Source organism: Canis lupus, chromosome 1, assembly GCF_011100685.1.
Source record: "Canis lupus familiaris isolate Mischka breed German Shepherd chromosome 1, alternate assembly UU_Cfam_GSD_1.0, whole genome shotgun sequence".
NCBI classification, from domain to species: domain Eukaryota; kingdom Metazoa; phylum Chordata; class Mammalia; order Carnivora; family Canidae; genus Canis; species Canis lupus.
The window spans coordinates 25,500,147-25,764,493 of NC_049222.1; the positions used below are offsets into that span (position 1 = coordinate 25,500,147).

Sequence of the window (264,347 nt, forward strand, 5' to 3'; positions counted from 1 at the left end):
TGTCTCTGACTAACATCAAAACAGAAAGCTGGACTCCTCATACAACAATGTGCTGATGAGCCACATTTAAGAATGTGACCTTTAAGAATCAATTACTGAAAATGGGCACTGGAGCAGTAGGCTAGCCATTTCTCTCCTACATAAGCTGGCTGGTGAAGTGGAGACACAAAATGACAAGGAGTACAATTTTCTTTTTCAAACTGCCTGCCCAAACCTTTCAGTATTTTCCATAGCTTTACTGCAAAAAAAATAACACTAGCCTTAAGCTTAACAGGTGGTGAGACTCCCTCCATGTTTCAAGACAATTCCCCTCCTATGCCGCTGCTCAGCCCCCTGGCCTGTCCATACTCACCCAGTGTGATCTGCATAAGTTGTTTTAACAGACAGATACCAAGAGCAAATATTGGCTTTTCTTCTTCCTCTGTCCCCAAGTTTTCTCTTTCTCCAAATGCACCTGGCATCCCGCCAAAGTCAGAAGGTCCTATTTATTAGCTCAGTGTGGAAAAACAGTTCATTAGCAGCCCCTCACCAGCACTGTCTTCCTTCCTTGCTTCCTTCCTTCCTTCCTTCATGCCATTTGCAAGCATAAGGACATAAGATCCAGCTGCCCACCTGAAGCTGCCCGTCGATGGTTCTTTTTAGCAGACCAGGTAGCATGAAGTATCAGACAGCAAGTGCAATCCCTGCTCTGACCTGTAAAAACAGCCTCTAGAATAATATTACTCATTTGGCATTCCTCAAGGTACCTGCTCACAAGCTTACACACGGTTTGCTACTGAATAATTCAAAGAATTTGACAGTTCCTGTTATTTTTCTAATGAAGACACACAGGCACACAGGCAAACTTTTATTTCTTTCTCTTTGTTTTTGAAATGGAAGGAGGAAGTGTTTTTTAGCATACGGTATACCTTATTTAAGATAAAAGTCTTTTTTTAAAAAAATTCTATTTATTTATTCATGAGAAACAGAGAGACAGAGAGGCAGAGACACAGGCAGAGGGAGAAGCAGTCTCCATGCAGGGAGCCTGACGTGGGACTCCGATCCCAGGGCTCCAGGATCATGCCCTGGGACGAAGGCGGTGCTAAACCGCTGAGCTACCCAGGCTGCCCGAGATGAAAAAGTCTTTCAAAAAAAATCTCAAAAATCATACTATATTTGAACTTTGAATATAGGTCACTTTTTTCCTAAAAGATAAGTTTCTAGTACAAGCAGAGGATGTCAGTCAGAAATAAAGTTAAACAACTCTCTAAAGCAATGCTATATTAGATAATTCAGATTTGGGGACACCTGGGTGGCTCAGCGGTTGAGCGTCTGCCTTCAGCTCAGGGCATGATCCTGGGGTCCTGAGATGGAGTCCCATATCCGGCTCCCCACAGGGAGCCTGCTTCTCCGCCTATGTCTCTGCCTCTCTCTCTTGTCTCTCATGTATAAATAAATAAAATCTTAAAAAAAAAAAAAAGAATAATCCAACTTTGGCTGTAACACTTTGTCACCAGCTGATTAGAAGCAACTGCCTCACTAAAGAAGTTTATATATTGTTCAGAAGTAAATCTACTATTGTAGATGAAACACTACTGAAAAAAATATTTTTTTCATTTTGAATAAGTCTGCAAACTGTAACACACATAACGGTCACTGTATATCTAGCTTTGAAAAACATGTGAGGATATAAATTTTGAATAGAATTTATACTATTTTACCATCTAAAACATTTCATTATCTTGTCTTTTCTTATTCATGTATCGTATGGGAACGAATTTCAAAACCTCTTCATCTTTGTCCTCTCCTGTTCATATTTCTTCTTAGAAATTTTCTGTGAATGTGTCTTCAGGGCTGCTTGAGTTCTTCGAGTCCCTTCCTATGATCTTAAAGTCTATGTAAACGGTGGGAAAGAAGCCTGGTGTAAAATAGGTTTGTTATATAGCACAATTGACATGCTCCATGGTTCCAACACGCATATTAGACATCGTTAATTAAGGAAGCTACTTTCTCCTGCAGAGAACAGATTAGACTCACCCTTGCCAAATATGGAGATCCAGGCCACTAAGGAAACCTTATCTCTTGTATTGCTTATGGAACTAAAGGAAGTTAGTTGGCTTCTCTCAAGTCCCTCTATGTCTTCTAATTGCAATCTTTTATAGATCATGATCACTCTGGGAGTTCTGTCAAGGCCAATTGGAGAATCATGGTCAGGATATAATTAGCTACTGCTTTTCAACAGTTCTGAATTAGAATGAAGTTTTTGACCTCTCCAGTTTTAGGAGTCAGAGAACTTTCCAGAATACTAACAGTACTAGACAAACCCTGATCCTGGAGCAGCTGGTGCCACGACGGTAGAGTTCTACAATTGTAGAAGCAGCACATTCTATTCTTTTTCTTGATCAGCCCGCCAGAATAAATAAGAGTAGGGCTCCCTTCATCTCTGGGGGCGCATTCCAGTGCGGACTAGAGAGGTGCCCCCAACATACGGTGTTTCCTACTGGGAAATGTGCTAAAATTAACCAGCAGTTCCTCAAGTCCTGGCCTGGGAGGTATCACACAGTCAGCATAGCTCATTTTTCCTCCTTCAGCAAACTATTTTTTGTTGTGCCCAAGATCGGGAATCTGAGAAACCACCAAGGAGCCGACACCGATGCAAACACACGAGGGTTTATTTACAAGCTCGAGCTTGGGTCCAAGTGTACCCCACACAGGGGAGCAGAGACTTGGACCCCGAGACCTAGAGGCGTAGCAGCTTTATAGGGGCCAGTGGCCAATGGGATACGCAGAAAGTTGCACAGTCATGTAGGTCCCCACGCAGGTGGCCAATTGAATTACACCTTCCCCTATAGTATCCACTTGAGCGGGCCTATTACTCTGGTCAGAATCGGGGCGCAGTTTTGGCGGGCACAAGGCGGGGTGACATTGTTATGAGCCCATTTCCGATTAGGGTGTGCCCAGCGGCTGGACTGGGGTGGGGCAGCGCCTTAAGCAATAAGCAAGTCATGTGGGGGTCACACAGGAGGTGGCGGGTGCAGCACAAAATGGAGTTAGTCCTGCTCTGCTTGTCCAGGGGCAGGGGATTTTTGTTAAATTTCCTGGGTCCCACATTTTTCTTGCTATCTCTGGGGCAAGTTCTCTTAGGCCTTCTGGAGAATTTATCATTGCTGTGTCTTAACCTTGTAACTCCCTAGTCATGCTCAAATAGTGGCCATTTCAGTGACCAGAGCATTTTACTATACTAATTCCAGGAATGAGCTACCTCCAGAACGAGTCTGAGTGTGGCTCTTTCTCCCACAGGCCCAGCCTGGCTTCCACCGCCGGAGGCTGAGGACACCCCACACCCCAACGCAGAACGAAGCCCCCGGAGATTCCATCTGCCATCTCTCAGGCCACCTGTCTCACGCTGCCTCTCTGGGACAGCGAGTCACTCGGGGAAGGCTGGGCGCGGGCTCACCTCCAGCGAGCTACCCGCTGCGGGGGCACCCAGCGCCCCGGGGTCCCCTCCCCGAGGTCTCCAGGGCCGCAAGGAGGCATTCCTTTCCCCTACCCCAGGCTGACTCCAAGCGCCAGCGCAAGCATTTGACTTTGGGTCCGCTCACCGGCCCGACCTCCAGCGCGGCCCCACCTGAGCCCACTTCCCACCCTCGTTCAGCACCCCTGGCCCCCTCCCTCAGCCAGCCTCTGCCTCTCCCCCGTGTCCCACGCTGACCTGCAGCCCTGTCTTCCTGCTGACCAATGTACCTGGGCCTTCCTGGGGTCCTTTCCCCCTTGCATCTCTACTGTCTCTCTGAAACCCTTCCGATCCAGCAGGACGTGGGGCCAGAGTACAAAACAGCGGCTGCAGGTGGGTCGGGAGAGGGCTGGAAGTCCAAGTCCAAGTCCCTGCTCTGCTGTGTCGGGTATACTTGGACCCAAGCTCGAGCTTGTTAATAAACCCTCACGTACTTGCATCGGTGTCAGCTCCTCAGTGGTTTCTCGGATTTGCAATCTTGGGCACAACATTTGGGGGCTCGTCCTGGGATCCGAGAGACCCCCAGGACCCCATCCGGAGGGTTTCACATGTGGTGAGTGCACTCAACTTTTTCCACCTTTTGTGCACATATTCTCTGAGAGCTCTATACTGTATTTTTACCTGTAGGAATTCCAATCTGTATTAGGTCGACATTGGCTTAGGTGGATGCACCGGCAGGCCATCAACTGGGGGTCTTGAGGAGACATCCCTTGCCCCCGCCAGGAGGATGGAGTCCTCATCTGTAAGGAGGACGGGAGTCCTTGTCTGTAAGGAGGCCTGACTGCCAGCCCTTCGGTTTACTTTCTGTTTTGTTTCTGTGGCTGCATTGGAATGTTTGTCTGTGTTATTGGGTCCTTGTTAATCATCTTTACTGTCTGTGTCTTGGTATGGATTGGGGACATAATGGGGTAGACACAAACCACTCCCCTGTCTCTTATGCTCTCCCACTTCTCCGATGTTAGGGAAAGAGCTCATAATCTGAGCACAGACATACGGAGAGAGAGAGATTTCAAATTTATTGCACATCAGAATGGCCAACCTTTGATGCAGGATGGCCCCAAGAAGGAACTTTCCACCTACCTATTATCTTACAGGTTAAGGCCGTGATCTTCAGGGACAAACCGGACGGCCACTCTGACCAGGTGCCCTACATCCTGGTCTGGCAGGACATGATCGAGAATCCCCCGTCCTTGGCTAAAACCATTTTTACCCCCCAAAGCAGGACCTACCAAGATTCTAGCCCTGCGGAAAGCTGAGGAGACCGACTCTACTCCCCAAGTGCCCCTATATCCGGTCTTGCAGGATTCCTCCCCAGAGGACCTGATTCTCCCGCCACCCAACCGGGCACCCCCTCCCCCTTCCACCCCTCCATTGGAGTCACCAGGGGCTGCAGAAGGGGTGCCACCCCTCCCTGACGAGGGAGTCCCTGTGCGCGGGCCAGCAGCGGGGACACTGCAGATGGACCCACCGGGTGGCCCCACCTCCAAATGCAGGGCCGGTGACTCCACCGCCCTTCCCCTCAGGTGCCATGGGACCCCCCGACGAGACTGGCGAAGAGCTAATGTTATATTGGTCATTCCCCACCAATGATTTATATAATTGGAAAACCCAAAATGCAAAGTTCTCTGATAATCTGAGAGATCTAATCGGGCTTTTAGATACTGTTCTCTTTACCCACCGGTCTACTTGGGATGACTGCCAACATCTCTTGCAGGTTGTCTTCACCACCGAAGAGAGAGAACGAATTCAGGTAGAAGCCTGGAAGTTTGTCCTGGGAGAGGACAGACAGCTGACTCAAAACCCAGACCTCATAAATGCTGCCTTCCCCTTATCCCACCCTACCTGGGACGACAACTTGGCTGAAGGTAAGGAGAGGCTCTGGGTCCACCTGCCAGACTCTAATGGCAGGTCTCAAGGCTGCCGTGCACAAGCCTACCAATCTGGCCAAGGTATCCTTACAGGGTAAGGATGAGAGTCCAGCAGCCTTCTTAGAATCATAGAGGCTTTTAGGCAGTACTCCCCTATGAACCCAGAAGCCCCAGAAACAAAGGCCGCAATTATCATGGACCTTTGTTAACCAGGCCGCTCTGGACATTAAAAAGAAATTGCGAAGAGTAGAGAGACTAGGAGAGAAGAGCTTGCAGGACTTAGTAATAGTAGCAGAAATAGTCTATAGTAAGAGAGAAAGTCCGGAAGAGCAACAAGCCAAACTAAGTGACCGGCAGACCTGAAACCTGGCCAAGATTCTGCTGGCCACAACCATGGATGACCCACAGGAAATATGGAGGCACCTCAAGAAGCTGGCTTCAGGGACTGCCTGCCTTTAGCACCCAAGAGCCAAGACGTTTTTGTCTTTGAATGGACAGACCCTGAGAAAGGCATCAATGGCCAGCTCACCTGGACTCGACTACCGCAAGGATTCAAAAATTCACCAACCATCTTCAATGAGGCCTTACATGAAGACTTGGGTGAGTTCCATTCCAAGCACCCTCATTTGACCTTATTGCAATATGTAGAGGATATCCTGTTGGTGGCGGAGGACCAGGGCACATGCCTGCGAGGCACCAGCAACTTGCTCCAGACAATAGCAGCTCTAGGATACCGGGCCTCAGCTAAAAAAGCCCAGATCTTCAAAGCAGAGGTGAGCTACCTTGGGTACAAATTAAAGGATGGACAAAGATGGTTGACGGATGCACGGAAGGAAACCATCCTAAGGATCCCATGGCCGCAAACCGTCCACCAGGTACATGAATTCCTGGGGTCAGCAGGGTTCTGTCGATTATGGATTCCGGGTTTTGCCGAGATAGCCAGACCCCTCTATGAGGCCACCAGGCACCAGCAAAATTTTGAATGGACAGAGGCCATTAACAGAGCCTTCAATGACCTTGCTGTCTGCCCCGGCTCTCAGATTGCCCGACCCAGCCAATCCCTTCTACCTGTATATGGACGAGAAAGACGGGGTGGCAAAAGGGGTCATTGTCTAGTACATAGGTCCCTGGAAGAGACCCATAGCCTATCTCTCCAAAAAGCTGGACATGGTGGCCGTTGGGCGGCCCCTATGCTTAAAAATTATTGCTTCAGTGGCCACTATGATCAAGGATGCAGACAAGCTGGCCATGGGGTAAGAACATACTATTGAAGGGGTACTCAGCCCCCAGACCGCTGGATCAACAATGCCCATCTGACTCATTATCAGAGTCAACTGCTAAACCCTACCAGAATGTTATTTAAGCCACCAACAACCCTGAATCCAGTAACGCTACTCCCTAACCCAGACTGGGACTCCCCTCTGCATGACTGTCAAGAAATTTTGGCACTGGTACACGGAATTAGAGCTGATCTCCAGGACAAGCCACTCCTAAATGCAGACGCTACCTGGCACAGCGACTGCAGCAGTTTTGTCCGAGAAGGAATCAGATATGTGGGGGCAGCCATAACCACGGAAAGGGAGACCAGCTGGGCAGAGCCATTGGCAGCTGGAACTTCGGCTGGATGGTCAGAACTGACCGCACTGGCCAAGGCGCTGACCATGGGAGAAGGTAAACGAGTAAACATCTACACCGACACCAGGTACGCCTTCGCCACTGCTCATATCCACTGAGCCTTTTACAGAGAGAGAGGGCTTCTGACAGCAGAAGGAGAGACTGTTAAAAACAAAACAGACATCCTTGAACTCCTGAGGGCCTTCTGGCTGCCCAAGGCACCAGCTATCATCCATTGTCCAGGACACCAAAAGGCAGACACACCAGTAGCCAGGGGAAACCGGCTAGCTGATTTGAAAGCAAAGGAGGTGGCCCTTTCGGTGACCCAGGTCTTAACAACCATGCTACCCAATCCAGGGGCACCAACTCTTCCAGACACCCCCAACTATACTGATGCTGACTTACACTGGATCAAACGCTTGCCTATGACCCAATGCTTGCATGGCTGGTGGAGGGCTGCCAGAGGAACTAGGATGACAAGTCCTATCCAAAATGCATCAGAGTCTCATATGGGAACAAGGAAGATGGAAGACCTCATACGATATGCAAAGATCACTATTAAAGACTCGAGCAAAGATCGAGCAGATCGTGGCAAGCTGCCATGCATGCCAATTAACTAATGCCACTGCCCATGGATCTAACCCGGGTACCCGGCTCTGGGGGGACCGCCAGGAACCTACTGGGAAGTGGACTTCACTGAGGTAAAACCTGGAAAATACAGATCCAGGTATTTACTAGTGTTTGTAGATACTTTTTCAGGATGGACAGAGGCATTTCCAATCAAACATGAAACAGACCGTGACCAAGAAACTGCTGGAAGACATCTTACCGAGGTATGGTTTTCCTGTTAAGATTGTGTCAGACAACAGCCCAGGATTCATCTCTAAGGTAACACAGGGAAGGGGCACTAGTACTTGGGGCAGATTGGAAATTACATTGTGCATATAGGCCCCAGAGCTCAGGACAGGTAGAGAGGATGAACAGAACATTAAAGGAGACCTTAACTAAATTAGCCCTGGAGACTGGCGGGGAACTGGGTGACTCTCCTCCCCTTCGCCCTATATAGGGTATGAAATTCCCCACATAAGATGGGACTGACCCCCCTACAAGATCATGTTCGGTATTCCTCCACCTATTATCCCCAATTTAAAACCTGAGGTGCTTGCTGAGTTTGATGATCACCAACTCCCTTTCTCCCTCCAAATGTTACAATGAACCTATGAACAGGTGTGGCCTAAGCTGAAGGCCCTCTACCAGACCGTGACACCCCCAGACCCCCATCAATATTGGCCGTGACTGGGTGTACATCTGAGATACCAACACCAGACACTTCAACCACACCGGAAGGGACCCTACATCGTGATCCTGACCAAACCCACCGCTCTCAAGGTCAACGGGATTACTCCCTGGGTCCAGCTGATCCACACGCCATTCTCAAGGACTTTGTTCCAGAATGGAAAAGCCAACCAGACAAGGACAATCCCCTAAAGCTAAGACTGTGTCATTCTCACTTATTTCCCACCTCCAAGACTCCCTAGTCTGAAGTTGTCCTTCAAAATAGAAGGGGATTAGACTTAGTCTTCTTACAACAAGGTGGGGGGGTTATGTGCTGCCTTAAACGTAGGATGTTGCTTCTTCACTGGGACGTAAACGGGAACGAGAATAGCAACAAGGTTGGTTCGAATCCTGGTTTAATCATTCCCCTTGGCTCACTCTGAGAGCAAACTGGACCCATGATTGGGTCCCTTCCTTAGGTTCCTCTGAGAGGGGGAAATGTGGAGGCCAAGAAAATTAAGGCCAGTGTTAGCACAAGCACAGCCATCTCAGGCCCCTGTGAATAAGAGCTGAACTTTACCTTACTTCAGTTGGGGGTGGGGGGGGGGAATGCAGGGAAACAGCCTAGGGCCCTAGAAAGCCCCATATTAGAATGAGAACAGAACTTAATGCCCTTGAAAGCTCCTTATCAGAATGTAAACAGAACTTGAGAAATTCCTCCACCACTTCTGGAGGTCCCCTAGACCAGCCCATAAAACTAAGCTGGAACCCACCTTGGGGTCCAAGTCCCTGCTCCACTGTGTCGGGTGCACTTGGACCCAAGCTCGAGCTTGTTAATAAACCCTCGTGTACTTGCATCGGTGTCGGCTCCTCGGTGGTTTTTCAGATTCCCAGTCTTGAACACAACACTTAGCATACTCTTTGAAAGTGAGAACTTATCTTTTCTCTCTATTCACCTTGCATATAGTTAGCTCCTGATATTTTGAGGCACTATGAACACTCTTAATACAATAATTTATCTCCAGGTAGAAATATTAATATTAAATATTAAAATTTCTGTTTTAAAATATAAAAGTTCCCAGATTTCAAGTTCCCAAAACAGATCCCACCAGTTCATCTGTTTAATGAGAAGAATCATACCTCAATTCTTACAGACAGGTAAATGAAATGTGAAGCTTTCTGTTCATTTAAAAAAACATATCAATGAAATCAATACATTTTTATTATGCCAGACACCTGCTAAACATTCAGATTCTTGAGATAATTCTAAATTTCCAGCACTTCTCACAAATGGACATTGGCAATAGATTTGCTTGTTTCTTTCAATTTGAAGTGACTAGGAACAGCTGGATGTGTCATTGTTTTTGATAGATTTCACTAATGTGTGCAAGACAAGAGACTGGGAAGCAAGGGGTTCAAAACTAAGACTGAACTTTATAATGTATGTCTTTAAAAGTCTATATTAAGATTAACTTTCTTATCCTTCTTATGTAATAATAGAAAATATTAAGTATATTAGGATTGCATTCAAGATTTCTAAATCTATTAGGATTTCAGATCCTCAAATGCCCACCTAACCTTTGAACAATATCCAAATCCTTCTTAAATTCTTTTTTGGATTCCTTCCAGAGAATTTGCCACTCTCTTTGCAAAGGTGACAAATCTACCACAAGAGGGCACTGTGCTCCTAATTGGCTCTAAAAGAAACTAAAATCCAAAACGCCCTCTGTAGTGGCCTATCCCGGAAGGTTCCAGTTGTTACAAAAGGAACGTTTGCGTGTGTCTGTTGTATTTGGCGATAAAACAGATGCCCTTATGAACTCCATGGTTCCAAAACAAGAAGTCAAGTATGTGATGAGAGCAGTTGGCTTGCTTGCATGTCAGATCATTCCTCATTTGTACCACAAGATGGCACCTGCTGCCCGCTCCTAACCACATGGCCCACAGGGACCCGCGACCATTCCTTTTGTTGAACTGGGTTGACAATCAGCACTGTCATGTTGAAAAAAAAGAGTATGTCTTATATAGGAGTTTTATTTAAGAAACTCTGTAACTGTTACTTTAGTTTTTTAATTGTTTTCATCTACTTATGAAAATGTGTTCTTTTTAGAATCTGTATTCCTGTTAAAGACGAACAAATGTCTGAATGATAAAATGGAGAGCTATTTACTATGTCTGAGGGATTTTCGCCAGTCCCTTGATGTAGGCAAGGCTGCATTTCACGTGTCTTTCATTTCTAGTACATTTGACTTCTAGCTCAAGTCTGTCAACAAAACTGACAGAAATCCTTCTTTTAAGCATTCAGTAACAATTCTTCCATGAGAACCATGAGGAAGATAAATTATTTTTTGAGGAAAATGATTTCATTTCTTGGTGTTGCAATTAGGTTTTTGGCTCTGAGTTTCTGGATAGTTTTCTAGCTCATAAAACTTGCCCTTATTTTTCCTTTTGACTTGCATGGTCCACTGTTAAAGTTCTGAAGCTTGAGGCATTTCTGGGCTATCTTGCAGCATCTTGAACTATGGTTTCTCTTTGTAGTGAGATGATGAGGTACTGTCTTCTCTGGGAAGTGAAAGGAAGAGAGCAGCCCAAGTGTGAATAGGTTTATTGGAAATACAGAGTGATGTGATATAATAAGAATATTGATGTGGGGTGTTTTTTTGTTTGTTTGTTGTTTTTTAGAGAAAGGAAGAGAGAGGGGGAATGGGCAGAGGGAGAGGGAGAGAGGGAATCTTAGGTAGGCTCCACACCCCGCATGGAGCCTGATGTGGTCCTCAAAGAATTTCACAACCCTGCAATCATGACCTGAGCCAAAATCAAGAGTCGAACTCCTGACAGACTAAGCCACTCAGGTGTCACCTCCTGAGTATTTTTGAGAAGCTAGTGCATTGCTAGAATTAACCAATTGTGAGTGTTCCAAGCCCGTCCCCTGAGATTATGGTTCAGTAGTTATGACCTGGGGACTGGGAATGGGAAGCTTGCATGAAATGTTCAATGTGATTCTGACACACATCCAGATATTAGAATCACTGACAAGGTAACTATGATGAAAGATCAAATGAAAGATAATAATTTTTTTTTTTTTATGATAGTCACATAGAGGAGAGAGAGAGAGATTGAGAGAGGCAGAGGGAGAAGCAGAGGGAGAAGCAGGCTCCATGCACCGGGAGCCTGACGTGGGATTCGATCCCGGGTCTCCAGGATCACGCCCTGGGCCAAAGGCCGGCGCCAAACCACTGCGCCACCCAGGGATCCCGAAAGATAATAATTTGAATTGAATTGAAGATAGAGATAGTATACAAGGATCTACAAGACATAGGGGATTGACGATCTCATATGAGGATTGAAGAAGTGGGTAACATCTATGATAAACTTAAATTCCAGTTTAGGTAAGTGAGAAGCCTATGGAGCTAGTTCACAAAAAAGGAAATAGATAAAGGGTTCCTGGGTGGCTCATCAATTAAGCAGCTGCCTTCAGCTCAGGTCATGATCCCAGGGTCCTGGTATTGAGCCCTCACATAGGGCTCCCTATTCAGCAGGGAATCTCTGCTCCCATCCCCCTTCCTTCCCTCCCCCTGCTCTTGCTCTCTCTCTCTCCCTCTCTCTCAAATAAATAAACAAAATCTTCTAAAAAAAATGGATAGATAAGAACATGGACTTTTTGGAGCAAGTTGAGTTCTATTAGGGTTACAACAAATACATATATATATGCCATATATATTCTTATATAATATATACCATAGATTACATATAATCATATAAGTTACAAAATATATAATACATATATATAAATTATATAATTTTATATATATTATCTATGTATGTATATATATATACATATATATATGTGTGTATACATATGTATGTTGGTGTATGTAGTCCAATATGTTTGAGGCCAGAAATTATCATGATACAAACAACAGTGAACCCCAAGAAAGACAGAACCCTGATGAACACCAACATTTAATACTGGAAATTGCTAAATCACATAAGTATGTTTTGTAGGGCTTACTCAGCATTTAAAATTTTTATTTAATTTTAAAAATTGAAACTTTTAGTTGAGGTTTATGTTCTTTGAATTAGCCACAGACCTCTTCATTCCAAATTTTCTTGTAATTGACAAATATAATGCTTATTTCTATTATCGGGTTGGCCACCACAGATACCACAGATACCGAGTTTGCCACCTTAAATTCAAAGAGTGGATAAGATTTAGGAAAAGATGAAACTCCGGGAAATAATAAGAGAGAAATATGAAGAAAAAAGGATCATGGCATTAAATGCAACAAGGAAGTTAGAGGAGATTGGTCTTCAAAGCAACCTGAATTTTCATCTAATAATTTATAAAAGAATACATTTATTCAACAAATATTTATTGGACACTTACTGTATGTGGTAGTATATTACAAGCGAGACATCAGTAAACAAGACAATTATAATTCTTGTCTTTGTGGAATTTACAGGCCAGAGGACATACAAAAATATACAGGGAATATATAATAATAAATCCTCTGAAAAAGGGAGCACATGGTGCTCTTGGGTAATAGATGAGGAGTTGCTAATTCAGATGTAAGGGATGGGAAGAGTCAAGAAAGAGTCCTGGAGGAATGAACACCTACAACTGGCCCCTTGGGTTTGGATGTCTGGCTTCCTGTGGCTTGCACCACTCTGACTTGAACTTTGGCTTTCCGATCCTCTTAGCTCTGCACTCCATTCTGGTCTTAGTGTTCCTTTTAAATCTGGGCCCCATGCACCTGGGTGGCTCAGTCAGTAAAATGTCTGTCTTCGGCTCAGGTCCTGATTCCAGGGCCCCAGGATCCAGCCCCACATCAGGCTTCCTGGTCAGGGGAGAGCCTGCTTCTCCCTCTCCTTCTGCCCCTCCCCCCAGCTCATTCTCGCTCTTTCCATCTCTCAAATAAATAATATCTTAAAAAAGAATGAAAATGAATAAACTGGGCCCCATAAAATGGATAGAAACTTCCCATTCCTGTCCCATGCCCAAGGAATCTCACTGATGAGGTACACAAGCTTTTCTCCTCCTTTGTGGGACAAATGAAAAGTCAGATGGAAACCAGGTCATTTCAAATATCATGCATAATGAGATTTGATGACTGATAAGCTGATCAATTTTATGAGTATCTATCTAGACTGTTATCAAAGGAATCCAGTAGTGTCCCTGAGTTGAGGAGACAGAACTGGACTTACAAGAAAGCCAAGGATGCTGGAATTCACAGGAAGGGTATGAGACAAGAAAGAAATGCAGAGAGAAAACCCCAGAAATCTTCAGGGGCTCCCAGTAAGTATTCAGGTGACTACTAATCAGCTCATGCTGAACTGACTGGAAGGAATAGTGCCTGGAGGTGACCCAATACTGGAAGTAATGCGAGTGTCTGCTTCCATGAGCCAGAGTGAAAAACTCCTAATTAATGGGGCACTGATTAAAATGCTAGGACAAATCTTGCTTTAGTAGTGAGGAAAAAATTAACCCTGGACCAAATATTTCCACTGACAAAGCTTAAAAGATCTGGAGATTACACTGTTTCCAGGTAACTTTCCTGAACAAAATTCAAGACTACATATAGTAATATAAAAATATCCAGCAACCATTACTAAACTTCAAAATGTCCACCTTTAATCAAAAAGAACTAAAAAAAAAAAAAAAAGTCCTGTAAAGAAGCAGGAAGATCCAATCTATAGTTGGAGGGGAAGGTAAATGGGTTAGAACTGATCTAGAGTTGTTCAAGTGATGGATCAGTAGCCAAGGCTGTTACAACAGTTATAACTCTGTTCTACATATTCAAGAAACTATAGGAAAGATTGAACATGTTAAAAAGAGAAAGGATAGATATAAAAAATTCAATTCAAATTTCTAGAAATGAAAGCTATGATTTCTTTGATGAAGAATACACAGGGTAGTAGCAAAATACATTACTGGAAAGACATTATTGAAAAGACATAGCAATAAGAAATATGAACATGAAGCATAGTGAGAGAAAAGACTTCTCTGGAAAAATAAGACAGAAAGAAAGAAAGGAAAAAAAGAAAGAAAGAAAGAAAGAAAGAAAGAAAGAAAGAAAGAAAGAAAGAAAGAAAGGAAGGAAGAAGAAAACACCAAATACTGTGGGACAACTTCAAGAAGCCTAATATAGAAATCACTGGAGTCCCTAAAGGAGAATGGGAGACAGAAAAAAAAAAAAGTTAAAGAAATGATAGCCAACCCTTCTCTAAATAGGATGAAAAGTATAAATCCCAGATCCAAGAATCCCTATAAACTCCAAGCACAAGAACGATGGAGAAAATTACATCAAGACATATCATCAAATTGCTTAAAACTGTAGTGACATATAGAAAGCCGTCAGAGAAAAAGACCCACTATGCAAAAAGAATAAAGATGATGACTGTACATTCTCTTCAGAAATCATGGAAAAGGGCCACTATGTCTAAAGCACTGAAAAGAAAACTGACAACCTGGAATTCCCAGCAAAAATGTCTTTCAAAAAGATGGTGAAATAAAGACTTTTGCAGAATACAAAGGTGGAATGAATTCCTTGCTAGCAGCCCTGCAGTGCAGGAAATGTTAAGGGAAATCTGACAAGCAAAAGGCAAAGGATACCAGATGGAAAGCTGCATCTACACAGAGAAAGGAAGGTCACTGGAATGCAGATCACATGGGTCAAATGTTTCTTATTATCAAAATTTCCTGAAGGGTCATACACTGTTGAAACAAAAATAATGCCACATATCCTGGGGTTTATAACACATGCAGAAGTAAAGTATATGACAATAACAGCAAAAAGTTCCGAAGAGGAAAAATGGGAATATACTGTTAAGGGTTCTTACACTCTATGCAAAGTAATGATAAATCTCTTGAAGGCAAGATGGGCAAAGTTAAAAATATACACTCTAAACCCTCTGGCTACCATTAACATGACATAACTTAATAGTCATAGGTAGTCAGCAAGAAAACAAATTGGAGTTGTACATAATACTCAATTAACCCAAAATAAGGTATAAAAAGAGAGAAAACTGAACAAAAAAGAAACAGAACAAAAGGAAATAGTAAGATAAATAGATTTGAACCCAACCATAATAATAATTATATTGAATATAATGGTCTAAAGGCTTCAATTAAAATACAGAAATGAGCAGGGGCACTTGAATGGCTCAGTCAGTTATGCATCCAACACTTGGTTTGGGCTCAGGTCATGATCTCACAGTTGAAAGATAAAGCCTCCCTTTTCTACCTACCCCATACCCACCCCCTCCATTCTGGGAGTGGAACCTACTTATGGTTATCCCTCTGTCCCTCCCCCCTTTAAAAAAATAACTGAAACTCAGAAATGACCAGATGAGATAAAATAGCAAGACCCAGCTATACACTGCCCAAAAGAAACTCACTTTAAATATAAAGGTACAAATCCATTAAAAGTTAAAAAGATGGAACAATAAGTACCATGCTAATACTAATGTCTACTAAGTATGTGAAAATTAGAGGATGGCAGAAGAGTAGGGGCCTCAACTCACCCAGCCCCACCAACTCACCTAAGTGACTTTTAGAACATCCTGAACACCTACAAATTCGACCTGAGATTTTTTTTTTAAATATTTCATTTATTTATTCAAGAAAGACACAGAGAGGCAGAAACCTAGGAAGAGGGAGAAGCAGGCTCTATGCAGGGAGCCTGATGTGGGACTTGATCCCTGGACTCCAGGATCACTCCATGGGCTGAAGGCAGGCACTAAACTGCTGAGCCACCCAGGCGTCCCTTGACCTGTGATTTAAAGAGAGGACAGCCAGAACACCACAGAGAGAAGGGAGAAGGGTTTTCACTTCTAACAAGGTAGGAAGGTAGAATAAGATAATAAATAAAACAGAATCAAGTCAGGGAGGGGCCCTCAAGGAGCAGGGCTAATGCAGGGCAGCAGGAGCCTCGGGACGGGAAAGCCCCACACAGGAGAAACGGGAACTCTAAAAATCTGTGCCTGAGTTGTCCTGGACAGAATAGTGCTCAGCAGAGAAATCGGTCAGAACCACAGGAGGGGCAGGGAAGCCTCCAGATCCCCGGGGTCACTATTTGAGGAGGAGTGGCTTGGGGGAAAGCGCACCGCAAACCATTAGCTGATCTTGGTAAAGGGCTGGAGTGTGCAGCCCCTCGGGCATCGGGGAGAAGCCAGAGAGTCAGGCTGGGGCTCCGGATGGAGATGGCTGAGCCCCGGATCGCCGTTGGAGAGGTGGCCCTGGGAGCAGGGGTCCAGCAGCACAGGGCCCAGATCCCAGGGCACCAAGCAGATATAGCTGGGGATCCTGCATTACTCCCTAGGGCAGGTGGAATCAGGGAGGGCACAGGACAGTAAGGACTCTCCTGCTGTGGGTGTCCCCCACAGCATGCTCCTCAATGTGGGAGCATCGAGGCCAGTGTGGACTGGGAGCTGCAGATGGTTACTGAGGGAGCTGACTCCAGAGCTGGAGAGCTGGCCGCCGCGGTATTATTGTGCCTCCTTGTGTCACCTCATGCCTAGGAGGGGCAGGGCCACCAAGGGACAGAGGCCTCATGGGGTAAACAGCTCCCATTGAGCCCAGTACCTGGTAGGGGACGGGGCATCTCCCCCAGGTACACACACAGAGTCAGCACAGCAGCCCCTCCCCCAGAAGACCAGCTGGCAGGACAGGGGAAGAGCAAGTTCTTGACCCAGCAGCACTGGAAAGCTCCAGGACTGAGGGAAACTTGAGGGAATTTTTTTCTTTTTCCATTATGACTTGTTTTTATATCAGACTAAAAATGCCCAATCTTTTTCTCTTTTCCCACTTTAATATTTTACCTGCTCTTCATTTTTAAGTTTTTTCCTTTTTGACTTTCATATTTCTACAATTACATGTCTTAGATATATTTTTCACTTCTGGACTCCCTTCAATGTATTCAGTTTAATTTTGGGAGATATACAAGATATGGGTTGTTCTTTTGGGGTTTTGTTGTTGTTGTTATGTTTTCTCTGCTTCATTTTGTTTTACAATGGTAGAAGTTAGTACTGCCTAAAACATAACCAGCATACACCCAGAACCAAGTAGAACATGTGTTGGTTCACCCTGTGAGAAGGCTTTTCCCATTCTTCCCCCTCTTTTATCTTGTTTATGTTTTGGTGGTCAATGTTGGGGCTTCCAATAAGTATTTCTGGTTTATATAAATTTGGGATTGAGCATCTTCTAAAACACGGAACAAAATACACTCAGAGCCAAGAGGATCACCCTCTAGGACCCCTCAGGTAGACTACATTCTCCCTCCACTACAACTTCTTCACCACCATCCCCCAGCAGCCCCTCTTCTTTTTTCTCTTTTTCCTCATTTTTTCACTTTCCTTTTTTCTTCTTATTTTTTCTTCTTCTTGTGGTTTTCGGCTTTTTATTTTTAATACTTTGTTTTAAAATTTGCTTTTCACTTTACTGGTTCTTTTGTTTTATTTTGTTCTGATCTCCTTTTTCATTATCTGTTCTCTGACCTCTTTGGAATCATCTAGGGAGTATTTACTTAGGTCATGGTGGATATATTTAACTCAGCCCGCTCATATAGTCACTCTGCACTGGACAAAATGACAAGAAGGAAGAATTCATCAAAAAAGAAAAAAACAGAAACAGAGCTCTCTGCCACACAGTTACAGAATATGGATTTCAATACGATGTCAGAAAGTCAGTTCAGTGGCACAATTATAAAGCTACTGGTGGCTCTGGAAAAAGGTATAAAGGACTCTAGAGTCTTTGTTACTGCAGAATTGAGATCTAATCAAGCCAAAATTTAAAATAGATTAAATGAGATGCAATCCAAACTGGATGCTCTAACTCCACTAGTTCAGAGTTTAAATGAATCAATCCACCATTCTTGTCTTTTATATGATGAGTTTTGTATATGAATAGCTTTAAGGTCTGCTTTCTTTTTTATTGCTTTGTGAGCCTTTTTTCTCCCATATTTGATTACAGTAACTTCACTTCACCTTGAGAAATTATTCCATAACTTGTATTCTCTCATTAGTATATGTCTGGAAAAACAGGCTTTTCCAAATAATCCTAACTAAATATAATGATATTCTGGTAAGCAAAAATAAGGAAAGATATGGACAATGAAATAGAGTGGGGTGGGAGTGGGATCTGTACTCCAAAGGAAGTCTTTCTCCTTACTAACCACTGGAGAGCATGCTGTGTACCTGGCTGCAGATCTTGTGAGCCTCAGAACCTGAGTGTGAACCTTTCACACTCACCCAATCTACTTCCTTCCCTATTATGTTTATTGGTGCTGACTCCAAATTCAGTTACCTGAAGTTTAAACTTTCTGAGGGTTTAGCTCAGAGATCAATCTCAGGTCTCTTAACCTTTTACAGAGATGATTCTAAGCCTCTTTTTATTTATTTTTTAAAAGGTTTTTTACTTATTTATTTGCAAGACAGAGACAGAGAGACAGAGACAGAGAGAGCACAAGTAGGGAGAGAAACAGAGGCAGAGGGAGAAGCCAACTCCCTCCTGAGTTGGGAGCCTGATGCAGGGCTCTATCCCAGAACCCCAAGACTGTGAGCCAAAGGAGACACTAACCATCTAAGCCACCAGGTGCCCCCTAAGCTTCTTTTTAAAATTTCCAATTTAGGGGTGCCTGGGAAGCTCATCCTATTTATCCTTGATTCTTGGTTTCAGCTCAGTCTCATTAAGCTGACACCAAGATGTGAGTTCAGTGCAGTCTGCTTGAGATTCTCTCCCTCTCCCTTCACCTCTACACCTCCCTCATTCACTTTCTCTCTGTCTCTAAAATAAATGAATAAAATCTTTAAAAATAAAATAAAATTTCCAATTTGTTGTTTCACTGTGACTTGCATCTCATACTTCACCTTCCATTTTGAAATTGTTTAGGTCTTTAACTTTCTGTTCTCTTATTTCTCATTTTTTTCGTTTTGTTATCTAATGTAATTTCCCCCTTTTAATTCTGATCTTGCCATCTTCATCATTACTTCCAGTCTCTATTATTTAATCTATTCATTCTTTATGTTAAAAAAATATATACTTCTGTACTCTACTAACAGCTTGACACTCGCCAGCAGAATCATGAGCATGGGTGAGAACATACTTTGTAAACAGGAAACAGTGGAGGAATTTTCCCCCAAACTCTTGGCATCTGCTTCACTAGCTCCCTGTAGAGGATTTCCCCGGACAGTTGAGGAAATTCTCCAATGCTTGAACTCATTTGTTAATCTCGCTAGAGTCAGAGATCCCATCACTCAGATGGTGCAGTGGATTTGCAAGAATGGTGTTGCTTTCCACAGACTCTTCAGTCCTGATACTTTGTTCTTTAAAACTCCATAGTCCCCAAATTTTAAAACCACAGTGTCTAGAGTAAATTTTGACAGTTTCATCCCCTAGCCAGAAACCATACATATATGGGCATGGCACTTGGAAAACTGGGTAAATGTGGTATACTTAGCTTACTTCTTAGGCTGTCAGTTTTCTTCTGTCACTTTTGTGATTTCTAATTAGAGAAATTTTCTCTTTCCTTCTTTTAAAATCTACTATTTTTATGGCTAACAGAGATTTCCTGTAGTCTGTCCTTTTCTTAATTGAGATGTAGTTGTACATATGGGCTCTGCAGGAAGTCTGTATGTATCCTTTAAACAATTTTAACTTTTCATCAGCCACTCACCTTGAGTCACACACTTTGCTACAGGCTTGAAATTCACTCATCAAAAAGAAAGCTGAAGCTCAAATATAGTGGGAAAAACAGGTCCTAGATATGATTTTTTAAAATCTCTTATTTTTGAGTCCTCTTTACATAGCTAATATATCATCAGTTCTGATGGCCATAAGACATAGTTTCTTTTCACTTCTTGTGTGCAAAATTACTTGTAATATTTGACATGCATGTTGTACATAGCTAAGTGTTGTATTTACCCTAAGTGTTAGTGGTATTTTTAGAACTTTTAACTTATTTTCGGTTATTACTTATAGATGAATTTATTTAAATTAAGATCTTTAAGTAAGATATGCCTGTGTCTCCAATAAAAATATTATTTTTATGTGATTTAGTCTCATTCAACTCTAATTTATAAATTATACTCTTGAACACTATCTACCAGGATGAAAGGGGAACTGAGAGGTAGAAGTAAGCAAAGAGCCTGCAGAGGAGGAGAGCTTTGACTGTGGTCAATATTACCTATATACAAAAAAACATGTTCTTTACACATGCTTAGATTCCAACTCATAGTAGTTTTAAGTACCTACTTTGACATGAAGAACTGACTTTAAATCTTTGCCTTACTTCATTATGATGAACAAAGGATTGACTTAAAGTTGACCCAAGTACAGCAAAAAAGCTATAATAAAATATTGAACTTTTAAAAATCCTCTTAAGATATTTAAAAATCCCTGTCCACTGGATTGTCTAATGTGATTTAACTGAAAAGTTTCCATCATTTCCTTTAGTAACCCCTATAGAGTTTAGCATGGTGAATTGCCTGTTGTTGTTTCATTATAAATATCAGTTGAATAATTCTGAAATATGTGGTTTTAGAATATCTCCAATGATGCTTGAAAATTTTTTAAAGTAGGTTGCCAAATCCCAAGAAGCTAAATATATTTATTATTTAAAATTCTAAAAAAATTCTGAATCTTGGATGTTTTGTACCAAATGTGATACAGTGCATGTAACATCAGACTAAATAAATCAAGCATTTTCATATAAAGTTCTTTCACAGGAGAAGTTTATTTTTATAAAAACGTAGCAAACAGAACCAGTATAAGGCCATGTCTTATAGGTAGGGTTCACTTTGTAAATAGGCAAAATGAATAACCATCCGTGTTATCCAGCTTCCTGAGTTCAGAGGCTTATGGGATGGACGGAAACACTCTGCTTCACTGGCTGTTGCCTAAAATTCCCAAAAAAGAACAGTAGTATTTGGTAATGGGAAAGATAATAGAGTAAATCTTATCATTCCTTCAGAAGAGAGAAGGAATTCAGTATGTAGTGGTGGGGAAGGATTTGAGGCGATGAGCAGGGTGGAGTATTCAAGTGAACGAAGGAACAGGAGTTCCTACAAGAGGAAACGATCACTAGAAAAGAATCTAAAACAACCTTCTCTCCCATTTTCTTAGTGGGCACAAGGAATGTGTGTAAGCCACACCCACAATTTGTCAAAATAATTTGCCTTTACTGCATTCTCTCCTGTCACCCACAAAAACAGCATCAGTATAAAACAGGAAGGAAAACTAGAGGCTTCCCAAGAGGAAAAGTCTGGCTCAAAGTTGAATACAGCCCCCTGCATGCAGCAGATGCGTTTTCTTTCAGTCTGCTCTAAGTAGAAATGGGCCTCATCTAGAACAAAGTACTGAGTCGGAGGTCAAGGGAAAAGAGGTGCTCCTTCTCCCCTCTTGCCTTAGGTGTGATCTTAGCAAAAAATGGAAGGGGTGACATATCGTTGAAGCCCTCATTTGTTTTTAAGGAACAGCTGTCCAGGCAATAGCAGAAATATTCTCATGATTGGACAATCCTGTAGTCTGGTGTCACAGACAACATAGTAGCCTGGACTTTGAGCCAACACTGTGTCTCCACAGATTCTTCATTCTTTTCCCTTGTTCTCCCTCCATCTCCTGCCTTCTGCCTTCTACCTTCCACCTTCAGATTCACCCTTACTTTCTTGGCTCTTGCATCCTCTCAGCTAGACAACACATGTTTAGTGAGTGCCAACTCGGTCAGGCCATAAACAAGACAAATTTCCAAACTCTAGAACTGACCACCTAATGGGAGAGAAACACAATGAACAGCAATCAGACAAATACCACTATGCATATGTCAGAGTGGCTAAAATAAAAAAAATAATAAGAAGAAATGCCAATGAGGAAATGAAGCAAAAATGTATCTATTTTTCACACATCACTGGTAGGAATTTACAGACATGTTAATAAAAAGTTTGCAATTTCTTATAAAATGAAACATTCATTTAACATATAACTCAGCCTTCACACTACTGGGTATTTATACTAGATACAGGAAGCCTGTGTTCACAGAAAACTTCCATGAATGTTCATAGCAGGTTTATTTATATAACTAAAACTCGAAAACACCCCAAATGTTCTTAAATGGATGAATGCAAAAACAGACATGCAACCACTGAAAAACCACTCAGCAGTAAAAAGGAATGAGCTATTGACATGAATGTTTGTGGTTCCCAATGTTATTATGTGGACTGAACAAGACAATCTAGAAAGGTCACACAATGCGCAATTCCACTTTCATAGTACTATTCAAATGACACCACCATAGTGGTGGAGAAGGGACTCAGAATTAAGGTTGGGTATAGGATTTGACTATTAAGGGGTAAAATGAGGAGGTTTCTCTGTGGTGATGGGATAGCTCTGTTTTCTGATTGTGATAGTTACACAAATGTATACTTGTATGTGACAAGATTTCCTAGTCTAGGTACCCTTCTCCTCCAAAAAAAAAAGGTACCTGAAAACCCTGACAGAATGACAATGCTGTCTGTAGTTTAGTTGGTGATATTGTACCAGCAACTTGCTGCTTCAGACAATGCACCGTGGTTATATCAGATGTTCTCATTTGGGAAAGCTGGATGACTGGCAAACGACTCTGTGCAATAAAGTCTTAAGCTATTCAAAAGTAAGCACAAATCAAAAATTTTAAATAACAAAAATAATTCACTAGGTATTTTTTGGAAAACTCACACAAATAAATAATATTAGGATGGTGATCTGTCCTCAGTGGGAGAATACAGGGTGTCAGGAGAATGTTTAATATCAGGAATGGGAGTTGAGAAAGAGCATCTGGAATGCTTGCTTTGCTCCAGCCTGGGGCTAGCTGCAGCTACACCCTCGACAGGAGTTACAGTGCCCTTTGATTCACTTGAGGTCATTTGTGCTGCCTCCTTTGCTTGGTGACTCATCTCAGCTGGAGCTGGGAGTGCCCCTGCTGTGTCTGAGAATGTTCCATGGTCTCAGCTTCACTGCCAGGGTTGATGTAACTTCTAATGAAAATCTTTCCCCGAAAAGCCAGACTTTAACTTCTGTGGAATAGCCTTTTGTATTCAAAGGCCACTGCCAAGTTCATTCTGTCAGTGTGCACTGGGGCAAAATAACAATGTTTTTGTCCAAGGATGTCTGGATAGCAACAATACATATCCTGCTGCTGAGGTCCATTCTTCTATGGAACATGCAGTTGCTTTAGTAGATGGTCTAAAATGTCACAACACCCTAAAAAAAGAAAGTTTTCATGACGTCTATGAAACATAATCTGGATGATGTTGAAGGGAAACTTAACAGGGTCCTTGGCAGAAGATACTTAAACAGTTCTAGATATTGGTCTTTTCTTTAAAAAAAAAAAAAAAAAAAAAAGCTTTTTTTTTTTTTTTTTAGAGTAGTTGAAGGTTTAGAACAAAATAGAGACAAAGGTATAGAAATTTCTCACATATTCCATGGGCTGCACACTAGATACCGTTTTTCACATAAATAAATTTAAGTCAGGACACTGACCCTATCCATAGCCAAATAATTTTCACACATTTTGTTTTATTATTTATTTATTATTTGTTTTTATTGAAGTTCGATTTGCCAACACGTAGTATAACACCCAGTGCTCATTCCACCAAGTGTCCTCCTCAGTGCCCATCACCGATTTACCCCAACCCTCCCTCCCACCTCACCTATCCCAGAGTTAGGAATGTTTGCTATAAACATTGGGGTGCAGGTGTCCTGCTGTTTCACTGCATCTGTATCTTTGGGGTAAAGCCTCAGTAGTGCAATTACTGGGTCATAGGGTAGCTCTATTTTTAACTCTTTGAGGAACCTTCACACAGTTTTCCAGAATGGCTGCACCAGTTCACATTCCCACCAACAGTGCAAGAGGGTTCCCCTTTCTCCACATCCTCTCCAACATTTATTGTTTCCTGTCTTGTTAATTTTCACCATTCTCACTGGTGTGAGGTGGTATCTCATTGTGGTTTCGATTTATTTGTATCTCCCTGATGGCAAGTGATGAGAAGCATTTTCTCATGTGCTCGTTGGCCATGTGTATGTCTTCTTTGGTGAAATTTCTGTTCATGTCTTTTGCTCATTTCATGATTGGATTGTTTGTTTCTTTGCTGTTGAGTTTAATAAGTTATTTATAAACCTTTGATACTAGCCCTTTATCTGATATGTCATTTGCAAATATCTTCTCCCATTCTGTAGGTTGTCTTTGAGTTTTGTTGACTGTTTCTTTTTTTTTTTTTCTTTTTGTTGACTGTTTCTTTTGCTGTGCAGAAGCTTTTGATCTTGATGAAGTCCCAATAGTTCAGTTTTGCTATTGTTTCCCTTGCCTTCATAGCTGTATCTTGCAAGAAGTTGCTGTGGCCTAAGTTCAAGAAGGGTGTTGCCTGTGTTCTTCTCTAGGATTTTGATGGTATCTTGTCTCACGTTTCGATCTTTCATCCATTTTGAGTTTATCTTTGTGTCTGGTGTAAGAGAGTGGTCTAGTTTCATTCTTCTGTATGTGGATGTCCAATTTTCCCAGCACCATTTTTTGAAGAGACTGTCTTTTCCCCAGGGGATAGTCTTTACTGCTTTGTCAAATATTAATTGACCATAGAGTTGAGGGCTGATTTCTGGGTTCTCTCTTCTGTTCCATTGATCGATGGGTCTGTTTTTGTGCCAGCACCACATTGTCTTGATGATCACAGCTTTGTAGTACAACTTGAAATCCGGCATTGTGATTCCCCCAGTTCTGATCTTCTTTTTCAGTATTCTGCTGGCTATTCAGGCTCTGTGATTACACAGAAATCAGCTTAAGATAATTTGTTCCAACTCTCTGAAGAATGTCCATGGTATTTTGATAGGGATTGCATTGAATGTGTACATTGCCCTGGGTAGCATTGCCATTTTCACAATATTAATTCTTCCAATCCATGAGCATGGAATATTTTTCCATCTCTTTGTGTCTTCCTCAATTTCTTTCAGAAGTGTTCTGTAGTTTTTAGGGCATAGGTCCTTTACCTCTTTGGTTAGGTTTATTCCTAGGTATCTTATGCTTTTCGGTGCAAATATAAATGGGATTGACTCCTTAATTTCTCTTTCTTCAGTCTCATTGTTAGTGTATAGATATGCCACTGATTTCTGGGATTGATTTTGTATCCTGCCACACTGCTGAATTGCTGTATGAGTTCCAGCCATCTTGGGTTGGAGTCTTTTGGGTTTTCTATGTATAGTATCAGGTCATCTGCAAAGAGGGAGAGTTTGACTTCTTATTTGCCAATTTGAATGCCTTTTATTTCTTTTTTTCACCTGATTGCTGAGGCTAGGACTTCTAGTACTATGTTGAATAGCAGTGGTGAGAGTGGACATTCCTGTCATGTCCTGATCTTATGTGAATGGCTCTCAGTGTTTCTGCATTGAGAATGATATTTGCTGTGGGCTTTTTCTAGATGGCTTTTAAGATGCTGAGGAATGTTCCCTCTATCCCTACACTCTGAAGAGTTTTGATCAGGAATGGATGCTGTATTTTGTCAAATCCTTTCTCTGTATTGAGAGGATCATATGGTTCTTGTTTATTCTCTTGTTCATATGATCTATTACGTTAATTGTTTTACGAGTGTTGAACCAGCCTTGCATCTGGAGGATGAATCCCACTTGGTCATGGTGAATAATCTTCTTAATGTACTGTTGGATCTTATTGGCTAGGATCTTGTTGAGAATTTTTGCATCTGTGTTCATCAAGGATACTGATCTATAATTCTCTTTTTTGGTGAGGTCTTTGGTTTTGGAATTAAGGTGATACTGGCCTCATAAAACGAGTTTGGAAGTATTCTATCCCTTTCTATCTTTTGGAACAGCTTTAGTAGAATAGATATTGTTTCTTCTTTAAAAGTTTGATGGCCCTGGACTTTGGTGTCTTGGGAGGTTTTTGATGACTGCTTCAATTTCCTCCCTGGTTATTGGCCTGTTCAGGTTTTCTATTTCTTCTTGTTCCAGTTTTGGTAGTTTGTGGTTTTCCAGAAATGCATCCATTTCTTCTAGATTGCCTAATTTGTTGGTGTATACCTACTCATAATATGTTTTTAAAGTTGTTTGTATTTCCTTGGAATTGGTTGTGATTTCTCCTTTTTCATTCATGGTTTTATTAGAGTCTTTTCTCTTTTATTTTTAATAAGGCTGGCTAATGGTTTATCTATTTTATTCATTCTCTCAAAGAATGGTTTTTTTTATCTGTTCTACAGTTCTTCTGGTCTCTATTTCATTTAGTTCTGCCCAAATCTTTATTCTCTTTTCTTCTGCTTGGTGTAGGTTTTATTTGCTGTTCTTCCTCCAGTTCCTTTAGGTGTGAGGTTAGCTTGTGCATTTGAGGTTTTTTTCAGTTTTTTGAGGGAGGCTAGTATAGTGATGTATTATCCTCTTAGGGCCATTTTGCTGTATCCCAAAGATTTTGACCAGTTGTATCTTCATTTTCATTAGTTTCCATGAATTTTTTCAATTCTTCTCTAATTTCCTGGTTGACCTATTCATCTTTTAGTAGGATGCTCTTTAACCTCCACGTGTTTGAGTTTCCTTCAAATCTCTTTTTTTGATTGAGTTCAGGTTTCCAAGCATTGTGGTCTGAAAATATGGGGGACAATCTCAATCTTTGGTATCAGCTGAGACCTGATTTGTGACCCAGTATGTGGTCTATTCTGGAGAAAGTTCCATGTGCACTTGAGAAGAATGTGTATTCAGTTGTGTTCAGATGGAAAGTTCTGTATATATCTGTGAAATCCATCTGATTCAGATGGATTTCATTTTTTAAGGTGTATCATTTAAGGTCCTTGTTTCTTTGGTGCTGTTGTGCTTAGCCAATCTGTCATTTGCAGAAAGTGCTGCATTGAAGTCTCCTACTAGTAGTGTATTATTATCTAAGTATGTCTTTACTTTGGTTATTAATTGATTGATATACTTGGCAGCTCCCACATTAGGGACATAAATATTCATGGTTCTTAGGTCTTCTTGTTGATCGATAGACCCTTTAAGTATGATATAGTGTCCCACTTCATCTCTTACTACAGTCTTTGGGATAAACTTTATCAGATTTGAGGATTGCTACCCCAGCTTTCTTTTGAGGGCCATTTGAATGGTAAATGGTTCTTCACCCTTTCATTTTCAGGCTGTAGGTGTCCTCAGATCTCAAATGAGTCTCTTGTAGACAGCAAATAGATGGGTCTTGTTTTTTTATCCAGTTTGATACCTTGTGTCTCTTGATTCAGCCCATTCACGTTCAGAGTAACTATTGAAAGACATGAATTTAGTGTCATCATATTACCTATATAGGCCTTGTTTTTTCAGATTTTCACTATTAAATGTCAAGGTGTTGACAGTTTTTATTGATTTTTTGGGGGTGGGTCCTCTCTATCTCCTGGATCTGAATGCCTGCTTCCCTTCCCAAATTAGGGAAGTTCTCAGCTATGATCTGTTCAAATATACTTTGTTGGCCTCTCTCCCTCTTGGTCTCTTCTGGAACCCCAATAAGACATAAATTCTTCCTTCTCAGGCAATCATTTATTTCCCTAAGCCTTTCCTCATAGGATCTTAATTGTTTTTCTCTTTTTTCCTCAGCTTCCTTCCTTACCATCAACTTGTCTTCTATGTCACTCACTCTCTCTTCTACCTCATTAACCCTACGCATTCATGTCTGTGAGAACTCATTATTTCCAAGAGGGGGGAAAAAAGCAAAATACGATGTTTTTCTTCTTCAGAAACATAAGAGGTAATAGGTAATCAGTCGTTAGAGAATCTTTTTAAGGGAGTGATTGTCAAATTCACCAAGATCTAATATTCATTTGATTAAATATCATTCGCCTAGCAAAAGTGTTTGGTTAAAGTCAAATTTTAGTTGAGTGTGTCTGAAAGGTAGGCAAAAAAATCTGCATTTATTGTCAGGTAGCCGCACACTCCAATGCCAGATCTTTTGGAGAGGGCAAAAACCAACATTGACCAGCATAGTGTGGCCAGTGCCATTTCTTCATCACCACTTTTGGTCCACAAGCCACTTTATAAGATCAGAAAATACTGTCACCACTTTACCGGTGGGAAAACGGAAGCTTATCAAGTCCAAGTAATTTGGATCTTGTTCATTCACATGCAGTTTGTAAAGTGATTGAAACACGTCTTCCATGATTACTGAGGCATAAAAAGCTATCTCCTTAGCTTTTCTGAACATAATTATTCTAAGAGCAATTTTAAGCATTAAATGAAAAATATTGTGAAAACGCTTGGCAAATTCCAAAGCATTAGGTAAAATGTATGGCATCATTTTGCTTGTGTATTCACAAGTTTGAAAGTTTTTTTTTTTTTTCACTATGAAAATGCTTTAATGGTGGCATCTGTACAGCATGTGACGTCCAGACAGGAAAAAGAGCGAGTGCACACAGAGACACGGCTATCAGAGAACAGGTTGTGAGCGAATAAAGAGTTCACACAGCTTCCACCCGCTTTACCAGGTATCAGCTCTAGGCCACCTCCTCCTCGAACTCCCCCTCCTCCTCGGCCGTGGCATCCTGGTACTGCTGGTACTCAGACACCAGGTCATTCATGTTGCTCTCAGCCTCTGTGAACTCCATCTCGTCCACGCCCTCACCCGTGTACCAGTGTAGGAAGGCCTTGCGCCGGAACATGGCCGTGACCTGCTCTGAGATGCGCTTGAACAGCTCCTGGATGGCTGTGCTGTTGCCGATGAAGGTGGCGACATCTTTAGCCCCCGGGGTGGGATGTCACAGACAGCTGTTTTCACGTTGTTGGGGATCCACTCGACGAAGTAGCTGCTGTTCTTGTTTTGGACGTTCAGCATCTGCTCGTCCACCTCCTTCATGGACATGCGGCCCCTGAATACTGCGGCCACAGTCAGGTAGCGGCCATGGCGGGGGTCACAGGCAGCCATCATGTTCTTAGCATCAAACATCTGCTGGGTGAGCTCGGGCACCGTCAGGGTCCGGGACTGCTGGCTACCTCGGCTGGTCAGTGGGGCGAAGCCGGGCATGAAGAAGTGCAGGCGGGGGAAGGGGACCATATTGACAGCCCGCTTGCACAGGTCAGCACTGAGCATTTTTTTAATGGATTTTATTTTATTTTATTAATTGCATCCACTCACAAATCGACCTAAGGTCACCAGATGTGTAGACACAATGAGATTTTTGTTGTCGTGTATCGTCTTTAATTGAAATGATGAAAAAAGAAATAGCTCTATTTAAAGACAAAACCAGATAGCTACTTAGGTCTAGATTAAGAGGTGGCACCCGGGGTGGGGTTCACTTTCTGAGTGGCCACCTGTGGTGCAACTTCGATGATCCGGGGCTTGTCTATGATTCTGGCGGTGCGGTTGCCTTTCTCCACGATCCCAATAATCCATGCCTGGTGGCCCTCCCCATATTTGGGAGACTTGATCTCTGCACAGAACCGGGAGGCTTGCTCTCACGGTAAACAGATGAGGAGGCCTCCTGATGTCTCTGGGCAGGTCCCATGCATGAGGCCAAACATGTTTCCACAGGCCTTGCTCACAACAGCCATCTTGGCCAGGACAGGGAGGTTGTGAATCATGAAGGACACCTCGTTCCTCTGCTGCTTGGCTAGGTTCTGCGCGTGCCCCAAAATCCCAAAGCCCGTGATGTCAGTGGCGGTGTGGGCATTGAACGTGTGCATGAGTCCCGCAGCTGTTCTGTTGAGCCTGGCCATGTTCATCATCGGCTCCTGGTACGCCAACTCTACATCTTCTTGGGTGACCACTAGCTTGATCTTATTCCATTTTTCAGGAATGTCCAGCCACTGGTGCACAGCCACAGCCACCTGCATCCCCAGGGGCTTCGTCATCACCAGCACATCCCCCGGGATTGTGTTATCTGGCATGATGAATTCATTGGGCTGGCAGATAGTAGTAGCCACTCCTCCTAGAACAATCCAGGGGTTTAACACCGTTTGGCCACCAGTCACAGACGTTCCCACCTCCTCTGCTGCATCTTTAAAACCCTGTATAATTAGGGGCATCACTTTATCCCTTCTCCCTGTCAGTCATTTTATTACTGATCCCAAGGAGCATCAGCATATTGTCACATTCCGTGACCCCCATGGCGTAGAGGTCACTGAGGACGTTGGCACATGCTATCCTGCCCATCATGTAAGGGTCATCAACAATGGGGTAAATGTAATCCGTGGTTTGAACCAAAGAAAGACCACCCCAGGAGTGGAACCAGGAGACATTGTTCTTTTGCTACAAGAGAAGAAACATGAGGTGTTCCAGAGAGATGGGAATGATTTGCCCATGACATATAAGATAGGACTTGTTGAAGCTCTATGTGGATTTCAGTTCACATTTAAGCACCTTGATGGACGTCAGATTGTGGTGAAATACCCCACCCCCCCAGAAAAGTAATTGAAGCAGGATATGTTCGTGTAGTTCGAGGTGAAGGAATGCCACAGTATCGTAATCCCTTTGAAAAAGGTGATCTTTACATAAAGTTTGATGTGCAGTTTCCTGAAAACAACTGGATCAACCCAGACAAGCTTTCTGAACTAGAAGATCTTCTGCCATCTAGACCAGAAGTTCCAAACATAATTGGAGACACAGAAGAGGTAGAGCTTCAAGAATTTGATAGCACTCGGGGCTTGGGAGTTGGTCAGAAGCGTGAAGCCTATAATGATAGCTCTGATGAAGAAAGCAGCAGCCATCATGGACCAGGAGTGCAATGTGCCCATCAGTAAACTCTGCAAACAAATTGCACAGGTGGATTTTCTTTTCCACATTTGCCCGGTTTGCTTTCAGCGATCCAGCTGGAGTGTCTGGTCAATCCAGAAGAACTGATGGACATTTGTTGGTCTATGTGTAACTTTTAAAATTGGTATAGTATCTACAGAGTGTGTAATTTAAACTAACCACAAAGCTTTACATCTTCATTTTGACTGTTCTGTAGCAGAATAAAGCACTTGAAAGGAAACAAGACTCCCTTTCACACATGGGTTTCAGTCCTGGTATCTGTGCTTGATTTTTATCTGTTTTGTGTAGATTTTATGTTTCATATTTTAAATCCAAATCCCACATTGTAAAGTTTGTGTACAATTTGTCCTGAAGCTTTGTGTTTGGCTGCACCTGCGTAAGCTGCTACAAATAGAATAAAGAATTTCATAGCCTGTATCTATCATTTAGATGCATGGAAAAATGGGCTTTGCACACAATGGGTTTGGAGCTGACTGGGAACAATGGAAAAAAAATATAACATTAGCTGTGGTTGTAAAGTCCCCCCCCCCCCCACTTTTTTTTACCATCTTGTGAAAGGTTTCTGAAACTCGATAATAAAAAGCAGTTGGTATAAATTATTCTTTGTGTCACATTTTTAGAAGGAAGAACATACTTTGAACTATAAAATGTATCCTTAAACTGGAGAATGTATCCTTCATTCTGGTTCTTAAGCAGCCCTTAAAAACCCATTGGCCTGAAGCTTATGCCTCAGGTATGTGCCCATTTTATAGTCTTAAAAGGCATAAAGAAAGTTTGATATGTTGGTAGAAGCAGGCTTTATTGGCTTTAATTGATGCTTGTACAGTCAAGGACATCTGAGCATCTGAGTCCTGTAACTCATAAGTTATGACCCTGAGCGTTGGGGCCAGGTTAACCTAGCCTCTGTATCTCCCCACCGCTACCCCCTTTTAAAAATAAAGTAACAGCAAATCAATATTAGAACCATGTTTGCATAGAACCTGTTAAAATGCTCTGTTTTCATTAAATGTTAAAGATAAAAAAAAACTGGAGCTACTTAAAAATATTAAGAAGGAAATTGGTACAATGCTGGCCTCTGTCCTACATTTTTAGATTATTCCCATAGTTTCCAAATTTATTTTTGTATTACATCAATTTCACACAATTCGTCTATGCCTATAGGTCATAAACTTTCCAAAGACATACAGCCTTATTTGTCAACATTTCTCAAATACCTCATTCATGCCATGTAATTCATTTTAGTATATATATTTTAATATTCCCATATTCCTTTTTAAAATTCTCTCTGTATATTGTACTACCTCCAGATTAATTAAAAAAAAATAGTTTCTGTTTGTTGGCAAAATAGAACAGGAAGGCAGAGACCAGCGAACACAGGTGGAAGGCCTATGTCTGTTGGGCTGTTTTATAGTTGCCCAGAAAGTTTGGAATCTTCCAAAAACTTGTTACAGAAACCTGGCCATGCTCTGCAAGATAAATAGATGTCCCAAAGCTTGTTTCTTGCGGTATGCTGCTCCACCACAAAATGGTACATTGGGAAATGTTTCATAGGACATAACTTCTTTTGGACTTTCAAATGCATATTTATATTTTAAAGACTCTGAGAAGTTCTGTAGTAAGCCTGCTTAACTCTTGAAACAATTTTCTATGACTTTTTATATTTTCCATGGAACACAGTTCTGGCCAGGGGAGTATGGGGTGTTGCCATCAATTTATTAAATTATCTGTTTCCTGCTTATGAAGTATCCGTTTGACTATGCTGGATTTGGATACAGCTGTCAATCAAGATTTTGCAAGCCTAAGATGATCAAAGATACAAACTAGATTCAGGCCCAAGTTTATGGAAAAGTGAATGAATAAGTTTTTCACAAAGTTCAATTTATTCAATTTGAAGGATTGACATTTATTCTGAATCCTTCTACTTTTTTAAGTGAGATGTTGGCAATAGATTTTAGTTGACTCAACTATGAGCTTCATCATCACAAGGCTAAATCTCCATCATGGCAGAGATAATACCTGCTTTTGTTCACAATTCTAAGGCCAACACTCCAAGGAAACTTTCAATAAAATTTGGGAAATAAATAGTATTCTGATTAGTGCTCTATTTGACAAAATGTATGGTTGGCCCTACATTGGTTTGATTGTTTCTAACTCAAAAATCTTGGAATCACTGAACTAGATAAAAGTCAGTTTTGCAAAAATGTATACATTGCAGCAGAAATAACTCTTCTATAGTGTTGTAAGGGGAGGCAACTACCCAATTAAGCATTATACTTCTAGCCCCTTTTGCATTCAGTGAGGCCATGTGGCTAATTTTAATTGACAGTGAATCTAGAAGTGACATATATCACTTCTAGATCAGGCTTCTCTCTATCAACAAGATGAATGCACAGGATCTAGGGATGATGGAATCACAGGATCTTGGGTACCTGAAACACTTTAAGAAGGATAGTCAGTTACCAAATGAATCACACATATTGAACTATTAAATAAACATGAAATAAACCTTTTTGTATTAAGAAGTAATATTTTTGGTATTTGTTGCAGAAGCTAGTATGATTATTCTTCAGATGCCCCAGGAGATTATTCCTCAATTTGCCACTTCTGACTAAAGATTGGCATATGCCCAATTTGGAGGTCCAGAACAAATAAAGGACTTGAAGAATCCAAGGAGTGAAGAAGGATCCCAAAAACAAAATCAAAAGAGGTCTTGGAGTTAGGAATAATTCAATTATATATATTTATTTTTTAATATAACTTACATATTATTTGTGTTTTTCCCTTGATTATAAACCTAATGTGTAGTAATGCCTATTTACTGAAGTAAATCTAAAAAATATGGCAACTTTGAAAAAACAAATAGCAAAACCCATTAATGGATGGAATAATTACAACCCAACTTCTCTTTTTGCCTCTCCAAAATGGTGGGCTACTCCCTAGAGGAGAAAGACCACTTGGATCATTGTACTGCAGGTAGATCCTTCATTATTTCATTCACATTTGTAACTTGCTATCCTGAAATAATTTCAAACTTAAAAAGAATAGATTTGGAAGTTCAAAAGTCTTAATAGGTTTGCTTCTGTGGATTGCATCTCTCTTTTCACTACTAGGACTCTCTTGATGCTGCCTGAGACTCCTTCAGAGAAAGTGATCATCCAAGATACCCTCACCTTCATCTGGCTTTGATGAAAATTGGCTTCATCACATATGTTTTTCCCACCCTTCTTGCATTAAGAATCAAAGCAGGGGCCATCTGACATGGCGACTCTGTCCTCCTTTGGGTCTCAGGCAATCCTGCTAGCCTCGGAAACAAGTCATACAATGTAACCAAGGGCAATAGTAAAAAGCCTGGGCTATTCAGGAAGATCTGCTCACTGTAAGAGAAACTAACTTATAAAATAATCAGAATCTTACCGAATTATCAACAGATAACCTATCCTAATTTCAAATAAAGAGTCAACGCCCCAAAATTATACATTCATGAGAATTCTTAAGAGAAAAATGTCAGCTTTACTCTTACTAACATCAACTGAAAATGTAGATTTCCCCCATCCACCAATGCAAGCTTCCAAAACCTGTGTATCCCTTTCTAGTCTGTATATTCACCTTCCTTACTAAGAACAATGAAAACAAATATATTATGACATAATTTCCAAAGGAAATAACTTTACTTTGACATCTCAAATCCAAACATTCTAAAGTAAAAATAAACACAAAATTTCAAATAGGGAGTGTTTGGGATTATTGTGTTGCTTATACAAATATCTGAATGGAAAACACAGAATTCGATATAGCACTTATGAAATAAAAACAAGTAAAGTTAACTATGAAATATGCTGCATAAATATTACAAACATTTCATTAAGGGGATAAATTCTAAGAACCAACCAGGAAACACTCCAAAATACAGTATTTATTTAAAAGATGATATAGTTTGTGTTGAAGACATTATTTGCGGGCTTCAAAATGGAATACAAAAATGCAACATTCTCAATCCATTTGACTGGACACATCAGTACGGAATTCCTTGCTTCTCTCAAGGAGTATACAAGATATCACACAAATATTTAATTTTATTTAGTTTATTAATATGATCCAAACAGACTTAGCTTAAGAAATGAGGACAGGACACACAATGATATTTGGCTGAGCTACAGAAAGGGAACCTAAGAAGTGACAAGATTTTCCATCGGTGACAATTTTACTAAGGAAAATTAGTTTATTAACTAATATAAAAATAAATCTACAATAGCAACTGACTCAAATTGAGCCAGGATGCGGCACATGTGACACCTAGTGGGGTCAGTGAAGTACTGCAGAGACCTCACACCCTCCCAGCCTGGCTCATACTCTGGGGCCTGTGACCTGGAACCTTGCAAAGGACCCCCCCCCCCCCCCCCCCCCCCCGCACAGCCCGGGTTTGCAGCCAGCTACATTTTCCCCTCAGCCTACAATCCATTATGTCCCATTTCTGGGTTTCCTTTAGTTCCTTTCCTTTTAGAGAGTGACAGAGCTCAAGAAAAACTCACCTGGTCAGCGCTGAGCAGGGAAGGAAAAGGAAAATGCTCTGAGATAGATAGGTCTGGGGTTGTTTGGGAGTATCATTAGGCTCAGAGGGACCAAGAAGCTAGAATGGGCATCACTGAAAAGTACTGAGGTAAGGGGCTCATCAGTTTTTCGCAGACAAGGGCAGAGCTGGATTACCGCTGAAGGACATAAGGACTATTGTCACACTTGGGAAGTCACACTCAAAGAACAATAAAGAAGAAGAAATGTGGAACAGAGAGTGTTTCTTGTACATTTTTCAGATGAAAGCATTTTAAGAAGCTAGAAGCCAAATCACAAACTAAAAAGTGAAATAACAATGAGTCTTTAAATAAAATGAAATATGGAAAGAAATAAAGAACTCTCGCCTCCACTTAACTTAGTCCAAATTTTAAAAAGAGGTTGTGTTAAGTCAGTCCAGCTTTGCATTATTGGCAATGGAAACATTTGATCAGACATATCTGAGCAAAAGAAGAGAACCCAATCAACATTTCTCAGGTAGACGGGGAAGGATGGACATCTCTCAGGTAGTGGGGAGGAAGGGAGTATGTGACAGGAAAGGTCTCCATGCTCCTCACGCTCACTCTTCATGCTCAAAGTGTCTGGCACTGGACACGTTTGGATCACAGGAAACATCGTCCCCAAGCACAGAATCATGACCATAAGCCTGTGCTGTGCAGCATGCTGCCCAACACCACGAAGCCCACGGGTAGCTCAAGAGCGCGATTTCTGTGTAGAGAAGAGGAAGAAGAGGCTCCACACACCAAAGGCTCTGTTTTATATGGTCTTTCCACATGTGGAGGTAATGCTGTCATCCCCTGAATCTGAAAACAAAAGGTTAAACAATGCCAGTGATTGAAGAACAGTCAGCCAGCCAGGGATTGGTGGGTGGGAGCCTTAGAGATTCAGAGGGAGGTGGAGGAGAGAACCACAGGCATCTTTGGGAACAAGAGATACAAACTTGGGTCTGTTGCTCTTTGAAGTTCCAACCCCACCATATCCCTGCTTCATTCTGGCCTCAGTTGGGCAGTCCATCTCCCTCTTCGTAGGGGGTGGAATCAGGAGTTTACATTCAACCCAAGCAGTATTGAACAACTAAATTACCAGACATATCAAAGACAACCGAAACACTAGATTTATGGATGTGTGTTTGTTCCTTAGATTTTACCCATTAGGGATTGGGCAAAATGTGACATCTGGTTTCTCCAAAGATTAAAACAAAATAGGGCTTACCGACCACTCTGCATTGTCTGTCTTGGAACATCTCACGTTCACAGGCAAGCTAAGGACGAGCTTGTTGAAGGAAAGACCTTCCTTTTTAGCCCATTTAAACTTGTTCATTGCATCCATGAAAGAAAGGTTTTTATACTGCTTGGGGCTCTTGATAATGAAGGGCCAGGTCCTGAATTTAGAATAACTACAATCAGTCATATTCAGAACAAAAGCATGACATGCTTCCACTACTTTTCAACATTCTAAAATAGACCTCATATTTGTCCATTTTTACACACATAGAAAAGCCAATGCAAAGGACTGATCGACTCATCAGCAAATGCCAGAAGAAATACATATACCAAATAAGGTGCCTTTGGAGAAAAAAAAGGAAATTCCTTATTTTAGTAGCAGATGGGTACTACTCTAGACATTTAATTTTGACTCAGAAAGCTTGCTCCAGCTTCATGATTCCTTGTTTGTTTGTTTGTTTGTTTGTTTTGGCTCTTGTTAACAATGGAGCTGGCACGCATTCAGTTCTGCAGAATGTAATGCTAATGGTGTATTAAAGAAATGTGTAGGTTTTTAAAAGCAGGGTAAGACATGGAAATTTCAGTTCCATAGAGTTGAAAACCCTGACCCCTGCTGGCTGCCCTGTTTTGACTTGCCTAAGGTGATAATAAATTTTAAAAATCTGAAACTGAACCAGTATTTTTCAAATTTTACTGAGAAAAAAAATACTCCGCAAAAGGTATACTCTTGCTTCCACTTGCTGCTCTAAAAAACACATTAATGTCCAAGAAAGAAAGAAAGTAGAAATCATAGAAGAATGACACAATCTGCTTGAAAAGATACTCTGGGTGATGTGTCATTAAACATAAGTTTTATGTTATTGATTGCTGAAAAAAAAAGGAAAAGTGTAAGTAAGTGTTGGCACACCACAAAGATTTACTTGAACTAATCCATGGTGTCTTGGAGATTATCATGGGTAACCAGCAGGCATTTGGCTCCTATAACATCCCAAGATGTTCCAGTGGTTTCAGTAATGAGCAACTAATTAATCTCCAGTTTAAGAATTTATACTTTTAATATTTGATCTTCACAATTTCTTTTTAAAAAATATTATTCAGGGAGGGGCAGGATGGCGAAAGAGTAGGGTCCCCAAGTCACCTGTCCCCACCAAATTACCTAGATAACCTTCAAATTATCCTGAAAATCTACGAATTCGGCCTGAGATTTAAAGAGAGAACAGCTGGAATGCTACAGTGAGGAGGGTTTGCCGCTTCTATCAAGGTAGGAAGACTGGAGGGGGGGGGGAGGAGAATTAAACTAACAAAAGGCCTCCAAGGGGGAGGGGCCCAGCGAGGAGCTGGGCTAAGGCCGGGGCGAGTGTCCCCAGGACAGGAGAGCCCCGTCCCGGAGAAGCAGGAGCTGCACCGACCTTCCCGGGCGGAAAGGGGCTCGCAGGGAGTTGAGGGCGGGGGTGCCCTCAGGCTCCCTGGAACACTAACAGACACCTGCGCCCCGGGAGAGTGCGCCGAGCTCCCTAAGGGCTACAGGCGTGCACGGCTGGACCGGGGAGCAGCTCGGAGGGGCTCAGGCGGCGGCTCCGCCGAGGGGGCTGCACTGCCGGGAGCATGAATCCAACAGCGCAGACCGGGAGTACAGGGCGCGGGGGACACAGCCCGGGATCCGGCCTACCCCCGGGACAGGCAGAGGCCGGGAGGGCCCAGGACAGCAAGGACGCTCCTGCCCCGAGCTGAGCAGATCAGCGGCCCCACCCCGGAGCCTCCAGGGCCTGCAAACCGAGAGCTCCGGAGTTACTGCGGGGGCTGACTCCAGGGCTCCAGAGCTGGCCCCGCCGCTGGGGTTGTTCTTCCTGGAGCCTCACGGGGTAAACAACCCCCACTGAGCCCTGCACCAGGCAGGGGGAGAGCAGCTCCCCCAAGTGCTAACACCTGAAAATCAGCACAACAGGCCCCTCCCCCAGAAGACCAACTAGACGGACAAGTTCCAGGGAAGTCAAGGAAGTCAAGGGACTTAAAGTATAAAGAATCAGAAGATACTCCCCCGTGGGTGGTTTGTTTTTTTTTGGTTTTTTTTTTTTTTTTTTTTTTTGCTTTTTGATTTGTTTGCTTCCCCCACCCTTTTTTCTTTCTTTCTTCTCTTTTTTCTTTTTTTTTTCTTTTTCTCTTTTCTTTCCTTCTTTCTCTCCTCTCTTTTTCTCCTTTTCCCAATACAACTTGTTTTTGGCCACTCTGCACTGAGCAAAATGACTAGAAGGAAAACCTCACCTCAAAAGAAAGAATCAGAAACAGTCCTCTCTCCCACAAAGTTACAAAATCTGGATTACAATTCAATGTCAGAAAGCCAATTCAGAAGCACTATTATACAGCTACTGGTGGCTCTAGAAAAAAGCATGAAGGACTCAAGAGACTTCATGACTGCAGAATTTAGATCCAATCAGGCAGAAATTAAAAATCAATTGAATGAGATGCAATCCAAACTAGAAGTCCTAAAGACAAGGGTTAACGAGGTGGAAGAACGAGTGAGTGACATAGAAGACAAGTTGATGGCAAAGAGGGAAACTGAGGAAAAAGACAAACAATTAAAAGACCATGAAGATAGATTAAGGGAAATAAACGACAGCCTGAGGAAGAAAAACCTACGTTTAATTGGGGTTCCCAAGTGTGCTGAAAGGGACAGAGGGCCAGAATATGTATTTGAACAAATCATAGCTGAAAACTTTCCTAATCTGGGAAAGGAAACAGGCATTCAAATCCAGGAAATAGAGAGATTCCCCCCCCCCCAAAATCAATAAAAACTGTTCAACACCTCGACATTTAATAGTTAAGCTAGCAAATTCCAAAGATAAAGAGAAAATCCTTAAAGCAGCAAGAGACAAGAAATCCCTGATCTTTATGGGGAGGAGTATTAGGGTAACAGCAGACCTCTCCACAGAGACCTGGCAGAGCTGGCAGGATATATTCAGGGTCCTAAATGAGAAAAACATACAACCAAGAATACTTTATCCAGCAAGGCTCTCATTCAAAATGGAAGGAGAGATAAAGAGCTTCCAAGACAGGCAGGAACTGAAAGAATATGTGACCTCCAAACCAGCTCTGCAAGAAATTTTAAGGGCGACTCTTAAAATTCCCCTTTAAGAAGAAGTCCAATGGAACAATCCACAAAAACAGAGACTGAATAGATATCATGATGACACTAAACTCATATCTTTCAATAGTAACTCTGAATGTGAACGGGCTTAATGACCCCATCAAAAGGCGCAGGGTTTCAGACTGGATAAAAAAGCAGGACCCATCTATTTGCTGTCTACAAGAGACTCATTTTAGACAGGAGGACACCTACAGCCTGAAAATTAAAGGTTGGAGAACCATTTACCATTCAAATGGTCCTCAAAAGAAAGCAGGGGTAGCCATCCTTATATCAGATAAACTAAAATTTACCCCGAAGACTGTAGTGAGAGATGAAGAGGGACACTATATCATACTTAAAGGATCTATCCAACAAGAGGACTTAACAATCCTCAATATATATGCCCCGAATATGGGAGCTGCCAGATATATCAATCATTTAATAATCAAAGTTAAGACATACTTAGATAATAATACACTTATACTTGGTGACTTCAATCTAGTGCTTTCTACACTCGATAGGTCTTCTAAGCACAACATCTCCAAAGAAACGAGCGCTTTAAATGATACACTGGACCAGATGGATTTCACAGATATCTACAGAACTTTACATCCAAACTCAACTGAATACACATTCTTCTCAAGTGCACATGGAACTTTCTCCAGAATAGACCACATACTGGGTCACAAATCGGGTCTGAATCGATACCAAAAGATTGGGATCGTCCCCTGCATATTCTCAGACCATAATGCCTTGAAATGAGAACTACATCACAACAAGAAGTTTGGAAGGACCTCAAACACATGGAGGTTAAGGACCATCCTGCTAAAAGATGAAAGGGTCAACTAGGAAATTAAGGAAGAATTAAAAAAGATTCATGGAAACTAATGAGAATGAAGATACAACCGTTCAGAATCTTTGGGATGCAGCAAAAGCAGTCCTGAGGGGGAAATACATCGCAATACAAGCATCCATTCAAAAACTGGAAAGAACTCAAATACAAAAGCTAACCTTACACATAAAGGAGCTAGAGAAAAAACAGCAAATAGATCCTACACCCAGCGGAAGAAGAGAGTTAATAAAGATTCGATCAGAACTCAACGAAATCGAGACCAGAACTGTGGAAGAGATCAACAAAACCAGGAGTTGGTTCTTCGAAAGAATTAATAAGATAGATAAACCATTAGCCACCCTTATTAAAAGAAGAGAGAGATGACTCAAATTAATAAAATCATGAATGAGAAAGGAGAGATCACTACGAACACCAAGGAAATACAAATGATTTTAAAAACATTATGAGCAGCTATACACCAATAAATTAGGCAATCTAGAAGATATGGACACATTTCTGGAAAGCCACAAACTACCAAAACTGGAACAGGAAGAAATAGAAAACCTGAACAGGCCAATAACCAGGGAAGAAATTGAAGCAGTCATCAAAAACCTCCCAAGACACAAAAGTCCAGGGCCAGATGGCTTCCCAGGGGAATTCTATCAAAAATTTAAACAAGAAACCATACCTATTCTCCTAAAGCTGTTTGGAAAGATAGAAAGAGATGGAGTACTTCCAAACTTGTTCTATGAGGCCAGCATCACCTTAATTCCAAAACCAGACAAAGACCCCACCAAAAAGGAGAATTATAGACCCATATCCCTGATGAACATGGATGCAAAAATTCTCAAGATACTAGCCAATAGGATCCAATAGTACATTAAGAAAATTATTTACCATGATCAAGTAGGATTTATTCATGGGACACAAGGCTGGTTCAATACTCATAAAACAATAAATGTGATTCACCATATCAGCAAGAGAAAAACCAAGAACCACATGATCCTCTCATTAGATGCAGAGAAAGCATTTGACAAAATACAGCATCCATTCCTGATCAAAACTCTTCAGAGTGTAGGGATAGAGGGAACATTCCTCAACATCTTAAAAGCCATCTATGAAAAGCCCACAGCAAATATCATTCTCAATGGGGAAGCACTGGGAGCCTTTCCCCTAAGATCAGGAACAAGACAGGGATGTCCACTCTCACCACTGCTACTCAGCATAGTACTGGAAGTCCTAGCCTCAGCAATCAGACAACAAAAAGAAATAAAAAGCATTCAAATTAGAAAACAAGATGTCAAACTCTCCCTCTTTGCCGATGACATGATACTCTACATAGAAAACCCAAAAGCCTCCACCCCAAGAGTGCTAGAACTCATACAGCAATTCAGCAGTGTGGCAGGATACAAAATCAATCCCAGAAATCAGTGGCATTTCTATACACTAACAATGAGACTGGAAAAAAAGAGAAATTAAGGAGTCAATCCCATTTATAATTGCACCCAAAAGCATAAGATAACTAGGAATAAATCTAACCAAAGAGGTAAACGATCTATACCCTAAAAACTATAGAACACTTCTGAGAGAAATTGAGGAAGACACAAAGAGATGGAAAAATATTCCATGCTCATGGATTGGCAGAATTAATATTGTGAAAATGTCAATGTTACCCAGGACAATTTACACGTTTAATGCAATCCCTATCAAAATACCATGGACTTTCTTCAGAGAGTTAGAACAAATTATTTTAAAATTTGTGTGGAATCAGAAAAGACCTCGAATAGCCAAGGGAATTTTAAAAAAAGAAAACCATATCTGGGGGCATCACAATGCCAGATTTCAGGTTGTACTACAAAGCTGTGGTCATCAAGACAGCTGGTACTGGCACAAAAACAGACACATAGATCAATGGAACAGAATAGAGAACCCAGAAGTGGACCCTGAACTTTATGGTCAACTAATATTCGATAAAGGAGGAAAGACTATCCATTGGAAGAAAGACAGTCTCTTCAATAAATGGTGCTGGGAAAATTGGACATCCACATGCAGAAGAATGAAACTAGACCACTCTCTTTCACCATACACAAAGATAAACTCAAAATGGATGAAAGATCTAAATGTGAGACAAGATTCCATCAAAATCCTAGAGGAGAACACAGGCAACACCCTTTTTGAACTTGGCCACAGTAACTTCTTGCAAGATACATCCTCGAAGGCAAAAGAAACAAAAGCAAAAATGAACTATTGGGATTTCATCAAGATAAGAAGTTTTTGCACAGCAAAGGACACAGTCAACAAAACTAAAAGACAACCTACAGAATGGGAGAAGATATTTGCAAATGACGAGTCAGATAAAGGGCTAGTTTCCAAGATCTATAAAGAACTTATTAAACTCAACAGCAAAGAAACAAACAATCCAATCATGAAATGGGCAAAAGACATGAAGAGAAATCTCACAGAGGAAGACATAGACATGGCCAACATGCACATGAGAAAATGCTCTGCATCACTTGCCATCAGGGAAATACAAATCAAAACCACAATGAGATACCACCTCACACCAGTGAGAATGGGGAAATTTAACAAGGCAGGAAACCACAAATATTGGAGAGGATGTGGAGAAAAGGGAACCCTCCTACACTGTTGGTGGGAATGTGAACTGGTGCAGCCACTCTGGAAAACTGTGTGGAGGTTCCTCAAAGAGTTAAAAATAGATCTGCCCTACAACCCAGCAATTGCACTGTTGGGGATTTACCCCAAAGATACAGATACAATGAAACGCCAGGACACCTGCACCCCAATGTTTATAGCAGCAATGGCCACGATAGCCAAACTGTGGAAGGAGCCTCGGTGTCCATCGAAAGATGAATGGATAAAGAAGATGTGGTTTATGTACACAAGGGAATATTACTCAGCCCTAAGAAACGAAAAATACCCACCATTTGCTCCGATGTGGATGGAACTGGAGGGTATTATGCTGAGTGAAGTAAGTCAATCGGAGAAGGACAAACATTATATGTTCTCATTTATTTGGGGAATATAAATAATAGTGAAAGGAATAGAAGGGAAGGGAGAAGAAATGGGTAGGAAATATCAGAAAGGGAGACAGAACATAAAGACTCCTAACTCTGGGAAAAGAACTAGGGGTGGGTGGAAGGGGAGGAGGGCGGGGGTTGGGGGTGAATGGGTGACGGGCACTGAGGGGGGCACTTGACGGGATGAGCACTGGATGTTATTCTGTATGTTGGCAAATTGAACACCAATAAAAATAAATTTTTTATTAAAAAAAAGAAAAAATATTTATTCATTTATTTGAGGAAGAGAGAAAGTGTGTGCACAAGTGGGGGTAGTGGCAGAAAAGTGGAGGCAGAGGAAGATGCAGACTCCTCACTGAGCAGAGACCCAAACACAGGGCATGATCCCACGACCCTGAGATCATGACCTGAGTCAAAACCAAGAGTCGGATGCTCAACCAATTTAGCCACAGAGGCACCCCCACAAGTTCTTCATTTATTTATGCCTTTAATTGCTCTCTTACACACACAAGCTAGTTAGGCACATTGAATATTAGCTTTTAAAGTAAATTAGCCCTTCTTCATTGATCTTTTAGGATTATGAAAATAAATTTTTAATGCATAAACTAAAATTATTGCCCCCTTACTCCAATAAGTGAAACGATGAGTACAACAATGGATAATATACGAGGATCTCTAGATTCCTCATTTCTAACTTCCCTTTTCCTTGAATTAAAGACAACATACCTTTGTTGCATTTTAAATGCATTATTTTGCACAAAGATCGTAAAGTTAAAAGTTCTAAAGAAAGAGCAGTCAGCATCATACAACCCTAAACATATCTAGCAATGACCTAAAAATCTATAAAATTCTAAAATTAAACATTCTGAGCTGTGTGAGTGGCTCAGTCAGTTGGGCAACTGCCTTTGGCTCAGGTCATGATCCCGGGGTCCTGGGATCCAACCTCACAACCGGCTCCCTGCTCAGTGGGGGACCTGCTTCTCCCCTTGCCCCTCACACCCCACTCGTGTTTCTCTCTCTCTTTAATAAATAAATAACATCTTTTTAAAAAAATTTAAATAAAATTAAACATTCAATGAAACCTTGTAGAGATGCAATCCAGAATTAGTATAAAATAAAAACTTGATAGGAGCCTAATACATTTACACATAGTGTCTATTTATCCATTTATTTGTGAGAGGTGGGGTGGGGAGGAAGAGAGAGAGAGAGAATCTGAACCAGACTCCACAATGAGTGCAGAGCCCAAAGGTGTCGGGTGGGGGTGGGGGTGGGGTCAATCCCACAACAGTGAGTCTGTGACCTGGGCCAAAACCAAGAGTCCACAGGCTCAACTGACTGAGCCACCCAAGCACCCCTACTATGTCCTTTTAAATACACGGAAGGCAAAAGCTAGATTTTATTAAAAATAAAATCTTTTAAAATCACATATTAAAAATAAAATTTGCTTTTTAATGAGATAAGGTGTCCTTCTTGATAAGAAGAAAATCCATTTCCTAACCAGTGAGAAATGCTGGAACAAAATCATAACCTGTAATCCCCGTAACACCACCAGGTGGCACTGGAATCCCTATTAAAGAGCCAAGGGGGGAGTGGGGGAAGAGCCAAGGGACCTCATGGCTGCGTTTTCCAAGCCTTGCTGGTGAGAGTGAACAGTGGTACATACATGAAATCTTTAAAAGTTTTGCTGCTAGAATAAATCAGTAAACTAGTAAATTTTTTTGAGATTTCACAGCATAAAGTAACATAAATGGTAGAAAAACACTTATTAATTTACTATAAATATAGGTAAAAGGATGTAAAGAAACTTCACATGTCCAGTGACCGCATGACCCAGGCTGATGACCTGGGGATGTGGTCCCGAGCCCCTCTGAGATGGCAGCTTGATTTGTATTTATTATCTCCTCTGCATTCCTGGTGACTTTGTTCAGGCCTCTATCTATAATGACGTCACACCAACAAACCTACTCCTTCCAGCCTATCCTATACCACACTTCTCGATTACCCCAGGAGAGAAAGAAATGAAGAGATGGAAAGAGGAGAAATCTTGAAAAAAATAAATCTTTATCCTAAGTATTTTTCCTTAAAAGACTAAGCTTTAGACCAGAAACATGTGACCTTGAGGTAGCAAGCTCTGCTCTCACTGGAACTGAGAGTTGGTTAGGAATATTGGGAATGGTTTAGAAATTAAAAGAGTTTCATTTTTGTACATCTGAGCAGGGTGTAAATGTCTATCCAGATGCATATATAAATAAGAGGGTATTATTTATGTATCACTGTAGTTGATAAAAACAAATTACATTATGATTTAATATTGGTGAGCAATTTTCCTTTGCAAATTTAATCAAATTACAAGTTGATTTAAAAATATATATATACACATGAAATGAACTTAAGACTACCCAAAGTAACTCTGGAAAGAGAAACAAATGACAAAGTTTGGTGACATATATGTTCTTATTTAAGACTTACTATAAAACTATGATAACAGAGTCTAATATTAGAGTTAGGCTAAACATGAACACCAGTGAAACAAAATTCACAGCCAAGATATAGTCAATGTATGATCCAATGATTTTCAACAAACATTTGAGGATAATTCACTAGGAAAAAGGTGGGTTTTTTTTTTTTCATCAAATGGCCCTTGAATAACTTGATAGCCATATGAAAAATGGTGAACCACAGTATTTGCCTCATAACACACACATAAATTTACTTAACGTGGGTCATCAGTATAAACACAAAAGCTGAAAAATGTAAACTTTATAGAGGGGTGGGATCAGGAAAAAATCTTCATAACCTTGGGTAGGCAAATATTTCCTACACAGGATATCCAAAGCACAAAATAAACAAAAAATGATAAAATGGCTTCAAAAAAATACCGTTAAAGGGGATCCCTGGGTGGCTCAGCGGTTAGCGCCTGCCTTTGGCCCAGGTCCTGGGATCGAGTCCCGCGTCAGGCTCCCAGCATGGAGCCTGCTTCACCCCACCCCCATGAATGAATAAATAAAATCTTTTTAAAAAATACCATTAAAAATGAAAATCTTCACAGACTAGCTTCTCCTAGTGGTAAAAATATATCTGACCAAGAGCTTATATCTTACGTGTAAAGAACACTTTAAAAATATAAAGAACTCTTACAACTCTATAATAAGAAAACAAGTACCCAATGAAACAAAACAATGGACAAAAATTTGAATTAAAAAGGAACATATAGATAACCAATAAGCACGTGAAAAGAGGCTCAATATTGTTAGTCATAAGAGCAATGGAAAATAAAACCACTATAAGATACCACTACATACGCTTTAAAATGAATGCAATTTAGGAGCTCTTATACATTATTGACAAGTAATTTTGGAGAGTATTTTGAGAGTCTTATGAGATAAACAAACTTGGTATACAATCCAATGATTCCACAAACACATGCTAGCCCAGAAAATGGAAAATATATGTCCATACAGAGACTAATACAATACTGTTCATGGCATCTTTCTTCATAGCAGCCAGAGACTGGGCACAATCCAAATGTCTTTGCACTGGTTAATCAATAGACGAATGTTGGTGTATCCACACAAGGGAATTCCACCCAACAATAAAAAGGAGTGGAGTGCTGATATATACAAGAGCATAGATGAATCTCAGAAACATTCTGAATCAAAGAAGCCAGGCACAAAAGAGTACATACTATAGGATTCCATTTTTATAAAACCTAGAAAAGATCAAACTAATGTGATGATGTAGAGCAGATTTGCAGTTTCCTGGGGCTCAGTGTGGGAGGTGGGTTTGTCTCTAAATTGCAGAAGGGAACTTTTGGGGGTGAGGAGAATGTTCCATACCTTGTCTGTGATGGGGTTAAATAGGTATACACATCTGAGAACAGGTGCAATTTGTCACGTGTAATTCTACCTCAAGCAATTTGACTTGAAAAGCCAATAGTAAAACAGAAATAAAAACATACCAACAAGCCAATGAAAAAGAAGATAAACATCACGTCATACACTTTATAATCTAATTGTTAAAGAAGAAAGTCAGGCAATCTGACCTAACCAAGTATAACTCCTGATCCTTTTGACACTCTCAGAGTAAAGGAATGTTGGGAAGCCCACAGTAAAGTTGTCTCCCAGGTGGAAGAGAAGCTTCAGGGCCACAGAAGATTTGACTGCATGATGTAAAGGCCTCGGACATTCTTCTATGGAAAGGGATTACATCCCAATCAGTTAGGAAACTTCCTCAGGAGGGTGCCTGGCTGGCTCAGTCGGTGGAGCATGTGATTCCTGACCTCTGGGTTGTGAATTTGAGGCCCATGTTGCGTGCAGAGATTATTTAAAAATAAAACCTTTAAAGGGGCACCTGTGTGGCACAGTCAGCTGAGTGCCTGACTCGTTTTTGGCTCAGGTCATGATCTCAGGGTCATGAAACTGAGCCCCACATAGGGCTCTGGGCCCAGTGAGGAGTTGTTTGCTTAAGACCCTCTCTCCCTCTCTCACGCCCCTCCTTGCCTCTTTAAAACAAATCCTTAAAAAAAAAAAAAAAGAAATAAAGAAAGAATACTTTTCGGGAGATTTTCTTAAGAACATCTGAGGAAGGAATAACCTATGCACAGAACCCAGAGCATACCAGTCCCATTTCTGTACCTCTATCCTCACAGCCCTTTACCCTCAAACTATGGAAAAGTGTGTACATAAAATATGTCAACCAAACCTCAAACTGTGGTGTGCAGAGAAAGAGAGCTACTGTCAGATTTGCTTATTAGAAGGCAGACAAGAATTCATCCACATTTTATCAAAGCAAAGAGACATTTTCAGACAGAATTAGCTTGGTGTAAGCAAGAAATGACACAACAATCCTGCAAACATAGGGTAAAGAAGAAATTATATCACATTTCATGAAAAGAGACAGAAAAAGTTGACTCTAGAAGAAAATATAAACCAATTATACCAGAGAGAATTCCCACAAGTGTTTCATGTAGTAAGTTTATTTAATAAGAGCATGAATTTAATTAAGCAAGAGCTCACCTACAAGAATTTAAAACAACAGAATGAGATGAAAAGGAAGATAGCAGACCAATGGAAATAAATTTAGGATGAAACAAATTTAGCACCAAATAAATTAGAAAAAGCAAGAAGCAGAAAACCCTATCAAAAAATTACAAGAGAAAGCATTTGTGAAAAACCCCAAATAGATTAGAAAAAACTTTGTAGATATAAGAAAATTTCCCTGAAATGAAGAAAAAATAAGTGAATAAATGTAATGAAAGAACACACTATGTTTCAGGAAAATTTAATGCAGATATTCAACACCGAACTATGTTCAGTTTAACTTATGATTTCTACAGGTAGACGAAGAATATTACCATTCATCCAAAGAGACCTCCCAAGAGGAAAAAAAAAGATATGGCCCTAAAATGTTATATCCAGCCAAATAGTGTCCAGATATAAATGCATAAATTCTCAAATATTAAAAAAAACCCACAGGGCATAAAGCATCTAGAAACACTTCTTGATTAACCAGCTTGCAAATAACATTCTGATGAATCAAATGAAAGACCTCAGAAATGTAGAAATCCTATAAGATTAAAAGCTGCATTAAATATTGTGGGGATTTGGTTTGAGGAATACATGGGAAAATGTACAATCTGGAAAATACCAAAATTATAACCTCAGTAATAAATATTTGGAAATACAGAAAAGGGACATGAGAGAAACTGAAAGTATAAATGTTCTCATCTTTTATGATCTAGAGTTGAAACATGTAGTGAAAAAGGAGTGTGCAACATTTTAATGTCTTTTACAATTTATGTTCTTAAACATTGGAGACCCTTTTATGAAACATTACTTCTCCTGGCTAAAAAGAACAGCAGCACCACATTTATCTATAGTTCAACAACTGTTCAGTTTCAGCTTAGTGTTTTTATATAAATTAAGCAAAATTAAGATGTCTTGTGTTATTTGAAATACTGCACAAATCGTCTTTCTTAACAGCAATCTACCCATATTTATAGCAACACCTCCACAAAAAGACATCTATCTATAATAGCATTCAATTAATGTTAGCATCATTTATTTCTAACAGAATTTGAGCTGATTGTGCCTTCTTTTTGAAATCTTTTTTTTCCTGCATTCCTTAAAGCCCTCATAAACAAGCATGGGGGACTCTTACACACTGTAAACATTAAGTGATTTTTCTAACAAAGAAAAATACAAACACATCCCTTGATTCTTTTTCAGAAATTGAACAAATTACATCAAACTTTCCATCACACAAGACTCACTGGACCTACACAGATGGTGTCGATGTATGGAACAGCAGAAAATAAAGCATTTATCTAAACGTGAGATCTATTCTGTTATCTGAGCTTTATGAGCCTTTTGTTTTTCCTTAAACTCCAAGCTCTGTAGGAGGCAGAGGAAAATTGCAACCCCTCCAACAGACAGGACGTAGTTGTCTCTACTTTTCTACAAGCTCCTCTTATCCTAGGATTGTTACAGAATGTTTAAAATAAGACGGTGCACCTAACTAACCATTCTATGTAAAGCATAGAATAGAAGATTAGGGCTTATATGTTACATGATATTCCTCTTTAGTATTGTATCCTGAAACCAAATTCGCAATATTCTTTTAAGTAAAACAGAAAAAAATCACCCAAACCATTTCTCTTTCTGATCTTTTAGCCCATACCTTGTTGGTTTGGCTTTCAATAACATTTACGTCGGGGTGATGACCTAACTCAAAGGTCTGATTTAAAGCCTAAACATGAATTTTACAACAGATGCTCCTTTTCACTCGTATTTTTGAAGAATAAATAAATTTAATCATGTAGTTAAGTGGTTTTACATGGGCAATGACATTACAAAACTGGCCTTGTTCTGCGAAACAATTCTCCCTGTCTTTTTAAGTCATAAAAAAACCCAACTTTAAATTTTCCTGAGAGAGACCAAAGGTGTGGACTCTAACAGAGCTCATTGGAACTTGGGAGTGGAGTGTTCAAAGGAAGATTTACACAGGTTGAGCACAAAAGAAAATAATTAGGCCATAGAATACATTTTGAATCATCACCTTATAAAACAAACAGCTTTCAATGTCCATTTGTTTTCAACATTCTTTCATATTAACTCTTGAATGGGAAAAAAATTTCTAGTCAGTATGTAAAAAAAATATTCTAAAGGGAAAAAAAAGCTATGAAGTCTGAGGAACAATATTGATATTTAAAAAACAAGACCATAGGGGCACTTGGGTGGCTCAGTGGGTTAAAGCAACTGCCTTCAGCTCACTCAGGTCATGATCCCAGGACCCCCGCATAGGCTCCCCACATCAGGCTTCCTGCTCAGCAAGGAGTCTGCTTCTCCTTCTCCCTCTGCCCCTCCTCCCTGCTGCTGCTCTCTGTCTCCTTCTTTCTCAAATAAATAAATGAAATATTTTAATAAAAAATAAAAACAAGACTATACCCTAGTGTTTTTGGAATGACATTTAATATACTGTTTTGATATTCATTACCATTTTATTTTTTGCATATGTAATTATTTATTTCAAATAAAAAGGCAAATATCTACCTATTTCTATCAGAGACACAACAAACATTAGGCCCTCCTTTGATTATGCATGATCTGATGTGGAATAGTCTCTGAATCCCTCAGTTTCCATTTCCTCTTCTACAAAATTGGGATTGCAAGTCCTTCAATACCTATCAGAATTGTGTGAAAACAAATTAATCGAAATTATACATATGGAAACACTTTATGAACCACAAATGAATTTACACAAGTGTTTGTTATTTGTATTTTAGTAGATACAGGCTTCTGTTCTGGTGGTCATTGGGTTGTCTGGGTAGGAACCCACTAGTAAGTATAACTGAAAAAGAAGAGAGCTCTTAGTTCATAATTTACAATTTACAATAAAAAGTAAATCATAATTATATACAACTTCAGTGAATGCATTTGACCACATTCTCATCACCTGTTTTTTAATCCTCTCCTTAAACATATCATCTCAAAAATCTATGTGTATCTTTTACCTAATTATATCAGTCTTTCATATTGAAAAGCCTTAATCATTGGAAAATTCTTCCTTATAGTAAAACCAAATCTATGCTCCAAAATTTCCACCAGCCACCCTAATTCTTTGTCGTGTGGCTAAGAATGAATAAAATTCTTTTTTTCTATGTCAACTAATATATCCAAAGCAGAACTTTCCATTTCTGCCTCAAATACATCTCCCTACAGTACTCTCTTTTTCTCTCATCACCTCCCTGAGATACCATCAACCAACAGGTCCGGTGTGTGCTACCGTGAGAAGGTAACCTGCTTGCTACCATTTCTCATCAGCTCTATGGCCACCATGTTGGTCCCAGACACATTCATCTCAACTGGGTGATCACAACAGTCTCCTGAGTGGTATTATTTTTCCCAGTCTGTTCCTCCTAGACTCCTTTCTCAATTCAGTAGCCAAATCAACATGGTTTCTATCCTACAATGGCTTCTCTTTGCACTCCAAACCTGGTGTCTTTATGTCACTCTAAGGTCCCACTTTTGCTCACTTCCTCTCTAACATATTTCACTCCGTTCCAGCCAAATTCGCCTTCTTGCTGTTCTTCAAACATGCTACTTTCATACCCACCATAAGGTCATGACATTGGCTCTTCTCTCTGCAAAGAGTATTCTTTATATCTTTCCATGGCTGGCTCCTCATCACTAAGGTCTCTACTCAAACATCACCTCTGGCCATGGATTGAATGTTTGTGTTCCCCTCCAAATTCATATGTTGAAATCTTAAGGTATCAGAAGCTGGGGTCTTAGGAAAGTGATTAGCTCATGAAGGCAAAACCCTCATGGGATTAGTGACCTCATAAAAGCAGCTTGAGAAAGGTCCCTGCCACCCTCTGCCACGTGAGGTTACAGTGAGAAGATGACCATCTAGGAAGAAGTGAATCCTCACCAGACACTGGATCTGCTGGCACTTTGATCTTGGACTTCCCAGCCTCCAGAACTGTGAGCAACAAATTTCTGTTGTTCATAAGCTACTCGGTCTATGGTACTACATTATGGCAGCCTGGACAGACTAAGACACCATCCCAGAGAGGCTTTTACCATCCTACTGACTACAGCTACACACTCTTCCTTCACTGTCTCAATTACTTTCCTAACATTTACTGACATCCGAAATTTTATATTTATAATGTTTATTACCTCTCCCCCATCCTAGAATATAGCCCCAAGAGGACAGAAATAATATATATCTTGTCTATTATTTTATCTTAAATAATTTCTATGTTGTACAATTGTGCAGAGAGAGTGAACATAGCATCCTGAGACTTTCATCCTTGGAAATGCCTGTGTGGAAGGCTGGCCTTTGGCTGGCATCAGCTAACCTAAGTAGTAAACAATTTCCTATCCTGATATAAAACTTTCCCCAAATGAAGAGTGACTCATTGTGCCTCAACTATTTGTACAAACAATGCAAATTAGGTGTTTTTTTTCAAATATTTACTGTTTTATATTGGGACAGTACATTTCACATTTCAACCAAAAGACAAAAATGCAGTTTAACTTAAACACAGAAAATGATGGCATCTCTCAGATGCCTTATTTCTAAATTGAATGAATACACACATTCTGTTTCCTTCTGTCCCCCAATGCAAGGCCACAAGCTTTGCCCAAAGTCTTGAGTTTTTGATGCCATAGGGCATCCGGCATCTTGGACTTGTGAGCCACTTGAATGTAGCAATTAAAACACTTGAGAGGTCTAGCAAATGGCATTCTAAAGGGACCTCAAAGTGCAGATACATCTTTTCAAACATGTTACAGGCTGAGCTGGCTCTTTGAACACTATCACTCTGCCTTCCTTCTGGAAGTCTCAATTTGAGTACTTACTAGACAGAGGACACCTATGTAACCAGTTCTCAATAAAAAACCCTGGTATGGAGTGCCTGGGTGCCTCAGTCAGTTAAGCATCTGCCTTCCTCTCAGGTCATGATCCCAGGGTCCTGGGGTTAAGCCCCTCTGAGCAGGGAGCCTGCTTCTCCCTCTCTCTCTACCCCTCCCCACAACTTGTGTGCATGCACGTATGCTTTCTCTTTCTCTCTCTCTCTCTCTCAAAAAAAAAATAAAATAAAATCTTAAAAATCTTTTAAAAAGCTTAAAAGAAAACCTCTGGGCACTGAATCTTTAATGGGTATCTCTAGTTGACAACATCTCATGCATGTTGTCGTACTTTGATGCTAGTGGAATTAAGTACATTCTGTGTGATTCCACTTTAGAGGCTTCTTGGACCCTTGTCCTGGGTTTTTTCTGGATTTGGCCCATGTGCCATTTCCTTTTGTTAAGTTTGTTTTGTACTCTTCCTCTGTAAAAAATATTAGCCATGGATACAATAATAGGCTGAATTCTTCAGGTCCTCCTAGAAAATCTCTGAACCTGGTAGGAGTCTTGGGGACCTTGGACATATCAAACAAGAAGCTCATTTTGTCATCACAGCTAAAAATAAGTAAACAGACCAAGACTTAAAAGAATTCCATAATATGGTGATAAATCCAATATGCAAATAAATCCCATTCTTCTGTGAAGTACACTACCCCACTATGAAATCCATTTACTACTTACGTGACTGGCCTATATATCTCCTTCACACCAATGAACTGAAGTTGCTCCATAATGTCTGGAATACTTGCACATCGAGTAAGGTTAATTCTTGGATAATAAAGAAGGTATGAGAGACACATTTCATTCCTGGTGCTCAATCCTCCCTGAAAATGGAGATCTTTTGTTTAGAAAAGTATGTGTTCCACCAATGCTGACACTTAGAGCACACAAGCCGCCTGTGTTCTACAATCTCTTGCAGCATTGACATGTAAGACATACTAAAGCTGAAAAATAATAATCTGAGTGACAATTTAGTCACATTGAAAAATTAATATAATTATTTCCATCTATTTAAAAGTTGCCTTTCTTAAACAATCTGACAATCTCTTTCAAATTCCGTTCATATGATGTAAACTTCTCAGCACTGAGAACATTTCAGAGGATTATAGGGATGCTTGGTCAACATGATACCAGTCAGTTTGATGGAATCTTTGCCTGACTGCACTGAATTTTCTATATTCTTATTGTTATGTGTATAAACATAAGCAGATGCATCCCACAGAGAAAACAGATCTCACCTTTTGAATATAGGTAATAACGTATTTACTGAAATTAAAAAGATGAAAGTTCTCAGGAGAACAGAATCTAGAACTGCTGCAACATATTATTGACAGTGTTAAAATTTCAAGGAAAAGTTATCAAACCTAAAAAGAAATTGGAAACTACAGTCTGCGTCCAGAAAATGAAAAAGTTACCAGCAGAAACTGATTGTGAGAAGCTACAGATGCTGGATTTAGCAAAAACTTATAGATATAAATATGTTTTAAAAGTTAAGGAAAGATGTTCAAGAAATTAAAGACAAATATGTCAAAAATGAGTAAACAAATAGAGAATGACACCAGAGAAAGGAAAACATAAAAAAGAACAAAATAGAAATTCTAGAGGTAAAAGTTACCATCATTGAATAAAAAATGCTCAGGATGAGCTTAATAGCAGATCCGAGGTAGCAGAAGAATCAGTGACCTCAAATATAGGTCAATAGAAGTTTTCCAATCCGAAGAACAGAGAAAGAAAAAAAAAAAAAACCTAAAGAAAGTGAAAATATCCCAGAAAATACCTCAAACTACATTAAGTATTACAACATACATGCAATTAGAGTTCCAGAGTGAGAAGGAAGATAATAAAAGGTAGGAAAATATTTTTAAAAATAATGGCTGTAATCTTCCTGAATTTAGTGAAAAACATTAACTTACAGACCCAAGAAGCTCAACAAATGCCAAAGATAAGTATGAAGAGAGCCATAGCTAAACACATCATAGTCAAATAGCTGAAATCCAAAGACAAAGAGGAAACCTCAAAAGCAGCAAGAGAGAAATGGCACATCACACACAGGGGAGCAATGATACAAATGACAGCTGGCATTTCATCATAAGTGATGGAAGTAACAAAAAGATATTGGGATTACGTATTCAAGGGCTGTAGGGAAAAATAAATTAGCCAAGAATTTTTTAACCAGAAAATCATCTATTACTAAAAAATGAAGGTGAAAAAGTTGGCAGTATTATTCATAGTTATAAACTAATGCAGTGCCTAAAGTGCAAAGATTTTACAAATTGCAAAATGCAATGTTTTGTACTTGATGAACAAAGCAGGATTGGGCAAAGGGAGAAGCTGATCTACAAATGAGTTTGCAAGTGATGCCTCAGTAAATATCATATTTAATTTATCATTCAGCTGGGGTGGCTCTTTGGAGAGGTACTAAACTGTAGGAAGGGAGCTGGGCATTTGTATCCTCCCATGAACCAGTCATGGGCCACGGCTGCCCCACTGCAGAGAGCATAACTTCAAGTGGGGCATTTCCTGACACCAAGGGCGACGCCCAGTGAATGACACAGCTGTTGGTTATCATCTGATATTTTCAGGGTCTGAGGCTTTGCTGTGTTGGCCCAGAAGATGGGTAGTATCCAGGTAGATCACCAAAATAGACACTAAAATAATAACTCATTATGTCTCAGTACAATATTTCATGCAAACAAAATCATATCTAAGGTATGAGATAAATAAAGCCAACACTGGTGGAGTAACCTCACCCTCTGTGCTCATTTTTAATTTTCCTCTTCCCCATCCTAACTGAAGATGACAATTATCTATTTGATTTAACATTCTAAAGCTTTTCAAACCCTTACATTCAGTTTATTGATGTATGGATGCATCCCTAAACAACATTTTAATTTTGTATGTTCTACAACTTTAGATACATGACATCATAACACCTATGGTCTGCTGCAAACTTGCCCTTTTCAATCAAGATTTTGTTTCTCAGACACATTCTCAGTTAATATATGTGGCTTTCATTCACAGATACATACTATTAATATATTATATGGACATATTACATTAAATTTATTCTTTTTTGTAAATAATTGAGCTGTTCCCAGCTTTTTGTTCCTGTGTTGCTACATGTTACTATGAATATTCTACATATTTCTCTCCTAGAACACTTTCGGCAAAAGGAACTTTAAAGATTTAAGATTAAATCCACATAGGAATGGAACTGGATAGAGCATATATGAATCTCCAACTTTATTAGATGGTATCATGCTTTTCCCCAAAGTGGTTTTATGAATTTACATTTAGCTGTGTGTGAAGACTCCAGTTTCCAATTGCATTGGAATTGCAATTTTAAATATTGCCAAACTGATGGGTATAACATATCTCACTCTGGTTTATATCTGCATCATCTTAATTTCAAATGAAATCAGGCATCTTTCATATGTTTATTATCTATTTGGGCTTTTATTTCTGTGAAATGTTTGTGTCTATTGCTCTTTTTCTACGGTCTGTTTGTCTTACATTACTGACTTATGAAATTTCTTTTATATGCTGGATACTAATGCTTTATTAATCTACGTATATTGCTTTTTTTTTTCAGTTAAAACTTGTCTTTTCACTTACTTAATAGTGTTTTTTGTTAACCAAAAGATTTCAGGTATTCATCAATCTTTTATAGTCCGTGCTTTTTTATGTTTTAAGTTCTTACTACCCAACATCATAAAAATATATTCATATATTTTCCCCCAAATAGTTTTAAGACTTTGCTTTTCACGTTTAAATACTTAATCTATCTAGAATTGACTTTCTTGTGTATTGTATGAGATAAAGACATAATTTTATTTTTGTCATGTCCATACCCAGTTGTGCTAGTATTCTTTAAAGAAAAATCCATTCTTTCCCACTTAAATGGATACCATGTCTATTTTAAACCAAGTTTCTTAATAGGGGGCTGTATATCAGTTTCCAGGATTCCTAATATGTACCACTATTCTTACTCTGGACCCAAACACACTATCGATCACTGTATCTTTAAAATAAGCCTTCACACCCAGTAGCTTATCTCTATCTTTTATTTTTTAATAGTGTCTTGTCAATTGTTAATGCTTTGCTCTTCTATGTAAACTTCAGAATCCATTTGCTCCATGTAAAAGCTAAAACTGTATAACTTTTAGAAATATGAAAAAAATAAGAGAAAATCTTTGCACCTATGGTTAGGTGAAAATTTCTTAGTTGGGATACCAGAATCTCAAATCATAAAATCTCTCTGAATTTTTTCTACTAAATCAATATCAAATTTATAGGGCAATTTGAATAGAAGGATTATCTTTATTTTATGGAAACTTTCTATGAACACAGGATCTCTTCATTTCTTTGGGCATACTGTAATGTTTTGCAAATAAAGATTTATAATTATTTTCCATGGAGATCAAATACATCTAATGTTAGATTTTATTGCTATAAAACTTAGAGTTTTAAAATGCACTTTCTTGAGATAGTTTCTTATATACTAAAACACAAATAGTTTTAGATATCAATTTTGAAGAGGTTTTTGATGTAGAAAATTATAATATCTGTGAATAATGTTTTGCTTCTTTGCTTCTTCCTTTATGATCCACTTATCTCATTTTTTTCCTTTTCCAGTACAATGTTGAATGGAAATGGTGATAATAAATATCTTTTTCCTTCTCCTGATATTAAAGCAATACTTCTAATATTTCAAGTAGTTTGATATTTGCTACAGATTTTTCATAGCTAGGATTTATCTCTCCTATTCCTGGTTTGTGAAACGTTCTTTTTATGATTGATTTAAATCTTATGAAGGCTTTTTTCTGCCCCTGTTGAGGTGAGCATGTCTTTTTCCTTTAATCTCTTCCTGGAGGATGCTATTAATATATTTTCTATTTTAAACCAATTTTACATCCTTTAGCTAAGCCCAAATTGATCCTAACATTACATTTTTATATAATGCAGAATTTGATTTGCCAATACTTCATCAAAGAGATTTCCATCAGGTTCATGTTGTTGACCTCTCTCATACTGTCATTATCAGGTTTCAGTATTAAGATTATGCTAACTTTATAAAATGAGTTGGTGAGAAGTGTTCCTTGGAATAGACTGTATAAGGCATGAATGGTCTATTTCTTGAATGTTGGTCAGGACTCCCCACTAATCTGTTGGAACAAAATTTCTCTTTGGCTCAAAAACCCTAAGGTCATACAAATCATTCTTCCTTTTGAAGTCTTGATTCATGTAACTCCAGAGTCAAGCAGATGGTCATTTGTAACCACAGGTCTTTAATTAATATGATTTGGTGAGGAAAAACTAAAGGACTAAGGATAGCTTTTCATGAAAGGGTCAATAAATTATACTGCAAATATTGCTATAGTATCATTAGTTAATCTGGTAAGATGCTAAAATAGCTCTGATTTCACTTTTATGATGTTTCATGCTCAGGACATGCAGGAATTTTGCCTTCAAATGGAAATGCTTTTTACTTTTTATCCTCTAAAATAAAAGTTTATTCCTCCTTCTCCAACAATCAATTTTAATAGTAATAAAAATTTTCTTACCCAAGTCATCCGGGCTCTATCTTTTGTGTTGTAACGACACTCAGTAATTAGATTATCTCCCTAAAACAAAAATAAAAGCTTTCAGATTGGGGTTTTAGGCTGTTTTATTTATCTAATACATTTGTAGGCCAATAGTTTTACTTGCTATGTGAGTAGATTCATTAAGGAATTTGATCCAAGGGAACTCTGATCTACTAAGTTCTAAGAATGCTAATATAATAAATAAGCAAACAAACAAATAGGGCCCCCTCAGGCCAAACTCCACTATGTTCAAAATGTATGACCCTAAGTAAGGAAAAGAACTATCTGGGCACAGTTTATTTATTTAAAACATAATTATATAAAATAGCTGTTATTTTGCACAGCTTTGTGAGGAGATTAAATGACATAACATGCAATTAGTTCTTAGTGCAGAGTAAACACTTCATAAATGTTAGCCATAGCTACTAGTTATTGTGATTACCTCTTCATTTATATTATTGTCTTTAAAAGTCTTTAGTCACATCTTTATTTCCTTACAACAGAATCATGAAGCGAAGTGATGGTTATTTATTGTTCCAGTGTTTTCTAACCTTTTGAACAATTCATTACACATAGAGAATCATTTTTTTATTGCTCACCACTCAGGTAAATGGACAGACTATTCATGGACCAGAGGCAGCTTGTGCTGGGTGCTGGTCCCCAGATTTGGTCTTCCTGGCCCACTACTCGGAAGGCTCAGGGATTAGTATCTTAACACACTGTCCTTCCACCATAACCTCAAGTATTGTTGCAAGTTGGATAATTAACTCTGTTTGAAACCTTTGTCAAATGAAGTAATTATCCTTATCTTCATTTTTACTGAAATGAAACTTCCCAAACGTCTCCTATGGTATAAAGAAGTATCTCTGATTTTTCCATTACAAGAATTGTAACCCAAAGGTTTACTGAAAAGTCAAGTAAGTAAAGAGTAATGTTTGGTACTCAGAACCCGAGGTTTTTTCTTTTTAAATCAACAGCTTGATTGCCCCCTGGGAATGGTAAGAAAAATGAGTTTTGAATTTGGAAATCAGATCAAACACATTCCATCTGAGTTGTGCAACACCCACAGTGGGTGGCTTCAAGAATGTGAATACGATGAGCAATTCTCTTTACTGGTAGAAACCTTGCTAAATCGCAATAGATAGATGCCTTGACTCTAAGATTCAGTAAAAGAAAACAAAACATTCATACTGGTAAGATTGTTTGTTCTTCCTTTAGATACTGAAACTCCTGGAAATTGAAGTCAAAATCATCATCATAAGCCAGTAATCTCATTTCCTCCCCCTTTCGAAAATGACGGAGCCTGATGCCCCTGCCAGCCAGGTGAGCATGGAGAAGAACAGCAAACACATGGATTCCACTTGGCTTTTCAGCTTCCAGAGCCTACAGGCAGGGCACACAGAGGAAGACACAATTAGCCCAAACAAGCACATGTTCAGACAGTTCACCATAAAAGAGCCTTGGATCGACAACTGAGAAGACAATCTAAAGCAATTTAAGTGAATGCTTGAGCCGCCACACATTTTGAATTTGGATCTTTCATGACTTATTCCTAGTAGTGTTATCTTTGTGAAATAACATTTTGTGGGCAGAAAAGAAGGGGAACTAATGCTTACTGAGAACCTACTGGACCACTCCTAAATGTTATCTTTCTTTTAGGAGGTAAAGAGGCAATCAAAGCTCCTGGCAAAAATGATTCCAGTTATGTTAGTAACCTGTAAATAGAAACTCTTCAAAGGGGAAATTATTCTCACTTTCTGAGATAAGAAAACCAAGTAGAAGAGGTGGTCAGGAAGTAAAACATCCTGGGAGTTATTATTGTCCAGAATTCTACTCCTACAGCCTTCAGGATTTAAAAAAAGCAATCAAAGGTCTTGCCACAATGATAAGTAATGACTTTACATCATGATAATGAGAAAAAGATTAATAACAAGTATGAGATTTTCCAAACATAGTTTTCTAAGAGCACTGATTAATCTATAAATAGCAGCTCACAGACTCAGAAGCTCCACATACCTCTTCTAGGCATTCCAGAGTGCAGTGACCCTCAGACCGGAATTCAGGCATCCCTGGAGGGATGGTATGGAAGAGGCTTACCCAGAGGCCAGCCTCAATCACTCCAGCATCATACTTCCTTATATCTGTCGTATGAAATAACCTCAGCCCAGAATTATCTATTAAACCTGGAATAAGAACATATAATTAAAAGTGAGTTTGAGTTCTTAAAAAAAAAAAAGTTCTCTACATTCAGGTGAAATAGATTTACAAATTTTCTTTACAATCTCACAAAGGAAAGAATTACAAATAAAAACTAGTGGAAGACAACAATCAGGGCACCCCGGGTGGCTCAGCGGTTTAGCGCCGCCTTCAGCCTGGGGCCGGATCCTGGAGACCTGGGATCAAGTCCCACATCAGGCTGTCTGCATGGAGCCTGCTTCTCCCTCTGCCTGTATCTCAGCCTCTCTCTCTCCCTGTGTGTCTCTCATGAATAAATAAATAAAACCTTAAAAAAAAAAAGACAACAATCAGTTTCACAAACAGTAATTAAAAGATAAGATATCATATTGTCTGCAACCATTTTTTACTTATACAGTATACCATGGGAGAAATGTTTGTGTTGTCTGGCTGATATATTTCACAATTACCTAACATAAAGACAGAAGAAAGAAAATTCTAAAGTCATTCATTAAACTATAGAATAACTCAACAAAAGTTTAATACCGTTTTCAGGTAAAGTTCAGTAATATTCCCATAGAGGTAGAAACCCCTTAGTCTAGAAACCATCTGCTGACAGAATAAACTACTGATGATTAATTTTCTTTATAGTTTGCCACCATTCTTTTAATCACTCAAAGAACAGTCAGTTATTCAATCAACAAAAATATTAAGAATCTATTATGTGAATAGAAAGCCCGACAATAGGCATGTGGAGATGAGAGATGAGTAAGACACATTCCTTGCTGTAATAGTTATCATAAGAAGGGAGAGAATGAGTCCCAAGCCCTTCATAAATTTGTTTCACTGACTTTGAAACTAATTGGCTCCTTTCTGCAGGGCTGACTTACCTGTGATTATCAAATTGATGCTTTGGAACCATTGGTATATGAATAATTTTATATTAATTGGTATGATTATTTTATTGTTTCTCTTTTTCACTACACTATAATTTCCATGACGGTGGCTTGGTGTCTGGTTTTCACTCATGTTATATCATTAAGCACAGACTACAGACACAGTCAATGCTCAGTATTTGCTGAATAATTGCACAAATCAATGTAAAATAACTTTGAGCTGCCTCTGTTGATAACTTCATATTGAATCTTTCAACCTTTTGGCTTCGGAATATTACATAAGTAGATATGGAAAAGTAGACTTAGAAATCAAATGTGGTTACACAACCCTCTTCAGTTCAATATCATATTACACCATGTCACTGTATAAATACTTCTCCAACATATTTATGATTTTCCCACCACACAATAAAATATTAATATTTGCTAGTATGATGGATGGTAATTCTTCATATGCACAGTTAGAAAATGTTTCACAAGTACTATGTATTGGGAACTAATTTACATCATGAAGAGAAAAATCTATCATCCTACTTCCTGGAAAGTAGCATGCAAAGTTGTTTTTTTAAAATCAGTGACCACATGTGTCCATTTTGCATGGATCAGTGCTGGTTAATCAATGTTGTCCCAGAGTAATTTTTAATAGTACCTTTCTTTTGCTCTTAAAAGGTTAATGTATAGGTTGATGGCAAATGTATAGGTTAATTCTAACATTGGATGCTAGTTTGTTCCAATCCTGTTAAGATAGGAGTTATAAAACTTCTAAAAATCATAGATAAAATATATGAAGAACAGACTCACCCTCCTTATATGTTGGATTGTCATAATGGACTTCCAGGAGCACATAACGAGGATCTAATGGAGTACCAAGGGATAATCCGACATGAGGTGGATAGGAAAAGCCCTAAATAAGGGAAACTCCATGAGATGAGCCCTATGAAAGTTTCTAAAAGTTCTATAACCAATCATTCTCAAAGATATTTCAACATTCTGGAACTCCGTAATCTAGAGAGTATTCAACAAAATGGCTTACAGAAAAAATCACTTTCAATGGGAAGAAAAATAAGCCACCCTCATATCAGAAATAATATACAGAGTTTTACTAGAACTGTATTTATTAGAACTGTAGGGGGAAAAAAAAAACATGACCCACGAATAAATAGTAATTATTTGTCCCACCTCTCCACCAATGGCCCAGGCAAAAATAACGGTCTCGCAGGTGAGGAACGCATCGGGCATGTTAGGGTGGTAGCACTCGTGGCCATAGTCCAGAATGCTGTCGTTAAAGCTGCTGCTGCACTGATAGAGCAGGATGTGGTGGACCAGACTCTCGTGGCCTCTCTGTATCACTGGCTCCACCTGAACAAGCACAAATGACAGGGAGAGTCCAGTGAATCAAACCAGCCTATAATCCCTGCGGTAAGCATGAAACTAGCATCAAGGATGGTCAGATTAAAAAAAAAAAAAAAAAAAAAAAAGGATGGTCAGATTGTCAAAGGAATCATGTTCTCAACTATGTAAAAGTTATGATGTGATTCAGATGTAATTTGCTCTGGTAAAGATAACAATGATGATGATAGCAATGATGGCAAGAGTGAAGAGGAGACAATCCATAAGGTGTGGATTCAGTGGGCTGCATGTCCAGCTCCAGGTCACGTTGGGCTCCACGCTGAGCAGAGGTTCTTTGCCTCTGACCCTTCCCTAACTCATTCTCTCTCTCCTCTCTCTCTTTCTCAAATAAATAAGCAAATCTTTAATAATGAAAAAAAAAAAACACAGGATAATGCTTTCCTCCAGGAATCATAGGATTTACTAATCTGTTTGGGTTTTGAACTCATTTTTGTTTTCCTTAACATTCTGTATGGCAGGTGTTTCAAAACCTGATTTCTTCCAGGCTCCTTTGCCGTTGGTCCCCTTCCCTCTTTTATCTTTTCTTTTCTTTTCTTTTTTTCCCCAAGCAGGAAAAAAAAAAATCAGGGCTATAGTAGACATAAGCTCTCTCAGTGTCCCTCTCTTCCACTTCAAAATATCATCTTTATTCATCTTTACTGAAAGTGATAGATGATGACTCATTCGTCTATCATCTCTCTATCATCTATTTGTCCATCTGGTGCTAAGCATAGTGCTGGACACAAAGTACGGCTCAGTAATGGCTATTTTTATTTTAGTGATTAAAACTGAATTCTAAGAATCTTCCTGTTAGAATTTGGGTGAGGAAACAACACTATAGCGATGCACTCATATGACACCGCTCAAATCAGAAGAGGGAAAACAAAAACCAGTGAACAGAGAATAGGGGTTCAAGATGGTTCAAATCCTGACAACACAATGCATGTGAGCATGTTCTATCCACTGCCCCTCCTGTAAGTTCCCTTCATAACTCCTGTCCACCTTTGCCCGGAACTGAGACTGAGCTAAGTCATCCAAGGGTCCCCTTCCCTGCACAGAAGAGCAGGAGCCCTGTACCTGTACAGGTATTGTCGTCAGTCAGCTACAGGGTACTTCGAACCCTCCATACATCTGCTAAAGAAGCCCTGGTGTATCCATAAATTTCCAGGACTTTACCTGCTTTAGCGTTCAACACATCTGCTTTTAGGCCTAATTACTAGAATGCAAACAAATGCATTTTGAAACCTTTGCTTGTTCTCTGCTTTAGACAAGCATATAAAGATAAAGTGTTTTTAGCTATTCTCTCCTAAAGCTTCCCATTTTGATTTTCTACATAGTTTTTCTTTCTTTTTTTAATCAGAAACCGAGGCAGCCAAACAGGGAAACGGTATGTAGTAGGCAGAGGTCTGAATAGTCAGCCAGGGCTTCCGATTTTTAAATCCAGCTTGCCTTTGTGTTGCATGTAAGTCGTGCCGTGGCTGACCCACACGTACATTTCTGACATCACATTCACAGAAACGACATGGCACGTGGCTTTGTTTGCACTTGCCTCATCTCTAAAGGACTGCGCACCCTGAAGGCAGAACCTATTTTCTCTTTTGCTTGATCATGGCTGTTATTGTTCAAGCATGGTTGCGTGATACATCACACAGAAAGGTAAGCTAGACTTTCTGTTAGACTGTAGCTTCCACATCTAGTTTGAGCTTTCTTGTGAGACTTAGGTGGGCCCCTCAGCACTCCGAGGGAGGCAGGGCACTGCTAGCATGCCCACAGGAAGAGAGGGACATGGACATTTTTTGCTAAGTACCTTACCAGTTAGGGCAGAACCTGTACGTCCTGCTGAGCTCCACAAGGTAGGTCCCAGGAAGGAGTCATAAGGGCAAAGGAGAGTCGGCTGCTGCGGGGGCAGCTGCAGAAACAAGTGGCCCCCATCGAGGTGCCATGCAAGGTCAATGCTGAAACCAACACCAAGCTTCCAAGCTACCAGTGCATTTTAGAAATAATAAGAGTAACAGACGCATTTTATTTAGTACTATCTGCCAGCCACTGGGTTCATCATTTGCTATATTTCATTTAATATTTACAACAAATCTAGCAGGTTACTGTTATTGATTCCACTTTACAGATGAGAAAACTGAGACTCAAAGGATGAGGAAATAAGCCCCAAGTACCACAGGCAGGAAACAGTGGAAGGGGATTTGAGAATTGGCCGGTCTGACCCCAAAATCAGTACTCTCCTAGCCGCAACACGCCGTTGCGGAAGATGTGTCAGGCCCTGGAAACTGCTGCCAGTGAGAGAGAGGGTGAGGATGGGAAGCCTCATGTCCTGAGGAGGGGGGTCCTGCCCTCCTAACCACCCCAGTCCAAGTGTCCCTTCGCCCTTAGGGAGATGAGACAGAGGACAGCCTTTTGACACGTTCTTTCCTAAGGAGAGAAGATAACAAGGCCTCCCCTCGAAACATGGTGAGGTCTTCAAAGAGAACCAAACTGTAATCTGACCCCCAGACTACAAACCGAGGGGATTTTCCCAAGAAAGAAGTTTTTCCCAAGGAAAAAAATACATGCGTGAAATAACAAGGAAACATTCTGCATGCAAACCTGAACGCTGATCAGAGGAGGGAATATGAAGGCTCGGAAGAAGCAGAGCTCTTGGCAGAATGGAAAGGACCTGAGAGATGAAAGCCCAGAGAGAGAGAGAAGCGCTTGAGAAGGTCGTGTGAGGGCAGCCCCTGGACAGAGGCGCGCTGATACCAGAGAGAACACAGCTTTCAAACTCCTGAAGGACAGAGAACTTCTGGGGAAGGAATCTGAAGGCAACCACGCGAGGCACCTGAGACCCTAGGACACTCCTGTGGCACCGAGGTGGAACTCAGTCCCAGGGAACGCAGCACCCCTGCCATGAGGAGCCTGGATCTCGGGGACCCCCCGCACGACCCCCAGGGATACCAGGGCCCGGTACCAAACCCAAAACACTGTGTCTCGTCGTCCTTACCCAGGGCTACTCTGAAGAGGTTGCAAGACCTGCTGTGACATTCCTTCCTTAGCCTAAATAAGGCGGAGGCAGAGACGCGGGCCCACGTGAGGGCGCAGGGAGGTGCCCCGACACCACCTCCCGCAGGGGGCACAAGCATCGAACACCAGCCGCTCCTGTGCGTGCAGGAACCGTGCACTGGGGAAAGACTCCTCCTTCACTGCATCGTTTGAAATAATGGTGGACTGATACACTTTTATATTAAAAATATTTCTGAAACAAATAAGGCTGTGATGAATCTCTGCTATAAGGGGCAGCATTTAAACAGAAAGACTTATTTCGGTTACTTCAGGGATGTCACATCGTGATCACAATCAAAATGGGAATGCCAAAAAAATAAAAAATTAAGCTTATAGAAAGTGTCAAAGAAGGTCACGGCAACATAAGTATACAAATGTGGATAAATTGTAATTTCTGAGACGGGAACAAACATTTAATTTCAGTTTTCTTTTAGGCTGGCTAGATGACTACAGAAGAAATAAATAAAAAGGAAGTAGTGCATATTGAAGTGGGTCGAAATGATACCGATACCCGATGATACTAAACTGTGTTATTGATGCCTGTGTTCTTGCACACAGGTGGCATTTGCAGACCAGAACAGGTGACAGTTCTGTACACCCGCTTTCATATGCAACAGAGGCCAGGCAAGGACGGCTGGCACCTGTGGGTTATCTGTTAGCCCCAGTGCATAGCAAAGGGACAGCCTAGAAGAGAAATCACAGATGGAATGGGGATAAGGGAGAAGCCTTCAACGTGAAGGAATTTTAAGAGTAAAACAGTCTCCAGTTCGTTCAAGTAGCTGAAACTTTGAGGGTACTCTTGAGAGAATTAGGCAGTAAAAAGGAAAACCAGAGAAAAAGAGAGCTGCTAGGCATAACCAAGACCAAGGTGGAAATTAACATTGACTACAAAACCAAATCTGGGAATTGAAAAGCCCTGAATATTGCACTGTTCTCATGATCCCATCATCTGCTCTTACCTCTTCCTCCAGGTCAATGTCTTGCATAATCCCTGCAACACAGAGACTGCTTAATAACTACTTATTGAATGGAAATGAAGCCTGCATCCCACATCAGCAGCCCAATCTCAGTGTCCCACCCTGCACTTATAACCACCCAGGACTGTGCTCCTTCTGAAACTCTCTGTCCCTCTTTCCTGCTCGGTTGGTTCTTTCATCCCTCTCCAGTCCCTCAACCTACCACTTTTCCCCACGAGGCTACTGAAATTACGTGTGCACTGGCCACTCACAATTGACCCAGACACTGACAAATGTGGATCAATCCTGTAATCTTCCCTTTCTGATCCTCCACTTAGGATACCAAAGATATTTTCACAATCATTCATATAAGAACTCAAAAGTCATGATTCAAGTTTGTACTTCCATGCATCAATCTTTCTTTATTTTGCTCTGTGTTCTGTTCCTTGGCTATGGACGAGCATAACCTGTTCAGGGCAGGGTACAAATTTCAGAAAATGAAAGCAATTTGCTCTCATTGCAAACCTTTTTAAAATCTATGTATACCTCCTAATCAGCTCTCAGTAAATGACTCAATTATTTCAGTAAGAGAGGAAAGAATTTCTATTCATTCTGTAGCACATGAGAGCAGAGTTGGACACAATATGACTGGGAAAAATTTTTCTAATTATATCAAATAATGAAATGATCCAAAGCATCTTACTTGATGTGAACTTGTTCTACAGAATAGAATGAGATAAGGATAAGACAAAAAGCTTCTAAGTGTGTCAGAACTCCTGATAACTTAGAACCAAAGCGTTATATCAGAGTAGGAGGTAAGAAACTCTTAGTGGAAATGCATATTATCTGTCTGTCATTCGAGGTTTGAGGTCCTTGACAAAGCCATGCTTGCCCGATGGTCTTTCACCAACACCTACTGGGAAACAGTTTCTGTTTCAAAAAGACTTCTCCAAAAAGCCACTGAAGTTACAATGGCTTAGGAGGGTCCTAAACCCAATGACTAGTGTCTTTATAAAAGAGATAGGAGAAGGGGATTCAGATTCAGACACACACAGAAAGAAGACCTTGTGAAGATGGACACAGAGATTAGACTCAAGCTGCCACAAGTCAGGGAAAACCAGAGACCATCAGAAGCTAGAACAGCCAAGGAACGATTATCCCCCAGAGCCTTTGGCTGGAGCACAGATGGCCCTGCTGATGCCTTGATTTTTCCAGATGCCTCTGGAGCTGTGAGAAAATCAATTTCTGCTATTTCAAGATACTTGGCTTGTGGTCACTTATCATAGCATTCCTAGGAAACTAATACATCCTCCACTCCACTAACAAATCATGGATCCGTACATTTATACCTAGGTCATGATTGTCCCTGCATTTATTTGGGACATAAACTTATTATAAACATACATTGTTTCCCCTCCTTACATGCTTGTTGCTAAATGATTCCATATAGTTACTTAGTCTTAAGCCTATTTTACTTGACGAATATGCAAGTGTTCTTGAGAGAGTTAAATAAATTTCATTACCTATAGATAAACATATATGTATACACATATATATATCTTCCTTTTGTTTTTAATTTTGGAGCATAAAAAAGGGAGAGAGTGCCCTTCTGGACTTGTTCAAGTATACTGAGCTCAATGTGAAAAAAACAGGAGGTTATTAGAGCTCTTATGAGCAATTTTCCAATACTAAGGCTACCCATTTAAGACATTGCTTGTTGAAACATGAGTAGAACATAGCTCTATAAAAGCAACTTGCAATTCAACAAATTAAAAATTAAAACAAAAGAAGACAGGTGATGGGTGGAATGTGTAATGAGCTGGAAATCTGATAAATCTCTATCACTTTTCTTCCTGCCCATTCTTGTTCCTGGCACCCTCTTTTACATACCTACCCCAGGCACAGGCAGCAGATGGTGATGTCCATGTAAAAGCCAGTAAACCATCTCTGACACAGGTTATCCAAAGGGCATCTGACTCATAATGCAATGCTGCCTATGAAAACATTTCAGCCAGAACTAGCAGTGTAGACAAATGGTTATAAAATTATGCCGATATGCTCATGGGACTATGATAAGATACTAGGTAGTATCTACCCATCTCATCCCCCTCATCCTCATCTTAAATGGGGAGATCTCTTTTAGCATAACAATATTTTCAACTTATAAGAGACAACCAAATTGAGCAAGAAAATGGTATCAGTATATCACAAGTAATCCACTCTGAGAAAGGTCAGTGTTCAAAGCACAACCTGACTTGCTGAAGTGGTGTCAAGGGGCCACAGCTTGAATGGACTTGGCAGCTATAGCTCAGGAAGTGATAGTTCAGTGGAACAGAGATGAAGAGAAGGAATGAAGGAAGGAACCGAGGGACAGGAGATCTCTGGGAAATAATTTACCCACTACTGCAATTCTGAATTCTTACGGAAACTACCATGTTCATGTGTGGCCAAGCTCTGTCCACCATAATTGACCAGTTCAGGAATGAATGTCCAACTAATCAATCTTTTCTTGAGATTTTAAAACTATGAAAAAGCACCTGTCACCTTTTGGAAGCTGGGCATTGTGAAAGAAGTCCTGTGTAGTGAGATCCAATAAAGCTGATGCACAGAAAAGTTCCAAAGACGAGGTAGCCTCAGCAGAGTTTGTATACTTCTGTTGTTACTAAAATCAACTGCATCTCTGTCATTCTGTGGCTTACTTGTTCAATCTTTCCTCTTATTTCATTGGTCAATTCCTTTCTATTTCAAAAATTAGTTCAAGTTGGGTTTTTGTTATTTGCAATCAAAAGTCCTAATTAATAATCAAACACAAGTAAATATATATCATCAATTCATCAGTTCTGTGTGTGCTCTATACACATGGTATCTGAAATTGTCTTTTTTTTCCCCCCAGGAACTTTGCCACATAAAACTATTTTGTCTGTTTTCATTTTACTCTTTCGTTTTATTTATAATTCTTAATTGGATCTGGGTCCATTAATAACAAAATTACTTCCATAAATGCCACTGAAAAGCAATATGGAAACATAATCACCCCTCTAAGACACACAAAAGTCTCTCTCGCTTGCTTACTGATTCCTGATATAGTCCACCTAGGTATTTAGTATTACGGCTGGCTTATTTTGAGGGGCTTTTTAAAAGACTTATGTGTGACTAGGAACCTAGTGAAGGGGAATATTAATTCCCTAAGTCATAGCTCCAGTTTTAATGTTTTTTTTTAATATTCTTTCATGGAATATCACCTCTGTGACTTCCAGCCATATAGATGAGTATGCTACCAGCACAGTGAAGCAGTCTACAACTCTGTTTTCATCAGTCTTCAAGACTAGGACAGTCACCATTCTGATACCCATTGAAACATCTAAAATAACCACACCAGGGTCTCAACAAAAAGAACTTCCATGACTTCAGTTTCACAAAACATACCCCAGATGCCACTGACGATGACCACAACCCACAATAGTTCAGTGAATCTGCTTCTTCATCAGTAACAAACATGTATCAAAACTGACCCATTGGGATGCCTGGGTGGCTCAGAGGTTGAGCATCTGCCTTCTGCTCAGGGCGTGATCCTGGGTCCAGGGATCGAGTCCCATATTGGGCTCCCCATGGAGAGCCTGCTTCTCCCTCTGCCTGTCTCTACCTTCTCTTTGTGTTTCTCATGAATAAATAAATAAAACCTTAAAAAAAAAACTGACCCATGTTTTTATGCTGAAAATAGTTGTGAAATGTAGACAATGATATCATGTTAAATAAATTAGTGGTATGGGGGCAGCCTGGTTGGCTCAGTGGTTTAGCGGCTGCCTTCCTCCCAGGGCATGATCCTGGAGACCGGGGATCAAGTCCCACATTAGGTTCCCTGAACGGAGCCTCCTTCTTCTGCCTGTGTTTCTGCCTCTCTTTCTGTGTCTCTCATGAATAAATAAATAAAATCTTTAAAAAATTAGTGGTATGAATCTTAGTATCCTTGTTCCTGTAGAATATGAGTTTCCAACTTAATTAGGCTGAATAATGACTGTGAATAAGTGAAGTGTCCCACCAGGGAATTGTACTTTAACATGGTTTGAAGATGTGTCATTCCTTCAACTCCTGATCCCTCATTAGAGAATAGAATTAGGCAGCATCAGTCTACATGATTTTTAAGCCAAATGGTTAACTTTGGTTTTCATTCATTTGTGCAATAAGGTGTTTTCAAATGGTATGATATACAATCACATGTGTGGTCTCAGAGTGTCATTGCTTTTCATTTATTTGCATTTGTTTAAAATATAATGGCCGTGAAACCATGAATTCAGAACCTTAACATTTTCTTTTTAACTTATTCAAAGTGCAATTCAACATAAAAGCTAGTGACTACATTTATCAGAACAGCAGATTTTAAGGTTTCTACTGCATAGTTTTATTACCATAATGTATGTTCTGAAATCAACTGTAATGTCTCAAAGGCTCTTGATGCTCTAAAAACAAAGTAGTTTCGATTCCCAATTTATTTGAAAGGAGAAATTTCAGTGAGAACCATTTATTCAGATTGGATCTGGTTGCAAGATTACAGCTGTATTGCCCAGAACTATTGTTACAGTATGAATTCTCAAGAGGACTGATAAGAAAAAAAAAAATTTCCCTAAATTGTGCTGCCTCTGAAGTTGTGGTAGACAATCCAAGTCCAGCATTCCAAACACTTTTAAATGCTGGGCTTGTGCCCCAGAGCAAAGGGGGAGGATAGTAGAGAAAGTGTTGGATCAACTGACAGAAGCTAGAGCCCAAGAGTCACTAGACACAAAGCAGGCTGGGCAGCAACTTTCTATGCTTAGACTCCCTCTTCCTCTATTCAGCATTCTTACGTACACATTCGGAGTTTTGGCTTATTATACATTTTTTTTTAAATTTTTAAATTTAAATTCAATTTGCCGACATAACACCCAGTGCTCATCCCATCAAGTGCCCTCTTCAGTGCCCATTACCCAGCTATCCTGTCCCCTCACCCACCTCCCCTTCCACAACACTTTGTTTCCCAGAGTTAGGAGTCTCTCATGGTTTGTCTCCCTCTCTAATTTTTCCCACTCATTTTCTCTCCTGTCCCTTATAATCCCTTTCACTATTTCTTATATTCCCCATATGAGTGAAACCATATGATGATTGTCCTTTTCCGATTGACTTACTTCACTCAGCAGGATACCCTCCAGTTCCATCCACATCGAAGCAGATGGTGGGAATTTGTTTTTTCTGATAGCTGAGTAATATTCCATTGTATGGAGAGGTCACATCTTCTTTATTATAATGTTTTTTAAAAGCACTAAAGCATTTTTTTTCATCTAGTCACAGCAACTATTAATTCTAAAGAAAATGCAGTATCAAAATTTGATGTTGGTATTGTATCAACACTGGGAGTTTTGTCAATTCTTGATCTTGGAGACAAAATGTATTGTTCAAGAAGAGGCATTCAGTATAGGGCCATGTGAGTTTTGATTGGCCAGGACATTATTATTTTTGTATTTCTTTAAATGTCATGACAAAATACCGGAATGGGGCCATAGATTTATGAATTACATTCCTACTAATCTCTATGCTCAAAGTAAATTGTTGAAAAGTATGGAATGTTTCACAAATTTGTGTGCCATCGCCAATCTTCTCTGTATTGTTCCAATTTTAGTATATGTGCTGCCGAAGCAAGCATTATTAAGGCTATTTTACTCAATGGATATGCAACTACCCTTGAGAAACTTAAAATATTATTAGTCATTTATTTATGAATGTGAATTAATTAGGTTCTGTTGCCAAACAACTCAAGAATATAAAAACAAACAAGGCAGAAAATTATGTTTAAGAAAGTTTGTAACAGCATTCTCAGTGTGTCTACTGTTCTTTGAATTTTTAATAAATTATTCATGAGCTCTAAAGTAGCTTTTAGACCTATATTAACAAATATTAACGTTCAGTTAACTGAGATATTCAATAAACTAGAGGTCACCTAGTTCCTCTGAGAAATGTTACATTAATACCTAAATGGCCAGCAAGGAGTAGTGAAAGACCTGGAGGTCCGGAGACTGAGTTCTCTTGGCTGTGCCATTAAACAGCTGTGTGACATGACTGTGAGCAAGTCACAGCACACTAGTTTCCTTTCAATCAGACTCTCATGCTCTAGACTATATATAGACTAGATGAATACAGTAACAACCTCATGAGCTCAGGTAACTGAATTAGCATACATTTTATGAATGTAGAAAATAACATACATGTAAGTTAAGAAACCTGCCCAAGTGTCAGAGCCCAGATTTGACTACTAGATCAGGAATTGGTACTCCTAACTACCACACTATATATTCGTATCTTTAATAGTAGGGGAGTAGATGAGACAGTGTCAGTGCTCTACCAAGGTCACTTCAGGTTCCCTTAACCTTTTCTGTGTACCTATCACCCAGGTTCTGGGGCCTTATTTCTAATCACTCGCATCTGTGACTTTCCTCAAAGGCCTGATCTTGGGCTCACTTTGCAGGGAGCAAGAAATGCCAGGAAATATACATTACTCTGAGGAAAATGAGAGGAAGGCAGTATGAATGTCCAGCACCTTTGGGCCAGATGGGACAAACTCTAAACAAAATATATGCTTTCTGTGGGTGCTATGGGCTGAATATCTGTATCCCCCTCAAGTCCATATACAGATATTCTAGCCCCCAAGGTGATGGTATTGGAAGGTGGGGCCTTTGGGGGACAATGAAGTCATGAGAGCAGATCTCTCATGAATGCAATCAATGTCCTTATAAAAGAGACCCTGTAGAGTTCCTTTGCCCCCCTTGCCACATAAGGACCCAGTGACAAGATGGTCATCTATGTGGAACTGGAACTCACAGACACCAAATCTGTGGGCACTTTGATCTTGGACTCCAAAGCTGTGAGAAATAAATTTCTGTTATTTGTAAGCCACCCAGTGTACAGTATTCTTTTAGAGCACTCATGTGGACTAAGACAATGGGATTAGGTTAAAGCTGGAAATACAATGCAATATCACCCTTGGCTTTTCCCTTTCCTCGCCTTACTCCTCCACCTCGTGTTCTCTTCTGGCACTTCCTTAATCAGTCATTTGCACATAAATCCTTGTCTCAAGAGACTGCATCTGAGAACCCAATGTAATACACAGAGCATAATGGAAGAACATTTTTTGGACCACATTTCTGGGGGTTTGAATCCAATCCTGGGGGTTTAAATCTTGTTCCATTACCTTCTTATTTATTTATTTATTTATTTATTTATTTATTTATTTATTTAGAAGTATATTTGACATATAACAATGTGTAAATTCCAGGTGTACAACAATGGATTTGACACATTTTTATATTGCAATACGATTTATATATCGTAATACCATCATTATGAACATGCTAAAAGACCAAGTATTACTTATTCCCACCTTAAAAAAGAATCAACTTCTCTCAGACTCAGTTTCCTTATAAGTATGTCAATGTTAATCTGGTTTACTTATAAGATTACTTGAGAATCAAATAGCTGGCACATCTGAAGCAAAAGACACCTAACAGATGCACAGAGAAGGATGTATTGTTTTGTAAGCTGGATTCTGGGTTTTAAATACATTTTTAACTTGGCACTCAAATAGATAACAAATCTATACAGGTAGCCCATTCACAAACTCCAGTTTTTTGAAATCTAATTTTAAGATTGTGTGTTACAAATACTCAGGCAAAAAAAAATATTGCCATGGTCACATTTTGTTGCAAAATAATGTAATCATATGAAATACATATTTATGTGTGCCATGTCAATTTATTTAGGACTTGATTTTCAGATTTGTACATGTATGACAGTATTTTCTCTACAGAGATCTTTTTCTGAAATGTGATCTCCCTCCTTTCTCCAAAAGAAACAACTACATTGACGTTTCTTATGTATATTTATGCACAGTTTTGAATATAAATTTTCCTTTCCTGAAAATCTGTCTCTCGAAAAGATGGCTTCCATCCATCCATTTCATTCATTCACTCAACTAATTAACTGAAGATAAAAAGTACCCCATGTATTTGGCTCTTTGTCAGATACCAAGAAGTAAACAAAGATGCATTGCATCACACGTGAATCTGACAGTCCTAGTTTATATTCTAGAAAGGTAAAGAAGTTAAGGGCAAAGAATTATAACTTTTGGTTGCACTCCAGCATCAATTCCTGCAGAAGACTTTTTAGCAGGGTCCTGAAATTTTTAGCCACACCATTTGGCTAAGAATGATTCCCACTTCCCTTGAGTAGCCTAAACCCATCTATGTGATCCCATCCTTGAAATGAATTTATATTGGTCAAATCACAGGGACTTTTAGATGGTGACTGACAGAAGAGCTGTCCTCCCAAAACACAAAAGAGAATGTGCTATTTCAATAGTTGGAGCTGCTATTTTTCTACCACAAGGGAAAATAGCCTAACAGTGAGGACCACACAATGTTAAGGGCAAAGTTCAAAATGAAGCTGTAGCTCATGAAACATCATAAATCTCTAGACTAAGGAATCTATTTGAAATAAATGCAAGCAACATTCAGTTGAAATAAGAGTTCTATGCTGATAGTTATTATCAAGGACAATTGTTTTCTTCAGTCACCTTTCTTTAGACCATGAAAACTGAGATGACTACCCAAATCTGGATTAAGTCAGAAGCTATGTTAATTCAGACTCTGAAAAAAACACAAAAGGAAGTTCCCAAAATAACTAGTTGAGTTCTATAATGTGTTTGAAAATTACACTTTTTCACATGAGAACACTGAATATTTAGGACATGCCAAAGCAGTATGAATCATCCTAATTTATATTTCCCATCTTCAAAATGTTTTTTAAGTTATTCTCTAGGCACAGCATCCATTCTAGTCCACAGTTCCAGATATCCCACCTGAATTACACAAGTAGCCAGCCACCTACTTGTCTTCTTAGATGCTTAGGAGTTGCTTTCTGGACAACACTCCCCATCCCAACCAATCTTCCCAAATCACTTTTCATCTCGTTAATCTAACTAATATTCAATGGCTTCACACCACCCATCCTATAGCCAATCAAGTCTACATTTCTTTTCCTGACATTCAAGATCTTATGTGGTTTGCTGCATGTGACCTACACAGTCCCATATGCATGAATGCCCAGATACCGGAATCTCTTCCTACTACATATGCACCATATTTTTCTTGCCTCTATACTTTTGTTCAGTGTTTATTCCATCCAATATGTCCTCCTAGTCACTCTTGAAAGTCCTGGTTTTGTTTCTCCTGGATGCCTTCTCTGATTATTTTGGCACATATTTGCCTTGTTTCTCTAAGCTTCTTTCAGGAGGCAGTGCTATGTGGTAGCATAAGCCAAAGACTTGGTTTGGAATTCAACATCTGGTACTTACTAGCTGTGTGACCGGGTACAGATTGTTTACCTTTACTGAAACTCAGTTTTCTTATTTATGAAATGAATATACAAATCATTTTTTTAATTCATTGTAAAACGTAAAGGAGAAAATGTGCTTAACACATTATAATTGTATCAAGCAGTTGAAAACTATATTCAGTTCTGTACAACCCAGAATATATATCTTTTTTATTGAATGTAATTATTACATATGGGTTTTTCTCCTTCGTTGGAATAGCAACTCACTGTTTTGCCACTTGTTAACAATTCATTATGTGGAGGAGACTTCTTCAAGGCCTTTATTATTTGTTGTAATTATCTGTTGTAATTAAAAGATAACATCAAGACTAAATCTTGCTAGTTATTTTTTAGTATGCTATTGCTTACATGTATGAGCTATTTTTAAATAATAAGTTGAATTCTTTTTCAGGTTAATTTGCATTTCAAACCATGGCAATTCATGGGATTCAATGTTCATATAAAGTAGATAGGATTTTACTGTTTCATACTGCAGAAAATGGTTCAGAGAACTTTCCCCACAGTTTTATTAGTCAATACATGCATTTCAATGCAGCAAAAAAAGTGTGAGTGTATATGGATTTCTGCCAATCCAAATGTAGAGTGGAGAAACACACAGGGATCAACATGTTTTGTGGAGAATAAGAATGCAGGAAGGGGGAACTCCTCATAGGAACATAGTTTGACATCCCAGAACAACAGGGGGGACAGACTTATGCAATAAAATGCATAGACACTACAACTTTATTTTATGTGACCCATCTCTTATCCTGGAGAAGTAAATTAAAGGTTAATAGAGGAAAGAATCGGAAGCAGCCCTCACCTGAGCAAAGATAAGTAAACATTAAATTACCAAAACAATAAAGAAAATCATTGCAACATTTAGGTCAAGTAAGGTCTAGATCCTTTAATGTAGTGATAAGGCAGCCATGACTACTGAGTCAAGAGATAAGACGTCAGAATAAAACATACCTTCCTGGCACATTGATCCTAGACTTCTCACCTCCAGAACTATGAGATACAAACTTTGGTGGTTTAAGCCACCTAGTCTATGGTATTTTGTTATGGCCACCTAAGTAGACTAATACGGAAAGTTCGTAAATGATATAAAGCTGAAAAAATTTAATGTTGCTCTTTATTAAATTATATTACATCTAGACAATGGACCATACCACACAATCACAAAAGAATTAAATGGTTCTATACGTTGTGTAATAGAGCATTTCCAGGACATACCATTAAATGTAAAAAAGCAAGTGTCAAAAAAATAAGGTAATCCCATTGATATTTAAAAATAAAAGCAAAATAAATTACTTTATATATATATATGTACTTTATATATATATAAAGAGAGAGTGATGAGAATATACACAGAAGTAGACCTAAAAGGATATGATTGCATACGTATAGAAAATTTCAGAAAAATACAAGAAAATATTAATTTGGCTTATAGGAAGTAGAACTTGAATGGTAGAAGTTAGAGCTTTTTGCTTTTGATTTCATATCCCTTGGTATTTGAATTTTTACAGTGAACAAATATTAATTTTATAATATTTTTTTTTATTCTGGTTCTATCACTTACTAGCTGAATGTCCCTGAGAAGCTAATTAATATGTGAGTCTCTATCTCCTACCTCACAAGGAGATCATAAGAATTACAGAAGACATTGGAAAACTCCTCATAGGTCATGGTATCTGCAAAGCATTCATCAAATGTTAGTTTTAGTATTTCCCATGCATAATCTATCTGCAATATTATATATGTATTATATATATGCTATGCTATTATACTTAATCATATAATACAGTCTCCAAAAACCTTCAAAATTGTTTATTTCCCTACACAGGGCAAAATAATCTGTTTCCTCTCATAATGTTTTAAATGAAAATTTGTTATTTAGAGAAATAATTGACCAGGATGTATTTGGAGCTCGATTTCTAGGACGACATGTTGATCCTCTGAACCCAATTGAATCTTCTGAGTCTTTAGGTTCTTAGAAAAACTGAAAGAATTTTCTACCCCAAACCTGTTGTCAACTTCAAGCCCAATGGCAGATGTCAGCATATGTGGTTCACTGCAAAGACCTTGTGACCTTCCTTGGTTCTGCATCAAAACTTTTCTATTTCTCGGGGTTGTTTGGGGGGTTTCTGTTTTTTTGGTTTGTTTGGTTTTGTTGGTCTCTTTTGAAGTAATAGTTGCTAGTCTGCTTTTTGTTTTTGTTGTTTGTTGTTGTGCATGGTTATTTTTTTCTTTTATAGTTTAAAGGCCTAATAATTTCATCCATGTAAGGACAAAATTCAATTACTAACAGATGATCCTAATGATAAAATGCCACAACCCCAAATTAGAGGAAAGAGAAACCACTCAACTTCTCTTTCCTCAAATACAACTTACAAACCAAAATAACCAATTTAATTGTGTGTATTTTAAAACTAATTTTTAAAAACTTATTTTCACATCCTGAAATTTCTAGTACTTGTGTTTAAATATGATTTATCACAATAATTTAAGCAGCTTTAAATAAAGTATATCATTTTAGCATTTATTTATTACAATTTAAGGATTATATTTCCTGAAGAAATTTAATAAATGAACTACCTTTTTTTTCTTCTAAGACTAGGAAAATAATCATTGAATGTTATTTTTTATTTTATCAGGCATAGTTTAAAGATTAGATCTAACTATAGGCAATACAAATTAATAACATTGCCCTTTGTAAAGTTCTATGTTGGCTTTTATTGAGAGGTCTAGAATTCATTGCTCTTTAACTTTAAATTAAATGTAAATGTAAGTATATTCTGTTTTATCTTATAAGAAAGGAGAAACTGATGCTGTTATTCTCTAAGATATAAAATAATGTTGCTTTAGAACTGATACAAATGTAGGTCTTCAAATCATTATTTTACTGAGTTTTGGCTCTATGAAGTGTCCAGAAGTAGCACAGCAAAACTGTTCAGTTAGGCTCTGAAGTTAGATACATAATCCACAGTATCACACATTCAAAGTTCATTTGTCTAGGGGATAAGACAGATTTTCTGAACATTGTTTGCAACTCACCATCATTGACTTAAATCTAGATGCAAGTCATTAATTCAACAAATGCTCACTACGTACCACTACCAGGAACTGTGCCTAGGGCTGAAAATCCAAGGATAAGCATGGCACAGCTGTGAGGGGGCTAATGCTTTATGGTCAGGCAAAAAGATGAGTCCCATAGAAAATATGTAAGCTCTATGGCATCAACAATAGCTACCACTTGTGAATATTTATAGGTACCAGGCACATTACACATATTATCACATTTCACTTCATTCAGTCTTTACCCAACCTGGAGATAGGTGCTACTGTCTTCGTTTTACAGGCAAGGATATTGAGGTACAGTAAAGTAAAATGAACAAACTTAAATAGCTGCTATGTAGCAGGCTTGGACTGGCACCAGGGCTGACCATCCCCTTTCTTTTCTGAACAGGCTGCAATGGGGTGTGAAAGGGAAGTTAGGGTTAGAAAAGGAATTGAAGGGGACCCCTGGGTGGCTCAGCAGTTTAACGCCTGCCTTTGGCCCAGGGCATGATCCTGGAATCCCAGGATCGAGCCCCGTGTTGGGCTCCTGGCATGGAGCCTGCTTCTCCCTCTGCCTGTGTCTCTGCCTCTCTCTCTCTATGTCTATTATAAATAAATAAATTAAAAATCTAAAAAAAAAGAAAGAAAGAAAGAAAGAAAGAAAGAAAGAAAGAAAGAAAGAAAGAAAGAAAGAAAGAAAGAAAAGGAATTGAAATAGGCTCAAAATAATTTTGTACTTTAATGTTACGGTATGTTTCAAAGAGCCATTTGATTGTTTTTTAACAATTTACTTACTTATTTTAGAAAGAGCACATGGGTTAGGGGGTGGTACAGAGAGAGAGGGAAAGAGAATCCTCAAGCAGAAGCAGACTCCCCACTGAGCACAGAGGCACAGAGCCCAAGGAGGGGAGCTGGATCCCAGGACCCTGAGATCATGACCCTCACTGAAATCAAGAGTTGGGTGCTTAACTGAGGCACCCAAATAGCCATTTGATCTTTGAAATGAAGTTTTGCCCTCTGGTTATGAAAAGGGATGATTTAAAAAGTGAAAAAGATCATCTGTGGAGACCCAGGATTGAGTCCCACGTTGGGCTCCCTGCATGGAGCCTGCTTCTCCCTCTGCCTCTCTCTCTCTCATGAATAAATAAATAAAATCGTTAAATATATATATATATATATACACATATATATACATATACATATATATGTATAATCTTTTATACTTCAAGAAATTTAAGCAAAAAAATGAATACCAGTGGATGGCTTTTGTAATTCTGGCTCCTTTCTCATTTTTTATGTGTTTTAACATGAGGCCTCCATAAAAAGGAGTGCTCATTTTTAGGGCAATTCCATGAAAAAAAGACAGCAAACTGAAGTGTGAGTTGTCAGACTGTGAGTTGAGTTAAACTGGACTTCTGTGGGTGAATCCCCACCGTAGGTGGATAACCCCTATTCCACGAAGCCTTCGCTTAGCTTAGTAAACAGGTTCACACTGAATTCACCTTTTCAAAGCCCTTAAGTGTCCCGCTGCCTTCCAGCTATTTAAATAAATATGTCTCTTCTAGATGCAGGTTTCTGGAAAGCAAAGCAGATGTTTTATTCATCTTTGAGGTTATTTGCTTGCTTGCTTACCTTTGAAAAGTTTAAATATAGGGAAAATAGTATAATATTATTTGTATAAAAACCATCCAGAATTAGTTCACATCTTGTCATTTCAACTTTGCTATTCATCTTTGCCCTACTTGAACCAGCACATATCTCTGTTCTCACCAGATGCTCATGGTGACCTGAATCGCCAAACCAACCATTAAGGTGGGTGTCAAGTACAAACTCAGGTTGTTAGCCTTAACAGGTCTGATCTACCTTTTTTCCTAAATATGCTGGTCAGCTTCTTTAAATCAAACCCAAAATACCTCTTGCAATTAATACTTTTTAGCAGAGTTTAAATATTCTCAGGTCAGGTCTGTAGTTCTAGAATTACATTAAAAAATGGATCTATTAAAAAAATGGATCTATTAAGGTAACATAAAAAGTATGGTTGATTTATTCCACATTTTTCTCAATCAGATAAAAGCTACACTCAATTTAAATGTCATAATTTACAACCAGCGCAGATATTCAAAGAGAATTTTGCAGTTTCAGAAATGTGGCCAACCTCCTTTCTTGGCAGTTAAAAGAAGAAACTGAAAAAGGAACTGATAAATCAAGTTATAATAATAGTTTCAAAAGAGAATTCTTCATTTTTCCTTCTCCATGAACCATCACTTCTTTCAGATTTGTTTAAAAGTCTTAATCCCCAACATCAAGTGAGTTGGGAGGGTTACAATTTCTCCCTCAACAACCCTTGTGAGCATTTCCTTATATTCAAGGCCACTTTCCCAACTGAGGCTGCTTTTCCCTCTCACATACATTGTCCCAACATGTCCAGGCTAAACTCCTGGCTCTCATCCTCTGTATTCTAAAATCTCTACAACAAATAATATCATTTCTCCAATCAAAACCCAATAGTCCCTCTGTGCCTCAAGAGAGACTCTCTTCTTGACTTGTAATTCATGCTCTCTGTGGTCCTATCATGAGATCCCCAAACATTACCAGGAATACCTGTTCTCTGTCCCTTTGGTCATGGCATTCCAGCATTCTCATCCTGAATCTGGCAAAACTGAATTGTATCCTTTGGAACTTAAACTTCTAGTAGAACTAAATGTTCAGAACATCTCTCAGTTGAAAGACATCTGGATTCTCAAGACTTAAAACAAATGTGTCTTGAAATGTATTGATAAGCTCAGTGAGAAGTTAAGGAAGATTTCCCAAAGGTAAAAGAAAAAGAATATAAAGTTGAAATCAGAGTGATAAACAAAAACAGAAACTAAGGCTCCTGTGGGAATATATGTCATACTATGATCCTAGAGTCTCCAGGAATAATGGCCGCAGAACAGGATAGTCAATGATGCAGGACTGAACATGACATACCTCTCCCTCAACTTCAGTTAAACATAGAACCTGAACCCTCCAAGCTCATACTAATCCAGTAAAATGGTGGACTAGAAAAAGAAAATCTAACCTTTAACAAAGGCAGCAGATGAAAAAACCTGTCTGTCTCTGCCATAGTTCTGGGTTATTATGAATCAAATGCCTTTGTCTTCCCTTTCTCAAATGTATATGTTGAAGCCCTAACTTTGAATGAGATGGTATTTGAAGATGAGTTCTTTGGGAGGTAGTTAGGGTTGGATGAGGTCATGACGGTAGAGTCCTCATGATGGGATTAATGCCCTCATAAGAGTCACCAGAGAAATTGCTGTCCTCCCCCTCCTCACCCCGTCCTTACACAAAGAAGAGGTCATACGGGCACAGAGTGAAATGGCAGCTGCCTACATGCCAAGAGAAGAGATTTGCAAATGAAACCCACCGGCCAGCACCTTGATCTTGGCCTTCACAGCTGTGAGAATTAAGCTTCTGTTGTTACCTGTCTATGGTACTTTGTTATGGAAGCCTGAACTGACTAAGACATGGGTAGAAGAAAATAATAACATATTCTCCTCTGGAGATGTGTAAACAGAGGTCCACCCTCATGGGACAGCAGGATGCAAATTTATAGTCCTGCATGGTTGGGGAATTTCCAAGCCAAGAAAAGAAAGGATACTTCATGAGTTGCCATCCCCTGGCATCTGGCAAAACCAAATACAAATATAATACTTCCTGGAAGGAGCATCCTCTCGTCCAGTACCTTGTGATTTCCATGGATTACATTAACTTGGAAAAACTTAACAGACACTTGGGGAAACAAGAAACTATCCACAACATATTTAGATTTCCAAGGACTTGAGTCATTGGAATTATTAAACATAAAATAGAAAATAACTATTTATATTTCATTTTTTAAAATGTTATTTAGTATATTTAAATGTTTTAAAGAAATAAAAGATGGGCTTGGAAAGAAGAGCAAGGGGGGGCAGGGAAAGATGGCGGAGGAGTAGGGGTCCTCAATTCACCTGGCCCCACCAATTTACCTAGATAACTTTCAAACCATCCTGAAAACCTATGAATGAGACCTGAGATTTAAAGAGAGAACAGCTGGAATGCTACAGAGAGAAGGGTTTTCACTTCTAACAAGGTAGGAAGGCGGGAGGAAAAAAAAAAAAAAGAATCCAGTGGGGGAGGGGCCCCGTGAGGAGCTGGGCTAAGTGGGGGCGGCGGGAGCCTCCAGGACAGGAGAGCCCGGCCTGGGAGAAGCAGGAACTTTAAAAAATCTGCACCAGATTATTCCCTGAAGGAAAAGCGCTCAGCAGGGAACTCAGGCAGAACTGCAGGAGGGGCAATGGGGCCTCCAGTCTCCTCACTAACAAAGGGGGGCCCCGGGGGAGAGCGCCCCACACCACGGGCTGAGCTCGGTAAAGGGCTGGAGCGTCCGGCGGGCCTCGGGGAGAAGCCGGGGGTCGGGGGGGGCTCCACGCAGAGGGGGCTGCACCTGCTGCCTTCAGGAGCCCTGCCTAGGAGCGTGATTCCGGCACCACAGACCCTGGATCCCAGGGTGCCGGGGGACACAGCCCAGGATCCCGAGTTCCCCCTGGACAGGCGGAGGCGGGGAGGGCACAGAACGGCCAGGATGCTCCTGCTGCCGGGACCCCCCAGGCTGAGCAGATCAGGGCCTCCCTCCAGCCCCTGGAACATCCAGGCCAGTGCCGTCCTGGAGATTGCGGTAGTTACTGCGGGAGCAGACTCCAGGGCTGGAGAGCTGGCCCCCGCCAGTGTTGTTGTTCCTCCTGGTGTCACTGTGCCTGGGGAGGGGGGGGGGGAGAGGCAGGGAACAGGGGCCTCACGAGGTAACCAGCTCCCACTGAGCCCGGCAACTGGCAGAGGACGGGGCAGCTCCCCCAGGTGCACACACCTGAGAGTCAGCACAGCAGCCCCTCCCCCAGAAGACCAGCTGGAAGGACAGGGGAAGAGCAAGTTATGAACCAAGCAGCGCTGGAAGCTCCAGGGGAAGTCTAAGGATTTACAGTATATAGAACCAGAGGGTACCCATCCTATTTTTTTTCTTCCTTTTTCCAGTACAACTCGTTTTTATATCAGACTGTAAATTTCCAATTTATTTTCTCTTTTCCCACCTTAACTACAATATTTTACCACCTCTTCATTTTTATTATTCTTCCTTTTTGACTTTCATACTTCTACAATTACAGATCCTAGATATATTTTCCACTTCTAGATTCCCTTCTACCTACTCAACTTAATTTTGGGAGATACACAAAATACTTTTTTTTTATTTGTGTATTTTGTTTTCTCTGCCTCATTTTGTTCTAAAATAGCGGAAGTTAATACCTTCTGAAACATGACCAGCATGCACCCAGAACCAAGTGGTATACCATACTAATTCATTCTGTGAGATTCCTCATTCCCATTCTGCCCCCCTCTTTTATCTCATTTATGTTTTGGTGGTCAATGGTGGGGCTCTCTACAAGTATTTCTGGTTTATATCAATATGGGACTGAGCATCTTCTAACATACAAAACTTAATATACTCAGATCAAGAGGACCACCCTCTAGGACCCCTTAGGTACACTACATTCTCCCTCCACTACAACTTCATCACCACCACCATCGCCCAGAACCACCCTCTTTTCTCTTCTCCTATTTTTTTTCTTTTTTTTTTTTTCTCCTCTTCTTTGGGGTTCTTGGCCTTTTATTTTTTACTACTTTATTTTAAAATTTGTTTATAGATTTAGTGATCCTTTTATTTTATTTCGTTCTGATCTTTGTTTTCAATTTCTGGTCTCTGACCTCGGCAGAATCATCTAAGGTGAAATTTACTTAGGTTGTGTTTGATATTCTTGACTCAGCCCATTCATACAGCCACTCTGCACTGAGCAAAATGACTAGAAAGAAGAACTCACCACAAAGAAAGAATCAGAAACAGTACTCTCTGCCAGAGTTACAGAATTTGGATTATAATTCTATGCAGAAAGCCAATTCAGAAACACAATTATAAAGCTACTGGTGGCTCTAGAAAACAGCACAAAGGATTCATGAGACTTCATGACTGCAGAATTTAGATCTAATCAGGCCAAAATTAAAAATCAATTAAATGAGATGCAATCCAAACTGGAGGTCCTAATGGCAAGGGTTAATGAGGTAGAAGAAAGAGTGAATGACATAGAAGACAAGTTGATGGCAAGGAAGGAAGCTGAGGAAAAAAGAGAAAGACAATTAAAAGACCATGAGGAAAGGTTAAGAGAAATAAATGATAGCCTCAGAAGGAAAAATCTACATATAACTGGGGTTCCAGAGAACACCGAGAGGGACAGAGGGTCTGAAAGCATATTGGAGCAAATCATAGCTAAGAACTTCCTTAATTTGGGGAGGGAAAGAGGCATTGAAATCCAGGATAGAGAGGTCCCCCCCAAATCAATAAAAACTGTTCAACACCTTGACATTTAATAGTGAAACTTGCAAATTCCAAAGATAAAACAAAATCCTTAAACCAGCAAGAGACAAGAGATCCTTAACTTATATGGGGAGAAATATTAGATTAACAGCAGACCTCTCCACAGAGACCTGGCAGGCCAGAAAGGCCTGGCAGGATATATTCAGGGTCCTAAATGAGAAGAACATGCAGCCAAGAATACTCTATCCAGCAAGGCTTTCATTCAGAATAGAAGGAGAGATAAAGAGCTTCCAACGTAGGCAGAAAAGTTAAGAATATGTGACCACCAAACCAGCTCTGCAAGAAATATTAAGGGGGACCCTGTAAAAGAAGAGAAAGCCCAAAGAAATAATCCACAAAAACAGGGACTGAATAGGTATTAGGATGACACTAAATTCATATATTTCAATAGTAACTCTGAACATGAATGGGCTAAATGATCCCATAAAAGACGCAGAGTTTCAAACTGGATACAAAAGCAAGACCCATCTATTTGCTGTCTACAAGAGATCATTTTAGACCTAAGGACACCTCTAGCCTGAAAATGAAAGGGTGAAGAACCATTTACCATTCAAATGGTCCTCAAAAGAAAGCTGGGGTGGCAATCCTCATATCAGATAAATTAAAGTTTATCCCAAAGACTGTAGTAAGAGGTGAAGAGGGACACTATATCATACTTACAGAGTCTACCAACAAGAAGACCTAAGAACCATGAATATTTATGCCCCTATGTGGGAGCTGCCAAGTATATCAATCAATTAATAACCAAAGTGAAGAGATACTTAGATAATAATACTCTAATAGTAGGAGACTTCAACACAGCACTTTCAGCAAATGGCAGATCTGCTAAGCACAACATCACCAAAGAAACAAGAGCTTGAGGGCAGCCCGGGTCGCTCAGCAGTTTAGCGCCACCTTAACCCCAGGATGTGATCCTGGAGACCTGGTATCGAGTTCCGCATTGGGCTCCCTGCATGGAGCCTGCTTCTTCCACTGCCTGTGTCTCTGCCACTCTCTCTCTCTGTGTGTCTCTCATTATAAATAAATAATTTTAAAAAAAGCTTTAAATGATACACTGGACCAGATGGATTTCACGGATATTTACAGAACTTTACATCCGAACACAACTGAATACACATTCTTCTCAAGTGCACATGGAACTTTCTCCAGAATAGACCACATACTGGGTCACAAATCAGGTCTCAATCGATACCAAAAGAATGGGATTGTCCTCTGCACAGTTTCAGACCTCAATGCTTTGAAACTAGAACTTAAGCACAAGAAGAAATTTGGAAGAAACTCAAACACATGGAGGTTAAAGAGCATCATGCTAAAAGATGAATGGGTCAACCAGGTAATTAGAGACAAATTGAAAAGATTCATGGAAAATAATGAAAAGGAAGATACAATCATTCAAAATCTTTGGGGTACAGCAAAAACAGTCCTAAGAGGGAAATACATCACAAGCATCCCTAAAAAAATTGGAAAAAACCTCAAATACACAAGGCTAACTTCACATCTAAAGGAACTGGAGAAAGAACAGCAAATAAAACCTACACCAAACAGAAGAAGAGAGTTAATAAAGATTCGAGCAGAATTTAATGAAATAGAGACCAGAAGAAAGTGGAACAGATCAACAAAACCAGGAGTTGGTTCTTTAAAAGAATTCATGAGATAGATAAACCATTAGCCAGCCTTATTAAAAAGAAAAAAGACTCAAATTAATAAAATTATGAATGAAAGAGGAGAGATCACAACCAATGCCAATGAAATACAAACGATTTTAAAAATATATTATAAGCAGCTATACACTAATAAATTAGGCAATCTAGAAGCAATGGATGCACTTCTGGAAACCCACAAACTACCAAAACTGGAACAGGAAGAAATAGAAAACCTGAAAAGGCTGATAATCAGGCAGGAAATGGAAGCAGTCTTCAAAACTTCCCAAGACACAAAAGTCTAAAGCCAGATGGCTTCCCAGGGGAATTCTATCAAACGTTTAAAGAAGAACAATACTTATTTTACTAAAGCTGTTCCGAAAGATAGAAACAGACGGACTACTTCCAAACTCATTTTATGAGGCCAGCATCGCCTTGATTCCAAAACCAGACAAAGACTCCACCAAAAAGGAGAATTATAGACCAATATCCCTGATGAACACAGATGCAAAAATTCTCAACAAGATACCAGCTAGAGGATCCAACAGTACACTAAGGTGATTATTCACCAACGAAGTGGGATTTATCCCTGGGATGCAAGGTTGGTTCAACACTAGTAAACAATCAACATGATAGATCATATCAACAAGAGAAAAAACAAGAACCTTATGATCCTCTCAATAGATGATCATCAAGACAGTATGGTTATGGCACAAAAACAGACACCCAGATCAACGGAACAGAAGAGAGAACCCAGAAATGGGCCCTCAACTCTATGATTAACTAATCTTCGACAAAGCAGGAAAGAATATCCACTGGAAAAAGGACTGTCTCTTCAATAAATGGTGCTGGGAAAATTGAACAGCCACGGGCAGAAGAATGAAACTAGACTATTCTCTTACACCAGACACAAAGATAAACTCAAAATGGATGAAAGATCTAAATGTGAGACAAGAATCCATCAAAATCCTAGAGAAGAATACAGGCAACACCCTTCTTGAACTTGGCCACAGCAACTTCTTGCAAGATACAGCTATGAAGGCAAGAGAAACAAAAGCAAAAATGAACTATTGGGACTTCATCAAGATCAAAAGCTTCTGCACAGCAAAAGAAACAATCAACAAAACTAAAAGACAACCTACAGAATGGGAGAAGATATTTGTAAATGACATATCAGATAAAGGGCTAGTATCCAAAATCTATAAAGAATTTATCAAACTCAACAGCAAAGAAACAAATAATCTAATCATGAAATAGGCAAAAGACATGAACAGAAATTTCACCAAGAAGACACACAGATGGCCAACAAGCACATGAGAAAATGCTCCACATCACTTGCCATCAGGGAAATACAAATCAAAACCACAATGAGATACCACCTCACACCAGTGAGAATGGTGAAAATTAACAAGACAGGAAACAATAAATGGTGGAGAGGATGTGGAGAAAGGGGAACCCTCTTGCACTGTTGGTAGGAATGTGAACTGGTGCAGCCATTCTGGAAAACCGTGTGGAGGTTCCTCAAAGAGTTAAAAATAGAGCTACCCTATGACCCAGCAATTGCACTGCTGGGGATTTACCCCAAAGATATAGATGCAGTGAAAATCCGAGACACCTGCACCCCGATGTTTATAGCAGCAATGTCCACAATAACCAAACTGTGGAAGGAGCCTTGGTGTCCATCAACAGATGAATGGATAAAGAAGACGTGGTCTATATATACAATGGAATATTAGTCATTAGAAATGACGAATACTCACCATTTGTTTCGACATGAATAGAACTAGAGGGTATTACACTGAGTGAAGTAAGTCAATCAGAGAAGGACAAACATATATGGTTTTATTCATACGGGGAATATAAAAAATAGTGAAAGGGATTAAAGGAGAAAGGAGAGGAATAGAGTGGGAAATATCAGAGAGGGTGACGGAACATGAGAGACTCCTAACTCTGGAAAATGAACAAGGGGTAGTGGAAGTGGAGGTGGGTGGGGGGTTGGGGTGACTGGGTGATGGGCACTGTGGGGGGGCACTTGACAGGATGAACACTGCGTGTTATACTATATGTTGGCAAATCGAACTCCAATAAAAATATATCCAAAAATAAAAAAGCAAAGATGAGCAAGATAAAGATTGAGTTAGCATATTTGAAAAAGAAACCAATAGAATTTCTAGAATAAACACATAATTGAACTTTGAAACTCTACAGATGAGTTAAATAGTATGTGATAGAACAATAAGGAAGAATTACTGAAAATGAAAATATCATTATGACCGCCAAAACAACATTTCTTTCACTTTTATTAAGATATAATTGAACATACACTAAGGTGCATATATTCAAAGTATAAAATTTCTTAAGTTTTGACATACATATATACTCATAAAACCATCACCACAATAAAGATAACTAATATACACATTATCCCCCAAAGTTTCCACATGCTCCTTGGACAATCCCTCACTGTCTTCCCTCCATGCTTCATTCTTATCCCAAGAAACTGCTAAATGGCTTCATGTCACTATAGATTACTTTCATTTTTTTAGAATTTTATGAAAAATGGAATCATGTTATATGTACTCTTTTCCTGTGGTGTCTTTCATTCAGCATAATTATTTTCAGATTAATCTATGTTGGTTTTATGTCCTAATAGTTAATTCTCTTTAATTGCAGAGTAGTAGTGTTCCATTGTTTGTATATACCACCTTCACCTATTAATACACATTTAGATTAATACACATTATTAATACACATTATCCATTCACATATTAATACACATTTAGATTTGTTTCTACTTCTTGGCAATTATAAAGAAAGCTGCTATGAATACTCTTTTATGAATCTTTGTTTGGCCATATGCTTTCATGACCCTTGGCTACATAGCTAATGGCAAAATTGTCAGAATACATAACGATGTATATTTAATTATTTAAGAAACTGCCCAATGATTTTTCAAAGTGGTTGTGCCACTTTCTATTCCCTTCAGCAGTATATTAGAGTTCCAATTTCTCGACATCTTGCCAACTCTTTAATTTTCACATGGCAATTCATGCAGGTGGTATCCCAGTGTGCTTTTATTTTGCAGTTTCTGAATAAGTAATGATGTTGAGCATTGTCTCAAGGCAGTGGACTTTGGGCAGAGATGGAGAGTGATCTCTGGGAAATGAGAAACAATGAGGTAAGTCTTCACGATTTCTTCAGTTAATTGTCCAAGGTGAGTTTCTAGGCTATTGCACAGAAAAGTGAAACTCAGGCAGGGCCTGGCATTCTCCTTGAGTTGAGATCAAATTGGGAGCCCAAGGAGGCAAAGTGGCTTACAGCCCACAGAATATAACAATGGGGGCAGAAAAGACATGCACAGAGAGACAACTCAAGACATCTACATTAGGTTTGCTTCAAGTATTACTGAGCATGGATCCTCTCACACAGGTAAAAATCATCCTTAAAAATCCTACCCAAGATCAGGTGAAAATTACTCTAAAGAATTAGAAGAAATAATGACAGAAATATCACAGTGCAGAAAACAGAGCCTTTCCCCAGCAGAGGGGAAGATCTTATAATTCACACAGTTTTAGGTAAAGTACTCAGAAGGGTTTGCCTTGCAGTGGGTAAAGTGAGTTTCTAACAAAGCTTAAAAATAAGTCCCAAAAGGTCTGATTTCATGTAACTTAACAACATCCGAGAACAAAGCTCAAAAATTTTTATAAAAATATGGACATATCCAGCATCCAGTAAAGTAAATTAAAAATGTCTGGCATCACACAAAGAATCAGAAAAATAAAGCCCATAATGACTAGATTCAAACCAAACTAACCAGAACTCATGCAAATGATAGAAATAGTAGACAGGGACATTGCAACAGAGATTATAACTGTGTTTCATATGTTCCAGAAGATAGATCAAAAATGAATATGTTAGGGATCCCTGGGTGGCGCAACGGTTTAGCGCCTGCCTTTGGCCCAGGGCGCGATCCTGGAGACCCAGGATCGAATCCCACGTCGGGCTCCCGGTGCATGGAGCCTGCTTCTCCCTCTGCCTGTGTCTCTGCCTCTCTCTCTCTCTCTCTCTCTCTCTCTGTGACTATCATAAATAAAAAAATTTAATAAAATGAATATGTTAAATAGAGACATGCTAGAGAAGATAATTTTAAAATATTCTAATTTAACGTTTAGAGATTAAAACTACAATGACTGAGGTTAGAAATACACTGTATACTAGTGTATAGTATTAAGAACAGAGTAGATAATAAAAAAGAGAAGACTGGCAAATTTGAAGATAGAGTAATAAAAAAATAAAAGCAGACTAAAGAAATGTATTTTAAGTGAGTTTTGGGCAACTAGCAGCAGCCTGATATACTTACAATTGGAGTCACCATAAGAGGGGAGTGACAGAAAAGCCTATATAACTAACAACACACCTAATGATAACAGACTGAGTACTTTCACCCTAAGGGAAGGAACAAGCAAAGAATCCACTCTCACCATTTCTATCCATCATTATACTGGAGGTTCTATGCAATGTAATAAGGATGAAATTTTTAAAAAGAAAGAAAAAGGGCCATCAGATCAGAAAGGAAGAAGTAAAACTGCCTTTATTCTGAAATGATATGATGATTCATGTAGAAAATCCAAATTCCAACAATAAGGCTATAACCAGTAGGTGAGTTTAGCAAGAGACACAAGATGCATATATAAAAATCATTTGTACACATTGGTAACAAATAATCAGGAAATGAAATTTGGAGATAAATATTATTTAAAATAGCATCAAAAATATTAGATACTTAGTAATAAGTTTGGCAAAATTGTATAAGATCTCTATGCTTAAAATTAAAAACACTGCTTAGAGAAATCAAATAAGAAAATATTCATGATCTAGAGTTAAGTAAAATTTCTTAGTTACAGCACCAACAGCATAATCATAAAAAAAAGATGAGGTTTTACCAAAATTAAGAACTTCTGTTCTGAGAAACACTGTTACATGAGAAAAGACAAACCACAGATTAAGACAAAATATTTGCAAATCAAATATGTGGTAAACAGTTAGTTATCCAGGCTATTAAAGCTATTCAAGGCTCAATAACAAGAAAACAAATATCCAATTTTTAAAAATGGACAAAGATTTGAAGATGCACTTCACCAAAGAAACTTTATGAATGGTAAATAAGCACATGAAAAGGTGCTCAACATCCTTAGTTATTAGGGAAATGCAAATTTAAATCACAATGAGATACAATGATTAGAATGGCTAAAATTTTAAGACTGACTATTCCAAGTGATGGTGAGGATGTGAGCACCTGAAACATTCATACATTGTTTCTGGGAATGTAAAATAGTGCAACACTTTGGAAAACAGTTTGACAGCTTCTAAAAATAGTAAACACACTGTATACCATATGACCCAGGCCTTCCACTCTTAGGTATACATCCAGAGAAAAGAAAGCATATGTTCATACAAAGACTTATACACAAATGTTCATAACAGCTTTATCAGTCATAGTCCCAAAATGAAACAAGCACAAATATCCATCGAGTGAATATGGATAAACCTATTGTACTATATCCATACAAAGGAATATTATCTAATAGTAAAAAAGATGAACTATTATGAAAAACCGTCCTGTACCTTGGTTAGAACTGTATCTTGGGCCAAGAGTAATGGTGTGCCAGTCCCAAGACCACGCCTCACATGGTCTTAGAGTTTCTATTTTCTCACTTGGAATCTTGCCACCACCATCTGAACAAGCTCAGTCTAGACTTCTGGAGAATATGATACATACTATAAAATAGATCTTGTTTCATATCTGAAACCTCCTAGACCAGCCTACAAAGAGGTGACTTCCCATTATATGAAAAAGCCCAGTCACCATTCATGTACTGCCTACACAACCCAAGCAGCTTGCAGACTTATGAGAAAGCAATGCAATAAACAGAAGAACTCCCTTATTGATCTGTAAACTGCAATAAATGTGTATTTGCTTAAAGCCTTTGAATTCTGGGGCAGTTTGGTGCACAGTAGTAGCTAACTGATACAAAATGAATATAAAATTCTAGTATATTCAATAATTAAACTTTATAAAAAATGAAAATGAACACACTATTTTCTACTCAAAAGCATGGCTGACTCACACATCATATTGAGTAAAAGAAGCCAGACACCAAAGAGTCCAAAATTCATAAAGTTCAAAAGAGGCAAAATGATTGAAGTCAGAACAGAATAGTGGTTATATCTGGAGAGAGGCAGGAGCTGGAAGAGGAAGTGAGAGGCCACTTTTGGTGGACCAGTAATGTTTTATTTCTTGATCTTAATTCTGATTCCATGATTAGTTCATCTTCTGAAAATCCAATGAGTTGTGTACTAGTGTGTGTGAATTTTTATGTATGTAATTCAATAAAAGGATTTTTTAAAAATGAATTGGTTGAACAGCAAATTCACTGAAGAAATATAAATAAAAAGAGCATCAGTCTCACTGGTAGTCTGAGAAAAGCAAGTCGAAAGAATCATAAATGTCAGCTTTCACGTATCAGTAGCCAATAAATTTAAAAACTGCAATACCCAGTCTTGAGGGGGAATGAGGAAATCTGCACACATTGCTAGTGTGTGAATTTTAGAAAGTTATCTGACAAATATATTAAAATTTGGAATGCCTATAACCTTAACTCAATGCATTTAGGAATCTATCCTACAGAAATGAAACCACTATGAGAATATTTATTAAAATATTATTTACAGTAGAAAAAATTTAAGTCACCTTGAATGTGAATCAACTGTAAATGACTACAAAAATTGTGGTTTATACATATTAGGGGATTTCATCATGCAAATATTAAAATAAAAGTGTTCTTATATTTTTGACCTGCAATTATATGGGTGGTAACTTGAAAAAGCAAATCTTAAGTCATATGTACAGTGATCCTCCTTTTGTTTAAAAAAAGAAAGGCGATTAACTCAATAAAATCCGATATAATTTTGTGCTTTCTTGAACATGAAGTTTAGAAGGACACAAATAAATGTGTTAACACTGGTTAACTCCAAACTGGAATCTGGGGAAAGCAGGACACTATTATACACTTCACTTTTTTTCTTCTTGTAACAAGTATATATTACATAAAAAAATGAAACAAATACACATTAGATAATACTTTTTGTTTAATTCCCAGCATTTAAATTTAAAAAAGAAGAAGAAGAACATCAAGTCACTTAATTAAATGCAATTTTCAAATCTTAGGACACAGACTTTACACAAAATTGATTTAAAAAGGAGGAAAAATCTAAGCATTCTCTTAAGAAACAGTGTACGGTACAAACTCCCTAAGCTTTCAAACAATGAGGGATAAAAATTTAACATTTGTGATCTCTTTTCAGGATTATTAATGGAACATCTCCTATCACAAATGAATTTCATATAATTATTAATTCAAGCTGAAGAACAAATATTTTCTAGCAACTTGGAATAAATATACTTTGAAATAATGTGATGGAACCAACAATCTGTTGGAAAATTTTATTTGCTATATGAGTGGAAAATATTACTCAGTCCTAACATTTCCTGTTTATCATTAAAAAAAAGAACTTCATTCTTAAACCTTGCAAATTTCATTCAGTTGTAAATCTTACAACCTATTGCAATAAGAGCTTGCCTTACATAACAAATAAATTATATTTGGTAGGCTTATTAAGAGAACTAAGATTTATCTTGAAAGTGAATATAGAAATAAAAAACAAAGATAGTAGAAATGGAGAAAGCCAAGTTATAAAAACCTAACATACCATATAAAATCCAGTTGGATATAAACAAATGTATTTCAAGGTTTTCATTTTTTAATGCCTAAAAAAAAGTCAATGATATCAAAATGAGTTCCAGGGCTACTCTAAATTACTGGATAATTATATCTAAGTAATTTAAAGCTGTCCCAAAGCTCTAAAAATTATTTCATTATTGATTATTAAAAGATGACAGCAGAAAATGATACAAATCTTGGGTATATTTTTTTTTACCTTGAAATTGTTCTATAGGTCATATGTTGAAAAAAAATATAGCAATTTGGGATTTTAGACTTCAATTTGAATTCCACTTTCAATTATGATGAAAAAAGCAGAGTTTTTCTTGCTAGACTTCATTTCACTGCAATCATGAAATAAAATGCTGCCCAAAGCAAACAGAATGTTTAGAGTGTCAGAGTAAAAAAGTAACAGTAGAAAGACAGTATTTTGTAATCACTGTGCTGCTTCCTGTGCTTTTAGAAACATCTTCAGGTGATTTTCCCAGCAATTTTGGGAGCAGGTAGGATCTCCACTTTGCCAGTGAAGAAACTGAGATTCAGAGTTCTACTTAAATTACCCAAGGTCTTATAAGTGGTAAGTGAGGCAGGATTTCAAGCCAACTCTAAGTGACCAGGAAGAAAGGGACCTCCAAACTTAGGCTCATATAAAATAAAATCCCATTGCAAGACTAAGCAAATGATGTTTTATAATACTAAATACTCGGTGACCTCAGGTAGGATATCTATGTTTTTTGAGCCTCAGTTTCCTAATCTGCAAAATGGCATAAGTAATAAGTAAAGCACAAGGTCTGTTACATAATGAGTACTCAACAAATATTTGTTTTCTAAAATTCAATATTTTTTGAAGATTTCATTTGTGTATTTTAGAGAGACCGAGAGCACGCAGGAGCAGGAAGGGCAGAGGGAGAGGGAAAGAGAATCTCAAGCCAACACCCTGCTGAGCATGGAGCCTGAGGTGGGACTGGATCTTGCCACCCTGAATCATGACCTAAGCTGAAATCACAAGTCAGCTTGCATAACTGACTAAGCCACCCAGTGGCCCCTATAATTCAATGTTTTTAAAGCACTTTCAGAGTAATCTTGAGAAGATAGGAACTCTTATTTCCATTCAACATATAGCTATATAATGTTACCAAGATCAAAAAAGGTAAGAGAAAAACCAAGGGGCATATTTAATAATAGGCCATGCTACCAATGGTAACGAAACACTGATGTTCAGTTTCCATCCAAAAGGACTCATCTTGCCTTGAAGTCATGAAGTTAAAGTCAGCTATTATGGATAAAATACCCAATTCCATTTACAAAGATGATTTTAGAAAGTGGAAAATTTTAATAATTACAATTATGACCTAAATTTGAATCCTGGTTTCAATTAACTAACTGGATGAGAAAAACAGCTTTTTTTCACTAGACTTCATTTTCTGCAAAATAAAATGTTTTCCAAAGATAAGAGATGAAATTTAACGGTTGTGATCTCTTTTCAGGGCCTATCACCTCACACATGAATTTCACATTATTCAAGCTGAAGAAGAAATAAATTATTCCATAAAATTCTTTCATGGCACTTTTAAAGCTGTATTTTTTTCAACTCTTGAGCCATAAGTAAATTATCTCTGGAGATCTTTATTAGGCTCATGGTTCAATAAAATGAAAAACTAAATGATCCAAACTTCTATGAAGAAGCATACATACAAGATATACATTTAAACTATCCAGAACATGTAACTACTTCCGACAAACTCAACAGTCCAATCACTCTCTAGTGACTCTAACTCTAAGGAAGACCTCTTCATTTCCACAAGAATTGAAAGGCCATCACTCTCTTCTGAGGAACTGCTTACAGCTTTTCTTTAAAGAGCTAAAAGGCTATATGCATATCGTGCAATTAAGAGGTAGCCTTGGTTTCTATTTTGGAGAATATGATGCAACTTGCCAGAGTTTTAACATTAAGTAAAACTGGTAAGTTCATGTCTGGGGATAAAGTAACACAATGGTACCATTCAAGATAAAAATCAGTGACCCCATTTAGGTACTAAAGGCCACAGTCTGGGGTCCCTTTCAGCATTTCACACTAGGGGCTTTGGTATGATTAAGGCATTCTCTGATCAGAAAATGCAGTTACCCTGACAACAAGTAATTGCAGAGTTTCTGCATTCTAATCTGACATAACTATACGATGAATTTAAACTTTAGGCAGCAGCTGTGAGTTGGCCCCCGCACACGCAGATGTTGGTTGTAGCATCAAGTATTCTTTGCCACATGTGGGACCAGATGGAGCTTCCGCACAGACAACTGTGTAATACTGGGGAAGTATAATGCTGAAGCAAGAGTCTTACTTTTTAGTCAATGACTGCTGCTTTCTACAAACTTGGAAGTCATGTTTTGGGGCCAAACTAGCCAAAGGGCTCATACATGTTTATTTTAAAAATATTCAGTCTTCCTGGGGTGAGGGCAGGGGCAGGGGGAATATACAAACAGGAAACTTATCAACAATGGGCAAGTTACTTAACCTCTCTAGGCTCAGGTTTCCTCCTCTATAAAATGAGGATAATAATAGTACCTACTTCCTAGGGTTTTTCTGGTGACGGTTGAGCCATAAAATGTACAGTGATCTCAATAAGTGTTTTATATTATTTTGGTGCTTAAACACATGAACAGAGAAGTTGTGTCCTAGTCATCCTCACCATACCTGCCTACCTCCCTAAGATCAATTTAGTTGTACTTTCCCCAAATTATTCCTTCCAAACGTCACAAGATGGTGCCCAGACCTTCACTCCTCTCTTTCTTTCACCTATACTACGTACTTTGAGAGCAATGTTCGCTCACCAGTTTTAGGGTTTCTCTGTTATTCAGATGTGCATATGTCTCCCCATCTGGACTGGGGGGTCCTTGGGGTAAAAGACTAATCTTGTATTGCCTTATATCTGACAAAAGACATATTACTGAATACTGTTCAAGCAGGTGCTCATTAGATACTCATTGATTCTTCTTCACAATTGGGAGGGTAGTGCAAAGCTATGTATCCAGCCAATTAAGACATATAGTGTATCAAATACACTGATTTCTGAAACAAACCACCAAGTGACTCTCCTATACTCTCAGGAGTTCCTCAAGCCAGGGTAAAAGCTGAAAGGCTAGGGGTAGTATTTACAGGATCGCTAATGCTATTTACTTGGTCTTGCCTTTACTTAATATTTAAAGTTCTACATACAACAATTCAGTGAGATTTCAGTGATAAAAGATCTTTTATTGATAATGGAATGCATTAGAGCCAGCAAGGTCACCTTCAGTATACAGTTTCTAGAATGGGGCCATTACCTTATAAACATTAATGTATAGAGTTAACTTCGATACATTTCACTAGGCCATAAATCTTTTGCCTTCATAGAATAAAGTATTCCTTATATCCGAATTAGTTCATGTTGAAATTTTATAATGAAAGTCAGCTGTGGTTCCAGGAAACAGCTGGTGTTTTTGCGTCTCTGCATCCACGAAGAAATATGCAATGCATCAAGGAATGACCTATCTCAAAACCATAAACTGCTTAAATCTTTTTCATGTGCAGACAACTAGCAGTGTATTTTGATAGATGCTCACTATATGCTCAGTTTTTAGAATATTTGTTGAATAAAACAGTGTAATTACTATAAAAATGTGTATTGATGCTACTTAACATGAAGAATATAACCTAAATATAGTCTTTCCCAGTCTGCTGGGAAGTTTTAATAAATATGAAGCAAGGATTCTTAATCAGTGAGTTTTTATCAAGATCACTTGGGCAATTTTTCCAAATGATAGCAACAACCACCCACAAACATAAGGGCCTGGACTCCATTCCTGAAGATTCTATTCAGACTATTCATCTTAGATTGTGAATCAAGAAAAATACAATGACTCGATGAAGCCAGATTCAACCACAATGTTTCTGATATGCGAGTGTAATATTTTTCTTTATAAAATAAATATACTATTAAACTTTTATATATTATCTAAATTTTTGATGTAGAAACACATTTATTTTAAACACGCCAAAAGAGGCTTGATACCTTAAAGAACAGTGCAGTCTTTTATAACTCAGTTAGGATTATCTAAAAACTGATCTCTGATTTATAAGTTTTATAAACTCAAATAGTAGATAACTAATTTATTTAAAGTGAAATTCTACTATATATGTAAATTTTTCCTGCTAATTACTAAAAGCACTATTCATAAAAACTAGAAAAAAAATTAATTGTTGTATCAAAAGGAAACAATGGATGTTATCCTGTTTTGATAAGTCTATAATTTTTTTTACATTGAAAACAGACACCAAAGTAAAACTGGCATATTATATCCTGTGGGAACACATGCAAAAATTCTCTTCATTTCTTTACAACTTTTTAGGACAACTTTTCATTGCAGATCATTTTATAAATGTTATGTATATACATAAATCAAGTTTATGAATTTATTTTATAAATTTCCAGTTTTGTTAATTCCAATATTTAACTAAAGTCAAAGAATTTTAAGTTGAAGGTCAATTAGAACAACCTCTCAGTTACACAGACTTAAAGTCTTTGAATTGTGTTATTAATATAAGTTAATCTCTTGAGAAGCACTGTAGTGCAGTCACATTAACTTGCAACTGACCAATGGTTAGTGCGGGATTAGAACCCATGCTCTTGGTCTGGTTCTTAGGCCACGCTGAGATGTCAGTACTTCTTTCTCCAACAACATAGCTCTTCTTGGTTTTAGGGAACTTTTCTCTGGGTGTTTTGCCATAAACTGAACTTCCAAATTAAAATGTTATTGTTTCTCCCCACATGTCCCTTTTCATGGACTGTTACAGTGAAGGAGGATAAAATAGGTCATCACCATTATTTTTACTTAACTCCAAAGAGGACTGTACTTCAGTTTAAACAGAAGGCTTGTTCTTCTCTAGAAGACCTCTAAGGTCTTGTTCCCAATGATCCTTATGCTACAGGATGTGTCCTGTAAGATTAGCAGGCAATTTTCTTTTCAATGAAATTATTTCTAATTCCTTTCTCCCTAACATCAGCTGAGATTTAACATTCCATGCCTTTTTATAGCCATATACATAATCTCTCACCTAATCATTTTAACGCCAGTCTTATTTAAATGACTTCCTAAATCACAAATTATACTTGATATGTGTCATTTCCTGTTAATAAGCATTTCCAAACCCCAAGTTGGAAAATGGTAGAGTTCTATGTACTGAAATGCTACCCAACGAGGTCTAAGTCAGTTTCTAGGCCCTTTGAACTGGTATCTCTGAAAGGTTCTGGTGGAATTTGCTCATGTAGCCCTCAGTCTATACACTCATCCTGTAGGATTCAAAAGTAGCAGCCTTGACTCTGAAAAACTAACTCAAAGGGCCTATAACTGAATATAAGCTATAAGACATCTCTCACCCAAATTATTTTTCATTGCAGCAAAGATCAGCTAGAAGGCTTGGGTTAGTAGAACTGTAGAGAGAAAAGTCCAATTTTGCTAGGAAAATCTGTGCTGGGTCTTGGCTCTGCATCACAGAATTTGGGTAATAGTGTTAAGCAAGTCACTTATGCACCTATGTTTCAGTGTGTTCATCTGGAAAGTGGTGCTAATTCAACTTGCCTTGTGGGAGGCTGTGAAAATCTAACATGAAAATGTATTTAAAATAGTAAAAAACAGAGAAGCATATAGTTATCTTTAAGTATCTCTTGCTTGAGAAGCAAGAGTAACAGGAATTCAAACCACAGGGTATCCAAACTGCAGTACATATTTCACTTTTAGTTTTAGCAAGTCATACCTGCATACCTCCCTGAATTTAAGTAAAAATCATTCCTATCTTAGTATTACCATACTTCTACTTACACCCATATTACCATCAACATGCAGAATCCAACATAAATATCTTAGTACAGATTTAGTGCTCTTGATAAAAGTGCTGTTCATTAAATTATTTGCCAAGTTTTATAGCCAGTAATTATCAATAAATGTGCTAATGCTTTGCAGTTTTGTTGTCCAACCTCTTAGACTACTTTTAAAAATGTACTAGATTGGGAGTAGAGTTGGGTGGTAGAAGAGCAACAAAGAAAAATAAATATTTTTTCTGTCTGTTGGAAATGGTATTATTTAAGGCCACAGAATGGAAGGCTAATGGGTGACCTAAGAATGTGAAAGAATATTTCCCAGAGTATCGTCACCAGCTGGCTTTTATCCTTAGTTAGACAAGAACAGGAGGAAATTAGCTTAAATTTCATTTGAGTTAGAATAATGGAAGCAAGCTATGAAATCTAATTCCCAGGGAATCTTTTCTTCAAAATAAAATAGAAGCTGACTTCCTACCATGGTTTCAGTGCAGCCCTGATAAGTATGAGAAAGTACTAGAAGTTTGAGTCCATCTCCATAATCCCCATCAAGAGAAGAAAACAGGGCAGACCGGGTGGCTCAGCGGTTCAGCGCTGCCTTCAGCCCAGGGTGTGATCCTGGAGACCCGGATTGAGTCCTATGTCAGGCTCCTTGCATGGAGCCTGCTTCTCCCTCTGTCTGTGTCTCTGCCTCTCTCTGTGTGTGTCTCTCATGAATAAACAAATAAAATCTTAAAAAGAAAAAAAAGAAAAAGAAAACAAGCAATTATGAGACTTTTATGTAACAGGTGTTTTCACTTGTATTTATTTCATCTTCACTGGCAATTATTTTTCCTACTTTACAAATGAAGACGTAAACTCAGAGTTAAGTTTGCTCAAGGTCGTCAAGTTAATGAAACGCAGAGTAAGAATACAACTCCTACCTACCTCCAGCAACTCTGCTATGCCCTGTACCGACCTGAAAGCCTTGCTCACCCTGGCACTCTTAGTTTCTATCCCTATTTGAAACTGACATCATGTCCAAGATTTAGACTTATTTATTTGCTTGCTTATTTATTTACTTAGATTTATTTCATAAATAAATTAGAAATATATCTAGTATTTATGAGCTATCTAATATATGACAGAGATAAAAAGAACTCTATGGATATTATTTCATTTGATTTGAGACAAGTACTACTATTATCCCCATTTCACAGATGGGAACCTAGGTTTCAAAATACATGTTAAAATACATGTTAGGAGAGCCTAGGCCCAAGGAATTAAAAAGAGGGGCCTTTAAACTTCCAGGGAAACAGCATTTTCCCTAAGCACTTTTTACCTCAGCAAACCTCGGGAGACTGAGAAGCAAGAGTATCAGGAATTCAGACCACAGTGCATCCAAACCCCAGCACATATTTCACTTTTAGCTTTAGGAAGTCATAGATATTTAGAAGTAAAAAGAGTCATGTGAAATCATCGGATCTAAACCTTTTATCTTACAAAGAATTTGAGGACCATGGTGAGGTTAAGTACTTTCTCTAGGGTCAGAGAGCTAATTAGTGACAGAGTTAGCAATAAATCACTTCCATGAAAAGACATGCATTCAAAGTGAATTAAATTACCTTGTACTCTCAAGTGGCTATTAAGAACACCCAAGTAGCTAGATAATCTCCAGTGTTTCTGTTAAGTAGATGTAACCCAAGAAAATCAAGAAAGAATTTAGCACTGAACAATCTAAGTCAGCAATCTTTAAAATGTGCTCATTTGAGTCAACGCATTGTTGACCCACTTTTTCTACCCACTTCTTTCTGTACAAAGTTATAATTTCAGTCATGGTAAATGGCCAAGTATTTTCATCTCTTCCAGTGGATAAAAGATATATAAAATTTCAGATACACTGAAATATACATATATGTAAAAGCATTTTGGTATTTATAAACCTTGGATGATAAATTCCTGAAGAAGAGGATTCTCATGATTTTACAGCATAATTTTTCCAGAAGATAAAGAATTTTCTATTTTGTCAATGGGTGACAAAATCCACATGTGCCAGGGGAAGTGCCTTGGTATTAAGAATTTAACAACCAAATATAGTGTTATCGAGTATTTAAAAGGAATGGAAAATATTTTCACAGAAGGCATACTTTGAAACTTAATTTCTTTCAACATCTTAAATAGATCTAACTAAATACCCAAAGATTTGTCTTTAGGAAATATGGTTAAATTGGTAAAAAGACAAAGGGAAACATTGATAAGCCAAATAAGTTCCACAGAGTTGGATATAAATAGGTGAAAATACAACCATTTGGTCAACAGTCAATAGAAAACACTTGCTAGTCTGCCACCTAATAAAATGAAACTGAAGGTGAACACATGAAAAAAGAATGAGAACTAAAGCATAGAGTCTATGGAAATGCATCCTGATGACAAACCAAAATGCCATTTCCATCAGGGAAGAAAAATCACATCAATGAAAATATACTTTGAAATATCATTTCAGGGGAAAAAAGGAAGAAGATATAGTGACAAAGAAGAGATCATTCTAATAGTTGTCACGTCATGTATTTTAACACTGAAAATTCTTACAATCTACTAAATTTAACGTAGAAGTCTTACACATTTTCAGAAATAGAAATCCTTTATCACACTTGACATTTCAGAATATGTTAATGCTAAAGTCTCAAACGTGACGGTGTCCTTTTATTTAGAAGAAGGAGGAGGAAGAGGAGAGGAAGTAGAAGGAGGAGGAGGAGGGAGAGGAAGGAGAAGTGGAGGAAGAAGAAGGAGAAGAAATATAACAGGGAAAATGTTCAGCAATGTTTATTTAACATGGTATGTAAATAAACCCAAATGTTCATGCCATGTGCTTAGGAAAGGAAAATCAATTTTTGAATGACTATTCCATGGCTATACAGTACTCTGGCTTCAAGAACATTTCACGGTCACTCAGTGTCATTTATTTTTAGATTTTCTTGTCCTAGGAAACATTTCTTCAAATTAAATAGGTCAGATTTATGAATAACACCAATAGAAAAGAACAGCAGCATCTATATCATGTCAAGAAAGATGTTCTGTTCAGTAGCAAGTATACAGCAGAGCATCTCTCTTCATGCATCTATTAATGAAAAGAATGATGATAGTGTTTTGTTTATCTCAACTTCACATTTCTCCACAGCAGAAAGCTTTCAAATTTCATTGTCTAAATGAAATGAGGGACAATCTAAGTTTTATTTGGAATTCTGACTTGTCTAACTTTGGCAAGTGGCAGTATCAGAGCCAATTAAGTTTATCTGAGGCACAGTTATAGCTAATTGGAATTCTGACTGTCCAGAAAGGGTTGGCTGGTTTGGGATCCATCAGCAACCCAGAAAGTGAACCAGATGATCAACAGATTAGCAATTGTTCATTGCTAGAGATCTACATAATTTTATTTAATTACTTTATTTAACAAACACTATGTGCCTGCCAGGAATTGTTCTAAATACATGTTAAACTTCTTTGATTCAGTTAATAATTACAATAACCCTATTAGGTAAGAACTAGTATGCCGATTTTCCAGATGAGAAAACTGAGGCACAAGGAAGTAAATAATTTGCCATAGGTCATACAACAAATAAAGGCCATCCTTTCTTAAAACTCAGCAACGGTCAACCTTTTAGCATGATGCTCTTTCATTTTCTGGGTCTCCTTACCAATAAAAAGTCACTCAGACAGCAACATTGAGCGGGGGGAAGGCCTAATAATAGTTGGGTTCATTAAAAGTTTTCTATGTGTCAGATATTATGCTAAGTGGTAATACAGTTTTTTTTTAACCACTACATAACTTTCAGTCCAAATAATCCCATGAGGAAGTTACCATTAGAATTTAAATGATAAAATGGAGCTACAGCTGACAAATAACCTTCCTATGATTAAATGACTGGTAATGGAAAGAAAGCATCTCCATCAGAGCACAGAACCTACCTATGATACCAGGAGGCTTATTGCCTCCCTACTGGAAAGGTGAGCCTGTAAGGCAAGATGGCTACCAAATGGTGAGACAGCCTAGCTGTTTTTCTTTTTTCTCCTCTTTAACATATTATGTTATGTTTAAATGGATGAGTTAGGAGTTCAATTTATCTATGAGAGAGTTCTCTACAAAACTCTACAAAACAACCAACCAAACAAAAAAAAAAGCCAAATGAGTATGTTAAACTAGTTATATAACCCCAGCTTCTAATACAGGACATCCAATCGTTACTATCAGGTGATAATGATATTACTGTTGACTAAAGAGAGTGGAAATAATCACTTTCTCTAAACAATTTTAAATTTAAGGTAAAGGTATTATTTGTCAAAGCTTAAACAGGGTTATATTTAAATATGGAGATATGGGCTGGACAGTGGGTCTCAGAGAGAGACACATAGAGGCGATCTCATATGAGAAGTGTAGTTTTAATAAAATTACTAAGTTTTCTTTGTATAATTTCCATATCTGTCTTCCAGTGTGATATGCTGTCATCTGACAATATAAATATTTTAAAATCACAATTTTAAACATCTTTCACAAAATCAAATACAAATCAATAAATTGGAATCATAAGAGAATTGAAACCACCAATAATTTTTATAATAATTCCATTACTTCTATGGATGAAATTATTAATGTTTGTTATTTTATAGTTTTATAAAATATTTACCTTATTTTATATTTTTGGTAGTAAATAATTTTTATCATTACATGATTAAACTTTAAATTAAAAATGTAATTAATATTTTTAATTTTAGTCATTTGCATTAAATATATTCACAAACAGCCACTGATATATTTTATTTATCTGCTTAATTTTATGGTTATTATAACTATGAAATGTATATTGGACAGTACTATTAACATTTAAACTGCAATTACACACTTTTCTTTGTTTGAAATGAATCCAGACAACAAAATTGATTTCTCACAATATTACTATTATCAATATGTTCTTAAAACTCACTGCAAATGATATATAATACAATATAAAAGCAATGTTCTTTTTCTGAGAAAGTATTTTTTGGTTTTTGCATCAGAGAAGAACTGAGTTGTTTTGATACAGTGAGTTGTGGAACATAAAATAAGGAATAAGGACAAGCACCTAGCTGATGGCTTTTCAAAACATATGAGTCTTTGATTCTATAAAAAGAAGAAAAGAAGATATAGTTCTCTTAAATTACTAGAAATCATCTCTGCTAAGGAAAAGAGAATGGAAATCAGGTAATTTCTTAAGGTAAGTTTTAGATCTATGAACTCTACTCTAGAAATATGTTAAAATTTTATGGACGCTGGCATAAGCCACAAATTAAAACTGTTTTTTAAGGATTGTCTCAAAATATATACGACCTGAATTATTTTTACAATCTTTATTTTTAAAGATTTATTTGGGGGAGAGAGAGAACAAGTGGGGGGAGGGGCAGAGGGAGAGGGAGAATTTCAATTAGACTCTCTGCTGAGCACAGAGCCTGGTGCAGGGCTCGATCCCAGGACCCTTGAGATCATGACCTGAGCTGAAATTAGGAGCCAGCAGCTTAACCGAATGAGCCACACAGCACTCCTATTTTTACGACCTACATATTTTGAATTTATTTTCCAAGTAAAGCTTTTTCTTCTCTTTCTTTTTTTAAGATTTTATTTTTAAGTAATTTCTACATCCAATGTGGGGATTGAACCCACAACCCCAAGATCAAGAGTTGCATGCTTTTCCAACTGAGCCAGCCAGGGACCACTTCTCTTTTTGCATATTATCCTATTTAGGTTCATTTCTGAGTAAAATGTTTCATAATACTTAAGGATCTTTAAAACATTTTAAGATTTAATAACAATCTCAGGAATCTATTCTATAAGTGGTATTCTTAAGTAATAATAGAATTTTAAATTCTAGACACCAACCCTCTGCCCTTACAGCAACCACTCCTCTCTCCCTCAAATCCCCTCTTGCTAGGGGTAAAGAACTTTCATCATTTTATAGAAGTCCAAAAGCATATCTGAGTATTACTATGATAAGCACACAATGGGAAAACTAGCTAAGAATTCCTGAATGGATACCAAGTAAATGTCCTACATAGAGAGTTAGAACATACACTCCCCCTTTAAGAGCAGACAAATATTTTTTCATTCTACTTAATTATTAGCATTAATAACAATGAAGAAGAATAAAAATGCATTAATGTAAGTGGTTACAGACTGCAATTTTATCAATTAATATTTGCTGGAAAATGAATCAGGGACCCATTTTGCGAAACATTTGCTTTCATTTCTGAACGTGTGGTTTTACATTTGTCCTTTAGGCTGAGTTCCCATTAAATCTATTGCAAATGACACACAGTACTGTATAACATATAGTATATATAAATATAACATTCTCTTTTCTGGGAAAGGTGTTTCATCAGCAAAAGGAAAGGCCTTTAGGCACAGTATTAAGGCACCGGCAAGAAACAGAAAATAACATTGCACAGAGGTAAGTGGCTCATTTGAAGTCTCATTATTGGTAAGTCATCTGACTGCAAAAATACTACACAAATATTTAGGACTACTTAGTAATTCAGTAAACATTCTCTCAATCGGCTCCTCTTGTCTCTGTAAGTAGTTATGAATCATATGTGTAAACAAAAGGCAGCTCTGCACCACTAGACAAATACATTAGAAATTAACAAACGTAAGTTACTTATAGAATGTATTCAGTGTTTCCATCTCTGCCAAAATACTCTGAGGTTAGTAGGGACATGTTATGACTGACCACCCTTTACAGACGAAGAAACCAGGGCTTACCCCAGAGCGACTTACCTGAGAGCACATAGTTAGTGAAAGAGACAACCAGCAAGTTGAACCCATATACTTCCCTCTGGATTCTAGAACCTACAAATTTGCGTCTTTCTCACACCCATGCTGCTTTGCTACATAGTCTGAGGCTGACAAAAAGCTGATGACATCTGGCCATCTGAATGTTTAGAGTATTTGTATGCGTGATTGAATTCTATCTTATTCTTTCTTATGTCTAGGACACTTTCCCTACCTTCTCATAATAGTTTCTTTGAGAGCATGGATTGTATATTCAGCCACTGTGGAACTACCAAGCAATTTCAGACCCAAGGACATATAATTCCTTAAAAATACTTGTTCATTCACTAATTAGATGCAAAAGTTTTGGGAGACTTTTCCTGGTAGAGGCAGGAGGGAATTAAAAGCCATAGGCAAACTGAGTTTATTTATTACCCAATTCTGTATTTTTGAATTCCTACAATCTACTAATTTTCCTGTTTTCCTATTCTCAAAAACTCACTATAAAAATTGGGTTCTTTTTACAATATCCAATATTTACAGTGAAGCAGACATTCTCAAATATTGGTGGGGAATATAATCTTCCCGTATATAATCTATTGATATGCAAATATATTATTTAAATTGAAACCCTAGCGATTCCAACTGTACAATGTTGCATAAGAAACAACTAGCAGTGGGGCGCTGGGGTAGCTCAGTGGGTTAAGGGCCAGACTCTTGATTTCAGCTCAGCTCATGATCTCAGAGTCATGAGATTGAGCCCCGAGTCAGGCTCCGCACTGAGCATGGAGTTGGCTTGATATTCTTTCCCTTTCTCTTCCCTCCCCCACTGCTCTTCCCCCTGCTCGCAGGAGCTCTCTTTCTTTTAAATAGATGATAGATAGATAGATAGATAGATAGATAGATAGATAGATAGATAGATAAAATCTTTTTAAAAAGAGAAAAGAAAAAGAAATAACTAGTGATGTTCAAATCCATCCCACAACTTTTACCTTACAATGTAAAATTAGGAGACAAAAAAACCAAAATCAAGCTATAATCCAAGATTTCTCTCTAAATTTAGTGACTCCTAAGACAGGGTGGGAGTCAGATAAGCCAGTTCTTTGTTCTTGAAATAGCTTTCCCATACTTGAAAATCATTTCTATTTTTTTAGGAAAATAACAGTATCTCCTTCATTCATACAAATTAAATTTAGCCTGTGAGTGAGTCACATACCTTTATTACATGATGCTTTTCCTGGAATACAGGAATCTTAAACATTTGACACCAATAGGTCGTACCTTTGTTTGGGATGGGGACCTGTCTTAATAAAAAGGCGAAGGGGACACAAAGTCACATTCTCTTGACATGCTATTAAACACAACAGCATAAGTAAAAACTCTTACATGTTTTCAATAAACCCTCCCTTTCAAAAATAAAACCTGAAAAAACTTACGTCCTGATTTACCAGGTCAAAGTACGGTACAACTGTAGGCAACACCTTGCTTGTCTCATGATTCAACAGCCGTAAACTCTTGGTGCCACGATTGGAGTCATGGTACTTAGGACCAGCTTCTCCCACATCTTCATGGTGGTAGGCCCAAATCACTCTCACAGTGCTCTCCTAGTGATCAGACAGGGGCAGCGTTATGTCCCATGAGGACACTTCCCTTAACACTGAGCTGAGTTTAGAGAACTCTATTTAAAGCAGGACAGAGACGTGAAGAAAAGAGAATAATGACATTTGGAGTCCTCAATATGGTCTCCAGCAGTAATTGTGTCAATTTGATTAGATCAGTAGGTATCCAAAAAGATAAGTTTCTCTTTGGAAGAAACAGTCTCTCTCAGCACACAAGATTCTGTCTGCCAGATGAAATTGGTTTTCACTCAGCAAACAAAAGAGATTGCTCAAGGCATGGTGGGGCAGAAGGAAGGCTTACTGAGGTATAAAGAAATTGTTGTGTCCTCCCACAGATAAAAGTGTCTTTGCCAGATCTTTGTAATAAGAACTTTGAAAATAAATAATAAAGCAAAAGCTATTTATTTTAAAAGCTATATTCTTTCTTAATAAGTCAAAAGACTATAATTATTTTTCCAATTAAAGTATAATTGCACTGTATATTACATAAAAAGTGATCCATGTCTTTGCATGTGTTTTTTCCCTTCCTCTTTTAATCTTTACGCTGAATGTTTATCAAAACAGCTTCAGATCAATTCAGCTTCAGATTTTTACATTCCCATTTTTAAAACTTTAATTTATCAAATAAAAAAGATAATTTGATTGATCTATAAAAAAATGAAATCAATCCAAGAAATTCATGGACACTTGCAAAATACCACATGAATTATCTACTGTCTAAATATTTAATTTCCATATGTATAAAGATATTAATGTTTGCATGAAGTCTGACAATAAGAAATCTTGTATAACATATCAGTAGGCAATTTTAATTTTTTTTTTTTTTTTTTTTAATTTATGATAGTCACAGAGAGAGAGAGAGAGACAGAGACAGAGACACAGGCAGAGGGAGAAGCAGGCTCCATGCACTGGGAGCCCGACGTGGGATTCGATCCCGGGTCTCCAGGATCGCGCCCTGGGCCAAAGGCAGGCGCCAAACCGCTGCGCCACCCAGGGATCCCCGCAATTTTAATAAATCTACTATTCATCTCAATTTTAGAAATTTACAAAAATGAACCAGTCACAAATCAGATGAATTATATCCTGATATTCAGTATCTAATTCCTTCTTGTGTAAATACATTTTTTCCAACCTTTATCTATTGTGTATACTCAAACTTTATAGAGAAAAAGCTAGAAACCTTACAGATAAAATCATACTCACTTTAAATGGCCTTTCAAAATTCTAGATTCACACAAAAATTGCCTTTATTGAAATGTGTAGTCTTAGATTTTCTGTGGCTTCTAAAAAGATTTCAAAGATATTCTAAAACACTGTGTGACTTTGTTTTCAAAGGTTATTTTTAAATATTTGTTCCTTTTATTCTATGAAATGTTTCACAACTGTAAATGTACAATTTGTTCACGTATGCATCCTCTTGTAGACTCCTTACCGTTATACTCTTGTCATTTATGTCACATGTATGCAGTTCTCTGGTAAATTCAATTATTGTGTGGGTACTATTTTCCATGGCATATTCCAGGTGGTAATCTTGCTGAGTATCTTTTTTCAACTCTCTGTTTGCATTTGTAAAATAATCCTGAGGAAAATAAGGAAAAGAAAAATTAGGATATCGCAAATTCAGAGTGAAAAGAATTTAGATTAAGAATATTTATAGTACCTTTAAAAAAAAAAACCACTGATTCTGTTTATTTACAAAATCCTGTATCTACAGTCATTTTTAAAGTCCTGGGAATTTTCAAGTATCGGGGAATATCCCAACTAGGAAATCAGTCCCCTATGAAAGTAGTTCATATTTGAATTTCTGGCCCTTCGGGAAAGTGTGGTATGGATTACAGTATCATAGAGCATCAAAAGAAATGAAGTAAACAAACATTCAAGATCATCTGTTACTTTTCCTTCATTATACAAATGAAAAGAGGAACTTCAAAACTGTGAAATAGCTTGCCCCAAAGTGAATGGACTCCTTTGTAACAAAGATAGAACCAACCCCAAGGTAGGCACTTTTTTCATTGTTACACCAGGTAGAGCTTCTCTTCCTCAAACCTAAAAGCAAAGAGGTTATAGGTTAACCTGAGGTTATAGGTCATTTCAGTATGTGCTTTAATAGCAAATGCTTATTAAAATGAAATGCAATGGAAAAGTATGGAAAGAAATGGAACTAGATGAATTACAGGATATTGAAAACCTGGAGAAATTTTTTTTATGGATCAGCCATGATTTTTGTACTAAACTTGATCACTGGTATACAGATCGCTTCTGGGATGCAAACAAATGCAATGGAGAGGTCATGCGCTTTGAAATCAAATGACTTAGGACCTGACCCCTAGCTCTACCCCTAAATATCCTTGGAGAATTGTTGAAGTCAAACTCTGTGAGCTTTTATTTTGTCTAACAGTAAAATGGGAATACCTATTTTATGTATTTTAAAATATATACCTATTTTATGAACTTTGAAAGATAAAGAAATCAAACAGTAATTGGGGGGAAATTGCCTACAATGGTTGGTGCCCATGTAATGTTAATTTCCTTTCCCCTCTTGCAACGTAGTTTGGTTTTTATCCGAAATATTTCCCTATACCATTTACCATTTTCTTAGATTTTACCATTTTTACCATTTTACCATTTGCCTACCATTTACCACTTGGCCCTTACTAATATATTACAAATATATTACAAAACTCATGGTGCTAATTTTCATCACTTATAGAAGATACAAAATTTGTCTTAATTATACCGGTCTTTCCATACATTATGATATTTTATTTTTAAAAAGCCACAAATGACTGATTTAGAAAATGCATGCTGAAACATTATTACAATTATTTTTACTAACATTAAAATTACATTTGAAGAAAGGATTGCCATGCTTAGCAAAGGAAAGAAAGAAAGAAAGAAAGAAAGAAAGAAAGAAAGAAAGAAAGAAAAGAAAGAAAGAGAAAACGAACACAAGAAAAAAACCTTAAATTGTAAATGTCATACTCAAATGGATGGCATTTGGCATTTTTGTTCCTAATACCATTTTAAGGTAGCTATCAAGAATGTGTGTAAATTTGACATCCAGATATTTGCTCAAATCCATTATTGGTGATACACAGAGCCTAACTAACTTTTTTCACCCAGTGACAATTACAACTCACTGAGTACATCCCATGCACCAGGCCCAGTTTAAGCATGTATTAATATATGCACACACATTAACTCACTTCCACCTTCACATCAGGTCTGTGAGATAAAACTATTTTCCTATTTCACAGACGAAAATACTAAAGCAATAAGAAGGTTAAGCATCTTGCCCAGGATCACACAGCTGGTAAGTAGAAAAGCCAGTATTCAAAGCCAGACAGTCTGACTCACATCTGTATCCTTCTTCACTGTTAAACACCGTAGCAGTCACTGCTGAAAAAGTATGGGTTAGTTTATATTTTTTCTGTCTACAGAGAATATCTATAGTTTTTGTTTGTTTTGCTTTTCTTACTTTTCTTACTTTTTCTACTGCTAAAGTTGGGGGCTATCAAAAAAATTATTCTGAGAATGAGTTGTAACTGTGAAAACAATTTATTTTTTTAAATTTTTTTATTGGAGTTCAATTTGCCAACATATAGCATAACACCCAGTGTTCATCCCACCAAGTGCCCCCCTCAGTGCCCATCACCTAGTCACCCCAACCCCCTGCCCACTTCCCCTTCTACTACCCCTTGTTCATTTCCCAGATTTAGGAGTCTCTCATGTTTTGTCACCCTCACTGATATTTTCACTCATTTTCTCTCCTTTCCCTTTATTCCCTTTCACTAATTTTTATATTCCCCAAATGAATGAGCCATATAATATTTGTCCTTTTCCGATTGACTTATTTCACTCAGCATAATATCCTCCAGGTCCCTCCACATCGAAGCAAATAGTGGGTATTTGTCATTTCTAATGGCTGAGTAATATTCCATTGTATACATATTGTGAAAACAATTTAAATGAAATATTCTTGTCATATTGTGATTTTCCCACTACATGGATTTTCAATATGTAGATGAAATAACAATGTCTATAGACAACAAGGGTCAGATAAACTATGCCTTTATACTGAGTTCACATTTCACTACACAATTCAAGTAATCACAATTTTTGCAAACAAAAGGAATACAACACAAAAAGCAATCAGGTTGAAGAGTAGAACAATTATCCTAGTCTTGCAAATATGTTTCCAGATCCATTGGGATTCCATTTGGAATGGATCCATTCCAGATCCATTTCCAGATCCAAATAGTTATCCAGGTGCCTTTTCCCACCTCTTTGCTTTTGTTCACACTCTTCTCTATCCCCCTTGTTCTCTTCCCCCCCACTGAGAAATCCTTTCCACTGACTCCACCCACTGAAACTTAACTCCATTGAAACACTTCCTTCTCTTCAAGACTCATGATTCTATCTCCTCTACGAAGCTTTCTTTGATTATTCCAACTGGAAGTGATCATTCCCTCTTAGGATCCTTATTTCTCTTTTTCATTCCCATGTAGCCTGCAATATGTTCTAGACATAGAATTATCTTCTCAACCATGTGGAAATTGTCTGGAAATAGAAAGCTAATCTTATCAATCCAGTTATACATTTGTACCTTTAATATAATTGTACTATAAACGGAACAAAAAGAGGGTGACAGATTATTTTCTCAATTGTTCTCAATTATATTTACATATGGTTAAGATCAGTATGGAATGTGTTTAACCAGTTGCTAGCATGGGTTTGAGTCCGCATGATCTGCCATCTGGCACTGAAATCTAGGAACATTGTTATGACCTTTTAGCCCCTAAATGGACATGAATCTTATGAAACTGACATCAGCATTTACTCAAAAAAGGTTTATGCATGCAACAGGCTCTTTGAAATCCTTTTATACTAAGAGGGCATTCCCTACCTATTTTAAAGAAATAGGCCCCCCCAAAAAAACACAAAAAATACCCCCAGATCTAAGAGAGAGAAACCGTGTTTCAGAAGGTTTTCTAATGTGAATTTATATCCTGAGTGACTTGCATATTGCAGATGTTTATTAAGTATGCATAGTTTTAAAAGGAGGATCCTGCCTTTCCTTTTGTTAATTCTAAATAAGGGGATAATTTTGGAAATAAAAATAAGAACTCATCATCCAATATTCACAACTTAGTGGTATGGGAACTGTTTAACTTGAAGGGAAATACTCCGCAGTAGCACCTTCTTTCTTCCTTCAACTTGTATTGAGAAAATAAATGAACCATAATCAAAAAGTCTTAATTGTGTCAATATTTTACAACTAAAAAAATGTCACATTGGCAAACCTTAAAAGCACAATTAAGTGAGGCAAGGAGAGAAAAAGGCAAAAATAAATAAATAAATCTGGGTCTCAAATTTCCTATCATTCAACTATTCCTGCTAGTAGGAAGAAAAGAAGGAAGGGAGGGAGGAAAAAAGACATGAAAAAAAAAAAAAAGCAGATCACTCAAAGAACAGTCTTGAAAATCTTTCATGCAGGGCACCTGGGTTACTCAGTTAAGTGTCTGCCTTCGGCTCAGGCCCTGATCCCAGGGTCCTGGGATTGAGCCCCACATCAGGCTCCCTGCTCTGAGGGGAATCTGCTTCTGCCTCTGCCCACCTCCCTGTCTGTCTTTCATGAATAAATAAATTTTAAAAAAATCCTTCATGCAAATCGGCTAAACCTAAAACGATATGCTCAGTGAGTCTAGAGGTTTCCTGACAGTTTGACAAAGGGATAAATGTTATTTGAGTGGATAATTACATGAAACCTTTATTTTGTACTATTATTTTCTTTTTTTTGTTTGTTTTTTGTTTTTTGTTTTTTGTACTATTATTTTCTTGGGAAATAAAAAAGAACTGCAGAATGAAATTGAAAATAAAACATGGACCAATTAGGAGCCCAAATACCAATAATATTACCTAGAAATCTATATTCACAAAACCATACTGTATAATTCTTATAAGATATTTATGACCACTTTTGGTGGATATCCTAGGATATCCTAGACCACTTTTACTCTCTGATTTTCACCTTTACAATTAGAACCAAGTGGCACCCCTTGCCCCCACTCCAAGTCCCATTTAGCAAATAGATCCAGATACAGCACTACTGTGTATCCATCGTAAAGACCATTCCTTAGCCATCACCCTTTGGTGCTTGATATTCCAGAACTTTTAAATCAAAAGTAGGAATATTGATCACAACACAATCACACTCTCATTGTCATGACTGGATGCCACAGCCATTATAAAAATCTAATTGTATGATGTATATTGCCTATATTACAAATTAACATAAAATACTGAGAAATAGCAGTAGACTCCAATTAAGTGTCATTAAACATGGACTTTATGAGGACAAGAGGGTTGAGGAGGATTCAGAGAATTGTGATTCTGTAGAGATTTTGTAAACGTTTAAAAATAAAATTTGAAGATGTTTTTAGTATGTAAATATAAAAGCTGATATGCAGAAGTCATTCTTCTTTACATTTACTGATTTTTAATGTACTGTAAAGTGAAATGTGAAGTAATGTTACCCTATATAAGTGGCTTTATGTGGATTTCAATCATATTCTACCTCAAACACCTACATTAAGATCAATTTCAATATGAATTGTCATTGAGGTATTACTGTTTTACCTTTTAAAGATAAAATATTTACCCGTTGCCCTTGAAAATCTGAGTTGATAATTAGACTCCAGCAATAAAGTTAATCCACACTTGTGTTGTAATAATGGAACATGTTCTCACAGGATATTTTGTCTTTTGAACACTCTACTTTGAAAAAAATGATGAAATAGATCACTGAGATTTCAAAATGCCATGCGGCAACAGCAGTCAGTCATCATGAGCCTAATTTGGCATCTATCACTTGGCAGATAAGCAGGAGTCCTGTGACTTTCAAACTAATATCCAAAAAGCTGGCTTTGATAATCTGTACGATTGCTACAACCTCTTCTTAAAAAAACATGATTACACAGAAGTTAAATTGGTTCTTACTCATTGTCAGGCTTTTTTTTCCTCTCTCTCTCGAATAAAATCTCTGCAACAGAAAAGAACTTTGGTGCTGTGTTAAGCAGGAAGAAGTGAAAACTCTTCTGGGTGTAATAAAAGATCTCAATAAACCCGGTTCAGACTGGAGAACCAAAATGTAAGCACAGCTGCAGGGGAACCTTGAGAAAAATGTTACCATCTGCCATCACTTTATTCAACAGGTGCTTATAGTTTTTTTTTCTTTTTTCTGAATCTCAAGAGCCTTGTTACTTCAAACATTTCTGTTTGTTGTATCAATTTCTATAATAAATGTTATGGTGGTTTAGTATCATTGATAGTGTAATAATCAATATTTTTGCATTAAAGAAAATCTTTGATCCTACAAAATCATAATGTATAAACAAACTATATTAACAGGATCTTCAGATTTCAGCATAAGCTGTTTTTAATAAGTCATTTCTTCACTAATCCTAGAAATCGGAGTGGAATGTCAAAACAGAAGCGGCTTGCCTTCTAGAAACCACTTCAGATAAAACTGAAACTCTGTAGGTGTAATGATGGATCTGTTAAATAGCTACTGGAATGCCAAAATAGGAACGCTGTTAGTCTGCGTTCCAATGCAGGACCCACCTAAGCAATCTGTTCTTTAAGTGCCACCTTCTGAAAATACACATCGTGGATTTTCCCCTACAGCCAATCATCTCAGTTCAGTTTTTATGTAGAGTAATATAATACTTTGCTGTAATTATAGAATTATCAGAGATAAAATGTAAAATTAACATTTTTGACTCTTAAAGTCAATGATAAACTTCAATGGAAAAAAGACAATCAATTTCAGATTTTATCATACAAATAAGATGTTATTACCTTCATCCTATTCCACCATCTTCATTTTTTAAAATTTGATAACTACCTACCACTGAATGCAAGAAGTAAATTTTGAGAAAACTCCTTCCTTCCTTCCTTTCTTCCTTCCTTCCTTCCTTCCTTCCTTCTCTCTTCTCTTCTCTTCTCTTCTCTTCTCTTCCTCTTTTCTCTCCCTTTACTCTCCTCTCCTCTCCTCCCTTCCCCTCCCCTCCCCTCCAGTGTCCTCCCCTCCTTTCCTCTTCTCACCTTTCTTCCAACACATATTTCATTGAGTGACTATTATTCCCTAGCCACTCTTGTAGGGCTGAGGGCACATGACAATACAGGATAGCAGACAAAGTCCCTACTATGATCAAACTTATAGTTTAGCTGAAGTGAGGGGAGAGCAGACAATTTAAAAATTATTTTAATAATAATATAACCAAAATGTTTAGATAATAAATACTTATAAGAGAATAAAACTGATTATAGAGAGTGACTACAAAGCCTTCAAGTTAAGTGATCAGAAAAGCCAGCACTAAGGCAATGATATTTATTCTGAGAAATAAACTACAATGAGGAGCCATCCAGAGGAGGTACAGAGGAAGCTGATTCCAGGAAAAGAGAGAAGCTATTGAAAAAGACCTGAACGGAGGTAGGTATCCAGTTCAATGATGCAAATAAAAGCTAGGGTGGCTGAACTATATAGTGCCCAGGGATCAAAGGAGGCCCCAGATCTTGTGATACCTTATAGGGTAGTGTACAAGTTCAAATTTAATACTAAGCCTATATAAAAGTCATCTGAGCTTTAAGCAGCAAATGACATATTCTGATTGACATGAATAAAGAGTGTGTGTGTGTGTGTGTGTGTGTGTGTGTGTGTTACTGTGGCTACCATGTAGAAGATGACAAGAGGCATAAGAGTGGTGGTCAGAAGACAGGAGTCACGGGGTACCTAGGTGGTTCAGTCAGTTAAGTGTCTAACTCTTGGTTTCAGCTCAGATCATGGATCTGTGCGAGATCACAACTGCACAAGCATGTGTGAACACTCACTCTCTCTCACATAAATAAATAAATCTTAAAAAAAAAAAAGGAGACAGGGGTCATGCAGTGGTCCGGGTGGTCTGCACTTGAGTAATAGTAAAACAAAGGGAAGTGGGCAGGTTTTAGATTTAGCTTGGAGGAAGAGCCAACAGAACCTAAAGATGTGTTTCAAATGTGGGGGTGAAGGAAGGAGCAGAAAAAAGAGTGACTCCTAAGCTTTGACTGGAGCTACCAGGAGGTGCCATTTACTGAGACTGGGAAGGCTGGGAAAGAAACAGGTTGAAGGTGAATGAGGTTAAAGTTGAGGTGAATACCTAGACAGTCTTCCCTGGAGTGGGAAGGTTGGGGGACAGGGACTATGTGGACTGGGAAGAGATAAATCAAAATTGTGCCACGACCAAGTTTCAGAAACTCACCAACTTCACACTCCACTTCTCTCGTGAAGCCCTCCAAATTCTCCTTCTGAGTATATACGAGTCACAAAGCATTCTTTTTCTTATTTCCTTTTTCAGATTTCAGATACACATTCACTAATACACATTCACTATACATAATTTGAATATACTGAAACACACGGTAGGGAGATGAAATATTCTCACACCCCCTGTAATGGTACAGTGTGCACCTGTCCACAGAGACAGGACAACTTTTATTTACAGGTTAACAGCATAACAGCATTGACAGTTTCTAGTATAGTTGCAATATCTTCTCTTCTACTGAGTTCTTGAATAACCTGAAGTATGAATGTGGAATAAAGTTATTTTCAGCATCACACTAAAGCTGAAACAACCTGAAGGACACCTGATCCTAGCTCCCACCAAAGGAGGAATTCTTTCAAAAGTATTTTTTTTTAAAGATTGACTTATTTATTTGAGGGAAAGACAGCAAGAACTCGGGAGTGGCAGAAGGAAGGGGTGAGAGTGAATCTCACACAGATTCCCCACTGAGCACAGAGCCCAATGCGGGGCTCGATCTCACAACCCTGAGATCACAAGTCGAGCAGAAACCAAGAGTCCGATACTCAACCAACTGTGCCAACCAGGTGCCCCTCTCAAAAATATTTTTAAAGAAATGATTACACAGTATTTAATAACTTTAGTGAAAAGCTCATGAATTTACAACTTCACAAGGCAATGCATTTGATTTTAAGACCTCTCATTATCAGAAATGCATTTGTTATACTGAGCTAAATAAAATCTTCTACCCTTTAACATATTAATTGAGTCTTTTTTCTTCCTTCTGGAGCCTGTACTCTTGAGGAGTACTGTCCACTATTTCAAAAACGATGATCACATCTTTCTTTTTTTTTTAATTTTTATTTATTTATGATAGGCACACAGTGAGAGAGAGAGAGAGGCAGAGACATAGGCAGAGGGAGAAGCAGGCTCCATGCACCAGGAGCCCGACATGGGATTCGATCCCGGGTCTCCAGGATCGCGCCCTGGGCCAAAGGCAGGCGCCAAACCGCTGCGCCACCCAGGGATCCCTGATCACATCTTTCTAATCATTCTTTCTCTAGGCAAAACATTGACAGCTGTTTCCCATTACCCAGGGAACCCCAACTTCCAGAGGTTTCAGTCATGTTTGTAATCCTCTCTTAAGATCTCTTAAAAATGTTATTCTAGAACTTATCTTCTGATATGATTAGCCTAGTACAGAGTACTCTGTTGTTATTACCTCCCTTGATGTAAACAGTAGAGTTTATAGGCTAATGTTGCATCTGTGTTTAGCCAGCACATATTCTGAGTTTAAAATGACCTAATATTTAGAACGTTTCCATATGAATTCCCATTAAGTTCAACTTTCCACACTTCATATATACACAACCAATTTTTTAACCAAGTGTTTACTCTATTTGTATTCTCAGTGAACTTTTAACTTTTAATTTCCTTTCATTATGTGAATATATCACTGTCTTTGAGTCCTCATCCCATAGTCTAATGTAGCCAGTCTGTTATCAACATATTTTGGGTCTGAATGTTTAAATATCTATGATTATGCCTAATTCAACTTTAGTAGTCCACCTCATACAAGAAATGAGAAGCCTTGCCAGTTATTTTACTGTCATTCAGATATACCATTTATTTAATACTCCCACTACAAGTCCAGCAAATCAAATGCAAAAGAAAATGCAGTCTTGTCAGTATCACTGTGTTTATTGAAACCATGCTGGTCTCTAGTCATTAATGATGTCAAAGGATTCATAAACCAATTGCTTACAGTTTTTCCTCAAATTTTCAATATCCCCCATTGTTACATTTAGCTGACACCTTTTCTCCAAGTTGAAAAGCTACCATATTTGTCTCCATGTCATCTCCTGATAATTCTGACATTTCACTGATTGCTTGATTATAATAATCTCTTGTATTCAAGCACTTTCAATGTGCCATATACCTTGCTTAAGGTATTAAGATATTCTTTAGATATCAAGAGTCTCTTCTCCATAAAGTTAACGGTCACTTAGAGAGGCTAAGGAGTTTTCCAGGGACCACACATCCAATAGGTAGCAAGAAGTGCGAGGATAAACACCAAAAATTCTTGCTTGTAAGTTATATTGCAGGCATTTTTTGATGACCTGCCAAGCACATGAAACTGTTGTTCCTGGTACCTCAGGAAGATGTGGCAATGCTGACAGTCACCAACTTGTAAATGTTCCATCCATGCCCTAGTAAAATACTAATTATCTACCACTCCCGCTACTTTTCCTCTTTCTCCCTTCTGCAGTGATAGCTTTAGGGCATTTCAGTGCTTATTAGTAATTTGGGGAATGGAGGGAGGAAAGGAGAAGATATCTATTTACATAATTAGAAAGACACTTGAGAATTTTTCCAAATACAAAGGAAGTCCATTGTATTACTGTTAATTCTAATAAAAGATTTTAAAGTAGAACATTTCTCATTTCTCTTGGCTTAAATACATGCTGAGAATTATCTGGAACTTTCATTTATTAATGTTCCTTTGATGCCCTGTAGCCATATATAACTTACAAATTTTAGACTCTGTGTGGGCAGATATTCCTGTTGCCTAGAAATACAGCAGCTAGAACCAACTGACAAAAGTTGTATAGAAATGATAGCTATGAGGAGGAGAGAGATTTCTGGCTCAGCATATGTTGAAATACACCACTACCCACAGTCCTTCCATTGCTACTCTTGTTTCAACATGTAAATATGAAAAAATACTTAGAATTATCAATAACTTTGTCAAGCTCATCTCAGAAGTATTTCCATTTTAGGAAAATCCACTTTATTCTTCTATTTGATAAGACAATTGTCAGTATCCAAACATATGATAGCCCTTGCTTCAAATACCAAACTTCAAAACCACTCTGAATGGCTTTGTATAGAATTGTCCTTTGCATCGCCATGCCGAATGCCTGAAATCTTCCAAGTTTCAGTTGACCTGACTCCCATCAAAGAGCCTGAACACATAAGGTCAGTAGTTCCCAAGCATGTCTGCCGATCAGAATCACCTGGGAAACTAAAATGTATTAGTGCCTATGTCCACCCCCTGAGATTGTATGAGATTTAATTGGCATGGGGTCAAGAGGGTGGTTACCTGGACACTGAAGTTTTTTAAAGACACCCAACTGATGCTAATGAGCGGAGAAGTTTGGGAACTTCTGGCATAGGAAGTATCTTTTCCAAGTTCTCAGTTCTCTATTAGCCTTGCTGTTCATCACTTGACTGCAATCTGCCATAGCATGAAACCATCTTGGCCCCGTCCAAAGGGACTTGAATGTTCAAAGTATTAGGAGGTCTAGCTTCTACATGGTTTCATCTACCATGAGTTTCCTTGTATGAGTGAGTTTCATTGCATGAACTTTGCAGGGGGAAAAGGGCAGCAATCTAGTTTTATCTAACACACTGAGATTTCTGAGTTTTAGTTTAAAAACTGCCCAAAAGATGGAAATCTTCTGCAGGCACAGATGTTTTGCTGATCTAGCTTCTCCAAGGTCTTTAGCTCCCTAATATTGCTGCTGATGAGAAAGAATACAGTGTATAAGAGAAAAACATGCACACCTAGAATTAAGAAAGAAACTTCTATAAAATCACCAAGTCTCTAGATCAAAGCTTGAAAGACTCTAGTTGAGCTTACTAAACATCTGTGTAGCAATGCCACAGAAACAGAAAAGAGAGCTCATGTGGTTCAGACACATTTGTTAAAACATTAATTATATTTCTTCCAGGTAGGTAGAGTCCTATGTTCAAGGTCACTAACTTCTTTGATGCACATGCCAGATAATCTTCTTCAGAGTATATAATATTTTGAGTTGTAAACACTATGATTAATCTCCAAAGACAACCTTTAAGACTTGAGACATTTGTTTTCCTTCAGGTCTTGATTATAAGTATACTGTCTGGAATAGCCACATGATTTCTCCTTATTACATCACTCTATTTTATTTCTCAGCACTTTCTTGTATTTTTCTTTATGTATTTATTTGTTTATCCCCCACCAAAATGTGAGTTCCATGACACCACTAACTTCATCTGACTCAATGCTACGTCCCTAAGATTTGGAACTGTTCAATAAAAGTTCAATCAATATTGGTTTAATGAATAAATGACATTCCAACAATCATGGCCCATAGGTAAGTGTTTTACTCTGTCATATGAGTCACAAATGATCCCCTTTCTGTGTGACCTGGAGCTTAAGTTTATATACATAAAATGGGAGAAATAAGACGTTGACTTCACAGGGCTATTGTGAGAATTATGTGAGAGTCCACACTTTAAGTACTTATCACAGTGTATGGCATGTACGGAGAACTCGAGGAATGAAAAATCATATCATAGAAATGTATATCAATGACATTTATAGTGGGACAAAAGTAGGAAGATAAATACTATGACTTTATTTTACCAATCTGTTTTAAGATATATTTTATTATACACGTTCTTTCACTATGAAGGAAAAAATTGGAATATGTTTTTATGTTAGCTACTGCTTCCTTGCAGGAGAAGAAAGAACTGCAAATTGGGACTCAGAGGAAATGAATCCAGGCTGCTGATCCGTACGGCTTCAAGCAGCTGTTTAATAGGTACATAAGACTCAGTAAAATTGGGGGTGTGGGGAAACTTAGGAAACTTGAGAGGAATCAACTGAACTCTTGAGTTTTTTCTTTTTTTTTTTAAGTTTTTTCATTTTTTAGCAATCCCTATACCCAACATGGGTTTCGAACTCATAACCCTAAGATCTAGAGTCACATGTTCTTCAGAAGAACCAGGCGGACACCCCTGAACTTCTGAGCTCTTAAGAGCAGTAAGTAAATACACAAAATAGCAATATTTAACTTGTAAAGGCAATAATTGTTCAAAGTTTTTCTCATAATTTTTGGCTACATGAGGTGAATAGGAAAGACCTCAATAGCAAATTAAGTCTGATTTATACACTATTTATATGACACTAGATATATAATTCCAACTTTACAGTTAACAAAATACTTAAAATACATTTTAAGTCATTTTTGCAGAATTCTCTGCTATGTGCTATATGTTACCCTTATGAGCAGCACTTTTTTTTTTTGATCTACTCTAGAATGTAACAAGTTTTAAAGACATAGCTTAGGAAGAGGTTTCCTAGAGAAACAACTTTCTATTTAAATGTTGTGAGGCATCCACATGCACAATTTTGTCTCTCTCTCTTTTTTTTTTTTTTTTTGTACGGATCAAACATTTTCAAAAACATTCATATAATTAATTCATTCCTTCTGCCAGCAACTTTACTGTAATAGGGCTCTATTACAAAAAAATGAATCAACAAGCCACCATTCATGATCTTTGAAGCAGACTCTCCCTTCCCTTCCAAGAATCCAGAAATTTGTCATTGGTTGTATGAAGTCTTGAACTTTGTTGGTCAATCCAGGTGCAGTGTTCCCTTGGCTCTTAGGTCGGCCCTGCTTCCTCAGGCTGGCATTGTGAAACCATCTGCCATGCCAGGAAGAACCACACAGCTGAAGAGTATCATCGTGTGCCGAGCATTACACTGACTCATGTGTCCCTATTACTAATGCACAAAGCACGAAGCTTGGAGAGGTCCCTCTGTCATCTGGAAATTGGGTTGGGGGGGCATAATCTGAAGATTTATAAATATCTCTTAACAAAGCCCCAGCTGAGCTGTGTCAGGGTTGTACACTCTCTTCATCTTTCCCTTACAGCTTTTCAATTTGCTTTCCAAACATTTTTTTGTTGCCGTTGGCTGGGGTGTACTTAAAAGCAGCACATCCTTACCACAAAGAATGCTCACTGTTTTCTGTGATTTCAAATCACAGAATTTCCAAGTACTTCCTCAGTGAACAGCCTATGGGCAATTACCCTGCTGCTAAAGACTTATTTCTCATCACAGAAATGTTTCAGTTTTAGAGACAGCCAAGGAGCAAGGCTGTAACAAATGATGACATATGTTTCAGCCTCCATTCACTAGCAATTTCTACCCCCAAAGGATGAGTGAATCAATTTTTGTGCAAATTCAACAGGCACATCCAACAATGCTGCCCTCTTCTCTAATTCACACAAACTAGGCATTCATCAACCCGGATTATTTGCTTCAAATGGGTACTCACAGTTGCTAAGTGGCTGGGGTGGGGGGTGGGTTTGCACTGTGTCAAAAAGGGGCAAAGTACAAGGAGAGGACATGAATCCATCAGGGAAGTGAGAGTTAATTCATTGAGACAAAATACTGAGGTTTTCAAAAGCCAATGCAAGAGGAAAGACTGCTTCCCACCCCCACCCCTGGCAATCCTATGAAAGACAGTGCAGAAATGACCTCAGCAGCATCCCAGGAGTCACATCACCCCAAGTAAGAGCCTCTCCACAATAGTATATCTGATAGATTATACTGAGACAGGCTTCACTTTGCAACCACTTTTCTTTTTCTTTCCCCATTTGATTGGACCTGGTTATATATCATTTGAGGAACTACCTTCAGACTGGGTCAGTGGGTTACAAATTGTGCAGAGCAAATTTCCATAAACCCTCATACTTTTAAGGGTGGCCAAGCCTATTGCCTTGGGGCAAGGAAATCAGAATTTGATTTTTCACTCCACAAGCCTAGAAGCAAATGTCACACAGCCCTTTGGAGATATTCTCATTGGGTCCAACCCTGAATTAGTGACTGGCACCACCGAAAAATATGGGGTTGTAGGAGCTTCAGTAGTCTTTATTGACAGAGGAGTATGGAATAGGAGAACTAACTGTTCACTAACTCCTTGTGAGTGGTGTGAGAGAGTGTGTGTAAAAGGAAAGAAGGTGAATAAGTAAATATTGCCTCCTGACCTCAGTAGTGTCAAGAGCGAGTAGATGCATGTGGGTATGTACTCAAAGGTGGTGCTAGGAAGGAGACTGTGATAAATTAGTGGGGATGGCTGTGGAAGCAAGTATTTTGCAAAGATGGCCACACTCACATATTTCATTCCCCTGTGACCTCCTTATGATGTGACACTGAGGTGGAGTCTACGTTCCCTTTTGAATCCAGTGAGATGCAACTACTACGAAGATGACTCAAAGGCTAAGTTATAAAAGCCTGCTCTCCAGTTCCTACCTGGGACTCACCATTGGGCCCCAGCCACTCAGCTGTGGGAAGCTGAGGGGCAACATGGAGTGGCCACATTCCCACCACAGTACCAGCTGAGATCCCCAGCCAAGAACCAACAGGAGCTGCCAGTCAGGCAAGTGATTGAGGGAGCCTTCTGATGATTCCAACTATTCAAATTGGAGTAGACATCAAGTGAAATAGATATCTGTCCTCAACTAGCCCCTCTCAAGTTGCACATCTGTGAGCAAACTCAGCGTCACTATATAAAGTGACCATGTTTTAGGGTGTTCTGTATACAATAGATTACCCAAAAAATGGGCAAGGTCTCCTTGGACACTGGACGTTTCTTGGTACAGAATAAGCTGGGCCTGAAGAGAAATTGGACCTGCCTCTCTGCCTTTCGTTGTTTTTCATAATTTGGGTTGATTCTTTACTAACCTTAGCTTTTTCCCTCTTGGCTCCAGATTAAGCTGTCCATGGGCTATTACCACACTAAAACTTTGTGTATACATGTGCTCTACATGGCACTTTCTACAAACTTGAATTGTGGCCAGTATTTCGTAATCAGATTTTACTTACACATATCTAAATTTCCATCTTCTCTCAAAAAAGAGCAAAAACAAAAGATCTGCCAATAGCTGATTTGCATTCCCACATAACAGTAACTCAGTCACAAAAACTCTTTTTTCCTTAATCCTCTCTACGATCTGTTGTGTTGCATCAAGCCCTTCAATCTTTTATACTTGCTATCTGACCTCTACAGGCACTTGGGTTTGTGGCACCTATTCTAACCAACAATTCTCTACTGGTTGGTTTGAATTTATTCTCACACAGATATCCAGGAGTTAATATCTATTGAAAAGAAAAGTTTAAGATAATCAGAAAAATAGAAGTCAGGATAATAGAAAAAATATCTGCAGGCCAAGTTTTTATAAGTTAAATAAGAAAGGAAGACGTAAAATATATGAAGAAAAAGCTTCGAGGGGAGGAGAGGTGACCCAGATGTCAACATAGGTTATTATCATGCAGGCTGATGCCATCTCCAACCACAGGCAGTGGCTGCCCATGCCTGGATACCCTAGAAGCCAATGCTTTGTCTTGCAAAGTTTCTTCTCACTGGGAGTAAAATTACATGAAACCCAAAGTCTACTAATTAAATCACATACACTGTTTAAGAACCCTATTCACCTTTTGGTATAGTTGCTCAGGATATCCTTATCACACCACTGTAGGAAAACTCTCAAATTAATAGTTTCTAGAGAGAAGATTCGATTTCAAGTTTTGGAAAATCACCTAGCCTGGATGACCCAGCTAAACTGATACATTTTATTTTTGGTGACTTTCATTTTGTTAAAGAGGTTTTTTAATCAATTTTCTTTCTATGTAACTGGCTAGCCTAATTTTTAGTGTATTTTATATGTCCTAGAATGAGTAGGATTAAGGAAAGGGAACAGTAAAGGATGTCAGTCCACTAAGAAAATAATTATCATTTATGGATAAAAATAAGGATTTTATTTCCTTAGGAATAAAAATGGAAGGAAAAATCCTATTTCTTGCTCATTAACTATATTGAGAAAATAACCATTCCTAAGGTTTATCTCACGGTTGGTAGATACTCCTTGATTACTTTAAGAAAAGTTCTATGGCTCAAAGTCTATCCAAGGGGCACTTAGTTAATTTTTATGCAATTTTTATGAAGAACCACCAGCAATATGAAAACACTCTGTAGTTTAACAGTCTGTTTTTGTAGTGGGCCAATTATAGCATGTTGAAACAGGACTCTACTGCTAGTCTTTCATTTGATATCAAATTGGATGGGCTTTCTAGAAATGCTACTCTTTGGGAAAAACGGTATCAAGTTATCTTTTAAAGTATATCCTGTTTTGTGATATTATCATAGTAAGATTTTCTACGTCCCTTTCAATGAAACATGCAAGGACAATTAACTGGGGATATTCCCTTCCCCATCCTGAACAAACATAAAACAAACAAAAAGACTTGGCTCCATTATGTACTTAAATAAGGCATTTTCTTCTTCCTTATCAGAAGAGAGTTCAGTTATTCAGCTAGTGAGGCCCGTATTTGGAATCAAATTCTTGGTTTACAAATTTGATGTCCGAAATGCTGCCGCAGGAGGAAATTTATACATTAATGACTTCAACAAAGCAAAAATCCTCATAAAACTTAATTTTATTGGAGTTGTAGAATACTTATTTTGGGAAGAAAGAATTAGTTTATGAAAAAAAAAAAACAGACAACAGGATGGTTTTGAAGTTTTTATTACTGTCATTTTCTTAGTGCCAGAATTAGGGTTAAAATTGATGGCATCTCAGCCAGAAAGTTGTGGAAATCAAACTCACAAGTCAGGAATAAAATTACTGAGAAAGGCACTTTGAAATCCATCCGGTGCATTGATATTAATATCATTAAAACCTTAACACAATGCCATAACACCAAGGAGTTTTCATTTGGAAGAAGAAACTTTTAGCAAAGGGCAGTATTTTGGGATGAATTCTTTAAATAACAAAGTATAGTCACCACAATGTTATGTAACTGTGGAAAAGTGTCCAAAGGTTGTCAAGATCAAATAAACAAAGATGTCTAACCACCTAATCGTTCTGGTTTTCTCACGATTCTCGCCCCCCTTCCCCCCACCCATTCATAAAGATGTCTATGAACAGGCAACGGTATCTACTCCACTCTTTAAAGCGAATCGGCAGCTGTCAAATTGACTGTAAGCTATTAAAATGCGTGAAACGTTTCTCCACTTAATAGAGGATTTTGCCTGGGGAACTCTAAGTTTTGCAGATCTCGGAATGGGCACCCTAGCGGGCTCCCAGAACAGCAGTTCCCAAACGGTTCTTGGGGACCTTTCATTCATCTCTCAGATGAGGCAGCTGACCTCAGCTCCGCCGGGGACTCCAGGGCAGCAAGGATTTGGTTAGGTTCCGGGATCCCGGTCCTAGACCGCGAGGCGGCCAAGTGCCAAAGGTCACAGGTCCCTCCAACCCCGAGGGCCGTCGCGTTAGGTCCCCGAAGGGTCGTCCTCCTTTCCCATGAGGGATGAATGGGGATGCGCGACATCCCCCCATGCGATGTGTATGTGGGGGACCTGTGAAGTGGGGCGCTGGGGACAGACGGACAGCTGCCCGACGTCCCCGGGGCTCGGCTTCCCGGAGCAACCCCCGGGGCCGGCGGAGGAGCGGGGAGCCTTGGGCTCCAGGGGTGCGGGAGACCTCCCAGGGGAGCGCGCGGGGTCTGGACCGCGGGGCGGCGGGGACGACGGCTTCCAGCCTCCGCCGCAGAGGACACCGGCGGCCCCGGGGGCGCCTGCACACGCGCCTGCCCGAGGGCGGGCCGGGCCGGGCTCCCGGAGCGGACGCGCTTACCTGCAGGTAGGGCCGCCCCTGGGCCACCCCGCCCACGACGATGTCGGCCGCGGCCATGGCCCCGGTGGGCGAGAAGCCGAAGCCCACGTAGCCGGCGGTGCGCACCTCGAGGCGGAAGGCCAGCCGGCCGCCCCGGGGGCCCCAGCTCAGCCAGTACTTGCCCTGGGAGTCGAGGACGGTCTGGTGCGGGAGGGCTCGACCCGAGCCCCCCGCCGCCGCGCCGGGTAGCAGCCCCCAGAGCAGGAGCAGCGGCCACCCGCACATCCTCGGGCGCCTCTTGCCCGCAGGCACCTGGGTCGCGCCGACTGGGAGAGGAGGAGGCAGCTGGGGGGGGGGCGGGGGGGGGGGGCGGCGACGCGCAGGAGGCCTGGCCCCGCCCCCTCGGCCCGCCCCTCGGCCCGCCCCTCGGCCCGCGGGGAGGGGGAGGGGGAGGGGGAGGAGGAGGAGGGCCCCACCCGCTCCGCTGCCCGCTCCGCTGCACGCTCGCCCCGTCGGGTTTCCAGCCCGTCCACCTGCGGCTCCGCACTCCGGCCCTGGTCCCCGAGGTCTGGGCTCCGGGGCGGGAGAAGAGTGCGGTGCGGGGTGGATGAGGCCGAAGCCGGGAAGAGGGGGCTGGGGCGGCGGGGAAAGGAGCGAGCGCGCGGGTTCCGGGAGGGCGCGGGCGGGGCGGGGCGGGGCGGGGCGGGGGTAGCGAACCCCTGCCCCGGCCAAAGGAGGAATTGATGGGAGACGGCAAGTGTAGCCAGGCCGAGAGGGGGAGGAGTTGGATGATCCAAAGGGGTAATCCTGGGTTCGGTGGAGGGAAAGTGAGTTAAGTCCCAGCCCGCGCTCCGGTTCAACACCTCCTATACCCCGCAGGGGCCCTTCTGCGCCGTTGCAGCCGGCGACCCTCCCAGCCCGCGGAGGGACTCCGTTCATCTCCCCTGGGACGTTGCTCCCACCCTTTCACCCAGTGGGAGCCCCGCAGCTGGAAGAGCCTGGTTCGTGACGCCAGGAGTCCGCACCCTGGTGCTTGCCGTCCTCCTTAGGTTTGGTTCGGTTTGGTTTTGAGGGGACGAAAAGTACCGCCAAACTACGTTGCCATCGGGGGATAGGTCAGGGGGAAAGCATCATGGGGAAGTTAGATTACAGTCTGAAATCCTCTTTCCCTGCTGTGTCAAGTTCCGACCACAGTCATGGTTAGCAAAAAGCCTTCTAGCAAAAGGTGTTTTTGACTGCACCACTTTTATCTTCAGAACGCAAATTACTCAATGTGGCGACTCTAAATTACTTTCTTTAGTCATGTATTTACATTCTGCCCTATTTCAAAAAAAAAAGTTCTAAGGTGACTTACAAACATACAAACAATACAAAACAGAAAAATAATAGAGGATGTCAGATGAAAAATTAGAGGTAAGAAGAATATGACTAATACGTACTATTTACTCTGGATTTGGAAGCTCCATACAAGGCACCTGTACATCCTGTTCTCTCTTCAAGTCATAGGGTCAGCCTGCTTTTTCTTCCTCCTGTTTTCTCTGTTTCTTTCTCCAGAGCTTTTCCAGAGTTACCAGCCTGCATCAAAACTGTTCTCCCAAGGGTTCGGGCATTTGTCACCATGTCTGGAAGGCAAGCTTCAGGTGGATGGGTTTCCCACAGGAGTTCCAGGAGTGACCTTCTCAGGTCACTGAGAAGAGGAGAGAGGGGATGGAAATCTACAGGTTTAGCCAATGACCACAGGCCAGCATCAGAGAAGAGGGCTATAATGCCTTAAAAGAACTGAGGCAAGAATCTGAACTTTCAGGAGCAATAGAGTGCACTGTACTGACACGCAGAAATGCAAGAGCTGCAACCGTGGAGCTGAGTTTCTACAAGCACCGGGTCTTGGCTGTTGCTGCTGGCTCCAACCATGAGGAGAACAGGAATGTGGAGAGAGGAACAAAATGATGTACATGGAGGCCAAGAGGAATGGGTCTTGGCACCATGTGAGGCATATTCACCACAGTGGGCAGGATTTTAGGGGAGCTCAATTTTTCCAGAGCAGTCAAAGGCAAACTTCCTGCTTTGTGACCCTACTTTTATTCCTAGCAGGGAGGAGTTTGGAACACATAGCTACATCTGCTTCCTGAGGTTGATTCTATGAGTCCTAAATTCACATCTAGAACCTGCCCCTACCTGCCACCTCCCTATTTATTTTTATTTCTATTTTTTTAAGATTTTATTTATTTATTCATGAGACACACAGAGAAGCAGAGACAATAGGCAGAGGGAGAAGCAGGCTCCCCGCAAGGAGCCCAATGCGGGACTGGATCCCAGGACTCCAGGATCACGACCTGAGCCAAAGGCAGACACTCAACCACTGAGCTACCCAGGCGTCCCCCCCACCCCAAACATTTAATGATCTAGCTTCACCTGTCATTCTCACTTCACTCACTCCATGCCCTCTAGACACATGAAAATACCTCTAGAATTTTCAAAAGAGAGCCCTAGCGTTTCACATCATGGTGGCTTTTCAGATTGCTCACTCTGCCACATTTGCCTTTTCTCCCCTCTGTTCTTTGAAGTATTTTCTGATCTTTCTTCGTATACTTCTGCCAGATAATATTGGCCTCTCCATGGTGGTGTTCATGAAATGGGTTCCATCCAGACCTCATGATTGCAGCTCTAACACTTCTGTGTTATGTGTCTGTGGATATGCTCTATTAGCCTCTATAGATGAGGAACCGCTTCTGATTCCTGGCTGTAAATGCATTGCCTAGAGTATGGACTAGCACCAATAAGTGCTTAATAAACATTTATAGAAAAAGTGAATAGATGCCCTTGCAGATCCTCCTAGAAGCATCCTCTTTACGAAGTTGGACAGTGGGGAGAAAGCTTGGTCTCCAGATATGTTGAATGTTCTGCTCTGCATTAGTATTGAAGCAAAATTAGAAAAGAAGACCACACATGGATACACAAAAGAGAAAGTCTTAAATGGCTTTTATTATTTCAGCAAGTAAAATAATTGAATGTGAAGTTACTGTCTTTTGTTTGTAACTGACATAAAAACACCCTGAATGCTCAAGAAATATTAAAAATCATAAAATTGTCTTGAGATGAGGTCAATAAACAGAACATTATTAGCATAATTCATGTGCAAGAGACCACTGTGCTTTGGTCTGAATTACTCCTGTAAATGAACACAAAAGAAAAATTTTATATAAATGTGGTGGATAAGCTGCCTGAGTTCCCTAAATTGACACCAACTGCCTACTCAATTGCACAGAGGATTCACTTTCTAAATTTGGAAATTAATTACTGTATAACTGCTTGTCTTAAATTTGTAAGGAAAGCAAGAAGAAAGCATAAGTCCATTAAAAACTTGGGCCATATATGGCAGAGAGGAGAATGAAATCACCAGTGGTAAGGGGTTTTAATTTTATTATTATTTTTAAATGATTTTATTTATTTATTTATTTATTTATTTATTTATTTATTTATTTATTTGTGAGAGAGAGAGAGAACAAGCAGGGGAGAAGGAGAAGCAAACTCCCTGCCAAAAGGGAATTCGATGCAGGACCGTGGGATCATGACCTGAGCCAAAAGCAGACATTTAGCCACTGAGCCACCCGGGCACCCCTCAATCTCATTACTTTTCAAACTAATGTTTTTGTAAAAATGATAGTTGCTCCTTAAAGGAAAAAAGTCAGGAAATGCAGGGAAGTATTAATAAGAAAGTAAACTAAAAAGATCACCTGAAATTCCACCATCCAAAAATAACCCATGTATGCATTCCGAGAACATCATTCTGGAATTTTGTCCCATTAAAATCTTGGAGGACAGCCTGTTGGACAAGAATTTGCAAAGAAGCAGGTGAATTAATTTTGGAAGACTCCATTTGAAATAAACAAGCGCTAAACATACCAGTTACAATCCCATTTTTTTAAGGTTTCTTCTCACCACATGTATCCAAAAAGCAACAGAACAGACAAAACTAGAGAGTCAGCAAGGTTACTCAAGTAGAGAACATTCAACCAAATTACTCATTCTTAAAATGAATCATTTTCTCACACTTTTCAATCAGGAATTTTCAATGTCATGTTTATTTTGAATCCTCACACATTCTGATACACAGCTTGAGCTCAGCCCATGTGACTACCACATACTGAGCTTCCTCACCTTCCTCCCCTCTGCTGCAAAGTTTATTTATATTTCCACGGTCATCAACTGCAAGGGGGGACAGGAGAAAGGAAAAAGGAAAGCCCAAGAGACACTAACAAACCAATGCAAAGTTGCTTGCCATGAACAGGAATTGTCTGAAATAGGTTGTTTCTTACATAAATATAGAAGGATCATAATTTTCCTATCTACTTGTACCTAAGGTGCAACAATAATACTAAATATTTATAAAGTTCCTGTCTGCTAGGGAGCTCAAAGAAAAATATTTATGTAAGTGATCTCAGTGGTCGTCCGGCATTCAAGTAGGGAAGCTGAAGCATTTTCTCTCTTGTGTGAATAGGTTTAGTTAACAGACTAAAAGTTGGTCACTGGTGCAAGTTCATACTAAGAGTCAGGGGCAGAAAAGCCAAAAATATAACTTTGCTTCCTTCCTTCTTCCTTCCTTCCTCCCTTCCTTTCTTCCTTCTCCCCTTCCTTTTCTTTCTTTCTTCCTTCCTTTTCTTCCTTCCCTCCTTCCTCCTTTCCCTTTCTTCCTTTTCTTTCTTTCTTTCTTTCTTTCTTTCTTTCTTTCTTTCTTTCTTTCTTTCTTTCTTCTTTTCTTTTCTTTTCTTTCTTTCTTTCTTCTTTCTTTCTTCTTCTTTCTTTCTTTTCTTCTTCTTTCTTTCTTTTCCTTCTTTTCTTCTTCTTTCTTCTTTCCTTCTTCTCTTCTTCTTCTTTTCTTCTTCTTCTCTTCTTTCTTCTTTCTTCTTCTTCTTCTTTTCTTTCTTCTTCTTTCTTCTTCTTCTTCTTCTTTTTTCTCTTTTCTTCTTCTTTTCTTCTTCTTCTTTCTTCTTTCCTTCTTTCTTCTTCTTCTTTCTCTTTTATCTTTTCTTTTTTTTCTTCTTTCTTCTTTCTTTCTTTTCTTTCTTTCTTTCTTTCTTTCTTCTTTCTTTTCTTTCTTTCTTCTTTCTTTTTCTCCTTCCTTCCTTCCTTCCTTCCTTCCTTCCTTCCTTCCTTCCTTCCCTCCTCATTTTCTTTTACTTCCATATTTTGCCTTCCTCCTTTAGCCTCTTTAGATCAGGAACCCCTTCTGGTCCCTGGTTGTAAATGCATTGTCTAGACCAGCATGCAGTAGGTGCTTAATAAATATTTGTAGAAATACAAATAGGGAGAGACTCTCAAGCAGACTTCACACCCAAGCAGAGCTGGATGCGGCGTTCCATCTCATGACCCTGATCATGACCTGAGCTGAAATCAAGAGTTGGATACTTAACTGAGCCACCCAGGTGCCCCACTAAAATAATTTAAAGCAATCAGGTCATCATTATGACACTCTCTTCCAGCAGAGCTAATATTTTTCATATAAGCAAGATGCTATGACACATTATTAGCCCAATGATAGACTCTTCATTGTAATAATGGGAGAAAGTAATGGTGAGTGTGGGTGAATGAAAAAGGCGAGGCAATAGTTCATTTACTTTTATTATCAGGAGCCTGAGATGGGCTTAACTGACTTCTTGAGGTTACTTTGCAATGGAGGGCCAAATGGCATTGGAAATCACTCTTAGGCTCCTACATATGAAAATAAAAATAACAGCAAGCAAACCATTTTCTTTGTTGCAAAGCCTACATTTTGGCATTATCTATAAACTATGCTCTGAAATAAAATTGTTTCAACTTTAAAAAGTCTGTGAAAGAAGAAAGTAATAGTCCTTTTTATCACTAATGACCATCTGTTAGCATTTCCCTTTGATGTCTATCAATAATGTGGTAGGGAAGAAGTTGATTTATATTAGATTTGGCTTATATTACTGCAAAGCCATGCTTTGGGTTGTTTGGGTATTGACGAGAGCAATAGGCCCTGGATTATTCTTCGTCAGAATAATCTATAGCTTATTGAAAATAACCATATCCTCACACTTTGGCAAACTGCCCTTCTATGGGGACGCAGCCACATTAGCTGTCAGTGATTGTGGGAGGAGAAATGAGGGGTGATAAAATGTGCTGAGTTAATCCTACGAATGTCAGTTTTGGAAAGAACCTGGTTAGTACTCTCATCCTGCAGCTGGAGAAAGAAGTCCTAGAGAGAAGCGAATTGCTCACAGTTACAATGTTTTTTTGTTTGTTTGTTTGTTTATTTGTTTACGAGATACAAACAGGATGGTTGGGTGCCTGGCATAATTAATAACAGTATCTGGCTCCTTCCACATCCTTCTCTTTACAGTTAATTCTTTTAGATGTCTCATGCTCAACCTTGGTTTGACAAAGTTCTAACCTCTTGTGAACATGTTTGGGGAAAAAATAGAGAGGAAGAAGACAACATGAATGTGGTGCTGGTCTCTCCAAGCCTAGGGGCCCCCAGATATTATCCTCCTGGCTGTGCAGTAGATCTAGCATGTAAGTACTTGTGCTTAGACTGTGTGCTTAGACTTCTATGGCCATCAGTTTAAAGGAAAGCCTGTGTGCTTATATGAAATGAGCAACCAGTATCAATTCCAAACTGAATTCAAAGTTGGCTCCACACGGAGGATGAGATGATTCAGTACCACTTGATTCCAAAATTCTGCATGTGGCTTTGGAAAAATTTAAAGAAATCTGTACTATAATAATAAAAAAAAAGAACAGATATATAAAGATAAAAACATAATTATTTAAAAAGCTCATTGAAGTCATTACGTTCATTACTACGCATAATAAATAATAAAAAGAAGTTTCCTTAAATAAAAAACTGGAGTAATTAGCAATTATTTTTCCATGTGGAAACTGGCAAATGTAAGACATAGGCTGGGATAAGAAGCAAGATGCAGCAGCGGGCCAGGCAGGTAGGAGACCCGGTAGGAAGGTATTGTGGTGCCAGTGTCCCCAGGTGTGGCGGAGCGGACAGGATGCTTCCCAGCCCCTCTAGGCCCACAGCTCTGTCAGAGACAGCGAACAGGCCACAAGAAATAGGCCAACACCATTTGAGAGAGCAATAGGGGCTGAGAAGGAAAATTAAAAAAGGGTAATGGGCCAAAGTGTTGAGAACGGAAGAGGTGGGCAGCGCCAGAGGGCACCTTCAAGAAGACAACTTCTGAGCTGAGACCTGGATGTTGACTGGGATATGCCCAGGAAGATCCACAGGAAAGGTTTCCCAGAAGGAACAGCAGTGCAAAGACCCTGCCTTGAAGGGTGGACTGCAACCAGAGGTTGCCCCACAGGGAAATGGAGTCCAAATTCCAGCCCAGTTCTGTGTGACCCACGGCCCCATGGTCTTCCTACTATATTGCCTCTCGACACAAAACTTCTGGCCCCTGAGATTTTATCTTTTGGATTTAGCGTGAGTCGAGAGCTCTTTGGGGAAGGCTGCTGTGCAGTATTATTCGATAGTGAAAGGCTGGAAAGCACCAAAGCCCAATTGCAGAAGAATAGCTAAGCAAATCATGGCCCACTTCACAAGGAATCTCTTGCAGCAGTTGAAAATGCTAATTATAAAGATGGAAACACAGGGAAATGCCCGTGGTAATACATTAAGTAAGAAAAAGCCCCATGCAAAGTGGTCTATAGGCCATGATTACAATCGTGTCAAAATATGCGTAGGGACTGAGAGAATGTAAAGGTGAATATACTTGTGTGTTTGGTTGGTGGGGTTGTTTTTGTCATGTTCAAAATTGCACTTTGCAGTTGTTAATTTGTTAACCCCCCAAAGCCCAGTTTAGGTTTGCTTGCCTCCATCACCTTTGGTAAGGCATCAACATCTGCTTCATGGAGTTATCCTGAGGATACTATGTTCTAGCTTCTCACAGTGCCCTGTACCTTTTCTTCATGGTGCTTATGGCAGGACAAAGTTAATTGATAGCCCAGTTTGTGCTTTACATGTTCTGCCTCCAACCACCCCACACCCTTTATTTTTTTTTAAGATTTTTATTTATTTATTCATGAGAGATACAAAGAGAGAGAGAAGCAAAGACACAGGCAGAGGGAAAAGCAGGCTCCATGCAGGGAGCCTGATGTGGGCCTCAATCCTGTGACTCCAGGATCACGCCCTGGGCCGAAGGCAGGCACTATACCACTGAGCCACCCAGGGATCCCCACCCCACCCCCTTTAAATGTTGTAATTTCTTTTTACTGAAATTTTAGCCCAGTCCTCAAAGACCAAGAACGAAAAGCTTAAAGTCCATAGCTCTTCCCAGCTTTTTTTTTTTTCCTCTCCTCAGTATTTGAAAAACTAAACTCATTGAAGAGATCATACTGGGGGTGAGGGGCAAAGGAAGAGACTCTATGGATTACTGCTCCTATAACAGCCATATAACAGCAAGGGACTGCGTGCCTGGCCTCCAAGAGCCTACAACCCAAAGGGATTAATAAATATCATTACAGAAATGTAACTAATACAAAATATTTATTATGAACCATATCATTTTCATGGAAAAAATACATATACACATATGTATGTAAAAAAAAGGAAATGTGTTTATTTCCTATGCTGCAAGATTTTATTTCCTCTCACTTATAAATTGAAGCTCTAGTCTTAATCCTTTGGAAATTTCTACATTTAAAGATCCATATTAGAAGTTAAAGAAATTAAAGATGAATTAACTATGAGATTAAAGATTAATTAAGTTAACCTCACATAAATGCAATTTGACCTTCATAAGTCATCTTTTTTCCTCACTTAATTTTTTAAAAAGCTATACATTTTAAACTAAATAATCAGATTGATAGTCACTGCTGTAATTGGCCAGATAATTACTGTCACTTCATTTAGAGCAGGGTTTACCAAAACAGAGTTTGTCAAAACCCCAGGCCATTACAAAGTTAGCCTTAGGAGTAAAACTACCAATAATAATGAGAAATTGGAACATGACCAGAAGGGCAATTTCTAGAAAGCTCTAAACTTGGGGAGAATACCACTGTATTCACAATGCCTTTTTCTCTACTTTTTCTCTTCCCATCATGCTTATGGAAATTATTATTTGGTAAAAACCAATGTCAACAGTGCACTTGAGACACTTAAAGAATAAAGAATAATTATTAAGGGGAGGTTATGGACAGAGCCAGGTGTTGTAACTCTTGGGATACATGATAATATGTTGACCATGATAATGATAATGATCATCACAATGATAATAATACATTTACTGAGGGCTGCAAGTATGTTACATGAATTGTCTCATTTAAAATTCAGAGTAACTGTATGAGGTCAGTAGTGTCTATTTAGAGGAAATTGAGGAAGAAAATTGCTTTTCGATTTATATAAGAGAAAGACAACAAGATCTTCTCTCAATTGTGAAAGGAAGAAATCTCTTATAATAGTATGAAATACTTATTATTACCACAAACTGTTACAGATCCTAGGAAATTTTTTATATCTCTTATCAAACCACTCTATCAGTAGAATTTTTATTGAATCAAAGCAAAATAAACAACAATACCACAGAAAACCAATTTGCTACAGATGTTTGGGGCTTTTCTTGACACAAATCTCTAAAACTTTATGTGGTTACTGAGTTCCCAGAGGAATGGCTATATGCTGACCTTGGTCATATGGCAATGGAACATATGAAAATTTAACGGTGAGGGACATGATGTGAAGAGGTGAGGTAAGTTGGAGTGAAATTGAAGGAAGTGAGTCATGTGTTTATATTTTATTTCTCTGTTCCCCCCCACACACACACTCGTTCACACACACACATACACTTTAAGGTAATTCAATTATTTTTGTTAGGGGGAATGGTAATTATCAATCCATTTTCTCCTTTTTTCAGATGTTAGAAGAAGACAACTAGAGGTCTTAAAAACTCAGGCTTCATGCAAAATAAAATGAGAGTTGATGTCTTATAAAGAACAACTTAGAAAAAAAATAATATAGCTCTCTTTTTCAAGTGTGTAATCAGCACTTAGAATCACAGCAGCAAAAAGTCATGGAGAAAATCGCCCTGATCATATTTTTCTCAAATTGTAGGTTTATTTTGTGACTCCCAGTGACATTAGAGAGTGAAGGCATTTAGATAATTCTGACCGTAACTAAAAGCCTTAACCAGTTAATGGGTATGAAATATTTTGAAAATTTGTCTTAAAAACAAACCTGACAAGGTTTTATTATTGCTACTTATATTGCAAGTCTGTAAAGTCAGAAAAAAAAATCCAAGGGAGTCAAAAAGCATCATGATTTGGGATACAGACCAGAGAAACCAAAATATTATCTCTGTATCTCTAATACTGCTGAAAAGCTTTTTTACCTATCATAACCAATGTTTTGATTTGAAAATATTTCCAAAATATCTATCCTTGAAGGTAGGTTTATCCATGTAAAAATATGTAAGACGTGTAAGTCTTCCAGGAAAGGGAATTGAGCTGACCTATGGGATCACTTTGACCTGCCTCCACAAAGAGGAAGCCACATGATCGGCCACAACAGACCCTCCCTATCTCCACTCTTCCTCCTTTAAAAGTGATGCTTTAATTTGGTCTTGTAGAAGTTCCTGGATCAATTCATTTCCTAAGGAAATAATAAGTAATACCACGTAAAGAACATTAATTTTAATTCTCTAATTCACTGTGAACCAAAGCAAATACCATATCATAAAAAGCACATTATTTAAGAGTCAAGTTAAGCAAACTGATACATCCTATGACAGTAATTTCTTAAGGCACATTTATTGTCAATTCTGAATTACCTAATGAAGCAAATGCCCCCTTTAATATGAAGAAATTACCCGAAAGGTGTTTGTCTAAGGTGGTATGAATTCTATATGTTTTTTTGGTGACCAAGAGGGGGAAAGAGAAAACTAGAAAAAGCAGCAGGTTGAATCCCACTGAATGAGTCAGGAGAGGGAGAAATAAGGGACAGGGTGACAGAGGAGTACAAGTCCTGTCAACGTCAGTCACATGGCCTTAGCCGGCATTGTGTCCATCTCCCTTGATAGCCCATTTCAAGGTAACTCCCATCAGTTATGGCCATTGCGGTGATTTGGCTGGTTTGTGATCTTTCACAATAGAAATAGCTCTCTTTCTAAACCCAGAGAGTAGATGCTTGTGATGTTCTAACAGAAAGCCAAAACATAATTAGATTTTCCAAGACAGCTCTGCCTAGCTAACTATGATATTGATGGGGGGTGTAGTGTGGTAATAAGTTGGTGCAAAGGGAAGATAGCAGGAGTAGAGCTTATCTAAAGGAAAGTTAAAGATTAAAATAAAATTTGAAAGTATATGTTAGATCTGAGATCAGACTTATGAGCAGTCTTTGATGTAGTTTGTTTAGTAGGATGGGCTCCATGTATAGGACAAGTCTTGGTGGGTGGGGGAGGGGAGCACCAGATGTTTACAATCAGAAAGTTAAGGAAAAAAAGTGATTTTTATAGAAAAAGCAGTTTAAAAGATAAGAAATACAACTCAAATTGATAGAAAAAAATGGTCACAGTATACATTCTATAATGAAGGAGTTAGTTTATTCAGCTTTTGGTAAGTAGCTACCAGGATTTAGAAACTTTTGTATTTTTATCAATGTTTAAAAATTATTAGATGAGCCAATTTTTGTGAGAACTTCTAAATAAGCAAACAGAAAGAAAACCCATGTGTACTGCTGAAGCCAAGCCTCAGAAACCATCAAAGCCCCAAAAAAGAATACTTCCTTAACTCATTGGGATTAATCCCTTGAAACGTTTTTTTGTTTGAAATGTATGAGTTTTTTTAATAATAAATTTATTTTTTATTGGTGTTCAATTTGCCAACATACAGAATAACACCCAGTGCTCATCCCGTCAAGTGCCCACCTCAGTGCCCGTCACCCATTCACCCCCACCCCCCTGCCCTCCTCCCCTTCCACCACCCCTAGTTCATTTCCCAGAGTTAGGAGTCTTCATGTTCTGTCTCCCTTTCTGATATTTCCTACCCATTTCTTCTCCCTTCCCTTCTATTCCCTTTCACTATTATTTATATTCCCCAGATGAATGAGACCATATAATGTTTGTCCTTCTCCGATTGACTTACTTCACTCAGCATAATACCCTCCAGTTCCACCCACGTTGAAGCAAATGGTGGGTATTTGTCATATCTAATGGCTGAGTAATATTCCATTGTATACACAGACCACGTCTTCTTTATCCATTCATCTTTCGATGGACGCCGAGGCTCCTTCCACAGTTTGGCTATAAATATATGAGTTTTAATTTAGATTGCATCCCAGGCTGTCACTTGGTTTATTTATTTACAAATAAATAAACTTTTGAGAACCCGTGTGCCTGTAAGTATAGACACTGGCATACCTCACTGAACAAAACTGATTTAAAAAAAATCTGTCCCCTCATGGAGCTTGTATTCTAGTGATTTAAGTAACTCAGGAAGCATGAGAAGATGAATCAAATTCCAGATAGATGTCCAGAAGATGTCAATTCCTGACATGTTTTTTACCCCTTTTGAAGTGAATATGGAACACATTTTTCCTAATATAAAATCATTTTTGAAATACTATCACTTTCTTATTGTGAGCTCTATGAAAAGAAAGAACAAATTAAGGGCCTCCTTTTTCCTAAATAAATAAAGTGTTGAAATGTTTTGCTCCATGTGGTAAGAATTATCGGAACATGGAGACTATAACTAAAACAAAGGAAAAATTGGGGGAAGAGTATTTATATAAGACAGAACTGCATCAAGATACTATTAGTGGAGCCAAGACACAAAGTTTAAATCATCATAAAGAAATAATGCATCTAAGCTCTAAAGAAACAAATGGAGATGTGCCGTTCTGAGCAAGACTAGCATAAAATTTTCACAAAGGTTTGAAATGCTAATGCATTTTGTTATGTGATATCCCAAAGCATAGCTGTCTAAAGTATCAAATAAACTTATTAGGAAGTAAATTCACTCAACCAAATGGATGTTTGGGTACGACATTTTGAATTATTAGCTTTGTTACCTAAATATTGTCATCTCTTCCTGTCTTCTATTTACTCAAATTGCTTCACATACAATTATTCTTTGGGTCCCTGGGTTCCAGCCTCACTTTTGTAGTCTGATTTCTTCTGCATCCAGACTTCAACCTCCAGACCCCATGCCTCTGGCACACATACACACACACAGTTAGAATGCATCTCTAACTTCATAATGCATTTCATAACCACAAGTTTAAGAATACGTATGTGTTATGGGATGGATAGCTCCCTGTGCCTAAAAAACACACCCGTACATACAGCATCTTTCTAATATCTATTTCACACATTTTTGCAAAAATTAAAACTCAGTTATCCAGTCTACACTTGAAAACAGATTACAGTTTTAGGAACACAGTAGAAACTGAATCCTTTCTTCTGATACACATGCAGCCAGTTGTTGAGAAACTTCTGCATATCCTGGAAAATCCCCCCCCCCCCCCACACACACACAATTTTAGACTACTCAGCAAATGAAAACATTTGATTTAAAGCAGATTCAGATGCTAAAGCATTATTTCACTGCTTTCACTCCATTATTTCACTCCAAGTACAGGTACAGTTTGCTTTCCAGCATAAATAGGATTATATTGGACACATCTTCAGATGGTACATTCTCTAAATGTATGATATCAAATTAAATAAACCCAGCTGTGATGACAGTGATAGCAGTGACTAATCATTGTCATTTATGATTCTTTTTCTCACTCAGTTCACCTCTTCCTCCCCCTTCCCTCCTTCCATGTGTTTTTTTCTCTGTCTTTCCCTGTCTTTCTTCCTTCTCTTTCTATTAGCGATATACCTATAGGTAATAAGCTATGGGTTCAATTTTTTAGAAAATGAAGAGCGTGGACTTTGGAGTAGGAGACCACCTGGAATTGAATCCCAGCCCTGCCACTTACCAGCTGTGCAACCTTAGGGAAGTTAGTTAACTTCTCTGTGATTCATTTTTTTATCACGTATAAAATGTGGGTACAATCACTAGCTATTTCGTAGGTTGAGTTTGTACTTAGAAAATCCTTAAAGACTGACACTAGGACGTACTATATAAGTACACGCTAAATAAAATAAATAAATAGGCCTAAAGACAAAACTGTTCTTTGCTCCTAGAAATACTTACTCTAGAACAAAACCACAGAATGTTAGTCAAGCTACTCAGGTTTTTTCGTTTGCACCCATCCACTGCACCTGTTCTCACAGGGCAAATATATTCTATTTCAAGAAATCGAAATAGATTCCATTTGTCCAGTTAATTCACACGTGTAAATAAGACTTCCAGAGGTTATCCATTGTTTCCATTCCATTAGTCATAAATGAAAGGGAGGATTTCTTCGGAATTAGTTGTCAGTGAAGAAGTAGTGTGGAGAGGGAGAAAAGGACAGCAGAAGTGACTGAAAATAAAATCCAGGAAAGCTGACAAAAACATTTACAAACCCTGTGATTAAAAGCACACAGAGTACCATTGACCTCGGCTGACTCCAATAACACAGTTAGAAGAGAAGTGGTCTACTCCAGCATGTTCTTAACCGTGAATACAGAGGTGAAGACTTTCAGAAAAAAAGGACATCAAAGGGAAAGAATGAAAAGGCAAGGGGTCCCACCCAACCTCACTGGATGAGCTGGGCTTAACATCTTTTTCCCACAGACTGACCAGACCAGCCACTTTGACCCGGAGTGTGAATTTTCCCCAAGGCTGGCAGAGAAGCCTGTGAGAGGAGTTAGGGTGGTATCTGGGATCCAGGTGCATGTTGAAATTAGAGATGGACCTTTCATTCCCTTGTCTCTTGAGTGGTGCCTGCCTGAGATCCTTGAGTTGGACTTGTATGAATAAAGCCCCTCTCAGACTTGCAAACTCCCCTGGAGGCTTTTGACATCACTTGCAAAATACTCACTTTCCTATGAGCTGCCTCCTGTTGCCCTCTGACCTAATGGAAAGATCTAGTTCCTGAGAGAGTTCTGAAATAGCCATTCATTTACAAGAAAGTTAAAACACACATCTGTGGACCTAGGAAATCATTTTGAAGTAATCATTAATTCTGGAAATTTATTTTTTTAAGGTTTTATTTATTTATTCATGAGACACACAGAGAGAGGAAGAGACACAGGCAGAGGGAGAAGCAGGTTCCCCACAGGGAGCCTGATGTGGGACTCAATCCGAGGACTCCAGGATCACGCCCTGAGCCAAAGGCAGGCGCTCAACCACTAAACCATCAAGGCGCACCTAATTCTGGAAATTTAAAATGTGAATGGGTAATTTTTTAATGCTTCTTGATTTCTAATTTACTAAATGGCTATTTAATATCAACTCTCAAAAGAAATGGAGTAAAGTGTATATAGCAAGAAAAAAGGGCCCTAAATATTTTAATTTATTATCTATACATTCATCAAGAAAAGGATAGGGAAGGACGCCTGGGTGGCTCAGCAGCTGAGCATCTGCCTTCGGCTCAGAGCATGATCCCCAGGTCCAGGGATTGAGTCCCACATCGGGCTCCCTGCATGGAGCCTGCTTCTCCCTCTGCTTGTGTCTCTGCCTCTCTGTGTGTGTGTCTCTCATGAATAAATAAATAAATCTTTTTTAAAAGAGAAAGAAAGAAAACGATAGGGATTTTCTTTGAGATCAGAAGAAATGTAATTTCTGTGTGGCAGAGAATGGTGGCTCTGACAATACTGTGTCGCTCTTGAGATACATCAATCCTCTTACCTATGACCCACCACCAGTCTTGCCCTAAATGTCCCTATTTCTGAGCATGAAATCTTTCCAATTATTTTTTTAAGATTTTATTTATTTATTCATGAGAGACACACAGAGAGAGGCAGAGACACAGGCAGAGGGAGAAGCAGGTTCCATGCAGGGAGCCCATTGTGGGACTCGATCCCAGGACCCCAGGATAATGATCTGAGGCAAAGGCAGATGCTCAAAAATTTAGTCACCTAGGTGTCCCATTCAATTAATTAATTTAAATTATGGAAACTTTCTGGTATACAAAATGACATAAAGAATAATAGAGCACATTTCCAAATAAAGATGATCAACTGAACACTTGATTTACCTGGACTCCTTCCTTCCTGAAACCCAATAACACAATTTTTCAAAGCCCTAAATCCACAAAGAAAAAGAGAATGTAAAGGGAGAAAAGAGCAGCAAAATTTGAAAGCCATAAAACACCTAGATCAATGGTAAATGACTTAGCAAACCTGAGAAAACTAAAGCCTAACCTGGCAATAGAGAAAGTCCAGGAAAAAAAGTTACTCTTAAATCCTAGAATCTCCAGATGACCCAGCCCTGAGGACTCCAGATACCCCTGCAAGTGGAGCTGATGGATGGGGAAGACAGAAAAAATATGAAGGATGTTTGGAAATGTAGGAAGCTGGAAGCAACCATATCCTCTCTCTTCCACTCAGCTATGCCTCATGACCCCTCTTCTGCTCCAGCCCCACAATGAAGGTTTACTCTCCAGAAAGTGTAACAGAGCAACTCTAAATGGGGCAGAGGGTGAGGGGATTAGGCAGTGCTGAGGGAAGGAGTTCTGGAAGGAAAGAAGGAGAATAAGTGAAGTATGGAGTGTCAAATTATAGTCCTTCTTTCTCTGCTAGCTTCTAGAACCCTGAGAGAGGATTTAATCCCTCTAGACAGAAGGTTCACTGCCTAATAAAACTGTCCAGTCAGCTCACCCCACCATGAAGACCATGGTATACAAGTCCTGCTAGATTCTAGAACTTTTCCTTGAACTCCCCAGCTTTCAGTGTGAATGAGCTACAAAGGATCACAGAGTATTTGAGAAAATTCTCTACTATTCTAAAATGAAAGAGAGAGACTAAGGGAAGAAAAACAAAGACCCAAATCATCAAAACAATGCAACTTGAGGAATTTGAAACTATTCCAAAGAAAACAAAATACAACAAAAATCTATCATTAATATTCTCAGAGAGCTAAGAAATAATATAGCATCTATGAAATAATAGTAGGATGCCATTAAGAAGAAACAATCAGATACAAAAGGGAGTCTGGAAGATTCAAAATAAAATACCACAAAATAAAATCTCAAAAAAAGACTTGAAAGATAATCTTGAAAATAAAAACCTAGAAAAAAATTTTAAAAGAGAGAGAGGGAAACAGAAATGAAAATAAGATGCTAAATAACAATTTTTAATAACACTAAATCAGCAAAGAAGTTCTCATCCAAAGAATAGAAGTTCCAGATTTAGAAAGCAATTTGGAGAGCAGAGGAGTTGTCAAGTCAGTCAAGAAAATCTCCTAGGGGCACTGGGCTGCCTCAGTCAGTGTAATATAGGACTTTTTATCTCAGGGTTGTGAGTTCAGCCTCACATTGGGTGTAGAGATAACTTAAAAATAAAATTTAAAAGAAAGAAAGAAAGAAAGAAAGAAAGAAAGAAAGAAAGAAAGAAAGAAAGAAAGAGAGAGAGAAAGAAAGAGAGAAAGAAAGAAAAAAGGAAAGGAAAGGAAAAGAAGAAAAGAAAAGAAGAAAGGAAAAGAAAAGAAAAAAAGAAAGGAAAAGAAAAGAAAAGAAAAGAAAAAAGAAAAAAGAAAAGAAAAGAAAAGAAGAAAGGAAAAGAAAGAAGAAAAAAAAAACCTCAAGCAAACCAAAAAGAAAACACAAAAGAAAGAAAAGAAATCCCTTAAGAAAGAAAGAAGCCACGAAAAAGTCCGAAGCAAACCAATAAACAAAGCCTCAAATAAAAGAAATCCCTCCAATCCTCCCCCCCACAACCCCTAAAATCCCACACCTCCCCTCACCCCTCCCCTCCTCACTTCCCACTCCCTCCACGAACTCACCTCCTCCCCCATCCCCTCCCTCACCTCCATCCCCCCCCCCCCTCCTCCCCCTCCTCCCCCCCCCTCCTCTCCCCTCCCCCCCTTCCCTTCCTTCCCTTCCCTCCACTCTCCTTCCCCTACCTCCCTAAATCCTCAATAATTCCCCTAAAATAAAAAACATAAAAAACCAACCAAAAATCACTAAAAAAAATTTCCCCCATTCTATAGACATGGATCCACTGGACTAAGGATGAAAATAAAACTACAGCAAAGAACATCATCATGAAACCACTAAACATGGGGTGAAAACAATATGAAGATTGCCAGAGAAAGGGAATCAGATTAGCTTAAACTTCCCACTAGCTGACTGGAAGCCTGATGTCATTAGAGCTCTAATGCAAAGCCATCAAATTTCTTACAGAAGATTATTTCCCACCTAAACATTGAGACCCAGCAAATGAATAGTCAAGGACAAGGGTACCAATAAAGAATCTCCAGACTTGCAAAATCTCAGAAATTTGTCTCCTTTATATCCTTTCACAGAAATATTTTTTATGGATGAAAGCAAGAGATGGGATGGTTATGGAGCCATGAATCAGAGGGAGAGCCCCCCCAAGAATCTGATGGAGAGAGATCCAGAGATGACAACTCTGTCATAGAAAGAAATCAAGCCTCATTGGCACAGAATAGAAGGTTCCTGAATAACTTCCAAAACTCCATAATTGACAGAGTATCTGATGTGTTCGAGGTATTGAGGGAATTTATACTTCTGGGAGAATATAATGGTAGATATATGCCAAACAGAGAGGGCTACCCCACGACTCAGCAATTGCACCACTAGGTATTTACCCCAAAGATACAGATGCAATGAAACCCCGGACACCTGCACCCGCAATGTTCACAGCAGCAATGTCAACGATAACCAAGCTGTGGAAGGAGCCTCTCAATGTCCCTCGACAGAGGAATGGATAAAGAAGATGTGGTCTATATAGACAATGGAATATGACTTAGCCATCAGATATGACGAATACCCACCATCTGCTTTGACATGGAGGGAACTGTAGGGTATTATGCTGAGTGAAGTAAGTCAGTCAGAGAAGAACAAATCATCAGATGGTTTCCCTCATATGGGGAATGTAAGAAATAGTGAAAGAGATCATAGGGGAAGGAGGGAAAACTGAAAGGGGAAGAAATCAAAGAGAAAGACAAACCATGAGAGACTCTTCAATCTGGGAAACAAACTGAGGGTCGCTGAAGGTGAAGTGGGTGGGGGGAATGGAGTAACTGGGTGATGGGTGTTAAGGAGGGCACATGGTATGATGAGCATTGGGAGTTTTACTATATGTAGGGAAATTGAATTTAAATTTAAAAATATAAAAACCCTAAGCAAACAACATCCATAAGTCAAAAATTAAAAATTTTGGCTTTTACACTTAGGTCTGTGATCTATTTTTTTATTGAAGTTCGATTATTCAAATTATAGTATAACACCCACTGCTCATCCCATCAAGTGTCCTCCTCAGTGCCTATCACCCAGTTACCCCAACCCTGTGCCACCTCCCCTTCCTCAACCCTTTGTTTGTTTCCCAGAGTCAGGAGTCTCTTATGGTGTGTCTCCCTCTATAAATTTTGCCATTCATTTCCCCTCCTTTCCCCTATAATCCCTTTCACTATTTCTAATATTCCCTTATGAGTGAAACATAATAATTGTCCTTCTCCGATTAACTTACTTCACTCAGCATAATACCCTCCAGTTCCATCCACGTTGAAGCAAATGGTGGGTATTTGTCATTTCTAATAGCTGAGTAATATTCCATTGTATACATAGACCACATCTTCTTTATCCATTCATCTTTTGATGGACACCAAGGCTCCTTCCACAGTTTGGCTATTGTGGACATTGCTGCTATGAATATCGGGGTGCAGGTGTCCGGCATTTCACTGTATCTGTATCTTTGGGGTAATCCCCAGCAGCGCAATTGCTGGGTCATAGGGTAGCTGTATTTTATAACTCTTTGAGGAACCTCCACACAGATTTTCAGAGTAGCTGCACCAGTTCGCATTCCCACCAACAATGCAAGATGGTTCTCCTTTCTCCACATCATTTCCAACAATTGTTATTTCCCGTCTTGTTAATTTTCACCATTTCCACTGGTGTGAGGTGGTATCTCATTGTGGTTTTGATTTGTATTTCCCTGGTAGCCAGTGATGCGGAGCATTTTTCATGCGCTTGTTGGCCATGTGTATGTCTTCTTTGGTGAAATTTCTGTTCATGTCTTCTGACCATTCCAAGATTGGATTGTTTATTACTTTGCTGTTGAGTCTGATAAACTCTTTATAGATCTTGGATACTAGCCCTTTATCTGATATGTCATTTTTAAATATCTTCTCCCATTCTGTAGGTTATCTTTTAGTTTTGTTGACTATTTCTTTTGCTGTGCAGAAGATTTGATCTTGATGAAGTCCCAATAGTTCATTTTTGCTTTTGTTTCCCTTGCCTTCATAGAGGTATCTTGTAAGAAGTTGCTGTGGCCAAGTTGAAAAAGGTTGTTGCCTGTATTCTCCTCTAGGATTTTGATGGATTCTCACATTTAGATCTTCATCTACTCTGAGTTCATCTTTGTGTCTGGTGTAAGAGAATACTCTAGTTTCATTCTTCTGCATGTGGCTGGCCAATATTCCCAGCACCATTTATTGAAGAGACTGTCCTTATTCCAGTGGACAGTCTTTCCTGCTTTGTTGAATATTAGTTGACCATAGAGTTGAGGGCCCATTTCTGGGTTCTCTCTTCTGTTCCATTGATCTATGGGTCTGTTCTTGTGCCAGTACCACACTGTCTTGATGATCACAGCTCTGTAGTACAAGTTGAAATCCAGCATTGTGATGCCCCCAGCTCTGGTTTTCGTTTTCAATATTCCCCTGGCTATTTGGGGTCTTTTCTGATTCCACACAAATCTTAAGATTATTGTTCCAACTCTCTGAAGAAAGTCCATGGTATTTTAATAGGGATTGCATTGAACGTGTACATTGTCCTGGGTAGCATTGACATTTCACAGTATTGACTCCTTCAATCCATGAGCATGGAATATTTTTCCATCTTTTTGTGTCTTCCTCAATTTCTTTCAGAAGCATTCTGTAGTTTTTAGGGTACAGATCCTTTGCCTCTTTGGTTAGGTGTATTCCTAGGTATCTTATGCTTTTGGGTGCAATTGTAAACAGGACTGATTCTTAATTTCTCTTTCTTCAGTCTCATTGTCAGTGTATAGAAATGCCACTGATTTCTGGGCACTGATCCTGCCCACTGTCGAATTACTGTATGAGTTCTAGCAATCTTGGGGTGGAGTCTTTTGGGTTTTTTACCACGTCATCTGTGAAGAGGCAGAGTTTGACTTCTTCTTTGACAATTTGAAAGCCTTTTATTTCTTTTTGTCATCTGATTGCTGAGGCTAGGACTTCTAGTACTATGTTGAATAGCAGTGGTGAGAGCGGACATCCCTGTCATGTTCCTGATCTTAGGGGAAAGGCTCCCAGTGTTTCCCCATTGAGAATGATATTTGCTATGGGCTTTTCATAGATGGTTTTTAAGATGCTGAAGAATGTTTCCTCTATCCCTACACTCTGAAGAGTTTTGATCAGGAATGGATGCTGTATTTTGTCAAATGCTTTCTCTCCATCTATTGAGAGGATCATATGGTTCTTATTTTTTCTCTTGTTGATGTGATCTATCACACTGATTGTTTTATGAGTGTTGAACCAACCTTGCATCCTGGGGATAAATCTTACCTGGACAAGGTGAATAATCTTCTTAATGTACTGTTGTATCCTATTGGCTAGTACTTGGTGAGAAGTTTTTCATCTGTGTTTATCAGGGATATTGGTTTATAATCCTCCTTTTTGGTGGGGTCTTTGTCTGGTTTTGGGATCAAGGTGACGTTGACTTCATAAACCGAGTTTGGAAGTATTCCATCCCTTTCTATCCTTTGGAACAGCTTTAGTAGAATAGATATTATTTCTTCTTTAAACGTTTGATAGAATTCCCCTGGGAAGCCATCTGGCCCTGGACTTTTGTGTCTTGGGAGGTATTTGATGACTGCTTCAATTTCCTCACTGGTTATTGGCTTGTTCAGATTTTCTATTTCTTTCTGCTCCAGTTTTGGTATTTGTGGGTTTCCAGAAATGCATCCATTTCTACTAGATTGCCTAGTTTGTTGGCAATATAGCTGCTCATAATACGTTTTTAAAGTTGTTTGTATTTCCTGGTTATTGGCTGTGACCTCTCCTCTTTCATTTGTGATTTTATTAATTTGAGACTTTTTTCTTTTTAATATGGTTGACTAAGGGTTTATCTATCTTATTAATTCTTTCAAAGAAACAACTCCTGGTTTTATTTATCTGTTCTACAGTTCTTGTGGTCTCTATTTCATTGTATTCTACTTGAATCTTTATTATATATCTTCTTCTGTTTGGTGTAGGCTTTACTTGTTCTTTCTCCAATTCCTTTAGGTGAATGGTAAGCTTGTGTGTTTAAGTTTTTTCCTTTTTTTTTTTTGAGGGAGGCTTGTATTGTGATGTATTTCCCTCTTAGGACCACTTTTTGCTCTATCCCAAATATTTTGAATGGTTGTGTCTTCATTTTCATTAGTTTCCATGAATCTTTTTAAATCCTCTCTAATTTCCTGGTTGACCCATTCATCTTTTAGCAGGATGCTCTTTAACCTCCACGTGTTTGAGTTCCTTCCAATTTCTTCCTGTCCTTGAGTTCTAGTTTCAAAGCATTGTGGTCTGAAAATATGCAGGGGACAATTCCAGTCTTTTGGTAGTTATTGAGACCTGATTTGTGACCCAGTACGTGGTCTATTCTGGAGAAAGTTCTATGTGCACCTCAGAAGAATGTGTATTCAGTTGTGTTCAGATGGAAAGTTCTGTATATACCTGTGAAATCCATCTGGTCCAGTGTATCATTTAAGGCTCTTGTTTCTTTGGTGATGTTGTGCTTAGATGAGCTGTCATTTGCAAAAAGTGTCGTATTGAAGTCTCCTACTATTACTGTATTATTATCTAAGTATATCTTTACTTTGGTTATTAATTGATTGATATACTTAGCAGCTCCCACATTAGGGACATAAATATTCATGATTGTTAGGTCTTCTTGTTGGATAAACCCTTTAAGTATGATATAGTATCCTACTTCATCTCTTACTACAGTCTTTGGGATAAACTTTAATATGAGGATTGCTACCCCAGCTTTCTTTTGAGGACCATTTGAATGGTAAATGGTTCTCCACCCCATCATTTTCAGGCTAGAGGTGTAATTAGGTCTCAAATGAGTCTCTTGTAGGCAGCAAATAGATGGGTCTTGCTTTTTATCCAGTCGGGTACCCTGTCTTTTGAAGGGATCCTTTAGCCCATTCATGTTCAGAGTAACTATTGAAAGATATGAATTTAGTGTCATTGTATTACCTATACAGTACCTGTTTTTGTGAATTGTTTCTCTGTGCTCCTTCTTTTACAGGGTCCCCTTAATATTTCTTGCAGAGCAGGTTTGGTGGTCACATATTCTTTCAGTTTCTGTCTATCTTGGAATCTCTTTATCTCTCCTTCTATTCTGAATGAGAGCCTTGCTGTATAAAGTATTCTTGGCTGCATGTTCTTCTCATTTAGTGCCATGGATATATCCTGCCAGCTCTTTCTGGCCTGCCAGGTCTCTGTAGAGAGGTCTACTGTTAATCTGATATTTCTCCCCATATAAGTTAAGAATATCTTGTCTCGAGTTACTTTAAGGATTTTCTCTTTATCTTTGGAATTCGCAAGTTTCACTATTAAATGTCGAGGTGTTGGACAGTTTTTATTGATTTTAGGGGGGCATCCTGTCTATCTCTTGGATCTGAATGCCTGTTTCCCTCCCCAAATTAGGGAAGTTCTCAGCTATGATCTGTTCAAATACACTTTCCTATTCTGGAAACCCAATTATATGTTAATTCTTCCTTCTCAGGCAATCATTTATTTCCCTAAGCCTTTCCTCATAGGGTCTTACTTGTTTTTCACTTTTTTCCTCAGCTTCTTTCTTTACCATCAACTTGTCTTCTACGTCACTCACTCTCTCTTCCACCTCAAGCAGTTTGGACATCCAGTTTGGATTTCATCTCAGTTCATCTATTTTTAATTTCAACTGATTAGATCTCAATTCTGCAGTAACAAAGTCCTTTATGCTTTTTTTTTCCCAGAGCCACTAGTAGCTTTATAATTGTACTTCTGATTTGACTTTCTGACATCGAATTGTAATCCATATTCTGTAACTCTGTGGCAGATAGTACTGTTTCCAGTTTTTTCTTTTGTGGTGAATTCTTCCTTCTAGTCATTTTGTCTAGTGCAGAGAGTGGCTGCATAAGTGTGCTGAGTCAAAAATATCATGCACAACCTAAGTAAAATACACCCTAGATGATTCCAAAGAGGTCAGAGACCAGAAAATGAAAAAGTTCAGAACAAAATAAAAGAACCACTAAAGTGAAAAACAAATTTTAAATCAAAGTAGTAAAAATAAAAGGCCAAAAACCACAAAGAAGAAAAAAAAATTAAAAGGAAAAAGAAAAAAAAAGTAAAGAAAAGAGGAAAAAGAGGGGGAAAAGGGGTGGCTGGGGGATGGTGGTGTTGATGAAATTTTAGTGAAAGGAGAATGTATTCTACCTGAGGGGTCCTAGAGGGTGATCCTCCTGGTCCTGAGTGTATTATGCTCTGTATGTTAGAAGATGCTCAATCCCAAATTTATATAAATCAGCAATACTTGTAGAGAGCCCCACCATTGACCACCAACACATAAACAAGATAAAAAAAAAAAAGGGGGCAGAATGGGAAGGAAGAGAGAATATAATCTCACAGAATGAACCAGTACTGTGTTCCACTTGGTTCTGGGTGCATGCTGGTCATGATTTAGAAGGTATTAACTTTTTTTTTTTTTTTTTTTTATGATAGTTACAGAGAGAGAGAGAGAGGGAGGCAGAGACACAGGCAGAGGGAGAAGCAGGCTCCATGCACCGGGAGCCCGATGTGGGACTCGATCCTGGGTCTCCAGGATCACGCCCTGGGCCAAAGGCAGGCGCCAAACCGCTGCGCCACCCAGGGATCCCAGAAGATATTAACTCAAAAAAAAAAAAAAAGAAGAAGAAGAAGAAGAAGAAGAAGAAGAAGAAGAAGAAGAAGGTATTAACTTCCACCATTGTAAAACAAAACGAGGCAGAAAAAACAAAGAGCACAAAACAAAAACCCATATCTTGTATATCTCCCAAAATTAAATTGAATACGTTGAAGGGAATGCAGAAGTGAAAAAAATATCTAAGATGTAATTCTACAAATATGAAAGTCAAAAAGGGAAAAACTTAAAAATGAAGAGCAGGTAAAATATTGTAGTTAAGGTGGGAAAAGAGAAAAAATATTGGGCATTTTTAGTCTGATAAAAAATGAGTCATAATGGAAAAAGGAAAAAAAGAAAAAAGGACCCTCTAATTCTGTATACTATTTCCCCTCAATTTTCCCTCGGTCCTGGAGCTTTCCAGCGCTGCTCTGTCAAGAACTTGCTCTTCCCCTGTCCTTCCAGCTGGTCTTCTGGGGGAGGGGCTGTTGTGCTGATTCTCAGGTGTGTGCACCTGGGGGAGCTGCCTCCATGGGGCAGTGGGAGCTGTTTACCCCATGAGGCCTCTGTCCCCTGGGGCCCCACCCCTCCCAGGCATGGGGTGACACCAGGAGGAACAATAACACTGGTGGGGGCCAGCTCTCCAACTCTGGAGTCAGCTCTGGAGTCAGCTCCCGGCAGTAACTACCACAGTCTCCCAGTCCGCAGGGGCCTGGATGCTTCCTGGGGGTGCTGATCTGCACAGCTTGGGGGCGCCCGCGGCAGGAGAGTCCTCACTGTCCAGTGCCCTCCCCGCCTCCGCCTGTGGGTGGGGGGAGGAACGCAGGATCCCCAGCTGTGTCCACTTGACGCCCTGGGATCGGGGCCTGTGCTGCTGGACCTGCGCTGCCGGGGCCGCCCTCCCGTGGGGATCTGGGGCTCAGCCATCTCCATTCGGAGCCCCCGCCCAACCCCTGGCATCTCCCCGATGCTCCGGGGGCTGTGGGCTCCAGCCCATCACCCGGATCCGCGGGGTCTGCGGTGCGCTTTCACCTGGGCGCCCCTCCTCTAAGTGACCCCAGGGATCTGGAGGCTTCCCTGCCCGTCCTGCGGTTCTGCCCGATTTCCGTGCTGAGCGCTTTTCCCTCTGGGAAGAATCCGGTGCGGAGTTTTAAAGTCCCCGCTTCTCCGGGTCTGGGCTTACTGATCATTTTTATGTTTGTTTCATTTTAAAATTTCCTTTACCATTTTAAAAATAGTTACATTATATTTTTATCTTCATAATTTTTAAATCTGAAATCCCGAGTGTTCAGTTATGTAGTTTACTGTTTCTTTTGAGTCTCATCCATAAAGCCTTATCTCTTTGTGTGCTTTATAATTTTGTAATGTATAATCATATCTATTAACTAAGTACTACATGAGAATCAGAGAAGTTATGGTTTGAAAATGTGTATCTCTAGAGAGGATTTAATAATTGATTTTGCCCAATACCTCATGGCTACCAACCTAGGACTACTTTTTGTCAATTTTCTTTAATCTGGGATTCTTGCTGCCTGCGGAAAGTGTAAATCCAAACCTGAAGCCACGTGAGGGTCTGACTGTGGCTATAAATTCTTAGAGAACAATTTTTTTCCACTGCACTCAGCCCAGTAAAAATGGTACTTATTGTTTTCCTTTCTCTGTGGTCAGATTTTTCTAGTTCCCCTTTTAGTAAGTGTGTAACACTTTCAGGATTCCAGTTGTATTCTAAGATTCTTATTCCAAATCCTTATCTTTCTGAATGTAAGCCTTAATTATTAAGAACTACTGTGGTTAGATTATGCTTCAGATCCAGGAGGATGGAGACTGATTGTCAAATCCTTTGGGAGTAACTATTAATTTAGTGTTGTTTAGCACTAAGGTTTTTAGCTTCTTCTACTATTTTTTCTTATTTCTTGAGTGCACACCTATATATCGGGTGATGTTTCCAGGATGGCCTTCAATGATCTTTCTGATATTCACGTTCTTGTGTCATTCCTTCCCACATGGAATTGTGGTTGTTAACACCATGTGTCCATTGGGGTAATGTGGAAATGACAATGTATGTCTTCCAAGGATAGGTCCTAAAAATGTTGCAGCTGCTATCTTTGCGTCTCTCAGGGATGGCTTGCTCTAGGGTAAACCTGCATCATGTCGTAAGGACATTCAAGCAGCCAATGGAGAGGCCCACATGGGGATGAACTAAGGCTTCCCACCAACAATGAGCATGAAGTTGCCAACTATGTGAGGGAGCCACTTGAAAGTAGATGCCAGCTACTGTTCCTGAATCTTGAATTACAAAAGCTGTAAGAAACAATGAATGCTTACTGTTATTTTTAGCCATTAGGTAATTTGTTACAGAGATATAGAAATCTAATACAAGTTGCATTATTGTATCATATCCAGAATTTTAAGATGTTTCTAAAGGGAGTGTTCATAATTTTTTAGTCCATTATATTTCTAGGAACAGAAGTATTAGTTATAAATGCACACAGGTAGCCTCCTGCTTTAAGATTTTTTCACTTGCTAGTCTCTTCCCTAGTCACCTTATCTAAAACTTCAGACCCTCTCTTATACTTCCTGTCCTCCTTCTCTTTTTTCTTTTTTCTTTTCTCCTTTTTCCCCTCCTTAACACTTAGCATCATTGAACATACTAATGACTTTATTTTTTTTTAATTGCCTATATTCCAATGGGAACATATACTCTATTAAGAACAAGGATTTTGTTCTGATTCATTTACTGTGTCCCATGATTCAAGAATAGTGCTTGGCAAATAAATAGTAAGTGTTCAATAAATATTTATAGAATTATTAAAGGAGTAGATGAAATTTTAGCTTGAACTTCAGTCACATTATCTTGATAAAACCCTCATCTATTATAGTCTGCTACCTCCCCAAAGCATTCATAATCCCCAATAGTATCAGCCATGACATCTCAGTCCTCCAGATCAGGAGGTGGAGTGTGCCATGGTCTCCCTTTCACTCATTTCTATTCTTCTTAATGTCTATAGCACTCACCTGGCTCTTTCTCATTGAAATCACTGAAAATTTTTGGCTAGTGAAATCCCTGAGTTTTCTACTTAGAGTTTGCTTTAACCCAAGTTTGTAATCTCTTATCTACTTCTTAAATCTTATTTAAATAGCAAAAACCTCCATACTGAAGCTAACACTTTTCAGATCTCTAAAATGGGAAAAGGGGTGTTAATTTCACTATATCTATTTATCCACCTTCAGCATTTCCTCCAACCTCACTTTTTAACATAGACATTGTGAACCCCATTCCTCATAATATTAAACTTTAAATACCGGATTCCTATACAAAGTAGCATTGGAAAACTCTAGAAAGAACACTGAATGCAAAGTCTTTTAAGAATTTTATTCTTCCTTGCATACTTAGCCAAAATGGTCTTTTTATGTTAGTTTAAATTCCACAAAAAGATTATGTTTATTTGGTTATTCTTCACTAAAAAAGGAAAAGTTGTGTTTGTTATTGTAAGTATTAAAGTGGAAAAGAATGCTAGAGTTTCTAAGTAAGAAGAATGTGACCCAATTAGATTTATTCCTTGCTTCTCTCTTACAGATATTTGTTATGCCAGCACACTGATGAAAGCATGCCCAGTTATTGTATAAAAAGAATACAAAAGGAACACTTGGTTGTTTAACTTAAACAATATTGTCCTAAGAAATATTACTGGGAAATATTTACTTGAGTATAAAGAAGAAGGTTATTTCTGTCCTTAGAATATATGGATGTTTAAATATGCCATAAAACTGTCATTTAGCTAACTAGACTCAGATCTCCACATGGCAGATGAACCAAACTAATTATACTAGAAAATGGTGTTAGCTTTATATTAATTCAGCTATCAGGGCAGTGGAGTGATACAACAGAGAATCAAAAATCACTTGGAATACTTTGGTAATCTGTCTACCAAAATGAAATAAATTTTTAGTTTTCAAAGGTTTTTTCATGATAAGATAAAAACTTTAAAAAGAAAATATGGATCAATTTCCCATCATATGTTCCATGATGAGGATACTATTACTGTTACTGTCAATTTAGATGGAACAGTTAATACATATTTGCAATTCATAATTTCATACAAAACATCTTGAATTCTCCTTTCTTTGAGATAGTCATGTATTGTTTTACTGAGACCAACTTTCCCCTTCTGAACAGTTTAGATCAAATCAAATCAAATCAGTTTAGAACAAATCACTAGAGAGAAATGTCTCAAGGTACGCACAGGGGCAAATGGAAGCAAGTATGTAAACATGCATGGAAAGAGGGAGAGTAGACTAACACACCTTTCATTTGTCATTCTACTTGCAACCCTGAGACAATGCTGTCGGGCTTGTGTCTTTTCAGGACATGGAACATCTTTCACTGAGTTCATATAGAACTGAAATGTATGTAATTTTCCTGGAAAAAAGTTCCCCTGTGCACCTGTGCTGCACATGGCTTTCTAGCAGGTACTCAGGCTATCGTATTCCAGGAAATCTGAGCTAAATTAATTTTATATGAGCTAATGCAAGAATTTGTATACAGATAATATATATATGTAATATATATATGTAATAAAATGAACTATAAAATATATTAAAAATACACATAATATATAAGTAAATATAGCAAAGTTGTTAAAGGGATGGAGTATTGCAATTGAAGAGGAGAAAGATTGTAAGACAACACCACAGGTATAGTAGGATGGCAAGTGCTTAACCTCAAGACATCCTAGCTTTTAAATTTTTGGACCCCTGCTTACACTAAGTTAAGTCTGAGAGAAGATCAAGATGTTTGCTCTTAGGGTAGATTCTGAAATACAAGAGAAAGAAGTTTATTTTCTCATCCATGGGATAGTAATACTTCACCTCCACTCATATTTGCATCCAACAGGAGTCAGTTAACTCTTGGCTCTGTCTCCCCTTCTAAATTGAAAGTCTGGGAACATGAGAGTTTGAGACCCTTCATTGACCAGCTCACTCAGCTGCTTTCTCTAAACTGAAAATGATAAAATATGTATCAATATGTATCAACTGACTACATACTAGTCACTCAATAATTTTTTTAAGATGAGGGGGAGGAATAAAGGGTGAAGGGTATAAATATAAACATGAAACTCCCTCTGTAACTGAACAACTTCATTCTGTTTTAAAGTTTTAAAGATCCAAGGTCAGACTAGTAAAACATGTATATCCACAATGTATTCTGTTGTGCATAAGATTTAATACCATGCTCTGTATTAGAAAGTCAATAGGTTAACTGAGTAAAATATTTCTATGTGTTTCTTTTCTCTGTATCTTCTGGATATAAATTCACTACCATCTTTTTCTCCACTGTTAACTTGTTTCCTAATTATGAACCTCCCAACTGCTTCTCTTGTTAGCCTTTCAAATCATTTGTAAATGGGGAAATGTTTTGAATTCAAGTATAATGTAAAAGAATTGTGATCGCTGCCCACTCTGGAAATATGGCTTCATTTAGAGTGTTTATAGTTATTAAACTGTAAGAAAAGACAGAACGTAAAGACTGCTAACTCTGGGAAACGAACTAGGGGTGGTAGAAGGGGAGGAGGGCGGGGGGTGGGAGTGAATGGGTGACGGGCACTGGGGGTTATTCTGTATGTTGGTAAACTGAACACCAATAAAAAATAAATTCAAAAAATAAATAAATAAATAAATAAATAAAAATTAAATAAATAAATAAATAAATGAATGAATGAATAAATAGATGTGCACCGAAAAAAAAATAAATAAATAAACTGTAAGAAAAATATAATTGATAGGAGGTAATGTGAACAGAGAATAAATTTTACTTGTTTATAAATCACTTTAAGTTCGCTAAACACAACCTATGGGTGAATTTTCTCAAATGTAAACAATGTTGATTTTCAAATGTCAAAGCTTCTCATTCAATCATGTTCTTTCTTCCAATGGAGCCAACTGATGTAGTAATCAACTGTGAAATATTATTTTCAACAAAATCTGAGACTACAAACAATGTCTTATTATTTTTATTCCCTTTAAAAATTAACCACTAAAAGTTTAGAAAACAAATTTGATATTTTCTAATATTTTATCCTTTGTGCTGTTATTCTAGATATTTGATATTTCTGTTATTTATGGTTTATAATATGCTTTTCAATACTTAGGCTATTGCCTGGAATAGTTCATTGAATTGATTTTTTTTTTCTGTGAAATCTCTTCTTTATTTGAAACCCAAAAAATGTATTAATTATGTGTCAGGCTTATTCCATTCATCTTGCATAAGCTTGATTCTTTAAACATAGATAGACTGAAGGACTATAATACCACAAAAATATCAAAACTATAAACCAGTTAAAACAAATTTTCTGATCTTTCAATGCTAAGATTATAAATGAATCTCTGTAAGTATGGCCAAATGTATCCACAGTCATGTACCTCTACAGAAGCCAAAAAGCATACCTTGAAGGGATTCAAATCTAAGGGTGCCAACATGAAATACAAGCTTGATTGAACTGAGATCATCAGGCAGGTCTTTGGATGGAAAGGAGAGTTACTTTGCTCACTGAAGCTTTTCACTGAACCAAGATTCTGTTTAATCCCTGGGAGAACTCTGTTGAAGCTGAGAAGAGAAAGTGACCCTTTCTCTGCTGGATTTATCGCAAACTCTGCTCAATTCATATTCCATAAAGGAAAGTCCTGTTTTAAGGTCTTGGAGCCCAGTTCATTCAAGTCAAAGTGTTTGATTTTCTTTAAGCTATTATTCTTTAAGTTATTATCACTATTATTATTTTTATTTGAGAGGTGATGGATTCATGAACCCCGTAAAGATTCAAACACAATCAAGCACCAACAAGGAGGGCATCGTAAAACAGCACACATCTGGACTTCAACATTCACAAAATGTGTAGCAGAGAGGGGTCCCTGGCTGGCTTAGTTGGTAGGGTATGCAACGCTTGATCTTGGGATCATGAATTCGAGCCCCATGTTGGGCATTGAGTGTACTTAAAAAAATGTGTAGTGGGAGGAATGCTCAGAGAGAATCACCTCCCTTTCTGGGGCAAGAGAAGACTAGCAGCTGCATATTCTGAGGCACTGGGACCACAAAGAAACCCCAGGAATACATGCAGGGGGAACAATCTCAATTCATCCAGGCTTGTTATCAAGTCAATTTTCTAAATGTATGAATAGAGATAAGAGAACCTAATCTTTAATTAGTCACTTATTTCTTGGGGTCAGGACTACCTTTTGGTGAAGTGAATAAAAGGCTACACTTGGATTTGGAAGTAGTGTGCATTAGAAGATGCCTGTTAACTAATATGTATTTCCTTGCCCAAGTATATAGTGTTATCTTGGTTTTCATGCTATTATTTTTATTTTCTGAAAATGTGGAAGATAAAATATAGAAAAATCAAAATGAAGGTTTTCTCTCTTTTTTATATAAAAAAGATAATTGACGGGTTTTTGTTTGTCTTTTGTTCTATTTTAGGGAGACTTTAAAAGCAAGGCCAATTTGGAATTTGTAAAACATTACTGGCATTCTCTTTTAAATAAATACTATTGTTGGATGGGTGATTCAATAGAGAATCAGGAAAGACTTTCTTTTTGAGGGTTATATGATTCTTCCTAACATTTTTGGTAAACTAAAATTTTAAAAAGATAACATTAACATTATTGTCTTATTTGTGTGTTTGTTTTTGCTTTTCTATACCTGGAAGGGTGGGAGGCACCTGGGTGGCTCAGCTGGCTAAGCATCTGCCTTCGGCTCAGATAGGTAGGTGATCCTGGGATAGAGCCCCCATGTGGGGCTCCCTGCTTAGTGGGGAATATGCTTCTCCCTCACCCTGCTCATACTTTCCCTCTCTCCCAAAGAAATAAATAAAATCTTCTATACCTGAAAGAGAGAGATGACATATTTCATGAGAGGAATATGACATAGATAATGGTGATTTTTGGCAAGGAAAGAATTGGTAAATGCTAATGATCCTCTCCATTTCCTTCTGCCTCTTTCAGTGGCAGGTGAGCTGAGAACAAGAGTGAGAGTATTAGAGGGAGAAGGGGCATGGGGTCTAGTAGCTGCACCACATAGCTGTAGAGCTATGGCAGGATGCTTCCTCCAGAAATGCCTCCTCCCCCAAAAGCTCAAGTGGTGATAGAAAGCACACAGCAGAGAAGTATAAAAAAAGGAAGGCCAAGGTCTCCTAAGGATCATGGGCTTCAGATAGCAAAGCTGAGGTGCAGAACCAGGCAAACCAGGGCCAGGGGGCAGAGGTTTCCAGAGTGCCAGTAATGCAGGAATCATAGAGGAGGTGAAGGAACAGTGATGGGAGATGATGGCATAAGGCAGTGCAGTCCTGTGGAATTTCATAAGGAGTTTCTTAAAATGTAGATTGACAGGTCCCACAGGGATTTCTAGTGAGGTAGGTTTTTCATAGGCTCAGAAATCTGTATTTTAACCAGCTTATTCCAATCCAGGGCTTATCAACTACACTTCGTGAAGCCCTGGTGCAAGGGATCAGAGGTACAGTGTCTTGTCTTTTTGGCAACAAGGCATAGGCTGGAATTTTTTCAGCTTTCAGAATGGGAATAAGTTTCCGTCCTAGTTCTACTGTATGGTCAATCTCTGTATCTTTTGAGAATTGTACAGGTCCACATATTCCAGAAGTTATGCAGGTGACACCTTGGACATTTAATAGTGGCTTTAACCATTCTTTACTACTTGAGGTAAAAACCCCTGACTCAGGGCAGCAGGGCAAGGCAGGAAGAGTAGGAGTCACAGAAGGTATATTCCTTCTTCCAGAACATAGAACTGTGGAATTTAAATTGTTGTGGGCAAAAGAAACATACAATTTTGTATCCTATTTTTTACTTACATCATATCTTTAGCATCATTTCATACTTCTATAAAATCTTCATGTTCTGCAAAACATAAAATCAAGCAGGCTTTCAATAATTCAAACAACTGCTCTGCTATGTAGGGTATAATATATCACTTCAAAGTTTTTCCTATTACATGGCAATTAACATCTCGGATGATAGAGTGTCTTTTCTTGTTTCCTAGGCTAAATTCCTACAAGTCCCAGGATACAGGTTGGGATCCTGCTCAAATGGCACATGCCTTTTTGTTCAGCTTTGATACATACTGCTAAATTGTGAGAATTGTTTAATGCAGCATAACCCTTGTTTTCAAGGAGACGCTTCCATTTGTAGTCAAAAAGAAGTGCCATAAAATCCTATTGGTTCCTAAGTCTCAAAATCCAGTTTCACAGCATCTGTGACATTACAATAGATTTCTCAAGATATTCAAGTATCTGGGATAATATGGAGGAAGCTAATATCATTCAATCTGGACCCACATTTATATTAATTCGTCTGAAATTAGAAATGCTTCTTATGCCCTATGAAAGAGGAAAAACCAAATAAGATTTGTCAGATCAGCTACAGGCATCTATCGCACTAGATAATTGCAGCTCTACTAACACTTTATGATAAATGTGTATTTGTGAAAACAAATACCCTGCCCCAATTCATGTCCAGATTCTACACTAAGCCAGCTCATTGCACAGACACAGCTCATTGTCAGTAACACTGCCAAAGATGCCTAGCACAACAATGAAGTCTTCCATGTGATATTTCTGTGGCTTCTGGGGTTTTCTCATGCTTTGTATAGATACTAATTTCTAGAGTCCTACTTTTCAGTCTAGAAAACATGAAAAAAGAGGCAACAGAGCTGAGAAAATTGAATATACACATTGATTTGTCCTCATGCCAAAGTGAGTCTTAAGGTAAAACGAAGGTTCATTCAAGCTCATTCAAGATTAGTTAAGACTAGAATAGCCATTGAAGAAAAGAGGAATTGTTCTGGAGGGAGATTGTAAGAGTAAAACAAAACAAAACAAAAAAAAAAGTTTTGAAAGGTGAAGATAAAGATGTTGGCCACAGGAAAGGCCAGAGCTTCCTGGTAGGATGCAATCTCAATGAAATGGATTTTTGTGAGAAACAGTAGTAATTACGAGGATGGGCAACATCTTTTATCATTGTGAAGGCGTGGGAGCAGAATGGCACAGTAGTTGAGAACAGTTGGCCTAGGTTCAAAACTTCTCCATATGTTAGTTAGCTGTGTGACTGGATAAGCTACCTCCCTAAACCTCAGTTTTCTCTGTCAATAATGATGGTGTTAATACCCACCTCCCAGGGTTGCTGTGAAGATAAAAAGGTAATGCATAAATGGTTCTTAGCACAAGAACCATTGTGGGGTCCCCTTTAGGCACTCTATGAATTTAGCCATTAAAGATGCTGTGGGTCCTAATGACAATTATTAATAACTGCCCATAAATAGCACAGGACCATGAACTATAACCGAGTAGAAGTTAAATGTAAAAGCATATTATGAGCACAAGGTAATTTCTGTATTTTCTCCCAAACTCCAATCCGTCAGTAAAATTTAATGTCACACAAATGTATCTATGTAACCAGGGCCTTGGAAAGTGAGGTGAGACCATGTTCAAGGTTTGAAGAAAAGAAAACCAGAGAAAAGCTGGAGCAGTCAGTAGCAGTAAAGAGGAGCCAATACAAACCAATATGCAGTCGATTTCAGAACAAGATCTGGAGGTAACAACCACCCACATATTAGTATCCTCCTCAGGAATGGCTGAAACAACTGAAGAAAATGTCAGATCCCAAAGCTACTTAAGATGGGGACTGAAGTTATCTTATTTGATTATTCATGTAAAAGGTGACCCCAATATCCTGGAAAACTTAGAAAGATTTGAGTTACATACATATAAATGTGGAATATCTATCTACATTTTAAAAATTCTGGAAGGATATAAATGGTTAAACAATATTTCCTGGGAAGGGAGATAACTGGAAGCCTTTGGTTTTCTACTTTCCATATTTTTACATTGTTTAAAAATAAACATGGACTATCTTTATAAACATGAAGATCAGTAAAGATCTTTTCATGACCATTATTTTTATGTACCCAGTGATAACTTACCTGATGGTGTTGTTTAGAAGGTCTGAGCTTTATTATTCCCACTCTCTCTGCTGACTAGCCAACAGGACCACCAAGGCATCCTTCAGCCCTGCCATATGTCTGGGAGACTCTTGTGGGAAACAGAACACTAGCATCTCCTCATCAGTCACTAGAGGCTGTTGATTGCAGAAGTAGGGCTATATTGCTGGTCATTTCTTGCTCTGAAAGCAACCAGGTGACTCTCAGTGGATGTGGCTCTTCCTGGAGAATTCTTAATGCGAAGGCAATTCAAAATAGGTCATCTGATGTTCCTCTAAGTCCCACCCACCGTAGTTTCTCATAGTTACTTCTAATCTTACATTTGATAGACGGATAGACAAATAGCTTCAGTTTATCAAGTAACAAAATCTCAGTCCTTTCCCTCTTGGGTTTGTCTAGAATTTTCTAGGAAAGAGAAAGAGTGTGTTGCATGCAGTTGGAGTCGGCTCATTGGTTGCTTCGCACCAGCTGATGTTCTGCGTTCAGGAAAGCATCTGCCCCTGGACTCCAGCACCTTAAACATATGCCCACAGGCATGCTAAGAGATTCAGCAATTATGACTTCAGTGTGATCTCCTGGGTGCCCACTTTTTCCCCTCTCCCATCACTGCCAGAACTCTTCCTTCCTGCCACTAGGTCCTTGGACTCTAAATGATGCTACCTCAGCTAAGGTATGTCCATGGATGTGCTGATCAGGACCTGGCCTGTGTAACCCTGGGAACCTGTTCATGCTCTCATGTCTGCTATCTCTTGTCCGAGACTCTCTCTGTCTGCAGTATGACTCCTGATCCCAGTACTAATTGCCCTCTCTGCCAGACAGGAAGCATTGTTCTCTCCCTGTGTCCAGCTCTTTCAAAAAAAGTCCTCATAGCAAAGAAGTAGCTTCTTAGCAATCTGCTCTATTCCCTTTCCTTTATAGTACAGCTTTATGTGGTAAAATAGACCACTTGAGCAATGGTTTATGAATCTAACTGCTAGACAATTTTATTGCTACTAAGGACCCTCATATCCCTCCTGTCTTCCTTTGCTTCCACACTCACCATTACTCTCACCCTACTCAATCTGTCTACTGGCCTATCTCCATTCAACTAAACCCAAAGTGTGAACCAATTCAATGCCTTTTGTGGGGATGTATGCTAACAAGGGCGAATTGTTTCTAATTGCCTTCTAATATTCTGTGACAGAAAAGCTTTGAAGCCTGTTTGGCCATGTACACAGATACCCTTCAGAGAGATGTTAGCTGTGGTCAGAAGTGGATTTATAGATTTACCATGTTGTTAGCAAAGCTTAATATTTAGAGTCTCTCAATTGCACCTGCTCTAAAGCTTGCAGTATTCTCTGGGTAACAAAGAAAGAAGTGGCCCTAGCCATGTGCAGGAGGCAGAAAGTGCTGCCCAGCTTGGTGGTCACCCTCTACATGCTGGAAGTGGTACTAAGACTGTAGTGGGACTTGTAGGCTGCCAGGAATACTTCCATGTCATCCTGGGCCTCGACTTATAACCCCAGTCCCTATTTTGGACTCCAAGGAGAAGGGCCAAGGAGATATTTCCCTGTCTGCAGGGCACTATGACTTTTCTGTCTGCCATCTCAGATACTTCCCCATGGGAAGAAGGGCAGCAAAGACCTAATCAAAGTGGACTGTCTTCTGTGCCAGGGGTCATCAGCATCCATGTTCAGTGAAAAAACATACTGGAATTTTGCCATGATTTTCCTGATCACTGCCTGAGCAAGAAATCCAGATGTGGTATCACCAGTAATGAATGATGAGCCAAGCAAACTTTCTCCTCTATGTTTCCACCAATCACAATAGAGGAAAGATTGAATTATATTTTTAGTTTCTAGAGGAAATATTACAATTTTTCCTATGAAGAGATAAAGTGTACGCTGCCCCAAAACAGGAAGAAAATTGTTATAGAGGTGTTGGGCAGGTCATAGTCAACATTACTACTGTTGTTATTAGAAAAATTTATTTTTCTAAATGTTGTGTTTGTAGTATTTTTCAGATTTTTTTTAAAAAATAAGGTTTAGTGATTCATTTTCTTATTCTACTCACTTTTATAATTTTTATATTCATAATTTTGTGGGTTTCTTAAAAAAGGTCCGCCCACCTGGTATGTCCAACACTAGCTGTTGTCTGGTTCCCATTCAGGCTGTTACTTAGCAAAAGCTGACCCTGCAGGGACAGATGCAGAAGGTACAAAAGTTTAATGTTGATGAACTTCAAAATAATTAAATCAATTTACCACAGTGTAAGGACTTATATATGGTCTCTCAAATCTTTTTTTTTTAATTTTTTTATTATTATTCATTTATGATGGTCACACAGAGAGAGAAAGAGGCAGAGACACAGGCAGAGGGAGAAGCAGGCTCCATGCACCGGGAGCCTGATGTGGGATTTGATCCTGGGTCTCCAGAATCGTGCCCTCAACCAAAGGCAGGCGCTAAACTGCTGCGCCACCCAGGGATCCCTCTCAAATCTCTTCTATTGATCTGTATGCCTATTCTTGTGCCAAACCACATCATCTTGACTACTGTGCCTTTACAGTATGTTCTGAAATCAAGTAATATAAATCTACCAATATTATTTTCCTTTTTCAAAATTGTTTGGCAATTCTATAACTTTTGTATTTCCATGTAACTTTAGGATTGGCTTGCCAATTTCTATAAAAATCCCTATTGGGATTTTAATAGAGATTACACTGAATTTAGAGATCAATTTAAAGATAATTGCCATCTTGCAAGATTAAGATTTCTATCAATAAACAAAGTACACCACTATTTATTAGATATCTATTTTTCTCAGCAATATTTTCTAGTTTTCAATGTATGAGTCTTGTTCTTCTTTGTTAAATTGTTAAACCTATTCCTCAGTATTTTACTTTTTTTATTTTACTCTTTTTGATGCTAATGTAAATAAAATCATATCTTAATTTCATTTGTAGAATTTTCACTGTTACTAAATAGAAATACAATTATTGATTTTTTATATTATCTTGCATCCTCCAACTTTGCATAACTCATTTATTAGTTCTAGGAGCTTTTTTGTAGATAATATCTGATTTTTTATATAAATGGTCATGTTATCTGTAAGCAATGACAGTTTTACTTCTTCAATTCCCATCTAGATGCTTTTTTTCTTTTTTCATTATTGCAATGACTATAAACACTAGTACAATGTGATATAGAAGTGATAAGAATGGGCATCTTTGTCTTATTCTCATTCAGAGGCAAAGCATTTAGTCTTTCATCACTGTGGATGGTGTTAGCTTTGTTCTTTTAAAGATGTTTTTATCAGGTTGAAGAAGTTTTATCATGAGGCGTATTGGATTTTGTTAAGCGAATTTTCTGAATCTATTAGGTTGATCATGGGTTTTTTTGCTTTGTTCTATTTATATGGTATGTTACATTAATTGCTTTTAGATGTTAAACCAACCTTGCACTCCATTTTTGATGTTTATCTTGTTAAATGTAATCTTTCCTCATCTCCTAATAAGGAGTACTCTTTCTGAGCTAATCAATGGAACAATTGGAGTTTCTCCAAAACGAAGAAGCATATGTTATGGCATTTATAGGCACACCGCAGGGTCCAGATAGGTAAATACTGTGTCGCTATAGTGATAAGTGGCAGTGATTCTTCCCAGGATGACTTAACAGTAAATATTTTATTTATTTATTTATTTATTTATTTATTTATTTATTTATTTATTTATTTATTTGAGAGAGAGAGAGAGAGAGCACCTGTACAGTTGGGAAAAGGGCAGAGGGAGAGAGAGAGCAAGAGAATCTCAAGCAGACTCTATGCTGAGCAGGGAGCCTAATGTGGGGCTCAATCTCACAACCCTGAGATCATAACCTGAGCAGAAATCAAGAGTTGGACACTTAACCAACTGATCTACCCAGGTGCTCCACAAACAGCTCCTCTAGAAGTATTTATCAATGATCTTAGAGTCCCCTACCCTGAAGATTTAATAGAAATACAGATGAAGTCTCTAGTGAAGTACAGAGTTTAGTCTAAACTTTCTGTAGTATGTTTGCCTGTGTATGTCTCTGTTTGTATCTCCCCAATAATTAGTTGTGTATGTTTCAATAAAAAAAAAATAATAGTCTTCTAAGTAGTAGTGTCATTTTGTAAAAGATTAAACACTATTAAATTTACATAATTTGGAAACACTCAAGCAGAGAAACAAAAATTAAATGATAGTATTTAAAGAAAAGTTAGGTATAAATAAGTATTAGGTAAGTATTGAAAGATTTTTTCATTTCTTTCAATAAGGGTAATATTTACCTTTGCCTTAAGATCTTGATATAACAAATATTTTCCAGTTAATGATTTGTCCAACAAAAAGAGTCAATTTCTCTTTGCTCTGTTCCATAGAGCTCAAGGAAGTTTTTATATTAAAAACAATGAAGAAGAATACAAATGCCCTATTGGAACCATTAAGTGGGAGCTGTTGGCCTTTTATTTATTTATTTATTTTTTTTAAATCATTTTTTTTTAATTTTTATTATTCATGATAGTCACACACACACAGAGAGAGAGAGAGAGAGAGGCAGAGACATAGGCAGAGGGAGAAGTAGGCTCCATGCACCGGGAGCCTGACGTGGGATTCGATCCCGGGTTTCCAGGATCGCGCCCTGGGCCAGAGGCAGGCGCTAAACCGCTGCGCCACCCAGGGATCCCGCTGTTGGCCTTTTAATTTGTTCTTAATACAATGATTAAATTCCTCTCAGAGGACATTCCTCCTCTCCATCTGTATTTTAGAAATACAGAAAAATTAATAGATTTATAATGTAATCAATGTTGAATTAAGACCCATCAAGCTAATTAAGTGCTTAGGATACCAGCAAAGCAGACAAACCATAAATAACTAAGAAAAGTTTAACTGTGGTAAATTTATACAGCACTTCAAAGTAAGAAAATCTACAAGATAGTAATCTTAATTTCAATATTTTCGTGAGTTTATGACCTTATGAAAAAATTAATTCTTTTCAATTACATGTGGGGTTATCATAATCTCTTCTGTATTTGGAGCTTCTAAAATGCTCTATCCGGTTCTGGATACAAAAACTCTCAACTCTCTTAAGGCATCAAAGTTGAAAGCTAGTACACTTACAACTATTTATATTGCAAAACCTTTGCCCTTCTGGGAGAACATGCAGTTTCCCAAACACTAACCTCTCTTTACAAGGTTATGCTTATTAGCTGGGATTTGTAGCTCAATGGCAACACTGTTCATCCTTGGTTCAATTCAGATTGTAATTTCTTTTTAAACTACCTGACCCTTATAATCATATGGTGAGTAGGTCTGATCATTCATCTTCCCGAAGCCAAGTTTTTGGTCTGAACACAGAGTCACTTGTGTTTCTGAAGCCTCTCAGCATTATGATGATTGGGGTAAAAACTGAGAAAAGTTTGAAAGAAACCTTTCATACAATGTTTTCATTGTCTTGTTCTTTTTCTGGAACTAAAAATCCTGATTGAAAAAACCAAAGTCTTTCTCATTTATATTTTCTCTCTCCTTGTCTGTCTTTGATACAATATGCATTATTTCCTCAATTTACTAATGATTCCTTTAGCTGTAACTAATGCTCCTAAACTATTCATTGAGTTATATATTTCAATAATAATATTTCACAGTTCTTTAAGGTCTGTTTGGCTTTTTTTATTATCTGCCTTATCTTTTTACATACTGCTTATATCTCTTAAATTCAGTTATTTTTTTAAGAATTTCATAGCACTACATTCCTGCTAATTCTAATATCTGAATTCCTTGAATATAAAATCAGTTTCCCAGTCAAAATGGCTTATTTCTCCATGTGCTTGATTAATTAATCTGAAGCATTAATTAGGAAGGCCTTCTTTCGGAGAGGATTTTCATTCACTTCTTAGAGAAACCATCAGAGTTTATTGACCTGGGACTACTTTCATGCATTAAAGATTCCTGGTTGGGGATCCCTGGGTGGCGCAGCGGTTTAGCGCCTGCCTTTGGCCCAGGGTGCGATCCTGGAGTCCCGGGATCGAATCCCACGTCGGGCTCCCAGTGCATGGAGCTTGCTTCTCCCTCTGCCTGTGTCTCTGCTTCTCTCTCTCTCTCTCACTGTGTGCCTATCATAAATAAATAAAAAAAAAAAAAAAAAAAAAAAAGATTCCTGGTTGAATGCAGGAGTCTTACGTTCAGCTTCTTTATTTACCTGTAATCCTTAACTTATCTCAGAATCACAGCCTTTTTCTCTTTCCCAACTACTTTCGGTTTGATTTGTAAGATGATTATCTTGCTTTTTAATGAGCCAAAAAACGAACCAGATATTACGTGTTTTACTTTATCCAATAACTTACTTATTTTAGTGGAAGGATAATTGAGCATATCTAGCCAACCATACTGCCAAAAGCAGAAATCATCTACTCCTTTCTTAGTCGATTTTGGCAATTGGCACTTTTCATATAACTGTTTATATGTTATCTGTTTTGTAATGTGTTTGTATAAAGTTGTTTAAAGTGCCTTCTTATTTTTTAAATCTCTCCTGTGTTTTTATTGATCTCCATCTTCATTCCTAATAATTTTGTCTCTTCTGTTTTTCCTTAATCAATTTCACCAAAGATATATATATATACACACACATATACACAAATATATATATACACACACACATTTTTTTTAAAGACCAATTTCTGACTTAGTTTAAGTGGACGCTCTCTACTGTATCAGTTTTATACTCCAGAGGTCAGCAAATTTTTTTCTGTAAAGGGCCAGAAATTTTAAAACTGAAAAATACAGTAATCAGAATAAAACACTTAACTGATGGGATCAATAATAGGATAGAAGAGACAGAGGAATAGGATGGAAGAAACAGAGGAAAGAATCAATAAACTTAAAAATAAAACAATAGAAATTAATCGATCTGAATAGCTGAAAGAAAATTATTTAATATTTGTGTCTTCAGAGTCCTAGAAGAAAGAACAAAAGCAAGATGGAAAAGAACTTGAAGAAATAATGGCTGAAAACTTCCTGTATTTGGCAAAAGATATAAATATATCGATTTAAGAAGTTGACCAAAACTTAAATAAGTTATTAATCTCCAAAAATCTACACCAAGACCCATCAGAGTCAAAGTTCTAAGACTAAAGGAAGGAAGGGAGGAAGGGAGGGAGGGAGAAGGGAGGAAGGAAGAAAGAAAGGAGGAGAGAGAGGGGAAAAAATAGAGAAATGACACCTTACTTATAATGGAAAAACAATTTAAAAAAACTGAGTTTCCCATCAGAACCACAGAGTTCAGAAGGAACTTTTGGGAAAAAAAATCTCAAAAGTTCACCAGTTTGTTAGTGTTGAAATGAAAAAGTAGAATCCTGTATTTAGTGAAAACATCCCTCCAAAATGAAGGAAAAATCAAGAGAATTTCAGGTGAAGGAAAACTAAGAGACTTTAATGACAATAGACATATAATAAGAACAATAAAAGGCCAACAAAATTTCCCTAAACAGAAAGGAAATGCTACATAAAGGAATTTTAGAAGATCAAGAAGGAGGAATGTACGTAGTAAGTAAAAATCTGGGTAAGAACAATGTACTTTTCTCCTCTTGAGTTTTCAAAATTATATTAGATGGTTGAAGCAGAAATTACAACAAATATGGTTCTAAATATATGTAGAGGTACTATTTAAGATGATGACTAATATAGAAGAGTAAAGAGACATGAAGGGAAGTAAGATTTCTACATTTGACTACAACTGGTAAAAGGATGACACCATACATGTTGTGAGCTATGTATTTATAATGTAATACTTACAGCAAACATTGTTTATGGTTTATAAATGGTTTATAAAAAGATGTGCTAAAAACATCATTGAAAAATTAAAATGGAATTCTAAAATCTATTCAACTTATTCCCAGGAAAGCAAGGGAACAAATTAATGAAGATGGCAGAAACCAATAAAATTGAAAACATTAAAACAATATAGCATATTAATGATGCAAAAAGCAGGTTTTTTTCAAAAAAAGTCAATAAAATTGACAAACTTCTAGCAAGATTTACAAAGAATAAAAGAGATAAGACATGAGTTAACAAAATCTGGAATGAAATAGTGGATATTACTGCAGACACTAGAGACATCAAAAGTATAACAAAGGAATATGACAAATAACTTTACAAACATAAACTTGACAAATTGAGATGAAATAGTCCAATTCTTTGAAAAAACACAAACTACCACAACTCAATATGAAATAGGTAACTTAAATAGCCGCACAAATATTATGGAGATTTAATTTATAACTAAAAACCCCCTCTCCAAAATTCCAATGTCTAGATGCTTTCATTGGACAATTCTACCAAGTGTAAAAATAATTAGTATCAATTCTAAACAATCTCTTAGAAAATAGAAGAGGAAGGAACATTTCCCAATTCATTTTGAAGCTATTACCTGATAGTAAAACCAGACAAAACACTACGAAGAAAAGAAAGCAACGATAAGTGCCTCTTATGAATACAATTGCAAACATCCTTAACAAAACATTAGCCGATATAATTCAGTAACATATAAAGAAAATTATACACCATGACCAAGTGGGGTTTATTTCAAGGATGCAAGGCTGGTTCAATATTTAAAACTCAACCAATGTATCTACCATATTAACAGGCTAAAGAAAAAAAATCACATGATCATATCATTGGTGTAGAAAAAACACTGGACAAAATTGAACACCAATTCATGAGAAGAAAAACTCTCAGAAGAATAGGAATAAAGGGGAAGTTCTCCAACTTGATGAAGAGCATCTACAAGAGACCTACAGCTAACAATATATTTAATGATGAAACACTAAATCCTTTCCTGAGATTGGGAATAGGGCAAGTATATCTTTCTCCACTCTTGTTCTGAAAGTTCTAGGCACTGTATTAAGTGGGAAAAAAAATAAAAGGAAATAAAAGGCATACAGATCAGAAAGAAAGAAAATATTGCTATTTTCAAATGTCATGATCATCTATGTAAAATATCCCAAGAAATCTACACAAAGCTCCTAGAACTAATAAGTGAATTAAGCATGGTATTGGCATACCAGAAAAACATACAAAAAAAAATTGTATATATACTTGCAATAAACACATGAATATGGGAATTAAAAACAGTATCATTTACAATCTCTCAAAAAAATGAAATGCTTAGGTGTAAATCTAATAAAAGCATATGTAAAACTTAATATGCTGAAAACTACACAATACTGACTAAAGAAATCAAAGAAGACCTAAATAAATGAAGAGACATCTTGTGATAATGGATTAGAAGACTTAACATAGTAAAATGTCAAATTTCCCCAAATTGGTATGTAGGTTTAACATAACTCTTATAACAAAATCTCAGTAAGATATTTCTGTACATATGGGTAAGAGTATTCTAAAACTTATATGGAAAGATAATGGACTAAAAAGTACCTAAACTGATTTTGAAAAAGGAGAATAAAGTAGAAACAAGCAGTCTATATGATTTCAAGCCTTAGTAAATAGAAAAATCAATATTGTCTAGTATTGGTGGAATTACAGACACATAGATCAATGGAATATAACAGACAACCCAGATATGGACCCACACAAATACACCCAACTGATTTTTGTCCAGCTTGTTTTTGACAGAGGAGCAAAAACCATTCAATAGAGAAAAGAGCCTTTACAACAAAAATGATACTGGAACAACTGAACATCCATAGGAAAGAAAAAAAGAAAGAACCTAGATATAGGTCTCACATTTTATGCAAAATTAACTCTAAATGGATCATTGACTTAAAAGTAAAATGTAAGACCACAGAACTTTTAGAAAAGAATGCAAGATAAAAGTGAAAATCTTTGTATCTAAGGATAGGCAAAGAGTCTGTGATACCAAAAAAAGGAAAAATTGACAAACTGGACTTCATCATCAAAATTAAAAACTTTTGCTCTGTGAAAGACCCCACTATGAGGAAGACAAGCTACAGAGTGGAAGGAAATACCCGGAAATCAGTTTAGATGTTGGACAAAGGACTAGTATCTAGAATACATTAAAAAAAAAAAAAAGGCACTGAGAACTCAACAATAAAAAAATAAACAACTCAATTAGAAAAAGAGGGAACGACATTAAGAAATACATCACTGAGGAAATACAGGTGCCAAATAAGCACTTGGAAAGGTGTTCAACATCATTAACCACTGAAGTATAAAAGAAAACCTATCACAACAGCTAAAACTAAAATTTGTGATATCACCAAATGCCGATAGGGAAGTGAAGAAACTGGATCATTCAAACTTTGCTGGTGGAAATGCAAACTGGTATAGCCACTCTGGAAAATGATTTGGCAATTTCTAAAAAACTAAACATTCAATTACCCTATGACTCTGCAATTTCACCACTGGGCATTTATTCCAAAGAAGTGAAGACTACGAAAACACAAAAACCTGTACACAAAGGAATATAGCTTTATTCATAATAGCCCAAACTGATCAGACATCCGTCAGCTGGTAAATGTTTAATTGTGATACAGCCAACACTGTGGAACACTACTCAGCCCTAAAAAAGGAAAGAACTACCAGGTACACTTGATACATGCAACAGGTGGTATGACTCTCCAGAGAATTATGCTGAATGCAAATAGCTAATCCCAAAAGAGTACATTCTGTATGATTCTGATGATATAAAATTATTGAAATAATAATTATAAAAATGGAGAACAGATTATGGTTGGAAGGAGGCTGGAGCAAAGGAACTGGAGAGGTTTTTGTGCTTGAATGCGTATATGGAAAGTTCTGCATATTGACTTTGTCAATGTCCTTATCCTAATGGTGATATTGTTGTTGTTTTGCGAGATGTTACCATTGGGATAAATTGGGTGAAAAGTACATGAAAGGGTGTTCTGTATTGGTTTTTACAATTGAATGTGAATGTCCTATTATCTCAAAATGAAAGTTTAATTTAAAATTTTAGCATTAAACACATTTCACATTTTATAAAATGGGCTTTTTATTTGAAGTGCCTGTGCCTTTCCAAAGGTAAGTATTGGTCATTTACCTCCATTTCAGGTTTGAGAAGTTTCATGTAACATAGACAACTTCTAAATTACTAAGAAAAATGAGTGTAGATAAGAAAAGACACAAGGGAAGTCTGAATTCAGAACAAATAATATCCTTTTGCATCCAAAATAGAACTAATTTAAATGATATATGATGGTTATCTTACCAAGTTGGGGTATAAACCCCACCCCAAAGTAATAATTAAATGTTAAAATATGGTAACCGTTAGGAAGATTAAAACATGAAGCCTGGCATTAGATATAGGTTAGATATGGTCACGTACACTGAAAACACCTTTAAATGAACTTAAAATGACTATAGTACTTGGGTTTAGAAGAATGAAATAAAATACAATATTCTCCACTAAATTATATATATATTTTTTAATTTCTAGAATCATTACTGACATTAGAATCTGCTTTGATCTGAAAGCTTTTTATGGTTAGGTCTTTAGTATACAGGTTACTAAAAGCTTATATCTCTGTCTTGGGTCTGTCTAGTTTTTAGAGCTATAAACTGGTTGTCTTTATCTGGTCTGACTTCAGTATTTCAGATCTGTCCTTAAATAGTGGTATGAAACTTTCAGAAGGCACTAGAAACTGAAATTAGTGTCGGGAAATCTTCATCGAGGCTAATAACTGCATTTCTAAGTTTTCCACCAAGGCTAATAGGTTTTGGAGTTAGCAACTACTGTCTAACAGTACTTACAGTAAACACTTAAAAATCTGTACTTTGGGTTTGCCAAAGTGGGAATTAGTGTCCTTTCAAGTTTATTTAAAGACACAGTGCAGTTCTAGCAGACTCCCTCTAAAACAGGTAGGGGTGTTATGCATGTAACGACTACACAGGAAATCTGGTTTTGGATTCCACCACTTACGTTTTAAGCAGAAATGCCATCACTACACAAAACCTACAGGAATCCCACTCTGAGTAATTAAGTGACCAACCTCTTAAAAACCTGCCAGGAGCAACAGTGTCTATAAAAATCTATTTAGTGTGTGTGCCAGTTATTTAGTTCTATTTCTGCACTTAAAATTACGATTATTTGGAGAAAAATAAATTATCACATAATTTTCACGCTAACCAAATAGTTGCCAAAACAAAGGATTAAGATGGACATTCTGACACCTCCGTGTGTCCATTACGAGCACATGAGTTAACAAGAGCTGCTGTCACGCATTGTCAGAGAAGTGGTACAGTGTAGCCCTTTCAGGTTCCTGCTGGTGAAATTTCCTTGCTTGAGACATCAAGCTCTTCAAATCTTAGGGTGGATTGAAGAGGCCTGGGATCCACAGGGCACTGCTTCATTTTCTTAAGTCAATCATGAAAATACACAAACTGACTCCCCCGCCCCTACCCTGGGGAAAGCAGGAAGCCTGATGATGTTCTTTACCACTAATGAGAAATTTTCATCATATTTAAATGAACCAAAAACACCATTTAATTCATAACTTGCCCGAACTCTATCTCCCTCTGAAATTTACTTTGATTGCAGTAATCTGGTCATGTGTAAACAGTAGTCAATTCTGACTTTAGAAACACAAATGCTGAGTATGTTACCCTTGTAAACTGTTCTTTACTATGAAGGTGGACGAGGACTTTTTTCTTTATACAGGTTTTATCTTTTATTGTTTTTTTTTTTCTACATGAAGAAACAAAAATTACACCAATTAGAAACACTATTCTGCACTTTCCTTGCTAAATCAGACTAATTTAGTGGGACAAAAAGTCTTCAAAAATCATTTTTCATAATAAATTCATTGAAAAACATTGATATTCAAAACACTGTTTTTCTGTACAAAATGTCACCATTTCCTAAAAAAAAAAAAAAAAAAAAAAAAAAGCAGTGAGGATGGTGAAGGACCCAGCGGCAACCTCTTCAAGGTTCAGTGTCAGACAACGCTGCCCACGCTGCTGCTGGGTGCACTGGGTACTCGGAGCCTGACTCCAGATGCTGTCTTCATGCTTTGCTGGCCTGGATCAAGCTCCATTTGTGCTCACATGTATATTTTTCTAGAACTGATTCCATGCCTACTAGAAAACAAGCTGAATTATGTTGCAATGGCACCTGTTATTCTTTTACCATCAATTGTTGTGCAAAACCAAAATATTTCCATATTTAACGACCAGTACAAGTGTCAAACACATCCTGCCACACTACCATTCAATCTCAGCACAGAGATTTCAACGTGCGCTATTCTAGAATGTCTTTGGAGCACACTAAAACGAACAGGTGTCACGTGATGAGGAAACTTCTTCAGTCTGAGACTCAGTTGGACCCAAACAGATTCAAATATACTGACTGCCATAAAAACAGCCTCAACTTTATTTTCTATAGTGTAAGCTTCACCTTTCTAAGCGATTCTAAAATTAACTAAAGGAAAACTTTGAGAACTTGAAAACTTCGGCTATTGTGCTGTTTTTCATTTTATTTTTTCAAATCAAGGCTATTCTTTTTGCTCCAAATATTTTGGGGTAAAACTTTCCCTAAATATCAATGCAAGCTACTAAATTTCTTGTTTTTAATCAGTGATCTGTGTCCCAAGTAAAATAACTGATAAAATATTACACTTTAAATGAAGATCCTAAAATCATGCAAAAAAAAAATTAAGTGCTTTTGCTATTACAGGGAACTCAACATGAAGTGGATAGAATAAATGCATTTACCTATATGAGAATAAACATTTTATCAAGTACAACTCTGGCAAAAATATTGAACTGACTTGTAGGAGCCATTGGGAGTTATGTGCAGCCATAAGATACTGGTTTATCGCATGAAACAACACACTTCTTTGTGCTCTTACAGAGAAAGACCATGTTCAAGCAGGCCTGATGGGCTTGCACTGACCTCAGAATTCCACTCCCTGTCTGGCCCATTCTGTTTCACTAAAGCAAACTGATCTGGTAAACACAGTCTCCAAGTTCCCAATCACTCCCAAGAAAATTTTCTACAGTCTCTTGTGGAAAAAAAAAAACAAAAAACAAAAAACCAGAGTTTTGCTGACACGCAGCTTCTACTAGTAGCAGCACTTAAGACTGCCAAAATAAAACACCAAATAAACCAGTACTCCAGAAAGACAGAGAGCTGCTGTGTGATCATGTCAAGTGTTGGTCCCACAGAAGCAGAATCCTCATGAAACAGAAATATCCAGACACTTTTAAAGTCATCTTTATTTTGGTTGCGAAGATACAGTTTACTTAATATTTTATTTGTTCCCATTTGAAGTCTCAATAGCTTTGCCATGTAAAACACTGACTTCACTATCAAACTGCTATATAAGAACATTATAAAATACAAACTATAAACTAAGATAATCCCCTTTACAGTATTCAGATTAGTGCATTAAAACAACATTGATTTTAAAAAAGCAAGTGAGTTAATTGGCAAACATCCAAATTGTTTTCTAATGAAGGATGGTACAAAATGGTAGGCAAGGTAAACATTAAATTTTTAAGTGTTGGTGCTCAAAAACAGTGATTCTGGGAAAGTTTCTCACCCAAAGTAATTCTGACCCAAGGATACACATGTAGCCATCATTTTAAAGGACTTAAGGGAAGGAAATTAATTTTCCACAGTGATAGCTGTGGAAGTACACAGCAAAATAACAAGTTGGGATTTTTAGATTTCTAACAATAGGTACTGATTTTTCATACTCTTCCTTCAAATTACATTAAACATTTCTAGTGACTACACATATCTCAGCAAACATCAGACTTTAGCAGGGTCTATGTAAAAACAACCTACCCTTAGTATTTTAAGAGGCAATCTACAGCAAATGCTTAACAGATACACATCAGGAGTATGAGATACTCTAGGAAATTATTCATTGATTTCATTTAGAGTAAACAAGAGTTTTAAGAGAAAACCAATAATAAAAGTTAAATCGGTAATGTGTGCTGCTATGCACCAGAAAAACAAAACAAAAAACACCACAAACAGGTCTGTTAATTATTTTAAGTTATTAAGAATATTTCCTCTGTTGGCCCAAATTGAAATTAAATTTGAGATTTTTTTATTGAAGTAACACAAATCTGGGTGCATGCCACTCTGTGACAGAGACAGATGCACATGGAACACACACACACCTTTACATTTACTCATTCCAAGAGCTAAGTCAACAGGGTAAATAAATTATAAATGAAAGGCATATACAATGTGAACAAAACCTCACAGTTGCTAGATCGAAAAGCATGGAAGTAATGCCAGAGGTCATATGAGGAAAACTTTCAGTGTTAGAAAATATCAGATTGAATCTAAAGGAAACTCCCCTCTCCAATGAAAGTAACAAAGTTTTGGGAGCCATCCTTTACGAAGTACTTTTAAAATAATAATAATAATAATAATAAAAACCATGATTACAGGAATCCTCCTACATAATTTAGAGAATGTAGTGCAATAGTGTGCTCCTTTATAATTTAGCTTTTCACTTTCCATATGATGAGACCAAGAATTACAACTCCGATGACAATGATAAAAATGATGATGCACAGGGTTTTTCTGGATTTGCGCTGCAGATGCAAAAACAAAAAACATGTTTACTGATGTAACAGAGCATCTCTCTAGCAACTGAAAATCACTTGGTTTACTTCTGGAGTAAAATCAATAGTAATTAACCATCCTCAAATTTTGGGCTGTATTTTTTTGCTTTTCAAAAATCTCTTCAAATACAAGTGGCACTATTCTTTCAAAGAATAGTCTTCTTGAATTAATGATATAATTCAGGGGCCAGTTATTCAACTTTTGTCGGTAATTTTTCTGGGTGTGGTTAGGCTTAAAAAAGACACAAAGAAATGCAAGTTACTGACTTAGGTGACAGACTGAGCAAACCTATGTGTAATAACTAAGAACAGCTTAAAAGCTTATAGATTTTTAAACTTTCATCAAAGAGTTGCTCTGCAAAATGAGTTCTCTGAAAATATCAGCAAGTACAAATGCTTGGCAATTTTTCCTGAAGTAAATTATTAGTTTCCAAAATTCCCATTTTTTAATATTAATGGAAATTGCATTTAAAATCTCAGCATACAAATAAAAAAACAAAAAGGTAAAAAATTATAAAGTAGCAATTTAAAATAGAGAGTTAAGAGTTTTGTTCTATTCTTCATTCCTGGTCCAGCTGCAGATTTCTGTATTTCTTTAACAGCCTGCATATCTCACAGCAACATGCAAAAATCCTTTTTATTAAAGATTTTATTTATTATATTGACAAAGAGAGAGAGAGAGAGAGAGTGCACAAAAGAGAGCACAGGGAATGGGACAGAGGGAGAAGCAAACTCCCCATGAGCAAGGAACCCGATTGCTCAATCCCAAGACCCTGGGACCATGATCTGAGCCCAAGGCAGAGGCTCAACCGATTGAGTCAGCCAGGTGCCCCCGAAATCCTTTTTCTTACAAAGTTGAAAAGTTTGTAAATTTTCTTTGTCAACTAGTAGTACCATAAAATTTATGGAAAGATAGGTTTCCAACTCTAAAATTCTCCTGAAAAACTATGATGCCTTTCAGTATACCATATATTCAGTAATTTTTTTTTCAATTGAATACTCTTCCTTATACGAAGCACAACTTCTCTAGAGTTTCAGTCATCTTGCCTACAGATTTTCCCCAGCTCCACCTGAGCATCACAGACACATGTGTGATATACCTGTAAGAACCATCACAGGCTTCCCCCTATGGGGTATCTGTGGCCCAGGGACCCTCCCTAGTGTGGTGTGGTGAGGTCCCAGGGTACTGCAACGAGAAAAGTACTAAGCAGCTTCCCTTCCACTCATGGTTCACCCAAACTATTTAGAAGTGCCATATTTTGCAGAGGCAAGAGTCTAATGTCAAGGCTTCCAAGAAGAACTACAGGGAAGCTGCTTTTTTCCTAGCACTTGTGCTGCATGGTTCTTTCCTCATCCTTTCAGGGCCTGTGGGATTCAGTATGGGGCAGCTCCAGATATGGAGGTTTGGCTTGGGAAGATGTATTTCTTTCCCCCAGGGTGGCTGTAGAGTTTTGCCCTTCCCTAAGGAAGGGGAAAAGTAAAACTTAGGAGATATATCTATATCCTTCCAAATACCAAAAGCAAAACAAAATTAACATGTAAACCTAGTTACTAATAAATCCTGTTAAACACTGTATTTGAGCAGTCAGGACTATTAGCATTTACGGATTTTTGTGTGTGTGTTTTTGACATTCATGAATGATACCTACAGTCTATGATATTAATTCTACTGAGCTGCATACCTGAATCACATGCACATAGAAGGTCAAGGTGAGTTAGAGCTACGCCATCACTGAATACAGTTGGCTGTAACTCAACAATCTCTATAAAGCTTCACTATTCCCTATGTAGCACTACGTACGCAGTGATTTGTCTAGTGTAAAATGGCACTGAAATGAAAGGGGACTTCTGAGGTTAGTGAGCAAAGTGAAAAGCAATTGGAAAACATCTAAGACTGTGACAATATCTTAGATATTTTATAAGGTGGCAACATGGTCTAAGAAAAATAATTATGAACGACAACATGAAGTGGAGTTTTAAAAAGGAAATCAAATGCTACGGTGGTATTTAGGGCTTCCCAAAGGGCCTGGCCTCATTTTATATTGTATGATATATTCATAGTTCACAGTCCTAATATTTGTGTAGTAGTGTCATGTCTTTTATATTGGTCACATATATGGACTCCTTAATTAATTAATTAATATAAGGTCACATATATTAATCTGATCCATCTAAGAAATCAGTTCATTCCTGGTGAAGGATCTGCTGAATGCTGATTATACCTAGTGATCAAGGACACTCCAAGAGAATATAATTTCCATAGGACTTGAAGAGAACTCTCTAGAGCAAAGATCGTTGCCTTTTCTGTGCAGAGTGTCACAGACAAAAAAGAAAGAAAAGGTGGAAAGAAACAGTGAGAGAAACAGAAGAAGGGTATCAAGGAGATTTCTGGGTTGGAAGGTTGGAAGGTCACAATGGCATCAGAGACCGCCAGCTGTCAGAAACGCCTGGAGGTGTCCATCTATGGCTCCTCTCAGGACTCTATAAACACTGAACTTCCCATCCCTGGGGGCCAGAATTCTGGTTTGACCCTGAGAATAAACAGGCCAACATCAGTTTCAAACTAACTGGCAGATTTCTGATCTGTCTTCCATGGGGCTTTTACAATTTAACATCTCCTGATCAGTCTCTCTCTCTCTCTCTCTCTCATACACACACACACACACACACACACACAGAGTGGAAAGCCTAAATTATGAGAGAATTTACTGCAGTTAATATTACCTGATACTCTGCTGCCCTTGACAGCTGCTGGTTTGCTTGCTGAACATGCACGTCTGCACTTTCCACATTGGCTTCTATGCTGTCTTTAAAACAAAACACACACGCGCGTGCGCGCGCGCGCACACACACACACACACACAGCTGTTAGATGCTCCAGTAAGAGAGGTGCATAAATCACAAGATTTCATTCAACATAACACCAAACATGTTCACTATTCAAATGTTACCATCAGTTTACCATAGGGGGAAATTTGAATGTTTTTTTTTAAATGGCACTTGGTCTTCCTTATGCTATTTGTCAAATGATCCAGACAACACACAAATATTTGGAAAGAAACTGGATCATCCTCGTTATAACACAATTCCAGTTCTACCTGGTAACTCCTGAAAAGTACTATTTTGTTTGTGGGCTCTGATGGCCAAAGCAACTCTAAACATCTAACAAGTGTTCCTGAGGAAACAGAGTACTGAAAACCATCATTTGCTCTGCGGTCATCACCAACCTACTTCTGTGCTAAAACCTAGTCCTTCCTGAGGGCTCATGCAGCCTCCTGAAGGGGCGCCAGCTTTCCTCTGGCCTAGACATAGAACCAGCGGCACCCTGCAGCCTGAGACCTCTGTGTCTCGCTTCTCCCTGCCAACTCTCACTTATTCTCTGTCGCAGACATTTACAGAACTCCGGTCTTGCCTTTATTCTTGGAGTATTTCTGCTCTGGATTCACTGATGGACCCTTCGAGGCTTCTATTACCCAAAACTGGCAATTTCACAAGCCAACTGCTGACCTAATACCTTGCCTTTTCAAAGCCTCGACCATACTTTTTCAACGACTTTGCCTGTTTCCCTCTCCCAGCCACCCATCTCCAAGACCATATACCAGCCCTTGTCATTACACTATTGCAACCTCTCTATAAACTCATTCAAACCTCACTCCCTGAGTATCACCTGCTACCTACATAGCACACTCCTTCCAACACCCGACTTCACTGACCCTACTACTGTTTCACCATCTCTCAACACACTTCGTGCCCTTACGTTCCTCCTTACCCAGCTTAGGTCCCCTGGGCCACCAGTGAACCACACTTTCTTGCATTCACCCTCGGCTCCCTTGCCACCTACTTTAGCCAGACTTACGTGACGAAACTCCAACCTGCACCTTTGTAGCTGAATATGGGTACAAAAAAAAAAAAGACTGATGCTGATTTATTTCCCTTGTAATTTGTGACTGCCTAGCAAGCTAACTTCATTTCAACTTGTACCTCACACTTAACACATCTAAAAATTGTTGATTTCTATCCCTCTAAACCTGCTCTGGTTATAGACTGCTCCATCTCAGAAAATGGCAGCATCATCCTTTCTCTGGCCTTGCCAAAAACCTGAAGAACCGTCCTTGAATTAATTCTATCTCACACTCACATCCAGCTGGTCAGTAAATCTTTTTGCTTCTACATTTTATTCATTCATTTATTTATTTATATTTTTTATGGTTCTACATTTTAAAGCTATCCACAATTCTGCTTCTCGCTGCTTCGCTGCCTTCCATCCTGATTTGAAGCAACACACTGCTCACTCCGATTCCTGCCATCATCTTCTAAGTGCTCTCTTTGCTTCTGGTCTTGTCCCTTTATGGTCTGTTCTCAAAATGAGTAGCCAAAGGGAGTCCTTTAAACCTTGTGTCCGATAATAACATTCCTCTGCTCAAATCCTCCTGTGGCTTTCCATTTCCAACCATCAGTAGTAACACAAGTCCTCATGATGGCTCAGGGGCCCTCCACAATGCCAAAGTTTATGACCTCTGACCTCATCTCCATCTCCCTCATTTCACTCACCAAGAACACCAGACATACTTCTGCCTGAAAGGCCTTTGCACTTGCCCTTTGCTCTGCCTGGAAATTTTTCTTTCACTTGTTTCCTTAATGCCATGAAGTCTTCACTAAAATGTCACCTGTCGGTAAGGTCTTGCTTGACCACCCTAGGAAAGCAGAAACATTCCCCACTTTTAGCAGCCCCATCTCACTGCTTGCCTTATTTTCCCGATAACACTTCTCAGCATTTACTTACTTTTCTTTCCTTTTAAAAAATCGTCTCTCTCTTCCAATTAGATTGTAAGATTTATGAAGGCAGAGCCTTTAATTTCATTTACTTTCAGCTAAATCCCCAATGCCTAGACTTGTGCCTGGATATAGTAGGCACTCAATAAATACTTACTGGATGAACAAATTAATTGATTTTTGAAATTTTACCCTGTGATCTATTGTGGCTACAGAGAAGCTGTAAGAATGGGCAAATAACAGTTATAGTAAAGTACAGGTCCAAGTGTCTCAATGAACCAAATTCAGAACATTTATTAAATGTATCTTTAGACACATCCATTGAGATCTTCATATTTCGAAATGATAAAAATGGTCAGGACACTGATCAGCGCCAATGGTTATATCCTAACTGAAGAGCTATCACATTCAAAACTTAGGGGGAGTCTTAGTTGCTGATTTTTTAAAAAAAGAATTTATAAAAGAATGCTTAGCATCTAAGTAACACTACTAAATTAATCGACCAAAAAGATATTCGAATAAATGATTAGGCAAATGGATACCTATTCCCTTTAGTCTAAGAGACAAAATAGCATGCACAATCATAAACAGCACAGGTTTTCCAGGAAGTGCTTGTTGTGCTGAGAATCAGCAGGGGTTAAGATGGAAACCAGGGATCCAGCAAACAGGCGGCAGTGAGGATATGTGCTGCCTTCCACAGTCTTAGCACAGGAGGCTCTGATTAGATCTGGGGCTTCAGGAATAAATGAAGCCAGTTGATTCAATCAGTAGGAGCCAAAAATGAGATCTGTTTTAGATAATGACAAGGGTGATGCTTTGTCTGTTGTAGACACTGTGCTTTTCATTCCAGGGGACCCCCAAGAGACAGGCTACTCTTGCTTAAGAGGTTACCACAGGTAAACTGCGTAAGTAGCCTGTTCCCATCTCAGCAGGGCTTACCTATCACATCTCCTTGCTCATGAATCATCATTCCCAAATCTTTAAATATTTCATTAATATCCATAATATCAGCCTGAGAGAAAAAGGCACATGTTATTATAATCAGAATTCAGCTCCCAATCTACAAAAGAAGAAAATTAAAAAACAAAAACAAAAACAAAACAAAACCCAAACCACCACTTAGACATAAGAGAAAATGACTCTAGGCTTAATACATCAATTTTGGAAATATCAAGAAACTATTAGACAAAAGGAAGCTTAAATAAGATGACCTTGAAAAACTGTAACCAGTTCTTTAAAAGTAAGTTTGTGACATTAAAAATACCAAGTGAGGCAGCATGGAAACCAGGAATCTTTGTAACAGAGAAGGACCCTGGGTCATTGAGTTTATGTTTACGTAGTCTGATAATTTTTTTTATTACTAGCAGTATTTCCTCATAAGAGTATAAAATACCATTGATATTACACATCAACTTGACAATATAAAAGTATAAAACATTAGGTCTAAGTCTAAACTCTCATGTTAATAAATTTGATTATGCAGTGGAATAGCAATGAACAAGTTATAAATTCACTTTTCTTTAATATATCATAACTATTACTTTGCCTGATTAAAGAGTAAAGTTTAAATATTCTATATTGGGGGGCAATTTACATATTCATCCTGTGCCTTAGTTTCCCAATCTATAAAATGGTGATGATGATGACAAGGTTAACTAACTACTTCATGGTTTTTATGAGAGCTGAACAAGATAGTGCAAAGAATTTATCAAATGTGGCTTGAAAACCCTCAAAAACTGTAGCCAACCTTCTAGGGAATAGGTAGGTTTCACAAGAACTAAGGCTTTCTCCATGCTAAGGACCTGAGGTGATCTCATAGGATAAAAAACAAAAGTTGGAGACGAGGGAGGTATGCTTTCATTTTAGCGCATATTCTAACGAGATTTGTTTAAAAAAAAGAAGAAAACTATTCTCATTTATGAGAAATGCCACCACAATGATATATTTAGTTTTCTTTGTCAGCCCCTCCCCTAGCACCGTCTAAGCATCTTGAGGACAGACACACTGAAGATGCCTGAGGACAGCGCAGCCACCCAGCTGCCACGGCAAACTTACTTCAAGTTGCCTAATGGAAGATTCTCTCTCATGAATAAGGCGGAGGTCATCTTCTGTAATTTCTTCCTCCTGCACCTGTACCTGAGGTTGAGCTTGGCTAACAGAACAAAACATCGGAAAAAAAAAAGAATGGTATTAAAATAATGGAAGTAATGGGATTTCTTTTCTTATTTAAGAAGCACAAAATAGTGTGTCTTTTCTTCAACGTCAGAGAACTGCTTCAATTTCTCATTTGTATTCTTAAGTTTTAAGATTATAACAGAAATATTAATCAAATTTTATTCATGTTTCATTTCATTGGTATTATTTTTTTAGAGTTATTAATTATTGGACTCTACATTTGGCAACCGGGTATTTCTTCTTGGTTGACCTAAATGTCACATGAGGAAATAAAAAAAATCTCCATCAAATAATAATTAAGTCAATAAAATTTACTTGTATAAACATTTACAAATTACTGCCGAATTGGAATATTTTATATATATATGCTTTATAAATGATTACTTTGAAAAAATTTTTCAAATTTATTGCTTTGTATTTATAACTTAGGATAGTCATGACATAATAAACTGAAAGCTTTCATTCTGTTCCAGGAACCATAAGGTAGAAAACACATTTGAAAAATCATCTTCTCATCTGTATGGTTTATATTTCTTACCTTTCCCAGGAAACGAGATTCCTTTCCTTTGAGCTGTCTTCAGGAAAACCACCCTGGATAATTCAGTAATAGAATGCATTGAGAAGTGGCAAAGAAAAAACACCATCATAACACTCACATTTTCTCTTATGATAATCTAAATGGGTTTATGTACACATGTGTATGTCTATGTACAGAAAGAGAAATGTTTTTGTTCTAACTTTTTAGGTCAAGTGCTTCAAATAACAATAAAATTATTTCCCTAAGCTGACAAGGAAGGAATTCATTAAATATTCTCAAGGGCCAAATAATCAATATTATATGATTAAAATGTAATATAGTCCAGGAAACTCTACATTAAGGAATAAGGAAACAACTGGCAATGGTTTTTGAGGAAATTTAAAATGAGATAAACTCAAAATTCCACTAAAAGTTATCCCTTTGTTTATTTTCTTCAGGCTTATATTCATTTTCAGTATTCATGCAATTGATTTACTCTGTTCCTTTCCATCATCTTCATATAACCCAGGAGTAAAGCATTTCCTACATTGGCCCAGATGCAAGGTTGACAGCCCCTAGTACAAACCAAAGTGGGAATATCATTCAGGATCTGAGCCCTAGTCTTTTCTGACAAAATGTTCCCATATTTTTATATAGTAATCTGTAATCTTTGGCTCCCTGACATGGACAAAATAACTACAGCAATATATAACTGTCATCCTTCTTAAAACTGAGCAGAAAAACCTGAAAATAAATATTCAAATATTGACTTCCAAGACAGTCAGTCACAGATCCTTACGACTTAAGAAAACGCTGATGCAGGCCTTCAAGGGAACAGCACATGCACTTTATTACGCCCTGTTCAATACTCACAGATACTCTAGAGCTGGCTCTCACTCGAGCAACAAACTCTTTCTCTTTTTCAGCGGCTTGCCTCTGGACCTTTTGGAAGTTTGTCAGTGACGTTGTGAATTCAGCTACTAAGCGATCCTTCTGTATTTTCCTTTGACGCTAGAGGAAACGGAGAAACCTACTAGAATCAAGGTATAAGGTTCTATAGAATTCACCAAGGTTGTTTCGCCACGAGTTGGCTCTTTATTCTGAAGTTTCCACTCACTCTCCAATTTCCTACTGTTTACATCTAAGCAACATTTTGACAATATATTAAAGTACTATGTATATGTACTATCTTGAGGCAAAAGGTCCATAATGTTGGATTTCTCACCCAAAATTTTCATCTTAAAAACTGGGTCATGATTTTGAGGTTATTTTGAAGTAGTAGTTCTTTTGTTTTCTTTTTAGGAAAATAAAACCTTGTACTCTTACCTAACTATAACTTCCACTAAATGATAAGCAAGGAAATAAACATGCGCCCCTAGGAAACCTCACATCATGAATGTGTGCGTGTCACATGGAGTCAGTCCTGGAAGGCCAGGAAACAATTACTCAGGGGGCATTTTCTGAGCACTTGCTTAATTATGGGTCAGGGCAACTGCATGGAAATAATTTTTGCTTTATTGAACCACAGGATACTACCAGGGCAATTAAATATAGTTTTGTGTTCTGTGAACTAATCTCAAATACAATTTTCCCCCTTCATTTCCTTTCTAGCATAAAAGTTCAAAGACCCTATAATGCATGTAATTTCTTTCACATTCAATACATCAACAACATGTCTTAAGGCTTGATACCTGTTCACTGGGGGTGGTGGGCAGAGATCCAAACTCTTTAATGTACTTATCTGTTTCTTTGGCAAGTTGATTAGTATACTGCTGCTTCTGTTGCCTAAAGTAAAAAAAACACACATTATAGAACCAAAGAACAAAGAGATTTCTTTAAGTTACAACTCTGCCAGTTGAATCAATCCTTATAAATAGTTTGATAAAAATCACTATTTTATAGAGTGGCTCTAAATTTTATCTATGAAAACAAAAATTTCAGGGCACCTATCTGGCTGAGTCAGTAGAGCACATGACTCTAAATCTGAGGGTTGTGAGTTCAAGCCCCACATTGGGTGTGGAGCAAGTTTAAAAAAAAAAAAAATCCAGATTCTATTTTTTGATAAATACTGGTCAAATATTACATGGAAAGTTCTTTACTCACACAGGGCAACCAAGCTTTGAGAAATAAATCTCAGCAGCCATTTAGAAGGGAAGATGACTCAAATCAAAGCCAGACTATGGGATGTCTGATGTTTTAGATATGGAGGTGTTGGGTGGTGAGAGCCTTTTGTCTGCATCCCACTGTTGGGAGATCATTTTAATAAATGAAGAGGATTTGTCGCCAGACTTTGTCTTGTTCTCAGGAGTACATCTAGCCTCTCTTCTTTCTCTATCTGGACATTTATATCCTTATAGATTTTTAAAAAAAAAGGTGGGGGGAGAGGTAATCAATATACATTTACTATTGTTTTTATATTTACTATTTTTAAGTTTGCTTTGGAAAGAATAGCATTTCTCTGTAAACAGAAAGAACACAATAAGAAGTAAATCCTATCAGTATCTGTATCTATCTTTTTTAGCTAGCTTATAAAGTAAAAAGTCAGATTTTTAACTCAAGAACTTGACTCTAAAAAAAAAGCTTAATCTAATGTTATGCTTTACAAATTACAACATCAGTACTTTTCAGTATATTATCTCTCCTTTTAAACACTTATTTAGTTATACTTGGAATCCTTTAAAATAATGAGATACTGTATAGGAGTATTTTTAGATATAGATACCTGTATTTGACTGATAAGGAAGAATTACAACCTACTTCTATCTATTTTCCAAATCTTCTACCTTTATTATTCCTTTAAAATCTTTAGAAATTGTAATTTAGCTAAATTTCTGAAAAGAAGGCTTACTGATGTCTATCTATTCACAATCTCCACTACTAACCTTAGCAAAATATATCTATTAAGAATTACATGTTTCTATTCCATTTTAGTTTTTTTTTTTTAATTTATTAATTTATTTGAGAGAGACAGAGACTCTGTTCTGAGTGGGCAGCCTGATGCAAGGCTTGATCTCACAACCCTGAGATCATGACTGGAGTGGAAATCAAGAGTCAGACGCTCAACCAACTGAGCCACGCAGGTGCCCCTACATTCCATCTTAGTTTAACAAATGGTGGTTTGTTATTTAGACTTGGGGTATTTTTCCCACCCCAACATCTCTCCATGGCAGAAAAAGTCCATGTAAATTACACATCACTATAAATTCTTCAAACTGTACTTCATAAAAAACACGAATTCCCATCACCTATCTTTTAATTTAGTCCTTTTTGCGATTTTTCCTTCTATAGCTAACGTTTTTTGGAATATCATTTATGACATACATATTACTTGAAACATTGCTGTAACAGCACTTAATTAAGACTCAACTTCACAATGATGTTAGGCAAATCATTACGCTCCTGTGAGACATATTTTCCTTATGAGCAAAATGAAAACAGTTATTTGATCTATGTATTTTACCCCAGATGAGAAAGATTCAGATGAGAAAATGTATAAAAACACTTTAAATATGCAACACCACAAAGTATTATTGTTCTTCTAACAGCATATTAACTTACTGAAACATGTACCACATAACTTCACTACACCTTTTTTTTTTTTCTTAACAGAGGCTAATGCTTTCTGAAATTCAAGGATTTAGGCATAAGTTTTTGGAGGGATAACAATTCATACTGAATATGTACTGAATTTAAACCAAATAAAAATCTAGTCACTGGAGAGGAGGGGCAAGATGGCAGAAGAGTAGGGTCCCCAAATCACCTGTCCCCACCAAATTACCTAGATAACCTTCAAATCATCCTGAAAATCTATGAATTCGGCCTGAGATTTAAAGAGAGAACAGCTGGAATGCTACAGTGAGAAGAGTTTGCGCTTCTATCAGGTAGGAAGACGGGGAAAAAGAAATAAAGAAACAAAAGGCCTCCAAGGGGTAGGGGCCCCGCGATGAGCCGGGCTGAGGCCGGGGCGAGTGTCCCCAGGACAGGAGAGCCCCGTCCCAGAGGAGCAGGAGCTGCACCGACCTTCCCGGGCGGAAAGGGGCTCGCAGGGAGTTGAGCAGGACCCCAGGAGGGCGGGGATGCCCTCGGGCTCCCGGGGACAGTAACAGACACCTGCGCCCCGGGAGAGTGCGCCGAGCTCCCTAAGGGCTGCAGCGCACGGCGGGACCCGGAGCAGCTCGGAGGGGCTCGGGCAGAGGAAGAGGCTCCGCGGAGGGGGCTGCGCGGCCGGAGCACAGGGCGCCGGGACACAGCCCAGGATCCGGCCTCCCCCCGGGACAGGCAGAGGCCGGGAGGGCCCAGGACAGCGAGGACGCTCCTGCCCCAGCTGAGCAGATCAGCGGCCCCGCCCGGGAGCCTCCAGGCCCTGCAGACCGAGAGCTCCGGAGTTACTGCCTGGGCTGACTCCAGGGCTCCAGAGCTGGCCCCGCCACTGGGGTTGTTCCTCCTGGGGCCTCACGGGGTAGGTAACAACCCCCACTGAGCCCTGCACCAGGCAGGGGGAGAGCAGCTCCCCCAAGTGCTAACACCTGAAAATCAGCACAACAGGCCCCTCCCCCAAAAGACCAGCTAGACGGACCAGTTCCAGGGGGAGTCAAGGGACTTAAAGTATCAGAATCAGAAGATACTTCCTCGGTTTTGTTGTTGTTGTTGTTGTTGTTGTTGTTTTTGCTTTTTGATTTGTTTGCTTCCCCCACCCCTTTTTTCCCATTCTTTCTTTCTCTTTTTCTTCTTTTTTTTCTTCCTTTTTTCTTTTTTCTTTTTCTCTTTTCTTTCCTTCTTTCTCTCCTCTCTTTATCTCCTTTTCCCAATACAACTTGATTTTGGCCACTCTACACTGAGCAAAATGACTAGAAGGAAAACTTCACCTCAAAAGAAAGAATCAGAAACAGTCCTCTCTCCCACAGAGTTACAAAATCTGGATTACAATTCAATGTCAGAAAGCCAATTCAGAAGCACTATTATACAGCTACTGGTGGCTCTAGAAAAAACCATGAAGGACTCAAGAGACTTTATGACTGCAGAATTTAGATCCAATCAGGCAGAAATTAAAAATCAATTGAATGAGATGCAATCCAAACTAGAAGTCCTAACGACAAGGGTTAACGAGGTGGAAGAACGAATGAGTGACATAGAAGACAAGTTGATGGCAAAGAGGGAAACTGAGGAAAAAAGACACAAACAATTAAAAGACCATGAAGATAGATTAAAGGAAATAAATGACAGCCTGAGGAAGAAAAACCTATGTTTAACTGGGGTTCCTGAAGGCACCGAAAGGGCCAGAGGGCCAGAATATGTATTTGAACAAATCCTAGCTGAAAACTTTCCTAATCTGGGAAGGGAAACAGGCATTCAGATCCAGGAAATAGAGAGATCCCCCCCTAAAATCAATAAAAACTGTTCAACACCTCGACATTTAATAGTGAAGCTTGCAAATTCCAAAGATAAAGAGAAGATCCTTAAAGCAGCAAGAGACAAGAAATCCTTGACTTTTATGGGGAAGAGTATTAGGGCAACAGCAGACCTATCCACAGAGACCTGGCAGGCCAGATATTCAGGGTCTGGCAGGATATATTCAGGGTCCTAAATGAGAAGAACATGCAACCAAGAAACTTTATCCAGCAAGGCTCTCATTCAAAATGGAAGGAGAGATAAAGAGCTTCCAAGACAGGCAGGAACTGAAAGAATATGTGACCTCCAAACCAGCTCTGCAAGAAATTTTAAGGGGGACTCTTAAAATTCCCCTTTAAGAAGTTCAGTGGAACAATCCACAAAAACAAGGACTGAATAGATACCATGATGACACTAAACTCGTATCTTTCAATAGTAACTCTGAACGTGAATGGGCTTAATGACCCCATGAGGGGTTCCAGACAGGATAAAAAAGCAGGACCCATCTATTTGCTGTCTACAACAGACTCATTTTAGACAGAAGGACACCTACAGCCTGAAAATAAAAGGTTGTAGAACCATTTACCATTTGAATGGTCCTCAAAAGAAAGCAGGGGTAGCCATCCTTATATCAGATAAACTAAAATTTACCCCGAAGACTGTAGTGAGAGATGAAGAGGGACACTATATCATACTTAAAGGATCTATCCAACAAGTGGACTTAACAATTCTCAATATATATGCCCCGAATGTGGGAGCTGCCAAATATATCAATTAATAACCAAAGTGAAGAAATACTTAGATAATAATACACTTATACTTGGTGACTTCAATCTAGCTCTTTCTACCCTCGATAGGTCTTCTAAGCACAGAATCTCCAAAGAAACGAGAACTTTAAATGATACACTGGACCAGGTGGATTTCACAGATCTCTACAGAACTTTACATCCAAACTCAACTGAATACACATTCTTCTCAAATGCACACGGAACTTTCTCCAGAATAGACCACATACTGGGTCACAAATCGGGTCTGAATCGATACCAAAAGATTGGGATCGTCCCCTGCATATTCTCAGACCATAATGCCTTGATATTAGAACTACATCACAACAAGAAGTTTGGAAGGACCTCAAACACGTGGAGGTTAAGGACCATCCTGCTAAAAGATGAAAGGGTCAACCAGGAAATTAAGAAAGAAGTAAAAAGATTCATGGAAACTAATGAGAATGAAGATACAACCATTCAAAATCTTTGGGATGCAGCAAAAGCAGTCCTAAGGGGGAAATACATCGCAATACAAGCATCCATTCAAAAACTGGAAAGAACTCAAATACAAAAGCTAACCTTACACATAAAGGAGCTAAAAAAAGAAACAGCAGATGGACCCTACACCCAGCAGAAGAAGAGAGTTAATAAGGATTCGAGCAGAACTCAACAAAATCGAGACCAGAAGAACTGTGGAACAGATCAACAAAACCAGGAGTTGGTTCTTTGAAAGAATTAATAAGATAGATAAACCATTAGCCAGACTTATTTAAAGGAAGAGAGAGAAGACTCAAATTAATAAAATCATGAAGGAGAAAGGAGAGATAACTACCAACACCAAGGAAATACAAATGATTTTAAAAACATATTATGAACAGCTATACGCCAATAAATTAGGCAATCTAGAAGAAATGGACGCATTTCTGGAAAGCCACAAACTACCAAAACTGGAACAGGAAGAAATAGAAAACCTGAACAGGCCAATAACCAGGGAGGAAATTGAAGCAGTCATCACAAACCTCCCAAGACACAAAGACCCCACCAAAAAGGAGAATTACAGACCAATATCCCTGATGAACATGGATGCATAAATTCTCAACAAGGTACTAGCCAATAAGATCCAACAGTACATTAAGAAAATTATTCACCATGACCAAGTAGGATTTATCCCCGGGACACAAGGCTGGTTCAACACTCGTAAAACAATCAATGTGATTCATCATATCAGCAAGAGAAAAACCAAGAACCATATGATCCTCTCATTAGATGCAGAGAAAGAATTTGACAAAATACAGCATCCATTCCTGATCAAAACTCTTCAGAGTGTAGGGACAGAGGGAACATTCCTCAACATCTTAAAAGTCATCTACGAAAAGCCCACAGCAAATATCATTCTCAATGGAGAAGCACTGGGAGCCTTTCCCCTAAGATCAGGAACAAGACAGGGATGTCCACTCTCACCACTGCTATTCAACATAGTACTGGAAGTCCTAGCCTCAGCAATCAGACAACAAAAAGAAATAAAAAGCATTCAAATTAGAAAAGAAGTCAAACTCTCCCCCTTCGCTGATGACATGATACTCTACATAGAAAACCCAAAAGCCTCCACCCCAAGATTGCTAGAACTCATACAGCAATTTGGCAGCGTGGCAGGATACAAAATTAATGCCCAGAAATCAGTGGCATTTCTATACACTAACAATGAGACTGAAGAAAGAGAAATTAAAGAGTCAATCCCATTTACAATTGCACCCAAAAGCATAAGATACCTAGGAATAAACCTAACCAAAGAGGTAAAGGATCTATACCCTAAAAACTATAGAACACTTCTGGGAGACATTGAGGAAGACACAAAGAGATGGAAAAATATTCCATGCTCATGGATTGGCAGAATTAATATTGTGAAAATGTCAATGTTACCCACGACAATTTACACGTTTAATGCAATCCCTATCAAAATGCCATGGACCTTCTTCAGAGACTTAGAACAAATTATTTTAAGAATTGTGTGGAATCAGAAAAGACCCTGAATAACCAGGGGAATTTTAAAAAGAAAACCATATCTGGGGGCATCACAATGCCAGATTTCAGGTTGTACTACAAAGCTGTGGTCATCAAGACAGTGTGGTACTGGCACAAAAACAGACACATAGATCAATGGAACAGAATAGAGAACCCAGAAGTGGACCCTGAACTTTATGGTCAACTAATATTCGACAAAGGAGGAAAGACTATCCATTGGAAGAAAGACAGTCTCTTCAATAAATGGTGCTGGGAAAATTGGACATCCACATGCAGAAGAATGAAACTAGACCACTCTCTTTCACCATACACAAAGATAAACTCAAAATGGATGAAAGATCTAAATGTGAGACAAGATTCCATCAAAATCCTAGAGGAGAACACAGGCAACACCCTTTTTGAAATCAGCCACAGTAACTTCTTGCAAGATACATCCTCGAAGGCAAAAGAAACAAAAGCAAAAATGAACTATTGGGACTTCATCAAGATAAGAAGCTTTTGCACAGCAAAGGATACAGTCAACAAAACTAAGACAACCTACAGAATGGGAGAAGATATTTGCAAATGACGTATCAGATAAAGGGCTAGTTTCCAAGTTCTATAAAGAACTTATTAAACTCAACAAACAATCCAATCACGAAATGGGCAAAAGACATGAACAGAAATCTCAGAGGAAGACATAGACACGGCCAACATGCACATGAGAAAATGCTCTGCATCACTTGCCATCAGGGAAATACAAATCAAAACCACAATGAGATACCACCTCACACCAGTGAGAATGGGGGAAATTAACAAGGCAGGAAACCACAAATGTTGGAGAGGATGCGGAGAAAAGGGAACCCTCTTACACTGTTGGTGGGAATGTGAAATGGTGCAGCCACTCTGGAATACTGTGTGGAGGTTCCTCAAAGAGTTAAAAATAGACCTGCCCTATGACCCAGCAATTGCACTGTTGGGGATTTACCCCAAAGATACAGATGCAATGAAACGCCAGGACACCTGCACCCCGATGTTTATAGCAGCAATGTCCACAATAGCCAAACTGTGGAAGGAGCCTCGGTGTCCATCGAAAGATGAATGGGAAAAAAAAAAAAAAAAAAGAAAGATGAATGGATAAAGAAGATGTGGTTTATGTATACAATGGAATATTACTCAGCCATTAGAAATGACAAATACCCTCCATTTGCTTCGACGTGGATGGAACTGGAGGGTATTATGCTGAGTGAAATAAGTCAATCGCAGACGGACAAACATTATAAGGGAGTAGAGGGGAAGAGAGAAGAAATGGGTAGGAAATATCAGAAAGGGAGACAGAACATGGAAGACTCCTAACTCTGGGAAACGAACTAGGGGTGGTGGAAGGGGAGGGGGGGTGGTGGGGGTGAATGGGTCACGGGCACTGAGGGGGGCACTTGACGGGTGAGCACTGGGTGTTATTCTGTATGTTGGCAAATTGAACACCAATAAAAAAAAATTTATTATAAAAAAACATTGTACACCTCAAACTTAAAAAAATCTAGTCACTGAAGAAACGGTTAGGTATGAGAAGTAAATCACATAAACAGAGAAGCTTAGAATATCATTTTTCAAAAGCCATCAAAACAACCTATTCAAAAAAGTATAAGACAACTAACTTTTTTTTGCTAGAGTAAGCCAGCTCTTTAAAATAAAGAAAAACATCTGCCTACCTTGAAAAGGGAAAAACCAATACAAAAACTTGTACAAATAAAGGAACTGAAAAATCTTACTACTTTTCCATTGTTTCTCCAGTAAACATAACACTACATCAAAGGAATATAACAGTGGGGTTTTTGGGTTTTTTTTTTTAATTATTAAATACTTACAGCTGTTGCCTCAGTTCAGGTGAATCTTGAGGTGTTCCAAGTTGATTCAGACTCCTCTGTATTTCCACAGCTATTTTGATGGAAAGATAAATGTATAATTGTTACAAATGTTAGAGCAACAGAAATTAAGTTAGAAATCAGTACAGGCAGGGATGCCTGCCTGGGTGGCTCAGTGGTTGAGCGTCTGCCTTCAGCTCAGGGCATGATCCTGGAGTCCCGAGGTTGAGTCCTGCACTGGGCTCCCTGCATGGAGCCTGCTCTCCCTCTGCCTAAGTCTCTGCCTCTCTCATTCTCTCTCATGAATAAATAAATAAAATCTCAAAAAAAAAAAATGAAATTAATACAGGCAATTGGGCAATTAGAAAAAAAAAACCCAAAGAGATGAAAAGAGAACATTAACTGAGAAAAAAATGAAAAATAAGTGGTTTATTGAAATCTAATTAGCTACAATAATGAATTAATTTTCAAGAGGAAACTGTGTGGGACGATAACATGTGAAACTGCACTTATGATCCGAAAATACTATTTTCTGCTCTAGCTCCTCAAAACATTTACAACAATGGCACATGGACTTTCACTTAACTCTACTGGCATAAAAACTATGAGGAAAATAATTGTAATAGTTACATAATTCAGTGGGATACAAAGTGAATGAATGATTGCTAATAAATGAGGGAGGAATAATAGAGATGAAACAAATATTTTATAATTTTCCATGTAATAAGGGATCTAGGCAAGTGTCAAAGAATGTAGAAACCATAGGATAATCACAGATTCTGAAATTATTACCATATGGGTGACATTAATTGTAAAAGAACTAACTTCATTTTAGATAAATTAGTTGCTTAAAACAAATGATCAGGTGGCTCAGTTGGTTAGCATCTGATTCTTGATTTTTGCTCAGGTCATGATTTCAAGGTCTTGATATCCAACCCTAGGTTGGGCTCCCCACTCATTGCGGAATCTGCTTCTCTCCTTCTGCCCCGCCCCCACATTCATGTGTATGTGTGCTTTCTCTAATAAAATTTTAAAAAATTACAAATGATCAAATTTTTTTGTTTTTAATTTTAGAGGGATGGGGAGAGAAAAATAGTGGAGGGTGGGAGGGCAGAGGGAGAGAGAGAATCTTAAGTAGGTTCCATGCCCAGCATGGAGTTCCACCCAGGGCTCAATCTCATAAGAGATCATTACCTGCCAAAATCAAGAGTCAGGCACTGACTGAGCCACTCAGGGGCCCCAGAACAAATAATCAAATTTAGCAGCACCAGTGAGAGAAAGTGGCATGATAAGCTTTCTGACATGATGCAGTGAAAGTCATAATATGATCTAAGTATTTTTTTTTTTTGCCAAAATGTTTAACCTGAATCTAATCATGGGGGGAAAAAAGAGCCCAGACCAATCTAGACTGCAGGATAATCTACAAAACTGGTCTGAGTTTTAAAAGATGTCAATGTCACAAAAAGAGGAAAGAAAAAAAAAAAAGACAAGGCCGGGGAGCTTTCTAAATTAAAGAACTAGGGCAGCCTGGGTGGCTCAGTGGTTTAGCACCACCTTCGGCCCAGGGCATGATCCTGGAGACCCAGGATCAAGTCCCACGTCAGGCTCCCTGCATGGAGCCTGCTTCTCCCTCTGCCTGTGTCTCTGCCCCACCACCCCCAAACCCCGTCTCTCATGAATGAATAAATAAAATCTTAAAAAATAAAAAATAAATAAAAGAACTAAAGTGCCCAAATTACTAAAACACCCAAAAGGCAAAGTAGGATTTCTGAATGGATTCTAATCAGAAGGAAAAAAATGCTATAAAAATATGGGCAACTGAAAAAACTTGATTTGATTTTGAAATTCAAATTCAGAAAGAGATATTAAACAAAAGTGGAAAAATAACTGGTGAACTCAGGTAAAGGATATATGAAAAGTTCACTGCACTATATTTTTCTGTAGGTTTAAGATATTAAAAATTAAAAGAGTTAAAATTCAGGCTAAGCACACAGTCCAAAGTCTACAAACACTGCAGTTTTATAAAAAGATTATTATTCACAAATGGGAAGGTCCTATAGCTTTATGCACGTGTGCAAACAAATGTCAAATACAAGATGAAAATCCATCTCCAAAGTAAAGAATTTGCACATTTCCAAGAACTACAGAAAAATGATCCAGCCCACCATTCTTTTTATTTTAAATGAGTGGTTTATTTATATAGCTTAAATGTTTTTAAACAGTCACTACTTATTTATGGGATCAAGGGAATAACTATATCCCAAATTCAGGATAACCTTTGTTCATTGAGGATGATGTAATGACACTGCTTTCAAGTCGAAGCTGAAAAATATAAATTCTGGAAAAGAATCATATAGCATACAGCAACTATTAACCATTCACCTAGTTTCAAAAGAATTTTTTTTTTGCCTTTTTTTTTTTTTTTTTTTGCGGGGGGTAGTAGATTTTTCTTTTGTAGAGCAGAGAAATTTTGTTTGCTTTGTTTAACTTATGACTGCTTGCTATTAGTTTTATACTTCCTTTGAATCTCAATAGGTTTTCTTGGATTGCCTTATAGGAGTTTAAAGTTTTTATTTTCAAAAATAAGTATGTCAATAAGATAAACTGTAGCATGACCATTTATCTCATCTCTCGAGGGTTCTTGTCATTTAAAAAAGTCGTATTATGTGAGAAAAAAATGGAAATTTGATAAATGATAGCAGGAAAACTGATTACCATTAGAAAACTACCTTGTGTTAGCAAAATAAATCTGCAATTATTAAGCTGAAACCATTAAACTGCTACATGAAATGATAACATAAATTTATCATACGACTTTTTTATGATCTTGGAGTGAGGAATAAAATATCATTTAAGCATGATATTAAACTAAAAACCATGGAGGAAAATATGTCAAACTTGACAACATAAATAATTTTTAATGTGCTATGCAAATGTGTATTTGTATTACAGATATACATTTAAATAACGTGTATGTGTGAAAGCATCTGCAGCATATGAAGAGCAAAGGGGTTAATGTCCCTAATACAGGGGGAAAAAAACACCTCCTATGAATTGATAACAGAAAAATAGTCCAGTGCAAAAAGGATAAAAGACGTCATCATGAAACTTACAACAAGCAAATACACATAGGAAATAATTAAATGTCATGGATAATCAACTTTTCATATATCAGAATGGTACAAGTTAAGAGAAATAAGCAAGTAAAGATACAATCAAAAGCCTTAAAAACAAAATGCAGAGACATATATAAGAAGGAGCAATATCCATAATATATGAAGAACTAGAAATAACTAAGGAAAGTGAGACAAGCCAGTAAAAAAAATGGGCCAAAAACAGGGACTTAAATATTACTCACTGAATAAATGAATAGCAGTCTTGTTAAAAAGGAAACAATGGTATACCAGATAACAAAATGACTTGAGTTGTCCACTAGCTGAATTAGGTGTTTTATTATCTTGTTGGTGTATTTCTTTCTATGTTATGTGAATCAGCCTGTCCCTTGCCCCAAGTCCTACAGTACTTTTTCAAAATTATAAACTAGCTGTGGTGTAGGAATAAAAGCCATTTATATAGGCTCACCAACATTAACTTCCCCTTACTCAGACTATCAGGATTATTGATAATGCCATGTACCAATTTGCAGCAATAGCAACCAAAAGTAAATATGTGATACGGTACTATTCTTGGGGTTATTAGCCAGCCACCCAGTGACATGATAATTATGCTTCTTCCATCTTGAATGAAGCGGAATTTAAATTCACTAAAATAGTGATTATGGATTTTGTTATGCTTCCTCTATTCCCTTCCTCTGTGCTTCTACCAGCTTCCTAATCTGTGCATTAGTCACAATCGTGGTTCTCCACACATCAGAGTTTCTGATTCAGATATCCACTATACAGAGAAAAGAAAAAGGACAGATCTTCCATAGATAATGGAGTTCACTGGTTTGCCAGTACTCCATCATCTAGCAGCTGTTGGACTCCTAGAATGTTTACTGGCCTATTTTAGACTCAGTTATGGTATCACTTGGGCGACAGTATCCCAGGAAGGTAAAGCTCTGTCCTATGGAGGATCTTTATGTTCTCAAAGAACCACCACTCCAGGATGCTGTTTTACTCAGAACCAGGAAGAAAACTTAGATTTGGGAACTCTGTGGTCAAAATGAAGAAAGAGACATTTCACGTTTACATCTCAATCACCCATTTGTAAATTTTCTTCCACACTTGGGAGTTTAATTTAGAGACAATATCCAAGCAAGGGATACAACTATGTTTCTACCTAAGCAGAAGCTGAGATTCCATGTAGCCATTTGGAGCCAGGATAGTATAGTATCCACTGACTTAACTGCTAAGGGGATGTAAGAGTGTGCCCACACCAAAGTGAGAAAGAGGAGTGGAAACACCTCCTGGGAGATTAACTGGGAAGAACCTGCTAATGCTATCATCTTTAATCATCAAGCACATGAGCAGAAGCAACAAGGACAGGGTGACTCCAAACAGAATGGCTACCAAAGGAGACAAGATAATTAACGTGAACTGCAGCTTTGTTTCTAGCTGTAGAGCAACAGCTGTAGCACCTGTCAATGTTTTCTTCCTTTTCCGCAATGTACTCTTTAGATGTTGTAACTATTTGTCTTTGCCCTTGCCCATATCCTCAACTGTTTTATAAAGGGTGTGCTGTGGTGCTTACACCTGCTCTCTGGTCCACAGGCTAAAGAGTACGTGATTCGTGATTCGATATTGCTGGAACAGAGTAATGGACTGGAAGTCACCCTTGAGACTTGGTACTGGATGCAGAAATTCTGAATAGATCTTGGTTTTCCCCTTTTGTGGAGATGGGAGAAGAATTCTTGTGGTAGAGAGAGCAGCACAATGTCAGGCAGGGGAATTTTTTTAAGGTAATTTACAGGAAGGAAGGAAGGAAGGAAGGAAGGAAGGAAGGAAGGAAGGAAGGAAGGAAGGAAGGAAGGAAGGAAGGAAGGAAGGAAGGAAGGAAGGAGGGAGGGAGGGAGGGAGGGAGGAAGGAGAAAAGAAAAAAGAAAAGAAAAGATGTTTGCTGTAGGAAACAAAAGGGATGAACTATAGTGAGTATTTTTTTTAAGGACTTTATTTATTCATGAGAGATCCAGAGAGAAAGAGGCAAAGACACAGGCAGAGGGAGAAGCAGGCTCCATGCAGAGAGCCTGATGTGAGACCCGATCCCGAGTCTCCAGGATCATGCCCTGGGCTGAAGGCAAGCGATAAACTGCTAAGCCACCCAGGCTGCCCTATGATGGGTATTTATTTTTGGCCACCTAATACCTAGAATTTTTACTTACATCCAGATCTTCTCCGTTATATCATGACCACTGAGAAGGATCGTCACAGATCTGTCTTAGGGGGAAAAAACCTGGTGGTTAAAGCAGCAAAGCTGTTCTAAGAGGCTCTGCATTTTGCTTACCTCCACTTTGTGTAATACAGGTGATTAACAGTAAGAGACCTACTAGCAATCACAGAGAAAAGGAGACTCTTCAACAAGCCTAAATGGAGGTGGTATTTGTAGTGATTTCAAACTACAGGGCACTTCAGCTTGGCAATTCAAATCTCTAATACCATATTAGCATATAAATTAAAATAATTAAATTATTTACTGTCTCCCTGACTTGAAAGTAAACTCCTTATAAATGTAAAAATTAGTCATATTCATTTTTGTACCTCTAGAACTCACCATGTGGTTGACAATGAATATTTGAAAAGCTGAACCAAAAAAGGGCATTAGAAAGATCAAATCTTATGTAAGAAAGGATATGTATTTCTAAAAGGATATGTATTTCTAAAATAAAGGGCACAGAAGGGAGTAAGATAGGTAAGTGTGCTCAATTATTCATCATTCATACAAACATCTGCTGAGCACCCACTATGCATCTGGCACAGTGCGAGAGGTTTTGTACATTAACACTGATTCAACTGTGTTCCTTTCATTTCTATAGCTCTAAACTTGAGGCTCATTTAAAAGTTACCTGACAAAGGGCCTATGGAAACATAAATCTGAAATTACTGAATCAAGTTTAGGAGAAATATTATATGGCATTAGTTTGATCCCATTTTATAAACAAAAACATTGAGAACCAGACAGAGTAACTGACTTGACCAAGAAGTCAGTTACTTAATAGAAGAGCTAGGATTAAAAATGTAGGTTTCTGAGTTTACAAAACACTATTTTTCAGTACACTACAAGGGCTAAAAGTAACAGATTTTTTAAAAGATTATTTCATAATATAGGGGTATGTTTGCCAAAGCAAATAAGAGACAAGTAAGCATATGCTAAACTTGGAATAAAGAATTGAGCTGTAGGTTTCGTGGCCCACCTGTTGATCTCAAGGATCCTTCAGCCTGGCTGAAACTGATCAGGAAATAAATGCCTGTTCTTTCTTCAGGTCTGATGAACTGGCAAGATTCCAGAGATATCATTTTACGTGACTAGTGTTACCCTTTCATATCCGGGTCAGGAAATTATGGCCTGTCTTGTACAGCCTTCCAGCTAAAAATGGCTGTTACATTTTTAAAGAATTAAGGGGGGAATACAACAATAACAAAGAAGCAGTAGAAGCAAGGGACCAGATGTGGCCACAAAGCCTATTCACTATTTGGCCCTGGCCAACCCCTGTCCTAAATTAGGGAAAATTGCTAAAACTTTATATTTGCAAACTCTGACTCAGTATATTTGAATGTATTAAAAGTACTGTTACTAAGCCTATGTGGTACAATATTTAAGAGCTTGCAAATTGTTTTTTACCAACCAGGCATGTACACGGAGTTGAATTTCTGCAATTTTCAGGAAGAATACATAATAAGTATGTCACAGGTGCTGGTTATTTCAACTGCTGCTCTTTTCACATTATTTTAGAAACAGAATTACAGTTACTGTGTCATCTACTGGATGAACAATACTGTAGAGTAAGCACTGTATTGCTACCACTCTATTATTTTACTAATCTCTAGTTTTTCACTATCTCCTAGTTCTTATTCTTCTGGCAAATAAGAACAGTAGGATAGCGGCCTGTAGGATCTTTTGCCATACCCAAGTTGACCATATTAAAAAAATGCTTAAGAAAGATGAGCTTATAGAGAGAGAGATAAAATAAAGTCTCTAGAAAGATGACAAGCAGGCTGGTGATGTGAAAAACCTGATTACATTCTTAGTTTCTCCCAAGTCAGGCTCTTTATGGCCTCACTTCATTATCAATAGTCTCGGGTATTGTAAATGTATAGGATAGTCATATTCAATTCTAATCGGCATATGCCCAACTTTGAAGGAAAGAACAATCTCATCAAACATGAAAATTAAGGAACAAATTCTTTACATAAACATAAACAGTGTCTTGAAGAAAAATTCACCTACTACAGGGAGGTAGGATTAAATCAAGATGTACTTCTACAAGAATATAAAGACCAAATTATTTTTGCATTATCTGCAATTTTGAACTATTTCTTCCATTGCACCTCTAGAGAGGTGACTCTAAAGAATACATCACACTTTTCATAACAAAGAGAACACTATTTCCTACACCTCCAAAAGAAGGGTGCATTATTTCCTTAAAAACAAAGCAGTCCCCTTTCCGGCCGTTCCCTTTCAGTACCACAGACCTACTCTAGTCCACGAGGGTCTGCTGCCATCTAGTGGATTACTTAAGAGAAAAAAAAAATGCTTCATTGCAAAGAGTATTTTTTTTTTTGCCATGAAATGGTTGGTTGGTAGGTAGGGACCCCGGAACTGTTCCAAGCGGTCAGAGCGCGGCTGTCTGTGCAGTGAGGGTGGCTGGCATGCAAGGGTACCTGAGCCAGCCCTGACAGGCACACAGAGCCCTCAAAGAATTATCTCCCAAAACCAGAACACAACACAGCTATGTTCTCTTTTAGCACCAACCATCTCTGTTGCTCAACCCCCAAAACAACTCAGAATTGTGGCCTGACCTGGAAACCTGGCTTCACTTCTTCCCCAAAGCCAACCTGGGCAGTTTACCCACCCTCCCCAGGCTGTCCCTGCCTCAAGAGTTACACCGCAGAAAATCACCTCTTTCTCAGTTATCATTAATTTCAGCTGGGAACAACTTGCACTGGATATTGTAAGAAAGAGCTCAATAAATGGAAGCTCATGGTGTGAAGCGGTTTACGTCTTTCTCCTCAAAGTCAGAAATGAACAATAAAAAAATTTTTTTTTAAGAGTGAGTGAGCAGAGGGGAGGAGGGGGAAAGGGAGAGATTCTTTTTTTGTTTTTCTTAGTATTTTATTTATTTATTCATGAGAGACAGAGACAGAGGGGCAGAGACACAGGCAGAGGGAGACGCAGGCTCCCCGCGGGGACCCTGATGCGGACCCGACCCCCAGACTGGGATCACGCCCCAAGCTGGAGGCAGACGCTCCACAGCTGAGCACCCCCCAGGTGCCCCAGGAGAGTGGATCTTAAGCAGGCTCCCCACTCATCATGGAGCCCAACACAGGGCTAGATCTCATGACCTAAGATGATTACCTGGGATGAAATCGAGAGTCGGGCACATAACCAACCCCATGTGCCACCTAGGCGCCCCAAAGAATATTCTTATTAACATATCTTAGCTAACTAATGTTAACTAATGCTTTGGGAGGAAATTTTATAATCTTTGATATAGTCACTGCAGAGATGATGATAAATATCAAACGAACTGATACAGAATAGCTATATCCTTTAATTAGAATGGAAGAATTAGCTATTGCCTGACAGTGACAACTATCTGGCAGTTACGTACAAATGATATAATTGAAACTGAACTAGAAAACAATGAAATGTTAAAAGAAACAAATTCTGTTTTAGCCTTCACTCTTTTCTTATCTATCAACCAATTCCTTTATTTGCTTTAAAGGTTGGTTTGGATTACTACAGCAGATGATATATATGAAAACATTTTGAAATGGCATAGGCTTAAGAATGAAAGATGCTATTACTGGTAGGTTTACTAGGATTCAAGTTAGAACCATGTGGTCACTTTCATTACACAGTACAAGGTGCACAGTAGATCTTTAAAAAAAAAAAAAAAAGTATTGAGTTGAAGAAAAGTATCAACACAAAAAGGTTCTGAGAAAAAAAATGGAGTGAAATGGAGTGTATTTCACAGACCAAAAAAAAAAAAAAAAAAAAAAACGAGAAAAGTGTAGTATAATTCTAAAAAGCACAACTGGGAAATCCCCAGAGAATCTGAAAGACAACTACTTGGGCTTTTTTCCAATATGCTTTCTATCTCATGCTCTGTCTTGTGACCTGGATAGGCAGCTTATCTTCTTTGTGGATAAAGAACTGAAGCAAACTGTGGAGAAGAGAGGGAGTAAGAGGAAGATGAAGGATCTTCTAAAGGATGAGTCTTGAGCTGAGACTCCACTATGGAGTCTGTGCCTCCAGAGGCCAAGCCCACTGGTTTGCTGCACTCTCCTCTGGAATTACCCTAGCACACCTGGAAGCACAGCCTCTTCCACAAAGTAATCTCAAATTCAGAACACACTGAACACATTTAATTTTAAATTTCTCATTGGTTTTCTCCCCAAATATTTCGAAGGTAGAAAGGCATACAGATTAACAAAGTGAAAATGTAGGGTATTTTAAAGCTATTGTAGATTAATAAAGAGGTAAATCTGAGGGCATGGTTCTTAAAGTACAAAATCAAGCCATTTGAAAACTGTATGTAAACAATACTCTGGATTTCTAAGATGGCTGGAACATTATAAACTCTCTTAGCGAAGATATACAGCGTGAACATTTTATCACATGGACTTAACTAGTTTACCTACTCTGAAGAAATCTAGAATCAGAAGTCACAAAGGCCCAGAGGTGGATGCAGCCCCTAAAGAAGGTGATTTGTTTGAGCAGGAAACCCAGGCAAGGACTTGCCAGTGGCCAAGCTCCCAGGCTTCCTGGTCCTCCTTGATGAGCTGCTTTCCTGCCATCCACTGAACGGCCCGTTCATTCTCCTTCTGCTCCAAAAGCACCTCCAGTTTGTATGGCAATGATCTGCAAACTACTACCTCACTCTTAATTCATGATCAGTTCCATGTGCCAAGACACTGCTACTCAGATGTCATTAAAATGGATTGAGAATGGATTTCTGCTCCCTACAGGGACACAGGGTAAGTCTGTTTCTGAATCTTCCTTCTTCTCCTGTCTTGAAGCCACAGAGAACAGAGGGGGGAAGAAACAAAACTCATAAAAGTTTTGTTTGCAGAGAAATGAGGACAATAAAAACTTCTAAAATATATATACATGTGGCCAAAAGCAACAGGAAAGAACAGCTCCTGAGTGTGAAGCCATATGGGTCAGGTAGGGAGTAGGGGGCTGCAGAGCAGTGTAAGAGCGGGACAGCTCCAAGACGTCAGCAGCCAGTACTCCCTTCCAGAAGAGGATAAGCACACCCTGCGTGGGACCAGGAGAGGGCTGAGAAGGGACTGGACACCCTCCAGGGGGAGGAGGTGGAAGGAGGCTGGGCCATGCCCCAAGCCGCTGGCACTGACCTGGGAAAGTACCATCTTTCCCTGGGAGCAGGCAGCCGCCTTACAAAAACGGTAGCTGTGCATCTTGGGGTCAACACAGTGACGGCGGGGGGGGGGGGGGGGGGGGGGTATCTGGACATGGGGGAGGGCCCTCCGCACAAGACGAGGTTTCGAGAGACAGAGGGGGAGAGGAACAGTGCCCCGGGAGCCAGACATAGAGCCCCTGAGCAGAGACTGTGCACTCCTCCCCCACAGGGCTCCCCGGCCAGGAAAGCCGCTTATTCCATTCAATGACCGAAAAAGAACCGACAGAGCAACCACAAAAAGGACCATAACAATTGTGGAAAAGAACAACAAAATTCCCTTTGAAGAAAACACAGCAGGAAAAAACGTGGCCACAAAATGGATAGGGTGAAGAAAAAAAAAAAAAAAAAACACAAAGTGGATAGGGTGAAAACTGCAGCCCAAAATAGTACCACAATTTTTTTAACTCAATGAGGCAATTAATTGTACTTTTAAAGTGAGAGCACAAAAGAACTCTTACACCAGCCAGCTAGATAAAAGGGACTTGGGAAGTAGGAACCTGGGGAAGTCAGGAAAGAAAGCGAAAGGCAAATTCAGAAGGGAAGACTAAGTGACAAGGAGCACAAAAAAGAACAGACACAGAAGCCTGGACCCCGTCACCACTACCCACTGCAGCTGCGAGCACATTGCGTGCTTCGGCCACACCACCTCGCCTGCTAAGGATTTCAGCTCCAGGCTCAGGGTCACTCTCTATTCCTGCCTCAATTCTCTGTGATTTCAATACACATGTTGATGATCCTTCCGCCAACCTGGCCTCAATTCTTTGCACACTCCTCCCCAAAGATCTCGTTCCCCATCCCACCTTAGTCACATACTCAAGATCATATCAAATATTTGTTCGTTGCCAGTAACCGTAACTCTCCCACCACCTTACTGTCACACATCCTATTTACCACCCACCACCTCCTGTATGTCTTGCTCACTCTCACTGGTACCCTGGCTCCAACAAGGAACCCCAGACTCAACAGGACCTTCCACCCTTTGGTCCCACCACTCGGCCACTGTACCTCACACAGACTCCCTGTACCCTCATGTCTTCAGTCACCTCCTCCCCAACTTAAACTCTATGGTCAGTCATCCTCTTTACTCTCCAGTACATATATATTATATATATATCCTCCTCCATCCCCTCTCTTCATTTATCTTAACCACCTGACAAATCTGGAACTATAGCTGGAGCCCACGAGCCTCCTCTGTCACAACAATGTGTTGAATGGAATTTAACCAAATCTCTGTGTGTTTAAAAGTTGGAGAACTTACCACTATACTGCCTCCACAAATTAATCCTTCTGAGTTCTATGTAGATCAAATAAATGTGATGCTAGCTGCATGATAAAATTCTCATATCTATGTTTCCACACTCTACTTATGTAAATGCTCAAAACCCTTGTTCTACTTGGAATAAAAGCCCGAGTCCTTACAGTAGCCCACAAAGATTAACCCAACCCCAACCCAGCTCCTACTCTCCCTTCTCTGTGCTCTGTGCACACCGGCCTCCTCACTACATCCCTAAAACCCTAGTTCTGCTCCCACCTCAGGGCCCTTGCACTTGTTAGTCCCCATCTAGAACATACTTTCCCCAGATACAAAATATCTAGCTAAGATAACTAATGAAGGTGGCTAAACTAAACAACAGATTTTCCATGTAGATGAAACAGCCTTATACTGGAAAAAGATGCCATCTAGGAATTTCAAAGACAGAAGTCCATGCCTGGCTTCAAAGTTCCAAAGGACAGGCTGGTTCTCTTGTTATAGGCTAATGCAGTTGAGGCCAGTGCTCATTTACCATTCCAAAAATCCTAGAGCCTTTAAAAATGATGCTAAATCTACTCTTCTTTTGATTTATAGGTGAACAACGAAGACTGCATGACAGCACATCTGTTTATAATATGGTTAATTGAATATTTAAAGCCCACTATTGAGACTTACTGTTCAGAAGAAAGATTCCTTCAAAACATCACTGTTCATTGGGGCACCTAGGTGGGGCAGTCGGTTAGGCGATGGACTGTTGATTTCGGCTCAGGTCATGATCTCACAGTTGTTGAGATCAAGCCCCGTATCCGGCTCTGAGCTCAGCGCAGTCTGCTTATCCATCTCCCTCTACTCCCCTCCCCCCATAATTGCACAGGCTCTCTCTCTCAAATGAATAAAATCTTTAAAAAAATATTCTTGTTGGGGATCCCTGGGTGGCACAGCGGTTTGGCGCCTGCCTTTGGCTCAGGGCGCGATCCTGGAGACCCGGGATCGAATCCCACGTCGGGCTCCCGGTGCATGGAGCCTGCTTCTCCCTCTGCCTGTGTCTCTGCCTCTCTCTCTCTGTGTGACTATCGTAAATAAATTTTTAAAAATTTAAAAAAAAATATTCTTGTTCATGACAATGCACCCGGTGACCCAAGAGCTCTGATAGGGATGTGCACTGAGATTAATGCTCTTTTCATGCCTGTTAACACAACACCCCTTCTGTAGCCCATGGATCAAGGAGTCATTTCAACTTTGAAGTCTTATTTAAGAAACACACTTCATAAAGCTAGAGCTCTCACAGTGATTCCTCTGATGGATCTGAGAACAGCAAATTTAAAACCTCTGAAAACGATTCACCACTCTAGATGCTATTAAGAACATTCATGATTCATGGGAAGAGATCAAAACATCCACATTCACAGGGGTTTAGAAGAAGTCAATTCCAACCCTTATGGATGACTTGGAGAGGTTCAAGAGTCCTGGGAGGAAGAAACTGCAGATGTGGCACACATACCACAAGAACTAGACTGAAATGTGAAGCCTGAAGATGATATGACTCAATTGCTACAATTTTGTGATAAAACTTCAGTGGCTGAGGAGCTGCTTCTCGTGGGTCACCAAAGAAAGTGATTTCTTGAAATGGAATCTACTCCTGATAAAGCTGCTGTGAAGACTGTTGAAACGACAACAGAGGACTTAGAATATTACACTTAGTTGGGCAGGGTTTGAGAGGACTGATTCCAATTTTTAAAGAAATTCTATTGTAGGTAAAATGCTGTGAAACAGCATCACATGCTACAGAGAAATTTTTTATGAAGGGAAGAACCAATTGATGCAATTTCACTGTTGTCTTATTTTAAGAAATTGCCACAGCCCCCAACCTTCAGCAGTCACCACCTTGCTCTGTTAGCAGTCATCAACATCCAGGCAAGACACCCCAGGAGCAAAGAGATTATGACTCCCTGAAAGCTCAGATGTCAGCATGGTTTAGCAATAAAGCATTTTTTAGTTAAACCATGTACATTGTTTCTTTAGACATAAAGCTATTGTACATTTAATAGGCTATAGTATAATATAAATATAACTTTAGATGCTCTGGGAAACCAAAAATTTAACTTAATTTATTGGTTTGAAACCAAATCCACAATACTTCCAAGGTATGCCCATTGTTAAAAGATACTAATTCTACACCTTCTAAAGTTTTGTGAATAAAGTAGGATGTACTGGCAATACTACACAACTAAAATCACTGGATGTATCTGGGCCATCCTGTCAGCTCTCCTCTCAAGCCCCAACAGCAAGACAGTGCTCTGGGTATTCACAAATAAGAGGGCCTCAATTGGCTTTTTAGCTAGTCCTTTTCACAGTCCTCAATAAGAAAGTAATAGTCCACAGGCTAGGAGGGAATCTTGTTGATGTTTGTGGGCATTCTCTTGGACTTTAAATGGGATAATGACCAACCTATTACAGAGAAGTAGATGGCCATACCCAATACCAGTGACACACTACCACAACAATGGTTTCTTCAAATAATGGTCAAAGATAATGACATTCCAACAAGAAAAAAGACTGGGAAAAATAAATGTACCAAGACTTACAGAATACTATTTTGTATGACTTTAGGCTCTTCCAAATAAATTCACAGGCAAATTCTTTAAGAACTGCTTTAAAAAAAAAAAAAAAAAAAAAAAAAACCAGTCTGGAATGAGTATAAAAGGCAGTGACTCTTTAACGGAAAATACTGCTCACTAATTGGTGAAAAACAACAAAAAAAGAGAGAGAGGTGGACAATAATTGTCAAAACCATTATAGGAAACCAAAACTAAAAAACCTAGCCTAATATCTGCTGTCTGGCTCCCACATCAACACTGAGCCAACTAAAATGTACAGATAAGCAGCACCACGGGGCAGTTGAGAAGCCGTTACACAACCAACCACAAACTTTACTGTAGTAAAAAAGAAGCTACTTTGTGATATACAATTACTGAGCATATTGCATATGTTTATAGTGAAAAAATCTAATAATAATTATAATGTTTTTACATACGGGTATGGAAACATGCATGAAAAATTTTTATCATATAATCAGCATCACACTTTACCTACACAGAACACACAGGAGGATTCATGTGTGGAGGCAGCATAAATGGTAAGTTCCCCAACTTTTAAACACCTAATGTGAGGATAAAATGCCCCTGAATAGAGGATTGGTTAAATGATGCGTGACACATTCATATAATGGAAAATTATTCAGCCAACACAGAAGAAAGAAAAAGTAAGCAGGAAAAAAATGTATAGTATGATATCATTTTCATAAAAAAATGAAAGAATATAATAATGTGTAAATACTTTGTAGCATTAGATTCACATTCCATCATAAACAGCACTCATATTAGGTTGTGCAGGAAAAGCCACCAGAAAAAAGAAAAAGTTGTCATACTCTGTTAAAATTCTCTTGGATAAGGCATTAATTCCCATACCTATCTCTGTGCTTTGTCAACAACCTGGGCATGAAGAAAACCACAACAATGAAATCAAGGCTACTAAAGTTTTTCTCTTCAAGGGGAAAAAATCCAACCAAGTATTTTCAGATGTGTGATATCAAAAGTAGATACATCAAATCGTGTTTTAGGAGGCAAGGGGAGAAGAGAATAAGTTTTCAACTCCTTTTCCTCCATGAACTGCCTTCCCAACTACCGATATCCACCAACAGACTGCACCTCAGGAAAAAAAAAAATCTTCAATTCCAGAGTAAATATACAGTTCTAGTAAATTTATTAACTTCTCAGGACTGCAGTTCTTTTTTTAAAGAAGTTTGTTCTGGCACCAAAAAAGAGAAGTCGATGATACTGTTTCCCTTTTGTTTAGTCATGTATTGACTAAAACAAGTGTTCTCTTCACCAGATTCTAATGAACTGTATTCATTCCCCCTTTTTTTTCTGCATTCATTCTCAAAAGTAACAAAAGGACTCACAAATTTATATAGACCTTATATTTCATCTCAAAGTCCTAAGAACCTTATGAGGGCAAGAGGTAAGCACTGATCTTTTTAAATAAATAAGGAAAGTACCCATATAGAATGAGAGCTAATTACAACACAAAGAAACCAATATTTCTGCAACTCTAAACAAGTCTGTGTCGAACTAATCTAAGGAGATAAATGATAAAAATGAAACAATGAAGATTCAACATTTTCCATAAACATTTTCCAGTCACCTTCTCTTAAGCTTTACAGTATGTTCAAGTTCACACATTTTATGCCTCCCCAGAAGGTTCTGCTTTCCCAAATCTCCTGGAATGAACACACATGCACATAAGACATGCTTATACATATTTTAGCAGAAAACTTCTGCACTCATAAATTTGGCAGAGTATATTTATCATTGCTAATGGATCGAATTTGTTCATTTTCCACAAGCTAACTTTTAGCCACTCTTTCTCTTTCAGATTATTGTTTTTAAAAAATACTCAAATGCCAGCATTCTCCTTAGCTTTGGTGGTAAGACTTACTATGTGTACATACGGGAAAATTTTATTTCAATGACTATGTTTCACAGTCAGCTGTTGATATTTCTACTCATCAATTTCCTTCAATTCATACCTTAATGCAGACACAATTCACACCAGAATCCTTCATGACTGCAATTCTCCCTTCTTCTAATACTTAGAAATAATACCTAAGTCTTAGTGGAACTTTAGCTGGTCTTGTGAATTTCAAGTATGGAATTTTAAAAGTATGTGTTATGGATCCAGATATGGCAATTGGTCTCACAATAACACAGAGAATAATGCTGTGTATGTTAGAAGAGCTTTCAACATTCTTTAAAACTCTGGTTACAACTATAGCCTGTTAAAGTCAAGAGACCACAACCTAGCCCATAGGAAATATATGTAAGAAAATCACGTCCTAGGAAGTACAAGAGCTTACTTAAGGTCACACTGCTATCAGGATCCAATTTCAGGAAATGTGCAGGCACTCACATAGACCTGGCTTAATTAGAAACCTTTCCTGTTGTCTCATTGATTTTCCTAAATCAGTGATATTCTAAAAAATCTGATTCTGATCAGGGAATTGCAATACAAATCACAGTGAGATAGAACTATGGCTAAAAGGGGTAAAATTTAAGGCTGTAAATGCCAAAAATTGGCAAGGATTTGAAGCAAAAGGAACTCTGATATACTGGCTGGTGGGAGTACAACCCGGTACAATTACTTTAGGTAACCACTACAGGTAAACATACACACACCCTACATGTTAGCAACCTCTGAAGTACATACATGAGATGAACACGTAAAAATGTTCAGCATTGTTTATAATAGCAAAAAACAAACAAAAGACCCAGAGACACTCCAAATGTCCATAAACAGTAGAAAAAATAAATAGATTGTGGTCTGTTTGAATATAACATACTGCTTAATAATGAAAACAAACGACCTACAGCTATATGCAACAACATGGAATTACACAAAACATAATGCAGAAAGAAGTCTAACATAAAACATGATGCTTGACTCTATTAAAGTTAGGAAAATGGAGTATTAATCAGTGATGTTAGATATTTACTTTCAAAGAATGTGGAGTGGGTAAAATATAAGAAGAAATTCGGGGGGCTGGTAATTTTCTTTCTCTTCATATGTGTGGTGTTGTAACAGATAATTCATTGAGCTATACACTAATAACCAGTGTACTACTCTCTGTATATAATATAGTTCTACTTTTTAAAGATTAAAAAAATCTTTAATTATGTGATGGATTTCAACAGATTTATTGTTTCTTTCAAAAACATGAGTTACTTCTGTGTGATCTGTGTCCTGAATACATTTTTCTATATTTTTCTTTTTGTTTGTACAAGGATGAATGGCCTCAGGGAAAATATCCTACTCTAGTTCTATAATAGGCTCAACCATTTCAACCCATAAAAGCTTGCTTATCCTTGTACTATACCTCACAGGTAGAAGGTTGTTTCAAAAATATAGACAGATGATAAAGGGTAAATGGGTGCTTAACTCATTTCCAGGTACTACTAATAAAAATGTTACTTGTAAATATCTCAATTCAAAGCTTGAGCATTAAGTCTACCCCTTCTCTGATGCATGATGATCTTCTAGACCTGGCGTAACAAATGGTTTTATTTACATGCCAACTCCAGTCTACTGGGAGTGGTTGCCTGGAGCGCTGGGTTGAGAAAGACTGGATATTGTGGTGAGGCCATCGACAGAATATTGTCTATGCCACAGGCAACGAATGGAGTAGTTGGGTCACAAATACCTTGCTGATTCTGTGACAGACGTCAATATAACACTTTTTCTCACAGGATAAAAAATCTTCTTAATCAAGATCACATAGGGATCTAAAAACTTTCCTCATTGCTTCCACCACCACCACCACCTCACTGTCTGATGTATGATCTGTCAATAAATTCCATATTTAAGAAAATTTTCAAATAAATAGTTCCATTAAGACAAAAAAATATTTTTTTTTCTTAATTATTTTAAATGTTCCACAGAGAAATCCCTAATAAAGTTCTAGTCTGTTAAACATATCAGTCATTCTTAAAAAGTTATGGTAAGTTAACCTATTTCTCCCTAATATAGTTTATATTTAAGTATTTATAACATTTAAGTATTTTATTTAATGTTATATTATTGTAATATGGTTTAAATAATTCACTGGTAAAGCAAATTGATAAGATTACAGATTATTTTTAACAAAAAGTATCCTAAGACCCAAAAAGAGCTTAAAACATTTTGTTTCATTTCTTCTGCTCTTTGCAAAACAGAACTGCCAGAATATAATACTATTACAAAAGATTATATTCTGTTATATTCTGTTATATTGTTATTCTTTTATAATCTAGTTACAAAAGATTCTCATCATAATAAATGTTATTCTTGGGTCCCTCTAAGAATCAAAAATCCTTTTGATTGTTATTTTCTTTTTTGGTATAAACTAAACCATACAAATGACTGTTTTACAAGTTTTCACTGATCTTACTCAAAACCAGTATCAAATACCCCTTTCCCACTGCAGTACTTAAAGAGGCAGCAGCTCCAGCTGGGCAGATGCACGTATCCTAACGACAGGGGCATTATCCTTCTCAGAGTATTTTCTCTTTGGGTCTCTTCTGTACAACTAGCTCACATGCACCGACCCAAATTCAAAGGATGCAGATGTAGTGCACAGAGAAACACCTGAACGTGGTGCAAGTACCATGTCATTCGATCACAGTCAGTATTATTAGCATTACCACGTGAGAAAAAAATGAACTGAAATTTCACACTTCTGCCTTTTTACTTCCACATTTCTTCACATCCGTACTGGTGATGCTCACGGGAGGTAAGTTAGATCTTTAACAGCAACTACCTCTACCTAATCTAAATTTCCCTTTATTCAGTTGCTCAATCTCAGAATTAGAAAAAAATAGTGATAATTGGTTTCACTAAATTCATGACCCCAAATTTCCAATGAGTACTCAACCTGCCAAACATCCGTTCATTACTTCTGAGGCACGTCAAACTTCTCCACTGTCAAAACTACAACTAATCACTTTCTCTTCTTTCAGTACACTGCCTACAGCCTCCCCCATTCCTCTGTCCAATGCCCTTGCTTCCGATCTCATTTAAAGCCAGCCCCCTCTGACAAGAATGCCCCCATCTTTGTCTACCACGTTTACTGTCCACACCACACTCCACCTGGGCTCTGTCCAGGGACGAAAGGCAAACCGTTCCCCTCTCCCTCTCACCTTCAGAGACCTTTCTTTTGCAATTATACTCTCACTGGACTCTGTCTTTTGTAGTGGAAAAATGCAATCTTTTCTTTGACCCTCTTTCTACTTCAATAGTGGAACCTGTCAGTTGCCTGCCACATACTGATTTTTCCCTTCTTAAATGGAGCAATCCCCAATTTAGTGAGCATAGTGCAAGCCAGCCTCCTTAGTAGCTAAGTATAGCCATGTAACTAAATGTAAACTCTGGTCAATAATACAAGCAGGAGTGAGTGGGATTCCAGGAAGTCTCTTTCGTTGTAAAAGGGTCAGTCCTTTTCCCCATCTACACTCAGGACATGAATATTCTTTTCAAAGTCACCGGTTTGCATGATCCAGTTCTCTGCTTTTTAGTCTCTTGGCGGCATCAGACACAAATGATGTCTCACTCAGTCTTGAGACACCTTGTTTTTAATTCTGGAAATCCAACATATCCTGATTTTCTTCTTACCTTACTGGTCACTCTGACTCTTTATGCTTTCTCCCTGTCTTCCTGACTTCTACATTTTTTAATGCTCCAGCTCTCTGCTCTTATACCTTTGATTATTTTAGACCTATGGTTTCAAATACTATTTACTCTCTGATGACACTCTGAACTCCAAATTTGTTTACTTATTTATTTATTTAAAAGACTTTATTTATTCATGAGAGAGAGAGAGAGAGGCAGAGACACAGGCAGAGAGAGAAACAGGCTCCATGCAGGAGCCCAATGCGGGACTCAATGCCAGGACCCCAGGATCATGCTCTGGGCCGAAGGCAGACGTTCAACCACTGAGCCACCCAGGTGAACCACCAAATTGGTATATTTAAACTAGATGTTTGACATCTCTGCTTAGATGCTTAAAAGACATCTCAAACTTTACTTGGCCAAAACAAAATTCTCTCTGCTTCTGAACTATAGTCTTTCCCACTTAACTATATACTTACCACCATCCACTTGGTTGCTCAATGCAAAAAACCATGGAGTCACCCTGGACTCCCCTCTTTCTCTCTCAATCCACCCACATTCATCAGCAAGCCTAGCTGGCTTTGCCTCCAAAGAACATCCGTCATGTACAGACATCACCTGTCCCCACTGCCACTATGCTGGTACAAGCCAATATCTCTCTCATCAGACCCCTACAATGGCCAACATGTCCCCATCTCGAATTCCCCAAAGTCTACTTTCTAAGCAGTAGCAGCCAAAGCAATCTTTTCAAAGCACCAATCTGATTGTGTATCTTACTTCTTAGAATGAAATCTAAACTCCCTTGATGGCCTCCAAGGCTTGGGGTGACCTGCTTGGCTTCCTCTCTGATTTCATCTCCATCCACTCTTGCCTCTAAGTGCTGTGTTTCAGCCACACTGGGATTCTCTTTCTTTGCTATTTTCTGAACACCGCACACTCTGGATTGCTTCAGGGTTATAATACTAGCTATTGGCCGCTTCTAAATGCTCTTGTCCTCCATCTTCCACTGCCAGCCCCTTCTCATCCTCACACAGGGGACCATCTCCACTAAGGCAGCTTCCCCCTCAGGAACCTGCTCTCACAGCTCTCTCTCATTTTCATCATAGGACACGTGTGATTAATTTTTTTCCTTTTTAAAAATTTTTATTTAAATTCAATTAATTAACATATAGTGTATTATTAGTTTCAGAAGTAGAGTTCAGTGATTCATCAATTGCATATCACACCCAGTGCTCTTTACATCATGTGCCTTCCTCAATGCCTATCACCCGTTACCCCATCCTCTAGCTCCATTTCCTTTTTTTTTTTTTTTTAAATCATCTGTTTCTTCTTACATTATAAACTACAGGAGAACAGGGCTGTGGGGATCTTGCTTACTGCTGGATTCCTAAGGTCTGGTACCATGACTAGTAAGTAGCAGGTGCTCAATAAATTATTTGCTAAATGAATAGAGAGAGAATATCATAATTACAAGTCATTCAGACTGCACCATTACTCCACTGTTTAAACCTCTTACTAAACAGACCTGAAAAATAGTATCTGACCACCATATGCTGGTCACTTAGTAACAAGGACTACACTTCTCTGGGGCATGCCAATTCCATCCTTGAAGAACTAGGATTATTCAAAAGCCTAACTCCTTCTGGAGCTGAAGTCCAGCTACTGTTTGCTTCTATTCATTTGTGGAAGCCTTCATGACCATGCAGAACACTTTTCTTGTATTTTATACAGGACAGTGCTTCAAATATCTGAAGGTGGGGACTATGGCTTCTCACAGGTAAATGGTCCTAGTCTTCTTAACCCCTTTTCACAAGGCAGAGTTGTGGGTCTTATCATTACCCTACCCGACAATCCAAAGCTGCGCTGAATCACACAGTACAGTCACATACATAGTTATCAGTTATGCCATGAATATGCTACTTTGGCCCAAGGTATCACTTCTCATCTAGTTGGATCATATGATCTCTTTCTCAGGGGACATGACTTGAGTTAACTCTTACCTTCTTCCAGTTCAAGCTCACACATCATCTCGAATCTGTGTATCTTTCATACCACTGGATGCTTAAAGCCTCTCTAATCTCAGAGGCTCATTCCTCCTCCTCTTCCCAGAATTCCTAACACATTTACCTTTCCCAACACAAAAGATCTGCCCTGTCCTCTGGAGGAAGGCTTCCTGGCCTCCTCTCTTACCTAAGGATTTTAGGTCCTGATTTTTCCACAAATGTAAAATAAAATTATAACCTCTCTGAATTTTCACACATTAGCCTGAGGCAGACCAGCACTATTTCTTTCTTTTCTTTTCTTTTCTTTTCTTTTCTTTTCTTTTCACCAGCACTATTTCTTTCTTTTTTTTTTTTTCACCAGCACTATTTCTAACAAAGAAAAAAAATTTTTTTCCTTTGGCTTTTTTATTATATCACTGTGCACAGCAGCACTTTTTTAAGAACCCTCTATAATCCACTTTTACTCCTTTTGCCTCCAAAACATGCTGACATCTCACTGAAATTGTTTGGGTAGAACAGTAACTTCTGGGAAGTTAATGATTAGATAAGAAAACATGGTTTGGCCATCTGAAAGCATTCTTTATTTTCAGTGTGTTAACACATTCTGGGAAAGAGAACAGTAGACTTAACAAACTAAGCTAAAGAATAATGCTGTATTAACATAAAATAGAGTTCAGGTAATGCCCAAAGGGCCAAAACATTGATCACCACAAAGTGACTATAATAATACACGTATGTAATTAGCTATGAATCAGAAACAAAATGTAAAACAAAAAATCTATAGGCTCCAATCTACTAGAGTGATCTTCTAAATAATATATATATATGTATCTCCCAAGGAGTAATAAGTTCCAATAAAATACTACATGGGACTGGTCTACCAGGATTGTTTTTGATAGGTGTAGCACAGGTGGTTTGTGGAACTCTGAGAATTCTCTTCTAGATCTGTCTCAACAGATTAAAATGTTGCTTTGTTAGTTATGCCCTGCTTCTTAATAAAGAACCATGTATTTTCCCTTTACAAAACTTTATTTTTTAATAAATGTAAACTTCCAGTGTTCCCCAGTTCCAATCCTAATGGGATTTGGTCAACAGGTCTCTTTAATCTCATGCAGAATCAGATGGTTTTAAAGCAAATATAAGTATCTATCCTTTTAAATCTTTATTTCATTAATAAAATAGTGTATTATGTGCCTGGCACTCTACAGAAAAATGCAATAAGTGTTATCTCTTCTAACATAATTATCTTTTATATTCATTCCAAGAGTTCTGGTCTTTTTTTAATTTTTTTTTTTTTTAATTTTAAGAGTTCTAGCCTTCTAAAATCTGCTTTTAGAGGATTTCTCCTCCTTCTCTTGGTCATTGGACCTACTACGAACCCCTAAGTTCAGTTAAGAATTGAAAACTGGGGGCATCTGGGAGGCTCAGTGGTTGAGCGTCTGCCTTCGGCTCAGGGTGTGATCCTGGAGTCCTATGATTAAGTCCCACATCAGGCTCCCCACAGGGAGCCTACTTCTCCCTCTGCCTATGTCTCTGCCTCTCTCTCTCTTTCTGTGTCTCTCATGAATAAAAAATTAAAAAAAAAAAAAAAAGAATTGAAAGCAGTGAAGTCAACTTAAATTTCAACTTACAACATTGTGTGATCTTCTGGATGTTAGAAGAGATACGCTGGGCCAGTAGAGCAGGGTCACCACCAACTCCCACAGTGTAAGACATAGTTGATTTGCTTAGTCACTAATTTCATCAGATGTTGGCAGGTTGGGCAGTTTTCTATGCAGTCACCTAAAAAACTGAGGCATAATGAGAATAAGTAACTTGCTTAATCTAAGAGCTAAAATTGGGATCCCTGGGTGGCGCAGTGGTTTGGCGCCTGCCTTTGGCCCAGGGCGCGATCCTGGAGACCCGGGATCGAGTCCCACGTCGGGCTCCCGGTGCATGGAGCCTGCTTCTCCCTCTGCCTCTCTCTCTGTGTGTGACTATCATAAATAAATAAAAAATTTAAAAAAAAATAAGAGCTAAAATTTGAAACATAGTATCTTACAGCCTATATTTTTAAAAAACTAAAACATATTGCTTCATTGTATAAAAAAAACTCAGGACAAGTGAACCCACTCATAAAAAAAAACTAATTTACCACATTTCTGCAGACTCTGCTCTTAGGATAAGGAACAGAGCTGGGGTAGCTACATGAGATCAAGGTAACAACACAGCTGAGTAGTTTAGTCCTTTTCTTTCTTATTCTAATAGTCCTATCTAGGCGACAACAATGGTTGGCCCTTTTGATGAAATATGAAAAAAAGGAGTCAAATGACTGACTTTACTGCAAAAACATATACACAGATACACTATAGTTACAGCTAACTATAAAATGACTTAAAAGTTTATAATCTTTGCATATAGACCAGAATAAACCAAGTTATTCTGATAGCTGCTGTCCACACCAGTCTCCAGCACCTAGCCCAGATATAACAAGCTTTAAGCACTCTTGACGAATATTTTTGAAAGCTCATTCAGAATTCCTAGTTTTATTGCTCAGAATAACATAACTCATTATCCATACCTGCTCTATCAAGTATTCAAAAATCACATGTGAGGCCAATGATTTGTATAGTTCATGTAAAACATTTCCATCACAGCATAAAGTTCTACTGAATAGTGCTTATGTAAACATCTTAACAATTACATTTCTATGAAAATATATAAGCACTGTAAAGGGAAAGAAAGAAAGAGAGGATCAAAGGGCAATACTCGGGGATCCCTGGGTGGCGCAGCGGTTTGGCGCCTGCCTTTGGCCCAGGGTGTGATCCTGGAGACCCGGGATCCCACGTCGGGCTCTCGGTGCATGGAGCCTGCTTCTCCCTCTGCCTGTGTCTCTGCCTCTCTCTCTCTCTCTCTCTGTGACTATCATAAATAAAAAAAACAAAAACAAAAAACAAAAAAAAAAAGGGCAATACTCATAACAAGGATATTCTCAAGACTTTCTGTAGAGCACAAATAAAAGAACAAAGAAAACTGTGAAAAGTTGTGTCAAGCACTACTCCCAGGTACTACTACTGTACACACTGCAGAATCCTAAGACTCTCATTAAACATAAATCTCATGCTCTATAAATCAAGCATGGATAGAGCAATAGAAATAGTCAGTTTCACCTTCTTAATAGTGTGTACTGGCATAAAACAATGGACTTAACTCTACCCCTTACCCCAAAATATAAGTACCCAGAAGAGCAAGGTTTTGTCTGTGTGCTACATTAGTCTAAGTACTGGGTTATGTAATAGGTGTTTAACAAATATCTGAAGACTGAATGAATAAATGTGTCTATTTCCTAAGAACACAAACCTAGTCTGAGAATAAACATTACCAATCCTCAGACACTACATTCCAGTGTCTTCTTTCAGATCCTAAATGTACTGGGCTTATTATTGCCTTAGGGCCTTTGCTGAGTGCCATTTCCTATCCCTGGAAGGCTCTTCCCATGATCTTCACATGACTGGCACCTTTATACAAGCAAAGTCTCATGGCATGCTAGGTAAGTCTTTGGTGACTTCGGATCTGCAATGAGAAGTTACCACCCCGGCACTCTCTGTTGATCTAACTTCCTTTATCATCATGCTACTCACCACTCTAAAATGATCTAGGTAGTAAATTGCCTTCTATTCCTACTTTGGTGATATAAACACAAGACAACCTTGTCAACCTTGCAGAGTCCACAGTATAAGGCGCATAGTGGATGTTCCATGAATGGGGAGACGATCATTCCATGATAGACATGAGTGTTCTCTATCTAAACCAAATTAACCGAATTCTTTAGCTCAGCATCCCCATCTGTTAAATTTTTATACTATTTGGTTTTACTCACAATACCAAGGGTTACTTTTCACCCTTCCATACACTAAACTTTAAAATTAAATGGAATCGCAGCAAACTTTACTCAGACTTACTGCAGATGTTTTATATATTTATTTTTCCATCCTTAGATCTTGGCTAAAGTTTGATATCCTAACTAAAATGAGGATATAACTCTACCACTGGGAGCAGCAGAAGTAAAACATCTGAAGGAAAATGATGCAGACATTCGGAGGTACTGTGGTATCATTTTAACATCTATGGAAAGTCTGAAACTAGACCATAATTCTTAATTAGTCACCGTCTGAGACAAACTTCCCAAAGCGGCCTTCAATGCAAGGCGGTCCACATCCCAAGACACGGCTGAACACTGCTACAAGCCCCTGCCCTGCCCGGGTGAGGCTAAGGCTCCTGAAAAAATGTCCACCTGCAACATTACTCAACAACAGAGCCCTTCAGAATCATTTTCTTCCAGATTCTGTGAAAGTTTTAAATTATATATAGTCATAGCCAAAAGACACTGATCTAAATCAAACAAAAAAATCAATGTATCTATAGGAAAGCCAAGCAAATACACGAAACCGGAGAGGGAAAAAATATATAGCATTTGACCAGAAAGGTATTTTTCTTTGTGTCTGAATTTTTAAAAAGCAACAGCCTAAAACACAATAAGGGGGGGTGGGGTGGGGGGAGGAGAGGCGGATCTTGAAATACTTTACACATTCTTAAAGGTTTTGGGTAAATCATTAATGACATACACTGAGATCAAAGAAAAGGTAGCGTGTCTTGAAGCCAGACAGAAAACCAACCGCAAGGAGCCTCCGAAGGGACAGATGTTACACGGTTCCTTTACTCTCGAGCCATCCAGTTTCAGTTCCTCTGTGTTAGGGAAGAGAGCTTTAAAATGTGTTTTCTAACTCCATGCGTCGTAAAGAGGAAGCGACCGCTCGGTGACCCGCTCCGGGCAGCAGCAGCAGGACTCCCGAGCTCCGCCCCAGCCGGCCCCGCCCCGGGGCGCGCAACCCGCGGGGGCACCGGAGCCAGCGCTCGCGGGATCGGCGGGCGCGGGGCCGGCGGGATGGGCCGGGGCGGGCGGGATGCGCCGGGGGGGGGGCGGGATGGGCCGGGGCGCGGACCGCGGCGGCGCTCCCGGTTTGGGCAGCGCCCGCCCCCCCGGGCTCCCGACCACAGCCGCAAAGCGTAAGGCGGCGGCCAACTGGCAACGCGCACAGACGAGGAGGCGCGGCCGCCGCGGGGACTTAGTGCCTCAAGAACGCGGGATCCGACCCCCCGCCCCCCAGGCTGCTCTTACCCCGGCTCCTCCGCGCCGCCTCCTCCTCCTCGGGCCAGCCGCACCCACCGGCACCCGACCCCCAGCTACGGTTCTCAGCTGATGGGCGGTGGCACTGGGACGCCCAGTGCGCATGCCCGCGACCCGGCTCTGGGGAGGAGGAGGGGCTCGTCCCCCTCTCGTTGGCCAATGGGCTTGAGTGACAACCATTCTGCCCCGCCCCCTCCGAGTCTGGGCTAAGGAATGGGGGCGGGGGACCAAAAAAAATTTGCAAAGGAGGTGTTTTTCGAGGCCTAGCCTTACAGACGGCAAAAAACCAGAGGAGGGAATGGAGAGCAGCTGCGCTGATCGGGTGATGGCGGCCCCCCCAGGCTCACGCCTTCAGCCTGCCCCATCAGGGCCTGCCCAGCCTGTCCTTACTCTGCAGTGGAACGTATCCACAGCTCCATTAAAAAATGGTAACGCAAATAAGCAATGCTAGCAGGAACAAAGACAGCATAAGTGAAGAGTCACCTTCGTGTGCCCATTTAGTAGACTAGTTTTCATAGCACATGCACGTCGTTCCAAGCATCCTTGAAGGGTAGAGTGTTGTTTCAGCAGGGTTTGAAAAAAGCAGAGAATGTTCTACTGGTAACTATTAAAACATAATGTAATTGTTAGATAAATGCATCAGTTGCATTGGGTGAAAGAAATACTCAGCAAATTAATTAGAAGATAGAATGGGTTGGCCTTTGCCTGTATTAAGGCAACACTATTATTCTGAAAGGATCATCAGGACATGAAATGTCCAGATGCACTTAGGTGAAAAAAATCAAAACGAAATGTCTTGAGTTGGTACCATCTGAGCCAACTCTAGGTTGTTTAGTAGTGTACATACATATGTGCCTAAGAGAGTGAGGTCAGACAGGAATAAGAAACACAAGGGTCTCTCAGTTTGTTTTTAATTGTTCTGTTTTTAACAGAAAAAAGGGGAACCAGAAATATTTCCTATTTCACATCTTTCCTGAAGTAAACTGCAGTACAAGTGTTTTAATAGACAGCCACCTTTATTCTGCTTCTAAAAGGGGGGCAATAGAGTGGGTCTGCTGGCCAAGCAAAAGAAATTCATTCCTTCTAAAGGAAACAGGAGGACAGCCTGGGTGGCTCAGCAGTTTAGCACCACCCACGGTGTGATCCTGGAGACCTGGGATTGAGTCCCGCATCAGGCTCCCTGCATGGAGCCTGCTTCTCCCTCCGCCTGTGTCTCTGCCCCTTTCTCTCTGTGTCTCTCCTGAATAAATAAATAAAATCTTTAAAAAAATAAAGGCAGCATGATTCAGTTAGCACTGATTGCAGACTTTCGGAAATTCAGATTTTTATGTGAAATCCCTTTTTTCAATATTCTTAAACTTTTAGAAAGCATTATTTGCTCAGATAAAGTATTTCAGCTTCTATAAGGCAATAGTTTCAGCTATAAAGTATAAAAAAAAAACAAACGAAAAAAGCTGGAGGAGGACTTACAGAAAATCTAGTTCTACTTCCTCATTTGGGAAATAGATTAAAGGAACTGAAAGCCAAAGAAACTTCGTCAAAAGGACACGAATAATTATAAGCAGCACCGGTCCAGATGACTTAATTCAGATTCTTTAGTTCTTCCTACTATCTCATCAACTCAGCAAATGTTCATTGAGAACCTGCCATAAGCCAGGTACTATTTCAAGAGCTGCAGATATCAAGATGGGGTGTATAGTATTTTCCCTCAAGGAACTCAAGGCGTGAGATCCTTCCCAGGACACTATAAGAAGTGTTGTGATAAAGATTTATACACAGATTGCCATGAGCCTAGGGGTGAAGATGCCTTAGTGTCTGGTCAGGGACCATTCCAAAGGGGAAGTGCTACCAGAATCTTGAAAGATGTGTAAGAGTTCACTGGGAAGATAACATGGGAAAAGACATTTTAGGCAAAAGGAAGAGCACATAAAAATTCACAGGCAAGTGCAAACTCTTAGGGATCTCTATATAAATTTATTTAGATTGGAGGAACATAAGACTGGAAAGGTAAGTGGAGTTTATATAATGAAAAACCTTTTCTGTATCATGTTAATAAATGAATATTTAAGAGGAGTTAAACTATTAAAGGATTTTAAACTAAAGTGTGATGTGTTCATAATACTATGCCATGAAGAAAACTCTGTAGGAATGGGGAATATTCAAAGGAATTACACTGAGACTGGAGAGAGAGAGAGAGAGAGAGAGAGAGAGAGAGAGAGAGAGACTATAACCATTTAGAAGGCTATTTTAAATAGTAGCACACACCCAATTTAGAATCTTCCCAATATCAGAGATATTGAAGGACTGTCCTAAGGCAAATGCACCAGGAGAGAAAAGGGAAAGCCTGCTCTGAGAAGTACTTAGGAAGACTTAGAAATTAATTGGATACGAAGAATGGAAGAGATAACTACTATTTTCAGGATGTGCACTAAACATGATGTAACTATATCACTAATATAGTAACTTCTGTTTGAGGATGAAGGTGGTGGGATGGGGTGGTGGCGGGGGGTGGGGTGGGAGAGAATGCTACAGTAACTTTATCTTTGAAAGTATTGTAGTTAAGATTCTGGGAAAGTGATATCCAGTTTGAAATATCCTCCAGGTACTCTGAAAATGTGAGCTGGAATTTAAGGGAGAGCTCTGGCTGCTGGACTTATGGGAAGAGATGAGGTCATTAACTCTAAGGATGGAATGTTATAGACTCCTGTGTTTCAGGGGAGCTGAGAAAGAAAAATCCTGAAAAAGTAATCAGAGAGCTGGGAAGTAAACTAGGAAAAGGTAGAGGAGAGAGTGAAGGAAAACATTTCAAAAAGAGGAAATGCTCTGTGATAGCACATGTCATAGAAAGTTCAAGTAAATTAAGAACCAAAAGCTGTGCATTGAATTTGAGAACTAGGAAGTGGTTGGTGAACAGGAAAAGGAATTTCAATCATTCAAGAAATTATCATGAAAAGACCTTACATCTGCATAAGGCCTATTGCATTTTCCAAACATCCTTTCCTTTTTCTTTTGAGAGAACCCAGGGCTGTGGGAGGGAAAGTACAGTGCAACAGAGTCTGAGCCTAGGTGCCTCTTCAGGTTACCTGCTAATTACTGACTGAACTAGGACCAAAGCTCAGCTCTCTGTCAACTCCTCCTGGGCAATTTTCAATTTTTTTCATGTTTTAAAATACACTGTGAAGGGATTCCTTTCAGGTCTTTTGAAAATTAGTAAGATGTCACCCTTTGCATTCAAATGGAAAAAATACAGACTGTAGGGAACCCTGCAAAATTTAGAGACAGAGAGGGCAAATGAATTCCAAAAGCGTTCCTGAAATGTGTAGTATCCCATCTGAGCATCTGCCTGCTATTTAGGGAAATTCAGTCAGGTGCCTTGAACCCCGTGGGGCTCAAAAATTCTGCTCATTTGATCAATTATCATTTCACTTCTCAAACAAATCCTTTACACCTGCAGGAGTTACTTATATGTGAAGCCTTGTAATTTGGATTTTTTCCAGAGCTAATAATTTTGGGGATCTGAGCCTTCTTAGAAAGATTTTTAAAGTACGATTCAAAGTCCTCAAGTGGGAACTGTATCAGTTCCAGTCCCATCTGCTGTGTCCTTATTAATGTAAATAACATCTCTGCCATGTTAGGATGGGAGACTCTCCCACTGCTCCAGCTCCAGTGTTTGGGAGAGCAATTCTAGTGAATGGGAGGGAATCATTGCCCATTCATCCAATAGTTCATGAGCTAAAAATAATTTTTAAAAGACCACCATGTGATCTTGTGGGAGGACCAGAGAGGTAAGAGACACACACAAAAAATATATAGCAAGACAAGGAATTTATTAATAAACAAGAAGTACAAGTTGAGTTATAAAAGTATATTTTTTATTTGTAATACAGTGGACAGACCACAGTTCTAAGAAATCTGTGCTAGTTTAAAATGCAGCTTAAATGAATATCTAATAAATTAGAGTTTGCTTTATTGTGCCTTATTTGAAGCATCTCCATCATCCTCTGCTGTTCTCTTGTTTTCTAAAACCGCACAAATGCCTAGTGATATGCCAAGCACAGAACAGATTCTGCTCTGACTTTTCAACACATGTAATAAATAGGCAGCCCATAGAAATCTTACCTGAACAAGTATAGTTTGACGATTGGTATGTTCAATGCTAATTTTGCCTTCTACATATTGTTGATATGTCCCTCTGTCTGTGTCTTAATCCACTGTGTCAGCCTCCCCAACAGTATCTCTATATCTAGTTCTACTCAAAGCCACCTCTGAGTACTGGAAGCATGGATCTGAAAACATCACTCCTCTATCTCCATGCCATCTTCATGATTGCAGCATAACCCCAAATACACTTCTTAGAAATAAATGTGCTGGGGCACCTGGGTGGCTCAGTCCCTTAAGCATGGGCCTTCAGCTCAGGTCATGATCTCAGGGTCCTGGGAATTGAGCCTCATGTTGGGGACGGGTCCTGCTCAGCAGGGGGGTCTGCACCCCCCACCCCCCACCGTGCTCTCTCTCTTTCTCAAATAAAAAATAAAATCTTAAAAAAAAAAAAGAAATGAAAGTGCTTGGACTGGGCAGCAGTGGGAAGTTGTGTAGGTTGTAGGACAGAATCAGAGAAGGCTGTGGGAAACCATAGTGCTTGGACTGGGCAGCAGTGGGAAGTTGTGTAGGTTGTAGGACAGAATCAGAGAAGGCCGTGGGAAACCATAGTATGATACATCTTGAAGATTCACAGCACGTTTGTAAACAGAAGGCTCAAAGATGTGGTTCAACAAAGTGACAAGTATAACTTTCTTTAACTCAGTTTTTTCTGAATGTATTTGATGGCAGAAATTTATATTTAATGGCTGTGAAGACTTCAAAAGACATGTGATGGAAAACATTTCTCTCAAAATCAAGTCCAAACCCCTTCTCATGGTATATAAATAGAGGGATTGATCATATGTCCAGTTTGCCTAGGACAGTCCCAATTCATGCTTATTTTCCCAGTTTCTTGTATACTGAGGACCCCTTTTATTCTCAAAACTGTCCCAGTTCAGATGATACATTACATGGTCACCTTATATATAAGGACCTGCATGATCTGAACCCATGCCTTTCCCTGCATTGAAATTTATGCTTCAGAATACGCCACCTTAGAGAACTTCTCCATCTTTTTCTGCTCCCACCTCCCTCACACCAGTTCTCTAACCACACATCAGGGGTTTTCTTATTTTTGTGCTTTGCTCAGGCAGTTCCCTTTAACTAGAATATGTTCTCTCTTCCTCCTCATTTTTTTTAATGTAAACTCTTTATTTTAGAACAACTGCAGACTTACAGAAGAGTTGCAAAGATAGTCCAGAATTCCCATATATACTCTACCCAGATTGTCCTAACTTGAACATCTTGTATAACGACAGTGCATTTGTCAAAACTAAGAATGTAATGTTGGTACAGTAGTAGCAACCAAAGTATTGATTTGATTTAGACTTCACTAGTTTTTCATTAATGTCCATTGTCTGTTCCAGGATGCAATCCAGCATGCCACATTTTATTTACAGCATATGTCTCCATGGTCTCCTCCAATTTGTGACAATTTTCTGTCTTTCCTTTTTTTGTCATGACCTTGACACTTTTTAAAAATACTGCTCATTGGGGTGCCAGGGTGGCACAGTCGGTTAAGTGTTCACCTCTTGGTTTCAGCTCAGGTCCTGATCTTAGGGTCATGGGATCAGCCCTGAGTCAGGCTCTGTACTCACTGCTTAGTCTATTGAAGATTCTCCCTCTCCCTCTGCCCCTAAAACCCCCCTCCCTACCGTGCTCTTTTTCTCACTATATATATCTTTAAAATATACATATTAAAAATACTGGTCAGGCTTTTTGTAGAATGTGCCTCAGTTTAGGTTTGACTAATCAAGATCAGATTGGGCTACAGATTTTTGGAAGGAATACCACAGAGGTGGAGGTTTCTTATCATATCATTTCCTGGGGTACATGATATCAGCGTGATCTATTACCGGTGATGTTGATCACTTGGTTCAGGTGATGTCTGTGAGTTTTCTTCAAATTGAAGTTACTATTTTTGTAACTTCAAAAGTTACTATTTCCATACTGTATTCATTAGAAAAGAATCACCAAGTCCAGTTCACAATCAAAAAGAGGAGAATTAAGTTTCACCTCCAGAGGGGAGGAATATTAAAAATTTTGGACATATGTTGAATCTACCACAAAAATCAATAAACATTTGGAGAGAGATGCTTTGTGGCTATGCACTGACTTTTCCTTAAAGTTTGGCCCACTGATTTTAGCTTTCATCAATATATTTTGCCTACAACATTTATTATTCTTGTGTTCTGAAGGTGATTTTATATTTGTCACTTCTTCCAAGTTCATTTATTGTTTCAAGAATGTATTTATACCAATACTGATTTATGGATATTTATCATATTCTTTAAGTTATAATTAAGTTACTTTTTCACCATTAGGAATATTTTTAGGTTAGCACCTGAGTCCATTTTTTTCCCCTTGCACTTCTTTACTTAATACAACAGGGTGCTCCAGGCTCAGTCATTTTACTATGGAGCCCTGTTGTTTTCATGGCAAAATTATATTTAGAAACCAAGATCTGAGTGCTAGCCTTCTCATTATAACTGGGGCATCATTACTTCCATGCCCTCTCAGTGGACAGAGCTAGCAAATCTATGTATACTCATGTATACACTTGTATCTATAATGTTATATGGGTCTATCTATCTATCTATCTATCTATCTATCTATCTATCATCTACCTATCATCTATCTATCTATCTATCTATCTATCTATCTATCTATCTATCATCTACCTATCTATCCACATGGGTTCATATAGGTATTTCCAACTCTAATCTGACATCACAGGGTTATTTCTACCATTCCCTGTTTCCTTATTGCTAGCATATTTCTCTAACAGTGAGGAACCTGGCTCCTACTATCTATAATTCAAGGACTTACTTGACAGTGTAGTTTCAGAATTCTTCTTTTTTTATTTTTTAGAGAGGCAAGATAGGGAGGGGCACAGGGAGAAGGAGAGAGAGAATCTTAAGCAGGCTCCATGCCCAGCACAGAGCCCAATTCAGGGCTCAATCTCACAACTCTGAGATTGTGACCTGAGCCAAGATTAAGTGTCAGATGTGTAACTGACTGAGCCACCCAAGCACCCCATAGTTTTAGAATTCTTAATCCACATTTCTGTGAGAGAAAAACTTAAGTACAGTGTTTATAGGAAATTTTTTTGTCCTTAGCATTACAGTATTAAGTCAAAACCATGTTTTCCAAAATTACCAAGATCAGTTCTTTTTTCTCCTACTCCCTCCACTGAAGTTATATTTGTGTTGCGGTGAGATTCATGTGTCACACATCTGCATTCCACTTGGGATTCATCAAACTGGCTGATTTTTTTAAGTTTTAAATTTGAGTCACGTTTACTCTCTGTGGTATACAGTTCCATGGGTTTTTGACAAATGTATGGATGGAGTCATATATCTATCACCCCAGTACCATGCAGAACAGTTTTGTCTCCTTAAAAATTCCCTTTTGCTGTAACTTTAGTCAACTTTTCCCCAACCTTTGTCAACTACTTATGTTTTCTGTCCCTATAGTTGAATGTTTTCCAAAATATAAATTGAATCATACAATATGTAGTCTTTTGAGTCTGACTCTTTTTCATTTAGCAGAATTCTTTTATTTTTTTTAATTATTAAAAATTTTTTCTTTTTTAGAAAAACAGACTGCCATCTGCAGTGCTTCATTTGGATGTGTCTGGAGTTTTGGAAACTTGACTATCCTACTTTCTCCTACAAATAGACCCTGAGAGCTTATATGGAAATTCTAGTAAGGGAGCACAGCTACTTAGATACCCTTGTCCAAGACCAATACTCCTCTGTTCAGGAAGGTCAGATTCTTCAACCCAGCTCACTGCTTCAAGAGGGATGCACATGGAGCCCTAGGAGAGGAAGGGGACATGTGCCAAGCCAGCCAGATCAGCAGAACCAGCCCTGGGGATCAGTGGAGTGGCAGATGTCTCACAACCTACCAGCCTTCTTTTTTTTTTTTTTTTTTTTTTTTACCAGCCTTCTTTTAAATACATCCACATTGTTATATAAATCAATAGTTTGTTCTTTTCCAGCATTTGGATGCAATGCTGTTTATTTATTTATTTACTGGTTGTTTCCAACTTTTGGTAATTATTAATAAAGCTTCTACAAAAATTCACATATAGGTGTTGATAAAAAAATACAAGTTATCAGTTCATGTGGGTAAATATCTAGAAATAGGATTGTTGGGTTATATATGTTGAATTTTATAAGAAACTGCCAAGTTGCTGTCCAAAGTGACTGTATCATTTTGCATTCCCACCAGCAACAAATAAGGATTTTTGTAGTTCTAAATCCTTGTCACCATTTGATATGTTAGATTTTCTTTTTAAATTTCTAATTTAATTTTAATTCACATTCTATTAAGTATGTAGTAGCATTTTGTTGTGGTTTAATTTCATTTCCACAATAATATTGAACACCTTTTATATGTATAATTGAAATCTATATTTATTTTTTAGTGAGGTATCTGTTGAGATCTTCTACCCATTTTTTGTTGTTGTTGAGTTGTCTTCCTGTTGTTGAGTTGTCTTCCTATTGTTGAGTTTTAAAAGTTCTTCATGTATTTTGGTGCTTTGTCAAATATGTCATTTACAAGCATTACCTCCCATCTTGCAGCTTGTCTTTTTATTTTCCTTACAATACCTTTCATGGAGCAAAAATTTTTAATTTTGATAGTTCAATTTGCCAAATATTTCTTTTATGGATCAATAGTGTTCAATATTTCATCATCAAACCTAGAGTTATACAGATTTTTTCTCTTATATTTTCTTTTTGAAGTTTTATACTTTTACATTTCACATTTTTTTATAAATTTATTTTTTATTGGTGTTCAATTTGTCAAAATATAGAATAACACCCAGTGCTTATCCCATCAAGTGCCCACCTCAGTGCCCACCACCCAGTCACCCCCACACCCCGCCCACCTCCCCTTCCACCACCCCTAGTTCGTTTCCCAGAGTTAAGAGTCTTTCATGTTCTGTCTCCCTTTCTGATATTTCCCACTTATTTTTTCTCCTTTCCCCTTTATTCCCTTTCACTATTTTTTATATTCCCCAAATGAATGAGACCATATAATGTTTGTCCTTCTCCGATTGACTTCTTTCACTCAGCATAATACCCTCCAGTTCCATCCACGTCGAAGCAAATGGTGGGTATTTGTTGTTTCCAATGGCTGAGTAATATTCCATTGTATACATAAACCATATTACATTTCACATTTAGATCTATAATCCATTTTGAATTAAATTTGTATAATGTATGAGAGTTATACCAAAGTTCTTTATTATCTATTTATTTTCTAATGATGCTAATTATTCTAGCACCATTTGTACAAAAAATTATTCTTTCTCCATTGAATTGTCTTTGCATTTTTGTTAAAAATCAGTTGCCTACATTTGTGCGTATCTATTTCTGTTGTCTCTATTCTGTTTCATTAGCTATATGTCTACCTATTTGCCAGCATCATGCTGTTTTGGCTACTGAAGCCCTAGAGTAAGTTTTGAAATGTGAGTCTCTGATTTACTATTTTTTCCTAGAGTTGTTTTGGCTATTTCAATTCCTTGGACTTCCTACACAAATTTAAGCAGCAGCTAATCAATATCTACAAAATCTTACTGGACTTTTGGTGGGACTGCACTGAATTTATAGAATGCATTGAAGAAAATTGATGATATTGAGACTTTCAATTCTTGAATGCAGTGTATCTCTTCATTTATTTATATTTTCTTTTATTTTTTGTCAATGTTTTGTAATTTTCAGTGTACACATCCTATTTATATTTCATGAGTCATATGTAATTTCATTTGTCTTGATGCTACCATAAACATATATTTTCTTTAATTTCAAATTCCATATTATCTTAACTGATATGTAGAAGTTATTCACATTTAAAGTTATTATTGATATGTTTGAGTTAAAATCTACCAGCTTTCTAATTGTTGTCTATTTGTTTCATTTGTTGTTTATTTTCCTTTTTCTTTCTTCTCTGGATTTAAGGATTTTTAAATAATTCTATTTTATCTTCTCTGTTGACTTATTATATGCATTTTTTAAAAGAAATAATTTATACCTCTTTTAAAAACTAATCTGAATTTACCTTCAAGTAATGTGTTTCTGAAGACATAAGTGTATTCCCAGGTCCTCCTTCTCATTTCTTATGTTGTCCTTCATTTCATTGAGTCATGTGTAATTTCTTCATTTTTCTTCAATTTCATATGCTATAAAAACATAATATATTTTTCTATTTTTTATATAAAGTCATCCATCTTTTGGAACAGCTTAATATGAAAGGAAAATTATTTTATTTTTATAAATTCTATTTCAGAATCTCTTCATTTCTTTGTGTAGATCCAAGTTTATTACTTATGTCATATTCTTTTCACTTGAATGCTTTTTTCATCTTGGAGTGAAAAAGGCAAAGAAAGCAGAAAACTTAGAGAATGATTTATATTTATGACACATATAGGTGGGAGGGGGAGTTTTTTCTCTACTCTCTTAAGTTCAGTATCTCAGGCTTATGAATTAAACCAATAAAAGACAGCTTAGCAGGGCAAAAAGGTTGATTATCCATACATATAGGAGCCAACAAAGGAAGTAGCTGGCTTGTCAAGGGATTGGAGTGAAGGCTTATATACCTAACTAAGTAGGGGAAGAGTAGGGAGGAGAAAAGTCTTCTCTAGAGAAGTGCAAGGGAAGAGGGAGGAGGGATATTTACTTTTGCTTTCCTTCCTCCTCTTGCTTCTCATGGATCAAAGCTCACCACACCGATCATTAAGTCCCCCTCCACTTTCAGGTTATGTTACTCAGGTTCTAGAAAGTCAGATCCAAAACTTAGAACTATACTTTGTTTCAAGGAGGAAGTGGAAAACAAGCCATGGCCTCCATGGATTGGACTGGTTTGGAGCTGTAGCTCACTCAGGGCATATGATGAAGGTGTTGCAGGAACCACATGCGTGGTAGGCATGTGCAGAGACCTGGCAGTGTGGAACTACCTCCAGTAGCTGGATCTCCTGGAGACAAATGGCTACAGTCACCTGGGACTGAGCACATCTGGAGAGGTTTAGAAACTATATAAGAAGGCACCAAAATAGCCCCAATAATCACATTTGAAAAGCCAACAAAATTACACAAAGGAAAAAAACAAGCTGTTTTGTTGTCATTGCTTCAACCTGTTAAACAAAAAACAAATCTGAATTTAGTAAGGAGACACTTAACTTAAAAGTTATTGCAATGGAGGAAAGAGACTCTTGTGATGGGGAGAAACTTCTGACCATAGGATCTACAAATACCTTAGGTGTTAAGCTATACGATTTTTTCTTTTATAGACAGGAGTAAGCAAGATTAGAAAAAATTGAGTGTGGATATTTGGTATAGACAGGAATGGCAAGAACAGAAAATGTTTTACCCTTAGGCCAGTTTTCTCTCTTAACAGAGAGGCTGGTAAGGAGGGGCTGGCTGTGTGCTGGCTCAGGTTGAGGGTGAACCAAAGTTCAGGCACCTGGGGAAGGAGAGAGTCTTAAGCAAAGTTTGGTTAACAAGTATTTTGTCTCAATTGATCTGTAGAGTCAGTAGTTCAGCTAATCATTTATGAGGCAAAGAATGGGAATTTGACCTTTTCTTCTGGCCTTGTCATAGGTAAATGGCTAGGGGTGGGGGTGGGGAGAAGGGGGCGTATGAACCTTATCTGTGTCATATGCCGAAAGGTGGTTATTGCAATAAATCATTTCGAGGAACACCAAAAGTGTGGGGACCTTAGCCATCACTGTTTTTCAAGATCACAGAACTCAGGTAAAGTCCAGCAATGTTAGACCTAACAGACTGGCAACATGTCAAAAACAGTGAAGAACTTCCTGCAGCAGTTAGTCAGCTCATGTACAGTTTAGGAGATAACCAGCTAAGCATTGGCTTCGGATATTCCCAGTTATAAGCTCCAATGGCTCTCGTCCTCAAAACTCCCTAAGTCCTTCCCCTTCCAACTTCCTTTTTCCTTCTTGAAGTCATGCCTCACTTTTTTTTTTTTTTCATGCCTCACTTTTCACAAGACACTAAATTGAGGAAGATAGAGATAAAAGGGCACTGAAAAGTCCTTGTCTTCGGATAGCGTCCAGAAAGAGTAGAAATCAAAGACACAGGTTTATTCTAATCCTGGTTCTGCTACTTCCTCCAACCCTGTACCACAGTTTTCACATGTCCGGTAGAAATGATAATATCACCTTCTAGAGTTGTGATGATGAAATGAGTTAACAATGCAAAGCTGCTTTTGTGAGAGTGCCTAGCCCAGGCTCAGTGCTCAGTGAGTGTTCCTGCTATGACAGGAGTTGTGGGCGAGACAAAGCACTGTGCATGGATGGTGCCCTTGCTTTAGGAAGGACCTCAAGAGGAGGTGGCTGCAGTGCTGAGCTGTGAAGGAGTGAGAATTCCCATCCTTTCCTCTGTCTTCTCATCCTTACCCCACTTCTCTATCTCTGTGTATCCCATTGCCTTTCATGTCACACTGTCTCCTATTTTCCATTTGAACATTTCTTGGGTTTAATTGAAGTTCTGTGATCAATGACAAAGCTAAACAAAAATGCATTACAGCTTTCTGTTTGGTGGATTATTGTCAAGTTATTCAGGAAGTTTGGTGAACATTAGGACCTTAGCTGTTTTAGTTGGAAGAATACTAAGTGGTTCTTTGTAAGACATCTGGATCCTATATATACATGGGACCATAAACCATTAGGGGGATGTACCCATTGGAGTCAATGAACAGCATCTTGGGGTCCTTGATTTTACCTATCGCAAACATGGCAACCACTGTAAGCTGTAAAGCCCACTATCAAAAGTGAAAAGCACCCGAAACAGCCATACAGTTACAAATCCACATGCATGTAACCTGTCTTTTTCTGACGCAAGTGACCAATGGAAACTTGGAGAGTTTGGAGATGTGTGCAGGGTCACAGAAACGGGAACCTGAAGTGCCATTGTCCTTACTAACTCAATTCAGAGTCTCTACCTGGAGAACCTTCTAAAGTGAATGCCTCAAGCTGACTCTCCCCAGGGCCCTCCCCTCCGTCCAGGCCTGGTCTCACGGGATTCTCCTCTTACCTCTTTCCAGAGTTCTTATCTCACAGCCCTGTGATTGTTTACCTTGGCCTCTCCCAAACTAAACTATGAACTTATTCAGGCTAGGGATGGTGGCTTTCATCTGCATTCTTAGCACCTTGCATGGATAACTGGACCTAGAAGGTGTTCAGCAAGTATAGTGGAATGAACGGACCTGAATTTTCTGACCTAAGCTTAGGGTTCTGTCCTTGATAACTTGCTAACTCCCCTGGAGCAGTGTTACTCATAAAGGAGCCTGTAGGAGAATGACAGAATCAAAGTGATGCTTGGTTCAAAAAGCGTATTTCAGGTTTTACTTCGGGGGAGAGAGGTTTGGTCAGCCCAGGAGTGTTCAGAGTGACCACTAGGGAGCAGCAGAGTATGGGCAAAAAACGAGAGGGTCATAAAACAGAAGAGACGTTATCTTTGAAATAGTTCAGGAAGAGGACATGCCAAGAGTTAATGAGATAATATGCCTCGTTCCCCTTCATAGTTTTACATGTTATTTGGGGGAATCTTATTTTCATGCATATTGTATTTAATATATTATATTATATTATATTATATTATATTATATTATACTATATTATTAAGTATAGGATTTCTGGATTAGAAAAAGTTTTCTCAAAATCAAGAAACTAGTGTTTAGAAACAGCCTTTTCTTCAAATCAAACAAACTATCCCAACTGAAGATATGTTCGATACTGGTAAGTCAAGAAATGGAAATTTCTTAAATTGTGAAAAAAAAAAAAAAAAAAAAAAAAAAAAACAAAAAAAAAAAACCTCTACACTGTCATTTGAACTATGTGACAGGAAATATTGTATCAATAAGATTTTGATGAAGAAAGAATCTAATAATGGAAATTTCAGAGCCATTATAATACCTGATTAGTTCGATGCTCTATAAAGCAAATGCAGAATCTTGGAAAATTTTATTCAGGCCATAACGAGGAATTGTAAAGTCATTCACTGACTTGCAATTTTATTGTGTTATAGTGACACTTAGTAGATGCCTGACACACAGACGATTCGTAATAAATAAATGATCTTTCCCTTAGCACTGTTAGTTCCCACGGTGATTGATTACGACATATATGGTCCCCAATAACACTTTCTAGTCTTTTGTTTCTACACAGATCGATCCTTTTGTCCACTGGACAGTTCCCAGTTTATTGTCCATAGGTGCCTCAACTTCAACAGATCCCTCTCACTCTGGAATTCTCATTCTTCCTCACTTATAACATTGAATCCATTTTTATATGGTTTTATGCAGAAATTTAGCTCATTAGAAAAGTTTAGGGTGGATCCCCACATCTCCATGAAGGTAGGAGTACCAGGTCCAGAGAGGAACCAAAAGAAGACGCCACCCCAGGAACTTTCATTCTCAGCTGACCTCTGCCACTTCAAACATGGGATGGCACTACCAGTGCTCTTCTCAAGTCACTGCAGCTGCTGTGAAGACTCTGCCACCCGAGTTCTGAATGGATACATGCATCACCTTTGAGGCATTGGTGTAGGGAGAGGGTCTTAACATGGGTCCTAATTTCCCCTTTCCTAGTATATTCACAATAGAAAAAATATTTGAATACAAAGTATTCAAATTAATACATGTCCCCTACAATCAACATTCTCTTTCTCTCATACTTACATGTCAAAATGCATCTTTTTCTCTTCACATAATATTCCTTACAAAGCCCAACACACATTCACCTGTTACCCAAGTGACAACTCAGTCCTCCCAGTTATTGCTTCCAGCTCTAAGGTCACGGTTTCTGGATGGCCTACAATCCTCTCTCAGTATTCAATAACTTACAGACTAAATCATAAAGGTAAATACCACCAATATACCCTATATAAAGTAGTGAAATAGAGGGAGATAAAACAAATGGAAAAAGTAATTATACAATACATTTTAAAATTAAGAAGCTGAGAAAATTAGGTTAAGTGAAACAATCCCCTTTTCTACAATTGGTCATGAGGTGATAGTTGCCATTTGTCTTTTCTTTCCCACCACCCATTCCATCCTCCTCTGCCTTGAGCCAAGACTTTAGTTGTTAGGTTTCTCTACTCAGTGGGGATGCTTCATTTCTGAGAAAATTGAGCCTTTATAAATCCTACTTTTATTAGAATAAGTTATTCCTTTAATATTTGCCACTGGTCAAGGGTTCCAGCCATCTCCTTTACTGTGCTCACGGCCCAGCACAGCCCAGGGTGATTGCTGCCCCAGCAAATATCCTACCCTCTTTCTACGCCTGGTCGCATTAGGAGCCCAATATGACCAGATAACAACCTCAGTTCAAATTCAATGAAATGATTGCTCAATTCGTTGAAATTAATATGGAAACATTCTTCTTTTGATTGATACATATCTAAACCCTCAGCCAGAGTTATTATCATGGGAAGAAACAGTTTTCAAGTGGATAGTCATGGGAAGTACCCGTTATATCAGGTGCTTAGTAATAAGATAGATACATAGGCTCAAGTTGACCTAGGCTCTTAGGTAAAACCTAAGAAATTGTTATGATTTTTTAAATTCTATTTCATGTGCATAACTGACTTTGTTTTTGTAATTTTGTATTCTTTTTCTAAAGGAAGATTTTGTCCATAACTGTTCCATCTAGCTCTCTACATATTTGGGCAGGGGGCGGGGGGGGGGATTGGCTGAAACTATATAGAAACACGAAACTCAAAATAGCGATTTTTACCAGCATGTTACTGAGGGAGCACAAAAATAGATTCACTGTGTATTAAATAGATTCTAGGTATTTGCCTTTCTGTGTCTGGTGAGGTTCTGCTTCCTGGTTCTGTCTTTTCCCTGTGTCCTCACCTGGTAAAAGTCAAGTTTGTTAAAGATTTTATTTAGTTATTTATTCATGAGAGATACAGAGAGAGAGAGAGAGAGGCAGAGACACAGGCAGAGGGAGAAACAGGCTCCCCACAAGGAGCCCAATGTGGGACTTGATCCCAGATCACGGCCTGAGCCAAAGGCAGACGCTCAACTGCTGAGCCACTCAGGTGTCCCATGTTTGTTTATTTGTTTTTAAAGATTTTATTTACCACTGAGAGAGAGAAAAGCACAAGCAGGGGAGGGACAGAAAGAGAAGCAAACTCCCTGCTCAGCAGGGAGCCTGACTCAGGGCCAATCCCAGGTCCCCAAGGTCATGACCCAAGCTGAAAGCAGACGCTTAAGCTTAACCGCTTAACCGACTGAGCGACTCAGGCACCCTGCTCTTTAAATCCTTGAACCTCATTTCTGCCTTCTTCGTGTTACTTTTTCCCAGTAGTGTCTCAGTTTTACAGATATTACAATGACATTTGGTTGAATTCTGCAATTGCTAATGAATTTCACTATATGGTCATTGAATGCATCCATGATGCCTGTGTTCCTTACATGAGATTCTGGTTCTGTAGGCATAGGATTATATTCTGGGCACCCCCCAAACCATTTCAGTGTTAATTTTGGGTGGAGGCACAATTACTATTTCTCTTTCTCTGGCTTTCTATGTTCCTCCATGATTCACAGCTCAGCCTCTCAGGGCAAACTATTCTTCCCTTTCCAACAACTGTATCCCCTCAGGAAGACTGTAATTTTATGTTCTTTATCATTCCCAGAGAAATCATGAAGTTACCAGAAAGGTAAATGCAGATATGAAGTGTTCTGCTTTGGGGGTGTCAGTGGTAGCATTATATTAACATGACAAGCATCTCAAGGCTTTCTGCATTATGGTGGCAGGAAAGATTGATTAATTCAGACAGGAAATCTGATCTGCTGCTGGTTAAGAGGTTTTCCGTGGGCCAGGTGGTGGGGTTTGACAGTGGCTTGCATATGATGAGGATTAAAAATGAAGACACTAAAGGTCTACATTTTCAAAATTGCTTTTTGCAAAAGAAAGTTTTTATTTGGAAATCATTTTCTACCCACTGAAAAGCTGTGCAAAGTCGTATGAACCACACTTAGGTACTCTTTACCTGGGTTCACCTATTTTGCTCTATTTGCTTTGACGTATGTTCCCTCTCTCCAACTTTATCAATGTGTGTGTATATATATATTTTTTTCTGAACCATCTAAAAGTAAGTTGTAAACATCATGGCTCTTTAGCCCTTCACATTTCAGTAACTGAATACTGATGCAATACTTTTACCATCTGCAATTCACACTTCAATTTCGTCGGTTTGCCCAGTAATACATTCCATTCTAAGATCACATATTTTTTTGGTTGTCTTGCCCTTCTGTCTCCATTATCCTGGAAATGTTCTTCAGTCTTCTATTACATAAATATTTTTGAAGAATATAACCTTCCACCTTTTAAAAATAGACTGTCTTTCAACTTGGGTTTGTCTGAAATTTCTTCATGATTAGATTCTGCTTATGTATTCCTGGATAGAATAATATATACATTTTATTGCGTGCTTCTCAGGGCATCCCTCCAGAGACATACACGGCCATGTCCTCCTCAGGATGATGTTAGTTTTATACCCAGTCAAGGTTTTATTTGATTTCTCCGTTGGAGAACTGCTATTTCTTTTTCTTTTGCAGCTAATGAGCAATATCTAGATGACATTTTACGCCATATAAATACCTGACTCTCATCAAAATTCCCCTCTCTTGCTATAAGATTTAGCATCAATTGATGATCCCCGCTTTAATCAATATTAATGTGATGCTTCCAAAAATTATGATGTTCCAGCAAATACTTTCTCCAAATATAATATCAGTTATAGATTGGTATTCTAGTGTAAAGAAGATCCCTCCTCTAGCTAGTTAGCTAGCTAGCTAGCGTCTATCATAATTATGGACTCATGGATTCGCCTCCCTCCCCCCACCATATAACCTTTTACTCTCTCTTATTGTTTTTGACACACAATTTCCCACATTTGGCTAATGAGAGTCTATTCAAGTTAGCAACAGTGTCCTTGTAAAATGTCAATGTCAACATTTAACAAAAATCTCTTAGTTTCTGATATAAAAATATATTTCGGTTTCTTCCTGTACCTTTCTGGCCCCATTGCTTGGATGAAACATTTCTTTGAGAAGCACTAGTTCATTTTACTGGTGAAAAGTATTAAACATCAAAATGTGGGTCTTAGGTGTGCTCATTACTTCTCAAGTGCCTTTGTTTCTAAGGTTTTAAGACCTTCTGTTAACACTGAAGTCTGTTATTCTAAAGCCTGAGTATGAAGACTGGAGGAAGGGCTCAGGATTTTTTGTGCAATAGCAGCATTACTTGGGCACCACTGAAGTGAGGCATTCTAAAGGTTGAGGACACAGTGTCCTGTACAAAGACACTCAGACTTTCAGGCAGGGCACCATCTATGGTGGCAGTGGTGAGATTCCTTAAGTTAGATTGAGAATAAAATAGGAGATGGGGTAGACTTTCTCAGGAGAGCTGAAGCAGAAGAAGAAAATACAGGGCTTATGAGGGGAATCCCAGGAGTAAACATGAGACATAGATTTATGCCATAAAACCACTGAGGGCCTGTGTGAAGCATGAAGCTGGGAAATAAAATTAAAAATGATTTGATTTAAAATTCACAGAATAGCAAAGCGTGAAAATACCATGGGTATATTCACAACCACCACATACACTCACCCACACACAAACATTTAAAATGTACAGACTAGTGAAATCTACTACCTGGGGAGTATCCACACCTATGTATATACATGCAGGTTTTCTAGGATTCTGCACTTGCAACAGAGGTCAGACCTAGGGTATGGAATAAATGGCAATACAAGTACCCAGTCTCTAGGTCAAAGATTAAGATGAAGATTAGATGTAATATTATACTTTTTATGTTTAAATAAAGTAAGAATTAATTGCTCACTATTGTTTGGTGAGATCTGCAAACTGTTTTTAAAATTGTGTGCCTTAGGATAAAAAGAAAAATCCTCAAATGCCTAGAGAAACAAACTTATTCTCTATTTGAAATTTGGGTGATTTAGCATGAATCTATTCCTTTCAGAGACATGATGAATCTAGAAATACCCCTCCAGTGTGTACCCAAGAGGTACCTACTCTTCTGTGCTGGGTTTAAAACGATACTATGTTTTTGAGAATGGGGACATGAGGGCTTAGGGGAGTTATTTCTTATTTTAATCAATCTTATCGATTTTAGATATCTGAAACTGTCCATTAGCCTGGAAAATACTTACAAATTATATTAGTATCACTTTGTAAGAATAGTCCTCCAAGTCATCTCAAGCTCTCCAAACCATGAGTAAAGAAAAAAGGGGGAAAAAAAGCCCAAAATTCTGAAAATATAAGCAATAGAAGAACTGTATTACCCAAATAAGTTTAGTAAGCTACTATGAGTAAATCTTTGCTCAGTCTTCACAATGTTATACTATAGGCATTTTGAGGTCATAATTTGAAGGGGATGTAATTCATTTTTCCTTCTTGAAAAAAATGAAGTATAGTTTGTCATTACTGCTGAATAGTCACTCAGGGGAGATAACTTCAAAAATATAACCCAACCTTTGGTTGCCCAATTACTTCTCAACGTAGGTAATAACAGGCAATATTTCCAAAGGTAAAATAACACAAAAAAGGGATTCTCTAATGTTGAGCCAATTACATTATAATAAATATCAATGTAATATAATCTAATATTAATCTACATATATATCATTGGACTAAATGTATTGCCAGTCCTTTATTTTGTACAAAATATGACTATAATTTTAATAGCTTTGTGCAACAAGTTCCGATTCTAAATATATTAAAAAGTTGGAGAAAGGGCGGGGCAAGACGGTGGAGGAGTAGGGTCCTCAACCCACCCGGCCCCATCAACTTACCTAGAAAACTTTCAAAACATCCTGAAAACCTATGAATGAGACCTGAGATTTAAAGAGAGGACAGCCGGAAGCCACGGAGAGAAGGGTTTTCGCTTCTAACAAGGTAGGAAGGCAGAAAAAATAATATAAAAAAGAATCCAGTGGGGGAGGGGCCCGCAAGGAGCCGCGCTAAGGGGGCGGCGGGAGCCTCCAGCACAGGAAAGCCCAACTCCGAGAAGCAAAACTTAAAAAATCCCCACCGGATTCTTCCCGGACAGAAAGGCGCTCAGCAGGGAACCCGGGCAGAACCGCGGGAGGGGCAGTGGGGCCTCCAGTCTCCCGGGGTCACTAATAGATGAGGGGCCCCGGGGCAGACGCGCCACACCGCGGGGCCGAGCGCGGTAAGGGGCTGGAGCGCCCCGCGGGGCCTCGGGGAGAAGCCGGGGGTCGGGCGGGCTCCACGCAGAGGGGGCTGCACCTGCTGCCTTCGGGAGCCCCGCCCGGGAGCGCGATTCCAGCAGCACAGGCCCCGGATCCCAGGGTGCCGGGGGACACAGCCCAGGATCCCGAGTTCCCCCGGGACAGGCGGAGGCGGGGAGGGCACAGGACAGCGAGGATGCTCCTGCCACCGGGGCTCCCAAGCTGTGCAGATCAGGGCCCCCCAACGCCCGGGAGCATCCAGGCCAGTGTGGACTGGGAGACTGCGGTAGTTACTGGGGGACCTGACTCCAGAGCTGGAGAGCTGGCCCCCGGCAGTGTTGTTGTTCCTCCTGGTGTCACCCGAGCCTGGGAGGGGAGGGGCCTCCAGGGACCGGAGGCATCAAGGGGTAAACAGCTCCCACTGAGTCCGGCACCTGGCAGGGGGCGGGGCAGCTCCCCCAGGTGCACACACCTGAGAGTCAGCACAGCAGCCCCTGCTTCAGAAGACCAGCTGGAAGGACAGGGGAACAGCAAGTTCTGGACCAAGCAGCACTGGAAAGCTCCAGGGATTCACAGTATATAGAACCAGAGGGTACCAATCCTATTTTTTTTTCTTCCTTTTTCCATTATGACCTTTTTTTAAAAAAAGATATTTTATTTATTTATTCATGACAGACACAGAGAGAGAGGCAGAGAGACCGGTAGAGGGAGAAGCAGGCTTCATGCAGGGAGCCCGATTTGGGACTGGATCCCGGGTCTCCAAGATCACACCCTGGGCTGAAGGTGGCGCTAAACCACTATGCCACTGGGCCTGTGCCCATTATGACTCGTTTTTATATCAGACTGCAAATTTCCAATTTTTTTCCTCTCTTCCCACCTTAACTACAGTATTTTACCACCTCTTCATTTTTAAGATTCTTCATTTTTGACTTTCATATTTCTACAATTAGAGGTCCTAGATATATTTTCCACTTCTAGATTCTCTTCAACATACTCAGCTTAATTTGAGGAGATATACAAGATATGTGGTTTTTTGTTTTGTTTTGTTTCAGTTTGGGTTTTTTTTTTTTTTGTCTTTTTTGTTTTCTCTGCCTCATTTTGTTCTACAATGGTGGAAGTTAATACCTTCTAAAACATGACCAGCATGCACCCAGAACCAAGTGGTATACTGTGCCGGTTCATTATGTGAGATTCCTCATTCCCATTCTGCCTCCCTCTTTTATCTCAAATGTTTTGGTGGTCAATGGTGGGGCCTTCTACAAGTATTTCTGGTTTATAAAATTTGGAACTAATCATCGTCTAACATACAGAACTTAATATAGAGTCAAGAGAACCACCCTCTAGAACCCCTCAGGTACACTACATTCTCCCTCCACTACAACTTCATCAACACCACCATCTCCCAGTTCCCCCTGCCCTTTTTGTTCTCCTTTTTTTCTCTTTCGGATTATTGGCCTTTTGTGTTTTACTACTTTGTTTTAAAATTTGTTTTTCACTTTAGTGGTTCTTTTGTTTTATTTCATTCTGATCTTTGTTTCCAATTTCAAGTCTCTGACCTCGGCAGAATCATCTAGGGTGAATTTTACTTAGCTCATGGTTGACATTCTTGACTCAGCCCACTCATACAGCCACTCTGCACTCAGCAAAATACAAGAAGGAAGAACACACCACAAAAGAAAGAATCAGAAACAGTACTCTCTGACACAGAGTTACAGAATTTGGATTACAATTTGATGTCAGAAAGCCAATTCAGAAGCACAATTATAGGGCTACTGGTGGTTCTGGAAAAAAATATGAAGGAATCAAGAGACTTTATGACTGCAGAATTTAGATCTAATCAGGCGGAAATTAAAAATCAATTAAATGAGATACAATCCAAACTGCAGGTCCTAATGATGAGGATTAATGAGGTAGAAGAAAGAGTGAATGACAGAAGACAAGTTGATGGCAAGGAAGGAAGCTGAGGAAAAAAAGAGAAAAACAGTTAAAAGACCATGAAGAAAGGTTAAGGGAAATAAATGATAGCCTCAGAAGGAAAAAAATCTACATATAATTGGGGTTCCAGAGAGCACCAAGAGGGACAGAGGGCCAGAAAGCATCTTTGAACGAATCATAGCTGAGAACTTCCCTAATTTGGGGAGGGAAACAGACATTCAGATCCAGGAGATAGAGAGGTTCCCCTGCCAAAAAAAAAATGAATAAAAACCATACAACACCTCAACATTTAATGGTGAAACTTGCAAATTCCAAAGAGAAAGAGAAAATCTTTAAAGCAGCAAGATACAAGAGATCCCAAACTTATATGGGGAGAAGTATTAGATTAACAGCAGACCTCTCCACAGAGCCCTGGCAGGCCAGAAAGGGCTGGCAGGATATATTCAGGTACTCAATGAGGAGAACATCCAGCCAAGAATATATCAAGCAAGGCTCTCATTTAGAATAGAAGGAGAGATAAAGATCTTCTAAGATAGGCAGAAACTGAAAGAATATGTGACCTCCAAACCAGCTCTGCAAGAAATATTAAGGGGGTGGGGGGAAGCCCTGGTGGCTCAGTGGTTTAGCGCCACCTTCAGCCCAGGGCCTGATCCTGGAGACCCGGGACTGAGTCCCACATCAGGCTCCCTATATGGAGCCTGCTTCTCCCTCTGCCTGTGTCTCTGCCTCTCTCTCTTTCTCTGTGTCTCTTATGAATAAAAAATAAAATCTTTTTTACAAAAGAGAAATATTAAGGGGAACCCTGTAAAAGAAAAAGGAAGCCCAAAGAAATAATACAGAAAAAACAGGTATGAATAGGTATTACAATGACTCTAAATTCATATCTTTCAATAGTAACTCAGAATGTGAATGGACTAAATGATCCCATCAACAGACGCAGGGTTCCAGACTAGATAAAAAAGCAAGACCCATCTATTTGCTGTCTACAAGAGACTCATTTTAGACCTAAGGACACCTACAGCATGAAAATGAAAGGGTGGAGAACCATTTACATCGCTATGCAAGCATCCCTCAAAAAATTGGGAAAAAACCTTAAACATGCAAGCTAACCTCACACCTAAAGGAACTGGAGAAAGAACAGCAAATAAAACCTACACCAGCAGAAGAGAGTTAATAAAGATTTGAGCAGAACTCAATGAAATGGAGACCAGAAGAACTGTAGAACATATCAACAAAACCAGGAGTTGAAAGAATTCATAAGAGAGAGAAACCATTAGCCGGCCTTATTAAAAACAAAAGAGAAAAGACTCAAATTAATAAAATCATGAATGAAAGAGAAATCATAACCAATACCAAGGAAATACAATTTTTTTAAATTTTATTTATTTACGATAGTCACACGCAGAGAATCAGAGAGAGAGAGGCAGAGACACAGGCAGAGGGTGAAGCAGGCTCCATGCACTGGGAGCCTGACGTGGGATTCGATCCCGGGTCTGCAGGATTGCGCCCTGGGCCAAAGGCAGGCGCCAAACCGCTGTGCCACCCAGGGATCCCCCAAGGAAATACAATTTTAAAAACGTATTATGAGCAGCTATATGCCAATAAATTAGGCAATATAAAAGAAATGGAGGCATTTCTGGAAACCCACAAACTACCAAAACTGGAACAGGAAGAAATAGAAAACCTGAAAAGGCCAAAAACCAGGGAGGAAATTGAAGCAATCATCACATACCTCCCAAGACACAAAAGTCCAGGGCCAGATGTCTTCCCAAGGGAATTCTATCAAACATTTAAAGAAGAAATAATATCTATTCTACTAAAGCTGTTTCAAAAGATAGAAAGGGATGGAATACTTCCAAACTCATTCTATGAGGCCAGTATCACCTTAATTCCAAACCAGACAAAGACTCCATGAAAAAGGAGAATTATAGACCAATATACCTGATGAACACAGACACAAAAATTCTCAATAGATACTAGCCAATAGGATCCAACAGTACATTAAGATGATTATTCACCATGACCAAGTGGGATTTATCCCCGGGATGCAAGGCTGGTTCAACACTTGTAAAACAATCAACGTGATAGATCATATCAACAAGAGAAAAAACGAGAACCATATGATCCTCTCAATAGATGCAGAGAAAGCATCGTTTCCTGCCTTTTGACTAAGATCAAGTGTAGATGCAGAGAAAGCACATGACAAAATACAGCATCCATTTCTGATGAAAACTCTTCAGAGTGTAGGGATAGAGGGAACATTCCTCAGCATCTTAAAAGCCATCTATGAAAATCCCACAGCAAACATCATTCTCAATGGGGAAACACTGGGAGCCTTTCCCCTAAGATCAGGAACACGACGGGGATGTCCACTCTCGACACTGCTATTCAACATGCACTAGAAGTCCTAGCCTCAGCAATCAGACAACAAAACGAAATAAAAGGCATTCAAATTGGCAAAGAGGAAGTCAAACTCTCCCTCTTCCCAGATGACATGATACTGTACATAGAAAACCCAAAAGCCTCCACCCCAAGATTGCTAGAACTCATAGAGCAATTTGGCAGTGTGGCAGGATACAAAAATCAATGCCCAGAAATCAGTGGCATTTCTATACACTAACAATGAGACTGAAGAAAGAAATTAAGGAGTCAATCCCATTTACAATTGCACCCAAAAGCATAAGATACCTAGGAATAAGCCTAACCAAAAAGGTAAAGAATCTATACCCTAAAAACTAAGAACACTTCTGAAAGAAATTGAGGAAGATACAAAGAGATGGAAAAAATATTCCATGCTCATGGATTGGAAGAATCAATATTGTGAAAATGGCAATGCTACCCAGGGCAATGTACACGTTCAATTCAATCCCTATAAAAACACCATGGACTTTCTTCAGAGAGTTGCAACAATAATCTTAAGGTTTAAGTGGAATCAGAAAAGACCCCAAATAGCCACGGGAATATTGAAAAAGAAAACCAGAGCCAGGGGCATCACAATGCCAGATTTCAGGTTGTACTACAAAGCTGTGATCATCAAGACAGTGTGGCACTGGCACAAAAACAGACACATAGATCAATGCAACAGAATAGAGAACCCAGAAATGGGTCCTCAACTCTATGGACAACAAATATTCAACAAAGCAGGAAAGACTATCCACTGGAAAAAAGACAGTCTCATCAATAAATGGTGTTGGGAAAATTGGACAGCCACGTGCAGAAGAATGAAACTAGACCACTCTCTTTCACCATACACAAAGATAAACTCAAAATGGATGAAAGATCTAAATGTGAGACAAGAATCCATCAAAATCCTAGAGGAGAACACAGGCAACACCCTTTTTGAACTTGGGCACAGCAACTTCTTGCAAGATACATCTATGAAGGCAAGAGAAACAAAAGCAAAAATGAACTATTGGGATTTCATCAAGATAAAAAGCTTCTGCACAGCAAAAGAAACAGTCAACAAAACTACAAGACACCCTACAGAATGGGAGAAGATACTTGCAAATGACGTATCAGATAAAGGGCTAGTTTCCAAGATCTATAAAGAACCTATTAAACTCCACAGCAAAGAAACAAACAATCCAATCATGAAATGAGCAAAAGATATGAACAGAAATTTCACCAAAGAAGACACACAGACGGCCAACTAGCATATGAGAAAATGCTCTGCATCACTTGCCATCAGGGAAATACAAATCAAAACCACAATGAGATACTGCCTCACACTAGTGAGAATGGGGAAAATTAACAAGACAGGAAACAACAAATGTTGGAGAGGATGTGGAGAAAGGGGAACCCTCTTGCACTGTTGGTTGGAATGTGAACCGGTGCAGCCACTCTGAGAAACTGTCTGGAGGTCCTCAAAGAATTTAAAATAGAGCTACCCTATGACCCATCAATTGCATTGCTGGGGATTTACCCCAAAGATACAGGTGCAGTGAAAAGCCGAGACACCTGCACCCCAATGTTTGTAGCAGCAATGTCCACAATAGCCAAATGTGGAAGGAGCCTCAGTGTCCATCAATGTGGTCTATATATATAATGGAATATTACTCAGCCATTAGAAACGATGAATACCCTCCATTTGCTTGGTCGTGGATAGAACTGGAGGGTATTATGCTGAGTGAAGTAAGTCAGTCGGAAAAGGACAAAGGTTATGTGGTTTCATACAGGGAATATAAGAAATAGTGAAAGGGATTATAGGGGAAAGGAGAGAAAATGAGTGGGAAATATCAGAGAGGGTGACAGAACATGAGAGACTCCTAACTCTGGGAAATGAACAAGGGGTAGTGGAAGGGGAGGTGGGTGGGGGGATGGGGTGATTGGGTGATGGGCATGGAGTGGGGACACTTGACAGGATGAGCACTGGGTGTTATACTATGTGTTGGCAAATCGAACTTCAATGAATAATATACCAAAAAAAGAAGGAAGGAAGGAAGGAAGGAAGGAAGGAAGGAAGGAAGGAAGGAAGGAAGGAAGGAAAAGGAAGAAAGAGAAAGAAAGAAAGAATTTCCTGCATTAAAATCAGAAAGGATAAATTTCTAACTTTTGAAATTCTTTTAACTTCTTTTGATGATTAGAATGGAAAAAAGGATAGATTATAAGGCAATACTTAAAAGTAGTTGCTCAAATAGGCAGTTTTATTTTTTTTATAATTCTCAGAATTGGAAAACTTTATTTTTACCACAAGGAAGGACAGAAATTGGGACACATCAAACTGCAGAAACCATGATCAGCAATCTTTCCCACCCTGCTACTGTGCCGCTTTGTTATGAGAGTGTGAATGGATCTTGTGTGAGAACTTCCTACTTGCTTGGATCCAGGTTGATTCTGTACTCAGTGTTTCGTTTTGTATCTTTGCTAGCTGTGTTTGGAAACCCCCGGGTGGTGATTTCCATCCTGCATGTCAAACAGCTGCACTCTCCAACCAGTGTTATCCCCTCTCTGGCTTGTGCTGACTCTCTGGTGCGGGTGACGGTCATGTCCTTCATCAAGGTCAGGTCTGTGGACAGCTGCCAGTACTTTGGGCCAAGTTTCTGTACCTTCCACATGTGCTGCAAAGTGGCATTTTGCTACTCCTCTCTCTTCCACTTGTACTTCATCTCCATTGACAGGTACCTTCCTGTTACTGTCCCTCTGGACTATCCCACCAAGTTCACGGTGACTGTGTCAGGGATATGCGTCAGCATCTCCTGGATCCTGCTCCTCATATACAGCGGTGCCATGTTCTACACAGGTATCTATGATGACGGGCTGGAGGAGTTAGTAAGTGCCCTCAGCTGTGTAGGAGGGTGTCAGACAGTTGTAAATCAAGACTGGGTGTTGATAGATTTTCTATTCTTTTTTTTTTTTTTTTTTTTAATTGGTGTTCAATTTACTAACATACAGAATAACACCCAGTGCCCGTCACCCATTCACTCAGATTTTCTATTCTTTATACCTACCCTTGTTAATGATAATCCTCTATAGCAATATTTTTCTCGTGGCTAGACAACAGGCTAACAAGACTGAATATACTGGAGGGAAAACAGAATCATCATCAGATAGTTAGAAATCCAGAGTGGCCAAGAGGGAGAGAAAAGCTGCTAAAACCCTGGGTATCACGGTGGTAGCATTTATGATTTCACAGTTACCATATAGTATTGACTTATTAATTGATGCCTAAATGAGCTTCATAACCCCTGCCTATTTTTATGAGATTTCCTTTTGGGGTGCTTACTATAACTCACCCATGAACGCTTTGATTTTACCCATGGTTCAGGAAAGCCATAAAAGTCACTGTGAGTGGCTGGGTTTTCAAGGACAGTTCAGCCACCGTGAATTTGTTCTCTGAACAAATGTAAACAAATGGGCTGAAGAAGTTAAAGAAATCTTTACAATTTCTGAATGAAATGAATTTTTGAAAATCAAACAAGACTATTCATGAGGAGAAAACACAATACCCTTCAAGTTTAATTAGGTAGATCAATGTTTTTCCAGTCATGTTAAATTGTGCACTTCCTTGTCACTTCTCCAAAGGCATGCACTTTCCTAATAAATGTTAAAATTTTATTTGAATTACTTCAGAACTCAGCCTATCCCATTTCTAAAAACACTTCCCTCCCTCATTTCTTTTAATTCACTGACTCTTCCCTTTGTTCTGGGATGTCACCTGAAAACATCTTTCGTCTTTGATACCCTTTCCTCTTGTCTTACAAAGCTTTTTACTCTCTCGCAACCTGTCAGATATTTCACCTGTGAATTGCCTTCGCAAGGTTCCTGCTTTCTGTTGCTTTTCTTAATTTCCCAAGGGAGGCTTTTGGGGGCAATTATTTGTATTGTGCCTAATGTCTGAGGAGAGAGATCTGAAATAATTATCTATAAATTGTGTGTAGAGTAACACAGACACCTTGTCTGATTCACACTCAAGACCTCTTGGGGGTTGAGGGTCATCTGCAAACATAAACACCATCCTGACCAGGCTGTTATCATTGCCAGACAAACTTCCATCCTAATTATGTCCTCCCCCAATGTGGGAAGCAGAAGCCATTGCACTTCCCTAAGTGATGATAGGATGATTATTTGTCTGTTCTTCTTACTACTAGTAGTACTACTACTATTCAAAACTGTGTTAATGGTCGGTACGGATAGCACTCATTGCTATGCTATTCTGTTCAAATACATTGAATATTGATTTTTCATTCAGGAAGAGTCTCCTTTGAATGAAGCCTCTAGTTCTTTCTTTTTCTGTGACAAAACTTAACTTCAACAGAAAATTTGCTACTTTTAGGAGACAAGTGGAATATACATCAATAAAAATATTCATGTATTCATCTTTCTTTTTTTACTTATAAAGCATGAACCACATGCTCACATTGTACCAAATCAGTGCTATATTATATAGAAATAGGTAATAGGCACATACTTTATCTTTAAGAATCTGTAACTCTGGCAAGAAGCAATGTTGTTTAACTGCGGAAAATTTTAAAAGGACAAACACCAGCTCAGCTAGATTAAGGTTAACATCAGCACTGACAAGTCATGTTGATATCAGAATGCCCTTGTATGATATGATAAAAATGACATGTATTTCTACAGTCTTTTTACCCAAAACTTATAGCCCCAGTGAAATAGTGAGAAAAACATCAAACAAACTAGTCATTGAGGACTATCCTACAAAATATCTGACCAGTGCTTCTCAAAACCATCAAGGTCATCAAAAATAAGGGGAGTAAAAGAAATTGTCAGGGTCTAGAGGACCCTAAGGAGACATAACAACTAAATGTAATGTAGCATCCTAACTGGGAAGCTGAGACAGAGAAAGGAGATAAGAGGAAATGAGGAAATCTGAATAATGTGTGGAGTTTTTAATGATACATTAATAATAATATTGTTATAATATCTTTATAATAATAATGTTGGTTCATTAATTTTAAGAAATGTATGACAATAGGAGAAATGGGCTGCAGGGTATAGGAATTTCTGTACTATCTTTGCAAATTTTCTGTAAATTTAAAACTATTCTAAAATAAAAAGTTTATTTTTAAAGATATAGGTACACAATTATGTGATGACAACAGGCATTGATCCTTATACTGACTCATTCATTGATCCATTTCACAAATATCTCTGAAGACTTGGCATTCTGAGTTCTGGGTTCAGAGTTTCAGGAATACAAAACAAAAAACTTAGAATATCTTGTAGAAAAAACCTGATATATTGACAATTATGGCTTGGGATTCACAGAGGTTTAAATGATAAGAGGTGTGTTTGAGGAGCACAAAAGGGAGGAGATTGGCACCCCCATGGAAGATCATGTAGGCATACTAGAAGTAGCATTTATGCCGGGCTTTAAGAGATTAAGATTTTTTTGCAGGAGGGAAAGGAGGGAAAGGTATTTTTAGGCCGAAGGAATAGCTGACCAAAGAGACTGAGAAAGTACACAGAGTATTCAGAAAATATGGAGATAAAACAGCTAAACAATTACCAAGGGAATTGTCACCTCTTCCACCTTCCTAAGGTTGACATTCAAGCCTCTCCCTACAGCTTCCCAAGCATTCTCCATTTCAATGTAAAGACTTACCTCCATCCCTCTGCTCAGGTCTTGACTCCTCTAATTCTCATTATCTTCTGAGCCAACATTTACTAAATGGGGTTTTATCAGTCATCTTATAAAGTACTCTAGGGAAAAGAAGTTTCTGCATCAGCAATGTTTTGGAATTGCTACATATTATATCCTGCTCTTGGAGAATAACACGAGACATGGCATAGTAAAGACTCTTGAGACATCCTGTTTCAACAAAAACCTGTCTAGCAACACTTAAATATGCATTTTTAAAAAATTATTTATGTGGAGTTCCACCTTGTGATACAGCTGAGTGTTCTTCTAAGACAGATAATGCTATCTATGTTCAGTGGAGTGGGAATAGGTGTGGATTTTATTCTAGGAAGAGGAAAGTAAGTTTTTTAGAGTGGTGACTGATTTATACTTTGCAAATTATATTTATTCTTGTATCTAAGGCACAGTGTTCCTTGATGTCTCAAAATTGTATATGTTAGGATGAATCTTAATTTATAATTTTTTTCATTTAACTATGTGATAATACTTGAGTTAATTAAAAAAGAAAGAATAATTACTCCCAAAGAAAAATTAAGCATTAAAAATACATTGAAAGGGATCCCTGGGTGGCGCAGCGGTTTGGCGCCTGCCTTTGGCCCAGGGCGCGATCCTGGAGACCGGGGATCGAATCCCACGTCGGGCTCCCGGTGCATGGAGCCTGCTTCTCCCTCTGCCTGTGTCTCTGCGTCTCTCTCTCTCTCTCTCTGTGACTATCATAAATAAATAAAAATTTAAAAAAAAAATTAAAAAAAATACATTGAAAAATGTTTACAATAAATATTTTTTTAATTAAGAAAAACAGTAAAGCCAATTTATCTCTCTAGCCAGAAAGAAAGAATGAAATGAAATAAATTTGCTTCAGCAAACTTCAATGACAAAATAAAACATTACTTTTTTGGATTGATTGGTTTATGTTTGTATCTATAGTACATTTATTTGTACTTCAGAGACCTCAAATTAATTTACAAGTAAGTTTTCCAAATAAGCAATTATCAATTTGAAAAATATTCAGTGAGAAATGTGGGAGTTTCTAGAGACCTGTAGGAAAAGATTTAGGAAGAAGACAGAACCAAAATGTACATAGAAGATGTCAGTACCTTTACTGGTAATAGCCTATAAGAAATACTTGGTTCAAAGTGGAACAAGAATGTGGCATAGGTACTTGTTTTTCCAAAGAAAATCATATACTAGTGTCCCGGGAAAGACAGTAGGTCTAATTTATGTGATTTTTTTTTTAAAGGAAGAAATATTATAATGGAATGATGTGGATCATTACCACTTTACAAAATATTCCACTATTTCCAAGTTTCAATTATTAAAGAAAAGGAATAAAGCAACCACAAAAAATTATTAAAGAAAAGGAAGAAAATATTCCTTCAAGAATATAGTACATTTAGTCAGTAATCATTGAAATGGATGAAGCCGGCTTAAAATCCTGTTTAGTGGTGGGGTTCCAAGGAGACAGGCATTCTAAAGGGAACATTTTGAAAAAAGAAATAGTCTAAACACTTGACTATGATTATGAAAAGTGATGTGAAATTAAGATTCAAACAACATTTCCCAACGTTAAATTGTACAATATTTGAGCTTCAGGATACCTTAGAGAACAAACATTGTGAAATCCTGATTTTCTAGCTGGAGCTCTGTTAGATGGGGAGGAATTCAAAGACTGCCAAAATAGCGTCACCCAACACTGCCAGTTGGCAGAACAAGGAGGAGAATTCAGAAATCCCGACCTCATGCTCTTTTCTCTCCACCTCTGTATCTCCTCCGTCTCAAGGAAGTTATAAACAAGGAACTGAATATTTTCACAGAATTTTAACTTATCCAACAAATATCTGGTTGATTTAATTTTCTCCTTGTCCTAAATTCTACTATAGAAACATTCAATAAAAAGAGTGCTATATTTCTTTCTGACTTAATAAATTGTTTTTTTTCTCCACCACTTAACCCATGGTGCCTAAAAAGCATGCCCACAAACTCATGACACAACACAGCCCACTGCCACAGCACGACTCATCCTTCCTGCAAAGACCTACCCCTTTCCTGCATTCAGTTGAAGAAGTCATTCTTGGTACAAATCAATAGTGGGTGTCCGAGGTGAGAAGATCTCCTGACTCAGGCAGAGTTTCAGTGCCTTTCTGAACCACCGGTAGGAAAAGACATAGATGATAGGGTTGCAGGCTGAGTTGAAATAAGCAAACCAGATAAAGATGTCAAAAACCAGTGGTGGTGTGATGAAGTTAAGGAGGCTGTCAACCAGAGTGTCAATGGTGAAGGGAAGCCAGCACAAGAGGTATATGCCCACAGCGATGCCCAGGGTCTTGGCAGCTTTTCTTTCACGTTTGGCAGCCCCAGCCAGGTTTTTGCTCAAGGTGCTGATCTGCTGAGCCTGCTTAGTAGCAACCACAAAAATCTTCACATACAAGCTGATCATGATGAGGCAGGGGAAAAAGAACATAGGAAAATTTAACCAGCCCCAAAACTTATTGAATAGCAGCTGGCAACTGCCCACACAAGGCATCTCTTCCAGCCACTGACTGAGCCCATTTTCTACCACATCTGTGTAGAGGAAGAAGGCAGTGTAAGCCGCTGGAATCCCCCACCCTGCCAGGATGTACCTGACAGCCACCCTGACTGTGAACTTGGAAGGATAGATCAGGGGCTCACAGATGGCACAGTGGCGGTCAATGGAAATGAAACAGAGATGAAAGATGGAGGTGAGACAGAAGAGGGTGTCCAGGTAGGTATGCAGGCGGCAGAGGAAGTCTCCAAAGAACCAGCAGCTCTCCACTGAGCGAATGGTACTGAGGGGCAGCACCAGCAGACCCAGAAACATGTCAGCCAGGGCCAGGGAAAGCAGCAAGAAGTTGGTGGGAGTGTGAAGCACTTTGAAGTAGGACACAGCAAACACCACAAACAAATTTCCCAGGACTGTAATCAGCATGCCTACTGCACAGGCCATGTAGATGGCCAACTGGATGTCCAGAGGATGGACTGTCCTGGGGCAAGACCCATTCACCTGGTAGCAGAAAGTGGTGGGGCGTTCTTCAGAACCTTGGCTGAGGACAGTGTCCATTTATGGTTTCTACTCTTCGTCTCTCTCTCTGGGAACTGACCACCTGTCTCACTGGGGGCGGGGTGGGGGGAGATAAAGAGGAGAAACTGAAGGACAGTTTGGAACCAAGTACAATTTCCTTGGCTACTGAATCAAATGTGCTTTGAAAATCAGTGCAGCATGGGACTTATGGTCTCATAAGAGTCACTTCTCTACTACCTCTGGTTTGTCTGATTGGGCATTTCTGAAATTAGCATAGACTGTATCTTTAAGGAAAAAGAAGAGCACAGGCTAAACGTTCCCTCAAAAACAAAGCAGGCGATGTTACAGCAGGTACTACACAATTTATTGAGAGCACGTCTCTTCTATTTTGTTAAGTTCACCTATGGTCAAACGTATGAATCTGAACCAAGGGAAGAATTAGCTCTTTGCAACAAATCATTACTTGGAGAAGGAGTAACTTCTGATTCCTCCTTTCAAAAATTAAATAAATTTTTTAAAAAATTAAATAAATTGACAGTGAATAAATAGATTAAGCATTTTAATTACATGTCAACTCTTCTAAAGAAAATAATTCAAAATATAAATAATTAAAAGAGTAGAGAATGACCCAATTTCAGTTTTGCATGTTACACAATTTTTAAGGAGAACACACATTGTTTATACATTTTGAAAGAACTATCTGATATGATATGAAAAAGTATTCTATATATCTTAACAGTCACCTGTGACATTTTAAACAGGTTCTAATGAATTGAATTCAACATTTCTAAGCTACTTACAGAGGTAAGAATTAGAGTCACTTCATCAGAAGAAGCCGTTCCTATAGCCAGTGAGCATAGATATGTAAAATTCTCTCCAATCAGCAAAGATGACAGATGTGCAATCAGTTAATGATCTTACACTCCAAATAGAAACTAGTCCTCAGTGTGGTATCCGTATGAGGGCTGGAGGAGCACCTAGGGACCTAGTTTGCACTATTCACAAATCTCAGTAGTTTGAGGCTCCTACTCAGGACAGGATCATTTATCCTGCCAATTAATTAAAGATGAAAATTGAAGACACTGGTTTTATATATCCTTTTGTTTAATTTTATTTTCAATGAGTTCCATATATTCCTTCTGTTTTGGGATTATTCATGTACATTTCTTTCAAGAAAATAGTTGAGAATAATTAATTATAAGCTCTTTGGTTTGTGCCCCCCACACTGAATTCATCATGGTGTTTTTTGTTTTGTTTTGTTTTTAAGTTCTATGCTTTGTGTTGGTTAAAGAAATCCCAGTAGATGAGGATCCCTGGGTGGCTCAGTGGTTTGGCACCTGCCTTCGGCTCAGAGCATGATCCTAGAGTCCCAGGATGGAGTCCCACATCAGGCTCCCTGCATGGAGCCTGCTTCTTCCTCTGCCTGAGTCTCTGCCTCTCTCTCTCCCTCTCTCTCTCTGTCTCTCATGAATAAATAAAATCTTGAAAAAAAAAAAAAAAAGAAATCCCAGTAGATGAAACAGTGTCCTGAACACAGCAGAGTTAGATTCTGGTTCTGTTACTGCCTGGGTCATCACTTATCCTCTTCATGCCTCTGTCTCCCCATTGGTGAGAGTACCTACAATTAGACTTATATGTCCATGTTTTACATGGATATTATCAAGGAAAATAACATATTCAATCATATTCTGCTCTCTCTAATTTTTGGTACCAAACCTCTAGAGGATTGAACACCTCTTTATGGCCTTGAAGAGATCATTGTATAATGTAAGTCAAACTGATGTTGCAAAAATAACATAATTCTAAAGGTGACAAGAGATTATATCTGCCAGTGTGGCCTTTAGTAGATGGTGTAAAGGCCAAAAAAAAAAAAAAAAAAAAAAAAAAGAAGGAAAGAAAATGGAAAAAAATGAAGGAGGTTGGCAGGCATTTCCACCTTCTCTACAAAGTCTGGGCTAAACCCAGTGGTGACTGCTAGAAACATGCCTTGTATCAAGTCCATGTGCATGGAAATAGATTTCTGACTCCAGAGCTTAATAATCAGACCAGAAAGGATCCTGGATTGTCACATACCATGACACCCCTCAGTTTATAATAACACTAAAGCCACTAGCCTAGGCTATAAGGCAGAAATATTAATGTTTTCCCCCCAAAGCAATGTCAGACTACTTTGAAATAAACTATTAGTGTCGGTTCAGGAGATAGAAAAGCTATTAGGAGATATTCTCAAAAAAGAAAAAATCTAGTCCATGATCCCCAAGGAACCCTCAAATGCTCATCAATATTTGGGACAGGCAGTCAGTAAGTTTTTAAGAATTGGCTCTATTCATATTTGTAGTCTGAAACAGCAATCACACTGATCACTAAGGTCTAAGGAAGTGAGGGCTTTTTTTTTTTTTTTTTTTTTTGCAGAAAGAATAGTAAAAACAATTCCCTTGAAGATACAAATAAAGAAGCATTTCAGATCTTGATTAGGGAATATAAGATTTCTAGTTTTTAGTAGCTCCTCTGCAATCCAAAGATCAACTAAATGCATACGAAAGGGAAAACCTAGATTAGCAGTAGATGAGGTAAAAAGCATGAACTTTACCAAGAATTAGACCTGGTTTTGAATCTTGTAATATTGGAAAATTGCATGATCTCTTAAAGAAACAAGGATTTATGCTAGAGATTAGAGGGAGTGCTAAAATCAGATATTTCAGTGGTTGGAAGTAGCTCAATCTAATCACATTCCTTTGACCTAAAATGAGGACAGTCTTCTTTACATCCCAAGCTGGGCAAAATATTCCTCCTCCACATTCCTATTGCTTATTGTGCCTGGCTCTATCATAGGACAAATTACCATGTACTGTAATTGAGTGGCTATGTCTCTCCTGTTAGACTATATGCCCCTTGAAACCAGAATTTCAATTTTATTCATCTCTAAACCAAAAACACTCAGAAGTAGCTCTTGGCACATAGTAGATGCTCAGCAGTGAATATTTATTGAACTGAGTGGTTTTCAATACAGAGCAAAGTGTCTATGGCAGCCACCATCCTCTTGAGATAATGGCTGCTCTATTCAACCTAGATATGTTCTGGAAAGAAGAGCACTGGATTTGGAATAATAATGGAATGATTCACTTTTCCTCAAACTAGCTGTATGTCAACAGATAAATGAGTATGTACTGAGTGAATGGCTGCCCTTCCTGTTCAGTCCCTAGGCTCAAGCAGTTCAAATAGCCTTGCTGAATCCTTAAAGAGAGAGGAAGACCCATTATGGAAAGCCGATTGCAAAACGCTCCTGCCATCATGCACTGCTTTATCTACTGCCCCATCAGACCCAGAGAGGGTCTATCTTTGCCTAAAGCCTCAGAAACTCCTCCTGCTTCTTTGGTTCTTCAAAAGGAAGCAGTATCTTAGCCTCTGGAATGTTACCTTCAGGATTAGGGGCAGAGGAAATCTCCCCCTAAAGGACTGAATTGCTGTAATCATTAAAGAATAAACCAATACTCTACTAAGCATCTCAAAACCTAATTTCAATTTCAATTCCTGTTCTTTGACAACAATAATTTGGTGAAACATCTCAAGACCAAATTTGCTATATTCAAATGACTAAATTACAAGCAGAAGCCCCAGGAAGCTCTTGATATTCAATAGAACACAGGCATACAGAGAGTATTGGGGATTCTCAACCTAATAGAGATGTTATTAAATGTGTTTGGAGTAATGAGTCATTCCTAATAGTTAGTCCACAGTGAGAATAGAGTCAAAAAAAACAAAAAGGTTCACAACAGCATTTAGGATATACATATAATAAACTTTAGAAACTTCAACCATATACGTATGTATGTATGTATGTATATGAACATTAGAAACCTTAAAGAGTAAGATGTCCTGCCTGGAAGTTAATGTCTCTTGGCCAGGTCAAAGAATGAAGACGGTATGGCTAACCAAACATTCTGATATTATTATAAGAATCACTGTAATAAAATGCACTTATCATTAAAACCTATGCTGATGGTAACAAGTTTTCTCCTTAAAACCTACCAGTGTCTGAAAGTTACATTTTGCAAAGTAACCTTACCTCCTACAAAAGTAAGCAAAGGTTATAAATAAATTGCATTGGCCACATATGAACAGTTATAAGTTTGTAGATATATTCTATTTGGCTGGAAAAGTCCTTTCATTGAATATCTCCATTTAAGAAATTTCCAACCTGTCAATCTATGAGATAGTTAACAATATTTTTACATGACCAAACCTTTCTATAAAACACTTCCACTATTGAGGTATTAGGAAAGGGAAGGGAAAATCTGATTTCTATTCTCTCAGGAAGCTCACTATATGAGCATGAAAGCTGTATTTTGAATATTGCAAGTGTTTCTGAGTCAATAAGCCATTTTCCACTATATGCCTTTGCTAGTGGGGTGTGCATAGAGGGATGATGCTAGATACGTTGAGTTTGAGATCTTAATGGAACATTCAAAAAAATATTTCACTGGTAGTAAGAAATGAGGGACTCAAAGTTGGAAGAAACGATACAGCTGAAAAGAAATATATTTAAAAGAAATCTAGACAGACATAGACATGGATGCTGTGAGCTTAG

At 38.7% G+C, this 264,347-nt stretch overlaps 5 protein-coding genes, 2 long non-coding RNA genes and 2 pseudogenes across 10 annotated transcripts; 2 read left to right on the top strand and 7 right to left on the bottom strand.

Moving 5' to 3' along the window:
- Positions 1-28,569: 28,569 nt before the first annotated feature.
- On the bottom strand, positions 28,570-29,330 carry LOC491231 (tubulin, beta 4B class IVb). Its single transcript, XM_038525475.1, is given in 2 exon segments — positions 28,570-28,970; positions 28,973-29,330. Coding segments are annotated over 2 exon segments (591 nt in total). The 3' UTR covers positions 28,570-28,737.
- Positions 29,331-29,351: 21 nt separating this feature from the next.
- On the bottom strand, positions 29,352-30,946 carry LOC100684412 (selenide, water dikinase 1-like). The gene is given in 3 exon segments (XM_038525476.1): positions 29,352-30,277; positions 30,279-30,488; positions 30,830-30,946. Coding segments are annotated over 3 exon segments (1,098 nt in total). The 3' UTR covers positions 29,352-29,506.
- A 3,939-nt stretch (positions 30,947-34,885) lies between these two features.
- On the bottom strand, positions 34,886-130,420 carry MOXD1 (monooxygenase DBH like 1). Its single transcript, XM_038526031.1, has 12 exons — positions 130,115-130,420; positions 111,739-111,885; positions 110,124-110,291; positions 109,904-109,987; positions 63,525-63,704; positions 63,147-63,249; positions 61,291-61,457; positions 60,466-60,657; positions 59,254-59,313; positions 54,371-54,513; positions 36,771-36,939; positions 34,886-36,361 (listed from the first exon to the last, which is right to left on the bottom strand). The coding sequence occupies exons 1-12, from the start codon at positions 130,376-130,378 to the stop codon at positions 36,191-36,193; spliced, it is 1,848 nt and encodes a 615-aa protein (XP_038381959.1). The 5' UTR covers positions 130,379-130,420; the 3' UTR covers positions 34,886-36,190.
- On the top strand, positions 52,619-61,585 carry LOC111095249. The gene is made up of 2 exons (XR_005353500.1): positions 52,619-52,759; positions 60,493-61,585. It is a non-coding gene; the product is annotated as an uncharacterized LOC111095249 (long non-coding RNA).
- Positions 73,325-73,415, bottom strand: LOC119869889 (annotated as a pseudogene).
- On the bottom strand, positions 90,563-96,109 carry LOC119870730. Its single transcript, XR_005353501.1, has 2 exons — positions 96,050-96,109; positions 90,563-91,435 (listed from the first exon to the last, which is right to left on the bottom strand). It is a non-coding gene; the product is annotated as an uncharacterized LOC119870730 (long non-coding RNA).
- A 33,337-nt stretch (positions 130,421-163,757) lies between the features above and the next one.
- Positions 163,758-226,417, bottom strand: STX7 (syntaxin 7). 4 transcript variants are annotated; one of them, XR_005353503.1, is made up of 12 exons: positions 225,730-225,949; positions 222,757-222,915; positions 199,093-199,162; positions 190,760-190,853; positions 189,942-190,079; positions 189,090-189,142; positions 188,432-188,528; positions 187,316-187,388; positions 184,328-184,410; positions 168,143-168,207; positions 166,018-166,267; positions 163,758-163,937 (listed from the first exon to the last, which is right to left on the bottom strand). XR_005353503.1 is itself a non-coding variant. In XM_038526032.1 (11 exons), the coding sequence occupies exons 2-11, from the start codon at positions 222,839-222,841 to the stop codon at positions 166,166-166,168; spliced, it is 810 nt and encodes a 269-aa protein (XP_038381960.1). In that variant the 5' UTR covers positions 222,842-222,915; positions 226,284-226,417; the 3' UTR covers positions 166,151-166,165. The 4 variants fall into 4 exon arrangements, 2 of the variants coding, with proteins under 2 accessions (XP_038381960.1, XP_038381961.1); XR_005353502.1 differs by lacking the exon at positions 225,730-225,949 and adding an exon at positions 226,284-226,417 and having other exon boundaries at positions 163,774-163,937; XM_038526032.1 differs by lacking the exons at positions 163,758-163,937; positions 225,730-225,949 and adding an exon at positions 226,284-226,417 and having other exon boundaries at positions 166,151-166,217.
- A 26,932-nt stretch (positions 226,418-253,349) lies between these two features.
- Positions 253,350-254,464, top strand: LOC119870647 (annotated as a pseudogene).
- A 4,320-nt stretch (positions 254,465-258,784) lies between these two features.
- On the bottom strand, positions 258,785-259,798 carry TAAR5 (trace amine associated receptor 5). Its single transcript, NM_001197146.1, has one exon. It carries the CDS (start codon positions 259,796-259,798, stop codon positions 258,785-258,787), a length of 1,014 nt encoding a protein of 337 aa, NP_001184075.1.
- Positions 259,799-264,347: the final 4,549 nt, after the last annotated feature.

Excerpts from the sequence above, each read along its gene's own strand:
- STX7 (XM_038526032.1), bottom strand. The coding sequence starts at position 222,841 with ATGTCTTACACTGTGGGAGTTGGTGGTGACCCTGCTCTACTGGCCCAG. Across the intron at positions 190,080-190,759 it reads CCACCACCCCCAGTGAACAG|CGTCAAAGGAAAATACAGAA; the intron begins GTATCAAGCCTT and ends CGTTTCCTCTAG. Across the intron at positions 187,389-188,431 it reads CTTCCATTAGGCAACTTGAA|GCTGATATTATGGATATTAA; the intron begins GTAAGTTTGCCG and ends TTTTTCTCTCAG.
- TAAR5 (NM_001197146.1), bottom strand. The coding sequence starts at position 259,798 with ATGGACACTGTCCTCAGCCAAGGTTCTGAAGAACGCCCCACCACTTTC.
- MOXD1 (XM_038526031.1), bottom strand. The coding sequence starts at position 130,378 with ATGTGCGGGTGGCCGCTGCTCCTGCTCTGGGGGCTGCTACCCGGCGCG. Across the intron at positions 109,988-110,123 it reads TTGACCTGGTAAATCAGGAC|GTCCCCATCCCAAACAAAGG; the intron begins GTAAGTTTTTTC and ends TTATTAAGACAG. Across the intron at positions 36,362-36,770 it reads CAGACAATGCAGAGTGGTCG|ATTCAGGGGATGACAGCATT; the intron begins GTAAGCCCTATT and ends TTTTGTTTTCAG.